This window comes from Rhinolophus hipposideros (assembly GCF_964194185.1).
Source record: "Rhinolophus hipposideros genome assembly, chromosome: 3".
NCBI lineage: Eukaryota > Metazoa > Chordata > Mammalia > Chiroptera > Rhinolophidae > Rhinolophus > Rhinolophus hipposideros.
Window position 1 is genome coordinate 47,961,310 of NC_138049.1, and position 217,536 is coordinate 48,178,845.

The window sequence follows — 217,536 nt, forward strand, 5'->3', positions numbered from 1 at the left end:
AGTCCGGCGCTCCCAGCCTACAGAAAATTCCCCTAACTGAGAAGCAGTTCCGGCAAAAGCACATTTTTAGAGGAGGATTTGCTTTTCTTCACTCTTTGCTTTTCCAAGCAGGGCCCCAGACCTGAGCTCTTAAAGTCCTACAGAAAGAGCCTGGGGTTCTCCTCAGGCTTAGCATTGAGTTTGACTTCCCCCAGAGGAAAAGACAGGATGCAGAGTTTAAGAATGACAACTTCCGCCAGGTCAGTGTGCTGTACCAGAGTCGATATTGAGAGGACGGGGCCTGAGAGAAGTGGAGACACATCCAAAAGCCAAGAGCTGGTTCAATCACTGATTGAATAATGATGTGAGAGAGTGTGGGGATGTCCAAAGGGTCTAAATATATCACTCAGACTTGCTCTAGGCTGCCGGCCCACCATGCTCTGCTCTGTAGTTCAATCACATGACCCGAGACTTAGAGTTGGTTCCATGCACTAGATGCTCATTATAAAAACCAACACAAATATCTTCCATTGGAACCTGTTTTGGAACACACTCGAAGCTTTGCTTCTCCAAACAGCTCCCTACGAAATAGCAGACCCTCACTGGGTGTCATTTTACAGTAAGCGTACGTGACTGGAGGCTACCTCCATCATCAATGTACCATCCTCAAGTCTCAGGAAGGTCCTGCCTCCCTATCCTGAAGCCTTCCCCACAGCCCTGAGAAATGGCTCTGCCTGACCACTTCCCATTAGGAGGAGTTCACTCGCATAGGAAGTGGCTTATTCTTTGTTGGATGGCTCTGGTTGTGAAAAAGTTATTTCTCAGGGAGACGCAGATGTCTATGAATCAGACACAGACGTTTGAGATGAAGCCAACTCTGCAATCTTTCTCTTTTTAACAGAGCTTGTCCATGCAGTAACCACACCTATAATATGAACTGACATTGGCAAGTAGATCCCAGCTCCACTGTATTAGAGCAGAGGAACAGACACTTTATATAAATGTAGAACTCAGATAGGTCATGGCCATCAGATTTATCAGCCCTGTCCTGAAAATTTAACAATATTTTTGTGGCCTCATACACACACAAAAAGGGTGGCCTGGAAAATTTTCACTGTAATTGTAAATCTGGCTGTGGACACATAAGCATGTGATAAAATTACATAAGCTTTTGTGAATGAATCTATCAGGCCACTCGCCTTATGGTTGTTAAACTGTGAAAAAGATGCTGTGATACATTGAGGCCCTATCTCTCAATTGTACTCTTTGTTGATATAATGAGGTGATATAATAAGGAAGCTTTAGTTTAGAAAATGCAAGTCATGACTGATGATAGAAAAGTAAACATGGTCTTCTGTGATTTATGAAAGAGTTATAAGTTTAAGACCCCAAACCCAAGTTAGATCTCGTGCTTATGTGTGCAGGCATGAATGAGTATTTGTTTAATTCCAACAAGAAGTAGGAATTGGGGAAGGTTTGAGAAGGGATTGCAAAAGGAGATTTTGCTTTCTAGAGCATTCTATCTTATTGAGAAGAACTGTCTAACAATGATTTAGAAATCAAACGCAAAAGTATACATAGCATATAGTTTATGTAGCTTACTTAGATAAAATTCTGGATTATAGAGCAGATTCTCTATGAAAATATTTAAATCTTGGTACTTGGAAAAAGTAGATACTATCCAGCACCTTGCCTAGTTCCTGCCGTATAAAAGGTACCTCATTAATATTAACTGGCTGACTGAATACACAAATGCTTGACCAGTTTCATATTTTCTCCAAAAAGCCACTAGCATTTTGGTTTGGTTTTGAATCCCATTATCTTTCTGAAAGGAGAATTGCCGAAGGGCCAGACCCAAAGAAGAGCATGAGGCCTTTCATTTGCCCTGGCTCACCAAACACTCAAAGGTCAACCTCCAGTCACCAACTTGCATTTCACTCACATCTTTCTGTCTTAAGAGCTCACATTCTGATTGGCCTAGTGCTCTCCTACAAGCATTATAGAGTAACAATTGATTATTTACAGCTTTACTTTTCAAATATCTTTCCCTTTTCCTTCTCAATCCATGACACCTCTCAGAAATGAGTAGGGTTTCCATCAGCTACTTCCCTGCAGAAGGAGGGTAAGTGTCTCTCTGGGAAGGGCAAAGAGCTCTCACATGAACCCTGCACTCTCAATACCTCACTCATCTTGGGAGGGCAGGTCAGCAAGCTGGGCCTTTCCAACAAGCCTGTCTCTCTCTCTCTCTCTCTCTCTCTCTCTCTCTCTCTCTCTCTCTCTCTCTCTCTCATATGGGCAAGACTGAGAATATGAGTACACATCCGACAGGAGAGGGATAGACAAGAACCTTTCCCTGTCCTTTTCCATTCTTTACCCATCTCCTCCCTTGAGAGCAGATTTAGAAATATCAGGGGCTTCTCTCTTTTCCCGAATGGTTACATGGGTGCATTGAGCATAGAATCACATGACTGAATTTTTTTTCCTATAACTACACCACAATTTAGAGTGTTTCACCTTCAAAGAAATCACCTCAAAAGCCTGAGCACCTGTTCCAAGGATGTTGTCATTACTCAGAATATTTTTAGTACCTCTCTTTTGGGGTGATCTTTAGAAGCTAGGACACATTCTTTTCAAAGTGGTGTTGGAAGCCCATCATCGTCACATGAAGGTGGATTTTCTTCTTTTTGAAGCAAGCCAAAGCCACTGGGGTAGTGTCTAGTGAACGACACAGGTAAGCAATCCATTGAAACATAAAATGGCATGTCTTTTCCTTGAATGTTTCCTTACTGGGTACAAATAGTTTGAGCAATAACAGCCACAATTCATTTGTTAATGTAAATATATTAGGCAGATATCAGTATAAGGAACTGCAAAGTATAGACTACTTTGAAGGGCAACGTCATTTGGATGTACAACATTTACCATATTCATTCTCAAGCAATTTTATTGCTGTATCTTTAGGCATTGTAAGCTGAGGATACTGTGATGTTTGCAAATAGAGATAACCCTCATGCCCAGAATCCTAACCTCCCGAAGGAATTGGAAGAAGCCTTGGACACCTGGACAGCTCACCTCCAGCATAGAACCTTCTCTATCTGCCTCTCTCTGCTCTGTCCTCTGCTACCTATCTACCTTCTCTACCCTATTGTCTATGGGTTCCCCGTGATGGGGGCAGATTATGGTGCAGTGCCAAAGAAACAAGCTTTCCAAGTTACTGCCCCCCATATCCCCATCTCCTCATCTGGAGAAGGAGGGGACATCCAGATGACGTTTAAAGGCATTTACACCTCCGTTCCTTTCAGCAAAGTCTCCTGACTCCTTCGTTTTATGACTTCTAGCCTTTGCCTCCCCTCCTGTCTGAACTCATCTAGACATTTTCTTCTCTTTTCCTCTGACAGGCCCATAATGCCTCCTTAAGGCCACGTAAGCCTCACTTGCTATCCTTTCTCATTCGTTTCTACTTTTCATTTCATTCTTTCTTCCCGTCTCTGTGTTTCTTTATTTCTTTTTTTCTGTTTTCCTCAATTCCACTAGCTTAAATGCCTTGCGGGCAGGAGAAAAGGTGGTGAGAGAAATAAAGACTCTTCCCTCCCTGGGTTGCCAGTCCCAACCCTTGTCTGCCTCTCTCTGCTCTGTCCTCTGCTCTGTCACCCACCCACAGCACTCCTTGGATCTGTCATACTTCTGGCCCAATCTGCACTCTTCTTTCCACTTCTCAAGATCCAGCCCTCTCAATCTGTCCTTGAGTGTGGGAATAAGAGTCCCATCCCCTTTGAATGCTTCATTCTGTGACTCACCTTGATGGCTCACTACCCTCATCAACCTTCTCAAGGACAGGCCCTAATGCTCACGCCTCTAGGTGTCCCTCCTCCATCTGGCCTGAAGGTCAAGAGCCAAGTGACCTGGAGCCAATCTGACATACCTCTTGAGAAGCACGAGTTGTTTTTCCCAACCATGCTGCCTCCTGCAATCTGCATGGAGTCACTCTGACATCCAGCAGCAATTCTGATCATTCCTCTCTTCTTTCTAGAACATGTAGCTTTGTCCAAGCCCACATAGCACTGACTGTACTTCCTAGTGACCAAAGCCAGGCCAGTGCCTCAAGTATAAGTGAGGAGGGTCCAGCCAGGATCAAAGATGAAGTACAATGACAAAGTCAGAAGCATTTCTGGGGTGAGGTTTTGTTTTTAGACATTTACAAGTCTGCTGAGATGTGTGCAATATTAAATGGCTTGTGTGTGGGCGGGGGAAGATGACGATGTATTTCCCAAAGGGAAATGTGGTTTAGAGGAGGGGAAAAGGCCACAAAATTCTAGAAAGAGGATGCTCTTTATCTGGCCTTTATCTAGCACAATCACATACCCTGAAGGTCTTTCTCGAAGTCAAACTTGTTTCCTCCACAGGAAATGTAAGTGTTTCTGCCCAAGTGTGAGAGAGTTTGGAGGACTTTAATTTCTTTCATTATCCATCACGTTTTAAGTCACAACATTTAATTTGCTGTCATTCTGCAGCTATATCTTTTATCGCTTGAGGATTTTTAAAAAATGAGCTCTTTTCATCTCATCGAGAAATTTTGAAATATCAGTTTCTTCGGATAGCAGATATTTCTATTTTATACACATTGGTTGCTTAGGTTGTTTCTCTTCTGTAAATACCTAAAGGTAATTTTATTACTATAAAGATTTTATACTTTAAGTACATTTGTAGATAAATTTACTTTTTATTCTATTACACACACAACAAAACTAAATAAATGAATAAAATAAAATCATGTCATCATAATTGTCTTCTGTTGCTATTTTCTCTTTACATTAACAGTAAAAACTTTTCGTTAAGTGCCATTGTAACATCACAAAGCGTCATGAGGCCAAAAGGTTTGTGTTTTACCAGCCCTGCTAGGCTGTAATTGCCTGACAAGGCTCTTGCTAAATAATGAGGGCATTTGAGTAAGTGGAAATCCATGTTCTCTTAGCTTGTGAGGTTGAATGATGATGATTGAAATGTTATGCCTTTTGTTTTGTAAGTTAGGGGGTTTATTTTCAGATTCTTTCTTTCAACTCGCCTTAGTTAATCTCATGTTTCCACCTCTTTATTCTACTTCTCTCCCTGCTATGCCTATTCAGGAGGCTTTCTGATCGCTCTCCATCTGGGAAAGTGGCAGCTGCACCCTTTCCCCGGAAAAGCTTCTGTCTTTAACGTGCACTTCCATGAAAGAGCCAGGAACCAAGGGTGCACATAGGTCACCTCCTCATCTCTGTAAGAGAAAAACAGGGTTGACCACAGTCCCTTTTTCTACCTAGACAGTCTTTCCTCCCTTTAATTTAAAGATTTTAAAAGGGTGTGTGTGTGTTTGTGTGTGTGTGTGTGTGTGCATGTGTGTGCATATTCATGTATGTATTCATGATTGAGTTTGGGAATTTGAGACAAAAATTATCCAGTGAAAGTTGGTGCCTCATTTGCTTGTCCAAGATACGTGTACCAGAAGGATCTGCTGTTTGTACCGCAGGTACTCTAATTACTTGAAAATTCAGTGTGCTTTCACTTTGTATGGACATAATGTAATTCTGGAACATTACTTCAACTCTATGCTTTATTTAGAAGTGCTCAGGGAGTATGGAGCCTTGCCTTAGGAAATGGTGTAGTGTTAGAGCCTGGCTTTGCTTTCTTTCTTTCTTTCTTTCTTTTTTTTTTTATACCAGTGGATCTAATTTTGCAGACCAGAAATCGGTGAATAAAACTCATTGTAATGGGGAACAACATTTACATCAGAGAGCAAGAACAGTAAACTCTGTCACCTGGGGAAAGAGCCTCTCCTTAATTTTTGCTCTTTGCAAGCATGATGCAATCAGTGTTTCCTAATACTGGGACAATCCTCACCTTGAAGTGTTCCTATGTAATTGTGTCACATAATGGGAAATTATAATAGGCAATTTGGTTCTGTAATTCAGTTTGCAAAGCATGCAAACATAAGATAACTAGGTTAAATGCAAATAGGCATTACACTAAGGTACAAAAAACAAGGGGGAGAAAAGATGCTGTGTCCATAACTTAGAAACAACCTGAATTTTATTCCTCATGTGCCTCAAAACGTAGAGTTTATTAAAGTACTCATCCTCAAGTTTAACATCATTACATACTATCCATGCAAATACATTATCTGTGTATGAACACACACGTATTCTTACTGCCTGTATTTACAAATCTCTCATTTGCAATAAGCAGGCTCCGAGCAAATTGTGGTGTACCAGTGAATAGATGCGCTCTTTTTTTTTTTTTACAATGTACAGTGTTTTGACAAATAGACTATTATATATGACACCATATCAAAATGTGCTTTTAATTTTTCAAGGCTTTTTTATTGTTATTTGTAACTTTTTCCTTTGGGCCAATTCTTTCATTATGTATTCCCTTAAACGATGACTGGTCCATACACTATAGTCAGGTACAGTGTCAGGAAATAAACACTACTCACCTTAATGATTTTAATATTTTGGGGTTTTAAAATTTTTTCGATGCAGTTTGTTTTCTAGTATAGTGTATCCTGGGCCTGAGAGTGATTCGATACATTTTCTAAAGCTTAAGGTTCCAAGACAATGCAGTATTTTCTGTTCATGCTGTAAAAAGCGTTTCCATATTTTTAATAAAGAATGGAATTTATCTGAGCCTGTGTATATTTTACCTGGTCAACTTCTTTATGGGCGGTATTTCTTCAGGACTGGTTCCCAGAAGTAGATAGCAAGGAAAGGCTTTTCAAAGAGGATCCTCAAAGGCCTAATTCACAGCTGGCCGGGAGGCCCCTGCCACCAGCTGCCCGCATCACCGTAGGGCAGCCAGCCCAGCTCAAGCGTGGCTTGTTACAGGAGCCCAGGGTTTTCTGTGGACTGTACTTCCAGTGTCCCTGACCTTCCTATTCTGGCCTGTGACTACAAGGGGGCAGCCCCGACAGGGAAGGAATGTGAGTTTTGATCAGAGCCCCCAGAGGAGTGTCCGCCGACGGTCTTCATCTCTCTCAGACCAGTCTCTCCTTCAGGATTTCCTTCCTTCCTGGTTGGTAATCGGGGATAAGAGGGCTGCCTCCTGCGTTAGTCAGGAGGTGTAAAATAAATGACAGCGCTTGGAAAAATCCCTCAAACAGTGTCTGTTGAATCTGGACTCCTCGTCCAGGCTGTTGATTCCCTTGCAGTTGGTTATGACTGAGCTGTTTGGGGGTCACGATTGCTCCTGGTGTTTGATCCAGCTCGCCCCCCAACCTGCCAGTTCCCTGCCTTCATCCTGGCCCTACTGTTCTGCAATGATCCTTGACAAAAACAACATGGTTCTCAAGGAAACAATTGGGGTGGGGGAACTTCAGGGCCAGTGTCTCTGAGGCTGAGTAAGTCCAGTAAGGAAGGCCCGGGGACGGCTCTTGGGGAGAGTTGGGGTGCAGAGCTCCAAGCCTCACTACCTGCTCTTGGTTTGGTTAAAACTTAATACACTCTGAAAATATTAACCTTGCTACTTGCCCTGCCCCGAAAAAAACAAACAAACAAACAAACAATCTCCAAGCTCATTTCTCCCCCTCTCCTGCAGCACAGGTCTAAACTCGGTGGCCTTTCTCACACGCCCATGTAGTCCCTGAGCCGCCCCAAGACAACCCACCCCCCGCCTGCAAGTGCCGTAGTCTCCAGGCCCAAAGGATCCCTTCTCTGGGCCCACTCTCCTCTCACAGTCAGACAAGCTCTGAAAACACAGCTTCTACCACTAGTTTTTCTTGTTGTTGTACTGTCTGTAGTATCCTACTTATAAAAGGTCCAAGTGGGGGAGAAATCCTGGGGTAAAGACTATATGTGTTTTTTTCTTTTTTCTGTCAAATCTCAACATAGATTAGGCCACTTGCACACTTGCCGATCTAGAAAGGAAGGACGGACATCATTAGGAAGGAGGCACCTTGCCCTCGATTACGGTGATTGTTTGGAGTGAAGCGGATGTCACTGAAGGGCAGGAACAGCACAGCCAGTGTGCATGGTCAGGGCTGAGGCTGATACAGGGGCGCACACACACCTGAACGTGGGTCTACGCGTGCTCTGCCCCCGTCTCATTCCCTCGTTCTTAATAGCAAAAGGTAGATCGGGCCAGAAGCCACAACCCTGGTTTTAGTCCTAGTTTTCCCACTGAGCAGCTGAGGGTGTTGGGCAAGTCACTGTACCCGTCCAGACCCCTGGGAGTTGGTTGGGCTAGCCGAGGTCCATGTTCCCCCACCTCCACTCTGGCCCCCTCCATCCAATAGCTCACAGGTCTATGGCTTAACAGTAGAACAGGTCATTTATGACCAGATTAGTTTTTCATGATCTTCAGAGTACTCCCCCTCCCCCAGCTGGTAGGACCCATTGGGTCCCTGAAAGGAAAAGAAGAGCTTATAAAGCTGAAATCAAGATGACAAGCTATCTCAGGTGTCTGCCTCCTAAGAATCTAAGAGGAAAAGTGGTTCTTAAGAACAGAATGGTGGTGATTTTCTCAGGCAAGTTACCAGAAAAGAGAATTCCCCACATACTAAGTGAACCACTGTTGAAGATACATTGCTTTGTTCTAGGAATCAAAAGCACCATCACACACATTGAGCATGGACAGATCTCACCTTCTGATCTCTGGCTAAGGACTTCCATTCATTTTAGTGCTCAATGAACTTGCACATGTTCCCATTACCCTTTTCATAAAAAAAAAAAAAATCAGTTTTTAAGTGGAATTGGTTTTTTCCTTGAACTCTTCACCAAGATGGATTCGACATCCATCTAGGAGTGGCTCCTAACTTATTGTTAACCTATAAGTGGAAGCAATAAAAAATATTGAAAAGCAAAGTCTATTTAAATGAAAAGTCTTTCTGTAAAATCTCCTGGGGTTGGCAGGTGGAGGAGAAGGATCTGACAGTAGCTCTGTTGCCGATTTCAGAGTAACATATTTGGCAGCAATGTTTTGTTAGCAGCAGTTCATCAACGAATCCTATTACTTAATAAGGTTATCACTCTTAGCAAAAGCTGCAAATAATAGTCTTTTTTCCCCTCTCCAGGCTGAAGATAACATCCTTAAATTTTTGCATCTGCAAGTAGTGTCTTGTTAGCAGAAACTGGGTAAACAAAAGCACATTGAAACTGCCATTTGTGTGCAATTTAGGCTGACGTTTTTTATCCCCAAAATTTAGTCATGTTAGCCTGCCACTTCCCTTCTCCCTATTGTTTGCTATCGGTGTGGACTGAATGAGAAAGGGATAGGAAATCGTTCCTTTGTTCATCACCAGCTGCAGGAGACACATTCTCATGTCCACTGAGAGCAAATTCACAAGCTCGTTAAAGCCTTGCTAAGTCGCCTCCCAACCCAGGTCCATCTGCTCGTCAACCTTGAAGGAGGCTTTTGGTGATTTAGTGATTCAGGAGAGCCACTTTCTTCCAACAAAACTACCCCCATGACTCTCACAATGTGTCCCATCACAGGGCTCTCAGAGCAGCCCACAAAATGGTCCTCCGTGTCTTTTCACTTCTCCTTCTCCCTACTCCACCTTAGGTCTTGCTGGTGTTTAAATCTCATAGCCTTACCTGCCAAACTTCCTCTATGTGAGTTCATACATATTCACCCATCCCTTCCCCTGTGGGGCCTGGGAGACTCAGAGAAGGACCAGCCGGTGCTAAACATGTCGGTGTCAGCCTTGATCTCCTACCAAGATGGTGTCATGTCCCATGTGGAAGAGGAGATGGTGTAATGGTGAGCGTGTCATGCCGCAGATGGAGAGTGCTGTGGGAGCCCCTCAGAAACAGGGTCAAAGGAAGCTCTTCCCTCCATGCAAAGTATGGAAGAGGAGGGGCCTGGGAGAAAGGCATGTGGGAGCCAGGAGAGTATTTCACGGAGACTTTCTAGTCAGCATCCCCCCCCCAGAGGGACGGGTGTGCGCGTGAGCACCACCCCTGCACTCACAGATGTAGACCCAGCAGACCCTCTCTTCCATCTCCATAGTGTTCCACTTTCCAGTTCAGCTGTTTTGTTCTGTTTGTTTGTTTTTCCTTTTGGCTCAGAAAACTCCAGAGGGGATGAAACTGAGAATTTTCTTGTGGTGGGTGTGTTGTGTGTTTGCACTGAGTTTCTCTACCTCGTTCCAGTTGTTGATGACATTTTCCCTCCCACCCTTTCTCTCTCCCTCACCCACCCCTGTCACCCACCCTTTCACACTCATCTTCCAGTCCCTAGCATTTCTTCAAGCTGCATATACTTTCCCCTGGGAGGGACTTTGTGTTTTCTGGCTGAATTATTCTTTACACATTTCTAGTCAAACACTTTTCCCCTTTCAGTTGCACCTCTGCAGCCTTCCTCCACTTGGCTCTTGGAGCATTTGTTCTTGGTGTTTGATTTCCTCCTCTTGCCTCTTCCACCCCCACCCCCAGTGAGAACATCTCCTTGCATTTCTCACAGACTTACATTTTCCACCAGCAAACACCCTTCCAAGGGCCTTAGTGACTTGTGAAAATTCCTTCCAAACTTGTCTCCTGGAAACAGGATGGCAGATGAAAGATTTCTTCATTAAAATTAGGCACTTTAAAGAGGCATCTAGTATAAGCTCTGAATTCCCAATGAGCCTCTGTCTGATGGAGCTGGAAAGGGGGCCAGAGGAGCCTTGGGCTTTGGGAAAAACTAGGACCAAACACACTGGAGTTCTAGCCCCCTCTTGCTGCCACAGAATACCTACCCTGGTCAGAGAGGTTTTGAGCCTGATGGGTCATTACCCTGCTTCCTACCCATTGCTCCCACTGTGACTGCTGCTTGAAATAGCTCATGCGTAAGGTGGCTGGAGGTCCCCATGACCTGCTTTTTTCGGAAGACAGACTATGATTTATGACTTGAGAAGCTGGTCAAGGCTCTGGATGTAATTCCAAGCTGTTATTTCTCATTTGGGCTCCTAATGTTTGGTTATGCAGCTGGGCGGCGTCCCCTCTAAAAAGCAGCTTTCGAGACATGAGCCAGTTCCCAGCTGGGAGTTTTAATTGGACCAGCAGAGTGCAATCAGAGCTTGGAGGAAACTCCAGGGCAGGGCCTTAGGAAACTTGGGGCCTGGGAAAGCAGTTGTCTAACTCTGGCTGCAAGCAGGCGGGAAGGAGGCACCAGAGTGGTTTCTCTTCTGAGCCAGACTCACAGTGGGTGCTGCACACCCAGCAAACATCTTGCTGATTCCCCAAACACTCCTGCTCTGTGCGTCCCCGAAGGGCAAGGTGAACACAAGGAAAACAGGCGCAGGCATGTTATTGGGGCAACTAGGAAACCTAGGAGCCCCTTTGGTGCCTCCACAGGCACTGAAGGCCCAATGATCTGGTCTTGCGATTAGACCCGTGTCCTGGGCAAGAACCAACTCTCACAGGCCCCATCCTCAGTGTAGGTGGCCGCTTTCTACTTCTTTCAGGGACTTGGGATATAAGCTGCAAAAAAGCTACTGAGATGTCGAGCACACAAATAAACAGACATTTTATTTTTTGTCACTTGGCCCACCTGAAGGAGGCCAAGGATCAAACACCTTCTCAGAAGGAGTATACACAGCAGATTTGCTCCATCCTTTCCTGTAGACCACTGTTGTGTCTAGCTTTCACGCAAACTATTAGGATCAACATCCTTGCCAGAATATTGAATAACGAGGCACAGATGAGGCATAAAGTCTTCCTTACCCAGCCTATAGTCCACGATCCTCAGTCCATCCTCTTACGATTCACTTTCACACGTGCACATGTGTCTCTGCCAGCAGAGAGCAGCCAGGTACTGCAATGCCTTGGCGTGTGAGCACTTTCCTCTGGAAGCAGGGCTGTGCTTCCCCCTTGAGCTATGTGGAGACCTGATGAGCCTGGCTATTGACGTGGCAGTAACAGGACCTGGGGTGCATATCCCAGTGGTTCCCAAGTTTTGCTGCATGTAAGAATCACCGGGTGAGCTTTAAAAAATACTGACACCTGGCTTCCACTTATAGGCTGTTTGATTTAATTGATATGGGGAGGGACCTAAGCATGGGGTTACTTTAAAGTTCCCGAGATGATTTTAATGCAACAGTTTGGAAGTTACCGGCACACCCCAGTGTCTCCTTTTCCACCTCCACTTCATTGCCCTTAACAACAGGTAAAAGCTTTTGTGATGCCACTGCACACCAGGGGTTGTTACCAGTCCACTTACCACCAGGAGTGGGGACCCTGTGCCTTCAGACAGTGGGCAATTCAACTCTGAAATCCCACCCCGAGGGTCTGCTGTCTAGGACCACTGTCATGCAGGGACTCTGGTCCCGCTCCTCACATAAGAGTGCAGGATATGGTGAGGCCAAAAAGGAACTCCCACGGAGCCATAGATAGTGGTGTCATACCACTATATTCTCGCTGGCGGCTTAGTTGGAGACACAGGAAGCAGGAACCGCCATCTGCCATCTGCTTCTCTGTCAACCAACCAACCAACCCACTAGCCTAGCCATAGCAGTTATTAGTGGCTAATGGCTAACCGGTAACAGCTGATGGCCACCCAGCCACAGCGGATGGCCATCTGATTATAGCTCATGGCCATCTAATAACCAAGCCAGCACCTTTCCACATGAGACCGAGAGCCTGGAAACTGCTCTCTGGGACTCTGTCCCTACAATCACTCTTTAAACCGTCTCTGCCCAGTTTTTTTAGAAAACAGAGGCCAAACAAAATCTTATATGTTAAGATTTTACTGGGAAATGGAATTCCAGGGAAACAGAAGTGACGATAAAAGAGAAGAGTTAGGGAGACAGAGCAAATATAAGGAGGAACGTGAGCAAGATGGCCACAGCTCCAGTGTCTCCAGAAGGACCACATGATGTTATCCACCTACAAACAGTCCTTCCTGGGGGAAGAAAGGAGAAGAATTTATCCTCCAACCCCCATCTTCTATTGATGCTGGTTGCCATTTCTGGATTGCATATATATGGGCACCAGGTGGGTCCCCTAGTAGCTTGCATCTCCATAGCAAAAGGAAAGCCCCACACAGAAGACGAGAGGCAGAGATGTGTGGCATGGCATAAGAGAAGAGGCTTTGTCTCAGTTATCTATTGCCTTGGAAGAAAAAACTATCCTACACTTAATGAGTTAAAACAACAACGTTTTCATTTGCTCATAGTAGTATGTGTAAGCAATTTGGGCTGGGTTCAATGGAGTGGTTCTTCTGTTGGTCTTGCCAGGGGTTCCTTACTGTCATCTGCTGGCCTACCTGGGGCTTACCATGGTCCTCAAAGGCCGTGCTTGTCTGTCAGGCAGTTGTTACTTTCTGATGGCAGCGGCTCTCTTTGCTGGTGCTTGAGGATGGTCCTTCATCCTCAAGGAGGCCAGCCTGCGCTTTCTGACATGACAGCATCATGATCCAAAAAGGAGAGACAAGAGACTGCGAGGTCTCTTGAGGGTGAGCCTCAGAAGTCACACAAGGTCATTCCTGCACATTCTATTGGTCGAAGAAGTCACAAGGGCAACTCAAATTCACGGAAGGGGAAATAGTTCTCTTGATGGGGGGAGTAGGACAGACAGACCTCATTGGGCTTGCACAGCAGTGGCAGGGGTCATTGAAGCTGTCTTTATAATCTACCGCGAGCATGGTCCCTTCGTGCCTGCAAGCAGGCCCCTGGTCCCTGGCACCGGGGGAGGCGGCAGCAGCCACCTGGCCCCAAGGCTGATGAAACAGCACAAGTTAGAGCCACTCCAGCCAAAATCCAAGGAGAATGTATGGATCTGGGTGGCTAGTACCTGAATCCAGTTCAGAGTGCACAACTATTTTTGAGAGCAATGTGGCAATATCTAATAAAGTTGAAGCTGCATCTCTTCTACAGCATCAAAGTTCCACGTCTAGAAATAATCACAGGTGTTCACAAGGAGAGGAGGACAAATATATTCATGGTAACATTGCTTGAACTAGCCAAACATTGGAGCACCCTAAAAGTCTATGAACAAGGAAATGGACAGATGAACTCTGAATATTCATTCAGTGGAATACTCTATAGTAATTAAACGACACCGATGTACCTACATGAATAAATGCCAGAAATATCATGGGGAGTGCAAAGAAGAAAGTTGAAAAAGACATACCTACTGATAATTTGTGCAAATCTTAAAAAACACAAAAATGATACCTCATAGTATTTAAGTATGGAACCGTACATAGAAAAATATAAAAATACATGTGGGAAAGATACTCTCAACTTCAGGGAAGTGGTCATCTCCAGGAGATAGAAAAGGGATTTGGGGGCCGGGGTGTCAAAAATCTGCAAATTGTGTTTATTAAAACAAAAGGTATATGAGTAAATATAAAAATGCTAACTTGTTATATGTGGGCCTTAGGTTAATGGATTTTCGTGCCATTATTTTCTATACTCATGTATTTGAAATGTCATAATAAATAAAGACACATATTTTTCAAAGCCATCAAAAGATCTCAATTCTGTTCTGGAGTCAGCTTCTAAGATTACTCTTTGATGGAAATAAGTCTGGGGAATACACACCAAACTGTAAATAGTGCTTATCTCTGGGTGATGGGATTTTAGATTATCTTTATTTTCTAATTTTTATTGCATTTTCAAGTGTTTTTTTATTATCAGAAAAAAAAATATTTTCAAAAACCCTTGTCCTTTGGTCTTAGATAAATCACACAACTTTAAAGCCACATTATGCATCACAAACAAAAATGAACAGAAATCACCATTTTGTTCATTGAACATCTGTCTTAGCCTTTGTTATTTCACATCACTCTTCTGTACATAGTATGTACGACTGGACATTAAACTCAGGTGTAATCAGCATGCCTGGGCTCATGATGGGTGGGGAGGCAGGGACAATGGCTGACAGATGAGGCTTTCCCTCACTGCAAAGTGGGTCCCCGACCCCACTCTTTTATTGAATAACTCTTGGTAACAATGGTCTATTTGAGAGAGGAACCCTTTAAGATATCATCCTCTTCGAGCACAATCCAAGTGTACACACCACCTCATATATGTGCTGATTTTACCACTTTCCATCATCTGACATGTCCATCACTCTCATGGCACAGGATAACCAGGCTCTGATCTCTATCAAGGGGCTCCACTCACTTCCTGCTCACCCCTGAACAATGATAGCTTGTTTGAATCATCACTAGTAACTGTTATAGGCTACAAGTGAGATTTGTAAACTGAGAACAAAGAGGCATTTTTATATTTACTCATTTAGTTGATTTCACCACGAACGAGTCAAGAGATGGAACTAAAAGTAGCTTAAGCAAAAATGTGGAGTTATTTATCAACTTATCTAATTGGAATAGACAGGGGTGGATTCAGGGACTCAAAGTACATATTAGCAGGACCATTTCTCATTTTGCCATCTCAACTTCCTTCTGTTGATCTCGTTTTGTTTTTCCTCAAGAGATTTCCTCCAGCGGGTAGAACAGAGGAAAGGAAAACTGACATTCTTCCAGCTCAGGATACAAGAGGAAAGAACAGAAGATTCACTAACACCATCAGCACATTTAATCTCATTGAAGGACTCTAATGAGACCAACTTGAGTCTCCTGTCCACCATATGGACCAATCAACAAGGCCACAAAGTAGGCCAGGCTTGGGCCACAACTGCCATCTTGGCAGTGGGGCATGAGGCAGAGGACAGAGACTGCTGGCCTCATCAGAACCAATGACACAGTCATGGAGGAGTAATCCTCTAAAGGAAGATAGTGTGCTGTCATCGAAGGAAGGGAGGAAAGAAGCCTGAGAAAACAAAACTAACTGTGCACCCAATGCACATAGGATACAGAGCTCTTATTCTATAACCATGTCTCTCAAACAGAATGGAGGCATCTCCCCATGAAGTTTGTGCCCCTCCCGCCATTCTAAGGGATACGGGGGGTAGGATATGAGGTGTGGGGAGGACCTCAATAGTAAAATGATGGATGTTCTTGCAGCTGTTCGTTAGGTTGGGGGGCTGGTCACCGTAAATTAGCTCAAACGCCTCCTCTTCCTCTCCAGCATAGTTACTACTCCCTGCCCTTGCTTCGTACTCATCTCCTTTCTTTCTAAGGGCAATAACCTTCACGTTTATAGCCTCCCGTAGTGATAATTAAAAGGCATTCCTGGCTTCTTAGGAGAAAGCCCTTGCATTTCAGGGGCAGACAACATTAAGTGAAAAAAATTATAAGTTAATCCCATGAATTTATACACAAAAATCCTAACCAAATCATTAGGAAACAGAATCAAGCTATGTACTGAGTTGCTGGTATTCAACCATTTTTGGCCTACAAAAACAGCAGCTTCATGTACTTCATTCTAATTTTTAAAAATTCTGGGGGGCAGCCAGATGGCTCAGTTGGTTAGAGCGCGAGCTCTGAACAACGCGGTTGTCAGTTAGATTTCCACATGGGCCAGTGAGCTGCACCCTCCACAACTACACTGAAGACAGTGAGCTGCAGCTGAGCTTCCAGAGGGGTATCCGGATGGCTCAGTTGGTTAGAGCGCGAGCTCTCAACAAGGTTGCCAGTTCAATTCCCACATGGGATGGTGGGCTGCGCCTCCTGCAACTAAAGATTGAAAACGGCAACTGGACTTGGAGCTGAGCTGCGCCCTCCACAACTAGATTGAAGGACAACGACTTGGAGCTGAGGGGCCCTGGAGAAACACACTGTCCCCAATATTCCCCAATAAAATTTATTTTAAAAAAAAATTCTAGGACCAAGCTGGGTTTGATTCAGAAATACAAAGAGAGTTTAACATTTCATATTATCATCTCAATAGATAATTCACTTAAAATATAAGATTTTAAAATTCATGACTTAAAATTTTAAAATAACACTAGGAATAGAAAGAAACATTCTTAACCTAATAAAAGATACTATCAAAAACTTCAGCAAAATTAATGGTGTAACATAAACTGCTCTCTTTTTATAAGTAAATGGATGGTGAATGTGGGAGGTAGATTTCTCACTGTTAGAAAGGGAAGTTACAGATAAGAAAGCGTGAAGACGAGGCTGAAACAGGTGCTGCTGGATTAGAATATGAAACATCAGTATGAACTCATGTGTCTTAGATACAGATCGAATTATAGATGTGCGTATATACATTGGTTAGTAATATACATATATTTCTTAGCTATGTCTGCTGAGAAGTCTAAAAACATAACATTCCAGTGGTAATGAGCACACCCATCACACAGCTCTTGGTTTCTAAATTCTATACTCCAATAAAACGAACCAGCGCTCCCTAGAGAAATGGCTGACTCTAGTGCCAGAGCAGGGAAATCACAAGATGGGACTGGAGCATCTTACAGTAATAGGATCTTATAGCATCTATACTCCAATAAAATGAACCAGGGCTCCCTAGAGAAGTGGCGCGAGTGCTAGAGCAGGGAAATCACAAGATGGGACTGGAACATCCTACAGTAACAGAAAGAAAGGAAGCACCAAAAACAAAAGGATGAGAGGCATGCCAAAGGGACATAGGAGCCAAACTGAAAGAGCTCCTGATGGCCAAACCTGGAACAATCTGAGCAACAAAAAAGTTAAGTAGTGTATCCAAAATATAAAATAAATGTACACAAGTCTATACTGATATAAATAAATGTTTAAATAAACAAACAAATAGGTCTTCTTACAGAGGAATTGCAGATATGTGGAAATATTCTGTCTCCTTAGAGGTAGAACTTAATTCTCCCTCCTTGAGTGTGGCATGGACTTAGTGACTTACTTCCAAAGACTAGAGAATGGAAAAGGGGTTGAGGGGGTGTGGAGGTAACTCTACTATGGAAAAACCTGGCAAAAACTACCTTGTTCAGGTGACAAGGTTAACTTCACCAGTGATAAGTCATGTTGACAGAATGTACCCCCTGATATGATGTGAGGTGATGAGAATGCTTCCCCTCTCTGGTTTTATTCCCCCCAAATATAACCCCAGTCTAACCATGAGAAAAACATCAATACTCTTCAAAACTGTCAAGTCATGAGAAAGAAAAAATGAGAAACTGTCACAGACAAGAGGAGACTAAGGAGACATAATGACCAAACAAAATGTGATCTCCTGGGTTGCTTCCTAGAACAGAAAAAGGACATTAGTGGAAGAACTAGTGAAATCTGAATAAAGTCTGGAATTTGGTTAATATTGCTGTATCAGTATTGGTTTCTTAGTTTTGACACATGTGCCATGGTTTTGTAAGATATTAACGATGGGAGAAACTGGGTGAGGAGTATATGAGAATTTTGTGTACTATCTTCGCAACTTTCTTATAAATCTAAAATTATTCCCCCCAAAAACAACATTTATGCAAAAAACCATTTCCCTTAAAGTAGGATGACCCCAGAATGCAAATTAGCACTGTAAGAAAACAAAGAGAAATAAAACATCAGGATCAGAATGAAAAAAACTAAACTTGGCATTATTTAATATGATTGTTTACACAGAAAATCCAAAACAATAAACAAACTTAAAACTAATAAGCCTTCAGTAAATTGCTATCAATACACACACCAATATTTGCCTATGTACCAGCAACAAACAATTAGAAAAGGTAGATATTTTTAAAGATAACATTACAATAGTAGTGGAAAGCTGTAATTTATCTAGGAATGAATTTAACGTAAGATGTGCAAGGCTTTATAAGGAAACAATTTTTTTTATTGAAAGATATAAAAGAGAAATCAAACAAACGAAAAGATGCACCATGTTCATGGAAGGAAAAACTCTGTATCATAAAGATGTCACTTTTCCACAAATTAATACATTACTTTGCAAAATTGTCATCAAAGCCACATCAGAGTTTTTCATGGGATATTTTCAGAGTAATTCATTTCTGCTGAGGGATGGGCCACAGGTAAAACTTCACAGAACAGTGACCAGTGGTGACAGCCTCAGCTCTTCTTTTCCATCACCCCAGGATGATGGGTCTGGGCCTGAGTCACCATTCACCCCAATAACTGAGGAGCCGGGGAATCTTGATTCAGGCCTATGACCAGCATGTGTTTCAGTATCAGCTGCATTCTGTGTTTTTGAAAGAGGAGCGATGAAGAAAATCGGTTCCTGGTATTTCTATTACTCAGGGACCAAAGCCTCTTCCACCCTGGGATCTGGCCAGCGAGGCCATGATAAATAACCCCACCAGTGGAAAAAACGCCTCATTTCATTCCATGAGTTTATAAATCAGTATGTTACTCAGTTATCCCCTGACTTCATCTAATATTTTTCTCCATCATTCCACTATTGGGGATCTTGTCCTACAGGAAAAACTTACATTCTAAACTGTGCATTTCATCTTATTCCAATATGGAAAATCAGGCTCAGTGAAGAAGGAAGAGCGAGCAGCCACTGCCAGCTTTCCGCTTGGAAACAAGCCATGGAAAGGCATCCAGGAAGAATCTCGTTGGAAGATGACTTTATCAGGCCAGATCAGGAGTTCATGGCCGGCAGCTCACGCAGGAGTTGGCCCCTTCTTCTGCTTCAGTGTCTGCTCTTCATCTGAAGCAAGCTCTGGGACAGAGCTTAGGTCAAAAGATGAACCCCGACAACCACCCCATGTGTATTTGGTATCTCATCATTTGCAAATCATTTGTTTCATTTGGTCCACATAATGACCAAGTGAGTATTGTCATTTGAAAAACAAGGAATACGGCATGTTACAGATAGGGAAGCAAACCCAGGCTTAAAATTCACAGCTAGTAAGCAAACAAGCCAGAACTCATGTCCAGATTTTTAAAAAATCACAGTCCTGCACGCCGCTGTCTCCACGTGCCAGACATCAGGGCTTTCCTTTCCGTTATTCCCCCAGTGCCCACCTGCGTAGACCTCTTCAAGTTACAGTTCAGTTGCAGGGGCAGTTTTACTCATCTGAAGGCAGAAAGAGGCATGTGGTTAGTCCACAGACAACACTGGTGTAGGGGGTGGGGCTTTTGGTAACTTAATCATCGTGCCCCTACTAATAAGAAAGGCACTTTCTACACACAAGGAATTTATTTAAAAGGGCAACGGGCAATACCCTCTCTGCCTGCTGGGGCCTTTTTCCTAGGGCAGCGCACAGAGTCGGCACCTGGCCAGCCCACTGCTGACACCTTGTGGCCGAGAAACAGAGTTCCTGCCCACTTCCTATCAGAATCAGACACACAGGAGGCTGAATGCTAGGAACCTGCCAGACCTCTTTCTTCTGTCCTTCCCGTGTGCCCCTGGCAGCCCTCTCCCTTGAACCCACAGCTCCAAGGCTGCTTAGGGGCTGGTGTACCCTCAGTGGGTGGCTACAGGGCTTCCTGAGGGCCTGGGTTGCCCACCTCCTGCCAAGCTGCTGTGGCAGTCAGAGGGCCCTCTAGGTGGCACCTGCGGCACAAGGCAGTAACAGGCATGCATGGCACTCGCCAAACAACTGACAGATGAAACAAGGATTTGCTCATAAAAATAGGCATGAACCAGACACCTGAACACTGGGTCTACTTTGGGGCCCTGTGTCTGCTGCTGTAAGCACCAGAAGGCAAGCAGAGGACATTCTGCTGGAAATAGAGCTTGTGGCAATCAGCCTCTTGTGACAGCATCTGAGGCAAATTACAATTTAGAGGCAGAAATCATCAAGGGACTTGTTCTGATATCAGCGAGAAAACACTTCAAATTCTAAGGAGATGCTGCCAGGAGAGGGGTGCCTCTGAGATCTCTATGTGTACTGTTTTAGTAGAACGCATCGAAATACGGAGTCTTGCCACTGATTTAAGGTGTGGGGTGCAATGATTTTAATTGAAGGTATTTTAATATTCCTAACAGTAATCAATGTGGCTGTGATTCACTTAATTCGCTTAATAAAAATGTAAGATGGGTCTTTCTCAAAGTCCTATGACACTGAGTAGCTAAGGGTCCTGAGGCAGGTCATTTCATCTCTAGCCCTGCTTCCCCATCTATCACGTGAAAAGTTTGAAGAAATCTGTAGTTCTTAAAGTGTGGGCAGTGAACATCCTTGCATCAGAACCACGTGGTCTCATTCAAGACCCAGATTTCAAAACCACTGCTCCGGGGCCTGGGAATATGCATTTTAGCCCATTCCCAGTAAGCTTATGCACACGTTTGAGAACAATTGAACAAGCTGATGTGGGGTCTAAGATTTATGGAGACCTATTGTGCGCCCAGCACTGACAAGAGATCATTTCCTTCCAAGACCCCCCGGTCCTCTTGGGAAAACCTAGACAAACCAGCAAAAGGTCTAACAAATGACAACCAAGGTTGTGGGAGAAAGGAGGAGAGGGTGGGTAACTGCTGGGGGCATCACCCTCAAGGTTTCAGCAGGAGGTGAAGCTGGAGTTGTCTGGAAAGATAGGTTCACCAGGTGCATAAAGAGTGCTGCTGACAGAGGTCAGGAGGGGCACCGCAGCCCTCATGAGCAGCATGTGACTTTCCGCCCCTGCCTAGGGCTGGGACTGTCAGAGATCCGAAGCCCCACCCCTACCGTGAGGCCAGCATCTGTAAGAGGAGAGGAACACGCTAAGGATTAGCCTGCCGTTTTCATTTGATCCAAAAATGGATCCAAAGCTCTGGTAATCTCATCCTCTCCTTCCAAAGCAGTAAGAGGTCAGGTCCTCATGGAGGGACTGCCCAAGGGCGGGGCCCACGGTGTCCGTGCGGCAGCATGCAGGTGGGAGGGCCGACGGAGTGCCCACGAAAGCGGTTCAGGATTTCATGTCAGCAAATTACTTTCTTAATAAAGGACATTGAAAAAAGAATAATTCTTTTTCTCCTTCTTATCCCTCTTTCCCCTTCTTCCCCCCCTACCCCCCTTTAATTTCCTTGACGAATAATTAAAACTGCTTTCTGTAACTTTCGGAAAGATGTACAAAAAAGCAAAACAAAAAACAAAACAAAACCCTTTAGTGACCTACTATGTGGGATCTAATCCATGTTCTTCAGTCTACCCTCTGTCCCTCAGCATAAGTTCTGTCCGGGCCGTCTTACCCAAATCGCCATCGTCTTGGTCCCCTCAGTCCAGTGGCCTTGGGCATACAGCGAGAGGAAGCAAAGCACCATCCCAACCATCTCCTGTGCGATGGGGTGAAGGCTGCTCCTAGCAGCTCACGAGAGCTGACTCTAAGTTTTCAGGAATTATTCAAGCCAGTTGCTATATACAGACATTATTTAAAAACTAAATTATACACATTACAATTAAATGTTATGTTAAAAACAAAGGTAATAGATGCCCCAAACTTATTACTTCCCGTAGATTTTACCACATTATACTATTATCTATGTTTGAGGTTATTTGCATGTTACCTCTGTATAGTGGAAATACTACGTAAGGAGGTGCCACTGCGCATGTCTTGCCAACTCCAAGTTCAGAACATCATGTTGTTAGCTTGAAATCGATCATGGTGAAAATATTTACACCTCGGAAATCAGTATATGCTAGGAATCAGGGCTTGATTTGTTGTTGATTATCTAGACTTCGGAGAGTGATGGGAAATGTTAATACTGAGGGTTAAACTTAAAAGAGTGTCAGATCGATGGCTGTTACATTGCAGATGGCACAAAAATGTGAGGAACTATTTTCCCATATTTGAAAACTATTATTTGACTTAGAAAAAAAAGTCACTCATGTCAATGATGAACAAGCACTGTTCCAACCTATGTCTCTGTGGTTTCACTTTTGTCTTATATGGTAACACGTAAGAAAATGTCACTGGCTTCTAGGTCCCCAAACTAGGTTGTGCACAGTTTAATTGTGGAGCATGAAGCGATTATATTTTAAGTGATTACTATGTGGGTTTAAACTTTTTAATGATCAAAACTTAAAAACCAGAGTTTTTTCTTTAATCAAAAAACAAAAACAAACAAACCCCGAACACTCATTCAGCAATTGCAGCCAGGTACAAGTACAACAATTCAGCAAAAATCAACAAAAGCATTCTGTGAGAATCAATTGGCTAATGAAATTTATAATAGAGTGTTGTATGTTTTATTATCATGTGTAAATTGTGTGCTACATGTCCTTTGTATCAGCAAAATTTGTAACAAATGTGTGTATATGTATATGCATACATTTTATTTTCCAGACAGCCCATAGTTAAACATTTAGCAGTGCAGCATTAGTCTTCTCTGAGCTTTACATCTATGGAACACAGCTCATACCCATCAAGGCAGCAAAAGCTTTAGCTGGTTTTAATTGCTGTGGCGGCTACTGGAAGGGGCACTAACTCAGGAGTCCACAAAGGCCTGGTTCTCATCTTGATACTGCCACTCACTAGCTATCCGCCATTGGACAAGTCACTCAGCTTGTCTCTCTATCTTAGTTCCCTTACTTGCAAAAAATAGGGGCATTGAACTATATGTGTAGTAAAAACTGTTATGACTTATGACAATGTGAGATAGGGATTGATTCTGAAGTTGCAGAACTGCAATCCATGAGATTTTGGTAGTGCAAGCATACCAACCTAAGAATTCGCAATTCTACACTCGAGTACCGATATCATCTGTGAGGTCACAGATGTGTTTAAAATGCCCCCATGTTGTTTGTTACTATACTTTCAATAGGAATGACATGAATCCAGCCAAAGGGGAGGAGAGAAACCTTTCCCATAATGAATGTCTTTCAAGGCCTGTCCGTTTGAGAGGAAAAAACATAATTCTGCCTGTGGGGATGGGACTGAGATAGCTGTACTAAATCTGCCTCTCAGGCAGGGCACTGCTGTCCTAGCTCCCTCAGCCCACAGAGCACACGCAGGTCACTCCATACCCAATGAGTGACGGCCCACAAAACATAATAATAAAAGATAAGGCATTTTATAACTCACATAGCGCCTTTGTCGCCTTCAAGGTGCTGAGCAGGAAATGGTTAAGCAGGACTGTCCTGAGCCTGGCAGCCACAGGCAGGGGAGGGGTGCCAATTAATAACACTACACAGGAAGTGTGGGCCTCCTTCTCTCTGCCCAATGGGGAAATCCATTTTCAATTCTGACCTCAATGAGGAAGTTACTCTTCCTGCCAAAAGGAGTGGAGTATAACCTTCCCTAGTCCCACAGCACAGCAGAACCAGAAGACAGAAGGCAGATAGAGAAAAGCAGCACCGAGGGCAGAGCAAAACCCAGGCTAGACCGAGCAGGAGGTTGATGAAGACAACCTTCCTTAGTGAAGTTTGAGTGATGACACAATTCATCGCACACTCATTGAAACGAGAACAAAGCTGGAAACATGAAAATGCAACCTGATGAGGATCAGAAGTAGCGGGAGACACAGAGAAAGGTCAGCAGAACTTAGAAGAGTCTAGACACACCTATAGGTTCCTTAGCAAAGATTAAGTGGAAGGCATACCAGAAGTCCACGAGTGTATTTTACTGTAGTATTTATTTTTAAACAAATATATGATGAAAACATGTAGTTCTTATCCCATTTTTCTGTCCTTATAAAATCCCTCTGGAAATTGTTTCAGATTGACAACTGGCCCAGGAAGATCCTGACTTTATGGTTAAAGTACAGGATCTGAGACTTAGAGTGAGAAGACTAGGTAAGCAGCCCTGCCCCCTTAGACTTCGTGGAATGAGATCTCCAGGACATCTGTCTCCATCGAGGCGTGTGACACATTTACACGTTCACACACTCTACTAGCCAAAGATCCAACCAGAAAAACAGAAAGCACCTCAGACATTTACCTGCAAGAGAATTCAATGAAGGGGACTGGCAACACAGGTGATGGTGAGCTGAGAAGCTGGACAGGGGACGGTGAGGTAACCCTCCCGTGAAGGGACACAGAGAGAAGGCCATTATGGGAACTGCGATACTAAGGGCTTTCCAGAAGGGGCTGGAAATGGGCATAAATGCTGGAGAAGCTGCCTGAGGCAGAGACAGTGGGAAAGAAACACCTTCTCCCAAGTTCCCATTGGCTGAACTCAGTCAGGACCCCCACCACACAGGGCAGAGCAAGGAAAGTTAAGGAATAGGTCTGAGGGCAAAGAGGCCCAGAGCTAGCACACATACTCTCATTTAATCCTGGAAGTAACTCCAAGAGAAGGAAATATAATCTCCGTATCACTGATAGAGAAACCAAGCCTCAGAGACACTGAAAACCAACACAGCCAACAGCACACAGTAGTAAACGGTGGAGCTGAGATGGAAACTTAGATCGTCCATCTGTCCGTTCTCCTCAGTCCTGCAGTGGTGTGGGGGCAAGGATGGCACATCCAAGTTCCCAGTGGTAGCGGTCCTTAACCTCCTGCTTGTGCCTGTGCCAGGAGCCACAGTCAGGGCACCACATGGTGCTCTGGCAAGAGGGGAGAGCATCTTGGGCCAGGACTGCCAGCCAGGGAGGGGGACTCATGGAGGGTCTCTCCCAACTGCCCTGAGCCTCCACAAATGGCCTCTGTGTGCTCTTCAGAAGGCAGAGAAATGGGCCAACATGAAGGCTGTGCCAGCTAATTATTGAGCCCTCCTTCTGCTCTCTGGAAGCCTTGGCCCTGCTGGACGGGCGCTGTTCTATGTGTCTGATGTCAGATGGCCTGGTTCCACTTCTCAGTGGGGCTGGTATTTGGTCGATCCTTCAGGCTCCCATTTGGCTCATAAAACACAAACATCTGCTGGGCTCTGATTGGCCTGTGGCAGACTTCAGAGGGGAGGGTGGTGGAGAAAAGGTGAGGGAAGGGCAAGGGGAGCTGGGGGGAAGGGAGTTCCTTAGATACTGTGTGATGGGGAAAGCAAGCTTCATCAAGCCAGAGCCCTGATCAGACCCCCAAAGAAAGTAAAGGCAAAAGAGAAGATGAATTTTCATGGAGTTTCCTTGGAAAGCCTGAAGTAGAGTCTGTGGATGCTTTTCCTCCATTGCTCTGCTTCCTCCAACTGTTCTTTTTCTCACCAGTTGGCTATTATTTTCTAACGCATTTTGATAATTACTTTATCAATCAAGAAAGATAAACAAAAGTCTAAAAATACATCTGAGTGAATGAGTTCCCAGAGCCAACCAATCTTAAGACTATGATTTTTATGGATTTTTTTTTTTTTTTTTTTTTACAGACGTGCTTGAGAAACAGTTGGGCTCGTCTCCTCATTCACTGGTGGTGCAATAGAACATATTAACCCACCTCTGTCCTCCTGGCACTCACTTCTAGGGCCAAAGAAACTCAATGAGTTAAGGGAATACTCTCCAAGCAAAATAAACACCCTGCAAAGACCCGCCTACAGTTTTCTCCTTATTAGAACAATTCTTTGCCTTTATTTGCTTATTAAATCAACAGAGTATTGGGTCAAGAGTTGAGAGAGCACTTCTCAAGCCACCTTTAAAAAAAGTAAAATGAAGGGAGTTTGTATCATCACAACTGTTTAGAAAGAAAAAGTGCCAGTTATTCAATGGATAGCGCTCATGTTTCAGAAGCCAAAATGCTGTCTAGATGTGCCCTGAGGGTGAGTGATTGCACATGAACCCAGCCCATTAGCCTCGAGTGTATCTCACTGAGTGGCCCAGCCCAGCTGGGCTTATTAGGAGCCTTGGGGAGAAGCCAGGGAGCGTGGCACTAGGGAAGAGGCATTACCTCAACTGCTGCTTCAGTCCTAAATCCACAACTAGTGGATTGGGGCAAATCACCCTAGTAACCAATTGGGAAGGCTTTCATGATATGAAAGCCCTACTCCATCCCACCCCCTCCCCAGTTTCCACTTCCCAAAGTAGCAGTGCCAGGGGGATCCGAGTTTTCTTTCCTATCAAGAACAGCACAGGACTAACATATTCAGTGATTATTCCTGACAATCCATAGCAGGTACTACAGGGATATCAGACCTGGAGGAAACTATGCAATTTATAGCTGCTCACGTAAAAGCCATCAGGAGAATCATGAAATGATTCTCCATATGGTGCCCTGAAGCTTCCAAAAACTATACGAGAAAGGGGCTTGGAAGGAATTCTTTTCTTTTTGGAGACAAGGAGGGTGGAAGCCAAGCATCTGTGGCAACCTGGAAAAGACACTCCCCCTGCCACCCCCACCTCTGCGTCCCCAGGGTGGCCTGCAGGATCCGTCCCAGGCCCGGGGTCACCGACCTTGGCTTGTTAGGCTTTTCCATTAACCAAGCTGATGTTTTCTAGTATAAATGAACTCTACAGTTACATTGTGTGGAAGCTTCGGGACATGGTTTGCCAAATGGAAAAACATTTGGAGGTTGAGAAAATATCTTGCACATAAATTACTGAAGGCACAGAGAATCTAAAAGAGGGATGAAATCGGAAGCCAAGGAAAAGCAGGGAGGGTGCCAAAATAAAAATGGAGAGAGAGACAGAGACAGGGAAAGCGATGTAATGATTTCTCTTAATGACCTGCCTTCAGACTGAAAGGCAAGTTTCTAAGCTGCGTTTGAGTCGTATAAAAGCCATGTGCCTGAGTATTGGGAAATATCCTTTAAAAAATGGCAAGATCAAGCCCCCATTTTTCATCCTTTCTGAGTGGAGCTCTTCATTGATTACGTTAAGTGCTGGCCACCGGTAAGAAACACAAAAAGCTCATTGTCTTTGACTGTGGCAAAGGCCAGTTACACACTTGTTAATTTCCTGATTTATGACACTGAGGAGATGGAACTAAGAGTGGTGCTTCCTCTCTCTCTCTCCCTCTCTCTCTCCTTCTCTCTCTCTCTCTCTCTCACACACACACACACACCACACGCACACGCTCTGTCTCTCTTTTTGTCTCTCTCCCTCTGTGTGTGTGTGTGTGTGTGTGTGTGTGTGTGTGTGTCTTTTGGTGGTGGTGGTGGAAACTATTAAAACAGAGGCAGATCAGGAAGTTTGTGATAAAGAGAAGCCAGGCTCTCGTCTGACACACAATCTCTCTCTTGGCTTCAGTAAACTTGCTCCTTCAAGGCCTGCCATCAACAGAGTGGGGCTCACGTTTCACCACTAAATCTGAGTCAACAATCTCTAATCTGGACACTGGGTTCGGAATCCAGGCTCAGGTTGCACTTGGAAGCTGACAGCAGGGAAGAGAGCAGAGAAAAAGACGGCCTTTGTTTCTGGTTTGATCGTCCCCACCGAGCTGAGCTGAGGTCATGTGTCGTTTTCTGTCATCAACAAGATAAAAGTTTGCACCTCTCTGGCCCTGAAATGGCTCTCCTGCCATTTAAATGAAGGCCAAGGAGCTCTCGGCCCCAGGATTGGAGGGCCAAGTTTGTGGAGAGCTTAGATTTGGAGTCCTTTTCATCTTTCTGACATATGATACCGTGACATAGGCAGCCCTCGCTGGGTTGCTATGCAGATATACAATTTCTGAAAAGTTACACCCGGAAAACGAAAACCCCGGGCTGGATTAGCATTTCACAAAGAACAGGGATAAAATGTGTAGCAGTTAGGCTAAAAAGCTAAAAAAAAAAAAAAAAAAAAAAAAAAAAAAAAAAAGAAAGAAAGAAAAAAAACGTGAATTAAAGTTTCATGAAAACAAACTCTTTTTAAAGGATCAATAAGTATAAAAGTATCGCATCGCATTCCTGGCCTCTGGTTCCGAGCCCTAATCCAGCTAGCTACTGTATGTGAAGGAGGTACTGTGAGCCAAATGGCAGAGACAGGCAAGGGAGGTCTGGGTGTAGGCTGGGGGTTCAGGGATGCTGGGGAGAGCGAAACAAAAAGGGTTCTGTTGGGTGGTGTTGTTTTAGAAAACTCTTCTTTCTACCTATAATTGTTTTCATTATTCTTATTTTGTGATAATCTTTCCCATTTGTTTAAATAAACCTAGAAAAAAAGAAAAAAAGATTACCCTGTAGTCTAAAGGTTCTGGCTAAATTAGTTTCGGCATCCACCTTCTTTTTTCTTTACCAAGGTCAAAGGGCATGGCTTCGAGAGCTCACTCAATGGCATGCCAACCTTTTCTGAACAAATATTTTTTTCAAGTGTTTCCAATACTAGGAATTATCTTATATGGAACATTTAAATGGAATGTAATATTTGCGTGAGAAGTAGGGAAAGGGAAATGATTAGAGGTTTTTCTTGTTATCCCCCAATACCAGTGCCTTCCAGCTGAGACGGTATACTATTCCTCTGATGCCCTTCCCAAGCTGGAGTTGTCCACACAGCTGGGGAGGTGGTGGCCCCTCACCTGCTGCTCAGACACCAGGGCTTCCACCAGCCCCAACTGCAGAAGCTCTGGAGGGAAGCCCAGAGCAGAAAATGGGAAAGGGGGTTTCAAAGACACAGAAGGTGTGAAGTGAGATTCAAGGGTCTCATCTGACTCTGTTCCCGCAGAGGACTGGAGGCACAGCGTCAGAGATCCACACATTGAACAGCTAGTCATTGAACATGGCGTGAGCAAAGATGGATTAGCCCTGGTCCTTGCTCCCAGGCTGTTAGAGGAAAGCAGATGAATGGAAAGAAGAGCTAGGGAGTGAATCCCCTTGAGTATTCATAGTTGTTGGATTATGAGGCTGGCAGTATTTGCAAAGAAGTGTTCTCATTAGGGACAGGAGTTTGTTGGAGGTCAAGCAAAGAAGAGATGGGCAACTGAGTTCGTCTATAACTCAAGAGATGGCAACCATGTTTGTCACTTCCAGGGTTGATGCTCCAGTCACTCTCAAAGATGAGATGACATATGTGAAAGTGACTGGTGTACAGTTTGGCCACCATGAGGTACTTAATTAAAGGCTTTTATTCATGGTATCCATCCATCCACAAGAGGCAGGCAAAAATGTGAGTGTGCTGGTTAAGCATGGGCTCTTAGACCCCCATGTGCAGTTCCAGGCTCTGCCACTTACTTAACCTCCATGAGCTCAATTTCCTCATCTGTAAAATGGGAATAATAACAGTAATCACCTCATAGGGTGGTCATGAGGCATAAATAAAATAATGCAACTGAATAGCATTTAGCACACATTGGATAAATGTCCATTAAAATGAGCACTGGTGTTCATTCCTTCTTGGAGGGGCTCACAGTCTGCTGGTTTGGCCCAACCTTGCATGTGAGGAATGGTTGAGGAAAGAGAGCATTCGCCATTCCCAGAGGTCTGGAAGCAGGCTGTAATGACCTCATCAGGCATGTGTCCCATTGGCTGACTCAGATTCAAACTGAGTTATGACCTGGATTGACGCTGGCATTTCTGCAGCTGTGGTGCCGTCAGGAGCGCTGCACGTGGGGGCAGAAGGTTCCAATCCGGGCTCTATTATTTATTAGTGAGTGACCGGAGCCGAGCATGTGTCCTGCCTGGACGGTATCTTCCTCCTCTAGAAATGAGGATTGCACAGCCTCTCACATGTGGTTTTGTGAGACCTGCCTGAGATAGTCTGAGTGACCGCCTCTGTTATGGTGTCTGGTAGGTGGAGGCTGTCCACATTTCTGTCCATTTGTTAGGTCGGCGAGTCGACCAGGGCTCCAGTGGCCCAGCCCAAAGGGGACTGTGAGCTCCGCATTCAGCCCCCTGCACTCCGGGTAAAGTCGTGTAGCCGGTGTGGGCCTCCAAGCTCCACCATCGCCTTGACATCCCTTCACCCCTCCAAACAAGTGCCATGGGAGAAAGCCCAGCTTGCAGCTCAAAAAGGCAGAACAACAGGAAATGGAAAACAGCCCCTGGCACACGTGTCCCCTTTCTCCCGGCCCCAGGAAATTTAGTATGTGTGCCAAAGCGCCTCTCTGTGCTCTTCCTTTCTTTGAGCTGTTGGCACTCCACATCCCATCTCCCTTAAGCTTTACCTACACATACATCAACAGCTATATTTTTTGTGTCGTCAAAAGCAGGTGTCAGGAGAAGTTAGCAGATTTTTTTTCTTCTCAAACACAATATAAGAGTCAAAGATCTCTCAGGTAAATGAGCTGAAACTGCAGCCTGGACCACCAGGCCTCCTGGGCCCTGGTGAGGCAGTTCAGCCTCATGACAGGGAGTGAGGGTGATGGAGTCCACTGCTGGCCTCTCCCTCTTACTATTTGTGGCACCTTGGACAGAAAGCCCTTCATTTTCTTGTTCAGTTTCTTTGGCTATAAAATGGGGATGATGATAAGGTGAGCACCTCCCTCACGGGGCTGTGTAAGAATTAAATAAGTGAATGTGTGCAAAACCTGTATGTGGGGCTGTGCACAGAGCAAGCATCGGATGGACGTGAGCCATTTTCTGTATCTCGGAAGAGGCCCCTCCTTTCACTAGAAGAATTGTATACACTGGTGATAACTGTTCACACCATCCAGTCAAGAAGACAGAATAAGAGGCCATTTCTGGGTATTGAAAGCTAGCTTTCCATCTATAAGTGTGTCTGAGGGTCAAGAAATTATTTCATCTCTAAACTCTTCTGAATAAAATGTGTAATAGTTCTGTGACCTAGAGTCACTGCACAATACAGACACTCCAGGGCAGCAGCTGGGTCTCAGCTCCTTGTGTGGCTCTTTGCATTGGCAAGAAGCCCCAAGATGTGCTGACGAGCTGGCTGAATCAGGCCGGGGCTTGCACCTCCATCCCTGAGCACCAGAACGAAATGAAAGCCTGCAGTCTTCCTCTGTTTGCTACATAACAGCTCTGGTTTTCAGGATGTGTTGTCCTCTTCCATCATTGAGCTAACGAGATAAAAGTGTCTCAAAGTCAGCCAACATTTTCCATCCCAAGGGTGGAGAATAGCTCTTCAAGGACGCACAGTTAGAGGGTCCCAGTGCCTACCTTCAAGGACCCGGACCACGAGGGGAGAGCAGGGCAAAAAGTGGTCTCGTCTAGATAGCCGAGAGCCATGGGAGCCCATGGGAGAAGCAACAGTCCCTCCTCAGGGAAATCAGACTTGGCATGGAAACTGAGCTTTGAAGGGAGTGGCTTATTAATTGTATTAAAAAGAATAAGGAAGAGGGCTTTCCATGCACTGCGTCTAGGAGATACAAGACAAAGAAGACAGGATCCCCATCTTCAGTGACTTTGCAGACTAGCAAAGGGCGGACAGGTGAGCAGCTGGACAAGCAGAGTGGGATGGTACTAGGATGGAGGTGGTCATGGAGGGGAAAGCTTCCCCAGCAGGGGAGGGAGGAAATGGTGCTGGCAGGCGCCCTGGGAGAGACTCACCTGAGCAGTTGGCTGAGTCTTGAGGGGCTGCAAAAGTTGCCCAGGGAAGGTGAGAAAAAGATAATCAAGGCAGAGACAGTTCCATGTATGGAGACATAGGAGGGGGAAAGAGAGTGGGGGCAGCAGGAAAGAGCTCCTAATTCAGAGTGCGGGTGGGGCTGAGAGGTGATCAGGGGCCCGGTGGGAGGGCTTTGCTTGCCACACTGCACCCTTGGCTTTGCCTCTGTAGGCCCCTGGGGACCCCTGAAGAGTTGTAAGCAGGATTTGACATGTGCCAGGGTGGGGCCCTATTGAAGCTGGTCAAGGAAGCTAAGACTCTGGCCCCTGGGGTGGAGGAGGGGCCAAGGACGGCAGGACGTTGGTGTGAGTCTTGAGTGCCTCTGCACCTGCGCCTCAGCCTTGGCCTTTGGCTATGCCGGGCGGGCAGTATGAGATGGCACCTGTAGGCCTGCTTGCGGCTCAAGCTGCCCTTCCAGTATCAGGGGAACACCTGCAGTGCAAGGGAGGACAGCTTTGATGCGCTGTGAATCCAGGCTCCTGATGGGCAACTCCTAATGGGAAAACACCCAGAGAGAGCCCTGGTGAGACTAAGCGGTCCATCTTTTTCACAGCCTCATTCTCCCATTATGTGTAAGCCACTGGGATAGGAGTCGTGAACGTTTCCCTGTTTCAACATCTCCTCAGCATCACACACGAGGTGCTGTGTTCAGTGGGGGTTTGATAACCCCCAAGGAAGACACTGACTGACTGGTTTCTCAGGAAGTGGAGTGGCCTCAGCACTTCCCCACACCCAATAAATGTGGCTGGCAGTAACCATTAACACTCAACCCTTTGGCTGCATTTAAAATGAGGGACACTTGGGGTGGCCGGTTAGCTCAGTTGGTTAGAGCCTGGTGTAATATTGCCAAGGTTGCCGGTTCAATACCCGCATGGCCCACTGTGAGCTGCACCCTCCTTAAAAATAAATAAGTAAATAAATAATAAATAAAATAAAATGAGGGATACTTTAGAACAAAACTGAGTAACTGCCACAAACTTACAGGAAGTAAAAAACAACTCTTCATGAAGATGTCAACAGTTTTTGTCCAGATTGGATGTACGGCCTCTGGCGCCAAACCTGGGTTTGAATCCCATTCTGCAATTCACTGGCTACGTGAGCTTGAGAAGTGACTAAACTTGCTGAGCTTCTAGTTCTTCATATGTAATAAAGGGAAAATAATAGGACGTTCTTCACAGGGTCACTGTGAAGATGAAATGATGCTCCTAACATATGCTCAATACATGCTAGTAATTGTTTGCATTATTATTTCTAGTTCTCTTTATATACAGTTTTGTAGCCTAAGAGGATTGTGTATTCAGGGAACACTAAGATTAAGAGAAGGAAGAGAAGGAGGAAAAGGTATACTGATGCCTAATGAGATGCCATGGACTCTTTTTATGTTGGAACAAAGGTGCCTTTTGTTTCCACAAGGGTCAAAATGTTTGCTTGACAATCTTGGACTACAGACAAAAGCAAAATCAATATCCTGGATGATTGTCTCTATGGCCAAGTCCAGATGAACAAAGCTATCGGAAACTCTGCCCCAGACAGCCACAGCTGGGTGTCCTAGGCCCTGGCCCATCTTCAGCTGGGCCTGGGGTGTTCTGATGGTGGTGGTGTCGTAAACACAGCCCACATCAGGAAACTTCCAGATCCCCTCAGGTTCCACGACAGAAAGAAACCAGCTTTCCAGAATCCAATCCTCGGATGGTTGCTGAGAGGAAATTGCTGAGAATGCCTCAGTTTTACATGAACATGTGTGTTTTAACCAGCTAAACCAAGTCAGTGTGGGACTCTGGACAGATAAATTTACCTTCCTGGGCTTCAGTTTTTTCATATGTAGAACAAGAGAACTGGATGAGGTTTACGTTGACTAGAGCTAGGTGCTAAGGTAATTTCCACCTTAGAAGCTTTCTGATGTTCTTTCAGGTACCAAGGAAAAACCAGATTGACACACCCCCTTCCCACAAAGCTAAACCGAAGCACCTCCCAGCTCACGCGGGGAAATGGTGCCCTGATGGGAGTGGGACGGCGGGGGGGGGGGGGCTTTGCATGTGGCTCTGGCTTCTTGATCCTTGGACCCGAAGACTTGGAGCCCATGAAGATCAGGACTTGAGAGCACGTGGGAAGGCACACCACAGGCCACAAGCCCAGGAACTCACGCCACATGCACTGTGTGTGGGCAGCAGCGGACCCTCCAACAGACCAGTGGACTCTTGTCTACAGAGAAGTGTGACTCACAGCAGGTGGGGAAGGGCGATCGTCACCCCTATATCTCAACAGCTTTGAAAACTTACTCGATTTATTTCTTTTTTAAATTTTCCCTGGGGGAAAGAAATGAACACCTTCAGTGACAAGGAAAATAACAATAGTCATAATAATGACAAAAGCAAAATAAGCACATATAAGTGCATTTTTTTTTTCTTAGAGATTTATTTTTGTTTGATGAATCTGACACCAGTCAGGGAGAGAGGAGAATGTTGGGAGACCCGCAGGGAAATGAGCACCCAAGGGAGGGACTGCTGCTTCCCGCATGGATGGGGTTGGTGTTGGGGTTGGTTTGTTTATTTAATGTGTTGCTGGAAGTTTTCCTTTTGTTCACTTTTATAAATCTCTCCCCGGGGTTGCGAGCTTTCCCTCCCTCCCACCACCCTTCCCCCCCACCCCCAATTTCATTTTTAAAAAGCGAGCTCGCTTGCTCGCCAGGTGTGTCCCCCAAGCTCTCACAGCTCTAATAAATAAGGAGCACCTGTAAAACAGTAGCTTGACTTGTTAAGTGACTCTGTACAAAGGAGAATATAGAAATACAGTATGTACACCTCATCCACGGGCCCATGGTGCTTCAAGGCCAGCGTGACACTGACCTGGTCTCGCCCACCCGCCCCCGCCCCTCCTGCTGCTGGCTTGGCAGCCTTGTAGGGGGGGCACCTGGACCCCTCCAGAGGGAACAATTGCTTTATTTGAGTTAGTAAACAGATACACTGAATCACAAGGTGATTTGATTTTTTTTTTTCTTTTTCAGTTTTCTTCTTTTTTTGGATTTTTGTCTTCTTTTTTCTTTTTTTTTCTTTTTCTTTTTCTTTTTTCTTTTTTCTGTACTCATCAGTATGGGATACTCCACGACTGTCTCACCAACTCAGTGCCAGTACACATGCTCTAGAGGACTTCTGGACTCGCACCTACAACTGTACAAGTGCACACAAGAAAACCTACCCTGTTATCCTCCACCCACTGATTGAGGATCGAATTGCACATTTCTCTTCACCATGACAGGAGAAAGCAAACAGTGAAACAGAATCATGGGTGATCTTTCTCACTTTCCCTCTTGTTTTCATTGGTTTGTCCATACCATTCTAATTATCATGAAAGGGCTCTGCGTATAGAGAGATTGCTTCACTGACTTCCTGGATCACCGAAAACCATCAGGGCTGAAATTTCATCCAAGTCTTTCGTGACGCCCAGCAAATATTCCCCCTCGGATTATTTTACACCTTGAGGGCATTTTGGTCTTCAGTTCAACACTCTTGCTCTGTTCCCAAATGGGGCGCTATTTAGGGGAATTTAAAGAGAAAGCTGAGAAGAATAAACATTTACCGAGTTCTCTTGGCATTCGGTCTCTGAAAAACCACAGTATAAACTATTCATGCTGCTTCTTACATCTGTCAAATCGAAAATTAAAAGCCATAAAAGTGTAACACTGAAAATATGGCATTAAAAAGGATAAAGGTGGCCTTTGTAAAAATAACAAGAAAAGTATATCAGCCAATAAAATATTCTAACTCTTCATTTAAAAGTGCATCCTGGGCAGGACAGAGATGAATCTGAAGCGTTGGGACTCCAGTGCGATCCCTCTCCGCCGTCAAAACGTGAACAGTATAGGTCCAAAACCGTACAATGCAAATCACAATTCTTAGTGTAGCAGCAAAACCACAGCAGTTTTTAAAAAGATTAAAAAAAGGTTTTTGTTTTCAAATCCATATCATCTTCCAGCCTCACCCTCTGAGCCTTGAAGATAGAGCGGGGAGAATACCTACATTGGTCCTTGTGGTTTGTTGGTGTTTCATTTGTTTAAAACCAAGGGCGAAATCCCTAAGTTCCTCTGGGGAGAAGCAGAGATGGGGGCAGCAGGAAGGCTGGGCCTGCTGGCTGGGTCCAAGATGTGCTGGCTTCTCTGGGCTAGAGGCCACCAAGGGAGGGCTGCTTCCTCTGAGATGCTTAATGACAGGAAGTGGCTTTATTTGCTTGAGTTTTAGCCAGAGAGGGTGGTGAGCGGACCAGCTGGTGTCATTGGATGGCGTGACATGGTTTGCTCTGCGCCCTCTCTCCATGCAAGGTACCCTGTGAGTGAGTGTTCCTGGAAAAGAGGAGAAAAGGCCTGTCAGAATCCACTGGACCAAACCACGCCCTCCCCGCAAGCTGGGGAGAACCCAGGCATGAGTCAGAGCAGCACTCTCTCCAGTCAGGTCAGGCTTAAGACAAGTCCCCAGAACTAAGGCAGCACAGCGTGATGTCGACGTGACTTTCATTCACGGTTCTGCTCCGGGTTAGCCCTGCCAGCTTTGTGTGAAGAAATGAAACTTGAGTTGCTTTTTGGAATACCGCAAGGAACAGGGTACACCACGCCCTCACCCGAAGACCACAACTACATCCTTTGCGACCCGGCAACTTTCACCCTCCATGTTACTGCAAGAACTGGCAGGAGGTCTTCTGAGTGGCCAACGTCACACAGGGCTGGGCAAGGTCCCAGAGGACCCTCCAGCTCCAGACCTCAGCCCCATACTCTATGCAACAGCCCTGGTGTTTGCTGCAAAGGAGGAAAGCCAAGAGATTCACTTCTCAGCACGTGAAACATTACTAGGGACATACAGATATATCTTCACAGGTTTCCTACGGAGGCAACTGACCTGGAAGAAATGCTCCTCTGCGGGTCTTGCCTGACAAAGGTGAGCCATTCACATTTCTTCATACCCAAACCAAACAGTAGCTCGGGACTGGAAGACGATAAACCAACCAGGTCTTGAAATCCTGGGCAGAGGGTCTGAACAGCACTGTTCACCAGGAAAGACAGTTTCTGGGGAATGCCCACCCCAACTTCCACCACAGACATTAAGCTCTGTCTCACCATCCCTACTGGCTTATTTCATTTGCTACCAGTCCCTTGGTTTGAAATACAACTTCCTGAGGACACTCAGAGTCACCCCCAATAAGCAGCTACTCAGAAGTCTGTCAACCAAACGGTAAAGTCCCTGAGACTGGGGTTGTATCCATTTTGCTCACATCTCTGCACCCAGCCCCTAGTTCAGCTGCACGCACATGTCAAACAAACGAGGTCAACCAGCCCTCATCCACCATGCCCCAAAACAGCACCTGTTTTTCCTGCCCATAAATGGGGATGTCAGAAATGTGCATGGGTAAAATTTGGCTAACAGGAGGTGATGACAGAGGACTCGTAAACATCTTTACAACTGCTGAGATTTTTCCTAGAACAATGAACAAATAATTTCAGCGAGGTGGTAGAATTTAGAATTTGAAGGGACCCCAGAGATAACATACTACAATTTCCTCATTTTATAGATGAAGAGAGGGAGGCCACAAAGAGACTTGGAAACTTTCTCGGGGTGTGTGTAGCATGAATGTAGCACAAGTGTGAGGGGGTCCGATGCCCATTGGGAGGACTAAGTACAAGCTTGTGCTTTGAACCCTGCTATCCAAATCCTGGTGTTAATGGTAATGGTAATAACGATCAGCCAAAAACAAGGTTTGAAAATCTGAATGTGCCTGACAGGAAATGCCTGAGTTCCCCAAATCACATTAAATCACCAGAGCAGTGTGCATTTAATATGTATATTAAATAACCAAAGTGAAAATGCAAAACACCACAAATATGCAATGGGGGTGGAATTACAAGGCCATGGAAACCCTTTTATTTTGCATGGTCAGATTTGGAAAAGTGGATGTTCATCTCTGAATAAAGAGTTCACTTGGATTGCTCTTTCTTTTCTTTCTCTTTTTTTTTCTTTCTTCCTTTCTTTCCTTCTTCCTTCCTTCCTCTCTCCCTCTCCCCCGCCCCTTTTTTTCTCAAGAATGAGAAAACGGCAAGAAAGGATACAAAAACAAAAACACCAAGAGCCAACATCAAATGAGAGGCCACAAAGGGTTGGGAAGGAGCCTCAGAAGTGACAAATGGATCCAGATACGCAAGTGGAGCTACTTCTGGGAATGATTCTTTTTCATTTAGGAAGCACAGTCTGGAACTTGCTGTGGAAGGGAAACCGTCCTCACCTCTGGGCTGGGGACCAAGAGTGACCAAATCTTGTAGTCAGAGAGAGCATCTGAATCCTTTCTTTAAAAAGGAAAGGGAAAAAAATAAAAGGTGTTTACCACTTTCTTCCAGTGATTGGGAAACCCCACCATTTTGAATTACTTAAGAATGCTGCAACTGCGTTTTCAAGGCTATCGTTGTTGTTTTTCTCTTTAATGTAATCATGTCGCCCCCAAAAGAGGACTCCTTCTCAAATAAGTTTCTTTATATTCAAATCACCTCTGGACCAGGGCCAAATGTGGACTGCATTGGCCTACTTGGAGAAAATTTCAAGGCTTTCATAAGGGACTGGGAAAACAGGATTCTAATGAGAGCCATTCTGGAACCTTAACTACAGCATTTGCCATCCCCAACACTGTAATAATCATTATTATTCTCTGGTATCTATTATTGTCTGGTAAATAATATGTGTTTTCCCCAAAGTTCTAAAGGGTGCAGCTGCAGCACACTCTATTTTTTTGCAGCCCCACTCCTGCTGCTCTGAAAGCCTCCTCACACCGAGCTTATTTTAAGAGAATGGCAAAGTAGACAGTTTGTGCCGTTTCCTTCCCTTTCACCACATACTTGCCGTGTCTGGGACCCCCACAAAGGCCAGATGGTGGCAGTACAAGTCCCTTCCTGCTGATAACATTTGAGGAGGGGCTGCTACTGAAGTCATCCTCATTTGTTCTTCTGGCTCTGGCGGGTTCAGGGCAGCCGCCTTGTTGGTGACACAGGAATAGACTCTGGAATCAATGAAAATGAAGAACCAAGCTTGGGCTTCACCTTCCTGATAGTTATTGGTATGGCATGAAACTCAAGAGTGGGGAGGAAGCAAGCTTGGAGTTTTAGGAAGTGATCATGGCAAGAAGTTCTAGAGCCTGAACCGGTTCCTACTTTGCTCTCGCCAAGCAGAGGGATCTTATGGAAAAATCTGTTCTCTAAATTTCTTGATCTGAGCAAAAGAGAAATTACTACAATAAGTGAGATGGAGATGCAAGTTACAGTCTGGCATGACCCCTACCTAGCGGTGTGACCTGGAACCTATTCCTTAACCTCCCCAACCCTGTGACATGGGGGCCTGGGTGAGATTTTCTACTATATCTTCCATCTCTCCTATTCTGTGATTGTAGGATGTTTGAACCAAAGCAAGTATGGAGGATTATAAACTTGAGCAGCTGGATATTAATCTGTTATCAGTGTGTAAGGAAGACTTTTAATTTCTGGATCCCGAAGTCCAAAGTTTCAGAAAGATCTCCTCTCTATTATCCCCAGCTCGCCCTCGCCCCCCAACACACTCACCTCTGGTGGAGATTTTTGGGGTATCTCTTAATGCAGGGGGTTCTGGGGAAGGGCTGCATTTGTGCCTAACATTTGGGTTTTCCTCTACATTGGGGGTTTGTCTGAAGGCAGAACCACTCAGAGCCCTGTTACATGGAACAGCACTCGCACACGGCCCATCCTGTGAATCATGTATGTATTGTGTATGAAGACCAGCTCCACTATTCATGGTCTCCAGCAGGCATGTAAGGCCAGGTGCTCTCAGAATTCCAGGCCCACCTGCCCCTTTGGGTCAAAGGAATGAGGCGTCTTCCTCATGGAATCATAAGGTCTGTGACATCAAGGGCATTTGACAGACGCTCTGTCCACCTGACACTTGTCCTTATCAGCAGAAAAGCACTGCTAAGAATGTGGTTGAGTTACTCATCCTCCTTTATCACACCTGAATTTTCAGAGAATTATAGAGAACAAAATTGTGCCTGAGTACTAATAAATTACTTCCATGTTGATAACGGTCAAAATATGACCCTTCTCACCTTTTCTTCTTTGGCCCAATAATTATGCTGGTTGCATTTAAAAGGAGAGTTCACAATTTCCAGGCAACCACTCCCAAAAGTAAATGTGTGTCCCGAGTAAAATGGCCGTCTTAGTCTATGTCCCACTCTTTCCAAGCCAGTCCCTCCAGGGCGCCAGAGTCCACCTCTCCCAGGAAACCTGCCCAGATCAATCTAATCCATTTCCCAGATTTTTACTCTTCTTTCCTTCCTCAAATACCTTTGTAATTAGCATACTCAAAATCTGGTAGTAGGTTTGTTTTGTCTTACCTGTTTAGAAAGCAAGCTCCCTGTGTCTGTCATATTTATTCCCAGGAGTCTAAAACCCTGTGGCATCAACTCTATGATGTGCAAGAAATGCATGTTGCCAAGCTGGGCTTGCCTTTGTCCCAATACCCAGGCCCTACCAGTGACGCCACTCACTCAGGCTCATCGGCCCATCACTTATCACGGTTAAATACAGCCATTAAGTGCTGGCTTCAGCCACGCTGTTTATCTGGGACAATAACGAGTCCCTGAGGACTGGACTGCTCTCAGGTAGCCGCAGCTATTCTGGGACACTCACAAGGGGAGAGCCCCGCGGTCAGTGAACAGAGCCACCTGCACCAGCTGATAAACCTGGATGTGATGCCAGATAGTGGTCTCCGCACCAACCCATCCCAGAAAGAGCCATGGCTTCGCAAGGTTACGCCAAAAAAAAAATTCTCTCTTCTTGTCGACCATTGCTTCATGCAGAGTTTTGAAGTGGCTTTTACCAAGATGGAGAGCATTCTCATTTATGAAGTAGATGGCATCTCTTTTCTTATAGTTCACTAATTGATGAAAGTCTTTAAAAAACATCCTTTCTCCTTCCAGTGTGATTGTTATGGAAAATAACCCATGATGAGAAGGGTTTGGGGGCCAAAGTTCAGCTTAAGCTCAGTGCGGGGGGGCTCTGGCCTGAATCACAACTTCATCACCACTGTGCTGTTTATGTCATGGCTTTGACAAGCTAAGGCTCATGCATATTTAAAAGAAAAAAAAAAAGCCTTGATTTCTTTTCTTATAATTTTCTTCTTTAGCAATATCTCTTATTTTACTCTTTAATCAATAAAAATCAGAACCATACAAGACCCCCTACTGGGATAACTCCATCTTTAATTCTTTGTTTTGCAAATTAAAATTTTGGTGTTTTGTTTTTTTTTTTAATTAGCTGGTTAAATGGGCAGAGGTCTGTTGATTCTTACAAGGAGGTCTGTTATTTCTTGCTGACCTTTGAAAGTTCCTAAGGAACAAAAGACCCTGAACCAAGGCAGGGAACTCCCTCTTGTGCACTCACAAAGTATCTTCACCCTGGACAACCATTCGATCTTCTTTACCTCAAATCCTTTCTGGAATCTGGGAGTTTATGCAAACCAAAAGACCCTGTCTCTGGCCCTTTTCTAAAAGCATGGAAGGATTTATGATTCACAGTGTACATTTTACAAATGCATTGGAGCAGGTGGCTATATCCATTCACAAGAGAAAAATAAAGAAGAATTATATGACATAGCTAATGTTCTGCATGAAATGCTGAAGAAGAGCCTGGAGTTCTATGCCCCTGGCTTTCAGAACTAAGCACTTCCTATAATGGTTTAGGAATGCGGCAGTATTTTCAAAGCAAGGTGTCAAATTGTATTGAGCACCTACTTTATATCCAATACTGCGCTAGGCACTTTTGTATACTTATTTCACTTGAAAACAAGTATATCTTACATACTTATTTCACTTAGAGATTTATTTTATTGAAACAACAGTGTTACTGAAGTATTCATTATTGTCCCCATTTTACAGATGAGCAAAACTTTACCAGGAAGGTTAAGGGACTTACTTGCTCAAGGTCACCACTAGAAAGGGGCAAAGCTAGTCCCCTTGACGGCATGCTGCCCCCAATTCAGGTTTCATCTCTCCCCGTCCTTTCTCTGACAAGCAGGGTCATAACGTCAGAGCCATAAGGGGCCTCAGAGACACACAAAGTCCAGCTTCCTTGCTTTGCCAACAAGAACTCTGAGAAGTTATTTGATAAGAAAAAAATAATTGTGTCTTCTTCATTCAAGTGCCATCAATATACAAACAAGCTGATGCTGGTTCATGTGCCTTCCCAAAATTCTGCTGTGGACAAAAAAGTAGATGTTTATTGTGCTAAGACGAAGTTTGTTATTTCACTCTATATGTTATCTGAACACAGGCATTCTAAGTTTTTAAAAAAGAACCCAGAGGAAAAAAGAAGCTTTATGTGGCAAGTAGCTATGGTCTATGAATCAATAATAGATTTGAAGATTTTAGGTGAGGTCTGGAAAAGTGGTCTTTCTGACACTTTAATTCTTTACAACCAGACTATTAGCAGGGGGCCGGCGCAGACTTCATGTTCATGAAAACTTCCCTATAAAAAAATAAGAGCAAGCATACTGATTCCCCACGCTACCCCCAGCCCCAAACAGCCAAGGAGATGAAGAGTGTGGTTAATAATTGCTTCTCTGGGGGTGGCCGGATGGCTCAGTTGGTTAGAGCGTGAGCTCTTAATAACAGGGTAGCCAGTTTGATTCCCACATGGGCCAGTGAGCTGCGCCCTCCACAACTAGATTGAAGACAAGGAGCTGCAGCTGAGCTTCCGGGGTGGCCTGATGGCTCAGTTGGTTAGGTGGGCTGCACCCCCTGCAACTAAAGATTAAACACAGCGACTGGACTTGGAGCTGAGCTGCGCCCTCCACAACTAGATTGAAGACAAGGAGCTGCAGCTGAGCTTCCGGGGTGGCCTGATGGCTCAGTTGGTTAGGTGGGCTGCACCCCCTGCAACTAAAGATTAAACACGGCAACTGGACTTGGAGCTGAGCTGCGCCCTCCACAGCTAGATTGAAGGACAATGACTTGGAGCTGACGGGCCCTGGAGAAACACACTGTTCCCCAACATTCCCCGATTTTAAAAAAAAAGAAAAATTGTTTTAAAAATTGCTTTTCTGCAACCCTGCAACCCCTCAACCCCAGATGTTCAGGTACAACCTATTTTCTCTCTGAAATCACTTGCCCGAGAAAGCAATGCGTGGGTGGTAAAAATCTGACTCTGGTGCTTGGCACAGGGTATGTAACTCAAGCAGCTTTGGTTGTATCCCGTGTCTCACTGAGAGGAAAGGCAGATGAGGACTCAGGTTCTAATCCTAGCTGCGCCATTCTATGACCTTGAGCATTTGCTCTGCTTGTCCCAGTATCTACTTGTAAAAATGGAACCAGACATCTCGTGAGAATTTCTGGAATGGTTTTCCTAACCTCCAAAGTTGACCCCACGGAAATGTTTTATTATTTTCCACTACATATCTGAGGGAACAAGTTCTGGGCTATAGGAGTCACCATGACAATTCTTATAATAAACACCTACTATGTGCCAGGTGCCTCTTGGGCACTTAAAATTATTTATATTAGAGAGTGATAACTCTATGAAGTAAGGGCTATCATCTTTGTGTATAAGACGTGGTTGTGCATGGACATGCTGGAAACAGGCTGCCAGTCACTTCCCAGCACTGCCATTTACTAGCCAATGACACTGGGTAGGAAACATCTTGCCTGTGCCTCAGTTTCTCATTTGTAAAATGGGTTTAATAATGGTATCCCCATAGGGGTTACCATTTGGAGTACTGCCTACCTATAGAAAGTGCTCCAAAAATATTAGCTGTTATAATTATTAATGAGAAAAATGCAGGCACAAAGAGGTTATAAAACTTGTCCAAACTCTCAGCTGGTAAGAGACACAGCTAGATTTCAAATCTCACTCCAGGACTGTGTTCGCCTCTCAGGCATGGCAGCCTTTGTAATGGACCAGTAACTGCCATTTCTAAGGCACCTGTGATACGCCACACTCTACCTGTTTTCTTACCTAACCCTCACAACACTGTTGTTAGTATTACTCATCACCTAGAGACTAAAGCTCGGAGAGGTTGAACCACTTCCTCCCTCACCCAGTAAGCACCTCTGCTGGGATTTGAACTCAGGCTAGCCCAACTCGGAAGCAGATGTTCTTATCCTCAAAACCACACTGCTGCCTTCCTTCACTCCTGGGAGTCCACTGTTGCCACATGTGAAAGCTTCGTAAGATCCACAGCCTGGGAAGTCACGAAAGATAAAGGGACATCTCCAAAAGCTGCCAAACTCCCTTAACAGTACCTGCAGGCCTGGGGAGAATCCGATTCAGATTCTGCAAAAATCTCTGAAGGTGTCTGAAGTAGAGCCAGGCAGACAAGCCTTATGGCTGCTCTTCAGTCCAAAGGCAGAGCGTTGGGCATCACTGTGGCGGCCACTGTCCCGTCTCCATGTTCATCACCAGGGAAGTCCTGCAGGCGACTAGGAGAGCTGCTGCTGGCCTCTGTGTGCCACACCACAACCGACACGTCTTCCTCCCTGCTGGCCTAAGGCTCAGACAGCTGGTCCATCGTAAAGGGCGGAGCCCGTTGCCGTGGCAACTGGGCCCCAGCCAGCATCCCCCTTGACTGAACCTTGGAATGTTCTGTGGGTTGTGAGGTTTCCTTCCACCATGTGCTTTGAAGCCTGCTTCGGCCTACTCTGGGCACAGAGAAGGGGGTTCTTTCCCCCACTGCCCTGCCACAGTGGCTTTGCATACTTCAAACATAGATGGAGCAGCCTCTGCCCGTCACACTAGCAATAACATTCTGCAATGTTTAGAATCGACCGCTGGTAATTAGCCTGTCATCAGAATGCAACAATCAGCTTTAGCGATGCCAGTCTTTCTCCTGCTTCCTTTCATTCTATGAACAGCTGCTAAAGTCATTTTCCTCAGACACAGATTTCATCCTGTGACTCAAGGACGTGGTGATGCTGCCTAAAGCAGAATACAAAGTCCAAAACCTCCCGCTCCTCTCTCCGTGCCATGCAAGCCCTTTGCTCCAGCCACGTGAAGGGGACAGTCATCCCTAATGTGACTCATTCGTCTCTGCATCCACGGCTTTTGACAGCCTGTCGCATCCCTTATTCCTCCATTCCTGCCTTCCGTCCATGTCACTCCCCAGTTTTAGAACCTAACTCCGAATCACCTGCTTTATGGAACTTTCTCAGGGTGACTCCATTAGCTATTCCTCTCCTGGGATTCCTCTCATACATTTGATCAACAAATACTGGCTGCCCACTCTGCCAGCCCCGGAGCGACATACCGGGTTACAACGAGTGCACTGGCCCCAGCCCCTGCCCTCACCGGAGCCTGCTGTCCACAGTGTCATATCAGTTTGCAGGCAGGTTCTGCGTGTTGTTGGTAAGTGTGACCTTGCTTATTCCTTGTCTCTCTCCGCAGGTTGTTAGCTCCTCAAAACAAGTTAAGAACTTTTGCCACTCCTCCTCCCAAGTTTTTTCTTTGCTTGCCCACCCTCCCTCCCTTCCTTTCTTCCTTTCTGATATCTCTTAAAGACAATGCCCCTGTGTGAAGTCAGTGTAGATATTATTAGTTAAAAATGGATATGTTTTATCCTCTAGGGAAATAAATAGAGACTATCTCTGAACCATAAATAAGTGATAGGGACTGCCTTCCTGTGTTTGGATGTGATTAGGAGTTTATTAAATTTGTGGATTGTAATATATGAATTAAGTATAATTAAAAACTCTAAATACAGGCTTTTTAAAAGAAGTCATTATTCCTGTGCTTAGGCCACACACACACACACACACACACACACACACACACACACCCCACAGATGAGACAGAGAACAGGTTGATCGAATGATCAGAAAGTCAGGGGTGCTGTTAAAATCAGAACTAGAACCCCAACTGGTGGCTCCTCATCTTCATTTGCAAAGTCATAATGTTTTTCCGCTAAATTTTTTTCATAGTTTTTCAATTAATATTTGGGATTCATGTTACTCAAATCTTGGTGAATATGGAAATAGACATTAAGTCCCGTATTTATGATGCCATCCTACTAAATAAGAGGAATAGAGGGACCTGGATGTATTTTTGGTTTGGCAAATTGTAGAACTATTTTTTTCAAACATTTGGGGTTTGGCTAAAACCAAAACTTATTTCGCCAAGCACTTTGGCCTTAATTTTTAAACCCATGTGTATTTTAAAAGAAATTCAATCTATAAGTTTCTGACTCATTTACACTTAACTCATGAAAATGCTGTTTGGTAAGAACTATTAGATGTCCAAGCAAGTTTCTGAGCCTTTTTAGGCCATCTTTCCCCCTGTTCTTACCAGAAAGTGGTATTTTGCCAACCATTAAAGAGTGTGAGCCGCAGAGGCCAGTGGTCAGTTTGAAATTTATAACCTCTGAAAGCTTAACTAGATTCTGAGTGTGGAAAAAGGATTTTTTTGTCCCCCTTCTCCTTTTTTTTCATATTAAATGTATACATAGGTTACCTATGATAAAGACAGGATCCTATGTCTTAGTTTCCAAGATGGCTGAGGCGAATAGTAAAGAATTCAACCTACCCCCCAATAAACTGTCCCTAACGCATTTCCGAAGAATAATATGATGCTTTCAGTTCACATGGACACCAATTCAGATCCAACACTCTAATGGAAAGCTTTACTAATTAGTCTTAGGGTAAGAAAAAGAAGTGGGACTCAGTACAATTCAAGTTGAACATTTTACCTTTGGAGGACTAGGGAAAATTTTTTTTTTTTTAAATCACAGAAAACCAACTCTGTTTAACGACTTTTCATACATTTAAAAAATAAGCTGAATCTACTAAACACAGCATTTGAATTAAAACCAGAAAAGCAGGAAGAACGTGCATGTGTGCTGCAGTGACTTCACCCTGTATCTTCTAAATATAGTGACACTCAGACACCACTCAATTAAAGTATTCTAGTGGGGGAAAGCTTTTGGATAAAGTACTTAAAAATGGCTTATAAATATTTAAAGTATAAGCATCTAACAAATCATAATGACAAAGTTTTACATTTAACCACATGTGCTCCAAATATCTTGAAATTATTCTAAATATGGGTTTAAAATATCAAAAGGTCTTGTTGATGGGATGCAGAACTTTGCAGAGAAACTTAAACCTGATCGTTCTTGCTCCCACAACACCCAATCTGCACAATTTTTAAAGTGTGTGAGTGTAGATCTCCTTAGAAAAAGATCATGTTACAGTCTGAATTTCCAAAACTAGAGTTGAAGAATGAAATATAGGGTTTCCCCTTCTCTCACCAAATGCAGCTTAGCCACTTTGCTTCCAGATAATTTGTTATTGTAGGTTGGCTCAAATTTAAGACAGTAACATTTTAGAAAAACTTGGAGAACTAAGCCAGCTGCAAGGAGGATATCATTACAAATTGAGACACATGTTGTATGGGAATACCATTCATTTTCTATACCAAAAACATGTCTAGGGAAGCAAGCCATGCAAATGAGGAAGAGATATACTTTTTAATTGCAGCTTTTTGGACGTTAGGTCAATGTTTCATATCAAAGGAGTCCATAAAGTGTGTTTCTCCCTTCTGTTCTTTAAATGCTATCAGTCACATTCTTACTTCCTTTTTTACAGAAAACAAACACAGCTTGCTAGCAAAGAAAGACAACAAACCAGAGGTTCAAAGGGGGAAATGATGAGACAACCATCTGTGCAGGCAAATATGTGGATGGAGTGAGGCTGGGGAACGCGGGACAGCTTTCCTTCGTCACTGTCCTGACCTGTGGAAAGGCAGCTCTGCTCTCATGTTCCCTTCTCCCTATTCTGAATTGTGCATTTGGGCACCATGGTAACATAGTACAAGCACGTTGTTGCTTATGGCCATAGCTTGGTCCCAGGAGCACAGAGTTAAGAGATCTCAGGGGCAACTTGACTGGTTTCCATATAAGAACGTTTAGTATACTTGGGAGTTATTTTAAAGCACGGAGAGACTAATTCCAAGTTTTTGTTGTTATTGCCCTTTGCTTTTGCTCCAGTCATTTTTACTAGAATCTTTTAAATGACCCCTAAAATAATGTGTGTGTGTGTGCGCGCGCGCGTGTTCCCTCCTTATTGATGGCCTCACATTCTGAATCCTAACCCTCCCCCCCCCATGTTTTCTCAAGCAGAATGCTGTGGAAATTCACAAATTGGTTAGTTTTTAGAGCTGGCATCCAAGATAGCATTTATTCCTCTCTTTTTTTGAGAATGGGACCCTGTTAAATGATGCCGATGCTGCATTGTTTATCTTTTAAAGCTAACTTGTTTCTCTGAAATGGATTCCTTTGATGCTTTTGAGGCATAAAAAAAAGTTTACACATGCAGAATACATCGCCTTAACATGCCTCCACATAGTAGTAACTGTTGTGCATTTAAAATGGCAACTGAAGAATACAAATTATCTGCCCAGGACAGGGTGAAGGGAACTAGAATGGCCAGCCTCTGTCCCTTGGGCACAATCTCTTTGACAAGAGAGTCTGGCAAAGGCCGTGATGGGTGGAGGTAAGTGTTCCCCCACCACATGAGGTAAGTGTTCCATGCTGTGGTGTATTTTGCTCTTCAAACACCTCTGCCCCTCTGCAACGCTTGTCTGAACGGACGTAGGTGTAAGTGATTGAACCATGATGCCCAGAGAGCCGCTCAGGCCAGCGAGGGAGAGATTCATTAGAAATTAGACAAGGAGCTTGTTTCCAGTGCCCTTCTGGGCATTGGCTTGTTAATAGCTGGTCGGATGCACCCACCCTTGTAAGCACACTCTCTCTAGGTGAAGAAGCTAGGGAGCTGGGGAGAATGGAGAGCGCCCCCAGACCTGGCCACATCAGTGCCCTGGTGTTGACTGAGCTGTCCACTTCTCGGACTAGATCTAGCCCTCCACCCCCTTGGCCTCAGCAACTGAAGGACGTCTCCCTGCACAGTGTGAACCTGGCAAGTCCAAGTGCTGGGGAAGTATCTAGTGTGTTTCTTCTCTTGTTTCCCTTTTTTTCTTTCACCGTGGGCACTCACAGGGTCTGGTCACTTAAAGAAAAGCCTATAATCTATAACCTTGGCATATGGTCACCAAGGCACTCTTACGGAGGCTAGTGCTACAGTATATAGCTGCATTAATGACTGGGCAAAGTGCAGTCCGCAGGAAACAAACTGTGAAAAATAAATTCTAGCTTTTAAGGGAAACTTACAGTTAATTGAGCTTCCTCAGAGTAACAAGAAAAACTCCAGCTCTGATATTGCTTGGTGATAATATAAGGTAATCCTTCAGAGATGTAAGGCATACTTTTCCTGAAGTTACAACCTATGCACCTCTCCTCCCAAGAAAATGCCTCTGTGCATGGGTGCATAAAACTTTCCACCAAGTTCCAGAAGGAATTGCTACAGGCCATCCATGGCCTATTGCACAGGGCCGGGAGATCAGCTTTAGGGGGCGGCCACGTGGATCAGAAGGCCTGGAGATCAGGGCAGTGATGAACACTGCCCTTGATGACCTTAAGGGTGAGTTCCTCTTTCAAGTTTGTGCACTAAGCACTTCTCTTGCTTCACCCTAGTTCCAGCCCTGCTGAAGGGAGAGGGTATGGCTACATCTGCAAGAAATAAATACCTGGTCACACATGTCATTTTCCTATTTCATCATAATCGCATTGGAATAATATCTAAAAACCAGATACTTGCACATGAAAACCGTCCTTCCACCCCCTTGTCATAAGGGTTAAAATAGACCCAGCAGCATTGAATGAGATGCGTCCAAGGCTGATCTCGACTGTTTATTCCAGAAAACTCTCCTCTATGAGTCTGAAATGATCACAGCAAGCAATCTCCCAGGCTGCCACCCCTCACGTGTATTTGATGCCAACCTGGGGGTTTCTTGCTGGCTCTCTGAATGACCAATACCCAGAACTGGACAGCCGTCTGCGTCCTGACAGACAGCCAAAACGTTAACATCAAGGATTATGTTCGCAATTAACGTTTCCAAATATCAAGCACTGAACGTTAAAAATCTCAAGTTTGGCACAGGATCCACACAACCCATTTATATTGATTTCACTCTCAATTTTTCTTCTTTTCCTGGCTTTAAAAGTAGGCACCCATAGAAGTATTTCAAAGGCATGGATGGACTTGACTTCCCAGATAGCCTACTACTCTCTTAAACTTCTTAGCCAGAGAAACTAAACTGGCAAAACTTACCTGTCACCTCCACCTTTTTGGCTTTTCTAAGGAGGCGAGCCCCCCTATCCTCCTCTTGAAATAGCCTTTTCTGGGGTCGTGGCCCCATGACCAGACTAATCATTAAACTCTAAACTCCTAGAAGCCAAAATTACCTGCCTCCTCCAGCTCTCCTGGAGAAAACTAAAAAAGTGGAAGGAAATCCTGTTGCTGAGGCTGGGGGAGCACCTTGGAACTGGGGCCAGGGAAAAGAGTCTCATATTTTCTTTCTGGTTTTAGAAACATTTCAGAATTTTGGGAGCCACACAGGTGGGAAGTTGTATGGACTTGTTGCTCCTCGGGAATGGAAAAAGTGAGGGTGAAAGGGTTACTCATGATACACATTTTTTCCATTGATTATTTTACTTAAAGAGAATATGTCATTTCCCTGGAAAATAGAGGAGGGGGGATAATTTTCTTTTGAATATCTTCAAACATTTGCAAATGGTTACTCTGAACTCCCCAATGTACCATAAACAAGTGTAAACTGTAGAAATTCAGAAAATGTACAAATACAAACAGTTATTCCCAAACTCTAAGGCAAAGACAGAGAAGGGAGTATTTCATTTATAAATGGAATTCTTTGTGGCTAGAATAGTTTGGGAAATGTTTATACATTGTTTTCCTTATTATTTGGGAGGATATTTTTTCTAGCTTACAGAAGCTACAGAACTAGTATTTGGGAGTCTTAAAAGTTGAAGATTAAAGGAAGTTTACAACCTTTTAAAATTTTTGACTAAACTTAATTGGTTCTGCACCTAGGAAAATGTCTGCCCATTAAAATAATTTGTAATCATATCAACAAACAAAAATGCATAAAGTCAGGTAACCAGGAATAGAGTAACTTCAAGATGGAAAATATATTTTTTTCCATCTTGAAGTTACTCTATTCCTGGTTACCTGACTTTATGCTTTCTTGTAATATATATATATATATATATATATATATATATATATATATATATATATATATATATATATATATAGAATTTGGCAAGAACTAGCAAATATGATTACTTCTTTGAAGACAATTATAGTTACCTGGATTATTGATTTCAAAATAAAGTATGCTTTGAATACAAACAAAATTATTTTAAAAACAGTAATACAGTATGAGAATGGTGGCATAGTGAAAAGAATGAAGAACCCCGACTGAAGTTACTGACACACTTTCCTATGAGAAATAATATAATGTCACCTATAGCATATGGAGAAATCACTCACCTGCACCTCACCCACCAACCTCAGCCCAGGTTTGTTTTTGGTTTTCAATACTTTCCACTTTGTCTTAAACTTGTCACCAAACAGTGCTCACTGTCAGGGCACAAAAGCCATGCAGTCCTTTATTTAACAGATGCATTTCCAATTTCTGCAACCACACAAACGGGCTGGGTTTCTGACGGCAGAGAACAAACACAGCACCACATGTGCACAGAAGATCAGGAAGGGTCAGAGAATGTGAGTGAATTATGGCAGATTGAGACTGTGCATCTGAGCTGACATGGAACTAGAGAGGGCAAGAGGAAACGTGATTTAGCGGAGGAGAGGCGGTCCTTCCCCCATCTTAAATCACTTGACTTGTCACCCCACTGTATCTGGCAAAGCCTGAGTGTCTCTGACTTTAGAGAAAAGCTGTAATTTCTTGAGGGACCCATCATAAAAAGAACTCTCTCATTTCAAGGGGCTATGGGCAATTTCATCACTGCATCTTCTGAAATTGGCTAAAGCCAGGTTAATATTTTTAGTAACGACTCTGGTCTACACACAAGGCCCTCGCCTGATTCTTTATTCAGAAACATGTATCATCCAAATAGCCATCATATATTTCATGCCTTTTTGTTCTTTTGGCCCCATGCTACTTATGGGCTAGTGCTACTATTCTTGACCTGGTCACTTCTCACTGCAGTAACAGTAGTAAAATCTTTCACCTTCCCATTCTTTATGTCATTTGAATGAGTGATATTAGAATGTGTTTAAAATTACAATTACCGATGCTTTCTGGTCTTTCTAAAGGCCATCCCTTTTTTGTCCCACATCTTCCCATTAGTCACTGCTTTGTCAACCAGATGAAATTACTCTGGTGGAGAAATCAGGCGCATTTTCAATTGAGGTGACAATGAGAAGGCTGAGGCCATCTGTCTTCAAACAGCAGAACTTGTACAAGCAAGAAGGCATGGTGAACTGATTTTTCATATCCTGCTCTTACTGGCAAAGCCATCAATGGAGAAGGAAACCTCAAACTATGATGGCTGAGAATTCCCTCTTGTACACCCAACAAGCCCGCTCGCTCTGGCTCTGTGCTTCCCAGGCAAAGTCTGGCTATAAGTTAGGTACATGACAATATAAATATGCTAGACTTGGAGGCAATGGTCTGGACACGTCACACCAAACGTTCTGGTCCACACTTATATTTCCCACTGTGGAGTAATGGGTTGGTATTCTAGGCCTGTACTTGTTGCTGCTGAAAAAATAAGAATTGAACACTGTCAAAAAAACCTGAATATTGTCTAAACACGTAGAGAAGTTGGTAGGCAAGCTTGGGTTTTCTTTAGGAACTTCCCCCAAGACAACGGAGGTGGAGAAAAGAATTTTATCAACTAGGGTCATAAAGGGACCAATTAGCCAATTCTTTTAGAGTGGTTTAAAGAAAGTGTAGTTCTAGAATCAGACAGCCTGGATTTGAATCACGACTATGCTTACTAACTTGGTGTTCTTGAGCAAGCTACTCAGTTTCTACGTCTCAGTTTCCTCACCAGTAAAATGAAGATACTAATAACTGTCGTATGGATCTGCATACAGATAAATACCACTGAGAAATACTTAGAAGAGGACCTATACATATCGACGTGAGCCACTGTTCTTCCTACAAGGTCCATTTCTCCCAGGCCTCCTTCCTTCCTGGGTTTACATCCCCACTGACTGTAAATGCCTTGAGGCAGCACTGCGTCACATTCACCTTTGTATCTCCCAGCTCCTGGAAGGAGCTGTGCACAAGTTAGGTACTCAATAAATGTTCACTTCTCTTCCCTTCTTCTGCATATACAGTTAATACATCTCAAGTGAAAGTCAGCCTGTTTGTCGATCTCTTGGATAAAGGGGAGAGTTTGGGCTCTGGGTTCAGCGGGCCTGAGTTGAATACTGGTTTCCCCACTCACCAACTCTGATTTGGGCCACATCTCCAAGCCTTATTTTCCTCCTTGGTAAGAAGATGCAGATGATGCCTATTCCAACAGGACTGGCAGGGTGATCAAATGAAGCCACATCTGGGTATAGCGGGTATGTCACACATGCTAGTTCCCCTTCCCCTAACGGAAATTCTGGACGCATTATCAGCGTCTCACTTGGCATTAAGGAAGATTCCCCCACTGAGGTCAGAAATGTGCACGCTCATCCACATCAGCAATGTGGCCCTTTTCCCTGTCAAAGCCTCCCGCAGTCAGCAAAGGTGAGCAACCCACCAGCTAAGCTGAGGAGTCCAAAAACTGGGAGAAAGCAAAGCTGGTCAGTGATGCTTGAGACTTGCCCTGGGGAATGCTGGTTGGTGACAAAATGAAGGAGGAGATCCCAACAGGAGCTATGGGTCACTGCTCTAACACCCTGCCATGCAAAGAGGGCTTAGTGGCTTGGGTTCAGGTGGCATAAGCATGTACGAAGGTTAGTTTTCATTCTCATCTTGCAAATGGAATCCCGTGGTTATGGAGAACATGTGTTGAGTTTGGACCTTCTGCTAATGAGTCTAGTAGCTCCAGAAAGTTGCCCAGCTCACCTTTTACCACAGCCTAATAACCTCATGACTGCGTTATTTACCAGGCCCCAAGCAATCTCTACTTCCTTCCTACCTCTTCCTCTTCTCCAACAGGGTGAATTACAGAGATGAGCATAATAATAAAAGTGTAATTAAGGAGACAGTGTTCCAAGTCAGGCTCAAGAGTGGGCTTTACTATGAAGTAAGTGACCTGGGGCATGGTATTTACATGCTGTGCATCAGTTTTCTCAGCTGTAAAATGGGAACGATGTTGGATCAAAATGATGCTAGAGTGTGACTACACAAGGCGTACTGTAAATCACGCACGGTAAAATCATGATTCTCAATTCAACGCTCTCGCCTCTGCCTTGTAAGAAGGAAGGAGAGGGGCACTGGCTCGTGCGCGGAGAGCCCAGGTGGACATACAAACCTTTTACTTATTCTGATTTCTAATTCGGAGGCACCTCCTTTTGAGCGGAGGCTCCAGGTCCTCGGGCCCGGCGCTGAGCATGGGCGAGGAGATGATGCAGGGCGCCATGGCGGTCTTCTCCGCGGGTTTTGGCACAGGCTGGATGACGCAGCCCGTCTTGGGCAGCATCCGCAGAGCGTACGCGTGGTCCTCGTCCGCGGGGTTATTAAGGTTCGGGTCTGACTTGTCGCCCCCCGCCAGGGCCTCCTCCCCCATCAGCTTTTTGGCTGCGTCCCCGTCCAGGTGGCAGTTGGAAGCACAGTTGTTCTCCTTGACGGACTCCAGCTCGCTCACCGCGGGCTCCTCGGGCGACAGCAGCTTCTTGGGGGCCGCGGGCGGCGGCGGCGGCGGCGGGGGGGGCTGCTCCGGCGGCGGCTCCGCGATCTTGGCGCCCTCGGCGCCGCCGGCGCCACGCGTGCCGTTCACGATGACATTGCAGGCCGCGGCCGCCTCGGGGCCCGCGGGGGCGCCTGGGCCTGGGTCGCCGGCGGCCGGGGGGCTGCAGTGCCCGTCCCTGCAGCCGCCGCAGGTCCTGCGCTCCGCGGTCCCCGGTTCGCGCTCCGCCTTCACGTGCGCGTGTAACGCGCGATGGATCACGTTGTGCAGCCGGGCCCGGTGGCCCACCGTCAGGTCGATGACGCCGTCCTGCGGCCCCTGCAGCACGCCGGGGAAGCCGCGTGCGCCGCCCGCGCCCGGGGGGCTGCCTGCGCGCCGCGTCAGGTCCACCACCTCGCCCCGGCCGTGCTCCGCGAGCGCGGGGGCCAGGCTCAGGGCCCGGCCGGAGCAGCCGGGGGGCGAGTCGGCGGATTTGGACGAGCCCTGCTTGGAGTCCCGGGGGGACAGGGAGGGTCCGCCTGGCTTGCCTCCTGCCGCCGAGGAGTCGCCAGGGGCGCTCGGAATGAAGTTCTCCCCGTTGCTGGAAAATCCGTTGGGGGGCTTGGAATCATTGACGTGAGGGATGGGAATAGGGATGGGGATGGGCACGGGCAGGGGCACGATCACGGGGTATGGCACGAGCAAGGTGGGGGGTGGCACCAGCGGGGCGAGCGACGGCAGCCCGAAATTCATCATCTGGGGCACCGGCATCGGGCCGTTTGGCATCATGCTCACCGGCGGGAAGGGGAGGCTCGGCAAGGGCGCGCCCGGGGGCGGCGGGGGAAGCAGGCCCGGGGGGTTTCCGGGCATGGTCGGGGTGCTGGGGGGATGAATGTGGGGCGATAGCATGGGCCGGTGCATGGGGCTGGAGGTGGGGCCCAGGTTCCTGGGGCCGCCCGGCGGGGGCCCGATGCCAGGGAGCATGGGATTGGACAGAGGGCTGTTGGGGTTGGAGGCGTGGTGCGGCGGCCCGCGGATGAAGGGAGGGCGGATCTGCTGCATGATCTGCTGCTCCATGAAGATGGGCAGCGGCACTGGGCCCCGGTTGGTCATCACCATAGGAGGGCTGCGAGGCGGGACGCCCAGGGGAGGCCCGATACTAGCCGGGGGCTGGACTGAGACAGGAGGGATGTTTGCTGTCTCGCTGATAGGCATGGACTTGGGCACCGGCGTGGGGATCTTAGTGACAGAGCAGTTGGCAGTGTCAGATGGAGAGACGGTGGTGGACGCCGCTGGGCCAGAGCCCTGGCTTTGGCCAGCTGCAGCCACTGGGGAGGGGGCCTTCCTCCGAGCATCTGTTAGAGGAATATTCCAAGAGTCTGGAGTGAGCAGCTGCACCCCGGTACCTTCTGCTTTATTTTCCATGGGAGGGTGTAATGTGCTGCACAGCCCAGCTGGAAGATTGGCCTGTGTCTCTTTGTAGAAAATGTCCATTTTGTATTGATTGAGACATTTTGCACTGCAGAACTGAAGCCTTCTTTCCCCGTCCCCAAAATCCAGGTATTCTTTTGTGTGTCTTATGTGCTTACACCAGTCACATACCTACAACACAGTAATACAAAGAAAAAGGTAAGACAAGCAATTTCCTTCGATAGATAGTGTTTCATGTTTCATGTGAAGGTTCTTTCAAATTTTATCACAATTTTTCAAACAGACTGAAGTGTTTCCTTCTAAAAGGTAGAATTCTTAAATGTTTGTACAATGATTTCTCATTGGGAGCCAGAATTGCTTTATAAAATATTAACTCTTCAGAACAGCAACTATCCCAATCTCCTATTTAAAAAAAAAAAAGAAGAAGAAATTGTGTTGTCCCCTTTAAGGCGGATCTGACAAAAAGGAATACATATACCTGCCCACACATTTTCACTAGTCAAAGAGGCTCATTGTAAATGCAAATCTAAATAGTTTTGGAGAGAAGGATTCTCCAGAAAGTTCAGTGGGCTTTGAAATATAGCCCCTTAAAATTCTCCTCATGCAGAGTCACTTTACACTATTGACTGTGCTCAATAATGCAGTTGGAAAGGGTGTGCTGTGTTAACCAATAACACAAAGCACTGCACATCATTATGTCTGCCTTCCAAGGGGAAATTTGGAATTAGTCATGAAGTCTGTGTGAGGTTTAGCTATTCCCAACCTGTGATGTTGCAGCAAGCTAGAATTATTTTTTGAGCTGTTTGCCCACTCTCTCTTAGTAGTCAGAATTTTTGGTGACATTACTTGGCACACAGGCTTATTTAACAACTTTTCAAACACCAGAGAACATTTTCCAAAAGTTGTTATGGCTTCCCTCCCCACCCCCCTTTCAAATCTACTCCTGGCAAAAGAAAGGCATCACCAAATTTATTTTAAAATTGGGCTGCAGAACTAATTAAAGGCTGAGAGCTTTTCCCAATTGGAAATCACTAGACATCAAAGTTCAAAAAATAGTCATTCTCAGCTTCAGAACCCATTACTTTGGAGAAATTATTGTGATTTCATTAACACATTAATTTTGCAACACCATCAGCTCTCACAGATGGTGAAGACATGATCTACAATTCAAATATGACTCTTGTTTGCACAAATGTCTTCCCTTCATATGGCATTTTAAACAAGAATTAATATGAGTAATCTTGCCATAGCTATAAACAGATAAACAGATGTCAAAATTTTCAATAGTTCTTTCAGTGCCTTACTTTTTTGACTGAACATTACACAATCTTTTTTACTATTATCCTTTTTTTCTTTCTTTCTTCCTTTCTTTTTTTTTTCTTTTTTCTTCTTTCCTTTTTATTTTATTTATTTATTATTTTTTTTTGGCATTTCTTTAGCGCTCAATCCATACAGCAGCAAAGGAAGAATTCTGAAATGCAGTGGTGAGTCCACTGAATCTGAGTTTCCCCTCACAAAAGCACTGGTTCCAGTATTGCTCTACATAGAACCCTGTTTTTGTTGAGGAGTATGTCTGCTGTTCCCTTGTTGGTGCATTTTTTTTTAACTATGGTAAACAGATAGCATTAAAAGATGATGAATTTTAATAATGATTGGTCACATTAACAGTGCAAAAACAACATATGCTGGGCATTTGATTACTCATCTCATTTAACTCTCAGCTTTCCTTGATTGTAAACAGTGGTGGCATGCTAGTGTGTGACTGTGGGTGCACACATTCATGACAGATGTGGGTCTCCAAGTATAAATTCACTTTTTCCTTCTCACTTTTTTTTTCACTGATACTTGCAGGTAATATACTTGATGGTATGAGATTGAATAAGAAACACTTATTGGCACACAGTTTTTTGTTTGGTCTCATATCGAATTCCTCTTGCAAAATACCTGTTGCCAAAAAAATAATTTCAATGCTAATATACTCCTGTGTTTCACTACAGTGTTTCAGGTTTCTTCAGAATTAAGGGAAGTTTTTTTTTTTTTTTTTTATCGTAGTTGAGATGTCTAGTTTACAAACAAGTACAGAATTGCTTCTGATGAGAAGAGACACACAGAATCTGTCAGACCCTCAAAATTCTCATCTAGATAAAGATTAAATAAACTAGTAGTGAAAATTTTACACATTAAAGTTATTATTTTTAAGATCTGATCATTCTTATAAAGTGAATATATAAGGATGTGACATTAAATTCCAATAGGAAATAAAGCCACCTGATTCTATTTCAGTATTAGACATCCATAGAAAGCTTAAAGTCTAAGTTTATAAGCTTGAGGTGAATGATCAAATACAGTTTCTTTAGTCATGAACTAAAAAATACTATCAATGAATTAAATCAATTAAAATAATATACCAAAATTTCTGGCATATTTCCTTTGGATCTTCTTTTTTAACCATAAAGGGAAAGAGTTTTCTGAAATCCCTAATTGGTTTTTAAATTACCAGAATGAATTACTTGCCTCCAGAGGATTCTTCTGTTTCCTCAAGCTAAATATTTTCCATTGGAGTCACAAAAAATAATCCAAATATAACTTAAATGTTCTTCTGTCACTTCCTTCACTTTCAATAATTCACTGATGAATAAGGAATGTTCACAGATCTATCCCAATTATCAAATGAGCATTCTCTACCACATTTTATCTATTTCCACATAAAAAGAATTACAGACATCAAAGTTCAAAGCAAAATTCTATTTCATCAAACTTTCCGGTTAAAGGAAAGTATTAGTATTTAATTACTTGTTTTTTTGCAACATCCCAAAGTGTTTTGGTAATAGTGTGACAGTTTATGATTATCTCATTTGGGGTAATCTGAGTGTGAATGTGTGTGTATCCTTGCCTTCTTACATTTCAATTCAGAACACTGATCTAAAAACACAGAAAAGCAAGTTTTCTGAGGAAGCAAAAAATTATTAGAGAAAAAAATTGTCACTTAAGAAATAATAAATCAAGTCTGTCTTACAGGACACATCAGTTAAGATGAGGTCAATGAATTTATGGCACAAATGGCTATATCATGTGAGGCAATAAAATGCAGTACCATCATTTATTCTACATCTAACTAATGACACACTTCTAGTAATTAAAGATTTCATTATAAGAACCAGAGTGGACTACTTAAGATTTAGTAGTTAGGTGAAAATATATACTGGAGATCTCTCTTTAATAAAATAACATTTACATATCCATGAAATACACAGCATGTGTCTCATAAACTATGGTTTTTCTGAATTGTGGTGTTATGAGGTATCCTTCCCTTCTTTTTCCATAGAGAGCTTTTTTTTTTCAACTTTATGAGGCATTACTTTTTCCTTATTATGCCAAGAAGTACCAACGTCCCTTTAGCTATTTTAAGAGATAAAGATTAAGACATGTAGAGCTCAACTCACTGGGCTCTGGGATGATTTCCCCTAAGTCCACCCCAGATTTGTTTCTGTTGGAATCTGGCCCCTTTGGTTCCACTTCTCTCCCTAACAGGTCCCAGATTGGACTGAGCTGAGGCTGACGCTGTTTAACGATGGCAATCTCGGGACTGAACAATCAGCTCATGCAACACCACTGGGCGCGACAGCTGAAATGCTTCGTATCACAAATACATAACGTATCACCAGGACGACAAAAAGATCACAAAGGAGATAAACAAATGTGTATTCCATTCAAGCCTATAACAGCAGTCCTCAAAAAGATTAAATTCACCTTTCTGGGATGTGTCCAATTCTAAACAACAGAATGAACATTTCCTTTAGTCCATTTAGACTATTTATATTTTGGTGGCTGGCTGCCAGGGTAGTACTTATAAGCTCAGTGGCCTGATAGATTCACTCCTTTCCTGTGAAATAAATGTGTGGCAACCTACACCGCTGAACTGCTCAAAAGACACTGCCTCAGCAGAAATATCACTTGCTCTTGATATAAGAAAACTGAAAGGCAGGACTTCTGGTTCCTATAACTCTTTCCATCTTGTATTACCCCTGGAAAGAAAGGAAGCTATTCATGTTGGCAACTGAGCCTTATTTTTATATAAACGTCCAAAGTCAAAGCCAAAGTATGCCATGAGGTTACCCACACGGGCACAATATATACATTCTGTTGGGCTTAAGGGAAGATTTGAGTGACTGGGGGAGGGGGACAGCATTCCTAATTAACCCATTAATACCCTGTCAGCTATGGGAGTGAAGTTCATCCTTCAGTGGGACCCACCACGGCTCTCTGAGTGATAATTTGGCACCAGGCAGTATTTAATTAAGAAACCCTTTTGCTGAAATCTTTCTTATCTGGGTAAAGACATTTTTAGCAATGGAACAAAATGAAAAGATATTGGCAATCCCCTGAAGGCCATCAACGATTTAAGAAAACAAAACAAAACCTTCACATGCTTCTGACTTTCCACAAACGTAGCACCAGGCAGCTACTCAGACGTTGTTGCTCCTTACAATTTTGCAAAATTGTAAGTTGCCAGAAGAGGCCGGTCCCTTAGATCTCGGCCTGCTAAACGTGGCATTGATCGACACAGATGGGGGCAGGGGGAGGACCAGTGTTTGGAAGGGGTTTGCGGTCGGCCCCACCTGTAGGTAGACACCTTAGAGCATGAGTGAAGAGCCTCAGATTGACCCCACCTGAACACTAGCTTCCGGCCTGATCCTGGAGTCCCATGGTCCCAGCTCAACTGTTCCTCTGGGTTTAGACAACGCCTCCCTCAGGGCACTTGGGTGGCAAAGGAGGCTATGGCACTCACATGGGATTTGGAGTCAGAAGATGCGGGTTTGAGCCTGGGCTCCATTATTTACTAGTAGTGCAATCTTAGGAAAATCTCAGCTTTGGTGTCTTCACCTGTGAAATGGAGCTAATTGTCATAACATGTAAAGCTTGCGTGTCCGCCTATCAGTAAGCTTGTTGTATAGTTTATTTTTTCAGTCCCTTGTGTTTTCCGCATAGAGGTTGAGGTCCCAGGAACATCACATGTTTAAGTGCATTTCAACTTAATGGAAGGATATTTCTATGGCAGTGTGAGGAGGGAAAAGAAAATTTCTATCCACAACTTTCCTATGAGCATGCGTGTTTTTGAGATAGAATGGAGCATGCTTCTCTCTGGGCAACTGCATGCTACATCTCAAACACCAGCCCCCCACCATGCTTCCTAGGAGATGGTCCCAGAGGTAACATGACAAGGAACGGTGTACCAGAAGCCCACCATCCTGAGAAGGTCTATTCAACTCCTGCCGAGCCCTCTTCTTTTTCCAAGGCCAGTCATTCTCTAATTCAAGCAAAAGCTGACAAAGCAGCATGGCTTCGGAAATCAGCGTTAAACCATTAAAATGAATAATTCCTCTCAAGTTCAACTGCTGTTTGAATAGTGGAAGCCATAAACTGTGCTATCCATGTTTTATTTAAAAAGAGAGCTGATGAACGATCTGCTTGACTCACTACATGGCAGAACTATCTTCCAAAGGAAGGGCGAGAGCCACCGTATCTATCACATGCCACTAAGACGGGATGACCCAAGCCCCGCAGGGCAGAACGGTGTGAGGATGAGACTCCATGTAACAGAAAGGGGCACATCAAAACCTGATGGGGGAACCAAGCCCACCACTCTAAGTTTCCTTGCAAAGTTGGGGTAGAGAGTGAAGGAAGGAAAAACATGACTTAGCTCTAGATATATAACGCCATGCAGAAATCAGGACTGGAATTTAGAACCAGCAAGGGATATTGTTTTTGTTTTTTGTTTATAAGCAAATTCATGGAGAAATTCATTTTCAAAATACGTTTTCTGCAGGTTTAGATTCCAACACAATGATATTTGCTACACAGTTCTTTTTATTTAAGGATTTTACTGGGTTTTTTGTTTTGCTTTGTAGTTTGAGAGCCTCCCTCTCTTTCTCTCCTCTCTTCTCTTCTCTCTCCTGAAGTGGCATTTGGAACTCAAGGACAGGCTAACGAGCATCCTCGTCAGAATTGAAATTTTCATTAGAAAACTGCCCTGCAGGAACTTTATACCATGACTCAAGTTCTACTTATCTTGTAAGTTATAAGCTGGATTTCAGAAATTTTCGCCCAGGTCACCAAAGCAGGTCCTTTCACATGTGCCATGAGCTTTGTAAGGCAGAGCAGAGATGGGCTTGGTTCAGGATTTCCATGAGTGTTGACAAATGGGCTCAATACTGGCCCAAGTCTATGTCTACAGCCAAAGCAAGAAATGGGATCCTGGCCTGTATTCAGTGACCGTGGGTCCATCCTCACAGCCAAACACAGGATTCAGAAGGTGATTTCTCCCCGTGGTCTGCTGTGTTAGGTTGCCTAAGAATATTAGCATATCCTCACAAAACTCTCTGCTTCATTTTAGCTGGATAAAATGTAACTTACATCTTCTTAACACAAGTCATCCAGATGGAAACTGGAAAATTCAAACATCGGAAAATCTGGTCTACCTGGTGCCAAATGTCTGCCTCTCTGTTTTCAAGTTATTTGGCCCTGAGAGGACACAGAAATAGCCCAAGACATCTCAGAGCAACAAAAGAGCCTTGAAAGGAATCTCCGAGATCCTTTAGTCCACTCCTTCAGCTTCAGTTCTTGGTAGGGAAAGGTACTTAATCACTCTGAGCCTCAGGTGCTCAGCTATAAAGTGAGATCATCAATAGCGACAGCACTCCCCAGGAAACGTGAGGAAGAAAGAACCAGCAAGTGATTGCAGACATGGAAAATGGGCCACATAAAAGCAGAAACTGATGTCCTACCCCATTTCCCATTGTCACGGTGCTGCCATCCCCCATGACTCCATTTTCTCTCCTTTTTATTACCTCCAGATATTATAACTATGACTGGCCCTGAGTATTTGCTACCACATAATCTAATTTATTCATTCATAAATGAACATTTGTTGAGGGCCCATGCGTCAGGCACTGTACTAGGCACTGGGGCTATGAGTTAAATAAGATGTATCCGTGACCTCTTGCAGCTTATTTTTTGTTTTGTTTTGTTTTGATTTAACCATCTGCACATTTTTGTGTGGGTTTTTTTTTTTTTAACCATCTCTGCTTCAAACTGAAGCTTAAGAAAAAATTGAGCTTCTATTTGTAATGCTTTTATTTATTCAAAAATAAGTGCTGAGCTGTGCTCAAAAAGGTATTGGACTGTGAACCAGTGCGGGAAAAATTCAGTACTTGCCCTCAAGGACCTCAACATTTGTCTATTGACAGTCATGGGATAAATTTGCACACACCTCCTCCCCTCCAGAAGTACTCCATACCCCCCTCCACTAATAGACATGTTCTAAAGGTTAAAATTCAACTAACAGTTTTTAACTAAAAAGTGGTCAGCATTGTACTCTCCCAATATCAAACTCCCCTTTGTTCTGACTCTTTTTTTTCAAATGTACATCTGAATTTTTTTCAGATTTGTATTCACTTTGGTTTTGGCAACTCCCCTTGTTTTCAAAAGATATATTTCAATCTCTTTTCAAATGTATCTTTGATGACTTTTATCATTGTTCTCTCTGTTTTCTAAATGTATACTTGAATATTTGAAGTTTCATTATTTGTGACTATAAGAGACCCTTCTCTACCTGAACAAGTTGCAGGCAGGGACCTTGGGTTACACTTCAGTACAAACTGATGTGTTAAAATGTGAAGTGTGCTAGCTATCTGACTTCTATCTGTAGTCATTCCCCTCATTCATTTCTTCCTTCATGAAGACTTTATGAAAAATCATGTTTCAAAACACGTGGCTTTAGTTCAACAACACAGCTAATCATATATCAGTGGTGGAAAATTTTGGAAGGATTGCTGTTATCTGTGACATGTGAAACCATCTTTTGTTTTCTAGGGATTTTATTCGAATCTGCCTCCCAGCCTCCTCACCTGCCTGTGCTGTGTCTTGGCATTGGAGATGGGCAGCACCACTGAAATGCCATAATACCACGGCTGTGTGTGGGCAGGTGGTCCAGGGCAAGGGCACTGTTGGGCAGAATTAGCCTCTCTGGCAGTTTTGCACCTCAGCTCACTCTCTGGCTGCTTCTTGAAGGTTTACAGCTGCTCATGGTGCCCTCTTATTCATTTATCAACGATCGACTCGTCCATACCAATTGCTTGGAATCTGCCAGGCACCTGACTAAGGGCTTTACTTACAATGTCTCATTCAATCCTCTTTTAACAGTCTCCTGCACATTTCTCTGTTCCCTGGGTTACAGCCTGCACCAGCTCCTACTTGTGGATGGTCAAGATTGCCCCACTTCAGCCCAAGGGGGCCATCTCTGCCCAATCCTCAAATCTCTCCAGGACATTCCATTGAAAATTATGGCTTTTATTATAGTGCCTACGGGAAGCCCCAATTTGATGTAATAATAATAGATTATCCTAGTAACAATAGCTAGCATTATAGAAGCACTAGTAACCATGCTAAATGTGTTATACGCATTAACTCATTTAACCTCCACAAGAATCTTATCATATAGATAACTGGGATTTAGGGAGGTTAAATAACTTGCCCATTTACCTACACAAATAATAGATGGCAGATCCAGACTCTAGCATAATCTATCTGGCTTCAAAGACCATACAGCCCCCACTATCTCAAGGATTCTTTGCATTTTTTTTCCTTTAAAACTACAGAATTAAGGTGGTCGACTAATATTCGATAATAATATTATTTTGAAATTCCAGAATTTCATTGCGACCTCTAAGGAACTCCATAGGTGAAGCCCAATCTGTCTCCTCCAGTAAGCTTAGGTTTCCCTCTTCACATAGATGGTCCTCCAGGTGGCACTCATACTTTCTGTGCAGGGAGAACCATCTAGAACGATCCACACAAACAAAGAGTGATTCACACAATAAATACCTTTCTCCTTTGCACTGACTTCTCTTGTGGTAGGAGGGTTGCAATATAATTGCAAAGCCCTGTGCAGCCTGTTTCATTGTGAGACAGCTTTAATTATTAGAAAGTTTAACCACTCCACATTCCCTGTCAGCTTCACCCACTGATAGTGGTTCTGTTCGCCAGGGTCTCCCAGCACAGGACAACTCCTCTTCCAGATCTCAGCCTTTCAAATAACTTAAAAGGAGCCACCATATTTTCCCCAGATTGCTCTGTCCTGTGCCTTTTACCCAGGCATACACTTCACCTTGGTAATGCCCCTCTTAAAGACTGGAGCCCAGAATGGAACGCAGCAGTCTGACTGGCACAGGGCCCAGGGCACTCTCCCCTCCCTCACCTAGGATACTATACCTCCACTAATGCCATCCAAGAAAGCACGTGCTATTTTAGCAGTCAGATCCCACTTTTCAGTCTTTCCTTTTGAAAACAAACATTTATTAAATTCCTATTATGTTCAAAGTAGGCTTTCACTTATCTACTTTAATTCTGACAACAAACTTGTAAAGGAGCTTCCGTTTTTCTCATTTTACTTTAAAATGATAATATGCTTCCTTCCCCTGAGCTCTCACAGCCTACAAATAGTGGAGCCAGGACCCAGATCTAGAACTTCCAAGCCATCCTCTTTTCACTCTACCATGCTGCTTGCTTCCCTCTGAGTTTCTGGTAAACCAAAACCTTTTTTTCTCCTAAGTGCTCATCAACCATTTGTTTAATGGTATATTCGAGGACTTTTGAGGGTAAGCCATCAAGCCTATTGGTCTAGAGTTTCAGAAATCATAAAGTCTTTCCCAATTTTGAAAATTTGGTCAACATTTGTCCACTTCTGTCTTTTAGAAACTCCTCCCATTCATCATGATAGAGCAAAGATGATCTAAAAGTAGATATGAAATTATCTACAAATTCTCTCATTAGGTTGGGAGATCTAAATTTGCTTAGTGTAGCAGATGGTCTCTTTTTGTCCCCAACATGGGATTCATAGCCTTTTTTATGGCATCTGTCCTACCCTTTACAGTCTAGAAAACATTCTCATTATGGAGACAATGGAAGGAAAGCAAATAAAAGTTGTCCAGCCCCACTTTCTCACCCTCTTTTGTTAAATATTACACCATAAACTCTAAATGTTGATCTATCCAATTCTAATTCTTGTTCCTTCTATGAGCATAGTCCTAATCGCTCCTTTTATTACCTTGGGCAGTTCCCCCAAGGGTTCAGCCCCTCATGCACCCTAACCTTCCTGACACAATATTCATTTTCAGAATTTCCCACCCCTCAGTGGCTCCCCCATTCCCACAAACTATCCTGAGTCTCTGAGTGTGGGACCATATCCACCTTTCTTTGGAATGTTAAAAACAAACAAACAAACAAACAAAACCCCTGCTTTTCTAAATTCTAGGGAACGTGAGTGTCTAAATTCTAGGGAACGTGAGTGATCATATCCAGCATTCTCTGCCATTGCATATTCCAAGGTGGCAGGTCACTTCCCCTCTCCATCCACATACCAAGCATCTCTCCTCTATATTAATGAAAGTGGTGGTCAAAGTAGGATTCCTCTATTGCTTCTCTACCTCCTCAGAACTATCCACAAGGCATGGGAAGAAGGATCTATTGCTCTGTTTTTAAGAGAATGATATCTTTAGCAGATATTTACATAAATGGTCCCATATCTTGCTTCTTTCTTAATTAACCTGTTTTTAATGTCTGCTTCAGATTTTGTACTCGATACCCCAAAATAACTCTTTTGATGTTTCCTTTTGTTTTCCTTAAATTTGCATCTTGCATTTGCCCTCAAGTAAATGGATTGCCATACAAGGATACAGCTTCCTAAACTGTACCCACCTACTAGTTATGTTGGTGAGGCATACATATTGTTTTATATCATATTTCTATGCATTACCTCCCCTCAAGTCTCAGCCATGTCTCTGCGATTGTTTTTATCTTTTTTTGCCCACAATCCAAGGTAACTTGGTCCTTCCCACTCTCTACATTGGTAGAGAGATGTCAGGAGCCATTTGTTTATGCCCTCATGACTTTGTTTACATTTACGTTTGAGAAGAAATGGCCTCTTCTTCACTACCTACCTCCCCTGTGTCATACCTGCTGCCTTAGTTGTGTCCAGTTTTACAGGTTTATTGAATAGTTTCTGCCTCTCTTTTGTACCTCACAATTTAAAGTTTTTCTGATGAGATCCTTAAATCTCTAAATATAATACATTCTTCCCAATTTTCAATCTATGCCCCAGGCTTTTACTTTTCACTTGGTAAGCAGCTTGGTTTGGTGAGGAAAGTGGTGGGCTAGGAATCAGAAAACGCAAGACCTGCCTACCCTGCAACTGTGGGTCCTGCTTCTGTGCCATTTGGCCCTCGGCCTAACTTCAAGGTCTGCTGTGAGGATCAAAATAAATTGTACAAATGAAAGCACTCTCAAAAATATAAAGTGCCATATAAATAGAGATATCTTAACTTTATTATAAATGTACAAGAACAATATTTAGATTTTAAAAAAATACAGAGCCAACTGATCTACCTACATTCTACTCTACTTACCCATGATTTTTCTATTAAATCTCAGTTATAAAAAACCAAAGAGTAAATCCACCACTATTAACTTTCCTATGATGTGTACTTTTAGGTAAAAAGCATCGCACAAAGAATAAAAGCCAAAAACCCAAATCAACAAAACACTGGATCCCCAAATTCTCCACCGTATTTCTAATGGCTTGTGGAATGTTTGACAGCAACATAATTGCAATAATGAGGAGGCTTGCCCGCCAGGTTGTGGTCTTAAGCTCACTACAGGTGTTTTAGCCCTAGGCTCAGCTTCAGGCCAGTACCAGTCACCCAGACCAGAGTCACCAATGGAATCCCTTATGCTCAGTCACGTACAAATGTGACATTTATGGCATCTGGTGCATAATGCTGCAAATTTAAAAGGCCTAGAGTGCTGGGCTCGCAAACTTGGGGAAACGAAATAATTTAGGTTGCCTATTGTCTTGTCTTTCTAGTTCATTAAAACCTGTGTGAGGGTGCCCACTTGGTGATAGTTTCTTAAGTATCTAAGGAGGGAGGTGCTGGACTGCTTCTGATTTCGGATCTACATGTTGGTTCTTTGGTCTCTGAAAAGCTTCCTGGATGTTTGTGGACTATTGGTTTGCCCAGTTCTCTTCCATCTTTGTTCTAGGGATGTAGCCATCCTGCTGTGACAACTCCCTGGGTGAGAGCCAACAGTCCACTACTGCTAGGTTCTCCACCGAGCAACCCTCTTACAACTCCATCCTCATAAGCAAATCCTGGCTTAGGCCAACCCAATCTCCCCATCTGGGCTGAATGTCTGATGCACTAAATGGTGTGAAGCGAGACAACCTGGGACGAAGATAGGTATTTGTACCTATTTAAACACACCTGTTATTTAAATAACTCCTTTCTTCCAGTAAATTCAAGTGCCTCAATAGACACTTCCACAATACCACTTACTGGAAGTGTGTAAAAAGACAAGCAGCCAGATAACATAGCTTATTTAAGAGATAAGTAAATTATGACTAGCAACAATTATGTATCAAATGTCAGTATTTGGGTAAAGCCCCCATCTCATAACCCCTGTATAACTAAGTACATCATTCTTTGTTCTACTCTGCAGAAGGAAACAAAATGGAGAAGAATACTTTCACTTGACCATCTATACAACTAGACTCTTGGCTCCTGGGTGAAAAGAGAAATGAGTATGACAGAGTTGCCTATTCCAAACAGATCTGTGCAGTGGGCCTCGGATCTGGTGAGATACAAAAGAAAGGCATATTGGGGGGATAATCTAAGTATGTGAGGCTGGGTGGAACCCTCTTTTCATGCTTAGTATCTATGGGTGAAATAAGAGACATTGAACAGATTCTGCTATATCAAGGCATAACCTTGGTATAGTCTGGCATGTGCAGAAGTGGGGAGGAGCAGAAAAAGGAAAGAGGAGAAGGAAAAGAACCGTGTACTAGCTACCTTTGTATCAGCACTGAACCCATTGGCTGCTGAGTGCCTGCCATAGCCACAGACCCACTGCTTCCCTGGTCACAGCTGCCGGGACCCATAGACACCTTCAGACAACGGTGTGGCTCTGCCTAACGAGGACAGAGTAAGTCAACAAACCAATCAGAATTTCTTCTTTGGGAAGTTGGGAATCAAGATAACTCCAAGAGACTGAGCAGTCGTGGGGAGAATGGTCATGGAATAAAGCAAGAGGACCACAGAGGACAGATCATAAGCCAAAGCCATGTGGCAGTATAGATGACAAGGTGGAGCAGGGAGAAGGGAGCTGGAAGTGGTAGGAGCAGACGTCAAGTGGCAGGGAGTTACAAATCGGTAAAAGGCTAAAGCAGGAGGCAATGATACCTGCTCCTGGGCGGCAATAAGACAGTCCAGGTACCTGGTTATTAGCATTGTGGGACCATATTTGCTGCCACAACAATTGCCCATGCTCCATGGGGACAGGCAGCAATGGCTGTTCCCTCCTGCTTATTTCCTTGGGCTTTATAGCAAGTCTCCTTAACTTTAAGAAAACCAAAAATCTAACCCAGCTTTACATACTTTCTCTGATGTAATCCTTACCATGACCCTTTCAGGTCTTACTCTCTATAAAGAGACGAGGAAACTCTAGGAAAGGACAGTACTTCAGAGTCCTTGCACGATCCCCCAATACTTCCTCCCTGTGGTTAAGCAGCACCTTGGGATACATTACTATTGTATACCCTGCTTCCTGTGTGAGGTCCCCAGGCAACCTCAACCCAGTGTTGGGGCCAACTCACCCCCAAGGGTTGGGAGGCAGTGTCTGCTGCGGGTTCAGAAGCAGGGAGCTGATGCCAGGACATGCCACTCACATACAGGCAATATACCAGCACTATTTCCGGGGGTCACCCCAGGAGGGAAATATGACTGCTACATCAGGTCCTTGCCTGTTCCTAAACCCACTGTAACTGCCCCCTGCTCCCTGACCACTCCTACCCCAACTCTCTATTACCTAAGGGGTATTCTAGTAGCATCAATGTTCTCCCTCTGAAAAAAGGACTTATGGTCAAATGAGTCTGGGGAATGTTGCATACCCCATGCTTCTCTTGGAGATTCTCAATGCACACTACCATATTTAAGCCTCTGAGAAGTACTACAGAAAAGAAGCATGAGTGATTTCATTAATCCAGGGTTTCCTCAACTTTCCAAAAATAGAATTCCATTTCCTAATAGGATTCTATAGAAAAAACACTTTGGAAAATGCTACTTTAATGATTTGATGCGTGTAAGACAGAGCCAGGAAACCTAGGCCTTACCATTTTATTAAAGCTTTCCACTGTGGTACTGGGCCTAGGTCTCACGGAACGTTTACCTCCCTGCACCCCCCTCCGCACACTGTCTTGCACAGGGTAAGGGTTCCATATGCAAATGTTGGTTGTTAGCTGAATGGAAGGGAAAGTGAAGATGATTCCCATTTACCCTTCTGCATGTGAGCAGCCTCCGTCCTGCCGGAATCAAGGTTATCTATCCCCTTGTTGCAATTTTCTCGGCCCTAGGGCTCCCGCCTTCCCTCCCATCAGCTTCCTGTGCTCACCGAGCCCTAGACCCTCTTGCATTTCAGCCTGTGGTTTCAGCATCTGCCGTCACTACAAACTCGATTTCTGTCCTCTCAGTTCTAGTTACCCCACACAGCCTGCGAGCCCCACAGGATGTCATGAATACCGTTACCTAGCGTGTGACCTTCCAAACCCTGAGGCCCCACCGAGAGCAATTTAGGTCAGACCACTGCATTTTCTTCTGCGTTATAGATGCATTCATGAGCATCTCACGAGAGACGAGCCACCACACTTGAGAGGCAAACTCCTAAAGCACAACAACAAGTGGCACGTCAGTATTTTCATATTCATACACAAAGACACTCCTTATCCGTCATGTTGAATACAAATATAAAATGAAGAAATATTACCTCCACTAGCCTTGCTGGCACACCGGTTTTGAAATAGATTCAATTGGTCTAGGATGGTTTATTCTACTCCCAGTCGCACTGATCATTTTCTCTCTTCCTTTGGCCATTCTCTGCCACAGGCCTCTGGGCAAATTCACCTTTATCAAGAGTGAGTGGCACATGCGTCCTAAAGGGCCAGAAGAACTGTGGTCTCAAAAGGGAAATGGGTGATTAACTATCCCCGGACGAAGTAAATTCTTCTCATCAGATACCTGCGTCCTGTAACACATACTTCAGGACCTTGATAAACTCAGCAGTAGCACGGATGCCCTAAGACTGAGATTCTCACAGGTAACCTGACTCTCCCAAGTCTACCAGTTGGAAGGAACTCAAATTCTTTTCTAAGTCCTGTTAACAATGTACAGTCATTTTACCCATCAATTTGACTAAAAAGCATTGCAATAATGATCTAAGGAGAAAGCATAACACGACCTAATCTGCTCATATCTATGTTGCAAGAGACTAAGAGCACATGGGCTTGGCCCTGGGATGGTCAAAAATGAGCCACAGAGTGAGTAGGCGTACTGGCTAATTGAGCTTTTTGCTGCGTAGCAGTGAGACGTGAGACATGAGTTTGGATTGGAATTCCATTATGGGTTTTTAATAATTAAACGTTACACGTTTGGAACCTCATTCTTCTGTATTACTTTTTAAATATTAATCTATGTACATCAGCTGGACTTCCTGCAGCTTGACATGCAGGAAATGGGCGTCACACTGAGACAGAAAACTGTGTTGGTACCTTAAGACATCGTTGCTGTTCCGTTGCAGTAAATGTGACTCTCGTCCAATCCTCTACCCACACTACCACACGTTTTAGAAGGTGGCTTGCTCCGTTTTGCAACACACATCATTCCACTGACTTTTTAAATTAGCGAGAATCCAAATTAATCTTCACTTGAAAGTTTTATAATGGTCTCCTTGAGATCCCTGGGGTGTGGCGCACCCAGCCCTCAACAGAACCAGAGTTAGGAAATGGATGAGGAAGGCATGCGAGCATTTCCTTGGAGTTTACTCCTCACTGTGATGAGACTCCAGCATGAAAATGTAAAAACAGGAGCACACATAAAAACCTCATTAAGGGCTAACCCTGCTTTCCACAGTGCTCTCATGCTGATAAGACTTCTCCTCGGGTGCCCAGCTGACATCTCCTGGGTGAACACGGCTGCTTTCGCGCGTGTCTTTCCCTCCTCCCATTTCCTTATCCCTGGCAGCAGCTCCTGGGGCGCCCCTCTCTCTGCTGCTGGGGATCTCAGACTCAGGTTTTGTTGCCTGTCAGCCCCCTCCCATCTCAAATACAGAACATCCTGAGGACAGAGAGGAGGTCTTCCCAAATGCCTGACTGCAGTGGGGGATGGCCTCGGGTCAGACTTCAGTGGATTCTGAATCCAAGGATGGGGAGAACGGAGGCAGCCAGTGTGTCACTGCTCCAGAGATTACGGACCCCACTGTTTCTGTAGTCAAAGCAATCATCAGACCTACGTCTGTGCTCGGCCCCTCACAGGGCGCGCCTTACAACAGGCTCCGATTTGGTTTCGACCTAAGAATTTTATTCCCTTTTAAGACAAAGCTAGCAGCACAGACCAGCCACGGTCTGTTTTGAAGAGTAAAACACCATTTTACTTAATAAAAAAGATATAGGATTCAAAGTGAAAAATTACATGGGAGCTATCCTTGTAATAGAAAAAGAGCCCCACAGCTGCCCACCTCTGTGACCACAGAGGAAGCGGGAAGTCCTGACACTCCCGAGAGATTAAATATAAAAATCCCTACCAAATGTCAGTACATCTTTTTATCGTCTTACCTGTCAAGACTATTAAATGGCTTATGCAGAAATCCCTAAATGCAAATGTCTCTAATTAGTCTCAGAAGGAGACCTGGATCCTCCACACCCTCCAGGCAATGCATGGTGTTCAGCATGGCTGGTCCAGGAAGGCTGCAAGCCCTTCCAGATTGGTGGTCCCCAGAAGCTGGGACCACTGTGGAAGAGTTGTCCGTACTAGACTTTAGAAAGGACAGTAGATTCTTCGCGTGCAGGGGAAATACTCCAGAGGAAAAGAAAAGCTGGAGGCTTATTGAGGGTTCTGTAATGTCTGAGGCCTCCATCTTACTCAACCAGCAGTGTTCAATTCTCCCTGTAACAGGCATCTCCTTTTAAGCCAGCGGTTCAAGATCCTTTTCCACCAAACACAGGAATGGATGGATTTCACCTCCTCTTCCTGTCCTCTGGAGGCAGGACCAACAAGCAGGTGGAGAAGTCAGGTACCTGCCTAACCCCAGATTCTCTCCAGAACTTTCCTTTGATTCACACAGTCAGATTCTTTTCTTTGGGAACACACCACCCTTTGAATAATTTCTGGTTTTAAGAAAAGCAAGTGCTTGCTATTGCTGAACAGAAGTCATTCAGAAGGGGATCGCCCACTGAGCTTTTCATGTTTATAATAAAGACTAGAGGGAAGCAGAGAAAGCTAAGCACACTCCGTCTGCCTGATCCCCAGAGGCTGTAGTTTCCTCAAGATTATCTCAGCCTTTGTCCCTCCGATTTTCAAGTGACTTAGAAAATACAGAATAGCATTCCCTAGAAAATATCAAAAAGCTTCATAAATCTATTGTTTGGAAGCACCCCACTAATACTCAGTCTAATTCTTTCTTGGCTTAATTTCATTCCATTACTCCTACCCTAATTATACCCCTTGTCTTGAGCTAAATAAATTCCTTCCTTCCTCAGTGTTCGCATCCTTCAGACGTCTGAACATCATGATCATGCCAACTGCCCAAATCCTTAGACCTCACTACTGGGAGCTGAATGCAATAGAAAGAATAACAAATGGACCCTGCACATGCCCCAGACTCCAGCTGGATCTTTCCTGCTTTGTTAGCTACCGAGATCCTTACCCATGGAGTGGCTCCATTTTTGAGGTTTTTTTAATTATTAACCTGATAAGGTAAATGTCAATAGGTCAGAGCAGTACACGGTTATCAGAATATTTTCAAACTGATACTTCCACTGAATTTGTAAACAGAAAGACACAAAAGTCCCAAAGACGAATTACCTCTACGTATTTCAGAAATTTCTATCAATGGAAATTGCTGAGTGATTATTTTTAAAGGTGGGACATACTTTAAACAGTGAAAATGATAGATCAATATCAACTTCCCTTTTGATACTGGTTTTGCATTCAACATATAATAATTCAGCAACTTTTGGAAGTTCAAGGTCATAACATCTCAGAGTTGCACTGGTACCAGGGAGTCATTTAACCCTACCTTCCAATCAAAGCAGTGAGTGCTACTACAATATGTGTGGCTGGTCATCTGACTCAACTGTCATGCTTTTGCCAACAGGGCACTCACTACTTGGCAAGGGTGCCCATCCCATGCTTGTTAGTAAACTCTTTCTGGTACTGAGAAGAAATCTGCCTTTCTGCCACCCTACCCTAGGCCTGGCCCTCTCCCTCCGAGCCACCCAGCACGACTGCATTCTCTTCCACACAACCACCCTTCATATACCTGGCAACGGGGTATGTGTTCCCTTGGCTCTGTTACCCAAGAAGAACATCCTCAGTTGCTTCCCGTGTCCTTAAGGCAACATGATACCCAGACCATCACAATTCAGGCTGCCTCCTCTCTCCTCTATTTCAGTCTCAATATGTGACACCCCAGATGAAAGACAAAACACTTCTGATTCTGCCCTCCAGGGATTCCGAGAGCTGAACTTACAGGAGATCACATGGTGTGATTTTGTAATTGTTGGAAAGGTCTCCCCTTCCTTTTTCTCAGTTCTGACATTTTACCTTTAAAGGTTTACTTCTTGAAGAGTCCTCTGTTAAAAATCCAAATATCCCCAAAAGGGTAATATTTTAAACCACCATCAGCCAGTGTGAATTGATTTACTCAGCAACTGTGGACTGAGATCTGAATTCTAATCCTGACTTTTGTCATTTTCTAGCTGTGCCACCACAAGAGAGTTATTTAATCTCTCTGAACAAGAAAGAGTTAATTAAGATATTGGGGCTTGTAAATTCTTAAGACAATAATCATCGAACATTATCCAATTATCTATGAACTTACAGAAAAAGCGTTTTTCCTTCACTCTTTATTTTCTTCCCACTATCGTTATAATGCTCAGAAAGAAAAATAAAAAGAAAGAAACCTGATTTCTATAGATGATAGCAGAGTGGGGCTTTGTGATAGCTAATGTTGAGATAGTCATGGAGAGACAAAACACCTGAGTGAAACTCCAGTTAACAACCACCAAATGCATTTTTAATAAATGTTTTTCTGCCATCCCTTTGAAATATTTTGAGGCATCACCCTTGAAACAAAGTCAAAGAGACAGGTATTTTTCTTCTGGATTTAGTCTTAGAAGAACCCTTGAGAAACTCTAAATATTGGTCTCTGCAGAAGAAATGAAATGTAAGTGTCCACAGTCCCGACCCCTGGCTGGGATGGAGGAAGCTGCAGTGGGCACACAGCCTGCACTGAGTGTTCTGAGTTCCTGCATACAGACAGCTCTGGGACTCTCAGCCAGGACTTCTCCAACTTGAGGATACACCAGAATGACTGGTTAAAACACCGATTCCAGACACTTGTACACCAATGTTACTGCTGCATTAGTCACAATAGCCAAAGTGTGGAAACCACCCAAGTGTCCACCAACAGATGAATGGATAAACAAAAGGTGGTATTTATATACAATGGAATATTATTCAGCCATACGAAGGAATGAAGTACTGGTACACGCTACAACATGGATGAACCTTGAAAACATGCTAAGTGAAAGAAGCCAGTCACAAAATGACCACGTTATATGATTCCATTGATATGAAGTGCCCTAAACAACCAAATCTACAGAGACAGAAAGGGGCGATAACCTCTAGGGGAAGGTGGGGGGTGAGGAGTTATTGCTTAATGATTAGAGTTTCACTTTGGGGTGATGAAAAAGGTGTGGAAACAGATGGTGGTGATAGTTGTACAACACTGAGAATGCCAGTGAATTATACACTTAAAATGATTAAAATGACAAATGTTATGTTATATATATTTTACCACACTATTTTAAAAAATCAACGCCCAAAATTCCTGGGACACCCCCCCAAAGTTTCTGATTCAATAGGTCGTGAATGGGGCCTGAGAATCTGCATTTCTAGCAAGTTCCCAAGTGATGCTGGAGCCACTGGTGTGGAGACCACATTTTAAAACCACTGTTCCAAGCCCACAGGGGGGCTAAGCAAACCCTTCCACCTCTATTCTCGTCTTGCTTTGCTTTGCTGATTGTCTAGAAAAGTTCAAACTTCTATGCCTCAGAGCGATGTCAACACAATCTGGAAATAATAAAAACACCTACATGTAAGCCTACCGGAGGCTATCGGTTCTGCCCTGGTGTTTTCTTTCCTTTATTCTTCTCAATCAGTTTTGAGCCACCGTTGACCAGTAGGAATGCCAATAATTAACACCAGCTTCAGCAGGGTAGACACAGGTGCCAGTCAGAATGGGCAGTGGATGAGTGTAGAGGTCGTTTTCCAGGCCTTGTCCTTAGAAATCTTTCACCCCCTCACGAAACCCAAATTCACCACCTTAACAGTGAATTATTTTTTAATAGGAAAGAGCTCGGTGCTTAAAGCTTCAAAAGAACTTGTATGCCAGGCTTCCGGATATTGATCTGGGCAAGATACTCATACCGGGCATAGAGGAGGTAATACATACGTCTCATTTGGGGTCTGGTAAGCTGCTAAAGTACTCACATTTCTGGGATTCTCTTTTTTTGACATTGTTGGGTTCATCTCAAGTTCACTGGTGTTCCCTATGGTATTACTTCACTTCTTCAAATTTAATATATTTTTATTTCTGCTCATTTGCGTGTTGTATTTCTACACATGCATGCTTAATTGAGCAGACTGTGCTGGACATTTTCCCTCCAGCGGTAACACTGCACAGCTTCTTCACCTGGTAAGACCAGCATCCCGGTCACCACCACTGAGTAGCCTGCCATCAATGGCTGACATAGAAATATCCATCGCAACACAGGTGAACCCAATGCCTGGCCGGGCTAGACGTCACATGGAGCGGGTCCTCCCACTGGGCTCAGGGAAGGTGATAGCTTTTACTCAGCAAGTAGATAAAGTGTTGGTTCTCTTCAATTTGCAGGGTTGTCATGTTTAAATATGAAAATGCTGCTTGTCGCCAAATGTTAGTGACAGCAGCCTGTGGCGCCTATCACAGTTTGCACTCTTACTCCTGCTAAAAATAGGCTTGCTTTCTCTGGATTCCTTCAAATTCCACATCTGCAGGAAGTTTTTGTTGCTGTTGCCGGCCCTCTTCTTTCTTTCCCAAAGATTACTGTTCTTTGGCTCCTGTTCTTTGGCTCAGCCAGGGCCCCCTCCTCTCTCCCCTTCCCCAGGAGAACGCCATTCCAAAAGATAATAAACATCCCAGGCTCAGACAGTCCCATGAAGGCCTCACATCAGTTCTCAGTTATTATTATAGGCCTCAGCCTCTGAAGTCTTTAGTGACAAGGGAACTGGGGCAGCGACAAGGCGCAGAGTCATTTGACCTTCAGCAGTAAAACAATGGAGCCTGATGGGATTGGTGAGGCAGGTTGGGAAGCCAAACCTGAGGGTGATGCTTCTGTGTGTGGGACCCGCTCGGCAACCACATCTGCACCGGCCAAGCACACAGCCTGCTCCCTCCCTTGTGCTGGAATAATTTTGTTTTCCAGGTATTAAATTCACACCTAGTAAATGGTAACTACGGTTATGACGCATTTTGAGCAAATGCTCAACTTTTCTCAAGACAAGTGTTCAACAGCCTTTATTATTCTCTCTTTCCCTCTCTATTGCACATGGTGTGGGGGAGAGGGAGAGAAGGAGGAAGAGAAAAAGAGATGCGAGGGGTAGAGCAAATGCCATAGCTGGTCTAGGTGTTTTCAGAACCAGCCAGAAGATCTTATTCGAAACAGGATCTGAATGCCTTTAGGTGTCTTAAGTATTTTGAACCACATTAGAATCATTCCAGGAGCTTTTTCTCTGCACTCCCCTACCCAGGGATTCTGATTCAGACGGTCTGCAGTCAGTGGGGTTTCCCTGAGGGCTTGTGTGGCAGCCACATGGCAACTGCCAGGGCTTCCTGAGCAAAGGCCATGAGTTGGCTCACGGACTCTTAGCTTCTCAGATATGCTGCGTCCTTCTTCCCCTGCTGCCTTGGTGGGCAGTTCACCTCAGATGTGCCCTCCTCTTCAGGAGCTAACAAGGATTCTGGCTGGGACACATTTCACAAGAGACAGTCCAGAAAGATGTTACGGCTCTTTCTCCCCTAGAAGGAAAGATAGGCCAGCTCTGGTGTCCAGGCCCAGTTTTCTTGCTCAGGGAGACCCCAGGCAGCTCCAGGTCAAATGAACACTGTAGGAAGGGAAGAATCCGTCTCATCCCCCATCTGTCCCTAGTTCTTCCCCAGGGCCTGATACTTGGTAGGTGCTTGATAGAGGTTTACTGGAGTGCTGAGTGTTTCCTGACAGCTTCCCCCAGAGCTTACAATCTATGTGGCAGAATAGGTGGCCTCCAATTGGGAGAGGAGATGTGACTAAGAAGAGATGTCTGTAAATAAACTTCTGGCTCACGGGATGGGAGGTTTGTATTGGTGGGAGGATCCTCACAGAGCTGGAGGCCATCCATCAGAAATGGGTCAAAGAGCACAGACACTCGAGACCTGGAACACCTGGGCAGCATTTTAAGATCACGCCCCCACTGCCCAGCCCTGACGTATCGCTCCCCTCTCAGTTTAGTCCTCCCCAGGGATAGTGATGACCTGGGGGGTACAGGGCTTCCCCACCAGGCCTTCCCAGAATCCCTGTCCTCTTTCTTCTACCTGGGATTGCTAATGCCTAATGGAACCAGGTGGCAAGACCACCCAGCTCAGAAGGACGGCCAACAATAGCACATTCAACTCCATGCTGAAAACTGCTCAGGATCAAACAGAGAGGTCCTGGGGAAGGTATCACCCACCTAGGGGATAAATACAAGCTCTGCACTGCAAGTAGACTTATGACACCGAAAACAACCTCTAGTTGTGGACTTCCAGGTGAGTAGGCAGCCTTTCCACTTAAGAAGCCCCTAAAATCGCAGTGGCTACAAACTACTCCACCTCTCTTTAGAGCTGACCTGTAAAGATGTCCAAAGCTCCAGTAGTCATTCGGAGCCTGGACTGACACCTGATCAGAAGGCAAAGCTCTCTAGAGAACCCCGTAAAATACTAATTAATGGTGAATACTATCATTTGAATTAAAGACAATATTACACCCAGAACAAAATGATTATTTTGACTATCCTGCATGTACATAATCAAGAAAACCCAACCTCAAGCCACATACTGCCCACAAGCACCCTAAAGGCCTTTGAACTACATGTGACCAGCTTTTTCTGAGTTCTTCTTATTAATTTTTTTTCTATTGCTTATTCAGTTTGTCAAGTGCTGGCATCTCCTTGCTACAGCAGGTACCACAGACCAAATGCTTAAGAAAAATTAGGAAACTCTTAAATGGAAAACAATTATATTCATTAACTTAATTTTTTTATTTTCAACAATGCCAGTATTTGACGTCAGCAGCAAAACACAAGGTCCAGGTAGGAATAGATCAGTGTTCCTTGGTTGCTTAATAATAACAAGCCAGAGTTTTACATTGGGCCTGTCCCAGCAATTCCAGGTGGCTGTAGACACCATCCTTTAAGTGAACTGTCTTACATCCTGTTCTGCAATACACTGTCAACAATGGCCAGAAAAAAATCAGCACACATGATCTGACCAATATTTGTTCTGCCATGCGGGGAGGGAGGTGTAAGATAGACTCAGAAGAAGAGCTAGAGCTCCAAGTCATCTCAGTAATTTATAGTGACAACAGGCAGAACATCAGCAACCAGGTGTTCTGGAAAATTTACAGTAGCAGTATCAATAACATCACCTAGAACACGTCCCCGGGACTAGACTTATGATCAAATGCTCACTGGCCCCAATCCCTTATCATATATACCGTCTCCTCAGTCTCCTTTCTTGGTATGGACAACGAACCCTGGTCCCAGAATATAAGAAACTCAGGGCTTCCCAGTCGGCCATGTGCTAAACTGTCTCGCCTGTTGAAATACAGGGGTACCTCGGTTTTCAAAGGTAATCCACGAGTTCTGAAACATTCGAAAATAGCAGAAGCCGGGTGACATGTTTGACTCCTGAGTTGTCTTCAAAAACCGAAGCATTTACTTCCGGATTTACAGCATTCATAAATCAAAATGTTCGTCAATGGAGAGTTCGAAAACCGAGGTACTACTGTACATGGGAGGAGAGGTGGGAGGGCGAGGGTGCTGGTAAGTCCCAAGTTAGGCACCACTGCAGCTACTTTGAAGTCCTAGGGCAGGGGTTGGATTGCCCTGGCTGCCCTTTCCACAGGGCATAGTCATCTGCCTGAGCAGGGGGAGTCCAGCCTCTCCCAGTCCTGCAGGTAGAAAGCAAGGGCCACCTTCCCTAAGGTGAACTGTGATGCAGGAACCCTCTCTTGCGGTCCAGGGATTAAACAATGAAGCCCAAATTCCAGGCACTGGAGGTAGTTTCAGATTTAGCTTCCCATTAGCTGCTTTAGCGTTTCTCCCTAATTTGGAGCCCTAAGACTCAGACATTAAAAATACAGAGGCAGTTGTGGGCCGACCTTCCCGAGGAGCTGTGTTCTCTCGTGGCTGTTTCTCCCATCGCTGCTGCGCTCTCACCTTCATCCGCCCAAGTCCTTATACAGATTCCCAGCAAGACACTCTCAGCTGTGGGTAAGAATTCTATCTGTTGTTCCTAAGTTTCTGGAAGGCCCTGAGAGGGATTCTGGGGGCAGAGGGGAGGAATGTGGGCTGTGAATGTGTTGTGGGCATGTGTCCTGTAATGATAAGGAGCCCACTGAAGTAGGCCCACATTTACAGGATGAAACCTGTCATCCCACCGTAGCCCAGAGCTTCTCAAACTTCAGTGGGCACACGAATCCCCCAGGGATCTTGTTAAAAAGCAGGTTCTGATTCAGGGCTGCTCAGTGGTACCACGCTGCATTTCTACCAGGAGCCTAGTGGGGTCCACACAGCTGGTGGGTGGATCATATTTTGAGAAGTGAGGGGCTGGAGAGGCTGGAGAGGCAACTTGGAGTTGGAGAGTCAGCCCATAGTCAACGGGACCATATTTTCTGAACCCCAAAGTGGGGGATACGGTCTGAGGAAACATCTGAGTTTCTTCCTGGAGCCAGAGGCAGTCTGGGAGCCATAGCACGATGCTGAAGGTTGGAACTTCCTGGGACATTCTCAGAGAATGGGGGTAGTGGTTCTCAAACTCAGCTCCTGGGGACACCCTGTTTGTCTGTAAGCTGGACCAGCTGGAGCTGCGACTGCAATCAAACCACTTTTGTTTTCTCCCAGACCACTGGGGAGAAATGTTAATGCACTGATTTTGCAAATTTATGTTTTTTACTCCAGTGTATTTTCCTCTGCTTTAATTAGAAGCCTTCAAGATTTAGTTACGGCAGGATAATCTCTGGTAAGAGAAGGGCAGCTAACTGAGTAAGAGGCAGTGATCCCTAAGGATCTCCATTTCTGGGGTCCCCCCACTTCTGCTCTGCTGGCCCCATGTGGGTCTATGGATGGCAGCTGCCTAGTCTTTAATGCTCTGGCACAAGCATCAGCCTTCCTTTGACTTGCTTTATTCTCACTGGGACTTCAAAAAAGATATTATAGCATATAATATGTGAGAACAAAATAAAATGTACCCAGAGAATACAGGGAGCACAAAGGCTGCCTGGCTGGTAGCTGGTCTGTTCAGCATAAAAAGTTGAGGGAAATTTGCGCATGGGGGTGAGTAGGCAGAGAGGCGAGAGAACTAAGTGGGAGGAGAGGAAGATGGCTCTAAGCAGGCTGGCAGATGACTGGAACATGCAGGGAAATGTGGCCAGGGAGGAATTCTTGGGGGTAGATGGCCAAAGAACTTTTATGAATTGGAATGTCATATTTAAGCTTTTCACAGTACTGTGATATAAAAGCCTTCACTAACTTGAACCTTCGGTAAAAGTTGCTGAATGCACACGCACACACACGTGATGACACCCACACACATGCAACAGAGTCTAGCTCAAGAATCTAAAATATCAAACGCACAGGCCCCAAACGTGCTGGCACAATTTGCAGGCTTGGATCCAGGCACAGGACCCAACTTTTCAGGGCCAACTTGAAGGCGTTATTAGACCACACATCACTAGGGGGCGCCCTCATAGGCATACGTACAGTAATGAAAGCCAGGAGAGCCTGCCTGTACCCTGCCCTCACCCTTCCTGGCTTCCGAAGGGAAGGAGGTGGGGAAGCAAGACAGGTGGCAACAGAGGTGGGGGTGGAGGATAGGAATTGAGTTTAGAAACACTACGAGACACCACTCCCTTCAGGTGAGACCCCAGTCTCTTCATAAGAGGAGGGGTCAGGTCTCCAGAACAGGATGAGCAGGGAAATAAAGTCATATCACAAGGCAATAACCACAGCACACATAACCAAGAATTACCCAGATTCAGTAGAAAAGGACTTATCTCACAGACCAAGGCAGCTGTACCTGCTAACACGTATTCAAAGATGACAAAATCAACAAGTAAGCGGCATAGAAATACTAATGGAAAACCAGAAACAGTCAATCCCGCTTAGACAGCTTGTTATACATCTGTGAACCTCTTTATGACTTTATATTTCATATGTGTATTATAGATAGCAAAACTCACTCCCAGTTCATACAATGGGGATTAAATAGGTCAACAATTAATGATGTTTTCAAGAACGACACTATTTCCAAATGCTGGGCACCTGAACCCATTTGTGGACCACTGATCTATGAAAACAGGCAATAAATGTGAAATTAGGAAGACCGTGCAAATCCTGGGACATGCAGTCATCACTCCGATAGCCCAGGGGCCTCTGTCTGCCTATGGCTATAATGTCCCAATAAAGGATGTTCCCCACATACAGCCCTAAATCCCAGCCCAGCAAATAGGAAACTTTCCCATGGCAATCCAATTTGTTCAATCCAAACTTTTCTCCTTACCTTCCAGTTTATAAGAATTATTACAGGGGCTGGGGGTTAAGGGGACTCTAGACCCCCAAAGCATGAGCCACATGCGTCCTCTGCCTTTGGGCCCTGCCTTCCCTTCTCAGGAACTCCTGACGCGACCTCACAGTATCTCACACTTGTGGGCAAACAGGACTAGTGTGGACATACCAGCTTGCTACATCTCTCTGGGCCTAGAGGTTTCCTTCATGCTCCTATAGCACTTTTTCAGGCTTCTATTACGTGATACTTAAACTGCTTTTGAGACAGTTTTCCACTATGTTTTAAAAGCCAACCCTGGCATGTCTGTAAACATCAGTTCATATTCCTGGAATAAATCTTTTCTGTGTTCCATCCTACTACCCACAGGGGTACAGATGGCATGTTTTATGTGGCGGCCACTATTTACAATTCCACCCCATGGAGGCCCATGAGATGCCACAAATGGAGCCCACACAGGAAGACAGCCCCTTGGACACCGTCATTTGTCCCGACAGGCCAGGAGGCCAGGAAAGAACACTCCCTGAAAGTACACGGGGTGCCCCTGCCACTGTCACATCCTCCGTGAAGGGCCAGCGGAGTCTTAGGAATCCCCAGGAAGCACACGGAGAAGCAGGCTTTACCCAAGTGACGGTGGGGTGTGCATGGCCAGCGGCTGTGAGCAGGGAAAACAGCACACAAAATGCCCCAAATTGGCTGCAGAGTTAAAAACATCAACAAAGCACATCCTTCCCTACTAAGAAGGCTCACCACATTCATTTGTATGTTCATGAACATCTGCTAGCTGACTATCAATGCATCCTTCTGTTCTGATGGACAGCCATTAAGCACAGTAGATTTTACCTTGTCAGAACCTCAATGAGCAGCTCACAGAAGGGGGGTGGGGAGAAGTGGTGGGGAAAGAGGGTGGGAAGGGGAGAAGAATCCCTTTACTCTGAAGAAGCCACTGATGCTTCTGTCTCAGACGAAGATAGCATTTGCAGAAAATGTCAACAGATTGCTTCTTGAGTTGGAGTTGCGCAGACATCAAAAGCTTATTTTAACAGGGCGTTTTGCTTAAAATCGTTTGGTTGGTTTAGGCATTTAGAATGTCTCTTACTATATAATTTGGATTAAGAGGTTCTTGTCGAGTTTTTCTCATATAGCATAAATCAGAATACACTGGAATAGACCCCTTCACATAACCAGAGCCTTTAGACCATTAATGTAATAAAATTTGTTCTTTGTGCTTTTTGTGGGTTCTTTCTCTTTCTTTCTTTCTTTTTTCTTTTTTTTCTTTTTTTTTTTTTAACGCGGCTTAGTTGCTATGCAGAGGCTTAGTGCTCCTGCACGGGGATCAGTTCCAGACTTTGGTTTGATTTGAAACAAGCCAAGCAAATTTGCCTGAATGTGATTTCCAAAGGTTTTTCCTGTTTTCCTATATCTCTCACCAGGAGATTGAAGGAAGCTGAAAAGCAAGTCGCTATTTGGGTTCAAATAATGCTGGCCTGTTTTTCTCAAGTATTTGGTATGATTCAGTAGACATAGTTCACTGCTCCCCTGAAATCCTGCAATAGTTCCAGGTCTCAGGAAGCTAATTTCAAAAGGCAGATTACTTATACTTGCAGATAAACTCTTTTTCTTCCGTTTTTACTTTTCTTTCAGTCTTTCTTTTTCACTTTCTCCCTCCATAACACATTGACTAGATGTGACTCAAAAGTTAATGGGAATTGCTCTCATCTTAATTTAGCAAAGAGAGAGAAAAAGTGAGAGAAATGAGTGTAATTTGCAGATGTGAGCGCAGGTCATTACAGGTGTGTTATATTAGTGTATTCACAAGCCCCCTGGGACAGCCATGTTGAGCTATCCAATAACTATCTTAATGTGTAATTACACACCATCATACTATAATTAATTAATTGAAAAGAGAATGTAGGCAGATGTGAGGGCAAGACTTTTGCTGCTCATGAAATGAATATGTCCTTGCTTCTCTTTAGTAAGTTAAGTGGAACTACTCAAAAGCAATTAAATCAGTAGTGAAATTCATTAAATTTTAAATAATTATTGGTATTAAATTCCGTAATAAAATTTAAGACTTTGCAGAGTTCTATTTCAAAAAGAAGTATGATAATCCTATGGGGCCAATTCAGCAGAATGAGGGTTCCAGAGAAAACTACACCTTGGTACCACTGACATTTTGTGTGAAAATAACCTGAGAGAGAGACAGAAGGGCATGGAAGGAGTAAAAGGGTGTTCTAGAAGCTCTGTTTGCCATCCTAAACCAGCCAATGTCTCACTTAAACCTAGGAATGTAGTAGTGTTTCCAAAGTAATTCGTTCATTTAAAATTTTAATCTACATAGTTCAAAAAGAATGAAAAAATGCTTATTTTTAAATCTAATGCCTTGAGACTGCATTCGATACCTTCTCTAGTAGCTAAATTCAGACATAAACATGAATATGGAGAGTTGAATGCAATTTGGAGAAATTTCTTTCCAGGTCCTACCATCTCATTTGGGAAACAAACATGGGCTATTGGGGGTGGGGGAAAAGATGAGATACACCATAGTTTAAGGAGGGAGCCACAGACAGGTCTCAGAGCCCATAGGTGGCTTCTGTATCTTCTGCCACTCTTCATCCTGCCCAAGAAACTGAACAACTCAGAAATGTGTCAGAGAGGAACTCAACTCGGCCCATGCTGCCGCATTCCAGACATTCCTGACACTCCCTAGACACTGGAGAGACCTTGGAGTCTGAGCCTGTGGTGGAAAAGTGCCAACCGGAGTCACACCGGGAGGGTTTGTTCATTCATTCATACACTAAGTATTTTCTTGAGCTCCTATTCAAAGCCTTTATTAAGATGATTTTATATGTATCTATGTCTGTATGTGAAATATATATATGTATATATGTATGTGTGAGTGTATATATATATATACATATATATATACACACACATATATATATATGTATATATATAGTAAATGTACAAAGGTCTTATAAAAACTAAGGGTGGAATTGTGTAAAGATGGAGTCCATTTTGTACCTGTCCAAGATGACCCTTCTGTCCTGTACTTAGTAAGCATGTAATAAAAGAGTGCTGACTGGATGGAAGGAATCGAAGGGCTTTGAGGAAAGCATGGTAGTGTGGGGCAACTTGCATCGAGTTCTCTATCTAATGCATGGAAACAGTTAAGAAATGTTAACGCTTGGCCAGAGTAAGCCAAAGCGATGTTGATGATGGCAGCTGAGAGTGAAGGAGAACTGATTCCAGAACGTTTACCTGTTCCTCAGTTTCTGCTCTTAACCATCAGCATTCTTAAAAAGCCCTGTCATTTCTCTCTTGCAGTCAAACACTTAAAATGTAAACCCATGTATTGTGGTCACAGATTCTACCATATTGTTTTTTAAAACATGTACTCCCAAATATAGAAATAACGTTGTACGGTTAGTTTCACAATCTAAAAGGAAATTACTGCACTTTTTCATTGTTTGTTGAGTCTAACACTTGAATGACATAAGAATCAGACTACCAGAGGCAAGAGTGTGGCGCTGCTAGTTCCGGGAGCCACCAATGCCATCGTGGGCTCCACAAGAAGTGTCCCGACTGCAGAGTGACCAGAGACAGAGACAGCAGGGAGATAAGTGACTCTTACCATTCCCCACGGAGGAGAGAAAACCATTTTATGTATACCCTAATTCCTGTTGGAAGAAAACTATTCCAATCCTCACACACACATTGTACTTTTAGAAAGCATAATGAAAGCTAAATCTAAATTACACTAAATAGGTATATTAGCTCAGAAAGAAAAAAAACTCAGGGTACGCGGACAGACATTAGTCCTCATTTTCTGTTTGCATGTTTTTCTGCTGTAAGGGGCAATTTATTGTTCCACAGCTCATTTTAATTCTGAAATGACCTTGATAATCTGTGTAGGAGTAGCCCAACTCTTTCAAAGAGGAGTTCTAGCCAAGAAAGATGCTCTCTAGCTTATATGTTAACTAAAGGACATTTTGCTCACATTATTTTGGATTTTTGTTTCTTTGTTTTTAATTTTTACAACTGTAACAAGTCTCAAATGTATTCCAGACAGCTAAGTCAGACCAAAGGAAAAGTGATTTATCAAATCAATAATTGAGTGCCTAATTGACATATTCTGAAACTTAGGAGCCCATGAACAAAGAAGATGGCTAAAGAAGTGGGTGACAATGTTTACTACTCAAAGAAAAGTGGAATTTTAAAATGGTCAGGTAATCAGAATAATCAGGGAATGTGGGGTTACAAAAAATTTAATTTGGGTGATTAACTAGCAAACCCTTTTTGTGTGAGACTCCCCCCAAAGTCATTTTATATTAATTCAATGTTCTAGCTTAGTAAACACAGTATATTCGATAAAACGTGTTTTCTTCAATGAAGACCTTGACAATCTTTACGGTCATTACTGGATAAACACGAGTTCTCCTTCTAATGCCCTGTGCACATGCAAGGTTTAAAGAATAAGCCAAGTCCACACATTTGAAAGCTATGTATCATAATATTTTTTCTCTTCATTCTTAAAAAACAAGGATTCCGAATCCTCATGTGAGTTTTTATTTATTGGCTTTTCCTTCTTTCTCTTAAAAGCTGAGTACAAAAGAGGGATTTTTTCCCCCTTTGTTAGTTACCTTTTATTGAGTACTTGTTATACGCCAAGCACTTTATGTGAATTATCTCCAGCTTTTACAGAAAATCTAAATGGTGCGTACAGCTATTATTTCTGTTTTACAGATGCAGAAACTGACCTTCCCAAAGCCACAAAGCTAGTAACCACGTAGCCAGGAAGTGGACCAACCCTGTGTGATTCCTGGACACATACACTACACTGCCTCCTCGGTGCTGTTTTCTGAGGGGAGGGGTTCTTGCATTCTTGTTAAGGGAGATTCTGTCCCTCTTTAAATTATCCAAATTTAAGAACCTTTCCCCCCTAGTTTATGTTTTTACATCACACGGATTCCTGAACCATTCTGGATCATCAAGACGTTAAACTTTAGTTGCTTGCTTCTAGTTTGATCTTGTTTTTCCTATTGCACACAACTAGCTACTCACTTAAGACTGTTATCCAAAATCTAATTTTACTGGCAAATTGGATTGAGATGAAATCTTTGCCAGTTATTTATATTAACATGGTCATACAAATGTGATGACCAATATTTTTGGACAATCATTTGCAGTCTCTTTCTCGCCTTTTCAGCTGTGAGAAGCCTTTGTCCTCAATACAGTGTGCCTGGCCTGTTTTAAGTCCCTCTAGAAAGTTCCCTGCTCCTGCTCCCGTCCTCTACCATGTGAAAGCTCCAATTTCATAACAGTGTTTCCTGTTAGGCTCAGGTACCTAATACAGATTCCTATAGCTCCAAACACCAAATGTAAAATTAGCTGCTTGACTCTCACTGTTTTTATTACCGTGTTTCCCCGAAAATAAGACCTAGCCTGACCATCAGCTCTAATGTGTCTTTTGGAGAAAAAATTACTATAAGACCCGGTATTATATTGTATTGTATTATATTATATTATATTATATTATATTATATTATATTATATTATATTAATTATACTATATAAGACCCGGTCTTATAGTGAAATAAGACCGGGTCTTATACTAATTGTTGCTCCAAAAGACGCATTAGAGCTGGCTGCTCACCTTCCTCACCATCATCCCACCCACAGTCTTCTCTTTCTCTGGGATATCCTCTCATTCCGCACCCACACTCCAAGGCCACACCTCCTCGGAGGATCGATTCCTGATGACTCCAGCCCACGATCTTTTCCCCATGACATGACCCCTTCCTTCCTCGTTGTACACATACTACTTAATCTGTGTTTCTAGTCTCTAATCACCGCACCACCTCATCTGGCACTTTACCATACACTGGAAGTTCACTGTTCTAATAAGCACAGCTTGTCTGTAAACTCCTTATGAGAAGGATCCACATTTTATACTTTGTTTGCACTGCAACATATGACTTTGTAGCACTGGGGAAACTGAAAGAGAAATATCTTCAAAATCTTGGTCACACATAACCACCGACTCATATTAATTCCACTTTTTGAAACGTGTTCATGACACTAAATACCTAGATTTGTAAAAAGACTTTAAATCTTTATAGATGTTGTCTAAATGCAGTGCATACAAAAGAATAAGTTTGAGATTTAAAAAAACAACAACTATTCAGACCAAATAAACCAGAGAAAATATATCTCTTGAGAAAAGGTCTTTTTGGTTTGAATTATCAAAACCGGCTGTCTCCATTGATGCAACTCAATTTTCAAATTGACTGATTTGATGACAGTCAGAACATTGTTTAAACATCAAAATGCTGAGGAAAAATGAAAATAAAAATTCTATGACAACTTTATTTTTCCATGTTATTTGTATGTATTCATACGTAAACATCAAATCATTGTAGAAAAAATACTGTATCAATGACTGAGATGTTAATTGCCATAGGCTGATAAGCACTTTTGCATGCTCTAGGTTATTTTCATTTTCCTTTATATATGTATCCACATTTCTAAATAGGATTTATAAATTTGCCTTCATGGATTGTATTTTATATATGTGTATATGCAATGATAGTACATATTTTCAAAATTCAAGCTATTGAACAAATATGTAAATATTTTTCTAAGCCAAAAGTGGTATTTCGCTCCCTGAGAGTATCCTTACACATTTATCGGACAATTTGGAAGTCAAAAGTACCACTGACTGCAACGGCTACATGATAGAGACCCCCAAAGTATTTCACATATCTTCGCAATCTGGATTATTTTTCATGGGAAGGCCTTATCCTATCACATGCTCAATATTTAAATATTGCCTCCCTTCCCATCTCAGGCTTTGACACTTAAAAATGTCTACACGGTATTCCCCCTCCCTGTTTACACAAAGACGTGTATAATAGATCCTGTTGCAGTATCAGAATCAGGTTCACATTTTCCATTCAAAGGAAATCAAACTATATTGAGATGTGAACACTATGAAACAGCAGAGTATTTCACATAATTCTGCTTAGGGTGTGACATAACCTATGCACGCTAATGTCCTGAATGTAGATTATAAAATGTACAGTGTAGGAAACGCACCTATGTGCACTCATGTCTCCCCTATGCTGGAAACATCTTTAAGAGATGACAGGAATGGTGATGATGATGGATTAGGGCATCCTAATTGATAAAAAATGTCCTTTATCCTAATGAAATCTGTAGCTTGTTCTATCGGAAGAGAGGGGGAGAAAATCATTGCTCCTCTACCCATGGAGCTTCATGAATTTCCAAGAGAAATATTGATAGATATGCAACCCAACCCAAAGTAGAACAGTAAGCAATTTTCTGGATAATTCAGGCAAACGTACCACTTATTATTTGAATGCTGGCTTATCTGGTGTGTGTCTTCACTGGTTCAACAATTCACTTTGAAAGAATTAGCAAAGCCCTCTCTCAGCTCCATTGAAGAAAGACTCTACAGCAGTGAAAGGCTCAGCCAAGCCAGCCCCGGGCCAGCTCCATTCCACCCTGTCAGTGGCTGACGCCTTGTCCAGAATCAACCTGGCACCTTTCCTTTTGACCTGAACTAGAGCCCGGGCGGGGGAGTGCTTTGTACGCAATCATTTGACAAATAATTATTGAGTACCTACCTACCTCCACAGCTCATTGCATCTGTATCACCACTGCCTGTTAAGATGCCATTGATTTACATCAGTAGGGAAAAATTCAGCCAATTAAAAAATGGGTTTTTTTAACATTTGTAATATGCAATCAACTGTACTATGCGATCCCATTTCTGAGATGTTAAATGTGAGAGGGGAAAAGGGCACCGTAGAGTCCATCAAATACAGTGTGGGCCATCGTGGTTCTCAGACGTACAGCAAGGAAGGACAAAGCTCCTGCCTCACAGAGCTCTCAGCCAAGAGAGTCTCCTCTGGAATTAAAACAGGATGTCTCAAACCTCATGGTACGTTGTACGTGACAGTGCATAGGGAGGAGGAGCTGGGAAGAAAGCCCTCCAGGAAAGCCTGACACCTCAGAGCAGGGGAGTAGGAAATGTATGAAACACACGACTGTGAAAGACAATTCGAGCCAAATGCAATGAGAAAATACATTTTAAAACTCTTGTTTGCCTGAAACTCCTCATTTTCAGCTTAATCATGGGTTTCTATCTTCCTTCTTCCCTTTTAAAATTCCCTCTCACCAGTCCCCCATCACCCTCACATTCCCAGCTCCAGTTTCTTGCCTACTGTATTATTCACATATGTCATGCTTCTCAACTCCAAATATTTTTATACCTTTTCCCTTTTTCTCCCAAGAGACTTCCGTTAGCTTGTTCTTCTAGCCATAAACCAAACACATGACTGAATATGATTAATATTAGTTCTGGCCGGTTACTTGTGCGATTTTATATTGATAATTGACATCCTATCTGATTTTCTGGTTTTGCTTGATATATGACCTAGAGTTTCCATGCAGCCATCAGAGGTGAATTCTCTTTGGTATTTTAGGTAATTGTTCAGTTCTAGCAATTAAAACAATGGGAGAGAATGTGACTGACACCTGACTCCCTTATGCTACTCAATGGCTAGAATTCTCAAAGGTAATAGATCAGTTCACTCCAAGGAACACAACTGTACCAAACCAAAAGAGGCCAAGCCTTTTTTAAAATGGCCTATGATCCTAAAAAGAATTAAAATCTTTAAAAAAAAGAATTAGTACTTATCATACATAATCTATTGTTGTCAGATTAAAGAAAATAATACATTCAAATACTTGGATCACATTGAAAATGTATTTTCTGTAGTCTACCAAATTAAACAGCCTATACTTTGGTTCCTTCCCCCCTCCCCCAATTTATTATACATTGGGAAATATCAAACATGTCTTTCTGAATAAATTCCCCTTCCTAATATTCCTATTGATGTTTTTTTCTGGCTTCAGAAGTCTACCAAAGAACTATTATTATAAAAAAGCTGGAAAGAGTGATTCTGAATTAATTTCTTCATTCCTTCATCCCACAAACACAGACTGAACCCTTTCTCTAGCCCTAGGATGGAAAGATGTATCAGACCTGCTCCCCACACCGAGAAGGTGGCTGTGTGTCCTGGTCTGAACTCAGGTCAAAGAAATATGGATCAAACCTCAGCTCTGTGACTGCTCCCTAGGTCCCCTCTTCTCCCCCGGGGGCAAGGAATGTAACATCTTTGAATTTTAACTTCCCCATCTGTGAAGTGGAAATGACAATACCTACTTAGCAAATTGTGGAGATGAAAGGGTCTTAAAAAGAGCCTATCAGGACTGAGGACAGCGCCAGGCATGCTGAAGGCACCCCACCAAGGATGGTGTCCTGTCTCCTTTCCTTCAAAGAGTCCACCTCCATTTGCTACTGAGGGTATTTCCTCGTGTAGATCACATTTTTCCTTTGCATGTATTTCCTTTGTTGCCTATTTCTAAGATTAATAATGTTACTATGAAATGGTAGGGAAGGGTAAAGAGGTCTTGGATCATGCAGAGTGTCTTCCATGAGAGTTACATTTCTACAAAAACAGCTTGGCTCTAAGAATTATCTGCATAATGTATTTTGTCCCTCTCACTCTTCACAAGGAAACTGTGGTGTCTGCGTGCGAATGTGTATACTTAAGACTATCAGATAATCTGTTGCTAGAAAATTTGGCCAAGTGATAGTCTGTGATGTGCCTGAAAGTAAGCAACCGTAGAAGAAATAATCATAATCACAACATTGATTGATTACGATTTGGCCAACTGTTTGCCAAATACTGGTCTAAGAACCTTAAGGGTATTCATGCAGTTAGGCCTCACTCCAATCGTACTCAACAGCTACCATTGTCCTCATTTTACAGACAAGGACACAGACACAGAGAAGTTCATTGATTTGCCCACGGTCACACAGCCCGTGGGTGGAGTGGTGGAGATTCCTGAATCTGAACCAAAAAGCCTGGCTCAAGATTCCAAGCTCTTCACTACAACCCCCTACGATTTTTTAGAAGTTTGATTCTCTTCCGAAAAGTGCTCCAACATTGAATTTCCTCACAAATCAGCACGTCTGCTCTGCAGCCAACGGGCATGTCTGGTGCCCTCAGCGTAAATAGGCCACTGGATGGATGGTCAAGGGTTTCTCTGAAGTTCTTTGTTCTAAATTAAAATATTACATATGGGCTTCTGTCCAAACCAACAGGGAAGAGACTCTAGTCAAGTACTCCCAGCACCTGCCTTAAGATTTTGTTTACACTAATGTCACCTTCTAGCTCCATTTTATTGGTCGTGAGGCTACTGCTTAGAAAACTTTTAAGCCAGGCATACTAAGTGCTTCATATACATGATCTTGTTGACTCCTCAAAATGACCCTGAGAGGTAGGTACTGTATTTATCCTCATTTTGTTGATAAAGACGATGATGCTCAGGGCAGTTAAGAAACTTGACCCGACTGCACAGCAGCACATCTGCAGAGCAGGAGTTAAGGTACCCACTCTGATCCACCACACCACAGTGTGTCTTGGAGAACACATGGTCCTCGATCTCTCTCTCTGGCTCTAAGACCCACCACACTTACTGTGTGAGAAGCCATCATGACCACCAAACCATTATGCCTCTGACCTTTTTGTGCCATGGCCCTGAAATCAGAAAGGCAAAGATCTCCATGCCTTGGAAAAGGGAGCTTCCAGGGACCACAAGGCTCCAATCAAAGGGGCCCCAACCCCAAGAAAAGGGCAGGGCAGCATCTGGGGAACTTGAGCCCTCCTCCATACCACTTCTCCCCCAAATAAAGAAACTAAAAAGACAGAGTTAAATAGGGTTTGCATGGGTGGGAGTTGAAAGGAGATGGCCTATTGGGGTACAAAGGGTCTTTGTACAGGACTAGAAGGCTCTGAGCCATGAGACCAGAGCAGCAAGGGGAGCCAAGAGGCTGAAAAGAAAGAGAGAAGCAGCAGACCCAGCTGGGGAGCAAGATGAAACAACAGCACAGATGAAAACAGAGGAACGTTCAGGTGAGATAGGACAACTCAGGCAGAATCCACTCCTTCTGACTGTAAAGTCTAGACGCCCTTGCTGGAGAGTGTTATTGTGCTACCTTTATTAGAAGTGCCCTTGCTTAGTCTCATACTGGTCTTTCTAAAAAGTTCTATTTTTCTAAAACATAGTTCAAAAACCTGTAGGCGCACAAGAATAGTCCCCGACAAAAGGGATCTGGAGGGTGGGTGGAAAGAATGGTGGGCTAGGCCAACTCTCTCTAGACAGCAACCAGCCCCTAGGGTTTTCTGTGTCATTTTACACTTTGGGGGCTTTTACAATTACTCTGTCAGGAAACTGGTACCCTGCATACTACATACGCACATGTCATACGATATTTTATTTGACGTGATGGGAGTCCAAGTGTGTCACCAGGAATTTTAATTCTCAGCACCTGTGCTACTCAACTGTAACATCAAAGAAACTGTATAAGTTCAAGTTGAGCTGGGACATGAATCTGGCTTTCGGTAAGGGGAAGGTCTAGTTAATTGTACCTATTTTGAAAAGCCTATCAAATTTCTAGTGAAATGTGGCAGTTGCTATCACCTTTGGGTGGCTCTCATTAAGTCTCCATGATCTAATAGGACAATCCTAGCAATAGCTACTGATGACAGAGATCCGGGATCTCCCCCCCTTGCTGTGATGGGGCCAACATGTACCGATGAGTTGGGCTGGACTGCGGAGATCTGATCTTGTTTTTAAATAAACACATTTAGAACCAGGGACCTGAGAGCAAAGAAGACTGAAGTCGTCACTGGCACTGTGGTGTGTTTTTCACCTTAAGGGTTTTTTTTAACTGGATCTGACCATCCACGCCTTATAAGGCTGTGCCGAGCAGGGAGAGAAGCACACACTGCACAACAGGCGCCGTTTGTTTTATGTACATACACTCCCAAAACTCCAATTCCCAATTTAATCAGTGTCAATGGATTCTTTCTAGCCAGAGAAGTGGGGTGCTACGGGTTTTACATACAAACAAACAAACAATTAGCTTCACAATACTCCAGCAGAATAAAAGGAGGGTAGGGGTGTGGGTAGAGGGTAAAGGGATAAATGAAGCAAGATAAAGAATTGATCATTGTTGAAGCTGAGTGATAGGTAGATGGGGGTTCACTATATGACTCCCTCTACTTTTGTGTATGTTAGAAATCTTCCATACTATTTTTTTTAATCCCAGAAGTACTAGGCATTTCCATGAAGCATAACTATTAACATTTAGACTTGCCAGGACGGTATCAGGTGCTGAGACCTCTGCGAAGGGGCTGGCCTGCAGGCTTACCCCTTACCCTTCCGGTGCTCTCCACTCCAGCCAACTTCCATGACAACTGAGGCGTGGGTCACCTGGCCTGTCCCTTCCCACCGCCTTGCTTTTGTCCATGCGATTTCCCTGTGCCTGGAAGGCCCCTTTCCCTTACACCCCAGCTCCAACTATCAAAATCCAACCCATGCAAGGCCTGGATCAAAGGTATACCCCTTCGTTAAGTCTCCAATCACTGCATATGGAAGTGATCTCTTCCTCCTTTGTGCTCCAGAAATTTGTTGGTGTTCTCTTGGGGCACAGCTCACTGTGTAATGATAAAAATCATGAGAATAACAAGAATCATAATAATAACAGCTAATATGTACTGAATGTTACTGTGTACCAGGCACTTTAAATATGTCATCACTTTCAATCCTTACAATATCCTCTGAGGTTATTACCGTTTACTATTACATTTTACAGATGAAGATCTGAAGCTCCGAGAGGTCCAAGAGGCGAAATAGGGATCTAATGTGAGGTGATGCCAGATGTTGTCACCATAAATTTTAAGCCTTTGTACCCATAATCCCTAGCTATACCACCAGCGTGACACAGTATAAAGTCCAGCTGGGGCAAAATTCTAACTTTCAGAAAGACCTGAGAGCCCACCTTCCTGATGACTACAATGCTGTATATGCCAAGTCCTCTTACTGAATTGTAAGCTCCTTCAGGGAAGGGATTGTGTCTTTTTCAATTTTGTGTCCCCCACCAGCACTGGGTGGTACCGTGCTTTCTACATAGAAGATGTGCAATAATGTCTTGTCATCTGAACCCTGTACTAATACAGAGCAGTGCTGTATTAGCCGTTCTGATGAAGGTCTATATCCTGGTCTTGTAATCTGTCTGCCCGCACAAGGAAATGAGATGGACAAATGAGCCCACAGAACTGCCTAAGCATCTCTCCTCCCCACCATGTCTGTTGACAAGGCCACAATACTAAAATAGTTTTCACCTTCTCCCTACACAGGCATCGTAAGTGACCAGAAAGAATTCTTCCCCATGCTATTTTTATTTCGCCTCCCAGCTGTGGACTCCCTCTGCCTCCCTCTGCAAAACCCCCATTTCTCACAGCCTTAAGAAAAGCCAAAAAGGGAGTCAGACTTTGTCTAGGTGACGACTCAGGAATCTGGAACTGAGGGAGTCAGGCTGATTTCCCCCTGCAGTGTCCTTTCTCTTATTTCCCTTTCAGACTTCCTAAACCTGTTTTCTTTCCAACCAAATTACACTCCATCGTCGTTGCTGTTCTTTGACTATATTTTGACCTTCTTCCTGAATGCATCGATGTTCTCTGGACAGGTCCTAAGAACACTTGGGGAATAGGCTCAGTTGCCTTCAGTTCCTGGCCCCAAACCCTTTCAACCTTCCTCTTCTTGCCACAGGTCCCTTCCCTCCAAGGACCTTGCTTATGCTGTATTTCCACAAGGTCCTACTTCCAGCTGGCTTTCAAGAACTGAGGAAATATTGGCTGATGAGGAGATGTCAGCTCATAACATGATCAGTCTTCCTCTCCAGCTCTTAATCCAACTCCCACTATCGATATGAGCATTTTAATAGAGGAAATGCGAAGGCGTACTAGTCCCAAAAGGATGAGGCAATAATAGTAAAGGCAGCAGCGATGGAGTTGAAATATGGGCCAAAGGCTAGTCACCATGGCTGGCTCTAAATGTTCCCTCTTCCAGGTTCTCATAAGCCATGCTGCTGTTAATATGTGAATTTCCTGCAGTTTCTTTTATTGAAAATTATCTGCCTTAGTCATAAATTTAGATATGCCAACAAAATACCCTGGTGTGTGTGTGTGTGTGTGTGTGTGTGTGTGTGCGCGCGTGTGTGTGTCCCTATCAGTGAAGAGATAGATGAGGCCACACAGAATTGTAATATATCATGTAGTACTCAAGTTTTATCTGTCACTCTTCTTGACAGCCTTGCATTTTCAACGTTAATAAAAAAGTATAAGGTTGCTGCTGCACAATCATCAACCAAAGAATCTTGGCCACCAAGCTAGATATTTAGTCGTCTGTGTTGTATGTTAAGTGTGAAGGCATATATCACTGTTTGGGGCTTAAATGGGAAAATCAACACCCTACACGAAACCTACAGTTGCATAGCGTATTTTTCTATCAGCCAATGCTTTCTTTGTCAGTGCCTTCTGATGACACACATTTGTGTATTCCAGGCATTGATTTTACTTTGCTTTTGTTTAAGTTCCTTAATACTCCTCCCTCTTCCAAGAAGCAGAGGTTGGTGGTGTGAGGGGAGGACAGAGGCAATCAACAGTTAATAATAAAGTCGGAAGCGATGTCTTATCGACCTGGCCGAGGCACTTTCTGTCAGCACCTGCGGCTCAGTCTTAGCCTCCCAGCCACGAACCCCTGATCACTTGGGAGCCTAGAAGTAACCTGTGCCCTCAATTCTTTCTCCCAAGAGCCATCGGCACCCTCCACAGGGCTCCTCCACTTTCTACCTCCCCACCCTGCTCCCTCACTGCTCTTGCTGCAGTGAACCATGCAAGATGGCAGAAACAGCCTTAAGCTAAGAAAGCACTTTGGACGGATCTTGCAATCTTCTCTCATGGACTCTTTCAAAATTTGCTCTCAGCTGCACTAAGAAAACTCCAAGGGCTTCCTATTTCTGTTTTAATAATAAACAAATCTCTTTCATATAGAAGCGTAAGTTTTCAGTGCTTCATAACCAGCCAAACACCATCACTTCTCCTGCAGCTGAAAAAAATTAAATTTCTCCTTGGAGAAATAAGCTTACATGTTTTTTTCTCTTTATTCTCCTTTTTCTTTTATCGCAAGAAAGTATGCTGACCAACATAAAGCATTCTAACAGTGACAGAAGAACAAAGATTGCACCAATCTCTCAAAACTACTGCCAACACAATATTGTGTTTAAGCACAGCAATGACTAAACATGTAATTTCTCTAAAGATAGCTGGAAAAGATGTTCACATATACGTTTTACTTCCTCCAGTATAAACTGACCACAAACCAAGACTCAAGCACAATCATTTTTCTAATAAATAAGAAAAAAACAAATATGGCATATCACTTTAAACAATTTCTCTAAATATAGTAAGTGACTCCCCCAAAAAGCATTTTTATATCAAAATATAGCCTAAATGGCCCCTATGGTCTTTTGCTGGATAACCGTAGTTATTGAGTGAAACATTAGCACGGAATTGAATGAAAAGGGTTTCTCCAAAATCAGTAATGCTAGCAGGCCCGGAAGTTTAAGATATCTAAGATATCCTATAAGGTGAGTGAGTTAACTTTTCAGGGGGAAAAAAATGTCTTTACAAGCAGCGCATTTGCCTGCGGACTGGTGGGATTGGTCGGTCAAAGGATGAGTGGTGCTATTGTAACCGTGCAGACTGCAGAGCAGGGAAAGGAGTTTCTTGCTGTCAACATATAACTACTGTGGCTAGAATGAGTAAGAGCTGTATTCTTCTCTCTTCTCCTGCTCTTTGGACACTTTGTTTTTTAATGGACAGTTGGTATCAGAGCTAAGTCCAAACACGGTTACATGTGGGATTTTCTAATACCGAGACCTGGCAGAGCTGCACTGTGTTCCGCCAAAAAACTAAACAGAAATGAGACTACCTCAAAATGTAACAACTGAGCATCCTCATTCTCTTTCAGTGTTTTCATTTAGTTGGAGCAAATGTTTTGCTTTAATGCAATTGAAAGGAAAAGAACATTTAGGGACAACATAGCTAGATCCCTCATAAAGCTTCATTTTCCAAAGCAGTGTTTGAATCTCTAAATAAATGACAATTCATTCTCTGTTTACTTTAGGTAAACAGAAAATGCATTGCGGAGCACTCATTTTCAAAAGCTAATCAAGAACATTAGGTCCCAACAGATTCATTTAATAGAAATATAATAGGCATTCCTGCTTGCTTTTCATCTTGTCTCACTGTAAATGCTAAAATGAACAGCAAATTAACCCTGCCTTGGAACAGAGGCCCTGTCACAGCTGATACCCTTTCTCTCACGACTTGTAAACACCCTGCATCCTGTCGCTGCTTTGACTTCTACATAGGAGAGACGAAAGTGCTTGATTGAGTTTGGCAAGACAGTGCAGGAATACTTGAATTCTAAAGGGAGTACTGCGTGTCAACTCTGCTATCTTTCCTAGCAGAACAAAATTCTACCATGTTGTCTCCTAAAATAGTGTACAATTAGGAAGTAGGAGGAGGTGGGGGTGGAATTGTTTTTTTCCAAGCTACATGTATCAACTGTCTTTCTCTATATTTTTAACTTTACTAGCCATTCTCCAAATGGCTGCTTATAAACTACTATACAAAACAAGCTAATAAAGACAAGGCCATCCAAGCTCTATAATCAGATACAAAAGATTTGCAAACAATTTGAGATCTTATAATTAATATTCAGCGATATCAGAATTAGCATTTAGAACTCTATACAGAAAAACTATAATACTTCATAAATTATTGTAATAATGAACAAACCCTTTCAAAAACTGTTTTCACTGTGCTAAAGTAACATTCTAGACTTGTTGTAAGTATATTATTCTTACAAGTAGTTCGCAGTTATTCTTGAAGGCAAGCCTTGGAGTTTCCTTAGCATAGTGCTGCTGGGGAAAATTTTCAGCATGTCCATCTTCATCTCTAGCCTGAAGGGAAATATAATGGCCTATTTAGGGACTTACAAATAATGGAAGAAAAAAAGCTAAAAGCATAACAGCTCAGATCATTAAACAAACGGGAATCCAGAAATAACAACATTATTAAGAAGTTTGTTTAAATACGCAGTACGCCTTTTAGATATCAAAATTTGGGATTTATTTTTCTTTACGTTGTTTAGTTTGAACATGCAAATTCATTGTGGTGTAATCTTTAAAACGATATGAAGCAAACCAAAATGAAATAATTTTGTTGGAAATTACCACCACTTAGTCTTCCAATGATTTTGGTTACATATTTAGGATTATATGACATACATACGTGTTTAAACTTTTTGGCATGCTTAAGCAATCTCTAGATAACGCACTTTTAAAAAATTCTAATAGCAAGGCCATACGAAAAGCAATTTGCATAGTTATAGTTTGCATTGTAATACTATTAGAGATAAACTGATTCCCCTCAATTTTTAAATAAAAATCTGAAAGGAGCAATGATCTAGTAAGTACAATGACTCTTCAATCAAATGCAGTGAAAAAATAGATTTAATTAAGAAGCTGCATTAAAAGTTACTGGTTATTTTGATCTACACTGTTAATTAAGAAAGCTGAAGTTTAAAATGGAGACATTAACAGAACCCATCAGCAATACCGCTTGCACACAGTCCTCTTTCTAATCTCCATCGGTTTCCGGTTTGGAGTTGGAGAGAAGGGAGAGGTAGGTGAAAGTAGGCACGTCTGCAACACTCATTAAACCATTCACTTGGGTGACTCTTGCACTCCGCTCTGCTCTCATCTCTTCTTAGCCCTGACTGCTCTCTCTTTCCTGGCCTCCTGAAATTCACAGCTGAGCTGTCTCCCTCACATATGGCTTGCATATAATTATGCATATTCCATTTTGCACTGCATTAAAATGATGAGCTCCTGGCTCCCTGCCAGTTGATTTTAAAAAGCCCAAGTGAAGGAGGAAAAAGGAGAGAAACACAGGGAGAGCCGCACAGGAAGCAGCAGGTAGTTCTGTCTGCTGTCTCTTTAGATAAGATGTATGTCTGGCACCGAGGGGACAGCTGAGAACAACCTGTTGTGATGTATGGATGGAGGCAGAGAAAACAATAAGCATACATCTGTGGCATCGCGATGACAGCGCTTATGTATTTTTTCTCCTCTAATAGAGTGAAATCTGCCCGCTGACAAGTATCACTCAGAACTCCTCAGCTACACTGCGGATTGTCATTTTAGAAAGGGATCCATAGTTTGTACATTTGAGAATGTATAGCTTGTTTTTAATAAAGTCTACTGCTACTTATTGTAGGGTGGGACCTGGATGGAATTTGGAAGTGGTATGTCATAGGCAGTAATATTTGGGTTTCAGGAAGTTTGTGGAGGGAGAGATTGCTCTGTTTGGGTTTCATTTTTTGAAATTTATGAACAGCTCTGTGATTTGATGCCTTTTTATTGTACCTTTCCCCCCTACCAAATCAGAGTAAAATTAAAGCGCGATCATGGGATTGGACCATATGTGACAGAGAAAAAAGCGTAAGCATTGTTTGTGTCCAATGGCTACCAAGGCACTGAAACCAGTGCTTTCTTCTCACTGCATTAGTTCTAGCCTGCAGCTCCATCAAGGTTTAAATGAATATAGCCTTAAATGGGCCCCGTTTTAAAGTGGAGTGTATAAATAAAAGGCAGCTGTAAGAAAGCAGTAAGAGGCCAATGGGCAGTGACAATGTTAGATTCTTCATAACTGAATCTTAAGCCACTTTTGAGGTATAAGTCTTTTGAAGGCAGGGACAATATTTATTTTATCTTTCTTACTCTGCCATGCCCAGTACCTTACTCTTCGTTGGTAATTAACGAATATCTAAGTGATGGGGGAAAAAACAAAAAACATACATGGATTGTAACTAGACCCTACCATGAACAGCTCTGTAGAAAATGCTACCTCAAAATATGCTAAACTTGTTGGGAGGTTTATTATATTCCTGATGCACTATGATACATATGCTTGGAAACACACTTTGCATATAGTTTACAAGGACTACTATTTACATATGTATGTCTACATTCAATATATATGTATCTTGTGTATAAATATTCATAAGGTAGAATATGTTTATTATGCATGTACTATGTATACACATTCATACACACCAGATGCCTGGGGATATTTTCAACATTAGTGGCAAAAAATACATTCATTCCATTTACATGTAAGGTCCTCACAATGCTTTTTGTGTTTTTAAAGGAGAAAAAAATAAGATTTGAATGTGCTTCCTCAAAGGAGCTATAGATTTCATATAAAGCCTCATAATTTATGAGCAGCAGTGGAAGAGAAAGGAGAGGGTAGTTGGGGAGATTGGAAGTGGAGAGAGAAAGCCAGAAACTTGCTTCTTTATTGAGCTGTATATTTGCCTCTGCATCAAATTCCCATGGCCCTGAGAATGGTCTGTCTCTGACAATCAGCTTGATTCCAGAGTCTAAGGAACTCCATCGGCCAACCATTCACTGCGTTTCCACATGCCCCAGAGATGGAAAAAACAGGATGTTCAAGAAGACCCAGCACGATCACCCTCACATCTGTGTGCACACGTGCAATCACATACCTCTCACCCAAGTGATTCCCTTTGCATGCTGAAGTTTTTTGAGGTAAAATTTTAAATTATTCTTACCGACTAAGTTAAGATAATTGCATTCATCTAAGACAGTAGTTCTCCACTCTGGCTGCATATTAGAGTCACCTGGGACGCTTGTTCCTTTTTTTTTAACATATTGGTGCTGAATGCTCCTGTCCCCCCAGACCTATCCAAGATTCTGATTTAATTAGCCCAGGGCAGAGCCTGAACATGGGTGGTTTTTTTTTCAAAAAAGCTCTCAAGTGATTGTAATGTACAGCAGGGCTGAGAATCTCTGATCTAAGGGGAGTGCCTACTGCTATAAAGGGGAGACTCTTGGCAACACTGACAGAATGTTCTCTAACCACATCCCAGGCCCACTGGAGTGAACCCTATGCAACCCTACGAGGATGGAGGATGTGGCCTGAGGTGGGTCTTACTCTAAAGATTCTAGAGATGGGCCACCCTGGTGGCTCAGGTGGTTGGAGCGCTGGGCTCCTAACACCAGGTCCCCGGTTCGATTCCCACATGGGCCAGTGAACTGCGCCCTCTACAGCTAAGATTGTGAACAACGGCTCTCCCTGGAGCTGGGCTGCCCTGAGCAGCCGGAGGCTGGTGTGAGCTGCCATGAGCTGCCGTGAGCTGCTGAGTGCTACCATGGGCTGCTGTGTGCTGCCGCGGGCTATTATGTGCTGCCATGAGTGGTTGGCGGCCAGCATGAGCTGACGGCAGCCTGCGAGAGCTGCCGTGAGCTGCTGTGAGCAGCCGACCAATGACCAGCCACCGACCGACTGCCTCAGGTGGGAGCGCAAGGCTCATAACACCAGCATGCGCCAGGGAGCTGTGTCCTACACAACTAGACTGAGGAACAACGGTTTTAAGTGAAGTGGGAGAGAGCAGAAGAAAGGGGTGGGGGGAAGATTCCAGAGATTACAAGACTAGCTACTTGTGGGCAAAAAAAAAAAACACAAAAAATTACTTAGTTTCAGTTTCTGGTGTAACAAATAACCATAGAAGAACTACTAGACCACTTCCTCCAAAAGGCCTTCCCAAACCTCTCTAATCAAGGCCAATATCTCCACTCTGCTTTCTGTTAGACTAGACACAGGTGAACCCTTCCACTGGCTCAGTTGACTTTGGGCTCCTTCACTGGACTGCAAGCCTCCCGGGGGCAGGATGGCGTCTGGTTCTCCAGCCCCAGCCACTACCTGGTGGCATGGGCTCCGTTATCATGCCATAGCAACTTGGTGCCAATGTTCAAATCCAGATGAACTTCCTTACCATACATGTCGAATCATTCTGAACGTTTTACAACCTCTTCTATATTGAAGTCAGTGCCATTCTGCACCTGTTCCCTTTTGGGTGGCAGACAATGGCATATCAAGGGGACGGAGTGGACAGAGGGAATTCACAACCCCTATGAGGAGGGGTAATCGAACCCTGAAGATGTCATGGTAATTACAGAAAGCAGACCAACTTGCAACTGATTTTACTGGTGTCCTTAAATTCTCTATGGATGATGCTTTCTCTCACTGCCTGTCCCGGGGCAGACTACCCCTCTGCCAGCTCTTGGTATCTATCCACTGGGACCAGGAGACCTAAGTTGATGTCTGACTTTGTTCTGGAGTGACCAGTTCTGACAGAGGAATGTCACGACACATCATGATGAACTAACTCTCTCCATGGGTCTTATGCTCAACAGCTTTATTCTGACGAATATGCTAGATATGTATGCCCACCATGGGGAAAAGAAAATGGGAAACTATTTTTCTGTCTTTGACTACAAATGTGATTGTCATACCAAAAGTGCATTTTTGACCTATTATTCTAAGACACCTACACTACTGCCATAAAATAGACATAAAACTTAAAATCCTCTGATTAAACTGCAAGGAGGATTTCCCCATCTTGCTGCTAGGCATGCATTCATTCTCACATTGCACCTAGTATTTGAATAAATGTTAGATTATGTGAGAAACTTAGACCAATTGCCTCTCTACTTCAAAAATCTCTGGCTTAAGCAAACTTTGTATTCATCTCTCTCTTTCCCCGTGAATCATCACTACTTAATTGCACTTTGATTCTTACATACAGGAAACTTTAGCTCTCTTTCAAAGAATTCACTTCTTCCTTTGGGCCAATGCCTTAGAGCCATGTGCCTATTCAAGGGAGATCAGCATTCTTTCTCCTCTGGAAGATTCCTTTAGAAAATGTGGAACCTTCTAAAAACAGCTCCACAGACCTACCTACAGGGGGAAAGTGAGATGTTTGTGACAATGAAAAGGTTAACATTGTTGCCACTTAAGTAGAAAGGTAATGAGGCTTGGGAGTTAACACCTCCCTGCAATGAATGAGAGTTCACACCTCTTGTCACTGTGATTGCTGAATTTCTTTTGGAAACAAGAAAAGGTTCTGCCTGGACTGAGCTGGGAAGAGCTCTGCAGAGCTTCCAGACTTAGCTTTCCAATGCTGCGGCAGATGTAGCACATGTCAGCTCTCACATGTGGTGTCATTACCAGACTTGGGAACATCAAAAATAGTGCCTCTCAAAATTGTGGGAATAAGTTTAGAAATGAAGACATGTAGAGGAAAAAAAATTATAAATAAATTTTTGAACCAGGGGTAATAGAATTTCTTTTTCAAAATGCAAGATAAAAGCATGTGGACACCACTTCTGAAAACTCTTGGAATTTCATTTTCTGATACCCCATTTCTGGTCTTTCCTTCCTTTGTCAAATGCCTACACACATTCTCTTGAGAAAACTCAAAGAGGAATAAATGGCAGCTGTGACATGCAGCCTTTCAGTGTGCTGTGAACTTGAAATAAAGGCCAGCCCATTTTCTTTGCCCCTCAGTGAAATTCCCTGGGCTGTAAGAACATAAGGAGGCCTACGGAATAGCTCCTGCTTCCAGTTGAGTTATTGCCCAGTTAGTTATTCTTATCTTGGTGCCCCAACTCTTCATGATTGAAGCCTCACTTCCCTTCAATGGAGTTCCCATCCTTTACCCCGTTTTCTCAGGGTAAAACCAGAGTCCACCTCTCTTCCCCACTTTTCCTGGAAAACTGCAGCTCCTTTATGAAGCCATTCAAGATTTCCTCCTCCTGGTCCTAATCTGGGCTCAGTGCCTGTATGTATGTCCATTCCATCCATCACATTGTATTATGACCATCTCTGCATTTGCCTTCCCCTCTAATCTGTGAGGTCCTCCAGTACAGCAATTGTTCTATTCAGCTGCAAACCTCTGGAGCCTCATCTAGTTCCTGGCACACTGGATGGGCTCCACAAATGGTGAGTGAATGAACGAATGAATGAATGGTTCCTTTTCTTTAACCCTAACATTCTGCCCCGCATTCCGGTCCCTAAAGTCAAATATTCTGACCCTGGACCTCAGGAGTTCTCTCACACCTGAGTTTCAGCAGGCCTCTGCCAGAGCTCTGGCCTCACCTGCATCACACCTGGACCTTCATTGATTATTCCATGCACTTCTGCTGAACACCTGTTCCCTCCCATGTGGTGAGACACGAGGGTCTTAGCCTCACTGCAGATATTGTACTCAATTCAGACTTTGGCCAATAATCCTTCTGTCCACATGTTTCTCTCTTCTGCCTCCCACCTAAACTGCCCTTTGCCTAACAAAAGTCAGTCTAACCTCTGGTTTTTGTCTCACCCTCGAAAAGTCCACTCCTAGATTAACCAGCCCGGTGCCATGCTCCCTGTTTCTGATTTCTCACCTAGTTATTGTGCCCAAGTCAGTCTGGGTGTAACATGGTGTAACTCATCTTGGGTATGACTGATGTCTTATCTTTCCTACCAGACTGGACGCTGCTTGAGCGTTGAGACCATGCATTATGCATGAAGACCCCATGCTCAGCACAGTACCTTGTAAACAAACAATCCTGTAAATATATGTTGAATGGATTCTTTAACCTTCTGCTCTTCCTTAAACCTGGGCCCAGAAGTGTTTTCTCTCCACTCCGAGCTGCCTTCCTCTATAAATGGATGCCCCTTAAGTATGAGTTGTTCCCATGCAAATATTTAAGTCACTAAACAGCTCACACAGTTGCACAGCTGTGCACAGGACTGTGTGCACGCCACTTGCACAGAGACCTTTCTCCTGGACAGAGGACTCCCACCCACCACTGGGCTCCCTGCTCTGGAGATACCCAGGCACCAGAAACACGAATCTGATCCATTCACGTTACTACTCGTCTTTGCATTAGATCCCTTGACCTCTCTTTGAATAGCTTGTCATCGAAGATTGACTCTGCGATCCTGAAATGGTGCTATTTTACTTTGTTCTTTTAACAAAATGTACTTAAACGCCCATTTTGTATGTGGGCCAAGGGAGAAGCTGTTTCTCCAGCAAAGTCCTTCTGAATTCTCCACCCTCCTCAACGGGCAGGCAGAGGGGCTCTCCCCATAGCCCTTCAGGCTCCTCTGACAGCTCACACGTCTCTGACGGATGAGATGGACTGATTGGCTGCAGCTATTTTTTCACTCCCTGCAAACCCTGTATCATAAATTTTTAATATCCAGTTTGGAGTCTTCAAAGAATAACGGTAACAAATATACAACATGAAGATAATGGGAATCGAATCATGTTTATGGCTTCCATGAGCATCTCCTTAAACGATGTCAGGTCAGAACCACTCTGTGCTGCCAGCGCTGGGGCTGATATCCTGCCTGATTAATGGCTGTCCTTACTCAGGGCCCCTAATGGACTGCATGACAGTTATGGCAACAGATTCCACATCAGCTTGAAATACAGCTACCACACAAACAAAAATATATCATGCTCGTCCCAGCACATTCCAGCTGTGTCTGGAATAATCAGAGCCATTGCTAAGTGGTTCTGAAAATCTTTGTTTTTGCTCTTCATTTTTCTAATCTGTTTTTCTTTTATAAGAAAGGTGACCCTTCTGGATTTATCTTGCACTGCTCTTTGTGAGGTCACCTGAATGTCTTTGTTTGCTAAGAATTGTTTTTTTAAAGGGACTACAGGGAAGGCCCAGCAGCTCGGGCACGGAACCCCCTTCCTTTCTATTCTCCGAAGCCTCACACACCGCCATTACATCCCAGGCAGCTTCTGATTATCCCAGGACCCTTAATCCATGGTGGATTATCCAGGTTCCTTGGTGGCTCCCCTTTCCCCACCTCCTGCTTCCGCCCACTGCTCCCCTTTTGGCTTTTCCACTATTCATTTGCAACTATTACCCAGGGACCCATGAAGGGAAACAAAAGGCAGGGAAACACCGATGATTCCACTTTGTTACGAGTTGGTGCCTATAAAATGTTCAAATAATTGGCCTAATCTAGGCATTTCAGGTGGTACCTTTATTCCAGCTCTCTGAAATCATTAGGCAGAAGGGGCTGGACTCATGTCTCTATGTACAGACCTCATGATGGACCTGAGAAATTAGAGATAATGTGAAACAGGCAAGAGCTGGCAGGGGACTCCAGGACCCCATCTGTAAGTCTAGGAAAAAATCCAGACATTACGGAGGAGATTTACTATCCACAGGAAGTCTCCCCAGAAATAACCTGTTCTCAGATGGGAATAGGAAACTCTAGACTCAGATGAAGATACTGCTCTGGATCTTATCAGGGATTTACAGTAACATCTAACTAACATTCTTATGGCTCGTATGTGTGCACCAAACACCGTTCTAAGTGCTTTATGTGGATTAACCCATTTAACACACACGCCCATACATATACCAAAACAAAAACAAAAACTTAGGAGGTGCATACTAGCCTGCATTTTTACATGAGGAAATTGGAGCACAGAGAGATTATGTAGTTTACACAAAGTCACACAGCTAACAAGCTATGGCACCAGTCTTCAAACCGAGGCAGTCTGCCTCCAGGGTCCCCACTGTAAACTCTGATGACCTACTATCTCTCTGCTAGTGGTAAAAAAAAAAGGAAAATGAATAAAATCAATATAACTTGACAATATTGATGTCATTAGTTTTTAAATATATATTAATTAAGGGAGGTTTTTTGTCATTCTCTGGTTTTAGCATTCTAAGATTGAATACACCAAGGAAACCCAGAAAGGCAGGTGTGAATGACAAATATAACAGAAGGGGGCATGGGGAGGTCGGCAAAGAACCCGGGAACAGCGAGCCCAGAGCAAGCACAAATCACCGGGTCTCTGGCACAACCTGCTGGAGAGGGTGCTTCAAAATTTATAAAATCAATTCTTCAAACACAAACCTCTCTAGCCTGATTCTTGCTAAATAACCCTAGAATCACTGATCACTCACCTAAGCCCATCAATTCCAGAAGGACACATCCTCCTGGGCTCACTCAAGCACTCCGATCCTGTAGCAATTTCCTTTGTGCATTTCTAAAAGCATTATCAGTATTATATTGTTTTATTAATCTCATAGATGCTGCTGTACACACTACACAGGACGTCTGTGTGCCCTGTCTCATTTAGTCCTGGCACCCTGGCCTACAAACGCAGACCGTGACTTTGGTTAACGTGAGTCAGTTCATCAAAGCCACCAAGACCCTTAAACAGATTGAGTCCCTGTAACTTGCCCAGCTGAGAAACTGGCCTGATTCTTCAAGGGTGGGGCTGTGGGGAGCCAAAGGCCAGTTCACCAGCCTCTGTTCAACACCACAATACACCCTACTACTAATAATTGAGACAGAGCAACAGTCATGCAGCCCTGATGATGTCAATGGCTAATAAGCTAACTTGGTGGGAAGACGACGCCAGAGGCTGGGTCCACGGCCCTGCGGGAGCGTTAGCTTGCTCTGTGTCACAGAACAAACCCTTCACCGTGACCTGCCACATCACACTGAGATGGGTCTTGCCAAAGGGAGATGGAAACCAGAAAACATGTGAGAGGATGTGGATGAAGCAATACACACCTCTCACCACTTACAGAAGGAATAGCTCAACGGGCATCCCCCGGTGATGGCGGTCATGGGGCACCAACTGAAACTAATGGTCTCCTGGAATCCATTTCTAGTGCTGAGATCAAGGACTTAAATCCTGAATTAGCAGCCATGCTTGTCAAAAATTATGATGTCACAACTGTTATCTGTAACAAAGGTCCTCCACTCAGCCCAATTTAACTTTCTTTTCTCCCATCAGCAACTATACGGAAATGCCATCGGCAGGGTCCGGATACAACAGGGTTGCTGTGTCTTCTCTGCATGGTTCACACGCTAAGCCTCAGCCCACCCCACCCCTGGATGCCCACCACCTATAAAGTGGACCTATCGATGCCCCAAGGTATTCTCAGCAATCACCCTGCACTCTTGTTATTGGTCCCTACCAGCGGGGCTTGAGCTCACTTCCATACCATTCCCAGCTCTCGACCCCCACCCATGACCCTGGCCCTGCCTTGGGCCCTTTGCTCTGTACACGTGGCCTGGCTAGCGCCTGCTATCCCTCGTGACCATAGCCTTGGACCAACTCTTCTGGTCCTACACTCTGCACAGCCCCAGGAGGGTCACCTTGGTCACCGCTTGGGCCTGGGACAGTTTTACAGTCAACATCCTATAACGACACCCACATACAATTTATCTTAAAGAGTTATTTTGTAAGACGTAAAAGCGAGCATTATGTAATGTGTGTCAAGATCTGAAATTGGCCTGAACCTTAAGAAGACAGACCAGGAATTAGGAGTAAAATCCTGACGGTTACTGAGCACGGGCCACACAAGCGGCCTGACCAGTGTGGAGCGATGTCGTGATTTATGCCAGAGGAAGTGGGCAAAGGAGAAAGACAGGGAGACATGGCCATTCACTTTGCCTCTGGGTCGTTCAGAGTGGGAGGTGGGGACGTGACTCTGAGCAGGATGGTCTTCCTGACAGCTTCAATTATGATCCACGTGCCACGTGACCTGTTAACAGAGGCTTAAAGGAACAAAGTCTAAGGTGCCTTGTTTCCAAACCCAGGTCCAATGGGCCTCTCTGAGGAGCCAAAGGCAAAGATCGCAGCAAAGGGGCTTCAGAAATAACCTCTGCTCAAACGACCCTCTCCGGAGTCTTAATTTTAAATCCCAGCTATTCTGCTGATGACGAATGGAGATAATAAAAGGTGGAATTGTGGCATGTTTAAATAGGAGATAATCACTAGAGCAGAATTTGGGGTTGAAGGAAGAGTCTATTGAAGCCAACAGCTGAGTAGCAGGTTAAGGTCCATTTTTAGGTGGACCTTAGTCATCTAAAAGTTTCTCCTCTATCACATCATCATTATTATTATTATTTCATTATTATTACATTTCTAGAATGTATATTTTGAAATCAAAGACCAGGTGACAAAAGACAAGAAGTTACCTGGGTTTTCACATCATCTTCCCTTTTAGTATAATTGAGAACAAGGAGATAGGGTTTTTCTCTGCAGCCCTGCACGCCTGTCTGCTCCATTCTCTCCCACACCCAAACTTTCTGGTCACCAAAATTCCCAAACTATTCCAGTTCCACTGCACCCTGATATCTCAGTTGTCTAATGTGGTTCTAGATCTGAGGTAAGTGGGAGGCACTGGAAGGAGGTTCCCAGGCCACATTCTGGACCCCAGTGGAGAGAATATCACCACTTGGCAGAAACTTTCAACTCAATGATTGCTTCCTGGAGCTGTTACTACAAAGGAAGAAAACGCAACACAGAAGTCCCTTTGACAGTGACATTAAGATGAAAGTTTGTGCTGTGGGAGACGCCATGGTAAGCATTTTGTGGACTTTGGCTCATTAAAGCTCCCCAAATCCTTATGAGGTCTAGATGACCATTGCCATCTCCATTTCTCCAGCAAGGAATGTGAAGTGTAGCGAAGTTAAGGAACTTGTCAAAGCTAAAGAGCTTATACTGGCAAAGCGGGGCTCTGAACACAGGCGTCACAACACCAGAAACAGGCTCGTGACTCCTACATCATACCGGCTCTTCAGCCTGTGGCACAGGCAGCACAGGAAGCTTGGCTGATGGTGAGCAACAGAAACTGTAGGTTTTACTAGAAGGCGGAGAAGTCATGGCTCAAGTGTCCCAGTGGGTCCTAGCAGGGGGGAGGAAAACCTTGCCTCTTGGTCTTCCCTCTTCATGGTGATGCACAGATGCCCAGTGCAGCTCCCACGGAGGTGAGCACCACCCTGAGGGTCAATGCCTTGAAGGTCAGTCGACTGGGCCAAAGGCAACAAGAACACAGCCAAAGGCTGAGTGGATCCAAACCCTAAGCCCTCCAGGAGAAAGAGCAATGGCCTTTCCAAGTATTCTGTACTTGAAAAGAAGAGGGAAGGATGGGAAGACAGGGAGGATGGGGAGTACACAGGGTGATGGAGTGTGCTGGGGGAGGCGGGGATACCAGCAGGAGAAACTCTGTATGGAGATGGGGAAGACCACATCCCCGAAAGGGACACGCTTCTCACTATGGGGGCTCCTCATCTGGAAATCTTATATTCCTGTTTCATTCACACAGCCTACAAGTTAAAGGTTATGAGATTCAAAGATGGGAGCCTGAATCTTTTCTTGAGTATCAAGATAGACTGAGATGTGTTTACAAGAACAAAGGATTCTAAATTCATAGAACCCTTCTTGTGGTTCTTGACTAATCATAGAACAGAAAACTGTTATGGTTCGACGTGGAAAATAGTAAAAGGGGAATACAAATGATCACTTGGTGTAAGTATTACTAATATTAGCCTTCCCTTATTAATAAAAACAAGCAGTGTTTACATGTAACCTAATATGATAAAGAAATTTTATGAATATCTTTGCCTTAAGGAATGACAGAATTTTATCTCTGATTTATAAAAATGTTTTGCCCTATGTAGGTTGCACTACCCTATATTTATACCAAACCACTGTATGTGGCATTGTGACTCCACAGGGAGCATACAGCAATAACGAAGGCACTTACATAATTTTTTCCTTAGATTTAATTCATTCATTCATTCATTCATCATTTATTAAGCATCTACCGTATGCCCAGAAATTGTAGGTAATCAAACAAGTATCTATGAATGGTATTCAGCCCACATGTTCAACACATTTTAAGTTCAATGGTAACAATAGAGCAAATGATCCCTTGCCAAGATCTAACCATATACAATTTGGAGTGTCAAATATCATACATGTATATCCTATTTAAAATTTAGATTTTTTAAAAATTTAAAAATTTTAAAAGCTAAATAAAAGTGAACCACAAAAGGCAAGAAGTAGAAAATATTCTTGAAGGCAGACAAGAATTATGGGGAAGTAAAAAGCAAGAAAAAGTGACAGTAAATTTTTAAAGGCCAAGCCCTCCCTCCCCCTGACCTCCTGGCCCCCATGTGCCATTTGGTTGAGAATATTAGTGCAGAAAGGAGTGAAGGAGGCCATTTGGTGTCAACACTGAGCTGAGTTTGATTTCTGGTGCCACCAGTAAAATGGGGTGGGGTGGGGCATAACATCTAGGTGAGAAACTCATTGCAAGGTTTAAATGAGATAACCCATCACATCCCACACAATGCCTGGCACAGAGTAAGTACTCAATAGATGACAGTTATTTACATCTCACAAACCTATTTTCTTTGCTGGAGAGAACTCAGCTGACAGGAAGGCAATGGGGACCTACTATCTTTTCTTATCATTAAAGCCTTGATGAAAATTGAGCTGTGTGCAACTATAGAGCGTGTTTAGCAGCGAAAGACAAATGACAATCAGAAGACACTGGCGAAGGCTTGAGGACTTTTAGAAATGCAGAAACACACCTGCTAATCAGGATTCTAACCTTCCACACAGCCTGGATATATTGATATTTAATAACCACTTCTATCTCCCTTTGGCCATCTGACTATCCACTTTGCTCTCTGCAAATAAGGCATCATTTTGTTTTCTTTGTATCTCTTCATCTCCTCTTATGTTTCATGAATGGCATCTCCACCAAGAAACTTTCCATGCTAGCTGAGCAGCCTGGCATTTGTGGAGACTGCTATATGTTGAATTCCAAGGTCCTCATCACACATTTGCCATATACAGTAGTCCATTGGCATCCATGGGGAATTGGTTCCAGGAACCCCCTGCCGATACCAAAATCCACAGATATTCAAGTCTCTCATATAAGATGGTGTAGTATTTGCATAGAACCTAAGCACATCCTCCTGTATCCTTTAAATCATCACTAGATTACCCGTAATAACTAATACAGAGTAAATGTTATGTAAATCGTTGTTATACTGTATTGTTTAAGGAGTAATGACAAGAAAAAATCGTCCGTACATGTTCAGTACAGAGGCAACCATCGGAGGCCTAATTACATAGCACACATTGGCAACAGTGGAACATTTTCTTCAGAAATTTTTGATCTGGGGTTGGTTGAATCTGGGGATATGGAACCCGCAGATACAAAGGGTGGACTATACCTTGACCAAGATTTTATTGTGGGTCCCCTTCATTACCATTCATGTTATCACCCTTTATTCTTTATTTTCCCCGCTAACTTCACTACGTATCCACTTTGTTTCTTATGCAGAAGCAGAGGACACCTGAATCGTTTGCTGATTTAAGTGCTCGCAGGGCTTGGGCATACATTCACTGCAGCCCATTCACTCTTTCCAAGCTGCACGGCCTCACCAAAGACAGACAGGTGCAGACAACGTAAAGGAGAGGGAGAATTTCTGAATAATATTTGGTTCGCCGTTTTCAATGTATAAATGAGTGGACGTTATTTTCTTATTCTAAAACCTAAGGCTTTAAAAAAAAAACACAACTAAATGTTGCAGCATCTATGTGGTCCTTATTCTTTTTAGAATGCAACTCAAAATTGTTGCCTTTGAGTTTTGTTTGTGAATGCGTTCCTCTCCATCTTTCCAACACATCATCTCTCCCTCCCAACCCTTAGACAGGACAACGGAGGCGCCTGGCAATCTCTTCTCCATAAGTGAGAGTCCCCTCCCTTAGTCATTTGTGCATTTGGAAACAGCTTTTTATTTTCTTTTACAGATTGATTTCATCTTAAAGTAAAATGTCCTCCTTGTAAGAAACATTCTCATCTCTATTTCTCCCCACCCCTTGCTCTGTCACCGGAAGCCACTCTGCAGGTACCACATACTGTTTATGCTCATTTGTTTCTTCATATTACATCCTGCCCTCCTGTGCTCTAGGGTCTGATGTCTACAAAGATATAATCAAAATGAAATTGTGTTAGTGTAGATTAGCATCTGTGGCAGCAGTCCCCACGAATGATACAGACAGGGCGCTAGCCAAAATGTCTGTCTTGTTTCGAGGGAAAAATGAAAAATGACATCTTTGAGGGAGAAGACTCCATGGAGACCGGGGAGAAATACGGCCTGTCCCTCTGCCCACAGACAGCTCTCTTCCCCGTCATACGGCTGACAGGTGTGTAATCATGTTCCTTAGTCACAGTTTGTGTTAAAAATAACCAATTACCAAAGGAATGAGCCTACAGCTCCAGTGTGACTGTCCCCTCCATTACAAGGTGATGATGGGCTTAAAGGGAAGCTGTGCAGGGCATCTCCCCAGCCAGGGTGCTCTCCGAGGCTCCGTAGCCACTCCTCCTCTCCAACGAATGCTCTAAAATGCAGGACTGTTCTCCTCTGGTGAGACTGTTCTCCCCTTAGCAATGAAGACTCCATCAGGACCAACAAGGACGGTCGGTCGGATTTCCCGGGGAACTCAATGTCCCCGACCATTGCCTGTCCTTGATCTTTTCAAACTCGCTGCTCTCACCTCTCCTGGAGCACTCACTAGCACGGCTGCTCCCTTGCTACCCAGACTGCCGCAGGAACGAGGCAGTATGTACCATTAGCCTGGGCAGTGTACATCACTTCCACCAGACTCCACAGTGACAAAGGACAATGCTGAAACCCAAGAGTCCTGCCATTCCAAACATAGCCTCACAGGCAAGGATTTTCTCAGACCTACCCATTGGGAAAGGTGGGGTAGCACGCAAGTGGCCTATGGAGCCACACGTTGTTTTATGTGGTGGAGATCATCAAGAGCAGAGAACCCTTTAGCAAATCACACTTTCTTTTGGCCCAAAGGTTATCTGTTAACATGTTGGGAGAGAATGCCTGCAAATAATACAAATGAATTCAAGGTAGAGAATTGAGATACTGACTTATTTTCAACAGATGGATTATAATAGCACTGTTATTACACTTGGGTGACCTTCGTCAAATACAGACAGACCCACCCCCCCTATCTGTCAGACACCCGATGGCAGGGTCCGTGGGTGAATGAGCCCTAACTCCCAGACTGGTGGCTGAAGCTGAAGGACATGTGAAAGGAAGTCACTGCCCTGGGGCTTTGTTTCCCATCGGTGAAGTGCAGCTAGTACTTGTTACCTATATTTGGTTAAATAAGAGTGGCTGTAACCACCATGTAACACCCATGGTATATAATAGTTCAAGAAAAGGGATGGGGTTGTGTGTCCACTGATTATCTTCTGGTCAAAAATGATGTATTCTTTCAAACAAATATTGAGTTTTCAGTAAAGCCAAAGGAGGTGAAGGTTTAAAGTTCAGGCAGCAAATATCAAAGTAAAAAACAATTAACCCCCCAAAATCTCTGGATTGGTTTATTTAGACTATAAGAAGACTCAGGACAAATTCAAAGAGGTGTGCAAAAAAATACAATCTCTTTATATCACTCACTTTTTTTTTTTAATCATGAAATATGTTCCACTGGAAGATGTACCTTCAAAGACCAGCCCAATGTCACTTTCCTATAAAACAGGCTTGGCACGCTATGCTTTGCATGAGACGAAGGACAATAAACATTTAAGGGGAAGGAAAAAAACATCAGCTGGTTGTCCCTCATGTCATTCCTCTGTAACTGATGAGTTTTTAACCAGTCTTGTGGTCCTCATTAGGTTAAATGCTAATTACCCCCCTCTCCTTGCCTACTGGAAGGACAACCAGACTCCATGCTGGCCTCAACAATAGCAGGCAAACTGGGGCAAGGCTGAGGGAGAAGGATGAGGTGAGGGCTGTGTAAGCGTGAGTGGAAAACATTGTGACAAATGAGCCACAGGGGGGACAAAAATGCAGGTGACTGCAAGGGTCTCTTTCCAAGGAGGGGCAAGGCCTGGTGTTGGGTATGAGGTTCTCTTCTCCACTTATTCATGTGCTCCTGGCAATTTTGGCAGTGGCACCTTGAGAGAAAAGCACACTGCTTTGCACATATGGTGGAAAGAATCTCGTGCATCCGTTGAATGCATACTGTACTACATACACATTCTGTTTTATCTCTGGGCCCAGGCGTGCTGCAAATGCTTACAAATTGGGAAGCCTTCTGTGCAGTAAAAATACGGACAGGAGAAGCTAGACTGTGACTTATCAGATGCGACACTAGCCAAAAAAGCCAAAGTAACTAAAAGTTAAGGCATGTGCTTCACACTCGTTGCAACAAAGGCAGCTCTGCAAGGTGGGGACTCACAGCCAGCATTTATTTCATCCCCCTGCATCCTGTGCTTGCAGGCCCAGTGAATGGGCTTCCCTCCCACACACACAATGTTCGCTGGGAACCTTTGCCTGTATCCACTGCTGCTTTACGTTTTGGAACGTTTACAATGTATATGGAAAAAATTTCAGTAAAATTTATCAGATCTACCTTGGTAGGGGGATAGGGATCAAATTGCTCTTTTTGTCCTCTGTTTTACCCTGAGGTCTTCAGCGTACCATATTGCAATGGGATGCCTTAGCTTAGCAAGGCACTGGCATCATTTTCACTTCCTAAGTGTTTCGAAAAGCAAAACCTGATACTGCTCAGGATTCAGAGCTCCCTATATATTTGGGACGTAACAGGGGCAAAGTGATGGATTGTTCTGACCTTCCTTTTTTCCCACTCTTCCTTTACCTGACCCCCAAATGAAGTCATGACTTTTTAAAAACAACTGGTCCAGAGCTAAAGAGATGGATATAAAAATCCTTTCTCACTTCACGTCACGGATATTCCTTTGTTTTCTATGAGCCAAGTGTATGAGTGGGGGGAAAGTGTGAGAATGTAAAGATTTCTTTAATAAATGAAGATGATTTTTAATAGAGGTCATTGTATTAAGGTTTCTATCGCTCTTTTTCAGCCTGCTGAGGATGGCAATGCCTCCTGTTTTCACAAATGAAGAAACAGAGATGTAGCCAGGTGATCCAACTGAGGGTATAGAAGAATTGTACTACGGGGTTCTTGGTGAGATTCCGACTGGTCAGAGTCCAAAAGGAAAAGCGTGGAGGGTACCCAGAGTACTGCTCAAAACTGTCCTCACTATCTGCTGGCAGCTCCTTATTCAAGGACACAACCCTCCCCTCCGGACCCTTTCGTCTGTGCAATAGCAGAGGTTGTGAGGAGCAGGCCTAAAACTGCTGAAGTGTGTGTGGCTCCTCTCTGAATTTATTCTGTGTGGAGGATCCCTGATTTCGTTTCCATGTTATTTAGAATCATCGTCTCCCAAATGTGAGGAGTGATGGAAGTTCACCCCAAACTGGTGGAAGCTTTCAGCTGCCTGAGGCATTTGGCTCCTTTCGGTCAGTTGTTCATTTTCAATATGGTTTTAGTTTGTCAAGTTGCTAGAAACAATAAAATACATATTTAAAAGATTGGTGTTTTATAAGAACTCCACAGGCAGCCTTCCCGTACTCGCCACCGTGCAGCACTTTATCCAGCCTTATTCTTTATTTTGGTTTTGTGACTGCCTTTTTTTAAGTGAGTTGAAATACACAGAAACTACAATAAAGTCAATAATTGGAACTGAATTTGCCATTTAACTCTATTAACAATAACGTATGATAATTAGTATTGATATACCTGAAATTCTTACATGGGGATTACTGAGCAGTATAGATAAACTGAAGGGAAAGAACTATTAGATACTTGGATGAAACCCCAGGTTCTTAAAAAGGACCTTTTAACAAGGTCATAAGAGAATCAGCCAGTTGAGTTTAAATATGGCCCCTCCTTCCACACATCTACTCTAGAGCCAGCAAAGGCTGAGCCGGCAAGATTCTCTGGGCTGCTTGCAAAATCTTTTCTAGTTCTTCCTTTCCAACCTCCCTCGAGTGCCAGGCCTCCCAGGGCAAAGACACACCTCCAGCATCATAGTTCACCCTTGTGAAAACAACTACTTTCTACATCATGTCCTTAATCAAGAAATGACCCCCTCAAAGTCTATGTATTCTTGGGCATTTCAAGCACTGCTATTTTCTTTTGTATCATCAAAATACCTGCATATTTTACTAACCAAATTCTGAGGTTGGGTTGCATTTTAATACACAGTATGTATATTCAATCATTAACCAAGGCTCTTCCTATAAGAACCTCATCAAGTATTTTGAATTCATTTTACTTCTACTTACAGACAATCAACTATGGCAATTATGGGTAAGAGGCATGTAAGATCTGGTCCCTTCTTTCAAGGAATGTTCTGCCTAGTTAAGAAGATTAGACACATACACATTAAAGGGAGAAAGAAAAGTGGCAGATTCATGTTTAAATGTGGACCCTGCTAGGGAAGCCAGTGGGAAAGAGGCATCCTCTTGGGCTGGAATGATCTGGAAGTGATGGGATTTTAGCTGAGCCCTGGAGGTAGGCTGTCAATGGGAGTTCTATTCATTTGTAAGGATCTGTCAATCTTTCCGTTTCACCCAAGGAGCAAGACTGAAGAGGAAGAAAGCATGTTCGGGATTTTGGTGAGGATTATTAAGCCCTAAACTTTTACATCTTCCCATGTGCTCCCTGCTCTGTCTTGTCTGCTTCTAGTTGTGGCCTTGGTTTCCTTTCCTCTTTTCTACGTAAATAGGAAATGAATGAAAGACTTCTGATCACCCTGATGCCTAGCACAGCATGTGAATACTGTGAATACTCAATAAATGGTAGGCAGTGGGTCTGAGATAGCAATCAAGGTGTCTGCCCATAACATCCCCTTCTAAGGGACGGGAGACCATGTGACCAAGGATATGCATGTGACCAAAGGGCAGCCACTAGATAAGGTGTCCAGCAACCCATGTTGTGGCCTATTGCAAAAAGATAAACTGATTAATTCAGGTTTCCTCTCTCAGGAACAAGAACTAGAGTCTACCAAAAGATGACAGTATGTATTGATGGGAGCTGAACCAAAAGGTCACAAGATTGAGAGGAGCAGTAGAGGCCAAAATGAAGTTGCACGTGCTGAAGTGATGAGGACCAGGAGCTGCAGGAAAGCAACGAAATCTGGCTGATACGGAGAAAAACATGGAGCAGACAGCCAGAGAAAATCAGAGATACCCTGAAAGAGGAGGTGGAGAGAAGCCAAACCCGAAAGCTGCCTTAATGCTCACTGCTTTCTGATTCCAATTCCTGCCCTCCTTTCCTAAAAAGCTGGGCTAAAATAGACAGTCACATCTTCTATCTTCAATTTAACTCTACTCTCTTCCCTTTCAAAAGTCTCCATGCTTCTTTTCTTTCTCTCCCACGGAGGAGAGGGGCAGTGGCTACTGCAGATGAAAAGTGTCTCAAAGAGCGAACAAGCAAGGAGGATTTTGGACCGTCAAGCATCTCATCACAAACCTCCATCACCTGGGGGTCCGACGGACTGCGCACCCCACGAAGTCTTAGAACGGGAAGCAAGGCATGAGTGTGAATGGTCTTTGTTTTGTTTTGCAGAAGGACACAGCACTGTGAAGAAGCAGAACCAGGTTGTGCATTTTCCTTCATTACCTGAAATCACCACTGAATGTGTGGATTAGACAATACTGTCTGTTTGGTGAACAGTGGAGTTGGAGTAGATTCTTTTTTTTTTTACTTTTTTTTTTTGGAGGGGGAAAATCAGTAATGGCCTTTCACCCTTCAGGGAGTCCGTCATTTCTAATTCCTGAGAGTGGCAGATGTCAGCTCCCTTAGCAAGGGACAGTTTTTTAAAATCTGTTTGTACAAATAAGCTGACACAAACTGAGCTAAAACCCACTGGGGGAAAGTACAAGATTAGGCTCGAAACAACTGCAGAATATGGTTTAACTGCCTTCCCTGTACAGTAAGGGTGGGATGAATCAGATGCTTTCCCACCACAACTTCCTCTATTTCCATTTCAAAAATTCCAGGGTACAGTTTAGGAAGATAGAGAGATGGGTCAATTAATTTCAATACTCAGAGTTGGTTCACTTTGATTTTTCAGGCTCTGCACTAATACCTAGAGATTAGGTGTATATTCTACAATTTAATAGAACCTCATTTCTGTTATCTGGTTTTATTTTTATTTTTAGTTAATATTATTTACTCATTCCACTAATCTCCAGATACCTCCAGTATACAGCCAAAGTCCAAGGAAGTGCTAAGGAGTTACTCCCTGAGCTGTGCCTCCTCTCACTGGGCTCTGCTCACCCTATTCCACACCTGCCCTGGGAACCTAGAGTAGGCCCAAGTCACCTCCTCCCAGGTGACCATATGGAAATTGAGTCAGTTTTAGGTCTCTCTCTCTCTCTCTCTCTCTCTCTCTCTCTCTCTCTCTCTCTCTCTCTTTCTCTCTCACACACACACACACACTCCTTCCAGGAATCATCCAGTCTGGGTCAGACCCTTTGCACTGGTCTTGTGCTGGATTTGCAGAACCCAGCATAAGGAGATGGAGGTAGCGGGTATAGGTAGAACTCTACCATGATGGAGACTGACGGCGGATGGAGTCAGAGAGAGCAGTTCAGTGGGACCTAACAGAGACTCTGGAACCCATGGACAGCTAGCTCCTCTTTCTGGTTCTCTGTCACCTCCTTTGCATCATTAAGTGTCACTGAGTCCTGAAGACAAAACTTCTCGGGGTCTCTTGACCCTTTAATGTCAAGGGGGTGGAGGGGCAGGGTGTCATTCCTTCATTACAGCAAGAGTTGATATACCGCAGGTTGATCTAACCATATAATCCAAACCAAGGAAAAAATATGGACAATTTCAAAATTTGTGTCGTAGTCATTCAAACTTCAGCTTTCAATTGCCATCTCTTTTTCTCTTGCCTTCTTTATTTTGATCTGCTGCCCTTTCAGGCAGTGATGCTGTTTTCTTTAGCAGACCAAAGGCAGTTTGTTTCTGAGTTAAATGTCACTTCAATATTTCCCCAAGTGAGATGTTTGAACCAGTTTATGAGTTTCCTAAGCAACAGAGAAATGCTGGAAAAATATTTGGTATCTCAGGTCTGAAAGTTGCCTTCAACTTTGGCTCTCCAACACAAATGAAACAGATAGATTGAATATTCCAGTCTCACTAAAGTTACAAGTTGAAAAATGAAGTATGGCCTGAAAGCACGGAGCCTTAAAAGGCCAGTCGCCTCACACCACGCCACGCAGGTTTGTGACCGCAAACAATTTTAATACCGAAATATTCTAGTGACAGTAAGAGAAACAATCGCAGCATAAATCCAGAATTATGAAGCCACGGTCAACAACTAATGTGTGAGGAGGGAAGTAAGCTTCTCTAGCCAAACAGAATTCGGCAGGAAAATTCCTGTGGGAACCCAGATTATGCCCTGAAGGCTGAGATTTGATTAACCTTCTTGTAGCATGTGTAACGACAAATGTTATTGGTCATAAAATTATCCAGCCCTTATTAAAACACAGCTGCAGCTCTGGGCTCAGTGACCTCCTGGGGGAGAGATTTCCATAAGATAGCGGTAGACTTTATGGAAGGAGAGGGCCTTCCTAGCCTCAAAACTACAGGAGAGTGTTTTATACTTTAATGAGGAGTTCTTGAGAGAGACCAGGCTCCATCGTATTAAGAGTTTTAAGAAATAGAAGGGCCAGATTACGTTCAGCCTGCTACTTGGTGGGCAGCCAGCCCACAGCTCACAATACCAATATGTCTTCCTTTACGGGGAATGTGCAGAGTCACACTCACACAGACCTACCTATCTTGCATCCGACTGTTAATTGCTGAGGATGTTTGTATTTCTCTTTGTCCTATATACTCATAGAATCTCAGAATTTGAAGGAAACTTAGAGACTCCCTGGTTCAACTACCCATCGGAACCCCTCACTAAACTAGAACTCTATGAAAATGGGAACCTCTCTTTGGAAGTGTTCACAAGGGGCTATGCAAGTGGGGTATTATCAAGGGCTACCACAGCTCACAGAACTGATTTCTGCCAAGAGCTGGGGCTGGTTGGCTCTCCCTCTCAAGTTGAGGGGGCCTCCCGGTCCTTTCCTAAACTTCCACATTCATGGGGAGTGCGGCTCTGAGGCTCCCCACCCAAGCCAAATACCACTGTGGGAAGGGGATCCCTGGCTTTTCTGGTGATACTGGTGTATCATTGAGCAACGTTCTTTTGTCTATCACAAGTTTTTCAAACAACCAGGGATAAAATAAGAACAATTGAAAATGCATATTCTTTTCTGTAGTTATTCCTCTCTGTTAATGTTCAACTTTCTTTTCCTCCACATGAGTCAGTAAACTTCTTCACAATGGTGCTTCCTTTGCGAAATGTAAATCTGCTCCTAGAAATCCTTCCCCCTAATACAGAGTATTTCCCCAGCTTAATTTCTCCTAAGCTGATCATTTATCTGCTGAAAAAAACCAGAACCTGAAGAATTCCAGAATTGTGTCTTGTTAATTTTCTTCTCAATCATGTAAAAACTTATCATATAATTTTTTTCTCAAATGATGTAAAACTTTTCTTGTGAAATTATTTAGGACCATCAAGTTCCTATAATCCATGATTCTTACTTTTCTCTCTCTTACATATCATGTTTCTGTTAACACTTTATTACTTTTAACATTTTTATTAAGAATTTTTAAAATATACACAAAAATAAATATAAAAGAATAGTGAATCTCCAAATTGCCATCACTCAGCTTAAACAATTGTCAAATTTTTACCCCACTTGCCTAATCCATCCCTTCTTTTAATTTTTTCCTTACAGAAGTATTTATAGTAATTCTGAGTCATTTCATCCCCACATACAACAGTATACATTTCATTCTATCAGTTTTTACATAATTTTGATATTATTTCATTTTCCTTTTTTGAGATCTCAGAATCTCAACACATCACATTCACTGTCTCTACTTTGTAGGGGGAGAAGGTTTGCCTCACAAATAAAAACACTCTATCATGAAATACGAAATTCTGGCCATGAATTTCAAGCCTCTTTTATTATGCCCAATGGGCACACAGAAATTATTTGGGGAAGACAAGTGAATATGCATAACTATACTGACTCAGTAACCATAAGATAAAATATGCCACTGCCCATTCTCTCATCAAGACATCATGACACCATGTGCCAAATGACCTGCCAGTGCCTCAAGACAATCTTTCTTTTAAAATTTCCTTTTTAACCTCTAAAAGGCTTTCTTTTAATATACCATCATTAAGTGAAAGTTAGTATTTAAGAACCAGGGAGCCATTAAGAAGCAAACGTGTGATGATTTAGTAATATTTTAGTTCAAAGAATACATGATTTTAATGATCTGTTTTGAATCCCAGACACTGGAAAGAAATAGAAATGGGTGGCACACGTTTGTCTCTGTTGTTCTTATTTCTTTTTAAACTATCAAGCTCTAATAACTATCCAGTCTAAGCAGCCCCCAGTAAATGAAACAGCCTTTAGACAGCTGTCAAGGCTCAGTCTTCCGGAAGCTTTGATGTTAATGAAACTCATTAAGGAAAGAAATTAACAGAAAATATCCTAATTTGTCTTGTTTCAGAAAACTAAACAGAAACAAAGGGCTTCTTAAGCTGACAAGGAATCTGACCAGCCAGGCTCCTCTATTATATTCCGCGCTCCCCACTAGGCAGCTCTGTCCACGCAGAGGAAGGCCTAGGTTAGACAAAGTGCCTCCTTTCAGATGCAGGGCCCGGCCAGGCCCAGCCCAGCCCAGTGACTTGTCTCAGTGTCACAGAGAAGGCTTCCTCAGCCAGGGGAGGAGTTTGGGGAGCCAGGCTATGCCAGCACAGAATATTCAAGGAAATGAAAGGCTATGGAAAATGTAATTCCCATTAAAGGCTTACAGTTGGAGAAATTGTTCACACATCTGGCTGAAAAACGCTAAGACCAACTTCTCTCCACACAATGATGAAATTTTAATTTGAATCTCTTTCTTCCTTTTTTTTTTTTTAAAGAAACCCCATTAAGTATAGGCTTCATAATGTCCTCCAGTTCAAATTAAGCTGGAACGTTTCAAGGGAGAAGCCTTCACCTACACTTCTATCTGCTAGCTAAGGCCGTGTCAAGGAAGGCCTGGTGACACCCACAGTCCTCACACGGATAGGGTCGGAACAGGCCTGATTTGCGTATGTTTAGATTGCACATGGATTTAGTTGGCATCTTACCCTGACAGGTGAGATAACCCCAGGGACAGACCTTTCCAGAGAGAAAGAGCGCCTCAGACGTGTTAATGAAGCTGAAAGCAAGTATAATATATTATTGACAGTAGTCTCACTGCTGCAAACATCCATTTCCGAGTCCCTCAGAAAAAAGCCTGAAAACGTGGTTGGGCTTTTCCAGGGATTTAGGCTGTGTCAGCAGGAGACAAGAGCAGGGATCGTGCGCATGGCACTCTGCACCCCTGGCTTTGTGCACCCACCTTCCGCCTGATGCAGGGAGTGTCAAAAGCACTGTCTGATGGGGAAAGACACTGGAGTCCATTCCCAGCCTGGTCACTTCAGGGCTGTCCAACCTGGTAAGTTATTTAACTTCTCTGAGTTTCAGTTGCCTCCCATGTAAGATGGGGACAAAATACCTTTCTTTTCTCATTAGGTTGTTGTGAGGATTAAACAACGTAAGTGCTTAGTACAGGGTCTGATGTAGTGACAACTTTACAAATGGAAGGAACTCGAAGACCCACAAGTGGATAGAAAGGATGCCAGCATGCTAACCCTTGGAGGTCAGGACGGCACTTAAGGCCAGCATTTGGGAAAGATAGGAATGGATCTTGGGAGGGAGCCAAGTCCTAGAAGAAGAGGAACCACAGAGGAAGGAGTCCCTCATGGGGTGTGCAGAGTGAGACCCTGTAAGGGGAGAAGGTGGAATTCCTGCATTTAGCTGACCTCCCTCCTGGCGTTGCTCTGTCCCATAGGTAGGTCCCAGGAAAACCTTCAAATCCTTGCTGGCTAATCCTATCCTACCCATGAGGATCTATCCAGGAGACCCAGGAGAGAGTTGCATAAAGCTGAACATTACCTGGGACAAGAAATGTAAGGTAAGGCTCCCGAAAACCTCTTTCTTTATAAGCTGATTGGTAAGATGAAGGCAGGAAAGCAAAGAAAGTACACAAGAAGGGGGCGGGGGGAGGTTCTCCTAGGTTCTTCTATGAAACATAGTATTATTTCAACTGGTCAAAACGTCATTGTGAATTAGTTAGTTTCTGCCTTTTCCTGGGCTCCATTTAATATACACTGGTGCATCAGAACCTCCCCAAACGGTGCCCCCCAAAAGTTATGTCAATTCTACGCAACGCATTGAACACCATTCCTTTTCAATGTAGAAAGAAATTGACACGTATATTGAAAACCAGTGAGTGACTGATGACTGAGATTTCTACTTTAGATTACAAGAGTCTATGTTTGCTTCGAGGTGCAAACTACATGTGGATGATATTAAGGGAAAATAACCAGATCTATGTGTCACCCAAATCCGTATTCTCTCACATAATACAAAACAAGTTTCATATGGTGATGCCACTGAATGGCTGAGAATAAGATAAGTATTCCTACGACTACAAACCATGGAAGACAGATTAGTTAATCTGCAAAGGTTTCATACAACCCAATGATTTAGGGACAAAGCCCTGTGGATGGGTGATTAGGAGATTAAGTACCCCCTGACTCTGGTCCATTTAGCTCAGACAGGATTATACATACACTGTAATTTTCAGTCTTGTTCCAATATCTCCTTTTTCTTATTTCCTGCCTGTTTCTACTGTTTTCTTAGTTAAAATACATTCCACCTGAATTTTTCATCTCTCATCGATTTAGATTCTATGTGCTAAAGGATTTGTTGTATACCCATTATTTTTGCTGCTTCCACACCCTCTGTGTGAATTTCCAGGTTCAAACACTGCACCCAACACTTCACGGTAGAAATGAGGATATCTATTAACCTGTAAACTAGCTTTTTTAACATTTAATTAATCTAACTTTGTAAACAAACTAACATTCTGTTCAATGCTCCTTATTTCAAAAAGTCAGGGCTACTTTATTTACAAGTAGTTCAAACCTATTTATTCATTCACTCAATGAATATTTATCAAGAATCGTTCATATTGCTGATGCAGGTTGTTTTTTTTTTAAATAATTTTTTACTTTTCAATTGCAGACTGTTGACATGGTTTTAAACACTGGGAATATACTACTAAATAAGGCAGACAAAATTACTATCTTCATGGGCTTTTATTATAATGGGAAGTACAGACAACAGATAAACATCTGTAAAAAATGTGATATCTAGTATTATTATATACTATAAAAAATTACAAAGTAATGGCAGCTGCTGATCTAAATAGATATTTGTTGACTAAAGTAACAAGTCCTCAATTTTTAATATCCCTAAGGCAACTTTAAAATTTTTTATTACCTTTTGAGTGTGCTATGAATTAGCATGTTAGAACAAACATGCTAGCTTTGATATTCTTTAGTTTTACTTATTAATTCAATTTTACTTACTAATTTACTTCTGCTCTGCCTCATTCCACAAAGGATTTATGGCAGAGCTACTATGCAGTTGCACAAATTACCCTGCCCCTTTGCTATTAAAGAACTAGATATTCATGAAAATAGTAGAGTCACAAACTCATATCAGAAGTATTTCATTTTCTCTCATCTAAAGTTGATTTCCTTGACAATTTAAGTGTGTCAGTAAGTATTCAGAACCAAGATTTTCCAGGAAGATCAAATGAAAATGCTAAAAATCAATACAAGCAGAAACTACTTCTTATCATCACAGTTTTCATAGAAACTTAAGCTTGTAATTTTTTTTTCACAATGTGCCAGTGTCAGAAGCCTCTCAGGATTGATCCTATGAGTCAGCATCCTAACTCTAAAACATTGAAGTATTGCATTCTATTGATACCCAATGAAGGTCAATATAACATGGGAGGATGGAGGCTGCATGAAGGGAAAAGTAGTTCATAAATAATGCAGTCATCTTTTGCTGATCCTCCTTCAGCAAAGTCTGCATGACACAAGACAACGGATAACCTAAAAATTGCAATGGGACACACACAACTAATACCTATCCCTTTTCCTAAACAATTTTAGCCTCTCAAAGTTCCTCTCAGCAGCCAGATTAGAATGATGATGATGACAGGCAGCCCCTTTCGTTGCTATGAAAACTCAATTCATGGAAAACCAAATGTAGTCTATACAAAATGTGAGCCAATAAAGTGAAATCTCTGTTTCAAATCCACTACTTGGAATGCAGTGTACATCTGTTGAACATTTTATAATAATGTTCCAAATGCTTGACTTATTTTGATCAAGCCTGATATACAAGGACATGATACATTTTGATTTGTAGTTCATTTTGCCATTCCCGAAAGAGTAGCCTTTAACAGTCTTAAAATGGCTATATCTTCCATTATTTTAATAGTTTGAGGAAATTTTTATATACAGAGAGCAGAAAGAGATTTTTGCTTGTAAAAGCAAGCCTATAGTTCACGGAAATACTAATATTTATTTAATAAACTTTATATTTAATAATTAAAAAGTTTAGGGCTGGCCCGGTGGCTCAGGTGGTTGGAGCTCCATGCTCCTAATGCCGAAGGCTGCCGGTTCAATTCCCACATGGGCCAGTGCCAGATGGCTCAGTTGGCTGGAGCGCGGACTCTCAACCACAAGGTTGCCAGTTCGACTCCTCGACTCCCGCAAGGGATGGTGGGCTGCGCCCCCTGCAACTAACAACGGCAACTGGACCTGGAGCTGAGCTGCACCCTCCACAACTAAGATTGAAAGGAGAAAAACTTGACTTGGAAAAAAGTCCTGGAAGGATACACTGTCCCCCAATAAAGTCCTGTTCCCCTTTCCCACCCCCCCAAAAAAAGTTCAAAAATATATTTTATTTTTCAAAGCACTTGTAGCAGTTATTCATTAATTACTTATGAAAAGAAAGGTTGTTTTCCAGTATTGAGGTTCCTCAAAAACTTAAAAATAGAACTACCTTATGGCCCAGCAATTCCACTCTTAGATATTTAACCAAAGAAATCCAAAAGATTAATTTGAAAAAAATATACACACCCCTATGTTTATTGCAGTGCTATTCACAATAGCCAAGATACGGAAACAATCAAAATGTTCATCAATAGATGATTAGATAAAGAAACTGTGGTACATTTATACAATGGAGTATTACTTGGCCATAAAAAATAATGAAATCTTACCATTTGCCACAACATGGATGGACCTTATGCTAATGAGATAAGAATATTATGCTAATGAAATAAGTCAGACTGAGAAAGACCAATACCATATGATCTCACTTATATGTGAAATCTAAAGAACAGAATAAATGAGCAAACAAAATAGAAATAGACTCAGAGATACAAAGAAAAAACTGAGTTTGCTAGATGGAAGGGGGTGGGGATGGGGTAGAAGGGATTAGAGAGTACAAATGGGTAGTCACAATATAGTCACAGGGATATGAAATACGGGAAATATAATCAATAATGTTGTAAAGATTATTAGGGTGCCAGATGGGCACTGGACTTCTCAGGGGAATCAGTTAATGGACGGTGCAGACGCCTGACCACTGCGCTGTGCACCTGAGGCTGACGTAGAATGATACTGAGTGTCAACTGTGTGTGTGTGTGTGGTCACAGGATGTGAAGTACAGCACAGGGAATATAGTCAATAGAACTGTAACAGCTACATACGATGTCAGAGGGGTAGATTGGGGAGGTTATCACTTTGTGAGGGTTGCAAATGTGTGACTAGAAGGTTGTTTTGTACACCTGAAACTAATAAAAAAAAGTTTTTAAAGAAAGTTTGTTTTCATTTTTCTGTTGATGTCAAAGGAAAAATACTCTAAAATGTGAAATATACTTTCTATACCTTAGTTTTAGTTCTGCTTTGTATTCCTACCATGTTTATTTTATTCACAAAATAGTTATTTGAACTGATTACAAAATGAGTGTACCAAGTGAACACAAACTATATGTACACTAAAGAGTTGGTAAAGATCAGAGAGCAGAGATGCAGTCTGAAGGTATGTAAATGCTTTATACATCATACAATGTGATACAAATGTATGGTCTTCTTATGATATTGTTGACATCCCATCAATTAATTTCTTTTGAGGCTCATTATATAATATTTTAGGCCACAGCTGTTTGAATTGCCGTGTGGCTCTCTCTTTTTTACTAGTCACCTGATTTTTGGATTGCCAGATGGACACATCTGTTTTGGGGTCTGACTAGACTCTGAGTCACCCAGGAAGAAGTAAGGTTCAAACTAGCCCCATGCCTCCAGCTGCTGAAAGGTCTGTCCCAGCTGATTATTTGCGTGCTACCTCTTTTTCATGTGTAACTGTGGTTCTCCTGTCAGAATCAAGGGTTGTAGCCGAGATTGTGCCACTTGCTTTGTTAGGCACAACTTAATGCCGTCGAACTATATAATTCATGCCATTTTTTCCAGCCAACTCTCAGAGAAAGAACACAGGGAAACCACACCATTACCTCCTTTGATATCACCAAATTTTGTTCAGTCATTCGCTGTCAGGTTTGATGGATCAGAAGGGTCTCCAGAAAGTGTCTGAGATGATGGATATCATACTGCTCTGAGCACTGTGAGATTTCAGATGAGCCGGTGTGTGTGTGTATGTGTGTGTGTGTGTGTAAATGAAGCAAGGCATTGCTTTAATAGAAAATCTTTGACTACATGGAGATTTGGGAGAGGCCATTATTAGGTCATTCAGCATATCAAGGACAAAGTCCTGATTTACTGTGTTAGCTTCAGAGTGTTCATTTCTGCCTTTTACACATGATAAACTATGGAGTGGAATCATTAGACACCACCCTTGACTCAGGACCATCCTAGAACACCGGCCACCTGTGCCCCGTTATAACACCTCTATTATTTTAACAAGCAGAGCTACGGGCTGGTTTCCCTGACTTGCCACAGAATTCTCAGGTCAAGTGTAAATGCATATCACAGAGCACCCTCTGGCATGTATTGTTAAAGCCCTCATTAAAAAAACCTCCAAAAGTCTTCAACTGTGCAACTGGAAATGTTTCCAAATCCCCTTATCCCCAACATAACAAATCCCATTGTTTATTAAATCTGATGTTTTGTAAATTTGATACTGCCTGGCTTATAAGGGAGGAATAGCTTCCAAAACAACCCAAGAGAGTTTTTATGGAAAGAAAAGCAAATCAGTAGAACCCCCTTCCATGGTTAAGAAGACAATTCCAGGATTAGGAGACACAACAGTACTGCTTACCCATGACGGTTCTGTCTGGGTCATGCGCTATCTGTAGCAGAAAGAGGTAAGATGGCAGATGCCCTGGGTTATTTTAATTAATTTAATCATGTGACTAATTGGTCTCTGCTGGGTTTCTGTGGTAACTGCTTCCTAAGTGCTGATGGGCAATTGTGTTAAATGTAGCTTGGAATCTGCACGTAGGGTGCAGTGCCTTGGAGAGCTTGCGAGGAGGGCTGTGCAGCTGCACTCGGAAGGTGCCCTGCTGGGCCTCTGATTGTCTGACTGCAAAGCGCCTACAGCTGCAGCGTCCTCTGGAATCAGAGGCTGCCTCCCTTTTCTTAAAGAATATGGCTTACCTGCCTATATGGGGGAGGACTCACCATGGACACAGGAAAATGATCTGTGATCAAAGAATACTCTGGTTCGGCAAGGATTTGGGAATTAGCTGGAGAAAGATGTCTGTAATAAAGGCACATTGGCCTGGGAAAGAGGATAGAGGGAAAATTGAGGCTACTCTTCTGTAAATAATATGCAGCCCCAGAAGCTATCATGTGTTATTATTCATAGCTGTCCAAATGATACTAATAAGCAATCCTTTTAAATGCCTTCCAGGGTTTATCTTTTTTTTTTTTCATTCTCTTACAATGCCATCTCCTCCTTGTCACGGAGAAGGTGCGTGGGAGAATGGGTGGGTGGATGGCCAGTTTTAGAGCACAGTCTACTTCAGACAGATGGAAGGAAAATGACTTCCAAATTTTCTCATAAAGTGGGATATGTTTGTATTTGCGCAATGCATTCTAGCACCTGTGCAGAGGGGGGGAAAATGTAATCACAGATTTCCCTCAGAAGGGGATTTAAAGGAAAAAAAAAAAGGAAAACCACTAACTAGCACAAAGATGCTGCTGTACTTGATCAAGCCCTTCCGTCTGCAGGCCGAGGCCGACTCTCAGGACAATAGTTTCTCCCCACTCCACTCCCACCCTGCAGGAAGAATGGTCAATGCTTGGATCATTCTAGAAACGCAAGAGAAACAGCTTTCCGAGATCATTCTCCTGGAATGATGGCATGAATGGCACTTTTTTCCAGACCAGGGGTGGGTGGCAGTAGCGGGGTGGCATTGCTTTTCCTTAAGAAATGCCACAGTGCGCCATAGAAGCCATTCTGTGTCCTGTGTATCCGAGACTTCTGCAAAGGGGTAGTTCCAATATACTGCTCCCACCCCCACAACCCCAGACAGGAAGCGATGTCTTTGTAAGTTAGGCTAAATTGGCTTCATCTAAACATTTCACATTAGAGATAAGCATTAAATGGGCTGACAGTTTAAATTCCTTTAAGAGGTGGCATGGAGTTTTGTCAAGTAATTCCAGTGCCTCCAACAGGACATCCAGGCAGCAGGCGTTATTTAAGCCAACATATTGGTAAGATTGGGAGCTCCCCACATCTGTTATGACTCTATAGTGCAAATGGAAGAATCTGTCCATAACATCACCAGTTTTGTGACTTTAATGACATCCATTTTGAGAAGTATCTGTCTCCTCTAAGTATTGGATAAACTGCTAAAAAATTGTGTCATTTGATTCTCAAGGTCTATTCGTGGAAGGAGTATCATCTCTGGCACTGCGGCTGAACTGCCCGCTCTCCTAATACTGTCAAGTTTATTACTGGACACTTATTCTAAATATCTGCCTGGGGACACCAAGTGCACCAGTCAACCCCCGGTCTGCTTGTACTGCCCCTCATGCTCAGAGGTTTACAGCTCACCTCCACCTGCTCTGAACCTCCATTACAGCTATAGAGTAGGTCAGAACCCTCCCGTCTTCTTCTATCTCTGGTTTAAGGAAGAACTTGAGCGTTTAGAAGGGCAGATGGGGACCTGAATTCTCCGACATCCAATAACCCTTAATTAAGATTCTACACCTGGATTCAAGAGGTAGATGAATGAATTTCAGAGAGTCCATGAACCCATGAAATAATCTGTAAAATTCTGTGCGTGTGTGTATCTATTTCCTGGACAGAGGGTACACCCTGAAGTTTTCTTTGGATTATCCAAGGAAGCCATGATTCAAACAAGAGGTTAAGAACCCCTGCTCCAGACAGTTTTCTATGCTGGTTTTTGGCCCGCTCCACCCCACACTGCCTGTAATTTACCTGTGAGTATCAAATTATTTAAATGGTGAAACCATAGCTATTATTTCCTTATCAGCCTATTTTAAAATAGATTCAAGCACTCTTTCTCCTTGGTAGCCAAGTCATCCTCCCAAACAACTCTCCTGACTCAGACCAGCCCTTATGAAGACGGAGCTCCACGCCATGGTTATAGCACAGCCGTGTGAAACAGGCCCAGGCATCAGCTCATCCACCGTGGCATGAAGAAGAGCAGACCAAACATGGCAGGAGTCCACTCCTTCATTTAACTCCTCATCACCGTTGGCCCAAGGCTCAGAACGACAGTGGGGAGCTGCTTACAAAGCTGCTTTCCTCCTTGACTTCACTTGTCTGCTCCTTTCACTGTCTGGTCTTCCTTCACCTCCCCCACCCTTCTTCCACTTGCCCTTCCCCCACCAAGTCACGTGTCCTTCCTTTACTTCTCTTTCACCTGATACAAGAGCTGGACACAGCACATTTTAAAATTTGAGCACTCCCTTTTACTGTCAATACATTTTCGTCCCCAGTTTTCCATCAAGGCAAAGGGATGCTTAAAAAGAATTTATAAACAGAGCAGCCTTTGGCCATTTTAAGGGGTAAATAGGACTCCATGGAGGGAGCCCACAATGAAAGTTTAGAATGACTGATAGAAATCCCTCAGATTAACTTGGTGAAATTGCAGAGTTAAGGTCAAGGAGAATCCAAAGGTGAGATCTTGAAGGCCCCCATATCCTGCCATAATAATTACATTTAATACAATTCGATCTATTCATCTAGTATTTTCAAGCTGGTTTCTCAACCCATTGATGAGTCTCAACCCAGCAACTTTTTAATGAAACAGAATAGCGTAGAACAAAGCAGAAAATATCAGTGTGCATCACATAGAAATGTATTATTTCATGAAACTTCGTTTTAGTTTTAAATAGGCATGCCCTGTTTTGTGTATTCTGAAACCTAAACATTTCTCTTGTCTCAATACTTCTGAAATCATGATGCACTTTACAACTCTGATCAGCCAGGTTGCAGTTGGGACATAACTGTGTGAAAGTCTACTGTTGACACGTTCTGGTAAAATCAAGAAAATGCCAGCATCAAAGTGACTGAGATACTATGAAAAGGGTATGAGTTTGTTTGTGTGTGTGTGTGTACTCAATTATAAGGCAAACTGTATTGCTTACTACAGGCTCATAAAAGGTTGAAAAATAAAAGTATGAAAAATGGCATACTGAGCCTTCTTATAAAGTTTATAAAAGCCCTTTTACAAACTTTACTAATTATCGATAGTCTAATCATCACGAAAAGCAGTTTCTATTGTTCTTCAGTTAACTGCCATTCCATTTCTCCTTGTTGACGTCAGACGCCACACCCGCTCTGTACCATCTGTGGTACCTCCCCTCACTAACTGTGTGACCTCTGCAAGGCCCTTCTCTTCTGAGGTCCACAGTTTTCTCATCCGCAAAAGAAAGAGCTTAGTGTTCTAAGAGAACTTTCGGTTTGAACGGTCCATGAAACGTGCAGACAAGCATGCAACTCTTCACATGTCTGTCACGAGCCCTGTCTGCACATCCTCTACTTCTCTGCCTCCTTTATTTCCTAGAGGCTTCTTCATGATAGAACCCGAAGACAAAATGATGCCAAAAATCAAATTTCAAGTCATGTAATAGGGTGTTAACTCTTCCTATAAAGTTTGTAGTATTTTAAAATGTTATAACATAATGCAGGAATTACAATAAGGGTTATACATTTGTTTTTTGAATGTGTGACACGTGGAACTCTCATTCCTGACTCGGATCCTTGTTTTCTGCTTTCCTGTCCTTCACTTTTTTTCCTGTCCATTCCAATTCCTGAATTTCCATTTCGGTCTCCGGCCTCGCATGTGCTCACTCATGCATAGAGCCTGGCCCCTGGGCTGGGGAAGTCACTCTGCGACCCCCGGTCGTTCTTATCCACGTCTATTCCAGCATACCTCATGCATACTGTATCATTTGTTTACTTGTCGGTCTCCCTTATTCAATTGTGAGAACCTTAGAGGCAGAAAGCTCTCCTTATTTATCTTTATATCCTAAGCCACAGAACAATGCCCAACATGCTGTGGACGCTGAATAAATGAGTAAGTGAATAAATGTGTGGCATGAGGTCAATTTCCACACAAGCACAGGAAAGCTCACACACTCAGGCAGACATTCTTCTGAGCATAAACCACGTCTCAGATTTCTGTGTTCCATGGCACCCAGCCCTGAGATAGGTCCCAGCCTCTGCGGATTTAACTGAGTTGTTGGTTCATTCACTGGTTGCACAGACACACTCAAATATTCATTCCTGTGCGTCTCTCCAACCTTTCCCTGTCCCAGCCTATTCCAGTATCTCGGCCCAAGCCCGGAGTGGTAGGTCCTATTGCCCCGGCCCTGCTAGCAATCCCCAGAGAAGGGGCTGAGTGACAGACAGGGTTATTCCAAAACCAAAGATGGAAGCAACCAACTTCTTTCTATTTCTGCTAGGAGCTAGCTTGGCCTTCTAGGTGTGGAGTGGAGGGGCCCATGGGTACGGGGCTGCCCAGGAGTGAGTGAAGCCCACCTCTCCATGCCTCCTACCAGCATAGCTGGTTTGGCACAATGTAGCAGTGGCTACCCCTTGCTGGGCCCCTGGATGTCCCTGGAGAGAATAGGTGAGAAGGGCAAACTGTAATAATCACTTTGATGTAGGCTTTATTCATACATCAGCCCACCTCCCTACATACAGAGGGAGGAAGAAATTGAGGTCCACACCACCATTGCCAAACCCGACCAAGTATTCAGTCAACTATGTAGGCCCTGGGGGTGTCACACATCTCCTTGGCCAGAGCAGAATTACATGGTCATGAGGCATTAAATGTAACTTATATTTATTAAGTGCTAAATGGATGCATTAGAAATGCATTAGAAATGCAAAGGAAGTGAGCAAAAGGGCTTGATTGAGGAGGGAGTTTTGCTTGTGGGGGAATGGAAATGTTAACTTAAGCTCTACCTCTCTGTTTACTTTTGTGCACTTTAATTTTCTTCTCTCATCACATTTAATACAAAACGATGCCCATAAGGCATCTGAACTTTTCATCCAACTCTTCCTGAATTTGTTTTTAATTCTGGTTGTCTTGATTTAAGCCTCAATAAATATAAATAATTTCTATGAGCTCCATCCCTGGTAGAGAGCTTGGGAGTATGCCTCTTCATAATTGATTCTCTGGGTTTTATCTGTTTTTAATTCACTCTTTAAGTCAAGTTTAATGCTCTGGAATTAGGGAGGCCAATATTATTTTCTACTTATTCAACAATTCAGGATTAAGAAAAATGAAAAAGATATCATTGGTACAAGGCTTTCTCTGGTGGCAACAGGCCATAAGATGGTGGATTCTTTTTTTTTCAATCTGTATTGACTTAACATCAGCTTTGAAGCTCCATTAGATTTACAGCAGTTGTGTCTGCTGTCTTTACATTCGATTTACAAATTCCTAATACTTGATATACTCTCAATGGTACCACTTGAACCAGAAGGAAGAAGTCATCAAACTAAATCATGGACCTAGGGGGTGAGTCCACCTTCTCTCTCTTCCATTCACCTAAAGTAATCTAAATCATCCCTTCCTGGAGCATGCCTCGTCAGTGGTGCCCACAATAATACAAAGGGGGAAATGTTTTCCCAACCCAGAAACTTTTCAATTTGAACCCTGAAGCATGTCATCTGAATACCTTACTTAGAGCAAGCAGGAGCAGCTCACAACGGCTACACAATCATTAACAGCCCGCTTGCATTTCCAGTACTGCCTCGGGGGATTAGTATACGCATTATATATTAAACCATCTGCCCTGGAGTAGGACCCAGTGTTTCTCCATGGTGGCCAACGGCAAAGGTTATCCCTGAATGTTAAGAGGCAAGGTACACTTTCATTACATTCATCTTTACCAGTTCTTTCGTTTTCTTATTGGTTCTATTATCCTCAACAGTATACCTGCTCAGGCTCTTGTATCACATATTTATGTAGCCAGGAGTCTAATGAAAATATATTTAATCCTCTAGGTCAGTTCTTTTAAAGTTCAGCATTAGCCTTTTATAAAAATCAGGGGATCTATGTTTATTGCAGCACTATACACAATAGCCAAGACATGGAAACAACCGAAATGCCCATCGGTAGATGACTGGATTAAGAAACTGTGGTACATTTATACAATGGAGTATTATGCAGTCATAAAGAAGAAAGAAATCTTACCATTTGCAACAACATGGATGGACCTAGAGAACATTATGTTAAGTGAAATAAGTCAGACAGAGAAAGACAAATACCATATGATCTCACTTATATGAGCTCTAAAGAAAACTTATATGGAATCTAAAGAAAAGAATAAGTGAATGAACTAATCAGAAACAGTTTTGGAAACACAGGAAAAACTGAGGGTTGCTAGATGGGCGGGCAGGTGGGGATAAGGGGAAGGGGAGGGGATTAGAAAACAGTCGGTAACCACAAGATGGCCACGGGGTTTTGAAAATTAATTTGGGGAATGTAATCAATTATGTTGTAAAGATTTTGTAGGGTATCCGATAGGCACATGTCCCATTTGGGAGACCACCTCAGGGATGATGTAGATGCCTGATCCCTGCACTGTACACCTGAAGCTGAAGCTGAACAATAATGAATGCCAACTATAATTTTACATATATGTATATATATATGTATGTATATACTTACAAGAAGCGGAGTACAGCATTAGGAATAGACAGTGGAAATGTAATGGCTCTGTGTGATGTCAGAAGGATAGTGGATGGGGGAGGCGGGTTCACACAGAGTGAGGGATATAAATGATAAACGTCTAAGTATTACTTTGTCTTGTGCACCTGAAACTAATAAAAAAAATTAATGAGCCATATTTAATTACACATTGTTCTCACTAAGATAATAATAATGTGTTTTAAATAAAAGATAAATTTATACATAAAAAAAATCAGGGGAAAGAAGGATGGACTACACATTTCCTATGAAAATGGGACGAAGCTTGATGATCAGCCTATCATTTGACTGACTTTTGTCTCCTTTAAAAAGTTGTCTTGGGGTCAGCCCCATGGCTCAGACGGTTGGCGCTCCATGCTCCTAACTCTGAAGGCTGCCGGTTCGATTCTCACATGGGCCAGTGGGCTCTCACCGGTTCAATTCCTCGAGTCCCGAAAGGGATGGTGGGCTGTGCCCCTTGCAACTAGCAACGGCAACTGGACCTGGAGCTGAGCTGCGCCCTCCACAACTAAGACTGAAAGGACAACAACTTGACTTGGAAAAAAGCCCTGGAGATACACACTGTTCCCCAGTAAAGTCCTGTTCCCCTTCCCTAATTGAAAAAAAAGAAGTCTTTCATGCAGTCAAACATTTAGAAGCTAGTTTTTTTATTCTAAGCAAGGAACACAGTGGAGCCCCCTTTCCACTGGACCAAGTTCCCCACTCTGCAGATGCTGCGAGGAGGCTGGTAGCAGGACGTATGAGGACTGAAACTTTGTTCCCATCGACTAGCTGACAGCTCAGTGAATGGAATTGCATCTGATGTCAGGTTACCTCATTATATTTATGTATTTGTAAAGCACGGTTTGTTTTGGAGCAGGGAGGGGGAGGAGGTAATCCTCTGTGGTTTTGAAATGAAAGCAATTTAGAGAAAGTAGCAAACTTCCCTTCCTTCCTGTCATCTACTTCCAAATAAGCAATCAGTATGTTAAGTGACACTACTCCTAATATAAGTCCCTGGGATGGCATGCTGTTAATTTATCTGTGCTCTGAGGAATATCATCCATTCCTTACCCAGGTTCTTAATCCCAGGCAAGACTTGATTCCTTGCCTTGGGTTATTTATTTTCTTCAAGGGTCCCTTCGCAGGGAGTCAGCCAAACTCTAATTGAATAACTTGGATTTTTGAAAATCCAAACAACCTACCTTACTTTTTGCAAGACTATATTTGGTCATTTTTATTTAGGTTTATATTAAATGCTAGCACACGCCCCGAGTACTGTTTTCTGTCCTCAGAGGAGGCTTCTCAAATGGCGACCATGCAAACTTTGTACTGTTGTACTGTTCTGTTAATTCCTCAGAGTCTGACTTTTCTCAAAATGATGATCATGGCGGCTCACCAATCTCAAATCCAGAGACTTCCTCTGTAAGCATACGTGTGTGCCCGGCAGGAGCACAGGAGCACACTTGGAGGGCTGTACCCGCAAGCACTCAGGGGGACCAACCCCTGGAAGAGGCTGGAGGCCCTCCTGCCCCAGTGATCTCCCAGTTCTCAAGTACGCTTACACATTTTAATAACGCTGCCAGTACATCATACTTTATTTCCTTCCTATGCTTTGGATCTTCTGAATTATGGCACTTCAGCGCCTCACATTTGCTCCAGCTGATTTTCTTTGGAGAGTCAAGTCACCGTTTAAATTGCATCAAATCCTTATAAAAACTGCTCTACCTCAAAAATACAGGACAGGGACGCCACACCCAGCTCGCCATATACTGCATCTTTCTCTTACGCTGCTTTCAGATCTCCACACCTTCTGGGGTCCAATGGACATAGGCACATTGTATGTTTTCACTACCTATGGTTGCTTTTTCAAATGTCATCTGTTCGCCTTCTCCATTTCCCATTGGTTTTTAACAGGTCTTCTCTGAGTTTCCCGAGGCAGATTTTTCACTTTTCTAAAGGATGCTTTCTTAGTACTAATAAAACTTTCATATTTGTCTGCTTAATCACGCCAGCTTTACTGTCCTCTCTTTACTTTTTTGTTTTTGGCTCAGAGGTATATGAACCATCTGTGCCTCTAAAACAGTTTGCTTAAATAGTCTCCAGGCAGATTTTATGGTTTTAAGTTTTTTACTTTAACCTTCAGCCTGCTGTTAGCCATTTTCATCACAGTTTTAAAATCAGCCTCTTTTGGAAACAACTGTCACGATATGTGGTTGTCAGAAGTTCCTGGAACTGGAGAGGGGGCTGCTGCCTCCAGCTGAACTGCACTGCGGCCCCCGTCCGTCCTCGGAGGCAGGTGCAGGGACGGGAGCCTGGCTCGGGTCCTCTCCGCTCTTTGGCACTGCGCACAGCGATGCAGAAACCTTTCATTTACCATACCCATGTCCACACCACCCAGGGAAGACTCGGAAGATCACTTCTGCATCACTTACCTGTCTGTTTATCTATCACTGCATTTCCACGGAGCTGTCATCATGATCCCAGGCACTAAATGAGACGCTAGCTGAGACAGAAAAAGGGAGGAGAATACCTTCCTTCCCACCACGCCATGTGCCGCGAGAATCACCCTCTGTTATTGTGCCAGCAGACATGCTGTTCTGTTGCCGTTTTATCACAGTTGTCCAGTCTGGGGACCTGAGTGTCAATAAGCATTCTTCTATCCTGGAATTTATCATCGCCCAAACTTCCTGTCTGTCCTGGCATCAATGTTAACATAACTCCACAGTTCTTTCCTTCTGTAACAAAACCACAGCTCTGCCCACACCCCATGGGAGGGGTGGGGGAAGGCAGCCACCCTTCTGTGGTTCTTTCCATCAAAAGTAACTTACTCCCTTTATTTCCAATTATCCAACCACATTTGTCAGAGAGAAATGACACATTATGCTCCTCTCTCAAATCAGTGCATGTTCACCCCGATCTTTTCTCTGTGGGCTCTGTTGCTTAAAGAATACTTAGGTTTCTTATAGTCATCATTATTTTTATTAATATTATTTATTTATAAAAGGCTTCTATCTTCTATCTGAAGGTTGCAAGCTGTCAATATACTCCCTGAAATGAATTAGTAATAATTTCCTAACTATAGTCCATGAAGCTGAGGGAAAAGTCAGGGAAGGCAAAAGCCAGCAGGCAAGCAACAAATCCCCAAGGGTTGGTAGAATGAATGAATGAATGAATACACAAATGAATAAATGGGATTATTTTCCAGAGAATATCTGTTTGTTTTCTTGTTTGTAAGTAACGTTCCATTCTCTCACAGAGAACGTAATATTAGCAAGTGAAGAAGTGGCAAATCAGGGCCAGGATTAGATATAATGCTGCCATGTCCTCAGCGCAATGGCTCTTCCTTCCCGCCTCCCCTACTTAACACCTCTTCATCTTCATTGGATTTCAGTTCAAGCCCTACTTCCTCAGGGACGCTTTCAGCTCTCCCGACTAATCAAATCTCCTGTCAGCAGCTCTCACAGCACTGTGCCCTCATCATAATAGCACTTGTCCCAGTGGCAAGTTCACATTTGCTTTATTGTTCAAATAAATGTGCATCTCCCAATGGACTATAAGCTTCTTGAGGGCAGGAACCAGCTTTATATTGTCCACTGTGACTCCAATATGAGTAGCATAGGGCCTGGTACATAATAGCTGTTCAACAGATATTTGTAGAATCAATCCAATAATTAATTCACAATTATGCAAGTTTCAGCCTTCAAAGTCTCTGCTCCTTTGGCCACCTGAACTTGCACGCAGCCTTAGACTAAATCCCAATTCATTTGAACACTCCCCTTTGCCTTCTGTTTAGCAGACACAGTTTTCAGCCATAGAAAAAGTAGCTTAACTGTGTGGTCGGGCAAGTAACTCTTGATGGGTAACATCACCCTCATCCCATCCCCCATCCCATCCCAGGCAGCTGCCTCCCCACGTCCAATGTTGTCCTTGGCCAGTATCTCCTAGATCACTTACCCTGAAGAAACTATATACTGGGCTATCTGCTATTCTACCAGTACCATGATTCCTCTTCATAAATGAGCATATCTATCAGCTCACCACAGTTCCTTTGCCTTAGTTCTCAGGTTCTATAGAGTCCAAAAAGAATAGAAAAAGTCAGCACTTTGGTCTTAGTACTAAAGCCAACATTCGAACAAGCAGGTTTTCAAAGCAGCAGGTCTTGGATTGAAGAAGTGGTTCGTCTAGGCACCCTATGATGAATGTCAGCCACATTTTTTATCTTTCTATCCACACTTGGATTCCAGATTCCCTCTTCCACGTGACAAGAGTAGATGGGCATGACATGTTCATTGTGTAAAAAATTCACAAAGTACCTCACGAGATAACCTCAGGAGATCACTTCTCCTTCTCTCTAGTGAACATTTGCTGGCACCTATCATCAGCTATCAATCTGACCCCTTCCCTCTTTTAACAGTTTCCAGATTTTTCATTCCAGTTGCTACCCTTCCCCATGCAGCCTCCCATGGGCTTTAGCGGAATATAAGCCCAACTCCAGTGTCAGAGGAAAACCCTGATTAGCTTAACGAATCAGAACATCCATTACCCTGGTCGTAGTTCCCCGTTCAGGCAGGAGCATATGACCTAAGCACAGATGACTGTGAATTGCAAGAGTCTTGCTTGGAATGCTAGGCACTCTGTCTTCTATTGGATGTGAAAAAGTGCTGTAGTAGTCATCCCATAACCTCTGGGAGAGAGATGGGAAGTAATGAGACCACAGCAAGACCCCTGCACTGTAGGATCAACCCACCTGAAGCATACCCTAACTTAGGACCTCACAGTTCCATCAGATAAAAGATGCCTTTTATTGTTTAAACCAGTTTGAGTTGGGTCTTCTGTTACTTGCATACATCTTATAAGTCATCACGAAATCAAGTCTACTCTTAGAATAAAATAAACTTCAGAATCATTCCTTTATCCAAAGATGGTACCTTTGAGGTTACCATCTATTTTTCTTCACACTACTTGAGAAGATTTGTAGATGCCATAGGTCTCCCAGCCCAAGACATGGGTTCTGGGTCAAGCTTGCCTTAACCTCCCCACTAGCTTGGGGGCAAGCCCCATCTATCCTATAGAAAGAAAATTATTATGTCAGAACATTTAGTCAACAACATCCATGCTTGATTCATTTCCTCCCATACCAAAAAAGAAGAATAAAAAAAAGAAAACCAAACCGTAAATTGGTTCAACATACTTTTGCTACTGGGAAATGTTTCATAACTACTAGTGAATAATTCAGTGAATATGATATTTTTAGTTTTCTATTGCCAGAGACACTCAACTTCGATGGGAATGCTGTTGCCTTTCTTACTCTCCAAATCCCCTTTGCGTCCAGGATCTTAAATATATTATTGCCTTAACAGAGATTCAATCGACAACAAAAATCAGATTGTGTCACACACCCTGCCCAATACCTCCCAATAGTCACCATCACACTTAGAATAAAATCCAAACTACTACCTCGCTGGCCTACGATCAGACCCCTAACCACCTTGATCGTTAAACTCCAGTCTGAGTTTGTTGCTGTTGTGCAAAAATGCCAGGACTGTTCCTGCCTGAGTACCTCTGCTTTTCATTTGCTCCCCTTCCTCTCTGAAAATCCCTGCTATATGCTCTTCACGTGACTAGCTCCATCACTTCATTTTGTTTCTATCCACACATCACCTCCTCAAAGGTAACTTCTATGACCACCAGATATAAAACAGCCCCCATCACTACGCATCCCCTCACCCTGATTTTTCTTCATAGCATTCATCACTACCTGAAGTTATGTTACACATATACATATTTTAACTTGTATATTATCTATCTCCTTTAGAGAATAGAATGTAAGACCCTTTAAGGCAGGGACTTTTGTTTAATAAGTGTATCTACCAAACCTAAAACACTGCCTAGCACATTACAGGGGCTTAATATACCTTTTCATTTTTTTAAGGAATATATAGACGAATGAATAAGGTTTGTTTGTTTTTAAATCTTAGCTAAAAACAAATAAAAAAGCATCACAGAGAAACTTGTCTTCTGTTGGGCAAATCCTCCTTGTCTTTAACTATTAATATTTGCCCAGCTTTATCTCACTTACCCCTGGGTCTCTGTATCCCTAAATCCTTTGACACCAACAACTTAAATTGCTCCAACTTACAAAACATACAATCCTACGGATGATCACAGAAAGTATCAGGGCCTTCAAAGATTCTTCGAACAAAGAGTTGGATGAGCAGTTACAGAACTGCTCACCATATTTTAAACAATAAGAAATTATTCTATTGATATAGATTACAAGATAACATATAATCTATTGGATCCATAAAGAAATCACTACTTTATCATGGAATGTTTGGCAAAAGGCCTGTGAAACAGATAAACATTCATCAGACACCAAAATTCCTATTACCAACCGAACATCCCAAATACAATTATTGGGGTAGGATCCAGCTATTTTATGCTAATTAGCTAATCAAAACAGGGAAATACTAAGAAAGTTTGTGTGACAAAAATCGGATATAGAGTCTTTGATTTATGTCATAAACTATACTAAATCTGTGAGGGGGAAAAATCATTTCAAAGTCAAGGCAGTCGTTTTTCCATAATCAAAAGTGGTTAAATACTCTTAAATACATTTCAACATATTTATGAAGAAATTCTCCTACATGCCTCCAAAGCGCTCTCATAAATCAGTAGAATGTTTCCAAAGCCCATTTGGAAGTAAAAAATTCATATCTACCAACTATATTTTCCTCTATTAGAATATGAATTAAGCAGAAAATACATTAATGTCTGAATTTATAATAGGAATGGTTAACTCTTAGCAATAGCAAACTAATGAGGAATAGTTTATCATGGAAGGATTAATCAGGGCTCTCCAACACTATGCAATTTGACATTTTGAGGACTTAATCATGAATGGATTTTATTCCCTTATTTACTTTTGGGGACGCCTTACAAAGACACCACGCGTTAGAATAAATATAATTCTTAAGCTTAATCTTGTTGCTTTAAATAAATGTTATTTAAATAACACTCCATGGCTTTTAAAACTAGTCCTCACAGAAGCAACACTGCTGTGATGATGTCATCTCTGGGCCCGTGCAGCTCAAACATGAAGAAACTATCAGTACAGACATCGTGAGCCTCGGAGGCGGGCTCTGACCTACCCTCTGTCAGCAGTGAGATGACAACACAAATTCTGGGAGGTTGTGCTTACTGGACATTGGCTTCCCTCCCGAGCCATTGATCATCTCTATCTTTGTTAAAGACTGCAGGAGCTTCATTTAAGTAGAGTGCTCAGTAAATTGCAGCAGAGTTCAAGCATCTTTCAGAGATTCATTAAACCATTGATCTGCCTTCTAGTGCTTGTAGTAGTGCCCAGCTCTGGCCCACAGCCTATGTTTACAGACAACGCAACAGACTGATGTTGGTAACCTCCAAAGGTAGTCTGTCAGTAAACATGACATGCCGCTGTGGGCACGACCACCCTAAGAGTGGACTGTGACATAAGGAATTTCCCATTCTCAGTCTAAACTGCTGGGGCAGCAAGGTTGTCTTTATTCTGTCCTAATCTGGGATAACATGAACAAAGAACAAAGAGCCCAAGGAACAAAGAATTACACATGGCTTGCCCAGTTCACACTTCTGCTTATGTGAACAAAAGCTATGCAGAGGTATTGAGATGGGGGAGAAATAAAAATAACCATGGGTGTCCCTACAATTTGCATCTTCTGCATATGGCCCTCTTGGATGTCCTAGGGTTTGTGACCAGACATTGCAAAAGTGTAGGAGAGAAATCCTGGACTCGAACTCCCTTAAAATATCTCAAGGCAAGCCACCTGGCTTGTCTTCTGCATGCATTCATTTAAACAGTTCACATTTTTAACAAAGCTTTTGAATCAACAGAAGATAACTACAATCCTAGGAAAATGCACAATCGTTCTCTCTTGATTTCTCTGGACAGTGCACTAAGTCCTCTTAGAAACTTCTCCCTCCTCTGATCTTTGTTAATATAATAATGTCTCATGACACCTTCCTGTCAAAGTCAGGCACAAAGAGTAACTCTGTGCTTGATGCAGCACGATGGAGGAAGCACATCGAAACGACCCACGAGGTATTTTTTGAATGCTCATTCTCCAGATATACCTGGACACTGTGAGCAGCCAGGTGAGAAAGTTGGCGACGCCAGTGCCTGGATGGGTAAGGAGGATGCATGTCCCAAATAACTCGATCCCTTCCTGATCATTTGTTTCACTGAACTGCCCACTGCCCAAACAGGCAGCCGGACTATGAACGCAAAGCACGCACATTCATCACTCGGCAGCCGCAGTCACCAGAACACAATGTAGCTGATGCAATCTGACACTGTGGTTAATGTTGAAAGGGAGAGTGCCTTTGAGATGGATTGGATAATTACCGGCAGTTCAGACGAGAAAAACTTGATTTAAGTGTATAGCATTAGCTATCGCCAGAAGGATGGCCAGAGATTGACTGTGTCTGAAAATTAACATTCAAGCATATATGTCCATAGCCCTGTGTACTGATCTCTAGGGGACCGGATTCAGATCTATAAAAAATAATGCCCCCTCTTCCTTCTGCTCAGTGGTGGTGGTGGGAGGGAAATGTTGAACAACGATTGGGGCTTGAAGCTATCTGGGGTTTGATCATCTCTTTATATGTAATCTAAAATGTCTAATATTATTCAGAAGGTGTCACCCATTCTGGGAAATCGGTTAGAATTATTTTTGTTTCCCCTACAACCTCCCAAAACGTAGCCCATTAAAAATTAGATGTGGTTGCCCTTCCTTTCTTTCAGTACAAACTCGCTTGCCCCAGTCTGCTTGTGTTCCAGGTATCCTTTAGACCAGTATTTTTCAAGTGACACTCAAGTGTTCTGGTAAACATGAAGATCACATGCCTCTCCCCCAAGCTTCTGATGACTTCCGAGCTCTGCCTTGGAAGCTCTTTCTGGCTTTCTTCAAGAACTTAGGCACCATTGCTTAAACCTGACCTACATCTTACTTCACTGGCCAGAATTCTCCTGCTCTAACCCCATCCTAAATGCGTTTCAAAGGGCTAACACCTTAACCCTCCCTCTGCTATTGCATTTTTCATAAGTTCTCATTTGCAGCAGCTCATCAATATTCCATTCCATATTTCAAAATGCCAGAGAATAAGAAAACCAGTGGGTTCGCTGCTCTTTCCCCAGACCCTCCCTGCTTGTTGTGACCAAAAAGAAACTCAGCCACTGGCCTGCAGGCTAAAGCCATGGGAGGCAGAAGCCTCTGTACACGCAGGCAGTGGGTGGCTTGCAGCACAGTTCCAAGGGACACTGCAGAACCAAAGCAATCATCCTGCACGAAGATAGACCCAACAGGCTCATTGGCACCCCACAGAAACAAGATGAATCCACGGGAAGAACTCTGGTACTCCCTGGGCACATTTCCTTGTTGATCAAGAATATTTGCAAGCAACTGGCAGAAGCAAGTCTGTGGCCTGAGTTTCAGGCAGTCAGGGGACATTAATTACAAGTAATTTCTTAATGTCCTTCCCCAAACCTTCATGAATGATAGCCATTTTGCAAATTAAATCTTACAGGTGTTTAAAGGAAAAAAATAGACAGGTTAATCACTAGATTAACAGGGCAATTGTTACACATTTCTTCTGCACTACTAGGTTCTATAATTAAGTCTGAAACTGAGACTCTTTCCCAGGATGTATTTAAGTTTAATAAAAAGACCAATAGTCTAAATAAAATGTAACTCCAAATAATATGATGATACGTGCTAATTAGCAATGGATTCTTCCAAAACAGATATCTTCTTCTAAGAAGAGATCACTGAATATCCAGGGATATGGTTGGAAAGTAAAAAAAAAAAAAAAAAAAAAAAGCTTATTATACAATATTCCCCTCATTGAAAATTTGTTATTACTATCATGACTGTTAGATCTTAAAGACATCATCTGCAAATGTTGTTTTTCTATATAACCTTTTTATTTGTAATTCATCCCTATCCTCATCTCTTACCTGCATAGGTTTCTTCCCACTATGGTCTGTCGGGGAACAGCAACATTATGATATTAAAGAAATATTCCTATCTATTCTTGTCTCAAATTATGGAAAACTAGAACAAGGAAGCAAAACTTCGGTGCTCTTAGGAATTTGTGTCTATTACTAAAGCATCAATGCTACTAATCCATAAAGAACACTATGAATTTGAGATCTGAACAAGGAAAGAAAACAACCGTCTTTACATTGCCTGTGCTGGCCATTTGTATTGAGTTTTCATTTCCTGCTTGATTTTCAGACATTAGTTTAGACAATAGGATATTTCCCATACAGAAATAAAAAGATCAAACACAGGATATTTGGGAATGACCACTATTTGTGGTCTTGTTTGTTACTCTAGCTTTTGAAGAGGTAATGGTTACAAGGCATTATTGCCTTAGGAAAAACTATTTTTCAGTGTGTGTGACTGTGCAAAGCAAAACTGGTATTTGTTAGACTAAACACTTCAGCATCTCTTGCAAAACCATTAAGGAGTCTCTGAAACTTTCCAGCTCCTAGGTGAATCACTAGGCTAGAAATGTCCTTAAGTTCTCTGCTTGTGGCCTCAAAAAGGGGCTGGGAAAAGAGTGAGCTATTAGTTCCCTGACAAGTCTCTACTGCATCTAGTAATGACATTGACATCCCATTGTTCAGCCAATGCCCATAGACTACAAAGGTATTTTTCTTACCCACTGTTTCAAAAACTTTTGAGCCAGCAATTGAGCCTGTTGGGGATAAGGATTCCACAGAATATAATTATGAATTAACACTATTCACTTCTTAGAGCCAACATCCTGAAATGTGTAAGGTAGTGGTTAGGGTCATTAAATGAACACAGCTGTGATTCATAGTCCTCTACTAGCAGAAGCATTTTGAAGAAAGCCTACATACGCGTAGCAATCCAAACAATTCTTCCAATAAAATCTTAAATTTGGTTTAAAAATATAACTTACATGCTATAAAGTGTTAACTTGGCTTCAGTCCATCCCACCTTACTTCACAGTGCCAGAGTTTGTGAGAGACGGATGTGACATTCTTAATCTACTCCAAATGAACCCAAAGAAAAAGAAGGTTCCAGAAGAAAATGAAATTTAAAGAGCCAATGTGTAGTGGGCCTTCATTTTGAGAATTGGGCTATTTTTGTCCTTGTTTTTAGCAGAAAATCAGTTCCTGCTTTTATACCCAAGCATTTGTGAAGAGGATAGCAGGGGAACCACAGGCACAGCTGTCCAATTACCATTCACAAATGCAGGTGTTGCTCAGACACAGCACAGAGGTCAGCTGAATACTGCTTCTAATTAACTACCTTTTTTACGAGGATTTTTCTTTGTGAAGTTATGCTTGCAATTTGGGTTCAACTTAGAGACCATTTTTAGATCCCAGCATGCTATCTACCAAGAAGCAGTGAGGCTGTCATTATAAAGCATAATTTACAGCATAGTAATCTTACATGTTTTTTTTTTAAATCTACATTATACCTAAGGCAAAATTCTGTTCTGCACGCACATTATTTACTCTGTTTTCTATGTGCTTCTCAGTATTTAAAAGTGTAGAGTTCAGACAGAAAAATCTCTTATGTAGAAATAGGAAGAATTTTGCCCTTTTTTCTAAGATTAAGAAAGTCCACAATTTTAATAATGAGGACTAAAGACTTTGTTAAATGATACAAGAAGAGATGTAGCTATCTGCTATTGTCTTCAGTGGGGAACACCCTGGGGCTGATTACAGCAGTTCTTAGAAATGGCAGGATGGAGACTGCTATCGAATAGAATCCATTAGGAAACCCAAGCCCTAAATGAAATGACCACAAAATCCTATCAGTTCACAGAAATGCAGCAGCTGTACATGTTTATTGTAATACAATAGGATATTGTTACAGAGATAACACTCTTAAATTTTTTTTTTTTAACGAATCCAGCCAGCAATGTGACCAGTTTATTTCTCTATTTGAAAAATGAGAACGATAGTGTGGCAGTGCTTTGGAATACATAAATAAGCACGAAGATTGCAGAGAAGACAGGTATTGTATGTACACTAATGGGCTGCTGGGATCAGCCGTCAAACTTCAAGCCACTGTGACTCCCAGGTTTGGCAGGATGTTCAAAGACCTACCCCAATAACTCCTTCCTCGCAGGAAGTGAAAGGTAATGGTCCTCCTCCCCTTGCTGATTTTACCTACTCTAGGTATTCCAAATGATAATTCTTATCTTGACTCCCCCTTATCCATTTTTCAAAACTGTACGCTATGAAAGTTTAAGCTCGGTTTGACCTTAAAAAATTTATAATGATGTGATATTACATATTATTTATAATGATGTAAAATACGGTATTGTTATATATGGTATTTTACAGAGAGATACAGACACAAATTTTATGTATATTTTCAGAGGGTGCCAAAAAAATGTACACAAGTGGACACTTTGGTCAGCGTTGCCCAAGCAGTAGTTGACCATAATCAGAAGTGTCTGGACGTTGATGGGAACCACTTTGAGCACCTCTTGTAATTGCAGCAAAGTGACTTGTATTCATCTCTTGTTATAGGTATATACTGAGTATTACAATTTTAATACAGTTTTCCTTTCTTAAAATGTGTATCCATTTTTTTGGTACCCTCTGTATATTATTCTGGGCTGTTTTTCCAATTGAATCAGGTACCTTTCTTCAAAAGCTTCCTAAAGTAAAACCACATGGCAAAGTATAACATGTATCACCAGGATGTGACAAATTCATCTTGCTCCATCTTTTTCACTACAGGCAGCCCATCAAGATCCAGATCCATCATGCTTCAGAATCATAGAAAGACAAAAAAAACCCTGTTCTCTATCCATCATCTAGGATGGAATGCAAAGTATTTTGTTGTGGTAAGTAGGGCTTTGAAGACAAAACCACTGGGTCCACTCTGGTAATTGTTACCTCAGTGTTCATAGTTCAAAAGGGGAGCCCCAGGGTCTCAGAGATCATTTGAATCCCCCTATATTTAAACAAAACGTGTTTCCCATACATTGCTCTAACCACCCTTCTCTGCAGCCTCACTGGCCCCTCCCCAAGGAAAGGGAAATGGACTGGTGACTGTCCCAAAAGAATTCCAAACAGTTTCCTTACTTCCCTCCCTGTTCAGTGAAAATTATGAGCCTAATTCTTAGAGACTGCTACTAAAATTCCACCCCACTGAATCCTGCAGCCTAATTCTTTCAGCATTATGTTTTTTGGCAGAATGATGTGACCCAAATTTGCAGAAGATAATTTGCTGCAACAGTGCGTCTTACAATGCAATGAGTCCAAGATTAGCATTTCAGGATTGCAAATATCAGACTTAAAAATAATAATAATTGTTTGCTTCAAGAAAGGACAGATTTTGATTTGCATGGTGGAAATGAAATCGCTCAGCAAAGTGTGGACAGTTTTAAGAATTAAGAAAGCTTTACAGATCAATGGAAAATAATCAAGGACTAGCAATTTACTTCAGTAATTGGCGGCAAAATACTGTAAAGGTTCTTTAAAAATTAAGAAATTCGCTTTGTGTGTGTGTGTTTGTGTGTGTGTGTGTGTGTGTGATTGTAAAACCATTATGCATTCCATTTCCCATCAATGGTGGCTCATACTATTCTAAAAGGACATTTTCAGATTTGAGATGTCTTAAAACAAACAAAAAAAATGTGTAACTATGGCTGTTCCTGTGTTCACCCACCATGCTTCTCATAAACGCTTGGCTATGTGAGCAATGCTGATTCATGCATGCATCCTTTTACTTTTTCTCAAAACCAGTCGACTTAAATATAAGGTGTCAAGAGAGACTTGACATGTTTCTTGATCAGAATTTGTGGACTAGATTTTGGAAAGAGCCAGAGCAATATTCCCATGGGGAACAACCTGAGTGGACTAAAGCTTTCTGGCCATGTGTCTGTGGCTAGTTTCTCAGCCTTAATAAGAAATCTCTACCACTTTCAAGACTCTAGTCTACGCACTCTACTGCTGGAGAGTCACTGTCACTTAAAATACCAGCTGCGATCACCGTGTCCTCATCAGATTCATTCACCCTCTCAGAATTCAAACACCAAGACAGGAGAAACTGAAGAACAGGTTATACATTGGAAGGGGATTCCTTATTCCAAAAGGTTAAGTATGACAGAAAGAGAACAGGCAAAACAAAGATTACAAGTAAAAGGTGCGCAGTGTTTTCAGCTAGAAGCTAAGAGGCACGTGCGCACGTGGTCTGGTGAGGCCTGCGTGGGCCGCCTCTCTCTACGTGCTCTTACCTTATTTCTCTTGAAGTAGGCTCGTCGGCAGGCCGCAAAGCACTTCTCGCTGCAGAAGCTTTTCACCTCACTTCCCATACTCAGGGAATAGCGCTTGATTCCCACTTTCTGGCACCAGGCACACATTATTTGTACATTTGACACATCATCTTCTATAACAAAAGTATAAGAAAAATGTTCATATCAGAAGCAAACATCCCTTCAAACTTAGACACACCCTGAACCTGAAAGGGCTACTTGAGGTCTGAGTTTCATTTCCACACCTCTCTGCTTTCTGACTTAGTTGGATAGCCAGCTCTTGTGGGAAGACTCAGTGCTTTTCTCTTTTTCTCTTTTTCTTCTTTTTTTTGGGGGGGTGGGGGACGGGCGGGGCAGGGTGGCTCTTAAGTGTCCGAAAGACATCATTTACTTAAAAACCAGAGCATGACTGTAGAGCCATAAGAAATCTAGGCCTTCTTTGCCTGATAACAATGCGTATTCTGTGGGGTTAAACCAGGCTCTTGTGAAAGGATCCGTTTCTTCACAGGTACTGCTGAAAGCCTACAAGGTCCGAATTGAGTGGGACCCCCACACCCTCATGTGATGCCCTAACGTGAACCTCGACAGTCAGGAACCAGGATCAACCTTGGCACGTTCCCTATGACTGCTCTATGATATGGGGTGTTGTTTACTCTTGCAATATAATGATTCTCAAGTGATATGGTTAGTCAAAACAGGAAAGATGTGAGTGGCCAGATTCTGCCAACAGAAAGTCACTAGCCTGGCTCCCTCCCTAGTCTCCTATGATGCGGCCTTCCCACACAGGTGTTCCCAGGCAGGTGCAGGCCTGATTTAAATTCTCTTCCATGTGATGTGCTTCATGGTCCCTAGACAGAGGAACAGTAACGGGATGTCAGCCATGAGACCTGAGGTCACACGGCCGCCCAGGTCATTCTTAGCCAGCCTGGTGGTCCTCGTAGCTCCTATGAGAACCTGTCAACCATGTCATGGGGTGCCCAGAATGATGTTAGGTGGCATACAAATACTTTCAATATTTAAAATACTATATTTCTTTTCCTTTGCATGAGAATAAAACATATTTAAGTAGTCTAAGATCATGATATCACAAATATTACTGCTTAAAACAAAGGCTTTTCAAGTGAGTCAGTTAATAAAACGTAATAGTAAATCATAGTGCACGTGATAATAAGTTATGACAAAAAAGTGATGGTAATATTCAAATGACTGAAGTCTGGGAAACACTGGCAGGGGACTAGAATGAGACTTTAAGTAGAAGTTTAGGAAATATTTCCATGCTGCTTCCTAGCAGTTTTTGCTACATCTTCCCAGTTGACAATATGTGTGTGTGTGTGTGTGTGTGTGTGTGTGTGTGTGTGTGTGGCGTGCGAGTGATTGCTACTATTAGCCACACGTCTTTGTCCTTTATGGATTTTTTTTTTTTTTTTTTTTTTTTTGGTACTAACCTAGACCCCTGCTCCAGACATGAATGGTAATCACAAAATCCCCAACAAGCTCTGGTATAGTGTTGTCTGATTTCTGAATAAAATCCCCCAAGACTAATTGCTAAGCAAGGACTGGTCCATGAGCTGTTGACATATTCATGGTTCATAGAGTTTGTCATGCAATCATTCCATTTCCAGGGAAAAGATTCGTTTTGAGGTAGTGTGGTCATCGGCCTACAAAATTAGGAGCAAACTAATTTGTAGTGTAGTGATAACGCTTCTTTTCCCCCTGCTATCAGTACTCAGAACTATGTGCAGCATTGTATTTGCCTTAATGGAATAAACGTTGTCATTTTAACGACCATTTTATTTCACAATTGCATATTATGATTTACTATTAATTATAATAAATGAGACTGTAAAAATGACCTTTGATATTAATCAAACATTTTTGATAACTTTCTTTAAATGGAGTCAACATGAATTCAAATGTCATACAATTACTGTATTTAATAATTTCTTCTATTCAAATATTATTTGTATTTTATATATGATTTCTAATATGGCATCTGTCTACATATAGACATTTTACATGCTATGAAGAATTCACAAAATTATAATTTACCTTAGAGTATGGAGTTTTTACATTAGATTAGAAATCGTATATTTTTAAAAATAACCATCTGTTATTACTAAACTATCACTAGTAGTTTTGTTTTTCCCAATAGATTAGCTGCTTTCAAATCTTAAATTCCTGAAAAAGAAGGTGATACAGCAGAACTCTCACAAATGATCCACTGGCAATAAGCTTGATTCTGGTGAAATCTGTAAGGAAAAAACATTTTTATGGGGGAAAATATTTGGCCTCAGAGTTCAAGGAGGAGACCCCACTTCCCAAGGAAGAACTTTAGGACATACATTAGGTTCCCCTCGTTGTTTCTTCCTTTATGTGGTCTGTTTGAGGAAACAAATCATAAGATTTTTAGTCCTAGATCTTTAACTATAATGGACTAAAACTGAGATAACAAAGTAAGAAAGTAAAGCTGTAACAGAGGCAGGCGCTCAGCCTGTGCTCTGGCCTGGACTGGAGGAATGATGTTTAGGACAGGTTTTTCTCATGCTTCACTCCATCATCACCAAACAGACCCACTTGTCACATTTTTAAGGGAAGGCAAGGATACTTTCTGACAACAGACCTAACAAATAAACAAAAAGTAGAATTTTAAAGCAGATTATTTTTATAAATCATTTGCACTACAAAGTAACAACATGGAAAGATGAAACAAAAGAAATTGTGCCCTTTTGTTTTTTAATCTGGCAATTGGAAAATGTTTAGAATAGTGGTCAGCATCTGTCTTGTTAAATACTTCAGTATTCCCATCCGTTTTTCATAAAATTCTGTTTCATAAAGGTGAACACTTTGGAAAACTTCCATCAAGATTTCTCTTTTTGTGTCATCAAACTATTATCAATGACTAATGCTCCAAATAATAGTCTGGTAAGTGGATTATTCCAAAATTTCAAGAAAACATTTTCAGATATCTCAGGTATGCTAGTCTTATAAAAGTAATTTTTATTAGCATTATATTTAAGAAATCAATAAAAAAATGTGATTATCTAAATTAATTCTGTGAGCTGAGACACAGCTCAAAATCCTGCCACCAAACATGAGATGGTGCCCCATCTTAAATAGGATGACTGCACCCCTGGAAAAGTAAGATTTTCTTAAGTACTTAAAGCTAAAGGAATTGGTTCATTTCAACAACCGCACCTTTTTTTTTTTTTTCCTGAAACCCAGGAATTATGTGCATGCTTTATTTACATTGGCACAATAGAAGACCCAGCACTTTAGCTGTTCTAACTTGGTCTGCTTCAAAATACTTTTATTTAAAAAAAATACTTCTTCAAACTAGGAAAAACCTGATTTCCTATCTTATATTTTAGGGTAAAGGTCTGTGCCATGACAGACTTGAGATTACCTCAGAGAAGATTCACTAACATATTACTTCCTTACAGCCATTAGCCTATGTATTTTTCATAACGAACAATGCAACAACAAATGCAAAATATTTACAGCACTAAATCACATTCCCAAAGTGAGTAGGTTGTATAACATGATAAGATTTTCATATGATAATATCATGTAAATATGCATCAGTCAAAATATGCATGTTTCAATTAATCATGAAGCTTGCAGCCACCTCTTCAGGATTTAATTAAGCAAAATGTTTAGGGCATTTTGTTTCTAATCAAATGTTCAAAGAACTATAGAACATTATTCTACTTTACATCCCAAAAGGAGAAGTTCAGATTAATTACTCTAAGATGAGATCAAAATTGTATGTATTTTTCATAGTGCCGAGATGTAAGAGATCAAGCCTTTCTGGAATGCCTTGCTGACGTTGTTTGAGAAATTGCCTTATCTAGTGTCTTTTAAAAATAAGGATGGCCACTGGTCAGTACCATTCTAGAGGCATTTGAATAGGCTATGAACATGCATACTAGCTCATCTGACCATAGCCCAAAGGAAATCAGAAGGGCCTAATGGCCCCCAAATGATTCATCTGTAGATTTACCACCCTTTTGTAACTTTCATGGGAGTCCAAGACTGAAGAAAAAAATCTGAAAGTATTTGCTAGTGATGTTTGTCTCCTCCAGTAATTCCTAGAATGCACACGTCCAAATAATCATTTCAAGACTTGAATTATGAGACAAGTTGCAAGAAAGTCTGAAGTGACTCCTGTATGTTCTCCATACCATGAAATGAAAGTGTGGCACAAGTAAGTACTCTGTCAATCTAGTTGTTGGAGCAACAGAATGAAGACGTGGCCTGGAAGGCAGGCAAGAAGCTAAGGTTAAAGATTGCTTTCTTTTCAGCCCTTCTTGGAAAAATTCAACTTTAAAAACTCTAAGGCGGTCCATTTAAAAGTCTCAACAGAGTCCTAGAGAACCTTCTGTACAATTTCCTGTGTTCTCGAAGTGAACATTCAAGGACACCTAAAGAAACTTTGAACCACTGAGCCAAAAGGAAAATAATCATAGCTAGCCATTATTCAGTATTAGGTGCCAGGCACAGTGCAATATTAAGTCCATCATGAATCTTAACCACAACCACCACTCCCAGGCAGGTGCTAACATTATCCCCATTGTGCAGATGGGGAAAATGCGGTTTAGAGGTTACGTATTTGCTCCAAATAACACAGCCCGTACATACTAAAGCCTGGATGACTCCAGAGCTTGACCGCTACACCTTAGAAACCATATCCTTTCTAAGTCTGTGAGATTACCACCCACACAGATTTCCCTGTACAGAAAGGACTAAACGCTGTCACAGATTGTGCTACTTACACAGGACACTGCTCTGTGACACACTAATAGACAAAAAAAATTGAATCAAAAAGGTCAAAATGTCTTTGAGAAGACAGCTGAAGTTTTACTCAATCAATATTTGTCAACTGATTAAAAAAAAAATAAGTTGCAGTGCAAGCCTTTACTTCTTTACGATTATGGAACTTGGATTTGCTGCAAACATTCTGTCTGAACTTTCACCAGTAAGTTCCACGTAAACATTAAATGATGTGAAAGAATCAATAATACCTGGATCTCAGAACGTAGTCATTCTACCCACAGGCAAGCAATACTTTTCCCAGCTTTCTCTTTTGTAAGAAGGGGGATCACAGCAGGCTATGGATAAGATTGACTTTCTACGTGGGTAAAGTGGGGAACCACTTCCAACTGGAATCTCAAAGATGCCAATAAGAATATCCTAGCTTCAAAAATTTTCCTTCAACTGCTCACTAAAATTAAATTCTACCATTAGAGAGCAATTTCTTTGACAAAAATATTTCTTACATGCCATTAAAACACAAATTCCCTGAAAGCAAGAAGGCTCAATACATACTTGTCAATAATGATTCATGCTTTAAAATGAGTGATTCCTTCTGAAGAACAAGTTCTCACAGAGAGAGGGGTGAAGGGCTGAGGACAGGGTTTCAATGAAAAAGATGGAGGGGAGAGATGGGAGGTGCTAAGGCACAAGATGCCGCATTACTTTGCCAATGTCTAGCCCTGGGCATAGATGTAGAGCAAGCTGAGGGCAGCTAAGCAAAGGCAGAGTAAACAGAAAAAAATACTATCTGATCACACTTTGGCACAATGGCAAATATTTTCAGAGAGCTTTTTGGATATGAATATAAAATACAGTAGAAGTTGAAGGAGGTGGGAGGAATAGCATATAGCTAGAATTACTAGAAAAGACTTACTACAGTCTCAAGGGGGTGACTTCTTTTTAAGGCAAGTGATGCAACAGATATATACTAACTACTTTGCAAACCTAAGTCGCTATTACTTGAAAGACAGTATTTTAGAGTACAGAGACAGAGAGAGAACGTTGGCGAAAGTATTAGCACTGCCCCTGCTGGTTGTGTGATGTGGGCACGTCACTCAAGGAATAGTAATGCCCTCCCTAAGTACAGCTGTGGTGAGGATCAAACGAGAGAATGTGGGAACATTCTACACGTAAATGAGCCTTCCTCAGAATTACTGGCAATTAGAGCCCTAAGAAAAAGGTAGGTATCAGCTGTATGCAGTCTGGATGACCAGGCACCAGACTCTTCAACCTTATTCTCTCCCATGGATGACATCCGTAGAACCACTCTCTTTGACTACAAAGAACAACCCAGTAATTGGTTCAATTTCACTAACGCAGACTATGTAAGAATAAAGCCATTTGATTTAATAAAAGCTTCACTTACAGTTATTCTTTCTAAAAATTACTTAATTTGAATTGCCAAATATATCACGGTACTGCCAGATATTCTCAAATGTATAGACGGAAATTCTTTGTAATTATTACATCAAATAGCCACACATGAGTGGATCTTTCTAAGTGCCTAAAGAAGTTTGCTCTTTTAAAAAGTATCATAATAACAACTGAAAATGTCTGCCACCTTGGTAACTTAACTATCAAAAAATTGCCAAATAACAGAGTCTGAAGTAATACAATTTTATTGCCCTTATTTCTCACTAAAAGGATAGATGCAATTAAATGATAGATTCATACAACTATGATTCTTTGTAGTACTTAAAATTATCCCTAGTATTTTTTGGAAATAGAATTATTTGAAGTGATTTCATAAATTAGTCTACACCCCTCTAAATAGAATAGTACTTAATCCCAAAATAAAATCTAAACATAAACTAAAATCTGGTTCCAGTAAGTAAAAGTAAGAACACATATTACACACAATGACAGAAGGTGATAAAATTTAAAATTAATTTTTCAATTTTCTAATGGAACTTTTCTAACCAATTTTTAATTATTTATATATTTATGTATAAAACTTACATATATATCTATATATCTATATTTATAGCTATATATCTATATCTATGTATAGACAAACCTATAGATAGATATAGGTATATACAAGATGTGACTGCAGAATGAATTAAACATTTACATGAAGGTCCCTGCACTAAGTAACTTGTCAAGAATGCTAAGTTGAATAGGACATGGCCCTGCTCCCAGGAAGACAGAAAAGTCTGTGACTCATTACATGACAGGTAGAATGTGGTAAGAGAGAGGTTCAGAAACCTGCCAGAGCCCAAAGAGCATAGCATTTGAGTTGGGTCTTAAAAGATTTGGAGGGGGAGAAAGTTCAAATGAAGGAGGGAAAGGACAGAAAGAACAGTAGGAGCCAGTGAGTGATTGGCAGGTAGGTTCACAGATGGGGATGACTCCTGAAGCCTCCCAGCTGACCAAGAGTGAAAAGCAGAAGATTAGACTGGGGCGGGGTCTGCTGAACAAGGAGTGCCTTGAATGTCATTCTGCTTGGGGCAGGGGGGCTCATCTTCCTTCCACAGGTAATAAGGAGCTCCCAAATATTTCTCGTAGGACATAACAGGAGTAGAGATGTGCTGAGAAATGTGACTCCAGTAGGGTGAATGATAAGGTGGAAAGGCTGGAATCTTGTTCCACATCTAGAAGCCTTAGTAAGCAACACGAGAGCGGGCTCCATGTCTCATTCACCTATGTGTGTTCAGTGCCTAACACATAGCAGTGCTTACACTATGTTGGATGAATAAATGGATGGATGGGTGGGTGGGTGGGTGGGTGGATGGATGGATGGGTGGGTGGGTGGGTGGGTGGATGGATGGATGGATGGATGGATGGATGGATGGATGGATGGATGGATGGATGGGTGGATGGATGGATGGATGGGAGGGTGGGTGGATGGATGGATAGATGGATGGAGGGATGGATGGAAGATGGATGGAGAGGAAAGGAGGTGAAGTCCCAAACCTATAGAGTAACAGTAGAAATGAAAAGATGGCTAAATAAAAGAAGAGATGCCATAAAGTCACAAAGTATTAATGCTGTCTTGAACAGCACACTTGGAGAAGTGTGGATTAGAAGACTTGGATTCTTTAATAAGATACTATTAAGCTCATGTGCCTACAGTTCTTCAATATTAACTTGAATATCTCCCCACAATTTCACTGATTAGCCAGCTAAGAGAATCTTCTTGCAAGCCTCTCTGACAACCTCACCTCCACTTCTTAATACTCACTGTAGACAGTCTGTCTTTCCTATATACTTACCCTAATTAACTGGAATAAGAAGCATGTAATACTTGAGAGTAAGGAAAACCCAGAGTCCTCAGTGCAGCATTTCCCAAAGCACAAGCCACAGAGCACTAATTCCAAGAGATTAGGGACCTAAGTGGGGGTCATCATGAAAAAGTCAAATATGGATGGAAAACACTGCTAAACAAAGTGAAATAACAGGCTCTTTCCTGCAAGACTTTTTCGTATGTATAATGTATGATTAGGGATCTTCAAGAGGGAGATAGAGTGTACTGTATTTCACAAATTTGACCATGGACACATCGTCAAAGAGAATCCCCATGACTAGCCTTCTGCGGAAGCCTCCCTGGGACGTGCTGCTCCACTGCCCTACATTAGCACTGAAGCATGAGCACTTCCATGTGGGTCATTAATTATCAGGAAGGTTTTTCCTCTTTTGCCCAGAATTGGATCTTTCATTGCCAGGAGCCTCCTTTGTCTGCACTGGGCAGGAAGAGAGGGCGTGCAGCCATGTGGCCAGGGCTGGGTATACTGGCCAATGCCTACCAGTCCTCAATGAACATCACCAGACTGAACTAAGATGCCCAGGGTCCATAACGTCCTGTGGTATCAGCTACCTGCATCAAATACAGAGAAGGCAACACTTTTCCCATCCGACAGAGAAAATGGCAGAACTCCATAAGTCAATGGGAGAGCAATACTGCTCTAAGCAGATTGACTAATTCATGTTCACTGAGTGGTTTCCATGGACAAGGAGCGCAAGTAAAATATTGTCCCCCATCCCTGAGCCACGGATCTGACCCTCTGACCAATCTAAGAAGCCCTGGGACAATGATGCTACAATCCTGGCTTTGCTCTCCACTGTCCTCCTCTCCCTCTCTCTCTTACATGGCTGGAGACCACTCACTGAGCCCAGCATCTAGCTGACAAATGCATGCGATTAGGGGCAAGGTCAAAGATTTGCACCAGCAAATCCATCACTGCTGGAAAAGCAATTCCAAGCCCCTGCCCTGCATAGAACGGCATCATCTCCAAAGAAATACAACAGCAGCATAATAGGACTAAGCGTCAAGCTGCTTTATACAAGACGTCAGAGCAAGGCAAGTATTTCCATCACCTGCTACTTACCTGAAGGGCTCCTTTCCCCTTTTGAAATCTGGCCGTCCCATTAATTACACTTACTGGGCCCCACGTTGATTGACAAATCTCCCCAGAAGGGAAACCTTAATTACAGACAAAGGAGTCATATATTTACCCAACTTTGTGTCAGACACTGTACTAGGAGCTAGGCATACACTACAAACAAGACAGACACGATCCTTGTCCTTGAGGAGCTATCCATGGCTGTCTCCCACTGTGAAATGCCAACATGCAGCAGAAAAGGACTACGGAAAAGCTAGGCCTGCTCCCAGGGCTATGTCACCACCGGGAGGGTCCCAGGAGCCAGGTGTTGGTGGTGACCACAGAGAGGGCTGTAAGCAGCCCCATTGAAGGGAAGTGTAAGCTGCCCCGTCGTGACTGACCAATAGGCACAGTCCCACATCTCAGCATCCCAGCTGGTCCTGCCAAGTAGCGTGACCATGCTGAGGCTATCACTGCAAGGGGGGCGAATTGACAGGCCAGAAACTGGTCACAGGGACACCTGGGCGGGTTAAAGCATTCACATAAAATGCTTGCTTTCCTCTTCCTCAGGCCCTCTTTTCTCCATGCTCTGAACTACAAGTTCAGTAGACTGAAGAGTGAGAACTGCCCTTCATTCAATTTGTTAAAAGAACCAAGGTGAATCTGCTGAAACAGTGTCAACAAAATAATTTACTTCCCTCCTCATCCTTCCCATCCTGAAATATTTATTTAGATTTCCTGAATGAGAGTAATTAATAGTTGAGGGACTCTCTAAAAGGGCCCCATGCCAATCGCTACTCAGGAATGTGATAAGACATAATATGCCAACACAGCCTGGCTAGGGGAAAAGGGAAGCCCATGAGTGGGAAATCTGTCGGAGTCCTCCTCTTCTACCTACACATTCCCCTAGCCCATATCAATTTTGTATTGCTGTGACTCGTTACCATCCAATAGATGATTTTCAAATCAACACAGTTATCTCTCATATTATTTCCAACGGCCTCCCACACTTCTTAACTCATCACGTCCAAAGCTGCACACACACACACCCTTCCCTATAACCTGCCCCTTCACTGTTTCCCATCTCAGTTCCTCGTCCTACCATCCGTGCAGTTAGTTGCCTGCTGGAAGAAATCTGCCATCTTTCCTTCCTCTTCCCTCCTTCTTCCCTCCCACATTTTGATCAATCACCAGGTCCTCCTAAATATTTTCATAACATACCCATTCCTTCCTTCATTCATTCAATAAATATTTATCAGGTCTACTTATGTAGCAGGCACTGTTCTAGGCACCCCATCTTCATGGAGTCTACTGCTGTCCACTCCAGTTCAGCCACCACCGCTTGCCTACTCACTCACTCCTGTCCAGTTCATTCCCTCCACTCTGAATGTGGGGGAGTCTGCTGAAACAGAAATCTCATCACTGCTCTCACCTACTCAAAACCCCTCCGTGGCATCTAGTCTACTGCCCTCAAAAAGAAGTTGGAACCCCTAGGCATGGCCTCCATGGCTCCCACAACCAGGACAGCCTCTCAGCTTCTTTTACTTTCCTCGAGCCTCTCTCTGCCCGAGCCTTTCCATGTACTGCTTTCTCACCCACAACCTCAAAATCCTTGACCAATTCAGTCTTACTGCTCTTTTATCTTAAACCTCACCCTAGGGAGGCTTTTCTGGACCCCAATCTTTGTCAGAGCCTGTAGCACTCTGGACTTGATCATCTTCAGACTTGAGATTTCTTTTTACTGTGTGTCTGCTCCACCACACTGTGAGCCAGTTAGGACAGGGACCAAGCCTGTCTTACAATATGTTCACTTTGGTACATTTGGTACATTAGGGACTCAGCGTCAGGAGCAAAAGCAGAATCTTTCCTAGGTGCACCCTGATTGGCTGGATGCCCAGTGGGGAGTCGGGGGGAGCAGGGGAGCAGGAGGAGCCAAGGGCATCGTCTTTAGTAAATCACTTAGAACAAAGTTGCCTTAGAGGGGAAACACCAGTGAAAAGCCCCAGAACAGGACGTAAGTGTTATTTCCACTCTCCTTGGCCAAGTCCATGAACTAAGTCTTCGCAGTTTAATAGGAACTTTGAGAAGTCAGCATTGGGAATGTCCCTAGAATAACAAGTTACCAACTTCACCATCATTTCTCTCTCTTAACCAAACTTTATTTATACCTTCAAATAAGTAATAGCAAACAGTTCAGTTGAGTGTCAGTTAATTCCAGAAACACAGCTACCCACTACGAGCAAGGGAAAGCACAGCTGACATTTCCTCTTATTTCCTGTCAGCATCTTAGTTCCTTGGTGACTTGGGCCATGGTGTTCTGAAAGTATTATCTCAGTTATATCATACCCCCCAAAAGATTTTAGATAGTGCCAAGAGAAGTTCTGGATGTCTCAGGGATCACAGGGGTATGTCATTGAGAATTCATGTTTAGATGGTGTCCCCACCTTAGAAGTGAATTTGGGCCCTGATTCTGCCATTAATGCGGCTGGATGACCTTCAGGACGTCATTTAGCCTCTCCGGGCCTCATTTCCTTCATCTGTAAAAGAGGGCATCTCAGCTACATGATCTCTAATTAAAATTAGGCCCCTTCTAATTAAAATTCTAGGATTCTAAATCTCTCAAAATAACAAATCCATTTAAAGGAGTTCAGGCACAGGATATTCTTTTTCCTTTCTCTGTGTCTTTAACACCTTACTTAATTTTTTTCCTTTTTCTTCTTCTGTGTGGCCACCACTGTTGTCCCTTGCCCTTACCACAAGACACTTAGAAAATTCTTTGGCTAGTGGGACAATTTTAGAAGTGGACCTTTCTGAGCGCTCCAATGTTTGCACCACCAATCTGATCTGGTGCCCTCTTTTTACTCCTTTATTATAGTTATGCTTGACTTTAAAGGGAAAAAACATGAATGTTCATAAAATTCTAACTTTTATATTCTTTTCCATTAATTTATGATCTTTTGCTTTGGACTTCCACACATGGTATTTTAATCCTGAGTTTCACAGAAAACAGAATCTGAGACAAAGATTTGCCTGCAGGTGGTTTATTGGGCATGTGATTCCAGGAAGTAGAAGTGCGGGACAAGGGGAATGAACCTGACGAGGGGGAAAATCTAACAGAACAATGTGTTACTGAGCTGGCCACCACTAAGGGAACCGAGTGTTCAATCATAAAGAACATTTTTTACAGTTTGTGAAATACATTTTATAACTATTCACCCAGGGGACAATAAAAGGAAGTATTTATTCATCAACTCTCAGGTCCCATTGGTCTAGTGTGTTAATTTCCCCTTACTTCTGGTGTGCACATGTGTGAGGGAGTGTTGAAAGGATTTACATGATATCCATGCTGTCATATCAGAGGAGCCCCAGAGCCAGAAGCGAGAGACAGGCGTGAGGCAGGGCCCTTTCAGAATGCACATGCTTAAGCGATCAAAGCACAACAGCCGTCATTGGAGTACGAGGTGGGGCCAAGAGGGTCTAGAGTGGGGCACAAGGCGTGTTCATCCTACACACAGAACTGTCATCACTGTAGAGCCTCGTTTCTCAACCAGGGCGCTATCGACATTTTCAGCCCCATAATTCCTTGTTGTGGGGCTGTCCTGTGCATTATAGGATGTTTAGCAGCATCTCTGGCCTCTACTCACTATATGCCAATAGAGCCCCTCTCCAAGTTGTGACAACCAAAAATATCTGCAGATATTGCCAAATGTCTCCTGGGGGGACAAAGTTAACCCTTGATAAAAACCACTGGGATAGAATGTTGTGTATCCTATTTTTGTCACTCCCCAGCACCCTTTCACTTCTCTCAACTTTATACCCAGCAAAAGCAGCTCCCAAGTAGACCACTGTGAGGGATATTTATGCCTTATGCCCATAACTTTATTTATGGGCTTCACCATAACATATAATGCTTCATTTGAATAGATGACAATATCTTAATAAGGAAAGATAAGATTTGAAATTTGAGAAAGCTATGAACAGAGTAGACAAAGGATAAAAATGTTACAATTACATTCTAGGGCTTAGTTGCTTAAATCAGGAGAAGAAGGAGTTAAAATATTCTTTTTTTTTTTTGAGAGAAGGATCTTTTTCCCTGAATTATGCATATATGATACGCCCACAATTTCACATTCAACATCAAGGCCCACACTGCCACCTGAGGCCGTACAAGGAACCCTTAGGAGACCATGTTAACTATTATTGATGAACATTTGGATTCTTTCCAGTTTTTAGCTTTTGTAAATAAATGTTAATGAAAGGTCTATATGTCTTTGGTTCATATATATATATATATATATGTGTGTGTGTGTGTGTGTGTGTGTGTGTGTGTATATATATATATATTTGTACTGAGCACATATCTAGTATGGAATTATTGGATAATAGGGCATGTGTATGTTCAACATTAATAGACATTGGCAATCAGCTTTCAAGAGTGGTTATACTGATTTACACTCTCATCAGCAATGCAGGAGTTTCAGTTGCTCCATATCCTCCTCAACACTTGGTATTATCAGTTTTTTTCATTTCATTTGTGTACTGGTTATTTCATTATGATTTAAAATTTTATTTCCCTAATGACTGAGACTGAACAACTGTTAAAAGGCTTGCGGACCACTTGAATATTTTCTTTGATGAAGTGCCTGTTTATAGTTTTTGCTTATTTTACTATTGAGTTGTATTCTTCTTTTATTTATAGGGGTTCTTTATATATTGCAAATGAGTCTGTTGTGAGACACACAGTATGAATATCATCTCCCACTCAGTGACTTGCTTTTTCAATCTTTTTTGAGAGATGTCTTTTAATCAGCAGAAATTCTTAACTTTAACACAGTCTATTTAATCAACCTTTTTCTTAATGGTTAGTGCTTTTAGTGTATAGGTTTAGAAATACTGGGCTACCCAAGATCATAAATATATTCTCTTAGGCTTTCTTCCATAAGCTCTATTGTTTTACCTATCACATTTAGATCAACAGTCCATCTAGAACTGTTATTTGTGAATGGTGTGAAGTAAAGAATCCACATACATCCTTTTCCATAAGCACATTTATTGAAAAAGACTATTCTTTCCTCACTACATTGCCATCTTTGTTATTATGGACAATGTTTGTGCCCCTCCAAAATTCATTAGTTGAAGCCCTAACTCCCAATGTGACAGTATTTGGAGACGCGTCTTTTAGGGTTAATCAGGGTTAGCTAAGGTCATGAGGGTGCTGTTCTGATGGAACTAAGGCCCTTATAAGAAAAGACACCAGAGAACTTGTGCTTGCTCTCTACCATGTGGGGACTCAGGGAGAAGGGGGCCATCTGCAACTCACAGAGCAAGACCTTATCAAACACCAGCCCTGATGACCTTAATCTTGGCCTTCCATTCTTCAGAATTGTGAGAAAATAAATTTTGGTTATTTAAGCCACCTGGGCTATGGTATTTTGTAATGATAACCCAGGCTAATACATTTGTCATAAATCAAGTATCTCTTTAGCTTTGTTTCTGGAGTCCATTGCAATGATTTATATGTATATTCTTGTACCATTATCTCGTTCTTTTTTAATACAACAGAAATCATTTATTATTGCTCATGTTGTCTGTAGGTTAGATATTTGGGAGTGTTTTGAAGCAATTTTGGTTCAGGGTTTCTCATGAGGTTACTGCCAAATGTCTTTTGGGGCTGCAGTCATTTGAAGGCTGGGCTTAGGCTGGGGATACACTTCTAAGGTGGCTCAATAACAAGGATGGCAGGTTGGTGTTGGCTGTTGGTAGAAGGCCTCAGTTCTTGTCCACATAGTTCTCTTCACAGAACAGCTTGAGTTTCCTCATGCTCCCCGCAGAGTGAATCTGAGGGAACTACACAGAAACTGCAGTAACCTTTTATGGCAGCCTTAAAAGTTGATCATACAGACCACCCCTGATTCAGTGTAGGAAGAAACCTAGAGGAGGTCAGGATCACTGGGGACCATCTAGGAAGCTGATTACCATAATTCATTATCTAATGTCCAAAAATAGGCAAAATAAACTATATTGCTTAGGCAGGTATATTTAGGTGTTAAAACTAAGGAAAAAAAGAAGGCAATGGTTGCCACAAAAGTGGTTACCTCTTAGAGGGAAGAAGCTGTAAGTTGACAAGATCATTATTTGTAAAAGAGCACATTTATGTTTTATGCACTTTTCCAAAGTGTAATATATCATAGTCGCAAGAAAAGGTTCTTTTTAAAAAATTAAAACAAAAGAGAATTGACATGAGAAATAGAAATTATTCTTTTATCTTTTATGCCTTATTAATGAATTCCTAAAGGCTAATTTAAAGTATGGTCCAAAAAAAAATAACAACAGCAACAATTAACACTAATAATAATATACAATTATTTAATTATTAATTATTATAGTCTTATAATAAATGTTGAGATCTGGCAGTATAAGTCTTCCAATTTTTTTTCCCTTCAATTTGTCTTGATTATTCTTGTCCCTTTGCATAATATCTCCATGCAAATTTTAGAAACAGTTTTTTAATTTTCACAAAATTTCATGCTGGATTTTATCATTGAATTAAATATATGGATCAATTTAGGAAGAATCTGCCTTTTCAGAATATTTAGTCTTCAATCCATGAACATGGTATGTCCCTCCACTGATCTAGGTCTTCTTTTGTTTCTGTCAGCCATGCTTATAGTTCTCTGTGTAACCATCTTGCACATATTTTGTTAGATTTTTCCTCCTGGGTGTTTGATGGTTTGATACTATTTTAAAAGGAATTTTTAGATATTTTCAAGTTTTGTTTTTAAATTTTTTGTGTCTGGTATATAGGAATATAATGGATTTGGGAGTATCAACTGTGTTTAAAAATCTTGATTAATGCACTCATTAAATATAGTTTATCTGTACAGGCATACCTTGTCTTAGTGTGCTTCATTTTATTGCACTTTACAGATATTGTATTTTCATCAAGCTCCAGGCAAGATCCTCCACCAGCAAAAAGATTATGATTCACTAAAAGCCCAGATAATGGTTGGCATTTTTAAGCAATAAAGTCTTTTTAAATTAGGTACATTCTTTAGACACAATGCTATTGCACACTTTAATAGACTAAAGTGTACACATAACTTTTATATGCACTGGGAAACTAAAACATTTGTATGACTCATTTTATGGCAATAATCACTTTAGTGTGGCGGTCTAGCACCAAACCCACAATATCTCCAAGGTTTACCTGCACATTGGTGGGTTTAGAACAGAGGCATTCTGTTCTAAACAAAATGTCATTTCTACCTTTCAAATCTTATATCTTTGTTTCTTTTTCTTGCCTTATTCATTATCTATGTAATTAGACAAAATTAAATAGAAGTGCTAAATCTCATCTTTATTTCATTCTTGATTTGAAGAGAAAAGCTTTCAATATTTCACCATTAAGTATGATGTGTACTATAGGTTTTTTGTGGATACTTTTCGTCATATTAAGGAAGTTCCATTCTATTCCTACTTTGCCAAGAGTTGTGTGTGTGTGTGTGTGTGTGTGTGTGTTAAATTTTATCAAATTATATTCTGCATCTATTTAGAATATTCTATGAGGGTTTTTTTTATTCTGTTAATATGGTTAATTAGACTGACTGATTTTTACATTTTAAATCAACCTTGCATTCCTAGAAAAACATCCTAATTAGTCATGATGTAATATCCTTTGGTGTATATATCACTAGCTTTGGTTTGCTATGATTATGCTCAGAATTTTTGAATCAGTGTTCATGATGAATAGAAGTTTTCCATTTTAATGTAACCCAGTTACATAAAATTATCATTTTCCTCACTTCTAATTCCCCTGTCATATGATGCGATCAAGGTCATGCTGGGATCATATATTGAGGGAAAGTGTTTCTTATTTTCCTATTCTCTAAGAGAGTTTCTCTAAGTTTGGTTTTTCCTTCAACGTTTAATAGAATTTACCACTGAAGATATCTGGGTCTAGAATATTGCTTGTAAAAAATATTTAGTTATTTAATTTCTTTAATAGATGTAGGACTACTCAGGTTTTCTACTTTCTCTTCTTGTTTTGGTAAATTAAATTAAACATAATGACAATGTGACTTCTCTTTTGCAGAAATTCTGGGAATTACTACCAATGATCATTACTTATGCGTAACATCAAAATGATTTGGTCTAATAACACATGTGTGATGTAGTCTTTTATTTACTCATATTTTTAGCACTTTTTATAAATTTTAAATTTATTATTTCAAGTTATTCACTCTTCTAGAGTGAAAATTAACAATCACAGAAAGTTGTCCTAAGTAGCAGAAATCTTCCATCAGACTTTTGGCTGCTGTAACTACACACACAGGTGAGTTTGCTTTAAATATGTTCAATCAGTTAACAAATATATATTAAGATATATTAAAATAGACCCTTTAAAATCATAAAATCAGGTGGGCAATTCACTATACAAGTCACAAAATCAGGACTTTATAAATGCAGGGAAATTGCAGATTACCTAAACTAGCTACATCATTTTTCAAACAAAGAAACTGAGGCTCAGAGAGACTGAGTGACTTATCCAAGATTATACAGCCAATAAATGGCAGAGCTGACATTAACAACGCAGGTTTCCTGCTTCTTGCTGTGGTAGTCTTTCCACCACATCATGTTACCACAAAAACTTCACATTCGTGTTTGGCATTAAGAATGATCGAATATACTAAAATTTGGCTTATACTTTTTTAAAGATCCTTCGAGTATATAAAGAAAGATAAAACAGGACCCATATCATAGTAAATAATATTTTCAGACTTCATTTTATGTCTTGTTTCATCACTTTGAATTTTAAACGACTATCTTCTAACCTGCATTATATTTCAGATGCCATTTCTCCACAACTGTACAAATGTAGCTGTTCTTGATTATCTGCTTAGACTTTCTGCTACTCCACTTTAACTACCCTTCTGCTCCAACCATGCACCCTCCAAATGCTGCTAAAATTATATCATACTTTCCAAAGTCAAACTAGAATGATGTTTTGATTATATTCCAACTACACTAAGTTCTTGGTAGTCAGGGATAACGACATATATGTACATATATCTATATGTATGTATTTGTATTATCTAGTACAATGTGAAAAACATTCAGTAAATACATAAGTGACTGAAAGACTGACATAGTGACTGAAAGACTGACATAATCCAGTGGTTATGAATATAGGTTAAGGAGACATCATGCCTAGGTTCAAATATCAGCTCTGCCACTTATTACCTGTGTGACCTCAGGAAAGTTGCTTAGCTTTTCTTGGTCTCAGTTTCCTCATATGTAAAACAAGGTTAATACTAGAATCCACACAAAGTTTTTGTGAAAAGTAAATGAGATAATCTACTAGCACAATGCCAGGCCCATAATAAGTGCTCAAAAAATATTAGCTATGATGAGATTATATCATTACAATTATTAACTACTCCTATCCTGCCATTCACCATAAGCTCCTGTTTTTTGTCCTAAGTGATTTGGAGAACTCTCCAAATCTGAGGGTTCAGTGAATCTCTTCTTTTTTTGAGAAATATATCTGCTACATAAATAGTAAGTCATCCAAATCCCATTAAATCTAGGTAATTTTATTTAATGATCATATTTTAAAAGTGGGACATATAAATAAGAAGCAAAGCAATTTTGATTAAATCCTGTTTTCTCAATGGCTATTTGGAATACATCATTCATATGCAAGCCCCAAGAATATTGAATAACAGATAAAATAAATAATGCTCATAATGCAAACCACATTCTGATTCCCACTTCCCTGCAAGGACAACTCCATGTAAGAATTGTAAGAGCCAAAAAGTAACATGCTTATTAACTGTGGGCTACTCAGCTATATGCATAGAGCTTAGCAGATCATGTGAATGTTTCCACATTCTCAGTTAAGCTAATGGTTCCTTAGAGCCCAGTTTTTATAACCCCTAAAGAGTTTCAAGATTTGCCTGAAAAAATATATCATATTTCCATGACTATGACTGAACACAAATTTGGAAAGCTCACTGAAAGCAAACCATCCTGGAAGACAGGAAATGGTCATTGTTTTCAAAGAAAGGCAAGACTCTCCTGCGCACAGGAAATCAAGCTGGTTTTAGGAGCTTAATCTCATCTCCTTCCACACAAAGCTGCGTGTACCGTATGGATGGACCGTACCCTTCACCTCACACATGGGAACATGGTGGGGAATGAGATCACTTACCATTTGAGGTCAACGACATTTTATTCAAAACTGCCATCTAAATGCATCCAGAGAAATATATTCCCTCCTTTTTTCACATTTCATTTCATTTTAAAGTATTCAGGGATTTAGAAGGATTCTGGACTTGTAATAGGCAAGTTGTAAGCCTCTGGGAAAACCTGTCAAAAGACTCAGATCTAAAATGTTGTTTCCTAGATACACAGTGTTTTCTGCAGCAGAGCTCAGTGAAACTTTCACCAAAAAAGTTGCTGTATTTCATCTTTTCCTTGTGAACAAAAATAATTACACTAGTAGTTTTATGGAGTTTTAAAACATCCTTGGGAGCAAAATGTTATTATGAGGCCAGTCTGAGACTGGGATATGAAAATCCTAGTTCCAGTCCCAACTGGTTTCTTTGACCAGAAACCAGACAAAGTGGGGAAACCCAAACCTGCCCAACAGCTGCAGAGGACACATGTCCAATCAATGGAGCCTAGTGCTATTGCACTTGTAAAGCAGTAAAGACCAATATAAAGTCTTTGTTTTTAAAAAGTGTATTTAAAATCTACTTTGAATGCCTTTACTACAATAGGCAAACTTGCAGGGAAATAGGGCAGGTCTAGTATTTTGATGGAGACTCACTATTGCACAATTCTTATATTCCATGCCAAAAGTCCTTACTAGCACAACCCTCTTTGAATGAAGTCCCAAAGGGTTGAACTCATATTAAAATCTCTAATATGAGAAGAATTACAGCAAGGTTACAATATAATTAACCTGAGTTATCTTTCAAAACTCTTGCTAATATGTAGTCTGCAACTTCAGACTATGTGCACGTGGTAATTTTTTAAATTAGCAAAGAAAGAGGTTTTCATATTGTTCAGACTAAAAGGATAAAGAAATCTTTGCATAAAAAGGGTCAGTCAATACTTTCAATTATTTTCTAACATTATTCCTGTAACAGTGTTTTGGGCTTTTTAAATGGCTGCTCTGTATGGGAATGCCTTATTCTGTCCACCTCCTAGAGTCTGCAGAAAAGTCTGTGTTTCTTATGTAAGGATCATGGTGATTCCCTTCACTGCTTAGACAGAAAAAAAAATAAAAAGCAAAATCAGAGCTATTCTGTGTTTATAACAAGTCTATTACCATAGTAACAACTGTGATGTCACAAATCCTACACGAAGGTCCAAATTCTGTCTCTGAGGGGGAAGGGCAGCTTAGCTTTGGAAATCGGATGAAATCGGATACAAACATGTGCAGCCAAAGGACAGTCAATGCTTGTGGTAATCACCAAAGCACAGGGAGTTTTCATTCTCTGAAGAAAAGTGGGGCAGGAACAGAAATGCAGTTCCCCAAGCCCAGAAGTCAGCTACGCCCACACTTCTGTATGCAGCTGTGCAAAAGGAACGTGGAAATCCCACAGAGTGTGGTATCACCACGTTCCCAATCACGAGTACTCTATCGGGCCCACTGCCCGCCAAATGTGGATGGGGTCCAGTGGTAAGCCTGCCCGAGCTCATGAAACTCACTCTGAACCCAGCGCCTGACCAGAGAGTCCTGTGGTACCTCAGAGAAGAAGCAGCTTGCCTCAGGAGGGCAATCACTTTCAAACCAAACTGGGGTCTCACCCCTGCAACGCCATCTCAGTTCATAGAACCACAGAATGCCAGGATTAGAAAACTCATCAAGTCTCCCAAAAGATGTGGACTTTAAAAAATAGCCTTTTGCGGGAATAAGATGCATCCCTTGTCCCTGGGGAATGTTAAATAGCAGATTAATAAGTACTCTTATTCTGACACAGCCTAGGGAAGTTTTGTACAAATATGCTGAAAATACAACTTTCTATTAAAACGAAAATTGGATTAGGAGTCAGAAGACCTTAGTACTTGTCTTGGCTCCAGTACTTAGAAACCACATGACCTTGAGAAAGCCATTTTAACCTACCGGTATTTGAGCTTCTGTTCTTTATTTAATAATATAACATGCTATTTCCCAGGGTTATTGTAAAGATCAAACTAAATAAAATACTGAGTGCGAATAAGTTTCACAAACTGTAGAGAATTTAATACAAACCTAGGTATTATTAGCATTTCCACCGAGCCAGTTTACAGTACAACAATAATTTGAACACTAATATTAATAGTTATTTTTTTCCAGGAATCCAAAGCATACATAGGATCCTCATCTTCCCTATCCTGAGAGGCGGACACGTGCATGATACAATCAACTCTAAATTATTCAGGAACTGATTATTGAGGGGCCTTTTGCTTCTAGCCATTCTACCATGTATTAGTTCCCTTCAGGAATGCCATGTTAACCTATACATGGCTAGAATATTGACAGCGAGTGTGTCTCAACTCTAGTACCTTGAATAACAATTCTGATAAAAGTTTTAGCCAAAGGAAGAATTGAATTGGTTAACTAGACAGAAGTTTTTGGTAATTTGTGGACTTTACTTATCCACAGATAATTACTCACATCACTGTCTGGGAGGCTATGGTCAGAAAGGGTGGGACTTAATTCAGACGAGATACTAGCATTTTCTCAGTGAACAACAAAGTAGCCTGTACTGTCTTATGCATGTGCAATAGGAATTTGAAGAGTGGTCATTCATTCATTTATTCAACAATTGGGAGGGGGAGCACCGACTATGTGCCAGAGCTCACCACATACCCTGAAAACTCCACTATTCTCCTGTCCTTGTTACTGTCCCATATGATATTCCACAGAGCACCCTGGCAAAGCTCACAGCCTCACTGTTAGGAACCCTATTCACCTTCCAGTTATCGTAAGACTTTTGCCAATCTTACCCTAATGCAAGGGTCAACAAGCTATGGTCCCTGGGCCAAATCCTGCTCACTGCCTTATTTGTAAATAAAGTTTTATTGGGACACAAACATGCCTATTTGTTTATGTACTGTCTGTGGCTATTTTCCTGCTACCACAGCAGAGTTCAGCAGTTGTGATAGACACAGTATAGCCCCAAAGCTTAAAATACTATCTGGACCTATACAGAAAATGTGCTGATCCCTGAACTAGATAATATGACTAACTCAAAATTCATCCCTCCTGTAAATTTCTGCCTGTAAAATTCTGGACTAATAGAGTAAGCTCCTTGAAAGCACAGTATCTTTGTCTTGTCATATAGAACCCTGGAGTAGGGTCAAGTAAAGGTTAAGGGCAGATACTGAAAATTAAACACGTCCTTCCCTACATTTTGTTTTGAACAGATGAGTGCCTTGGAGTTGCACGGAAGACAGCATAAAACCACGGGTGTTCGGTTACTCTGGCTTCTAATTCCTCAGAGTTCCTACGTCTAAGACTTCCAAGGCTCAATTTTTGGCCTCTATCCCTTTGCATATTTATTTCCTGATCTGATGTGGAATTAGAATTAAATAGGAGCTGTGTGCTTGAATTCCACGTGGCTGGCTCAGCAGGAAACTCCAGGGCAGGTTTTTTGGCATGCCAAACACATGGTAGCCTCAGCTATGCTAATTTCTAAAGCTGTTTGCTTTGCTCAAATAAATCTTAGAGGGGAATTTGCATTTGGATGCACACCTTTTTATGCACAAATTATGTGCCCAACTCTAGGGCAGACCAAGGACTGAAAAAAAGAAAAAGAGATATGGTGTTTACTGAATGAATGGCTTTTGTAAGGCAGGCACTGTGCTAGGTAGCTTTACATATATTTTCTTGTCTCATGGAGACAACAATCTCCTGTGGTAGAACTGTGATCCCCATTTTACAGATAGGGAAACTTAGAAGAGAGCTTATGTAATTTGTCTACATTCACAGAGCTGGTAAGTGATAAAGCTTAGATGTGAGCCCAAGCTGTCTGAATCTGAAGGCTGTGTTCTTTAGACTTAGTCACACTGCCTTAATGATACACTTATCGTCAACACCACTCACCTAATCCATTGGGCAAACATTCAAACATGAACCCTACATTTACAAAATTAGTCACCCCTCTTCCCTCCAGTTGACCTATCCAAAATAGGTCTTTGGCCCTTGGGAGATAAATTTGGGCCCCTCTGCATCACAAAACAATCAAACAAAGGACAGTGGGTTATAAAAAAGGCAAACTTTGCATGATACACAAATTATGTTAATAATTACTTGACAAACAGAATTACAAGTGATTCTGAACGGTAAATGGATTTTAGCTGAGGACCTCAGTATGAAAGGACACTTTTACTGCTAAAATGTAATAGGTCAAACAAGAGAATGTGCCCATGCCATGAAGGAAATGTTAGTAACACTTAGAATATGGTGTAAATAAATATTGTTGTAAGTCCAAATTTATACCTACAAATATCTTCACTGTTTATAGAAACATAACCAAACACCTACCTTCCCTAAAAAAAAAAAAAAAAATGCAGTCATTAATTTTAGTGGGTTATAACATGAACTGCTATCGAAATTCAGTATTTACCATTATTCAATTCAATATACAGAAAAATAACCAGTGTAGCAATTAAGCATTCTAGCATAATTCCACCATTTTACAGCAACCCAGGTAACAATATGCTTGAACTTCTTTCTCTGTGTAGAGCATATCAGGAACCTAGCCTGCAGTATCACGTCATACTCAGCCCACTGCCATCAAGCTCAATGTACTGCCATCTACTTTTCTGGAAATATAAAAAAAACTGATTACACTTTCATACAAGTGAAATTAAGATCTCCATTTTTTTTTTTTTTTTATTGTTTAAAACTTCAAAGAGAGCTTTCCAGGAATTAGAAAGAACTCTCTGGCAGAGGTGGGTAATCTAGGTTATTTCTTAAGTGGATTTACAAGAAGGCACACTGAAGAAGCAGCCTGCCACACACCCTTTACAAAACTACCCCTTCCTTTAGAAAATCCAGGTGACCTGGCCCTCATGACACCACCACCCACTTCAACAGTGCTGACTTTTTTTCTTGCTAACCAGTCAGTATATACCCTAATTTTTAAAATTATTTCAGCCTTATTTTTTGAAAAAAAAAAAAAAAAAACAGAAAAAAAAATCAGATGATTTCAGGTAAGGAAAATAATTTTTTTTTGTAGCCAATGATAGAAAGTTTTTTGTCAGTTGAAAGTTTACAGCCTAAGCAGTAGATTGGGGGATGTGCTTAATATAGCAATACTACTTTAAAGAACTCGTGTACTAACATTTCTTATCTACAAAGTTTCTAAAGCAGTCTTTTCCAAAATTGACTTGAGCATAATAATTAGTCATGTTAGTTAAAACAACTTTCTATGAATTGTTATTGTTGGAAACTCCAGTAGTGACTTACCTGCTGGTGGCTTTATGAAAGGTGGCGGAATTAAAGGTACAATAATGGGCACATTGCCATGATCCTTGGACCCTGCAGGTGAGTCACTGAGTCCATTTCCTGTGGCAAGCCCTGAATAGCCTGTGCTTATATTGTATGGTGAAATAACACTGTCCTCAGGTAATTTGGGTTTTGGCAAAGAATTTTCTGTAAAAGAAAAAAAAAATCACACTTAATCTGACAAAAGGACTCACTTTCCTTCTGACCACATTTTCTCAGGTAAAATGGCTATGTAACAACACAAATTTTTCCTTGCAAGTCTTTAAACACTTTACCAGAACTCCACAGACCATCCTGGACCTTTTCAGGCCTGTAACCATAAATGTCTAATGTGCTCCTTTATCATTTGCTCCACTATGATAGCTAACATCCCAATTGTATCATAAGAGTGAATTTTTAGCACTATAAAAGCCCATAAAAAACTGAGAGGCAATTAACCTTTTCCATGTGCAAAGTGATATATAGCCCGCATCACTCTGTGGCTACCAGGGGAAAGCTTAAAAAGTGCCCCTATCCCACCAGCACTGTAACTAGGTCCCACTGTATTATAAACTTGTGTCATAATATAATCCAAACAAAACCAATAAGAAAGAAACAAATGATTAGGAAGAAAACTGTTGTTTTATGGGGTAGACCCATTAAATTAACCCATTAATATCTATTAAAAATTAACAAACATGAAAATAAAGAAAACTTACAATGATATGAACTTTGTGAATTTTATCTTTGTAAGTCAATCATTGAAAAAAAACACCTCAACCACAGAAAACTTTTTCCCTCTAGTACCATGTCCTGGCACTCATGATGCCCAGAGGCAAAGATTATTACCTAGACCAAGTATTATACAAGCTATTAGTTTATAGAATACAAACTCAGGACTTGCATTTTTTATTTACAGTGAAATTGATGATACCATCTCCGTAACATGATGTGTACAATTTAATAACAAGCTTAACATAAAATTTGTCATGTATGTTCAATTCCACATGCCTGCAGGACAGCTCATTTACATTTTGTGGCTTGGCACATGAGAAGGAAAAGCGCTCTCTTACAGACTGGAAATAAAATGCATGAGCAAGTCGTTCATGCCAATAGATTTTGAAAGCAATGCAAATACTGATCAAACTTCCGATGATAACAAACAATTAGTTTTACCTACATTTTATTAAAATTCCCCAAATGGGTTGCTTCTTCACATATTCCTTTTCTTAGACAAACTCATGTTCCAAATTTAGGTTCACAAATTCAGTATCTATACTAACACCCACCAATGATTCTAAGCTTCCCTTATGAGGTAACAGGCACTGCTACCACCGGTAGAATCAGTGTTCATTCAACTCTGCCAAGCCTCTAATTTCCACTCTTTAACTGGGCTTTAACAAAACTTCTTATAGAATAATATAGGATCCAACCATCTATACTTTCTTACTCCTCTGCTCACTGTATCCAAGGTTATGGGAATGAGGGAAGGGTGAAAACTTCAAACACAAAACAGAAATAGGGGGAGATGCAAGACGGAGACGTAGATAAAGATTGTGCCTGCTTTCTTCCATGAACGAATTAAAATTACAACTAAATTATAGAACAATCAACTCGGAGAACCATCTGAAGTCTGGCTGAACAATTTTTATATTTACTTACATAATTTATATCTTTTTATATATTTATATCTTTTATATAAAAAAGAAGCCATGTTGAGACAGGTGGGAGGAGCAGAAACACGGAACTGGCTAACCCCAAACTTCTATGTGGTGGTTGAGGACGTGGAAGGGTAGTTCAGTGGCAGAGATTCGCCCCAGAGAAGAGAGGAACCCCAGCTCCCCACACCAGGCTCCCCAGCCCAGAATATTGGTGCAGGGAAGAGGAGCCCCCACAACATCTGGCCTTGAAAAGCAGTGGGGATTCTGACCATCTGGGTGGGATGGAAGGCAATTGAAAACCCAGTCGTCTTCTTAAAGGGCCCTCACACAGACTCTCTCATCTCCAGGCACTCACCTTGGGCTCCAGTGGAAAAAAACAGTAACTTGGGGGTTTGTGGGAGACACACGGAGGGGCAAACTGAGTTGTACGGCTTCAGGAGAAGGCTGGAGGACAGTAGATAATTTCCCTGTGAGGAGTCTTTCTCCCATGCAGCCGACAGGCAGGCACGATCTTTCCTGTGTTGAACTCCACCCCCATGCTTCTGATTGGTCTGATGAGCTCTGAAGCTCCACCCTGCTGACTCACTGGGACTATACCCCATCCAACTCCTCCAAAGCCAGAGGCTCTTTCTCCAAGAGCAGCCAGCCCCGCCCAAACTGCACTTTATGGATAACTATCAGAATCTTACAGCCCCTAGGTGGGTGGTGACCTACCTTGGTGTGCTCTGAGACTTTTGCTGAGTTGCTCCAGGACTGGCACCAAACCAGAATCTACATTAACCTGGTGACCACAACTCTTCCCACTCTAGTAACTCCCTGAGACCCTGCCTCAGCCAACTTGCATACCACACAAGGCGTTATCAAAGGCTGAACTTCAAGGGAGCTGGCAGGTGGCAGCAGGCCTCCAAGTGTCCTGGCTTTTTGAGGAGTTAATGTAGGCCCAGTACCAGTGGCAGATGTCCTCAGTTTTCAGTGTGGCCTCTCCCACATGCCTCCAGGGTTAGCAAAAGAAGCAAACAACTGTGGATCACTTTGTAGCTCTTACCAGGTAGTCCCCAGCCAGTCACAGGCAACAGGTGACCTGGGCCTGCACTGGGGCCCTTCCAAGAGGTATGCTGGCCCCAGAACCAACATACTTTGAGGTTGGCTTCCAATCACAGAAGAGCACTGCCCAATTAGCCCCACAAGCGACACACCCAAAGGGTGGTCTCATCAGGCACCAGAGTCTGCTGGGGCAAATCCCACTCAGGGGGTAAAACCTCCCATACAGCAGCCTGTAAGCTGTGGACATGGCCAAACCCCAGTCAGTCAGCATGATGGTCAATCCTACCCACTGATATGCCAATAGCAACCAAGGCTCAACTATAACAGGAGGGCACACACAATCCACACAAGGGACACTCCTGGAGACCCTGGCCCAGGTGACCATGGAGACTGTGCCACTGGGCCCCACAGGACACCTACTACATAAGGCCACCCAGCCAAGACTGGGAGATAAAGCAGATCTACCTAATACATAGAAACAAACAGAGAGGCAGCCAAAATGAAGAAACAGAGAAATACATCCCAAATGAAAGAACAGGAGGAAACTCCAGAAAAAGAACTAAACGAAATGAAAGCAAGCAACCTACCAGATACAGAGTTCAAAACAATGGTTATAACGATGCTCAAGGAATTCGGTGAGAACTTCAACAAAGAAATGGCAAGAATAAAAAAGGACATATAAACCATAAAACAGAACCAGTCAGAAGTGAAAAATATAATAATTGAAATGACTAGGAGGAATCACCATCAGACTAGATGAAGCAGAGGATCGAATCAATGATTTGGAAGACTAAGTAGCAGAAAACACCTAACTGGAACAGCAAAAAGAAAAAAGAATCCAAAACAATGAGGATAGTTTAAGAGACCTCTGGGACAACACGAAGCATAACAACATTTACATCATAGGGGTACCAGAAGGAGAAGAGAGAAAGCCAGGGATTGAGAACCCATTTGAAGAAATAATGACTGAAAACTGTCCTAACCTTGTGAAGGAAATAAACAAGTCCAGGAAGCCGAGAGAGTCCCAAACAAGATGAACCCTAACAGGCCCACACCAAGACACATCATAATTAAAATACCAGAGGTTAAAGACAAAGACGGAATCCTAAAAGCAACAAGAGAAAGGCAACTAGTAACTTATAAGTGAGGTCTCATAAGATTGTCAGCTGATTTCTCAACAGAAACTTTGCAGGCCAAAAGGTATTGGCACAAAATATTCAACGTGATGAAAAGCAAGCACCTACAATCAAGATTACTCTACCCAGCAAAGCTATCACTTAGAATCGAAGAACAATAAAAAGCTTCCCAGACAAGATAAAGCTAAAAGAGTTCATCACTACCAAACCAGTATCGTTAGAGGAATTTCTTTAAGATGTGGAGGGGGGGTAAGATCAAAATTATAATTAATAAAATGGCAATACCTACATATCTGTCAATAATTACTTTCAATGTAAATGGATTAAGTGCTCCACTCAAAAGACATAGGAGGGCTGAATGGATAAGAAAACAAAACCCTACATAAACTGCCTACGAGAGACTCACTTCAGATTGAAATACACACACAGACTGAAAGTAAAGGGATGGGAAAAGATATTTCATGAAAATGGAAATGAAAAAATAAAAAAAGCTGGGGTAGCAATACTTATACAAGAAAAACTAGACTTTAAAACAAAGGCAATAAGAAGGGACAAAGAAGGACCCAGCAATCCCACTTTAGGATATTTATCTGAAGAAACCCAAAATGCTACTTCGAGGGGACATGTGTATGTATATGTTCACTGCAGGATTGTTTACAATGGCCAAGGTGTGGAAGCAGCCTGGGTGTCTGTCAATGGAAGAATGCATAAAGAAGTAGTACACATATACAATGAAATATTGCTCAGCCAGGGAAGGGAATGGGTTCTTGCCATCTGTGGCGGCATGGATGGACCTGGAGGGAATTGTGCTGAGTGGAGTGTCAGACAGAGAAAGACAAATGCAATGGGATTATGCTTATATGTGGAATTTAAAGAACAAAATAAACAAACAAAACATAAACAAACTCAGAGAGAACATTTTGATGGCTGCCAGATGGGAGGGGGTTGAGGATGAGTGAAAAAGGAGAAGGGAGTAAGAAGTACAAACTGATACTAGTTACAAAATAGTCATGGGGATGTAAAGTACCCCATAGGGAATATGGTCAATACATGGTAATAACTGTGTATGGTGCCAGGTGGGTGCTAGACTAGTCAGTAGGATCACTTCTTAATTTATATAAATGTCTAACCACTATGCTGTACACATGAAATTAATATAAAATAATATTGAATGTCAACTGTAATTGAAAAGTTTAAAAGTAGGAGAAAAGGTGAAGTGGAATAAGAGGATGAGAGATTCAAATCTCCAGGTATAAAACAAATAAGTCACGAGGATGTAATGTTTAGCATAGGGAATATAGTCAATAATACTGTGATAGCATGGTACAGAGTCCCATGGTTGCTGGACTTATGGTGATCACTACTTTAGGCATATAAATGTTGCATAACTATGCTATACTCCTGAAACTAATATAATGTTGAATGTTAGCTATATTTTAATAAAAATATTTTTTTTAAAAAAGGAAGAAAGAAAGAGGGCTTTCCTTTAGAATTCCCACCAAAAAGGGGGGAGGGAGAATTACCAAAGTAACCATCATTCTCTCTTGCACTCTGAAAATCTAAATCTAACATTTCACGTAACAGAAAGTACCAGTCCCCAACAGCTGACATATCAAAGCGCTCAGGAAACGAGAGAATAAGTTAGTAAACATTATCCCTTTCTATAAATTTGTGGGCAGGACTATAGCACTGGCGGTCCCTAGCCTTTGTCTATGTAGGTAGTTCTCCCATTGATGGAAGGAGATTAAGTGTGTCTATTTTTGTTTTATGTTGTGTTCTTATATTCTGTGGAATTCTGCTTATAGGAAAGCACTACTGGGAATGTACATGTAAATCAACCATTGGCATAATCAACAAAACGAGTCCCAAAGCCACTCAATTCTGCCAGGTTGAGATAGTTAATCCTTCTTGGTATGAACAAAAGGATGTTAAATGTCTTTACCTTTGAGAACAGAAATGTGCTGCCGGCTCTCTCCATCTGTAGGGTAGCTTCTGAATTCAATATCTTCACCATCTTTCAATTCAACCTTATCATAGCCATACCAGCCAAGGAGTTCATTCATGGTGTTTTCTGCAAAGTTCTGAAAGAGAACCATAGGCTACTTATTTATATAATCGATAACTATTTTTAAAAAATGCATAAATCGAATTCTGTTTGCATTACCCGTTTCCTGACAGCCCAGCCAACCTCCCCTAGAGTCCTGTTCGTTTTTCAAATCACGTTCAAAAATTGTAAAGCATGTAAATCTCAGGATGATGCATCCAATTATGACAGGCCTTCAGACTTTTACAATTTAAAGATAATAAGAAAAAAGGTATTTTTCAGTTTCGCTTATGAACAGAAAGTCAATTTTAGCATATTCTCCTGCAAAGTCTATCCCACACTAATATGAAAATATTGAAAAGTAATGCACAAAAACAGCTAAGAAAAGATTTTGAAAATGAAAACAATTGACCTTTTTTGTGGCTCAGATTAATTTAAATTAGAACTGCTTTCTGATTCAGATGTTTCTTAACATGACTCTTATCTCAGATAAAGCAAAATCTCAGCAAGGAAATTATTTAATTGTCAACTACTATCACACAGAAAGCTGAATAGCCTACAAGAGTCTCCCTTTTTTACTTTCCTTTTTGGAAGAGTATTCTTTAAAAATCAATGAATAATTTGCTTTACAAATTTCATTAGTGAAAGGTTCTTTCTCCATGAAATCGAAGGTCACTGTGATTGTCTTCTGATATGTAACATAAAAGTATCAAATAACTTTAAGGTTACTAGCCAGCCCCGATTTTGGATAAGGTATGAAAACACTTTATGAACTATAAATCAATAGATAAATGTAAGGTGTTGTTGTTATTATAGGAATCAAAGTGTGAAAATAATGGGTGTAGTTGGACAGATTTAAAGCCTCAATATCGGGTGACTATTTTTTATGAACTTATCAACTGCTAGAAATGGAGGCAAGATGTGAGACTATGTTTGTTAATGATCTTAATGTATGTGTGTGCCTTGCCTTAAAGCATTTCTCTCTGAGAAACAGAGAGAAGAGTGGTGGTTACCAAGGATTAGAGGGGTGGGGAAATGGAGAGATATTGGTCAAAGGGTACAAACTTCCAGTTACAAGATTAACCAGTATGAGGACCTAATGTACAGCATGGTGATTATAGCTAATAATACTGTATCACATACTTGAATGTTGCTAAGAAAGTAGATCTTACATGTTTTCACCACACACAAGAAAATGGTAACTATATGATGGGGTAGAGATAGTAGAGCTAACGCTACGGTGGCAATAAATTTTCAATCTATAAATGTATCAAATCAACACATTGTACACCTTAAACTTACACAGTGTTATATGTCAATTATGTCTCAATAAAGCTGGAAAAAAATTTTAAGTAAAAAGAAGGGACCCACACTACAGAGTAAGAGCTTAAAAAAGGTTTGTTGAATTGATTTTTAAAAGCATCTCTATCTGGCAAAGCAGCCTGAGCCTCTTGGACTGAACTAGAAAAACTCTATATTCTAACCTTCTCTGTGGCTCAATGAATCTTTTCTCATTCTCCCTAGAAGCTGTCATTTCTGAATTACACTGAAATGTATAATTTATATACATGAAACAAAGCACTAAGGTTAAACCAGAGTGCTCACAGCCTTAACGTGTGAATTCCATGTTCTCTTAAATTTCACTTTAGATTTCAGCAGGGGTTGCATTTAAAAAAAAAAAAAGGATATTATACTATTGACTCCACAAAAACAAACCTGGCATTTCAAACCACCAAAAGATGCTAGATTTTTTTTGCTTTAGTCCCCACTTCAGCTTAGAGTTCCAACTGGGTCTATCTGTGAGGTTATAGTGCACAAGCAATTTAAAAAAAGAAAAATCTAGCCAGATTGATTCAATGTTACCATCCACAAGGCCAACAGTCAGCCATTTCAAGCTTTAGTGAGGCATTTATTCTCTCTGATAGCTGGTCATGTCCACATTAAATAGACATTCTTTTCATGAATGCACAAAGATGATATGATTGATATGTATAATAAACTCAACTCCTAGAATACCACTGAGGAGGACTCAGGTAAATGCTGCTCTACTCAATCAAAAGAGATCCCTTTAATGAGGCATCAGTCTCCCATAACACCCAATTTCTTTCATTGAGCTGAGTTCCTGCACTGGAGAATGACAGTCCCTAAGCACACAAATCAAGGTCCTCCATCAGTGGTCTGGCAGCAGAATTCTCCAAGGGTAAGGATAACACTGAGCATCAAAAAACCAATTCCAACAGTGTTAAAAGCCAAGTTCAAGCCATCCTATCGGTTTGTGCGCTGCTTGCCCCAGTCTCTTACAGAACTGTGCCAACAAGACAGAAAATCTTCTGCACAGTAACTTCTGGCCACCATATCCAATTTTCTAGACCATTTTGTGTCTGGGCGCCTCTCTCTCCAGTTCTGTCTAACCTCTGAAGTGACAAAGGCTACAGCTGCATAATTCATGGAGCAACCTCGCAGCCAAGGATATAGATTTGTTTGTTTTAGTCCGGCTGCAAATCCATTCAGCCCTTCAGAACCAATCCCAGGGACGGAATCCGGAAGTTTCACACAATTGGATAAAAACTGAAAACTGGATTATTAACACCAAATTCATATTATTTGGGCATCTTAACTGCATCACTTAGTTTATGGTTTGTGCTGAAAACTCAGATGCTTCATGGAACAATTGATCTGAACTTGCTCTAGTCCATGATTTTGGAGTCACTATAAATGTCAGTGAAAATAAACTCTAAAACATTCCCTTTCTTGTCATTGAAAATAAAATAAACTCCTTAATGTTTTGATATGTGACAGAAAAAGTAGAAAACAAATGGTTTTTAAAGCCTCAAACCATAAATCTCAAACCTTTCATGGGAGGGGGAACAAGATGAAAGAAAGAAAAAGCAAACAACAGTTTCGTATAGTGTTAAGTACAAGAAACAGACTATTATATTACCTCTGACTTACACACTACTGGATTCAGAAATCAAAGACCCCATGGAATAATTTAAATTTTTTAATTTCTAGGTAGAATTTGATGCTAGATATCACATGGAGTTGTTATGCTGCTAAACCGGAGGAAATGAAATATATTTTTACAGTTATTATCCAAGAAAGATGACATATTCTAGGAAAAATGAATTTAATATTTATGACCCATTAGGGCTTTAAATCTTTCTGGTAGAGAATTCCACCAGATATTTTTTTCAACATTTTTTGGGGATTGTCATCCTTTAAAAACAAGTTTTCTATTAAAAGAATTATTGGGCAGCCGGATAGCTCACTTGGTTAGAGTAGGAACTCTGAGCACCAGCGTTGCTGGTTCGATTCCCACATGGTGAGCTGCACCCTCCACAACTAGAGTGAAGACAACGAGCTGCCACTGAGCTCCTGGGCGACCGGATGGCTCAGCTGGTTAAGAGCGCATGCGCTCAACAACAAGGTTGCCAATTCGACTCCCGCAAGGGATGGTGGGCTGTGCCCCCGCAACTAGATTGAAAACGGCAACTGGACTTGATGCTGAGCTGCGCCCTCCACAACTAAGATTGAAAGAACAACTTGACTTGGAGCTGATGGGTCCTGGGAAAAAACACTGTTCCCCCAGTAAAGTCCTGGAAATACACACTTTTCCCCAATAAAGTCCTGTTAAAAATAAATAAAATTAAAATAAATAAATAAAAATAAAAAATAAAAATACAAGAATTATTCCTTTCCTATATAAGTTTCTTCTGTAAGTTATGTTTTGTTTTTTGGTGTGTTTTTTTAAGGTGAAAACAATAAAGGTGGTAAGAGCTAAAATGCAGAGAGATTCTAAGGTAAGGATGATTGATAATAAGACAAGCTACTGTACTAAGAGAGGTTGTAAAAGTTGCTTCTCCCCGGAATTTGTCCTGAAAATTTAGGACGGGAAACTGAAGTAGTCTTTTAAAGTCCCTCCAAGCTGTAAGATTCTGTGAAACCGAAGAACTTCTACTTATATGAGAAATAAAATATCTTTTGCAAAGAAATATCATAATTATAGTGATCACACATCATAAATTTTACTAAACAGCCACTATTTCAAATATTTCATCATTACTCCCATAAACTATAAAAACGTGCCAGAAATTTTAATATTCTGGCATCCGAATCACATTTTGTAGGCTGCCTTGCGCCCTTGGAAGTGGCACAAAAATCCTCTCTCATACCATTTGGTCCAATTTGGGTTTGGAAAATAGGTCACTATAATTATAATGATAATGTCTAACACTCTTATAGCACTTTACAGTGTTTCCACATCCTTTAACTCTCTTGTTCCTTTCAATAATCCTATGAATTAGGTATTTGATTTCCACAATAAACTTTTGGTGAACCTATGTAACATCCTCGTTTTACAACAGAAATTAGAGCATCCAGAAGGTAAATTACAGGCATTCGAGATCACCCAGTAAAGTCAGAACGAAAATACAAACCTTCTGATTCTTATACCAGGCCACTTTGTATTATAAATTCTGTAAGGTCCAATGTTTCAGCAATTCCAAAGAAGTTAATTCCTTGGAGCAATCAAAAAGTGGCAAGAAAATCATACCATAAGATGTCAATATTACCAATATCACATATAAAGAACTTTCCAACAAGGGCATATCTACCTATGTCAAACCTTTGCTTGCTTTTTAATTTGATCATTGGGTCCTACTCTCCTTAATTATTTGTATTGTTGAAATGGGGGTGCTCAAAATTTACAATTAAAATTGAATCTTCTAATTTGACAATTTTTTGACATCACATCTGACTCTAATTGCTTTGCACTTCTAATACTTTGCCACCACACCTCTTCCTCACCCTTTCCAATTGCTCTCTCTCACCTCTAGGACTCTTAAGGAAAGAAGACAATTCTTAACATTTAGTTTGAAAGCCTTATCTCTTCTTAGAATTAAAAAAAAAAAAAGGAAAAAGTCACAGAAAGATGGTGGAAAGGCAGGAAATTTTTACTATTTCCCCACTCCTCTGAGTTCTTTCTATTTTGGCAAAATTTAATTTTATTAGAACTTAATTCCCAGAACATTCATTAGACACTGTCCTTATTCAACTGCAAGTACTGTACAAATGTCAAAGTTCAAATCTAAAGGATTTTTAATTGGACAGTTTACCTGGTAAATAACAGAGTTGGCATCAAGGCACTTTGAAAACAGCAATTATTATCGATTCTCAAAATATTTCTGAAACACAAGTACTTCAGGTCTTCCAAAAGGACTACTGATTTTATTTTGAAAACAACAACAGATTTTAAAATACAGATAGATATCACTGATTTCTTTCATCCCAGGCCTTGCATAATTGAATGTCAATGTTTTTTCAACTTTGTATCCTACCCAAGAGAGCAGAAAGTTTTCAAAGAGCTCCCAATCATTCATTGAAATGAGGGAAAAGCCATGTCCTCCTTCTCCCCACAAACGTAATTCCCATTTTCACTCCAAATCCCAGTTCTAGCAAAATATGTCATCTACTCCAAATACACTGTAAGTTATTTGAGGGCAGAAATCTTTTCTTTCATTTTATGCCTCACCTAGCACAATGCCTAGCACTTAGAGTGTGCTCAAAAAATGTGCTAACCCATTTGAATACATTCACAAATATTTTTTTAAAGTATAAATACAGAGAAATAATCAAAGTTCAGGAAAACGATTGTAAAAAATAAACACGTGCACATTAAAAAATTCTAACATCCAGTGTTAATGAGTACTCTCATAATATTGGGAATTTAAATTGATACAACTTTTAGAAAAGGTAATTTGACTCTATGTTTTAAAAGCCTTAACAATGTACATACCCCTTGACTCAGCACTATTATTTCTAGCATCATAGAAACTATTCGAAGGAAGTAAGTGCAAAAATATGCACGTTCAGGAACGTTGATCTCACTGTTGTTTTCTTAGAAACAAGCTATATGCCAAACAATAAAATTGGTTAAAGAAATTACAGCTTAATTATGGAATGACTAACATGGAATACTATTTTGCCATTAAAATATAAGCTGTAAATAAGTTTAGTGCCATAAAAGCTATTAACAATATATTAAGTTTTAAAAGAAAGGTTAGTACACTATAAGACCTCTTTTGTTTTTTTATTTTTTTAAATACTTTATTTTTATAGAATTAGATCCCACATCATTTTTTTTCTCTTAAAACCATACATAGAAAAGGGCATGAAAAGATGTACATCAAAATGTTGACAGTAATGTGTCTGGGTGGGGAAATTATAGGCTTTGTTTTTCTTTTTGCTGATTTGAATTACTTATTCTACTATTTCTGTCATGTCCATACATTATTTTCATAAAAAAATACAGTTTTAAACAAAAATTAACAGAGTCTTCTCACAGAGAACTATGTCACCCATATTCACAGTCATAATGACAATAAAGAGGACCTGTCAGTCACATTACTTCAAAACATTCTGACACCCATTATCCAAGAATGGGGAGCATATGAGAAACACTTTCAAAGGAAAAGGAAACCACCGATCCTGAACAATTTACAAAGGCAGGGGGGAAAAATGCTATTACCTCTGCTAGTTAAGATTATGAATAATAGAATGATGGCTATCTATGGAAAATATTTTATCTCCCTTTTCACCTCCATGTGCTCTAAGTTCTCAGGTAGATTTCTATTAAGCATCACTGGACTCATTCATTAATTGAGATATTAAAAAGGAGGTGAGGGAAGGAACTGCAAAGAGGCAGTTTCTTTTGTAGAAGAAAGTAGGCCCTGAACTTGATTAGAAGGCAGTTTCTAGCTCTATCCCTAGGTCTGGCCTAGTGCTGTGTCTAAATTATCTCTGTTAACACTGACCCAGTGAATGGGTTTTATTTTATGGTTCTGCCAAGAAGGTTAAAGGTAAAATTTAAATAGTGCAAAAGAAATATTGGAAGGACCCTTTACAGATAACAAAGCATTTCCACATTCAAGATCCCACTGGATCAAATGGTATCCTGAGGAGCAGACACTCGCCACAGGTGACCCATGAGAGGGTCCGCCTCATGCATGAAATAATAAGAGCGGTCATATTCACATGCCTGGTGCAGACTTTACCCATTGAGCCCTGCTGTTTTTACCTGAACTACAGCTTTTTAACTTGAAATCCTTTGAAGATGGTCACTGTGCTCCATTTGGGTCATTTTACAGCACTGTGCTCAGCTACAACAGAATGATTATAATGCAATTCTAAGGGCAGAGGACACATTATAACACTAAAATCCAACCCCGGCCTGAAGCAGGTCTGAGGAGAAGGTCTTATTCTCCTTTTGATATACTCTGAATGAGATGGCTGTATAATTGGCATACGAAACCAAAACTGCGTGCTTCTACGTATAAAATCTACGTTGTTTTATTGTCTTGTTTTCACACAGAGCAGACATTTATGTTCCCACATTTTAATCTGTAGCCAGGACATCAAATATCCTAAAAAGGTCAAACAAATGCTGTGAAATTGTGGATACCAGCCCTCAAGCTAGCACTGTGGCGGGCATGGCAGGTGTGCAGCTGTGTGCAGCTGTAACCTATCACAGCTGCAGAACTGCCCTAAAAATCGCCAAGACTTGTTACATTGTTTTCCTGTCTGTGCCAAACCCACTGGCTTTAAAGCAGGACAGAGTTCCAGAGCCCTTTGGTTATACAGAGGTATCAACACTCATCAGTCTGCAGATCCTAAAACATACATTCAGCAAATCTCTCACCCCATGCTTTCCTGTCTGTATATGTGTTTCAAAAAAACAAAGTATTTTTTTTCTCATTCTATCCTGTAATATCCCTTCTCTTTTAGGAAAATACTCTATAATCTTATTAGCTTGAGAATGCAAGGGTGGCTGATTTCCCATCCCATAAGAGGAAGTTTCCGACTTCAGAGATTTTTAAATAACCCACCCTCTACTACTTCTAATATTTTTTTTTAAGAAGAAGTATAAAGATTCTTAATAAAAAAGGACACTTAGAAGGTACAAAAAGTCTGGTCACCCTCACAAGACATTATATTTCCCTGGAACCCTACTTTTTCAGACAGTCACTTGCACTCACTGATATTTATGCTTTTTGAGGCCCTGGTTTTGACTTTGCTTTAAAAACTTTGTTGCCTCTTGGTTTCTATGAGTCTGTCTTTCACACAAGGAGAGTAGGGCTTGGCTTCTCAGAGCAGTGCTTGGCAAGCACAGAGGCAGGAAACGCAGAAGGGAATGAGTCTGTCAGACTCATTTTCTTCTAGTTCAAATGTTTATTTCAGATTCGGGAGGAAGTGGAGTGGTTCCTTTCCATTTCCTCGTCGCTGGAACCTGCAAGTTGTATACAGCTTAGAGAATCTCACTCTACCACACATCATACTCACAGGTTCACAGATGGAGAAAAAGAGACTCTTTTCAGAAAACCTCCAGTTTGAACAAAGCAGAATTCATAGCTCTCAGTGCCCTTCCAGGACCATCTCTTCGGGATTTAGCCTGGAGTCTTGAGCAGGACTACTGAAAGCAATGCAGAGAACAAGGCTGGGCAGCTCAGAAACATCCTATACAAGCTCCCAACGGGCAAGGGCCATGTCTCAACTGACATTTGTCCCCAGCCCTGCCACGTGGCACACCTGAAGCCACTGCTCAGCTGGAGAGCGCTGACATAATTTGTGAATGCCACAGTGTGATCTGGTCCTAAGCCCACTTTCTAGGTTCATGAGACTCACCGTGTCTGACACCAAGATGGAGTTTCAGCCCCAAAACTTAAAATATGTCTGTTTTAGTAATGAGCTGATTTCAACCTTAAACATGCTGGCTTTTCTAATCCATACGCTGATCTCTTTTTTAAGCCAGCTATTTATCTCACTGCACTCACCAGCTTAGCCCTGCAACTTGTTTTATTGTCTATGCAATTGACACAGGTCATTTTTAACGCCAAATGGAGACTATCAGAAACCAAACTAGAAAATCTTGTGGTGTGTTTACTACTAAACTTTAACAGATGTGCCTGAATCTAACTGTAGGCATCAAGACTGAAGTATAATTTTAGGCACAGATTACTTACTGAGAATATTTATAGACAGAAAACTTCTTCAGCAAAGGAGACCCTAAGACATTTAACACAGATTATCTTGTAGGTTAGCATTGATTTAAAAAAAAGCGAAACATTGTAAATGCATTGATTACGGTTTGTTTAGGAAAGTTTCCAGGGCAGAATGCTTGATCTAATCACGTTGGTTTTGTCAGAGTTTCAGAAGATAAAAATCCGACTAATTCTCTCTACTCATAGTTTAGATTTTTCTAGTTGCATTACTGTTTGGTAACCACTAATTACATTCACTAAGACCCATGTGCACAAAATACATATCCTTAATTACAATCCTTATATTTACACTTACGCATCTACTTACATTTACACATCCAATATTAGGAACTAGTTTTTATATTGTATCTACCATGTTTTGGGTGAACTACCGAAACAAATTAACCCTTCTATATGTCGGAATTCCCTCCTAACATCCATTTATTGTGATACATGTAAGATAACAGTATATATTACATTAGATACAATCACAATATTCACTTTAGAAACAAAAAGCAGTCAAAATAGAAATTGCATTAAAAAAATTCATTCTGTTGGCCACTAATTAAGGCACACTGATTGTAAGTATAGTAAAGTAATGAGTCTTTTTAATCAAGGAAAGAAACCCAGAATGAAGGGAGGAAGAAGAAAGGGAAAGATAAAGAAACATTGTAAAGGTCACAGTGAGACAAATATTTCTACTTGAAGATATTTTCACTGAAGTACAAATACCAGAGCCAGCTATGCCAAGTCATGTACTTTGCACACACAAAATTATATTGTATCAGATTTAAATTTGTTTCAACTGCCATGTACATTAAAACCAGTGATAACGAAAATGTAACTCAATATCTGATCTAGTGAAACAGCAACCAACATTAGCTCCCAGCCACATGAAGACAATCTCCAATGCCATTACTGGTGTCAGCTAAAACCTCAGCCAGTTTGTCTTCTCCAGCCATTTTAAAATAAATATGTGACTATCTCAATTAGGAAATCTTGAAGGAAGTCTCCATGAGGAGGCAATTTTGTTGCTCATTCTCAGTGCCTTGCATTTGCTGCACTTAAAATAGACACTTGTACCAATGTCCTTTCTATTACCCGAAGGGAAAAAAAAAATCACATACACACCAGTCCTTTTTCTTTCAGCTCACAGAGAAGCAACTTGATCCAACCAGTGTTGAAACCTGAGTAGGTCACTGTACACCATGATAAAATTCCCTAATCCCTGAGCCAAATCTCCTAAGGGGGCCTCCTTCCAATCCTCCACTTCCCAGGCTGACTTTTCCATTCGCTCTCTCCTCTTTCCCCCTTTCATTTCCCCTACCTTCAAGCCTTGATATGTGATCCGCGGTAGGGGCTCAGGTTTCCGTTTTTACAGCTTAGGCCGTGCTAGCTGTATACATTCCTTTCTTTTTGCCGGGCAGTGATTACTTACCAGGGCTTAGTTTACACTGGTCCAGATGAAAGCCGTTCAGATGAAGGCAAACACAGCCAGGCAGCTCCAGCGGCACCGATATGAAGCTGCACAAGGCCACATTGTGTTCTCGGTGACATTTTGTTGCACATATTTTTATACAGGACAACCAACTTGTTATGTTACTCTACACTTTAGACGGAGGGGTAATAATACCATAAGGTTTGGGAAGGGATTTTATCAATGTGGTTATTAACATTAAAAGCAGAAAATTTTTAATGAGCTCAAAATAACTCTTCCACTTTTTGTCTTTGAGAAATCACTTTAAAAATGAAGACTTCTAGTGCTATTATATTAAAGGAATGCCCACTAAACAATTCCACTAGAAATGGGATTTCATGATTCACTGGCATGATGTGAATTGACATGACTGAAGATTTCGGCCAGGGGTGTCCTATACATTGTTGCAAATTAGAGAGAAAATCCTGATGTTACAGGACATTGATTTATTTGTGGGCTAAAACTTCTTATTTAATGCTACTATGTACTGAATCGCTGAGGACTAAAACTTCAAATAGTAGGTGGTGATTTAGAAGAAAAATAACATTTTCAAAGAGGAAATTCTGTGCATGAAGGTTAATTCCATACTTAGTCCTGCAGCATTGGCTAAAAATTGTGTAATTTTTCCCTTCGCACAATGTTGTTTTTGTTTCTTCCTCACCAGTTCAGACAAACATCTGTTATACTGTAGAAGGACAACTATCTCCCAAACCACGGAGTGCGCCCGCAGCCAAAGTCAACAACGCGAGCCCCAAGCATCGAGCACAGTCAGCCTTTATATCCAGCCGGGATAACATTTCACATGTTTTGATTAAAATTAGCTAATTTGTAATTCTAGAACCTATGAAACTTAAAAGCTGCCATCCATATAGATCACATTAGGTAGTGTTTTAAAGGGCCAGTGCACACTGATTTCCCAATGGCTTCACCTCTCTTCTCTTCCTCCACCCACAATTTAAAATGAAATGGAAAAGTAATCTGGAATTGCAGGACAGAGGGAAGGGCAAGTGAGGAAGAATGGTTATTGCAGACTGTTCCTAACCCCACCCCCTTTGGAAAACAACAACTCTTACTGGTCTCTTAAAAAAAAAAAAAACTGTCTGTCATTGGAATCAATGAGGGTTTCCATCCCAAGGAATAGCACTGATTTCCAAGACAAATATTCCTTAACTCTGTTAGGACTGATGCTGCACCTCATGCTTTGACGCATTAACTTCCTCACCCAGAAATAAAAACCCTAATTCCAAAATTTAGATCGTATGGAAATTCCCTGGAGGTACACTTATAGGATGTATTATCCACATTTTCCTTTCTAAGCATGGGCTTCATACAAGGCACTGAATGTACTTGTTCTAATCAAGAAAACATCAAAACGCAATAAATTTGACTGAGTTGCATGCCATTTTCATCCAGTTTGTCTTTTTAAATACAAACGTAACCAGCCTAACCAAGTCATTTGGCAGTGTCAAGGATTTCATGCATTAGATGCAGAATGAAAACTAAAGTCCTTCCAAATCTGCTACTTGTTTGTAACTCAGAAAGAAAAATACAGAAATAAATAAATTATATATATATATACACACACACACACACACACACACACACACATTAATCAAGAGAGACTCGTGAAATCAACACTGAATAAAACCCTCGCTGGGCAAAAAGCTGCAACTTCATGGAAAATGGGGTTGGGGGAACCAGGGAGGTCAGGAGCTGAGCGGTGCTCTTGTGCATTCGCTCCAAATGAACAGCTGGAGCGTCAGGCTGCTGCGCTCGCCACCTCTGGAGCACCGCTGGCCTGGCGGGGGCCTTGCCGACAGGACTCCGGGCTGGCCTTTCCAAACAATGGGCAGGCTCTCCGAGAAGGCCGCCCCTCAGACCGCTATCTTTCAGAGGGGCTTGCCCGGGTCTGCTTAACTGGGAAGTGAATCATGCAGAGAGCGGGAGGCGGCGGTAGCCGAATGAGAGCAGCGGGCAGGCGCGGGCCAGGCGAGCTGGCGGTCAAAACGGTACCCAAACCAGCGCCACTCGGGCCGCGACTCTCCCCGGCGCTGACAACCTCTTTACACCGTCACAGCTGGTTACTTGGAGGGGAGCGGAATCGAGGAGTCGGGAGAGAGGCAGGGGAGAGGGGTGGAATCCAGCGCTCCCGGGGTGCTCGGCCCGGGAGCTCCTAACTTTGGAGGGATCGAGGAGGGATGGTTCCCGAAGAAACGGGGGGTGGGGGGGGAACTACACCACGGGCTAGTAACGCCTCTTCACCAGGTCCACCCGCCACTTGAGCTCCGGCCCCCTCCCCCTGAAACGCGCCTGTGCCAACCTGGGGTTTATAAGGTTAAATAGTGTGTGGTTTCCCGGCCGCCCCCCACCCCACCCCCATCAAATCGGAGGTAGGCAAATTCCGGGGATGCAGCCCGCGAGTTGGCCTCCGTTTTGCACCTGGAGGAGGAGCTGAGGCGTTCAGGGCATCCTACAGAGACTGACAAGCGCTCCCCGGGACCCCCCAAATCCGTGCAACGGCCCAAAGGGAGCGGGCGGAGGAAAGAGCTCTATCTCTCCAGCCCCGAAATCCAAAAATACCTTCATTTCCTCATTGATCTCCCTTTTCACCGGGTGAGCGGGTTTCCTGCTCCTTTTATTTTCCGGAGGTCTCCCTTCTTTCTCCATTTCTGCCATGTTTTTGTGTCTGGTTTCTGTGGAGATGAAATGGCTGCTGCCGCCGCCGGCGGTGGTGGTGGTGGTGGTGGAGGTGGTGGAGGTGGTGGAGGTGGTGCTGATGGTGGCAATGCTGGCGGAGGTAGCGGTGCTGGCGGGGCTGGGGCTGGGGCTGGGGCTGGGGGGGGGGGGCAGGCGGGCGCCGGAGAAGCGGGGTCTCTCCTAGCGGCGGAGGACGTCAGTGGCTGTCAGAGGGGAAGGTAGCTCGTGGAGTCTCGGGGATGCCGCCGCCGCCGCTCCTGCTCCGGCTGCCGCCGCCGCCGCCGCCGCCAACGCCGCCGCTGCCGCCGCTGCCCCTGCCGCCGCCGCTGCTTCTGCCGCTCCCGCCGCCGCCGCCGCCGCCGGGCTGCATCCTCGGGGCCCCGTGGAGTCGTCAGCCATCTTCTGTCGCTCTGTCCGTCTGCATGGGCGAGGGGAACGAGGGCCCGGCGCGGAGAGAGCTGCTCGGGGCGTGCGTGCGTGGATGTGTGTGTGCGCCCGGGAGAGCGCGCCAGCCCCGGCGCCCAGCGCCTCCCGCGAGCAGAGCCGGGGGCGGGCCGGGGGCCGGCGCGGGGAGGGGGGCCAGGGGGAGCCGGGGCCGGGAGGGGGCGGGCGGGAGGGGGGACGGTGGGGGGCCTAGGACGGCCCCCAGCTCCGGAGCGGGCGTGGCTTCCACCGTCACTGTGTACGCCGATGCTGCGCGGCTCCGGGGGCTGCTCGCGGCCGCCTGCTCATCCGCGGCCCGCGCCGGCGGGACGCGGCGCCCCTCGCGGCCGCCACCTCCGCGCGACGCCCCCCGGGCCTGCTCCGACCCCAGGCGTTCTCCTAAGCTCCGCGCTGGGGGTCGGGCGACGGGTCCCAGAAGCTGCTGAGGAAAAAATGAATGGGGTTGGAAGGAGGTTGGGCAGTGGGAGGGCGTGGGGACCTGAGGTCGCTCTGCGAGAGGGCCGTTTCCCTCCCCCTGGGCCCGGCAGGCTGAGCTCGCCGCTTCCGAGTGCAGAGCTGGGGTCACGGGGAAAGAAACACCAGTCCTGACTTCTTCGCAGCTGCCAGGATAGAGGGTCTCCCTGAGGGGTGCCTCAGGGCCCCTGCAGGGAGCGTGGAGTATGGAGGCCCCTTGCAGAGGTCTCGGCACCCTGCTCGGCTGGTCCCCAACGCGGCGCGGGGTACCTCTGCACTTGCAAGAAAGCTTTTGCCTCTCAATGAGCCACTTAGAAATAGGACATCTCGGCCTTCAGCCCCCCGATCTTTTTTTCTTCTTTTCCCTCCAGTTTTCTCTCTCTCCATCTCTCTGTCTTGTTTTCTCTCTCTCCATCTCTTGAACTTGTGTTCGCTACAAAGTAACAGCTTTACTCTGTGACAACCCCCCGCCCCACGGGCACCCTTGCCCTGGGTTTAACTCCCAAAAGATTGGGTGCTTCTGGGAGCCCAGGATCCCGCTTCCGCTTCCATCCACCAGGAGCCGCGATGCCCTCACCACGCCCAGGCGGGACCCTCCCCACCCCGCCCGGTTGCACTCTTTCCCTTGGACTTCTCTGCGTGCTTCTGCTCTCCCGGAGCCTTGCTCGCTCCTTCTGCGCTCAAGCGCCCCCTCTTTGGCCCTCTCGGTCCACGCCTAGGACCAAGTTCCGATTGCGTTTGTCCCTCTCTGGTTTGAGGCTTGAACGGTTTGAAGGGGGCTTACGTGAAACACGCAGCCCTCAACGCTCAGACACAACGCAGGGGAGACGCGTTCCGGGCTTCACTTTCCGGCTCCGCGACACTTCGTAATTACCTGACACAATGCGATATGGGGGTGTCCATTGTTCCACTGCTTGTTATTCTGGAGTGTTTCTTATGACAATGGTGGAACTTAAAATTACACATTTTTTAACTTAAAAAATAGAATGAATTTGGTGTGAGAATGAGTTAGCTTTCCAATAAAAATCTGTTTGGCCTGTCAAACGAGGCTCATTCTGGGTATTACATTGCCTAATTTGCATCTTCGCATTGTTTTGTTTCTTAAACGTCAAATTAGAGATATTTGGGAGCATACTCAAGAGGACTGAGCATCTCCACGTTAACTATTTTGCATTTTAGCATTACTTTGTTTCGTAAACGCCAAATTACAAATACTTCGGCGTGTAAGTACCCAAGAGAACTGAGCAATTCCTCTCGCCTCTTTTATTAACTACCTGGAGGAAGCGAAGGGAAGCCGCAGCCCGCTCCTCGTGGCTCACTGAATCTCAGGTGAGACAATGCTGCAGGACTAAGTCCAGAGCGAGCTGGGAGAACCAGGCTCTTCTGTCTTCGGCGAGAAACTCTTGCCCCGAGAAATGATAAAAATCCTGGAGCGTTTTTCCCGGACCCTGAACAGTCAAGAGAGGAGGATTGATGAGGTTTTAGGAAGCTCTCTGCATCCGCTATTCAAGATTTTTCCAGTAGCTTCTGGCGTACCTAGCTATACACAGGTTGTGAGCCCAAGCTTTCTGGCCAGACCTCAAAGCCAGCAGCTACCCACAGGACCTAAGACGACTCACGCAGCAAGACTGTGGGCAGGGGCAAACCTGCTTGCACTAACACACCCCTTCCTGGACCGATATTCCTCTGTGGACACACAGCATTCCTCTGTGGGAAAGTGGGTGTATTCCGCAGTGAGGAATACGTCCTAAAGCTTTTGCGGGGAGGGAGAGAAGAGGGAATCTTTTGGGATTTTCAGTCTGAATTTCATCCAAAACATCTGATAAATATGTGGCTTGGAATTAGTTTGTTTTCTCTGTTTTGTTCTCTTCATCTTTAATGAGAAGTGTAAGAAAACTTATTTTCACTTTTGAATATTCTAGAACTGTAACTTATGTAGTAAAGTGTACACAAAGAGAAGCTTTTTGTCTTCTGGAAACATATTTAAGTCCCCTCTGTTTCCTTTGGTGCCGGAACCATTACAATTGATTCACTGTTGTTCAGCTGATATCAAATAACAAGTTATATACCCCAAGTCCTAAGATACAGTTTCACAAGTTAAGAATAAAATAAACAGAAATGGTGAGCTGCACCCCAGAGTTGTATTTAGAGGCCGCTATACTTCCTTTAAAGAAAAGTACTTACTCTGCAATGGTTTTTAATAAAAATAATGATATTAATCAGCCACCTGTTCCTTCACAAGCGTATGCACTACAGAAAACTGAGCTGAGAACATTGTGCTCATATTATAATCCACAGTGTATATCTTCAGTGATAGAATGAAAGCTCATAAAGTATGTGTGAGGAACCTTTTAGTCTAGAATGAACTAATGATTGTTACACCTCGTTAATGACAAGGTGTAGGTTTCTTCAAAGGTACTATAGATGAAGACAATTATAAAAAGAGTTGCTGCTTTATGAATTTGGACATACCATGAAAGCCAATAATGTTCCCTGGAGAACTTCATACAGTCTATAAAAGTATAACCCTATGTGGATAGGAACAACCTCATACATAGCTCAGAAGAGCTACTCTTAGGCTACTATGACTTACCCTTCTGCTCCCCAACCACCAGCACGTGGGCTAGTGCACGCACGCGCGCGCGCGCACACACACACACACACACACACACACACACACACACACACACAGCTCTGGACATAGAAAAAGTCTTCAGTTTTCCCTTTACTACCCTACCAGTCACCAAGATGACTACAGGAGTGACATTTCATACATCCCTCAGGTATACTTTTGTGTCTTCATTTACCATTCAAGGCTACTCTTAATATTCATTCTAGACTGATTTACTTGGAAAATACATTAGAAAGTAGATGGGAAGTTCTTAGGATGATCTGCCTTTGGCCCTCAACTTCTAGACCTGCATCTTTGTTATCTTCATGAACACTTAACTCAGAGGCCCAGTCCTCATGTCTGGTAAGGAATTGTAAGTACTTGCCAATTGATTAGTATGATATAGTAACAAACTTACATAGAAAATTTTCTGTATATTGTTTGAGTGTAATGCTTATCTTGAACAAGCTCTGTGATCTAACCAAATATGGGACTAAAATATGTGCAATAATTACTATGCTGAACCCATTATAAGAATTATCTCATTTAATATTGACAAAATCCTCTGAGGCTGCTTCTACTGTTATCCCCATTTCACAGATGAGGAAACTAAGGCTTACACACACTAAGTTATTAAGTCACAAGCTAGTAAATATTGGGATTTGAACCCATAACTTTCTGTCCAACTCTAGATTTGTGGTTCTTGACACAATGCTAATCTGTTTTAATGAATTTCTTTTAACAATCTGTATTTTGTCTAACTTAAGGCACACATTTTTCACATTTTAACATCTCTAAGACTGATGTATCTAATGAATGAATTCTTACAATTATAAATGGCAGCGTTTTTTTCCCCCTTGACAGCACATTTTCTAGTCAGTGGTGTATTTGTCATGTTGCAATAGCAAATCATCAGAAAATCTCAGGGACTCAGAACAGCAAAGGTTTAGAGTCCTCACTCACACAAAATCTGCTGAAGACTGTGTGACTCTCCAGAGCACTGTCCTCCATATGATGGCCTGGCATTGCTCCTCCACACCGGCATGTGCTTCCATAGTCACTTCTACAGGGGAAGATGGAACTCTGGAGGATCTCACGCCAGCAATAAATGCTCCAGCCTGGCTATGACATCTGTCACTTCTGCCTTCAATCCGTTGGCTAAAATTAGTCACGTGGCTCTGTCCAACTGCGAGGGATGGTGGGAAGTTTAATCCTCCCATGTTTCCCAAAGGAGAAGAGAACTGGATATGGGTAAGCAATTAACATTTATACCACAAAGCTATCTTCATTTCATGAAATATGGTCATTAGGATCAATTAATGTAAATATCAGGGATTTATTTTTTAAAAACCAGTGAGCGGCAATTGGCCTGTGATTTGTTACATTCCACCTGAAATATACTTTCAAAGTTCATGCTTATATCTAATTTCAAAGAACAAAATTCAGAATCAATCTGAAAAAAAACATTATGAAACAGTATGATTATAATGCAGTGATTTGAACCAGGGGTTCTCTAGATGAATTTACAGGGTTTTGGAACCTCTAAAATTATATACAAAAAAGTCATATAAAAACAACATTTTTTCCTAAGGAATGGGTTCATATCTGTCATCAGATTCTCAATTGGGATTCATGATTTATTCAACAAACATGTATTGAGAGCCCATTATATTCCAGGCACTGTTCTGGGTGCTTAAGATCCAGCAGCAAACATGACAGCAAAATTCCCAAATATCACAAAGCTTATAGTCTGGAGGACAATAAATAAGCAAACAGGTAATAAAGAAGATAATTTTAAATACAAATAGGTGACATAAAAGAACAATGTAATAGAAACTGGAGTGAGGTGGGTATAAAGGTTGGGGGTCTGCTAAAATGATAATAAAAGACCTTTATGTGGAGAAACTTGACCTGAAACAGGAAAAATGAGAAGGAACTGCCCATGCAGAGATCTTGGCACCCTGGAGAAAAGTATTCTGGTCAGAATTGGAAAAGAACTGAAGAATGGATGCACTCAGCATGTTTGGGAAATTGAAAGGTATCTGGAGTATAAAGAATGAAGAGGAGAGTGGTAGGAGAAGTAGTGAAACAGGAGTGCAGAGGCCAGATTATACGGGGCCTGTGGGCCATGGTAAAGGGTCAGAATTTTATTTTAAGAGAAATGTGGACAAATGCACAGTGTAAAGAAACCCTCCTTTGAATGGGAAGGCCTAAGTTTCTTTCTGGTTCACTATTTGTATGTGTAGGTCATCTGGCCATTAGCTCTGCCATTCAACACCAAGTTAACCCAGCGGAGCATATCCCTGAGTGAGGATCCCCTTCTTCCTGCTCAAAGGACATCCTCATCCCCTTTGCCATGGTGTCAAAGTGAAGACCACAACCTTCCCAGAAGTATGGGGGCCTTCCTTCAATCACAGGGATATAAGAAGCACCCGTGGTCGTAGCTTCAAACAGACTCAAGTTGCTTTGCAGGAGAATAAGGGGCTTCATCCTTTCATGAGGCCTTGCACAAATCATTTTAGCTCAGTCTTCATTTGTGAAATGAGAATAGTAAGTTATATTTTGGAATGTTGTGTTAAGATCATATAATGTCCATTAAAGGGAACTAAAAATAAAACTGCACAAATATCTGTACACACATACAGTAGCCTTACGTTTATATTGTTGACTTTAAAAATAAAATGGTCATTTTACCAGCAAACATGGTTTATTCAGGAATAGGAGAGACATTCAAGCTATGGTAAAACCATAGGCAAGTATGGAGAACTTCTTCTTTTATAGAGGAAAGGGGAACTTGGGAGGAGCTATTTATCAACAAAGTGTCCATTGGAGGAAACTGGGAGTTGGAAGTACAGTGGCTTTTCATTGGCTGGGTTGTGACAGTCTCTCATTGGCTGAGCCATTGCCTGGGAAGGAGAAAATCTTTCTCCTACTGGGGATGTAGCCTAGAAAACATCTTCCTCTTACAGATGCAAGTCACACCTCTTCCTATTTGGGACAACTGACAATGAGTGATAGGGCATGAGAGCTCCCTCTACAGGCCCTGCCATCTCCAATCTTGGCTGAAGTCTCCTTTACTAATTTTCACAATAATACAGATGTGTGCCAATTTAAGGAACCCTGATACATGAGGAATAATCACTACATAATAAAAATGTTCTTCACTTTCAAAATAATGTACACCCGTGTTCCTTTTAATAGTAATTTGCTGGAATGTAATAATTTTAATTTATAAAAAAGAGATTTTCATATACACTTTCAAAAATATTTCAACTGTACCCATTGAAGCAAGCATACCAGTCTATGAATGTAAGAAAAAGGTCAATTCGAGTTCTAATTTTTAATTCTTATCCTTTGAAGCAGAGATCAAACCCCAGCATTTATTTATCCCAAGGATCTCTATGCTCAGAAAAAAGTTAAGCTCAATTATCAATGTGTATGTCTAAAGACAACAGCTTTAGGTGTAGTAAGCCTGTGGAAATAAATGAAGACCACTCATGGAAGTCACCCAGTCAAGGAAGACCAGTCAAGGAAGTCACCCACCATCACTTCTATTTTCCAGAGACTCAAAGGCAGGAGTGGGAAAGCTTCATAGTGAAAAAAATAGAAAGGTTTCAGATGTGCTCTAATAGGGGGTGGTTGGCATGGGTACGCTAGACGAGGGCTAACCAGAAGGTGGGCAAGACATCTTATGTGATCAGTTTGGGGAGCATGTTTGACTTTTTTCTAGTTGATCCTGAGTTGGAAGGTTATGGTGGTGAGGAACTGAGAAGCTGGCAGTCATTGATCAGTCCTAACCATTCTGGGTGATTGTGGCAAAGAAGGTGGTTTGACTTCTCTGGCTTGTTGCTGCAGAAGTCATGGGTCAGAGTTCTCTTATCTTATATGGTCTGGTCATTGTTCAGTTGTCCAATTGGTCTCTCAAACTATTAACTAGAAAATAATTTAGGCCAGACAACTAAGAAGAAACTAAATCAAGGTACAAGGCAGCTTACATCTGTAGTCAGATAATATTGTGATGTACTAAGAAGTGTTTTGTTGTACTTGCTAATTTCTTTCAACCCCATGCACTCATTCATTCATACTAGAATTTGACGTCCATTGCTTCAGGGTAAGGATGTTATATAAAAAAATTCGCAGAAAAATATGAGTTCTCCATGACTTTTGAGATTTCAAATGGACTTGTGAAATTCAAGGCAGGAAAAATAGTTTGAGAGAAAACTCTTTTCTTTGAGTTTCCAAAGTCCAGATTTTGAGTATCAAGACCTAATGACCTGAGGATTTAGATGATAAAGTTCATGCTATAAAAAGTAGATTTAGAAAATGAAATTGTAAGCCAAAGGAGGTTTTCCCAATACAGAAAGAAATCATAATTCCACGTGGTTGGGAGAAAGAATGATCAAAGAAACTGAGACGATGGAGGCTTCACTGTTGATTCCCACCCAGAACAACTGGAACACTTGCTAAGTTTATAGGTATCTGAAGGGAGTGGCAGAGAACAGAACGCAGAGGTGACTTGTGCCTCCCTTCCAAGATGGAGCCTGGAACAGCAATGAGCCTTATAGAACAGAGTAGCCCAACACTGCAGAGGCAAGTACAGTGAGGTTAGGCAGAGTGGTGTGAAATAGCCTGGGCAGCTGGTGCTGGAGTGGCCAGAAATACTCTTCACTTACCATAATGTGTGTGTGTTTCATGTGTAGCTGAGAGTAGAGCAGGTGTGGCTCTGAGAGACTACAGAATTGGAGTAGTCCCACACCCAAAATGTTTGATTAGCAACTCCACAAAGACTTCCATCTCAAAGGATGCCAGCTGGAGAGGGGTGACTCTGGCAGAGGAGTAAATGCCACCCACCCACCCGCCCACCCTCCCACCTGCCATGTAGATACCAGCCGAGTGAGAAAAGTGTAAGGGGGTGGGCACAAGAGAAGACCAAATCCACTGAGATTTTTTGAGGTTTCCTTTCCGCCTCCTACCGTAGTATAGTAGTCTTGTGAAACAGAGATTTTCCTACCGTAGTATAGTAGTCTTGTGAAACAGAGATTTGAGTTTGGTTACAAAGAAATAAACATGTAGCAAATAGCTGAGATTTTTGCATTTTAATTGTTCACACATATATTTACCTTATAATTCAAATTTGCTTTTAAGCAATTAAAAAATGGAGTCATCTGATTTCTGAAGTAAATTTGAGGCATTATCTGTCTAATTATTTAATATTTAAATAGCAGCTCTCAAATGAAAATGGTTTCTTTGGGTTTATGGCCATAATATCTTAATAAGACCAACTTAAACACAGAACATTTTCAATAGTCAAAATTCTGGTACAAAAAGAAATTTAGCTTTGTATCTGAGTTATCTTAAATTGTCATGTCTTCCTTGATGATACCCATTGATGAAATCAGAACTCTTGGTTTGATTTATATTGATGCTAATATAGGCTTACAATAATATATTTCCTTTAGATAAATAATCAAGTGCCATTAAAATTGTTAGACTTCTGTGTTGAGTGATATCATCAACTAACATGTGTGGGATACCTGCTGTAAGCCAAATGTTTTGCACACGTGTCATTTATTTCTCACAACCAACCTGGAGAGTATAATTGTCCTTATTTCACAACTTAGGAAAGTGAGGCTAAGCACAGGGTCACACTAAGAAGTGGCCAATCCAGGAAAAGTGTCCCCAGTCTCCAACTCCCAGACAGGTGAGGCGTGATTTCACCTCTCATAGTAGGCAGATATAGTCAATAATTTTAATTCTTTCCTTATTTTAATGTATACGTGGCTGTTATGGAAATTAAAACAGCCATAACAAAACAATCAACCTTTCAAAAAGAACCTACTACATTTTAATATTCTTAAACCAAAAATGGCATTCAGTAAATCGTCACAGAGAATTGATATCTGTGTTGTGACCCACCTCCTTGGAGAAACATTACTCATAGTAAGAAACATTTTTCTTTCACAGAAAATTTGTCTCCAATGCGCTGTTGGGCCCTAAGTTGTCTGTTTATTACATCCCAGAGGGAGGAAGTTGCGTGGGAAAGATTCTGCAGTTTAACTATGGGAGAACATTACACATTTCAATAGAAGAAGAAAATCATCAAAACTAAGTAGATAAATGAAGGATTCTGTAATAAGTCTTGGGCTATAGGCTGTGTATGTGTCTGTTCTTTAATTTCATTCAAGCTACTGAATGCTGAGGAAGGACTCTTGCTTCAGCTAACTTTTACCCTTTCCATGTGAAGTCAGTGGCTCTTTAGTGCAGCTGGTCGCCTTTTGAAGGCCTGGAGGTGAGGGAGAGCTGGCAGGAACAAAGAGAGAAGATCCAGGTACAGTGACTGGAAACTGCATTCCCCAGGAAAGTCTCAGGTTATGCAATGTAGGAAGGCACTGGAGTCCTAACCTGGAAACAAAGCAAAACCCAGCGTGGGAAATATGAAATGCAACACTGAGCACAGAGTATACACTGGGACGTCTTTTTACATGGTGAGCAGTAGAGTTTTGTGGCCTGAACACACAGACAACGACGTATTTAGTAATACAAATACAAACACAATGACGTATTTAGTAAGACAAAGAATTTAGTAATGCAAAGGCTACTATTTATTGAGTGCTTCTTTATGCACCAAGAACCAAGCTAACTACTTCACAGACATTATTCAGTCCTCACACAGTTGACACAACTATTGGTTTGGGTCCCTTTTTACGGATGAGAAAATGGGGCTTTGAAAAGATCAAGCGTTTGCCCAGTAAGTAAGCCAGCAGTCTGACTCCAGAGTCTAGGACGCTCCCTGCCACCTTGTAGTACCAATGTGTGTGTGAGGATTCTTGCTTGCAAGCAACAAAAATGAACTCTAGAGAAAAAATATATATATCGGAGGGAAGGGGCTTCAGAGATCCCAAGAGACTGAGAGAACAGCCTTGGGAAACAGGCAGCAACCCACGGCCTCAGGAGGCCAGGCCATAGGAAGACTATGCAAGATGCCACCATCTCTGCTTCTGCTGCAGCACACCTTCTGGAAACCACCACTGAACATCACGCTAACCCCATGAACTGTCCCACATGCTCTTCCTTCATCGCATGGTGCACAGGCCTGGGTGGAAGTGCTCACTGCCAGGTGTTGGGGACACTACTCCATATTCCAGGGTGTGGGGAGAGTGAGAGTCAAACTCTTCGGCTTTCCTAGCGGCAGGTGAGCTCCTACATCCCAAGATTATGCTCAGTGAAGAGTTTCCCCCAAATGTAAGGACAGATGGATTTTGACAGGCAATGGAATGTTACAATGTCCACCCCGACTACCCACTGTAGCCCCTTTTAGCAAATTATTCCATTAGGAAAGTAAATGTAGGTCTGTTAAAATAATTTTGAAAGGTCATACAAGGTGGAATTGTGCAAACATTAAATACTGCAAATCAAAACCTGACTGACCTAGAAATTCATCCTAATAGTGTTATTTGCAATCTCTAAATGCAGACTTTGAAAAGACAAATTTGGTAACACATATGCGAAACATCAATTAATTAGAATGTTTAGGGAATGGAATTTTTCTTGTTAACTTAAATTTCTAACTAAATGTGATTAAGCTTTTAAAAAGAACCACAAACCTTTATATTTCAGATCTTGCCACTAGAATTCTTAATAAAATATTTGGATTGTGAAGGTTTGCAGTGCCTCAGAATTATTAATGCCACCATTTGTAGTTGTAAAGTGCATTGGGTGTAGACTGCTAAATGTGTACAGATTTACACACATTCCATTAACCAAACTTCTGACATGAGTTTGCCTTTTATTTTCTCCATTGCATAAAAGTGGGGTAAAGAGAAGGAAATAAATTCTGTCCATATGAATGTTTTATTTGGAGCCCACTAAGGGCAAGCACACTACTAGGCACTGTGAACATAAATAATTAAGGTGTTTTAAAAGTGAGACAGGAGTTAAGAAAAGGGGATGACTAATTCTGAGGCAGCAACCATTTGAGTTGGGTCTTAAGGATGATGAGTAAGATATTGTCAGGTAAGGTAGGGAGAAGGAGAAGCATCCTAGATAGAAAGAACAGTATGAAGCAAGGTGCCAAGATGTGAAAGTACAATTAGAGTTAATAGAACGGTGAATAATTCAGTGTGCCTAGGATGAGTGCATTACGGGGCACTATGAAGTTACTCCAAAAGTAAGATAGGACTGATTACCCATGGCCTCAAATACCATCATAAAGGATCATGGACTTTTCCCGAGAGTTCTAAGAAGCCACTGAGTCTTTTTAAATTTGGAGGTGATAAGATCATAAATGTGGGGTAGGAAGATGACTTTGAGAACAGGTGAAAGGCAGAAGGAGAGACTAGAGGTAGGAAATTACATAAGAGGTGCTTGCAGCAGTCTAAGAGGTAATAAATGATGGCTTAGACTAGTGCAGTAGTGGCTGGGAGGAATTCTTTTTCTCTAAGAGTTACCTTATAGACAGAATCCATATGAACTGGTATCTGATTGAGTAAAGTGGAGGTTGGGGGTTTATGTGAAGAAATGAGTATTTGGGGTGGGGAGTGGCCGGTTAGCTCAGTTGGTTAGAGCATGGTGCTGGTAGCGCCGATGTTGCCGGTTCTATTCCCATATGGGTCACTGTGAGCTGTGCCCTCTTTTAAATAATTAATTAATTAATTAAAAAAAAATTCTAGGCTTCCAAACTAGGACTTCCACCTTAAAAAAAGAAAGTATTCAGATAATAGAGCCCATTGCATACTATCTCCTTTTACAAAAGCAACAACAATAATTACATTTCTAATTAGCTCATTGAATAATTGGAGCAGTGGATTCCAGTTTTGATTGATCGTCTCTCCATCCTAGACCTATTAAAGTAGATTGTCTGGAAGTAAAGACCAGTAATCCATCTTTTTAAAGCTCACCAAAGATTCTGATGATCAGTCAATTTGAGAAAGCATTGAAGTCGAAAATATGAAAAGGAAGTGACACCCAGTAACATTAGATTCAGCAAAATATCTTATCAAGCACTGTCTGCTCTAACTCTGAAAAATATCCAGAACTCCACCACTTCACTCTAATTCCACTGCACCAATCCTAATCTTACACCATTTATCCATTGCCAAAACTAAGTAATTGTCACCTACCTGGGCTCCCTGATTTTACTCTTGCACATGTGCAATCCATTCTCCACAAAGTAGCCAAACCAATTCTTTTTTTTTTTTAATTTATTTTTTAAAAAATTTTTATTGGGGAACAGCATGTTTCTCCAGGGCCCATCAGCTCCAAGTCGTTGCCCCCCAATTCAGCTATGGAGGGCGCAGCTCAGCTCCAAGTCCAGCCGCCACCCTCAATCTTCACCCCACCGTTCCATGCGGGAATTGAACCCGCAACCTTGTTGAGAGCTCACTCCCTAACCAACTGAGCCATCCGGCCACCCCTCTGGAAGCTCAGTGGCAGCTCATTCTCTTCAATCTAGTTGTGAAGGGCGCAGCCCTCTGGTCCATGCAGAAATCGAACCAGCAACCCCTGTAGTTCAGAGCTCACACTCCAACCAACTGAGCCACCCAGCAGCCCAAACCAATTCTTTAAAAATGTAAAACAGACCTTGCACACTCTTGCTGAAAATGTTCTAGCGACTTCCTACCATACTGTGATGGTTTTACAATATGTCCATAAATTCTTTGATATGTCTCCCTTGATTATGAGCTATACTTGTGACTTGCTTCTAAGAAATAGAATGTGGCCAAAGTAATGATGTGTGATGTCCAAGATTAGAACACAAGACACTGTGATTTCCTTCTTGCTCTCTTTTCTTGGATCATTTACTTAGGGGAAGCCAGCTACGATGTCATGACAACTTTCAAGCAGCCCTAGGGAGAGGTCTATATGGCAAGGAATTGAACCCCGTGCCACTAGCCAGCCAGGACCTGAGGCCTTTTGTCCATAGCCACGTGAATGAGCCATCTTATCAGCAGATCCTTCAGCCTCAGTCAAACCTTCAGATGACCGTAACCCTATTCAGTGTCTTGACTCTAATTACCTGAGAGACCCTGAGCCAGTACCACCCAGCGCTGCAGCTTCCAAACTCCTGACCCACAGAAATTATGAGGTAATAAATATTGGTTGTAAGCACCTACATTTCAGGGAAAATCTATAAAGCAACAGTAGATAACTAATACACATACTTACAGTATAATCCAATTATAGTTAACTCCTTGTCATGGCCAGCAAGGCCCTACATACTCAGGATTCTGCCTATAATAATACTAAGGCAGAATCATTGACATTGTGGAAAATCATTGACATTGTGAAAATCATTGGCATTGTGGAAAAGAGTACTAACTGTCTATTAACAACTGTTAAGTACTAACTGTCTATTAACAACTGTCTATTAACAACTGTTTGTCTCTTCTTTGTTTAGAAATAGAGTCACGAAAGTTTATCCAGTTACATGAATTCAAGCTAATGACCACATTTCCTAGCCTCCGTCACAGCTAGATATGGTCAGGGCAAATTCTGACCAATGGGATGTGAGAAAAGTGATGTGTGTAACTTCCAATTTGTCCTTTAAATGGAAAGGATATATCTTCAGTTTTCTTTCCCCTCATTTAGTACGATGGTAAAAAGGGGGAAGCTGGACTGGCCATTTCAAGCATCAAGTTGGAAGTCATATGGTGAGCATGGGAAAGCAACAAAATAAAAAGGACCTAGATCCCCAATCCACCAAACTAGGGCTGTCTGTCTATCTGGTTTTTGACATGAACAAGACACAGGACTCTATCTTGTATTTAAATCATTGTATTTTTTGGTCTCTTTATTACAACAGCCCAACCTGTACCTTAGCTGATACTCAGCAACTTATTCACCACATTCTAGCTGCATCGGTCCTCTTTCTTCTGCTACCCTGAGGTCTTTGCACTTGCCATTCCCTCCACCTGGAACGCCTTTCCCCCAGGTCACTGCATGGCTGACTCCTTGTTATCAGGGTTCATTGTTCTGTCTGAAATTCCCTCCCCTCAGTTGTTCTCTACTATGTAATCATGAGTTCTATTCTTCATAGCACTGATCAGCACCTGAAATTTTCTCATTTATGCATATTGTCTGTCACTCTCCCCTGGAATCAAATCTCCATAAGATCAAGAACCTTGTCTGCCTTATTTTCTGCTGAATCTCCAGTGCCAAGAAAGTGCTTATACATAGTAGGTGCTCTATGATTATCTGCTGTGTGAATAAATAAACAAACAAATTAATAATAAATGATGCCAACAACCTAGTCCATGGGTCACTTTTCATAATTCAGCCTCCTTTACCTGCTGAAATTAGGATAAATTAGGTAACAATAATGACTTAATTCAGGATTAACAGAAGAATGTCAACAAGTCTCTTTTACCTCCATTAGCAAGTGTTCTGATTTAATGAGGAGAAAGAAACATGGAAACTGTACATTAATTTTTGCTTTGGGCATTTAAAACCTAACTAGAAAAAAATATCTCGTGAAAATATTATGTCTAAAGAACAGATTCTCTTAAGTCCTAATACAGAGTATTGCATTATACTGACTCTAAAATTCCAACGATTATAAGGCATGCCGTTGTTTTACGTACCATGACAAAAAAAAAAAAAAATGCTGCTGCAGCAGATTGTGTTATTGTTCCCAGTTTCTGCCCCTACCGCCTCTTCCCAGGCTCACGGTGGGTGGAGTACCACTTCCCCACTCCACTGTCGTGTTGGTCACATGATTTTCTTGAGCCAATTGAAGGTGAGCACACATGACAAAGGTCATATCCAAGCAGCCTTAAATGGGTTGTAAGATTATATTCAGCTGTTGCTCCTTCCCTCAACCATGAGATAGTGGTAGAACAGTCCTTGATAGAGGCTAGTCCTTCCACCAGGATTCTAGAACATGTGCAGCTGTGCAGAGGGAAGCCAAGCCCAGTCAAACCAACCACAGCGGAGGCCAGTGGAGCCACAGCCATCCCATAACCTCATGTAATGTGAACAAGAAATAGGTGTCAATGTAGGCAGCTGAGATAGGGATAAGCATAACAAAAGCTGTGACAATTAAACTACATGCCACCAACTGATTTCAGAGATGTTAAAATGCAAACAAATGCATGTCTTAGAATCAATAAAATATGGTATGTGTTATATGTAAGCACAACGTGTATAACAGGTGCTCAATAAATATTTGTTGACTTGATATTATGTACAGATGATGTGGAGTTCATATTTTTAGTGAGAGTCTTCTTGATAAACACATTTTCCTTTTAACATATTGTATGTAACAGTATAACCTCAGGTGTTAACTGTAAGGGAAACTAAAATTTATATAGCAAGCAAATTTCAAACCTAAGAAATATGTGAGCTGTGACTTTTCAGTACCTCTCATCTGCCCCTACTTCCCTACAACCTCATATAATTTTTTGACTTCTATCCCAAAGAACTTCCTCCTCTGTCTGTCCCCTTTCATAGCACATACAGCGGGATATTAGTCTTCTATTTTTGGGGGGTGTCACCAGAAAATAAATGTAGCAAAATGAAATTCAATAGCCACTGGCATAAACATAAGATAAAATATTTGGATGCATTCTTGTGGAACAGATTTTTCACACACAGCCAAACTAGATAAGAGGCTGAATCGGCTGAAGGAGGGAAGGGGCGGAACTACATGAGCTGCATTAGAGAGATGTTAGCATTTTCCAGATGAAGCAAATCTATTGTCACTTCCAGGAGCTGTGTGGAAGGAACCTCAGAGCATTGCTCACTATATATGATCTAATACTGTGTTATAAATTAATCACAACATATAACTTGGATATTGTTACCCAGAAAACAATAATAGTGATGATGATGACACTGATGGTGATGATGATAATAATAACAATAATAATATAATAGTAAATATTAATAGAACAGAGCATTGACTATATGCAAAGCACTAAGCTGAATGATTTACATAAATTACCTCATTTGTTCCTCACAATAGTCTTATGTGTTAGTCAGCTATTTCTGAAATAATGCTTTGTAACAAGCCAACCAAAAGCCAAGTAACTTACAGCAACTGGAATCTATTATCTTTCTCATCAGTGTACAAGCCAACTGTGGTTTGTGTGATCTAGGCTGCGCTTTGCTGCATGGCTGTGCTTCAACCTGTGGAAGAAGAGACTTGGCTCCAGGATGTGCGTCGGGTTCAGATCTGCTCCATGTGTCTCTCATAATTCTGGGAAGAACAGCTACCTGGGATATGTTCTTCACATAGTGATAGTAAGACTGCAAGAGGGTGAGTGAAAACACATGATGCCAGGCTGGGAACTGGCACAGTCACTTCTACCCATCTTCCATGACAAAGACCAACATTGATAGGAAGAAGTCCCAAAGGAGATGGGACTGAATATTGACCAAGCAATAATCAAATATGTTATATAATAAGGTAGGTATATAGGTATCACACACCCATTTTACAGCTATGTAAACCAAAGCACAGAAATGTTAAGTGACTTGCCCAAAGACATACAGCTAGGACATGATGAAACCAAGATCGGAATCCAGTCTGTCTGATTCCAGAGCCTAGGATCTTATCTAACATTCTATATGATTTTAACAAACCAGACTCCAGAAGGTATTACAAAATGAAATATGGAAGGAGTGGTAGTTTTACAATAATAAACAGAACCTGAAGAAAAGAAGTATAATGTAATATAAAAAGACTAACTATTTTGAGATCCTAATCAACAAAGATGATTTTCTCATTACCTTTCATGGTTATAGGAGGTTATATTGTAAGAATCCAAAGAAGGATGTGGGTTTATTTATTTTTAGATTCCCCCCAGAATACAAATATGTTAACATTTTATCTATTTAAATACTACCTTGGTTACTTATTTCCTATCCACCTACTTTGAAAGGGAAATCTCATTTATTCTGACAATTATGAGTCACCTATAAAGTAAATTATGAGTAGCACTATAAAGTGTCTCCTTGTAAAAACACTTGGGGGCTTCAGTGGCAATCATATTAAATCTATATTAAAAACAAAGAAGTCCAGTAAAAACATTATGTTCAAGCCTTAAGAGGCATGTAAACAGTCCTGTATAGAAAGAAAAAAAGCTGAGGCATGACTGTAAATATGAGAACGGAGGTTCAAATGTCACAAAACAAATCCTCTGGAGATATTTTTAAGGAGGAGAACAGAGGATCTGAGCTCGATGAGAAGCAGGAGGGGGTTCTACATCCATGGGACTTCAAGATTGAGATCTTGACCAGTTTATGCAGCTTCAGTGTCTTGGAATGCCCACAAACAGGCTGCTTTTGAACTCCATATGCTTTCTATAGAACAAGTACTTTAGAAAGATTATTTTTCTTCTTGATACAGTAGCTAAAGAATCTGATGTTATGAAATAGAACACTAGATCACTGTTACAAGTAAAAACCAAACCTACTGTAAGACTCTCATTTCTCACTCTAGCTTTCTCTATTATTGTATGATTTCAATTTCAAATTGTAACCATGGTCATTCATTTCCCTTTAGAATAAGTCTAAAGCTGAAACAGCTTCCAAAATATGAAACCAAATAATTACAAGTTAAACGACGCATTTCACCTTGTGTGGACCTTGATGTCACCTTGTGTGGACCTTGATGTAAACAAATCACTGTATAAAGACATTTTGGAGACAATGTGAATATTAAGAATGTTGGTAATTTTATTACGTGCAATTGCATTGTGATTGCTTTTTTTTTTAAAGAAGACTTTATTTCTTGTAAATAAATTCTGAAACATTTACTGGCAAAGTATTATATCTAGGATTTGCTTTGAAATACGATAGCATTGCTTGGAAGGGGATTGCAGAATGTTGATAATTGCCAAAACTGGATAGGGGCTCATTATCCTATTTTTCTACTTTTGTGTAAAGTTCAAAAACTATAATAAAGAGGAAACCAAAATTTAAAAACACCACACACACAAATAAAAACACTGTAAGAGAAACCTAATTCAAAAGAAGTCTTTAACAGTGAACAGATTTCTCTCTAAAATAAAATTATAAGTTATAAGCCATATAACTTGCAACACCCTTAAGGCAATATTATGGTGATAATATTCACAAGCAACACAGTATTGCAATGTTTTTTGTATGTGTACACATGTTTACACTATGTGGGTAAATTTATTATTTGTTCTGAAATTTAAAAGCTCTCCTAGAAATATAGAAAGCAAACACTTTGTATCTACAGTTTTTATTGATTTGAAATTAGCTACAATTGAATAGTGAAGAATGAAGGGGGTTCATAGTGTAAGCTTACTATGTGCCAGGCACTTGATCTTACTTAGATCTTACTTTATGAATTCATGCTAATATTCAAAATTACCCATCGATATACGTATCATTGTTCTTCCCATATTGCAACTAAGAAAACCACAGTGCTGACAGTACATTACATATTTTGCCCAATATTGCACTGTCAGTTAATAACAAAGCTGAGATTCAAATGCAGGGCGTCTGGCTCCCAGGTCTGATCACCTCATCGTCAAACTCTGGCACTGTCTATAGAAAGAATGTCTCCTAGAGTTGCTCTCTGTTTAGACTTTGGGAACCCAGTCTCTTTTATTCTTAGAAAAACAAAGCAACTCGTTGACATCAGCATATTCCTTTTATTTTGCCATGCACGTCAAACCAATTACTCCCAGCATAGTCAGATCATCAGCCCTATAATATGCAAGCATATTTATTACAGATGTTTGTTTATGACAGGATTGCAAAGAACAGAAAACATCGCGGCGAGCTCTATTGATTGATTTATGCCAGGATAATTTTGAGAAACAAGTTTGACACGATTGTGGTTTTTAAAGGTCTCTTAATCTATGGGCCACGTCATAAGAACCTTTGAATATGCTGACTTTAATTTGGGGGGACTTTTAATAGCTATTTCTAGAAAGCAATTAGTGTGAATGTACATTGGGGCTTCAAATTGACTTATTTAACTGAATTGGTCATTGAACTTACAAAAATGGCTTAACTGGGTTTTTCAGTAAATTTGTGAAAAGTGATTCTTAGAATTAACTAACCACACTAATTTGGTTGTTCACCATAGATGCTTCTATCCCTAAAGGAAACATTTTCCAATTTTAGAAGAAAACTGAACTTTAAGACAGAGGAAGTATTTCCAGGTAATTTAGGGATAGTATGTACTACTATAGAACAACAGTTACTGACAAGATGCCTTGACAACTCTACAGTTTCAAGTTGTCAATCTTTATACATATAGTGAATGCCATATGTCTTGACTCCCTTTTACCTGATATTATTTATATAAGCGCTCTATGCAACAAAAGAAGGGTTTTTCTGTATATAGAATTCTATCAGAATTACTCTAGAACCCTAGGGAATGGAGTCTGACCTATATATTTCTTTTTAAAAAAGGAGAAAGACACAAAGAAAAATGAAAGAAGGAAAGAAGAAAGAAAGGGAGGGAAAAAGAGAGAGGGAGGAAGAGGGGATGGGGAGGGGGAGGAGCGGAAGAGGGGGAAAGTAGAGAAAACTAACAAGAAATAACAACAAAAGACTAGCTTATAGTTTTTCTAGAATAGTGATTCTTAACTCTGGCTTCCTATGATTGTGGTGACTTTCTGGTCTTCATGAGAAATGTCTAAACAGCAATGGAGAAGTAGCTGAACTTGTAATGATGAAGACATTATCTACTCTGGGCTTTCTGATAATATCATAAATAAAATACAACTCCAATAACTTTGAGTGGGATGGTGAAGTGAAGATGGGAATGGAGAATAAAGACCTAGCTCACTCATTCATTATTTATTCAACTGACCAAGAAATATTTATGTGGTGTCTATTCTTCAGCAGACACCATACTAAGAGTAGGGACACAGTGGCAAACAAAACAATGAAAGAAGAATGAGAGGGCCCACTCTGAAATCCTCCTACTGGGCTTCAAATTTAAACCTATGTTAATGCCAAGATCAGTCAGGTTGAATGGATGGGAGATAAGAGACAGAGAGAAATGGAATGACTAGAAGGACCAGATTAGTCTACTAATTGATTTCATTCATGGAATGAAAACATTTTTATACTTAATTGGACCCCAAAGATCATCTACTTTTGTTTTATAGATGAATAATTTTAAACTCAGAAGTGTTCGTGACTGTGCTATGATCATACAGTTATTCAGGACAGAGTAGTGGAACCCAGATTTCTGGCCATTTTATGCTATGTTCCAGTAAAAACCTTCTCAGCACATTTTCCTCCTTTCCTTCCTCCCTCCCTTCCTTTCCTTATTTCCTTTTTTCAAAAAAAATTTGTTCTTTTTATTTGGTATTCCAAGTTCCTAAAAGAAAATAGTCTCCTTGAAAGAGCCTTTGTAAAAGAAAAGGACCAGGTTCTAATTGAGCTAATTCTAGTGTGAAATTAACTGGTAGCATTGCTGGTCAGTGCCACATTGCTGCCCTGTAGGGAGAGAAACCAGGAAAAAAGGGAGAGTGGGTCTTGGTCCATTTCCTCCCTAACTACAGTTAATTTGAGGTCAAACACTGAGAACACCAGAAGGAGATGGCAAGAAAGGACTATTGTGAACATGGGAAGGGAGGATCTTAGCAGAGACGACCTAAAAATTAAACCAAAAAGAAAATTACAATGAAGAATTATAGTCACATATACTTTCCCACATCATCTTTGAAGGCTTATCTGCAAAATACAAGGGACATTTAGCAATCTTCTTAGTGATGAGGGAACTGCAGGTCCATTTTATAACTGTGAAATTCCTGTAATGAAATTCCATTTTATAGCCATTTGCTGGAAATTTTAAGAAGTCTGACAATATCAAGTGTTCAGAGGGTTTGATTAACAGAGTCTCTTGTAAATGGCTGGTGGAAATGTAAGTTGGTAAAGCCACTTTGAAAAGGTCTTTGGCAATATCTATTAAAGTTGAATGTTCACATCCCCTATAACCCATGAATTCCAGTGCTAGATATAAACTCTTGACACATGAACCTGGAGGCATTTGTAAATCTGTTCACTGTAACCTTGTTGTAATAGAAAAAATCTGGAAACAATCCAAATGTCCATTGAAAGGAGAGTAG

General features: G+C 42.1%; 1 protein-coding gene across 2 annotated transcripts; it reads right to left on the reverse strand.

Moving 5' to 3' along the window:
• Positions 1-34,672: 34,672 nt before the first annotated feature.
• On the reverse strand, positions 34,673-196,504 carry SOBP (sine oculis binding protein homolog). 2 transcript variants are annotated; one of them, XM_081033262.1, is made up of 7 exons: positions 195,850-196,501; positions 182,656-182,794; positions 176,855-177,040; positions 152,237-152,388; positions 100,035-100,130; positions 54,377-56,332; positions 34,673-36,315 (listed from the first exon to the last, which is right to left on the reverse strand). In XM_081033262.1, the coding sequence occupies exons 1-6, from the start codon at positions 195,943-195,945 to the stop codon at positions 54,380-54,382; spliced, it is 2,622 nt and encodes an 873-aa protein (XP_080889388.1). In that variant the 5' UTR covers positions 195,946-196,501; the 3' UTR covers positions 34,673-36,315; positions 54,377-54,379. The 2 variants fall into 2 exon arrangements, with proteins under 2 accessions (XP_080889388.1, XP_080889389.1); XM_081033263.1 differs by lacking the exon at positions 100,035-100,130 and having other exon boundaries at positions 195,850-196,504.
• Positions 196,505-217,536: the final 21,032 nt, after the last annotated feature.

Coding starts and splice junctions, on each gene's coding strand:
- SOBP (XM_081033262.1), bottom strand. CDS start 195,945: ATGGCAGAAATGGAGAAAGAAGGGAGACCTCCGGAAAATAAAAGGAGC. Junction 152,389..176,854: donor TTTCATAAAGCCACCAGCAG/GTAAGTCACTAC, acceptor CTTTTGTTATAG/AAGATGATGTGTCAAATGTA. Junction 100,131..152,236: donor CCTACTTCAAGAGAAATAAG/GTAAGAGCACGT, acceptor ATTTCCCTTCAG/GCTAGAGATGAAGATGGACA.